Consider the following 258,099-nt stretch of genomic DNA (forward strand, 5'->3'; position numbering starts at 1 on the left):
TGATGAAGACGAACAATCTTTCTGTTTTCCACAGGTCATGTAAGTTTGTAAACACCTTATGACCAGATTTCTCTTATATCATTTGCTACATTACTGCCATAGTAGTGGGCCATCAAACAAGGACCAATATGTAAAACCCATGCAAAACGCATGCTGCCTTTATAAATGATATTCTTAAATATTAGGACAGAAGGAAGAAATGTGAACGTGCTTTGTGAATTTCAAAGATCCAACTTCCTACTCCCACAAGAGGTAACTCCTCACATTCCTTAAGGCTTTAGCAGATCCCTGTTCCCTGGAGGAGAAGCAGAATGCACCAAACTTCAGGAGCCAATGCCTCCCTTATACATTAAGAAGTCAATAACTCACTTCTACCAGGATTAGATCATTGATTCCAACATGATCTTAACAGAAGTGTTTAATGCCAGCTCCCTCCCTGCTAAACCTCTTAGTATAGTATTTTCTTAGGACATATCCTCCCAAGAGAGGAGCAGGGTAGATTCAAGCTAAGAAAGCTAAATCAACTCATCTTGGTCAGTAACTCAGCTACATAACTACGGGGGCGAAAAAAAGTATATGTTGTAAAATGAGAAATCTTACCCTGAACCATCCACCAATTTCTACTGGACCTAATGGAAGCAGTAAAGCTCCTGATGTGAGATTAGGAATCAGGAATCATGTACCATATAAAAACAGACCATGTCATAGTAAACTTGATGAAAATCCAGAGCAGGTTGTTCTTAAAAATTATATAGTTTTTCTGTGGAAATATTCATTTTTACACACACAAACATACACACACATACATCAATAAAATAAAAATGGCAAGTAAATGTGAAAGTAAATACTCCTAAAATTAAGGACAATCTCCTTCTCATGAAGCTATATGTAATTCAACATGGTTTACTGAGAATAGAAATGTTAATCATACTAGAAAGTCACTTATCCTCATTTAGACAAAAGTTCAATTGCAATATAACTATTTATTAAACATGCTTGTATTCTACACATAAAAAATCATTTAGTCTTTAAAACAAATGATCTAGAAATATCTCGACTGAAGAAATTCAATTCTAAATCCAGGTCAGAATTTAGGCATGGCTTCATGATATACAACTATTCTGGGTAACAAGTATTATTAACAGCAATTTTATAGGTAAAGAAACTAAGACCAATAAATGTTAACTGACTTACTCAAAGTCAAAAAGTAAGTAAATGGAAGGATTGGGATAATGCCTAGATCTTAACTTGTAAGCCTGATTTTTTCCCCCTGCATCATGCTTCCTCCCTAACACTACCAAGAGATGTTTATTGCTCAGGGTGGCTGAGAAAGAGGCAGAGATTCATTTAATTTTAAAATATATAAGAACACAATGTATAATTTCTTCAAGAGAGAAATAGTAATAGGCTGGAAATATATTTCATTACATATGAAGTTGATGTCTTTTGAGTGAGTTTAATTCCTAAAGTAACAAAAAGACACCATTATGAGTTGATTCATCTACGTAAACCTGAGGATAGCACGGCAGCTTGTGCGTTCATGCTCCACGTTGGAACATTAGTTGACAGTGAAGAGTGACACAGGACTACCAGTCTTACCCCAGGGAACTGGTCCCAAGTTAACTACAGATAGAATGTGTTAGTCAAATACAAGTTTTCTAACACGCCTGCCCTTTGAGGGAGGAGGGAGTGTGGGGTACCCATTAAAATTATTGGAACCATGGTGGGAAATGAGCCTACTCAGCAAACAAACACACACACACACACACACACACACACACACACACACACACACACAAATGATGCTTGGAAAATAAATAGGACCACTCAGGCTTGCAGGAGAGATATTCCAATAGTCACAGGCCTCAAGGCTATGTCAAGGTCCTACACATAAGAGACATGACAGGACATCAGAACTAAAGCCAGAGCCAAAAGATTGGCTCAGGCCCTACAGAGGTGTAATTATAATGGCTACTGAGAAATGTTGTGAGCCATCCCAAAATCTACTGAGGAAAGAGAGACTTGAACAAATAGGGATTGTAGTGATTAAGCTGCTGGTACTCATAGCCAAAGATTAGTTAGAGTGAAGATTATGTTGATATAACAACTAGGTCTAAAATTATAGTATCCCAGGTTGACACATGCCTCTAGTCCACATGGTCCACAAACCATGATTCTCCTGCCTTGTGGATATTCTACTATCCCCTAGGGCATTTTCCTCTTCCTCTTGGGTAAAGCTTGGCTGCAGACATCTGTTTTTCAGCTCATTAGAAATGTCTTAAGACCCAAGTCCAGAAGTGTCACACCTAACTTTTCATATATCTTTGGTAAGAATTTAGACATATGGACACTTCTAGCTCTGAGAAAGACTGGGATATGTATTCTTTAGTTTCTCTAGTGTTGTATAGTCTTTAGTTTATCTCAGCTACAATTCTATAATTATGGAAGGAGAGAATAAATGTTTGTGAACAACCAACCGTCTCTTTCTGTCAACTCTTTCTATCTTCATTTTTCATTCACAAGCCCATGATTGTACTCCTCCCTCCAGAAAGCTAGAAATTTGGAAAGGACTACAGTTTATACACATGCGCACACACACACACACACACACACACACACACACACACAGAGGGTGCCAAAAAAAAGTATATACATTTTAAGAAGGGAAAAAACTGTATTAAAATTGTAATACTTGGTGGTCTGATTTTTTTCACGCAGCCTTTTCAGCAGTTCGAAATAGTAAACTTGGTTAACTGATTGTCCAATAGGTACAAATTCATAATGAATAATCCCTCTGATATCCAAAAAGTTTAGCAAACATCGCTGCAACAAGTTCACGAACTTAATTGTCAGACTTTATTTCCTACTGGTTATGTTTCTCTAGAGAACTTTAACTAACACATATTTCAGTATGGAAAGTGTTAGAAAGCCTATGTATGGATGTTTGGGAATGGGAATCCCCAGGACTCATACACGCATCAAAAACTGTAACAACCAGTATGTACATTTTAAATTCTTCCAAGCTGCCTATTTGTTCTTCTGTCTGTGAATCTTAAACCTCATCATATGTCCTTAAAAATTATTTTAAGAGCAAAGAAAAATATTGTAAAAATATATACCAATAACAAAAGATGAATACAAATCACTTGTATACATTTTTGGCACCCCTGGAGATATATATATATATATATTCCTACAATATTTATGTACGTAATATATAATCCACAGTGCAAATTAAATTTCCCCTCAATAAATTGGCTTTGTATTTATGAAATTCCAAGTTAGAAGAAACCCATAAGATATTATTTGGGTGAGGTGTCTGAAACAATGCCCAGAACAGCAAGAGGTACCCTTAACATAGCAGAATCTAAATTTTGATATAAAACACATTACTGAAGTGTATTTCTTAAGCTTCTTATTGTCGATAACTAGCCTTTACACATATATGAAAATATGTGGGAAATGCTTATTAAAAGTACAGATTATCTCAGTAATGGGACATTTTTTTCTATAAGGAAGAGGATCCAATTCAAACAATTCCTAATTACACAGACTGTCTGGTTCAAAAAGTTTCAGTAAATCTGACATATAGCTGCTTTATTAAGTTCAACCATTGGAGTATTGATTTTTATTAAATTCATTCAAATAAATTAAGTACCTAGACTATCCTAGAGATAAAACGTATGTATAGACCTTTTAAGCAGGATCTTTTTCAAGCATTGTGTTAAAAGCCCACAAATTAGAGTTTTAATATTTAAAAGTTTCAAAATGTTAACACTTAAGAGTTGACATAATTTTTAGTGAAGTTACATAGGTTTCAGATGTACAATTCTGTACTCCATCACCTATAATTGTCACCCCAATAAACTAATTTTAAAAAAAGAGTTGACATAATTTTCTTAAAATAGTATCAATTAAATTTACTGAAATAATTTTAAATCATTACTTAACATTAAAGAGGCTTTCCTTTTTCAACCAGTTAATTACATTTACATTAAAATTACATTTTAATGAAATGATTCTAATCAACATGATTAAATCATTTTGAGATTATTTTAGGAAAGAAACAAATGTGAACAAACAGGAACTGCAATAATTAAGCTGCAGGTACTCAGAGCCAAAGATAGTTTCGAGTGAAGGTTTCCCAGTCTATTTTCTAGAGAAAAGCAAACATATGATAGTAAAAGGAAGGTCCATCAACCCATGAGCAAACTATAAAGTATACAAAATGGAAAACAATCCTTAGAAGTCAGTGAAATATCTGAATATAATACTAAGAAACTGCTCCAATTAGCATTAAATGTATGATTTTTAAAAAATTCTTTTTTGAGTTTTACATTTCTGAAAAGTGTTTTGCCACACAAAACAGAACAGTTTGGTGAATTACATATATTTCTATTTATCCCCAGAAAAAGATAATCAGGCCAGCAGCAAAACAGGCTCAAAACACACAGTGTCAGCAAATCCTTGATCTTAAATTTAAGGAGAGAAGAAACAGACTCACAGACAGTTGTTAAGGAATTCTGGCAGAATCTCTTCAGAGAGAGAAGTTAATAGATGTAATAAATGACCCAGGGCACTGGTAGGAACAAATTATATAAATAAACTTAAGAAGAAGTTATACAAAAAAGTTGGACCCAAACAAATGTGAACCTGTAAGTTACCAATGCAAACTCAGGATGGCACAGCCTATTAAAAGCTGTCTGACCTGCCGCTCCTCTGTTCTTTTGTCAGTTATAGGGGCATCCTCTTAAGCTGTCACTTCTATAAATGTAAGCAAAATAATTTTATAAAGAGATATTTTGTTTTATTAAACACTTCCCCCAATACATAGTCCAGATTTCCCTCTTAGCTTGAAGGAAAAGTGAATGAATATTGGAGCAGAAGGTTTACATTAGAGTTTTATTTAAATTATCATTACCATGGCTCTTAAATTACCTAATGATTAGTTTGCTTTGCAAACCTAAAACAGAACAGTTTAAGATAAACTTTAACTCACTACAAATCATAAAATTATTTCCATATAAAGTCTGTTTATTAAATGTGTTAAACTGTTATATGATTCCTTTAAATTTATGGAAAGACAAAGAATTGCCTGGCAGGAGTACCTACAAAAGCAATACATATCATTTTTTGAAAAAAATTATACTATAAAAAATAGAGAATACACAAGGAATATCTGAAATATCCAAGGCTGGGAATTGAGTTACTAAGTCGAATATGAGCCAAGATGATCTCATTTTATGTGGAGCCATCCTTAAGGCAAAGATTACAGCCCTAAACTTTATCTATTAGACTTTCATTATTTTGGCTAATTCTAAGAGGAAACATTTCAGACTTCTTCATCTTCTGATTACAGGAATTTAATGACTGATTGGGGGTTCAACAGCACATAGCCTTTTCCCCATTTTTGGATGCAAACAAATTCCTGAAAGAGATATGGTTACAAATTACTATAGCTCCCAGCAAAGATCATGAGGTTAATGTTTTAGCATCGCTGGAATATACCTGTTAATTATAGAGATTTTTAGCCATGGACATAACCATAGCCTTCCCTGAAAGGAAATATATATATATAATTTCCTAATAAATATATATATATTAGCTTTGTAACACCTTACAACTGGCACATTAAGCCATTAGGAAAATTATTAGCAACAAATGTCCTGTTTCTGTCAAACAACAAAGATTCCCTGAAGTTAAGTTGCACTGCTGCATCAACAGCCAGACATTATTATTTTTTTCCCTATGACAACATCTGTCAGAATTAACGACAGTGGAAACTTTGTGGAGCTTCAGAGCTCCAAGGGGGCTCACCACCTAGCAGATTCTAGAAAGGTTCCTTTCTGAATGAGTAGCTACAATCTGCACATAACCTGTATAAACCATTCTGTGTGTGTGTGTGTGTGTGTGTGTGTGTGTGTGTGTATGTATGTGTGTGTATTTCTCCATGACTTTCCCTTATTAGTGCATGTCGGAAGGTTACCAGTCTCAAAGAGAGTATCACTTCAGAATATTTTGTGACAAGTCTTTAGCCTGTAAATCTGTGGTGATTAGACATTGATTTTCTTTCCTTATTTTCACAACCACAGCTGAAAGTGAAATTATTTCTAACCTCCTGTTACTTACCAAGCCAAATACCTGCCAACACAGAGAGCAAGCAGCAAAACATTCAACTAGAATGTTTTCTTATAAATAGGTTTAGCACTTTAATTCATTAATTTAATTTCAATGAGGAATTTTATACTTTCCTGATTACATCATGAGGTTGTGAAAAAGAAATCAAGCTCTTATGAGTCTCTAAAAAATCTTTATCTTTTGGGATACAAACATTACCCAACACGTGATATATCTAAAATATCTTCCATTTGTGTCTTATGAGTTACATAGGAGATAAAGACAACATTACACATGACTGTTTGGAGGCATGACTGGTTTCTTTATTGTCCATGAGGAACAGAGGAAAAAACATTGTAACAGGCTTCCATCTGGATTTTACAGATCCTGAAGTCTACGTTACTCTGAACAAAACTGATCTTAGAAATGGTTAGGTATTTCTCATTGCTTTCATTTTTTGACAGGTGTGGCATGATACTGCCCAGTAAAATATATATTTAAATGAAGTAATGCAAGAAAAATCATGAGTTATATAGTTTGTATTTTATAAACTCAAATCCATGTTATATGTATGTGCTCTTCATCACACTCATAAAAGAAGAATAAAATGCAATTTAAAGTTTAATTAACAGACTTTAACTTGCAATCAAATTGAATCTTCAGAAATAATCACATGATATAGATATTGTTATTTTCCAGTACGTTGACTGAAACTCAGATGTTGAGTGATTTGCCCAAGGATATAGAGCTAGTAATTGATGGAATCTGATTTTGAACCCAGGATTTGAGATGCCAAATATAATGTTCTTTCCACTACGCTATGTTGCATCCCTACACAACACTCAATATTCTTTTTGGCTGAAGGGCAATACTGAGAAAAGCTCAGCATATGACTCAACCTATGACTCTGAGGTACCTGTGTGGATTTCCAACTTATGAGGTTCATTGAGAGATAAGGAAGCAGCCAGGAGAACAGCAATAAATCCCTAAGTGTCCTTCAACAGATAACACTCCAGAGCCATTCATTTTAACCTTGGCAAAGGTGCATTGACTTTCAGTTTAGTTTCCTTTTCTGGATTTCATTAGGATGGAGCGTGTGTAAATCAAAAAATACAAGAAGAATGAAAATTGGTAAAAAAAAAAAGAAAAAACTTGGTGGATAAAGGAGAACAGTATTTATTTTATAAATACCATAATTTTTTCATAAAACAAATTGTCTTTGATACATTTAACGTAATTTGTGTAAATTAAATTTTGTTTTAAGTTCCTCAAAGGAATTAATTACTCAAAGGAATACTTTAGTGTAATTTTTGTACGTTAATCTTGAACATATCTGTCTATAGGCAATAGAGTGCAATGCCTATTAGAGGCACTTCCGAGAACTTAATTCTGACTCTGCCACTTAACAGCCAGGTAGCCTTCAGCAAATTAATTTAACTTCTCTGTATCTCAGCTTCCTCATTTGTAAAATTAGGGACTGGTAAGAATAGTATCCCCCTCAAGAGTTACTGTCAGAGCTAAATAAAAATATATATTAAGAACTTAGAACCTTAAATACTGGCACATAGTAAGTACTAAATATTTTAACTAAAAACATTATCATATTGCTTAAAACAATATACAAGTTCTGACAATTAAGTTCGCGAACTCATTCTAGAAAAAGTGCTACATACTTCATTGCTGAATATCACTATGGTCACCTTGGAAGTACTCCCCTCGGGAAGCTATGCACTGACACCAGCGCCTAGTCCACCCTTCAAAGCAATTTTGGAACACTTTTTCTGGAATGGCCATCAGAGCTGTCATCGCATTACCCTTGATGTCCTGAATGTCATCAAAATGTCTTCCTTTCAATATTTCCTTTATCTTCAGGTAAAGAAAGAAGTCATTGGGGGCCAGATCAGGTGAGTAGGGAGGGTGTTCCAATACAGTTATTTGTCTACTGACTAAAAACTCCCTCACAGACAGTGTTGTGTGAGCTGGTGCATTGTCGCGATGCAAGAGCCATGAATTGTTGGCGAAAAGTTCAGGTCGTCTAACTTTTTCATGCAGCCTTTTCAGCACTTCCACATTGTAAACTTGGTTAACTGTTTGTCCAGTTGGTACTTATTCATAATGGATAATCCCTCTGATAGCAAAAAAGTTTAGCAACATTGTTGCAACAAGTTCACGAACTTACTTGTCAGAACTCCATACATCTTCTACAAATTGCTGTTATGTGGGATCCAAATAAACATTGATGATGATGATGATGATATACAATTATCATAATCATATTAACTACACTATTGACCTCTATAGTTCTTTGATTAAGCCAAATTTCTATAACTGAAAATACTTTTAAGCTAGTTTTCAGATACATGGGAAAAGGTATTGAGGAATGAATAAGTAGAGTTATGAACTGAAATAAAGCAATGATAGGTAGGCAGGTAAAAGATAGATAGATAGATAGATAGATAGATAGATAGATAGATAGATAGATAGATAGATGTTATAAACTTAGAGAGATAGAGATACATACACAATAGATGCACAAGAAAAGATGACAGTGACATAGAAACAAACCTGACCAATGAAGTGAAATGACAGTGTGCCTACTTGAGCATGTCAAGTTCTTGTTGACACCTTAAAAATTATTCCTGCCCAGATGCTAGAAAGTCTCAAGTTTTACTATTGAAAGACTCATTCTATTGAGTAAGTGTGAGGCCATATTTAGGCCAGGAACAGGAACTTTCCTATCTTAAAAAGCCATCTTGTCTTGCTTTGTACCTTGTACCTGCTGGCTTATGTTTGCCTTGGCCTGGAGAAGCCACCTGGAATGTAGAAACCATCTTATCCTGTCTTGCTTTGTACTTTGTTGGTCTCCTAGGGGCTTGTGACCAGTGGGCCTGGGCAGGCTTAGGCAGTCTGGATGGAGGCCTGGGGGCCAGGGTGTGGAGCCGGAGGCCTTGGTCATGGCCCCGAAACCCTTTGCTGCTAGAGACAATGCAACGACAACCCCCTGAAGCATTGAAGGGGGAACAGCCTTGTTTACCCCCTCCTATAAAACTCCATACCCCTTTTTGCTCAGGGAGGTTATGGTCTTTTCTAGCCTGACCTCCCGCAGCTCAAACACGCCTAATAAATTCTAATAGACCAATTTTGGTCTCCCATGACTCATTCCTCTGGCCATGCTTAACAAGAAGCTTCCCTCAATTTTTTTTTTTTTTAAACAAAATTTTTCCTAAGAGGGGTTAGTCACACATAAATTAATTTAGTCAGGTATAAGTGACTGATCAGATTCTCTTTTCTAGGAAAATGTACAAGCACCGGGCAGGAGAGTTTAATCCTGTTTAGTACTCTGCTTAAGAGGAAGAATGCCAGGCACAGAAAGAAATAAAACTAGTCGGGGTTCCACTAAAAGAGTATAGAACCAACCTTAGCTTGATTTTCTTCATTTCTTATCTTACAGACACCATTTGGAGAACTTTTTCTGTGAAGGGTCAGATAGCAAATATTTTAAGCTCTACAGGCCTTACAGTCTGTGTCACAACTGCTCAACTCTACTACCACTGTAGAACAAAGCATCTCTAAAAACCACTTGAATAAATGGTTGTGCTCTGATAGAACTCTATTTACAAATCCAGGCTTGGGGCTGAATTTGGCCTTCAGGACATAGTCTGCTGTTCCCTGCTCTAGACTAGTAGCCACATGAAATTTTCTGATAAAATCCCTGCCATATTGTCCTATATAAAATTTAATTAGCAATAAAACTATGGGGGCAAAGTATTCCTCTAAAGAAAGTAAAAAGAGTATATAACCGAGGATGCCAAAAAAAATGTATGCAAGTGGACACTTTGGTCAACGTTGCTCAAGCAGTAGTTCACTGTAATCAGAAGTGTCTGGACGCTGATGGTTACCACTTTGAGCACCTCTTGTAATTGCAGAAGTCAAATGTGACCTGTATTCATCTTTCTTTATCGGTATATATTGAGTATTACAATTTTAATAGTTTTTTCTTTCTTAAAATGTGAATACATTTTTTTGGCATTCTCTGTATTAACATGTTTAAACCTTAATCCAAGTAAAATGCAGAGTAAATCCAAAGTTCTGTTATTCATATGTATGTATTGTCAACATATGAACATCCTAACCTGTAGAGAATTTTCATAATAATTTATATGAGCCAGAGGATACACCTGGAAGCAAGATCTCAACAGACTGAGATAAATGCTTTGGAGAGTAACAGTTTGCAGTTTCTTTTATGCATTTGATATTAATGAGGTAATGTAAGCAAGATTACATGAAGATGGGAGAAAGTAGGAGGGGATTGGATTACAAGCCAGTTAAGGTTATGTGCTCTCTGGAGGGTGGTCAAGCTTTAGAAGGAAGGGTTTCAATAAATGGCCATGTATTAGAAGGAGGAGTCTGAGACGGGGCATTTCAAAGGTATATTAACCTAGATGCTCAGGACAAGGCTTGCTTAAGGCAAAGATAAGCCTTTTACTACAGAAGTGATATGCCTGAGGCATGACTGCCCACCCTGACCTGCCCAGTTAGGAATTTATGATTCGATCACCCTGTGCGGTTACTTTCCATAGAACCCCTTTTTTATCCACAGTATAAATCCTGTAACTGAAAGAACACACAAGTCCCAGGTTGCCTCACATTGATGTTCTGGAGCTTGTGGAAATCATTCTGTCTCAGTATTTTCTGGTTCTGGGCCCTCCACACAGTGATTTCTCCATTTTAACAAATAAGGAAACTGTAGACAAAAGGAGGTCAGACCTTCCCAAAAGCGTTTTTAATGAGGGGGAAAGAGAGGCTGCTTTCACTGTAAAAAGCCAGGTCATCTTAAGGACTATAGAAAACTGAAATGGGATTTAGGAAAAGGAGACAGGAGCAAGCACAGGGCTGCTCCCAGAATTGCAAGAGGGCATTTCTTCTTCTCTTTATCAACACTTTAGGAGAAATTGAAATTACCTTATAAAGGGAGGCTGCTAAGGCTCTGGTAGATACTAGATACTGGACCTACTTTATCTGTTCTGCACCCTTCCCAATTAAGTTGCTCTCTCCCTCAGAGTAAAGCTTCTGTACAAATGGTAGGGACATCTAACCGACAAATGTCTGTTTTTAAATCAGAACTTGTTCCCTTTCAGCTGGGGAATGAATGTTACAGGATAATATGTATTTTTGCTAGTCAAATCTGCCCCAATCCACCTGACCAGGCGAGACTTTCTTGACATCTATGGAGCTCGCATTCTTTTCTCAGAAGGGTGAAATGTATTTAGGACTAAATGGATCAGATGCCAAACCAAATGAGAAAATCATAATTTTAAAGGAAGCTCCACAACAGGAAACTAATCAAGACTGAACATTTGCTACAGCACATTCCTATGGAGCTCTGGGTTCTTTTCAGCACATACCAATATATTAGGAAGATCAAGTTCATCACTTCTATCAAAATAACTATTGACAATACTTTACCTCTACTTAATATTTGCCAATATCCTTTAAGACCTGATGTGATAGCTGGAGTAAGCCTTAATACAAGATTACTTTAAAAGGGGGCTTATAATTCCATACACAAGCCCTTATAATTCTCCAAACCACACACCCCCTCGCCGCAAAAAAAAAAGAAAAACCAAATGGAAAATGATGGAGATTTGTACAGGATCTCAGAGCTATTAACAAAATAGTTATTCCTAGACATCATGTGGTTCCAAACCCACATACCCTATTATCAGCCATTCCTGTGGGCTGTCAATATTTTTCAGTAATACACTTATGTAGTGCCGTTTTTAGAATTTCTGTGGAAAAAGACAGTCAATATCTCTTTGCCTTCACCTGGGAAGATCACCAATTTACTTGGACTGTAATGGCCCAGGGATACATGGACAGGTCCACCTATTTCTCTCAGAATCTAAAAGCTGATTTAAATGATATTGATTTTCCCAGAGATTCCACTCTAATCCAATACATGGATGATTTACTTTTATGCTCCGGGATATTACTAGATTCCTGAAAGGACACAATTTACCTATTGCAACAGCCATCTGTAAAAGGATATAAGGTCTCAAAGGATAATTTGTTTCCAATTCTGTTTGCCCCAAGTAAAATACCTTGGATGTCTTATATTTAAAACTGGGCTACTAATTAAACCTGAAAGACTTAAAGGAATCCTATGCTTTCCTCTATCAAGAACTAAGAGTCAGCTTAGAGGATTTGTAGGATTGACTGGATATTGTTGCAACGGGGTTCCAAATTTTTTATTAATGGCTCAACCATGATATGCCTTAGTGAAGTCATATTTACCTGATCCAAGCCAATGGAACCCTGAAGGGAAACAAACTATATAAGCTCTAAAAGAAGAATTATCTGAAGTTCCCACTTTGAGACACCCTAATTATAAACTTCCTTTCTTCTTTTTCATACATGAAGATAAAGGAAATGCTTTAGGAGTTCTAACTCAGAAACACAGAAATCATCATATACCTATAGGCTATTATAGCCAGCAATTAGACTCAGTAGCAAAAGGGCTCCTTCTCTGTATGTGGACGATCTCTGCTACTGCCACGTTGTGCAAACAAACAGAAGAGATAGTCAGGGGTTCTCCTTTAATCATTTATGTTCCTCATTCTGTTGAATCTTTGCTACACTCTCATCACACTCAGCATTACTGGGTCAGTACTTATTAAGCACTGCTTCCTGTACTTAACATTACTGTAGCTCGATGTAACAGTCTTAACCCATAACTTGACTACTTTCTTTATAGGATAAAGACACCCATGATTGCATTTTACTTACTGACTACCTCCTTGCTCCTAGGAATGATTTACAGAAAATTCCTATTGATAATGCTGTCTTAATTTGGTTTACAGATGGATCTTATCTAAAAGACAAACAGGACATTATCAAGCTAAATCTGTAGTAAATTCCATGCTGGATGTAACTGAAAGTTGTTATTTACCTAAAATGAGATCTGCCCAATAGACCAATTAATTGCTCTAACTCAAGTTTGTCAATTGATCAGATCGAATAACCAATATTTTCACTGACAGTCACTATGCTTTTGGTGTAGCTCATAAATTTGGAATGTCATGGAAGCAGCGAGATTTCTTCACTTTGTCAGGGAAATATAAAGAATGAAAAACAGGATGCAGAATTATTAGATGCCATGCAACAACCAAGACAATTGCAATTATCAAAATTTCAGGACATTCTAAAGCTACCACCGTGGAGGCAAAAGGAAATCATTTAGCTAATGCGGCAGCTAAAAAAGCAGACTAAGCAATCAAATTATCCAGACCCATGAATGTTTTGTGCTCCTTAATAAATCAATAAAAAACTCTCTTTTACATTTCCAAAAGAGAGCTGCAGAAGAAGAGAAGATATGGCAACAAAAGGGGGTAAACTTTGACCCCGACAAACAGATGTGGCTTCGACCCAATGGGAAACCAATCTTACCTATAGTGGCTCAACTACCTATACTTTAACATGTACATGAACTAACACATTGGGGCCCTGAAAAGAGGAATTAAAGGAGTAAACAATATTACTGAAAACCTTCTCCCAAGGTAGCTCGTAAAGCATATAGCAGATGTTCTATCTGTCTAAAATATAACCCAGGAAAACCACTCCATGGATCCCAGTGTCATTTCCTACTCCCTTTAGGTTTATTTGAGGTATGGCAATTGGATTTTATCTAAATGTCACCATCTCGAGGACACAAATATGTGTTAGCTATGATTTGTATGTTCTCTCCTTGGGTTTGAAGCTTTCCCTTGCAGGAGAACAACAGCTTTAATGGTAGGTAAATTTTTATTGGAAAAAAATAATTCCCAATTGGGGAATTCCTTCTGAGTTACATAGTGACTAAGGGAGTCATTTACTGGGAAAATAATGCAATCCATTCGTAACATTTGGTCTATTCTACAGCATTTTCATTGTACTTATTACCCCAAATCCTCTGGATCAGTGGAATGTAACAATCGGACAATTAAAACTCAACTATCTGGGGGCGGGGGGAGTGGGGCTCTAGAAGAGGGTAAACGGGGTCTAATATATGGTGATGGAAAGAGAACTGACTCTGGGTGGTGAGCACACAATGTGAGATATAGATAATGTATTACAGAATCGTATACCTGAAATCTATGTAACTTTACTAATAATTGTCGCCCCAATAAACTTTAATTTAAAGAAAAAAAAAACTCAACTATAAATTTTCAGAAGCTTTTAATTTCCTTGGCCAAAAGCTACTTCTACAATGCTCGGCAATCTGAGATCTAGGTTGAGGTTTTATCTGAGATCTTCTCTTTTTGGTAAACAAAGCCTTTCTCCTTATAAAACAATTACTGGTTGCCCTAAGCATCTGGATAAAGAGACATATGAACCAACCTTATTAAGAGGAAACATTGTATATTATTGTCAAGGACTTATTAACCAGCTTAAATAAACTGATAAATTAGTAACTGATTCATTTCATATGCACTCCTGGGAGATATAGACTTCAAAGACTATGGCTTATAACCAGGAGATTTTGCCTATTGAAAGAGAAATCAAATAAAAGACTCTCTCCAACCTTGTTGGAAGAGACTTTGTCAGGTGTTACTAACTAATCTATATGCAGCTAAACATAAAAGGGTTAACACAAGTATTCACATCTTTAGTCTAAAAAATGTGTCTAGCCATGAATGGACATCTTACTCCTGTCTCTGACACTTGCTTTCACCTACAACAAACATCAAAAACTCCTCTAGGATGAGATAATTCAGGGTCCCAGTCAAGATAGCAGAATAGGTAAATTCTGTGCTCACTTCCTCCCATGACCACATCAAGATGTATAAGGTAAATGTTAATATTCTTTTTATGGCTTATGTAAATGTTATAATAGATATGCCAAATACAGAAAAATAAGACACAATGCAAAACTCGGATCATGATAGTTAGAAATAATTCAGTGTTTTTTGCTTTGTTTTGTTTTGTTTGCTGTGAAAGTCATAAAACCTGCCTTTCATGTCTCTACCCTTTCATTTTGGGAAAATTCAGCCTCAACTCACATCCCATGATTACTGTAGTGCTCCATTCCCACTGGTCCACCATTTCAACAGACGATGTCGATGCTGAGACTTCCTAAGAATGAGCCTTCCTAGCACAGTAAGACTGTACCATCCGACCAAAAGGCTGGTCATCAATGCAACCTTTGGATTGATTTACGACCAAAAGGAGGAGCTGTGGATGAAAAACGGGTTCTATGGAAAATAGCATCCAAGGTGATCTGATCATAAATTCCTAAATGGGCAAGTCGTGGTGGGTGGTTGCACCCCAGACATATAATTTCTTCATTTAAAGACTTACCTTTGCCTTAAGCAACCCCTGTCCATTGTTTCTGTGCATCTAAACACAACTTTGAAATGCTAACTTTCAGAACCCTCCTTATAATACATGCCCACCTTTTCAACCCCCTCTTTCTAAAGTGTGACCATCCTCAAGAGGGCACATAGTCTTAACCATCCTGTAATCTGATTCCCTGCCTTGCTTCGTGTAATCTTCCTTACATTCCCCCCTTAATCTCAAATGCAGGAAAGAAACTACAAACTCTTATTCTCTGAAGCATTTATCTCAGTCTTTTGTGCTCTTGCTTCCAGGTGTATTTTCTGTTTGGCTCAAATAAATGTTTATAAAAATTCTCTACAGGTTTGGACCTTCTTATGTGGACAAAACAAACTTTTAAAATGTTAAGAAACCCAAAGTGGAGCTGCCAAATGGACTGGAACCCAGTTTGGCCTGTTTCCAAAGCCCATGCTGAAAAAAGGACTTATTTCCACCAATGGGAGAAATGGCCTTCATGAGAGCGCATAAGGTAACATTGACAGCTTAGCATCCATCATCGGTAAAGCAGGGTTATTGCAGCAGACTGTTCACTCGAGGTTCTTTATGAACATTCTATAATAATATCAGGACTCTAATTGCTACTGTTGGGTATTTCAAAGAAATATAGAATGTATATACTCTACCTATATTTTGTTACTCTGAATATTTCGAACAATTCTTTTATTTAGGAAGTGCCAAAGCATAAGTTAAAGACTGTTTTTCAGAGTAAAATACGTAAACATTTAATTTAAAGTTATATATTAATAAATATGTATCCTAAAAGGGAAAGAAAAAAATCTATTTAAATTTTGCTAAACACTGGGGAAAACACAATTGATAAATCCAAGTCAAAACTCTTACTGGTCTCTCACTCAAATAACATTACACATGTATACAACTTAAATGTTTGGGACATATGCATACGTAAATTTTAAAAGAATAATCAGGAAAGGCAAATGGGGTTTCAAAATAAAGAACTACTTCTCACAAAAGAGCCACCTGTGATAATTCACACAGTGAAACATATGACATCACAATGTACATTTTATTTATAAGGGATTAGCTGGGTATATCCTGAGAATAAATACAATGCACTTCAGATTTTCCCTAGGCTGCTGAGATTATATTATGACATTGATTTCTATATCTGTCATCATATTGTAACCTTAAAATGTATTACCGTGTTTCCCTGAAAATAAGACTTAGCCAGACCATCAGCTCTAATGTGTCTTTTGGAGCAAAAAAATAATATAAGACCCGGTATTATTTTAATATAATATAAGACTGGATATAATATATAATATAATATAATATAATATAATATAATATAATATAATATAATATAATATAATATAATATAATATAAGGTATTATATGAGACCCGGTCTTATATTAATTTTTGCTCCAAAAGACACATTAGAGCTGATGGTCCAGCTAGGTCGTATTTTTGGGGAAACACAATACAAAGCTAGTATAGACTATTTCACGTCTTTGAGTAAGGTTACTATAGCACTAATATTGCAAAAGGATCACAACAAAAAAGTTGGAATTATTACTAAAATTCTGAAAAACAGTTTCAGTTTTATATCATTTCTCCTTTGATATTCAAATAACTTCTAATGGCTAAATTAAGCACATTCTAAAAAAATGATTGTAGGAATCCAGTAATAACAAAGTAGATAAATTGACAAGCACTCAGCTAGAAAAACTTCACAAAATATAAAAAGAAAAACAAAAAGCCATATTTTCCAAAGTATTGAAAGGCCAAAAGGTAGTAAAGCATTACCAGGCCAAGATGAGGGTGGGGGTTTAAGGAACAAGGAGGCGAGCCTGGCATTTGAAACCACTTACTCTCTGGGGGATTTGACAAACCCAGAAGGGGAGACTCAACGGCTAAGAAGCTGCAGAGTGCTGCTGACAGTCTCATAGAGCTAGAAAGAAAGAGGCTGGAGTTCAGGGGTGCTAGCTTTCTTTTGGTTAGTGCTTGCATGGCATATGTGATTTAAACCCAAATTAATTACTATTCACTTTAAATGAAAAACAACCTCAATACTAATTAAAAGAAAATAGATTGTCAGAATGAATTTAAAAAAAACAAACCCAAAACATTGTGTACTATAATAGATACACCAAAAGCAAAAATATACAGAAACTTAAAAATAAAAGAATGATAAATATTATATCATACAACTCTAACAGAAAAAAACATAGTGGAACTATATTAATATAAAACACAATAGGTTTGGAAGCAAAAAGCATGTTTCATAAAGATGAAAGCTCAATTCACCAGGACATAATAATAAATTTCTATACAATTTACAGCATAGCTTCACAATATACAAAACAAAAATTGACAGTACTATAAGAAAAACTAGACAAATTTACAGTCATAATGGAAGATCCTAACAGCTCTCTTTCAGTAAATGTTCGAATAAACATACAAAATATCAGTAAGAACTTATAAAATCTGAACAACTAATAATATTGAACTAATTGACAGGCACAGAATGCTGCATTCAATAAGTGCAGAATATGCACCGTTTTTAAGCACATATAACTCATTTATAAAAATTGACCCTCTTCTAGACCATACAGCAAATTCCAATAAATTTTAATGGACTGAAATCTACAGTATATTTTCTGACCAATTAAGGTAAAATATATGTTACCTTTTATAGAAAAACCCCCTACATTGGAAATGAATCCGTATACCCCAAAATACTGATAGATTTAATGCAATTCCAGTAAAAGTCGCAGCTGGCTTTTGCTTTATTTAGTTTCAGTGAATTTGACAACCTGATTCAAAATCTATATGAAAATAATGAAAGCCAAAATGATCCTGATATCAAGATTTACATAAAACTACATTCATCACAACACTATGGTATCGGCACAAGGATGATAAATAGACCTATGGTACAGAACAAAGAGCCAAGAAACATTCACTAATCTATGCACAGTTGATTTATAAGAAAGTTGGCACAGCAAAAGCTCAAGGAAAGGATAACCTTTTCAACAATTTGTGTTGAGACAATTGGATGCCCATGTGAAGTAAAAGTGAAAATTGACCTTTACCTCAGACCATATACAAAAATATGAAAGGCAAACTATACTCACTTTTAGAAGGTAATATAAGAGAATATATTTGTCCCCTTGAGATAGAGAAAGACTTCTTTAACAGAAGAGAAAAATCTGGCTAAAATACACTACATTAAACCCCAGCTAATCATAAAAGATTATGAAAGAAGGGGTTCATAAATTGGACTACATTAAAGTTCAAAACTTCTGTTTTTAAAAAAAGGCAACATGAAGAGGGTGAAAAAGCAAGCCACAAACTGGGGAAGATAACTGCAAAACTGTAAGCGGCAACAGACTCAGATCCACAAGTTAGTGAGAAAAAGTCAGTGCAATATTAACATGGGCAAGAAACTTAAACAAGCACTAAACACACACACACACACACACACACACACACACACACACACACACACAGCATATCTAAATGGCCCATAAATATGAAAGGCATTCAACATCATAAGTGATGAGGGGAATGGACGTTGAAGCCATCATGAGATACAGTATCTCACCACAATGGCCAGAATGAAAACATCTGATAATATCATATTTAAAAGTATGTGGAACAGTAAGAATTCTAACACTGATGGCAGGAGTAATGTTAGAAATAATGTGGAAAACAGTTTAGTACTAATTTTTAAATTTGAAGATACGTATATCCTATGATCTACCATTTCCACTCTTCAGTGTGCAGCTAACGATAAATGTGTGCTCATGTGCTTCAAGAGACATAGTCAAGAATATTTATGGCAATATTATTCATAATATCAAAAAACTGGAAAAGCACAAATGTCAATCAATGGAAAATGATAAATTACAGTATAGTCATGCAATAGAATTCTATGCAACAATAAAAATGAATGAACTGCACTCAGACGACAACATGGATGATTCTTACAAATAAATCTATTGAGGTAAAGTCAGATACAGAAGAATTTATGCCAGTTTAACTTACATAAAGTTTCTTTATTAGTAACTACAGTCCATAGTTTGTTCAGTACATAAAGTTCTTTTAAATTGACAAAACTAAACTATAGGGCTTATGGACATGTGCTTGAATACATCTATAAAGAAAAGCTAGGAAATGATTATAATAGTAGTCAGGATATTAATTAAGTTTAGGAGGGATAGAGAGGGCAATGATTGGGAGGGAGTGCGGAAGGGAGCTTCTGTGGAGGTGACAATGTACTGTTTCTTGACCTGAATGGATTACATTGGTGTTCACTTTGCAATAAATCATTAAGCTATATTTTTATCTTGTGCACTATTCTGTATGTGTCTTATGTTTCGCAATTAAAAAGTATTTTTTTTAAATTATCTTCTGCATTAGGATTGATATTAAAAGTCAAAATATTATTTTGATAGCTATTTGATATTGCAGTGATGTGCTTAAAAATGAGTAAGAAATACTGACATTGCAGAAAAATATTCCTCAACAATTGAGCCAAGCTAATAATAGTAACAATAATAAACATAATATTAATAATGGCTGAAACATATACTGTTTCCCCAAAAATAAGACTTAACAGGACCATCAGCTCTAACGCATCTTTTGGAGCCAAAATTAATATAAGACCCGGTTTTATATAATATAATATATAATCTCTCTCTATATATATAATATGTAATATAAGACTGAGTCTTATATTATATTAAAATAAGACCAGGTCTTATATTATGTTAAAATAAGACCGGGTCTTATATTTATTTTTGCTCCAAAAGACGCATTAGGCTAGGTCTTACTTTTGGGGAAACATGGTAGCACTTAGTATGTGTCAGGCACTATTCCAAGCAATTATATATATTAACTCATTAATCTTGCAAGTGTTATAAAACATATAGATCAGAAATATCTGATTACATATCATCTCTCCTAATTGAATCATAGGAATGCTATTTCTGAAGAAATACACAACACAAGAAAAACAGCTCTGGATATAATAGTCACCACTGCTCCTAGGGTGTATCCTCTCCCAAAGTCAAATGTCACAACAAACAAAAACACTTGTCAAGGAGTTTATGCCAACAGTCAAGAAAAGGATAGATATATTTTCAAGTCTGTCCATCAGCTAAGGGTAGAGCCAGTTAGAAAACATTGTAAATAAATGAGTGAATTTAGCAGATGATATTTTTTTAACCCAGGTTGTCTAACCAATCCACCCATTTTGGGACATCTCTTGCCTTAAAATCCTCCTCACTAGAAAATTGTGATATAGAATATATTCCTTTTTAATGTTTTATATCCCAATATAAGTTGAAATGACTTTTTATTTTATCAGCTAATATCCCAAATGAAATTAAGCTGACCTTGTAGGGTAGTAATGAGAACCAGCCAGCCAATGCACCATGGTTGAAAGGATGTGTTCGATCAAATAGAACACCATTAAATATGCAAACACTACAGTGTCTTTGAGGTGCTAGGAAGATATTCTGTGTCCTTTTTAAATTCGGAGATTAAAGCTCACTGAAAATTGTGTTTTAGCTCGTAACAACTTAAATATTCAATCTACTACTTAGTAAAATAAAATCAGTTTCCCTAGATATACATAATGGCATGGCCAACTAACTTGGAGTTAGTTGAATATTTTACTTTTTAATTCTCTGCTTACATTTGGCGTAGGCACACTGCTTGTTTGAACTCCTTGGCTCTCTCAACATATAACTGCTGATGTAGAAAATCATCTTCCTATAACTTTGATCAAAAAAGATCAGTGTGGGCTTTCTGCGTGGTGATACCACTTATAGAAGTAGAATAATAGATAGCCATCAACATTTTAAAAGTTTGTTCTATTAATTTTGACTAAAAGTTAATTAGAGAACAATTCTGTTTCATGTGAATTTACAGAAAACTTTAAAACAATATTATCAAGTTGTGGTGATGACATACACACAAGAAAAAAATCACTTTACCAATAAATATTTTCTTAGTGAATTAAATGATTTACATTAGAAAAGGTTTATTTTCTTTTTTCTCTTTATGAATAGTAATACAACAATTTTCACAACATAAATATTACAGTGATATAGTAAAAACTATTTTTTAAGGCAAACAGGGTATTAAATTGTATCTCTTTCACAATCAGGATGCTATATGGTATAATGAAAAATTTCATGTTAATAGACAATTTAAATAGTAAGGTTTCATATGCAATCATCAATTCAGCACTGAGTTATCTTTTGTAAATCCTATCACATATTTTTGATTAATCTTTTATTTTGAGATATTTTAGATCACAGTTAAAAAATATTAATAATATAGGGAGCGCTCACATGCCACTTAGACACTTTCCACCAATGGAAAACATTTTGCAAAACCATAGTACAATAGCACAACCAGAATAGTGACATCGATATAGACAAGATACAGGCCATTTTCATCACAAGTTGCCCTTTTACGGCCACACCCACCTCTCCTCTGTCCTTCTTTCATTCTAACCCACCGACAACTATTAATATATTCATTTCTATAACTTTATCTTTCACGAAAGTATATAATTGGAATCATACAGTATATAACCTTTTAAAATTGGGGGTTTTTTCCACTCAGCATAATTCTCTGAAGATTCATCTAGGTTGTTGCCTGCATCAATAGTTCATTATCCTTATTGTTGAGTAGTATCGTGTGGATGTACTGCAGTTTGTTTAACCAGTCACCTGTTCAAGGACATCTGGTTTGGTGCTCGTTTGGGGCTAATATACATAAAGCTACTACAAACATCATGCACAGGTTTTTGTGTGAATGTATTTTTATTTCTCTGTGATAAATGCCAGAGGTGCAATCACTGGGTCATACTGTAGCTGGATGTTTAGTTTTTTTAGCAAACTGCCAAACTGTTTTCTAAAGTGGCTGTACCGTTTTATATTCCCACGAGCAGTGTATGAGTGCTCCAGTTTCCCTGTATCCTGGACAGCAACTGGTGAACCCTACCACAATTTTTAATGTCAGCATATTGCTAGGAAACAGATATTCAGACAATGCATTTGTGTAAGTAATTCCATTTCCTTAAGAAATGACTTGTTCGATGACAGATAAATAAAAGATGGCCAGTTAAAAAAATTTAAGAATACAAATTAAAACCAATAAAATTGAAGGCAATAAATTAGGTATATACATATATTTATACATCTTATATTACTTCATATGGTTCTCTAACACAATTTTTATGAGCAGATGACTTATCCGCCATAAAAAAAAGCTCATGACAAGTTCATTTTCAACAACCACATCTTAAGTTTACAGCTTTACCAACAGTTTGTTGTGCTTTTTGGGTCAGAATCCAGTAAAAAAAGAAAAAAATGAACCTATCAGCATGAATAAACAGCTATAAACAGAGTTATCACATGTATTCCCTTCTTTTTTCTTTAACTTTCATTTTCTGTTTCTTCAGATTTATTTTCTCTTTGCTTCAGCTTATTTAGCTAAGCCAGTTAGTTACATCTCAAACACAATTGTCCACAGGAATGTTGCTAATCATTTGAAAAGACTCAGAAATAAAAGTTATAACCCATCTAGACTCCACTCACTACCTTAAGAAATCCATAAGATTATATGCCTATTCAGTTATTTGGAAGTTAAACCCAGGCTTAGGAATAATAAAAGCTTGCTAAAATGTCTTTTGTCCTTTTACTGGACTATACAGTCTCACATGCAAAACAGAGAAGCAGGAAGCAATCACAGGAAGAGGAAAGATAACACTACAAACTGACAATAACCAGAACATGTTCGCTGTGTTTTGAGTTAGCCTCTGCTTTCCATACCTTGAGAAGCATCAAATTAAAAGAATGTGACTTGAGATGACAAAAAAAAAAGTAACCACATAGATTTACAGGCATGCTCATAAGTCCATGTAGTTGCACAGCTCCAAGCAGAAGGTTTATGTTCATTTAAGAGTGGAAAATTTTTAAGTTCTTCCAGAAGCGCCATCTGTTTCTACTGGCTGGTCTTGGTTTGAATTATTTATTACAATAATCTCAGATTTATCGAGTTAACCTTTGGATTGCCTCCTAAAAATAACTATGGAATATTTAGAATTTTTCGAGTAATGTAGAATACAAGAATTAATTTTATCATTTTATTGAAAGGACTTCAAAGTCTTTATCATAACAAAATTTACATGCCCCCCCCCCAAATGTATTGTTTATCACATTTAACAGGTTTGAGCTCTACAGATATATAATATGTCCACAAGATGGCGCTAAGATAATTACTATTTTGAAAGGATTACTGGGGTGGGGGGGATAATTTCAAATAATTAAAAATAAATAAATAAAAATTTCCCACCATAGTTATTGTAAGATATCTGCCTCATTGGTCTGTTAAATGAGAAATGAGGAAAAAAAGAGTTCCCAAAATCAAAGCCAGGATTTTAAAAGCTGACAGATTTCTATGAATCTTTATGATCTGGTAAGTCTCAGTATCTTAAGAAAAATATAAGTGACTTCTTACAAGTAAAGTTAAAGATAAACTGCATGCTATGAAAGGATTAAATATAGAAACATTGGGAAAAACGCATTTCCAAAAGACAGCAAAGCTTTCCCTAGTGCAAAGTTACATTAATCTCAATGAAAGTTATTTTTAAGAAATGGAGGGAGAAAATAACAATTTTTTACATATTTGTTGATGTAAGAAACATCCAAACCTGTAGAGAATTTTCATAAAAGTTTATTTGAGCCAAACTGATGACAATTGCCGGGAAGCAAAATCTCAAAATGCTACGAAGAAGACAGTTTTGCAGTTTCTTTTATGCATTTGAAATTAAGGAGGGAACATAAGGAAGATTACATTACATGAGAGAAAGCAAGATGGTTGTCATGCGGGAGACCCTGCTCGCTGCGCCATGTGTCGTGCAGGGCAGCCTGCAGGGTCTCTGGTCCCGCTCCCCACATAAGAACGCAGGACATGGTGAGGCCAAAAAGGAACACCCACGGAGCCATAGGTAGGGGAGTCATACCACTATATTCTCTCTGGCGGCACTATACTCTCACTGGAGGCTGGATCCACACTGTCCGCAAACCGCCATCCACGCTTGCCAGCCTAGCCGCCATCTTCTTGCTAGCCCCCATTTTTCTCTCTCTCAGCTAGCGTAGCCACAGCAGTTATATTAGTGGCCAATGGCTCACTGGTTACAGCTGACAGCCAACTAGCCACAGCTGATGGCCATCCAATCACAGTTGATGGCCATTTACTACCTGAGCCAGCACCTGTCTATGTGAGGCCGAGAGCCTGGAAACTACTTTCTGGGGCTCTGCCCCCACAATGGTTAACAAGATTCTGGGCTGTCTTGAGGGTGGTCACATTTAAGAAGGAGGGGTCTGAAAAGAGGCATTTCAAAGGTGTCTTAACCTAGATGCACAGAAACAATGGGCACAGCTTGCTTGAGGCAAAGATAAGCCTTTTACTAAAGAAGTGATATGCCTGGGGCGTGACTACCACCAAGACCTACCCAGTTAGGAGTTTCTCATTAGAGTACTCTGCTGAGGTTACTTTCCATAGAAACTCTTGTCTACGTAGTTAAGAACTCCACTTATAGCTTCATGGGTTTTGTACTGTGACGACAAACCTCAGTTAAAAGTAGACAAATTTGGCAAAATCAGTTAGGAACCTAAATACCACACTAAATTGACAAGTCAATTACCATCCTCTTAAACTAAGTCACAAGCTCGGTGCCCACAGGCCATTAATATCGCCTAATTCAACTAAATTTTCTCAAGGTCTGGCTTCAAGAAGGCTCCCAAAAGCTTGAGAGCCTTAGAGAGCAGTGGAGGGTACTGGCTACATACAGTTCCTTCTAAGTGAAGGTATCAGCTTTTCTTTCTGTTTTTCTTTTGGTTTTGTTGAGGCTGTATTTTTTGGCTTAAGCTTTTCCTATACTCATCCCTAATTCTCTTTTTACTGTTTGGGAACAGCAAGAACGGAAAAGTAATTATTTCTCATTTTTCTTGGTTTGAAAGTGTCCCTTTAGTGATTATTAGCGATTTAGAAAAGTGCAGATACATTTTTAAGTTTGTTAGCACAAAGTTACACATGAAAAAATAAAATGGAGTCCTAGTGGCTTTTGAAAGCATAAAAAGCAACCCAGAAAAGAAGTCCTAGTCCCATAAGATCAACATTTTTCCTAATGGGAAACATTTCAGAGTATGAGTCATGTGTAACTTAGCTAGAAGTTTTAAATCTTTACATCTTAATCCTTTGAATCTTTATGGAGGACAGCTCTTAAATGGAAAGCATCCCATACCTAACTCCTAAATGGCCTCTTTCAGATTAAAGTATAGCATCAATTATACATGACCATATTGAAATTCCGTATTACTGAGCAAAATTTTCAAAAATTCCATAATTACCAAATTAATAGTCAATGGAGAGAAAAACGCATCCTTCGCTCTGGGTTCACCTTCAGTTTGATGGCTATTCAGTAATATTTATAGCCATAGGGAAGAGGAAATAATTGCAGTGTAGCTTTTCCATCTTTATTTCTTTGTTCAACGAACACTATCAAATCCCTGGGATATGTTGATAATGAATGAACCCAGGCAGGAAACAGAAGCTCAGAGTCCATTGCCCCGACATCCATGGCTGAAGAACAACCCTGCCAAGAGCATTGGCTCGGGAAGACAGAGAAAGCACGACATGGGAAAGAACACTCAAATGCAAATAAATATGACAGACACTGTGATTTTGAGTCACTGCATATTCAAGGATGATAAGACACCATTCTTGTCCTCAATGACTTCATAGCCTAGTTGGGAAATAGACATTTATACAAATAATTACAATGGCTACTATAATGGTACAGCTTATAACACCGCAAAGAGGTAGGTTCAAGATACAGTAACTCATGTCTACTAAACTCAAAGATTTTTTAGATCTATTTGCTGAGCATTGCCTGAATACAATGGGTAACACCAAAGTAGCATGAGATCCTTAAAATGCCCTTATACTCAAGTTGTTCTCTTTCTAGCTTAACAAGAAAAGTAACATAAAAAGAATATTGGACAGTGCCCTACCAAAGATGTAAATCCAACTAATGTTGTAATCGAATAAATGTAAAACCTATATGAGTTTCATTTTCAACATTCCCATCTCTGCCTAACTCTAAATTATAGATGCTCAAAAGGTGAGAATCTGTTGGAGCAGCAGAGGGAAGTTTGGAAGAGAAGCAATTTAGCTTGCAGTCTCCTGATTATTGACGCTACACTTCTCATGGTTTACAATGAGTTCCAAGTTAAAGGTTCAAACATTTTTCTGGAGTCATATCACACTTTACCTTTTGTTATGTCACTTTTCTCCATCTCCCTCACAGCATCTAGCCAAATGCCAAGCCCTGTAGTTATCACCATGGTGTCTCTCACATCCATTCCTTCTTTTCCATTCATACTATCTGTATCAATCCAAGTTCCCCCCAAAGTTACATGTACACTTAAAGGATTGACTGAAGAGCATTGAATAAAGGGATTATTTACAGAGGTGTGAGAGATAATGAAGCTCCCAGGGACTTACAACAGCTGGAAGCCATCACCACGTGGAGGCCTTGAAGGAGCAATATGAGGAAGCTGTGTTACTGAAACCCAGAGAGAGCTATACCTCAGAGAAAGGGGCCACCTGATAGAAAACATGGCTTCAAGCAGAAGGAAGGCAGCAACTGGGAACACCATGTCTCAGAGGTGTGGGGGTGTCGTGCAGGGCGTCCTGCGGGGTCTCTGCTCCCGCTCCCCACATAAGAACGCAGGATATGGTGAGGCCAAAAAGGAACACCCATGGAGCCATAGGTAGGAGAGTCATACCACTATATTCTCTCTGGTGGCACTATACTCTCACTGCAGGCTGGATCCACACTGTCCGCAAACCGCCATCCACGCTTGCCAGCCCAGCTGCCATCTTCTTGCTAGCCCCATTCTCTCTCTCTTTCTGCTAGCCTAGCCACAGCAGTTATATTAGTGGCCAATGGCTCACTGGTTACAGCTGACGGCCAACTAGCCACAGCTGATGGCCATCCCATCACAGTTGATGGCCTTTTACTACCTGAGCCAGCACCTGTCTATGTGAGGCCAAGAGCCTGGAAACTACTTTCTGGGGCTCTGCCCCCACAGGGGGATTTGCAGTAAGGAATAAACACCCCAGCATCTTTTTCTACCTATTCTCCAATCTCCTGCTTTGTCTCCAACTGGCCGAGCCCAGTTGGAGGCCAGATGCAAAGAAGTGCATGTGACTAGTCCACAGAGCTCATAAAGGCAGACACCAGACCTCCAGAGGCCAAGAAACAACAGCACACAATACTCAGGAAGCTCAAAGTCCAGGATGTCTCATTTAAATTATTGCAATTGCCTGCCTGTTTTCTCCCCTCTACAGTCAATTGTCCAGCCCATGTATTGGTCTCAGAAATATTGTTTGAATTCTTTTTTAGTTGGAGTTATGTATCAGAAAGGCATTCTCTGAGTACCTTCAAATCCCTCTCTATCTCTACCTGTTTCATGGTCTTATTAACAGTTATATCTCTCTAAAATTATGTTTATTTTTAAATTCAAATTGTTTTTATTTATTTACATGGTAAATACCATTCCTTACTAAAAAAACAACATCTGTCTCTCAATTGAGCACACTTAGTTAGAAAATTCATGTGTCTCTTTTTTATATCATATGTTGACATGATAGAGGATTCAGGATGCAAAAATCAATTTATTAGGCATTATTAAATACTTTCATACATGTATAGAAATGTTGGATAAGTGGTTAAAATTCTAGATGCCCATTAAATGTGCAACATGGATATTCCGTATATACCAATGAACTTAACAGAAGATGTGTTTGCAATGATTTCTGGTAACCAACTTGCTTTCTATGAATCTTTAAATACCCAATTCCAAATCTTCCAGCTCCTGGAGAAGGGCTTTCCCTTTTCCAATCTTCTCTGATTGTTTTTTCTAACTGCTGCTTGTTCTTTCAGTTGTTGAGTTACATTTAATTTCTTCTTAAGTTCTTGATTTTTTTTTGTCTCTCTCAGGGTCTCTGGAAGTTGACTGAGAGATAGCATTTAGCTGAGCTCTATGGGGCAGGAGCAGGTAGGTGCCAAATCTGGTGGGCTCTTGTTACGTCTTTTTTTTTTTTCGCTTTTTAACAATGTCTTTATAAAAAAAATACCTATAGCCTTTTACATCTACTCAAATATTTATCATTTTTAATGCTTTTCATCTGTTCCTGTATATACAAGTTACAATTCTGTCATTTCCCTTCAACCTAAAGAACTTCCTTTACTATTTCTTTTTTTTTCATTGTTCTGCTCACATTTTAATAATTTCATTACATATATTTCATTATATTCATAAGTAATATAGAACAATATTTGGCATTTCCAAAATTTATATAAATTGTATTATACTGTATGTAGCTTTCCCCAGTGAGTTTTTTTCCCCTCATTGTTCTTTTTTTTTTTTTTTTAATTAGTTTCAGGTGCACAAGACAAAGCAAAACTTAGACGTTTATCATTTATATCCCTCACACTGTGTGACTCTTGTTACTTCTTGCTTCCAGTTTTGCAACTTTCTTAGCTTCATGCTTCTTATGATTTTTAAGTGCTGTTTTTGATAGCAGCTTATCATTTCCTAGTTGTGGTTTCATATTCTGAGGTGTTTCCTCCTCATGCAGTTTGGAATTGGTGCTTGGTTTATTTCTTAAACCTGGGGATCTATAAGGTGTTGTAGCTTTAGGTTCTTAACTAGGCAAGTCACTTGGAGCTGCTCAAGATATGTGTCAAGTAATTGTTTTTGTTGCAAATGTTCCATCTAAAAATGGCTGCCAAGAAACCTGCCATATTCTGCATTTGATGGCACATCTTATTTGTGCAAGACAGGACCAGTATAACGCCAAATCTTGTACCCATTATTCACATGTAACCTGGGAGCACACGTGGCTGTCAAAATATGTTCACCATCTGGACACCAAGCAAAATATGTAGAATCAGAGGCCACTGGTTTATAAATAAGTTTGTAGTTTTTAAAGTCCCACTCTTCCATTTGTCCCCTCAGAGTTCCAAATCCCGCTAGTACGAATATATGTCCATGAGGGCTATAGTAGGCTGCATTATGACGACGACCAGTTCCAAAGTCAAACACAGGATTACATTTCAAAGTGAAAATTGTCGCTTTGGCAGGTATAAAACCATATACAGCACAGGACTCAGTAGAACTATAATTCCAAAATACATCATAAATGGGGCCATTTTTTGGTTATTACACTACAGCACTTTCTCCATTTGTTGCAATGTACTGCAGCGTTTGCTCCTCGTTGTAGGAAGCTTCTGTCTCGTCAACATCTGTACTAGCTATTACCAACACAGCAGGAGCATTTTTATTCCATAGCATTCTAACCTTATCTTCCTTAAAGAAACTTGTATTGGCTAAAGCTGCATGAGGTCCATCAATGTTGGGGTACAGGCATAATCTAACAAATGAAAGTGTACCTTTACTTCTTGGAACATAGACAGCCATCTTATATGGTTGGGGTCCAGGAGATAACACAAAATCATAATTTTTTTGCAAATGCAATTTATTTCCAACTGCATTGAAATTGTTGTTTTCAAAGAAGTGAACTTCACTGTCAACATTTCAGGCATAAATAATTTCATCTTCTGACCAGGATGGACCCTAATTTTGCATTTTTTTCTGGATGAAAGACTTCAAACATGTCCCAGTTTACACATCATAAAGTTGTAGGGTAGGAATCCCAGCTGTGCCATCTTTAGAAGTAATGTAAGGCGTCCATGTTGCCAGGATAGTGTTTTCTGGCAAGAATTCAAGGCAAACTGCCTTTCGGGGGGGGGGGGGGGGGTCGAAGGAGTGATGTAGTCCTGTGTGAGTGACATTGATAATATTTATTTTTTCTCTGTTGCCCCAGGCAAACTAGGTCCCATCCTTACTAAAGGTATAGACTTTGCAATTTCCCCCACATTCCCTTGGAAACACTGTGCTTTCTGTGAAATGTGGTGGTCCACTCAATAAGTACAGTCCTTCTGATCCTTGGACTGTCAAGAGTGACGTGGTTGGCACCATGTTGTCCTGGGAAAGCTATGTTTACTTTTTATGTTCATCTGATTATCATCTACTTCCTCAAATAGAATTAAGCTCCCTGAGAGCATTGGACTGTGCTTGGTACAGAGCGGGCACTCAGTTATTAATAAATGAATGAGTGCACATGAATGACTACTGTATGCTGAACAATGTGACCAATGCAAAATGAATCAGTCACAAAACCTGAATGCAAGAAAGTAGAAATAAATTCACCATTTTAACATCCACCATCCAGACCTCCTTCACCTTAGAGGGAGTTCCTCAAGATATGTGTCATTGTCAGAATGCAGAATTGTCACCTTTTATTACAAAAGCAAAAAGGGAGAAATTACCTGTTTCTCTGCACAATGGCAGCCAAGACATGGGCATATGACCTATATCCAGCCAATCAAATGCTTCCACTTTGAACCTTGGAGGAGTAACAAACAGAAACATATTCCAATTATATCACTTCTTGTTTCAAGAATCCATTGGTGATGGTTATATCTTGTTAAGTATAACTATCTTGGGCTGATATTACAGATTTTCCAGATCTTTCTTGTCTATCATTAGATTAAATAAGAGCTGGAATTAGAGTTTAATGTGAGGTTCATCCAATAAAAAACTGATGTTATGCATATATATCCTACTGTCTTTTTAACAAATGTTACATGTGGCATCTAGTGAATGAATAAGTCAAAAAAGAACTAGTGAGTGGGGCAGATGTGTTTTTATTTTACCATACAATCCACAGATCTAATATTATAGTCATAGGATGTAACTTTTAAGTTTCCTAAACATACCTTTCAAATGAGAATTTATTCTCATTCATTGTGAAGGTGTCATGGCAATTTTTAACATTAAAAAGCTGTTTCTTTTCATTTCTTATAAAGAAAGCAACTAGACAAAATCAACAACAGCAAAGAAGTCATGTACTTGTCTAATCTGTTTCATGAAATTAATTTTGGTATTTTGCAAAAGTCTTCAAGTCTCAACGTAATAAACAGTATATATAAATGTTCAAATGCTTTATTTGAACTATTTTATTGAAAATTCACCACTAATTCATTAAAGGAGAAGAAATAAAGACTAGAAACAGAACTTAAAAGGTCTTTAGAAAATGGTAACCAATGGTTTTCTAATCCAAAACCACAGAATTTCCAGTTCAATTCAATCAGGTGAATATAAAAATATACATTACTATTGGCTGGTCAGCCCTTAAGTGTACATCTAATCTGAGACACCATTCTTGCAAATAGAGGAACAATAAAGCTACAGAGGTAAGGACTACTGAGAGGGAAAGGTTATATTTATGGGGTCATACCTTATGTTAATGATGGTATAAATAAAATGATAATTATTACTAACCGCTTAAAGGTCCTGTGAGTCTTATGTCAGCCTTTGGTTAAAAGCCTGATTCTAGGTCCCATATTGGTAATTAAAGAATTTCTAATTTAGAAGGTGATTTTAGAGATACTGTTCATGAAAAAAATTTTTTCATTGGTAGACAGTGATTACAGAGTACTAGATGTCAGATAGATTATGGATAGAAAGAGCTAGATGAGGGAGAGATCCAAGATGGTAGAGTAAACACAGTGCTGCATCCTTCCATGAACACATTAAAATTACAACTAAATTATAGAACTATCAACGAGGTAAACCATCTGAATTCTAGCCAAATGGAAGTCCTATGACTGAAAATATAAAGAAGAAACCACAACAAGACTGGCAGAGACACAGGACAGGCCCAAAACCTCCGTGTGACTGTTGAGGATAGCTCAGCCATGTAGGTTTCCCCCGGAGGTGCAAGGAACCCCAGGCCCCCACACCAGGCTCCCCAGCCCGGAATACTGGTGCCAGGAAGAGGAGACCCCAAAACATCTGGTTGTGAAAAACAGTGGGGATCCTGACCATCTAGGTGGGATGGAAGGCTGTAGCAAACCCAGACATCCTCTTAAATGGCCAGTGAACAGACTCACTCGCTTGCAGACACCTTGGGCTCCGGTAGAAAAACGGTGACTCAAGAGGCATCGAAGACATACGGGGAGAAGAGGGAAGACTGAGGTGTGTGGCTTCAGAGGGAGAAGTGTTGGTATTTTCCCTGTGTGAGTTACCCCTCCTAAGTAGCCGGCAGCTGGCAGGTGGGCACCATCTTTCCTGTATTGAGCCTACCCCTACCACGGCCAAATATGAATCTGATTGGCCTGGTGAGCTCCACAGCAACATCCTGCTGACTAACTGGGATTCTGCCCAACTCAACTCCCCCAACACTGGAGGCACTTTCTCTTCAAGCAGCCAGCCCCACCTCAACTGCATTCTTTCTTGCAAAATTATCAGAATCAGAGTCTGGCAGGCCCCCAGTGGGCAGTTCTAAGACTTTTGCTGAGTAGCTCTACAGTCAGTACTGGCACCAAAACAGAATTTACATTAAACTGGTGGCCACAACTCATCCCACTATAGTGGCTCCTTGAGACCCTGCCTCACCCAACTTGCATACCACTCCAGGCTCTATCAGCTGCTGTATCTTATGAAAGAACAAGAAAGAAATCCAGAAAAAGAATGAAATGAAATGGAGGTAAGCAATCTACCAAAGTTCAAAACAATGGTTATAAGGATGCTCAAGGAACTTAGTGAGTACTTCAACAAAGAGATAGCAAGAATAAAAACAGACACAGAAACTATAAAAAAAAAAAAGTCAGAAGTGAAGAATAAAGTAACTGTGATGAAGAATGCACTAGAAGGAATCACCAGCAGACTAGACTAGAGGATCGAATCAGCGATTTGGAAGACAAGGTAGCAGAAAACATCCAATCAGAATGGCAAAAAGAAAAAAGAATCCAAAAAAATGAGCGTTTAAGAGCCCTCTGCGACAACATCAAGCATAACAACACTCGCATCATTGGGGTACTAGAAAGAGAACAGAGAAAGCAAGAGATTGAGAACCTATTTGAAGAAATAATGACTGAAAACTTTCCTAACCTGGTGAAAGAAACAGACATACAAGTCCAGGAAGGGATAAAAAAAGATATTTCATAAAAATGGAAACAAAACGAAACAACAACAACAAAAAAACTGGAGTAGCAATACTTATACCAGACAAAATAGACTTTAAAACAAAGAGTATAAGAAGAGACAATAAAGGACCCAGTAATCTCACTTCAGTGTATTTATTCAAAGATATCCAAAATGGTACTTCGAGGGGACTTCTGTGTGCATATGTTCATTGCAGCATTGTTTACAATGACCAAGATGTGGAGGCAGCCTGGGTGTCTGTCAATGGATGAATGGATAAAAAAGAGGTGGTATATATATACAACAGAATACTGCTCGACTATGAAAGGTAATGGCCTCTTGCCATCTGCAGTGGCATGGATGGACCTGGAGGGTGTTGTGCTGAGTGGCATATATTAGACAAAGAAAAACATATGCAATGTGATTTTGCCTATATGTGAAATCTAAGAACAAAATTAACAAACAAAACAGAAACAAACTCATAGACACAGAGAACATTTTGATGGTTGCCAGATGGGAGGGGGTTTAGGGGCCTGCGTGAGAAAAGGGGAAGGGATTAAGAAGTATAAATTGGTTGTTACAAAGTAATTATGAGGGTATAAGATATAGCATAAAGAATATTGCCAATAATATTGCAGTAACGATGTATGGTGTCAGATGGGTACTGGATATGTTTAGGTGACGGATGGGAGAGGGTTGGAGGGCAGAGTGAAAAAGGTGAAGGGGTTAAGAAGTACAAATTGGTAGTTACAAAATAGTCACGTAGATGTAAGCTAAAGCATAGGGAATATAGTCAATGATGTGGCAATAACTATGCCAGGTGGGTACTAGACTAGTCAGGGGGATCACTTCTTAAATTATATACATGTCTAATCACTATGCTGTACACCCAAAATTAATATAAAATAATATTGAATGTCAACTGTAATTGAAAAATTTTAAAGGGGGGGAGCTGAAGGGGAATAAGAGATCCAAATTTCCAGGTCTAAAACAAATAAGTCATGGGGATGTAATGTACAGCGTGGGGAATATACTCAATAATAAAGTGACAGCATAGTACACTGTCATATGGTTGCTGGACTTATCATGGGGATCACTTCTTTAGGTATATAGATGTTGAATAACTATGGCGTATACCTGAAACTAATATAATATTGTATGTTAGCTATATTTTAAATAAAAATATTTTTTTTAAAAAAGAAAGCTAGATGATAGAAGATAGATAATAGATATTCAGATAAATTGAAAACTTTCTGATATGGTATTGAAAACAACACTAATTTTCTTGGCTGTCATTATCAGTATAAAACAGTGGTTAAACTTCAGAAATATTTCAATATACAATTTCTGCAATTTATTTCAAAGCACTGAATGGTTCCCCAGTATAAGAAGAGTTTAAATCATGTTATTACCTATTAAGATTATATAAATCACACGTCAGCAGCATATAATCCACCTACACCAGTAATTTCTGATATTGGTTTACAACACTCCAGGATTTCTCTGCTTATCTTGAAGGGTATCATAAAATTATTAAAACAAAATTGACATTCTTAATTTTTAAAAATGTCTTAAGATTGTAAAAGAGCTCAGTGAATATAGCTAAATAAGTCGTAAAATACTGCACTCCAAAACTGCAGGAAATCCATACTCTTTACCTGTTTTAGCTAAGCAAATTGATGGCTAAAAAGTCAGGGAAATTACTCCTTAAATCTCTAGAAAGATTATTTGTCCGATGCTATACTGCCACCCAGTGGCAGTTAATGCTAATTGGACCAGCAGGACTCCAGCCAGACAAGAGAGCTTAAAGGACAAAGATGCTCACAGCAGGGAAGGAGCGTCTGCAAATGGTCAGATTTCAGTCACACCAGAACTGCCTTGTACCAACATGCATTATTTCAGTCTCAAAGATGCAAGACCATTTAGGAATGACCAATGAGGAAGCTGTATCATTTCAGTCTCAAAGATGCAAGACCAATGAGGAAGCTGTATCATTCAAGACACCACAGTTATGTCTACAATGTTTAAAGAATCCAGTGGAAAGTGAAAAATTAGGTCAACTGTCCAAATATTTGACTCTACATAAATTAAAACACAGGGACTGACTTTTCCACTGTATACTCTTGGGCAACATATATATATATATATATATATATATATATATATATATATATATATATATATAAAATGTGAGATTAGAATCTGAGTATTTTGCATTCTCTAGCTAATTTCCATGACATTTCTTGTGAAATGTTCCATGACATTTCTTTCACATGTAAATGCAATGAAAGAAGAATCTGTCTGGTTCACAGCTGTATCCTAAACTCAAAACAGTGCCTGTCTGATATTATGTTCTTAATACGTACTTATTGAATTGATGAAGAAATGTGATTCCTCCTACAATACTTTAGCGACATGGTCTTTTATGTTCACAGATACGTTTGAGAATCTGCTAATAGTAATAAACTTTTTCTTCCAAAATATGCATATATAATTATTCATACAGTTTCATGGGTTTCTTGAACTCTGTCACTCATATTTATGGACCACGAGTTAAGAAATTCTGCGCTAAAAGGAAATTAACACCAATTTCATAATTAGGAAATTGAGATGATAAATTGCATACATCAGTTTTGCTTCCATTGCTTCAGCTATTATTGTCTCAGATCATGGTCTGAGAAGAGTTGGGTATATTGATGGTAAAACTAAAACTAATAGGAAATAAATCAGTTCTATTTGAAAGTCATACTAAATATGAAAAAATATATGAGAAGACAGAAAAAAAAAAAGATTAATCTGAGACATGGAACATTCAGTCTACTGTCGTTCCCCTTCTGTTCTTCAGAGATGTGCCCAGTGAGCTTAATGATCAGCAGTCTGAGAGGAACGAGAATCGCCAGGTCCAAAGGCCCTAAAGAAGGCACTCCTGGGATTTTACCCTCATCCTGCCAGAAGGACCAAGTCAGCACCCAGAAGTTTCCCCATACGGCAATAATTCTGTTGCTCAAAATGACTATAACACTAAGACAGTGTCCAAACTCTGGGCTCTGAAATCTTCATTGCACTAGTTGTTGTATAACCTCCCTTTTCTGTGCCTTAGGTTTTGCAACCTTTCCTTACCTGCATCTTTTTAGTAGAACATAAGAATTTTTCAATTGTTCTCGTTCTCTCCAAGTGTATTTTTAAGAGCAGATATGGTGTTGGTTTGTAAACTCTTGGTTTGCAACCTGGAGAGTTCCCCCAGGTGAAATTTGATACATGGGTCAGGGAGGTACCAAAGAAAGAGGCAAATCATGCCAGATTGGTAGGTGACAGGTTTAATAAGCAAGATTACTTACATATGAGGCTTGTCTTGCGCAGCTGCAAGACGTGTAGATCTCTGCACCCTCCCACCAGAATCTTAAAAATTTATATAGAGGCCTTAATGGGGTTCAGTCATGTATACCATCCAGATGGTCTCAACAACACATTGCTCTCTCAGTGCTGCATCCTTGAAGTGACTGTTAGTGTGAGAATAGTAAGCAGACATGTATTCCAAGGATAGAGGAGGGGGAGGAGCCTCCGATTGCCCAGGTCCAGCTCTTGGGTCAACAGGTAGTCACATCCTCTCAATGACCTCCTCCAACACCTGGCCATAACCCATGAGAGCCATCTACTTTAATTTAATTGAACCATTATTTACCGATCACCCCTATATCCCAGACTCTCTACTAAACATTTTGGGGTTGAAAAAAAAATCCCAGCAATTCCACACCTATGAATACACCTAAGATAATTAAAAACATATGCTTACACAAAAATTTGTTAATAGCAGTATTATTCATAATAGCCAAAAAGTGGAAACAACCCAGTTTCCATCAACTGATAAATAGCTAAATAAAATGTGGTATGAGTATATTAATACAGTGCAATACTTACTCAGTCATATAAAGGAATAATGTATTGACACATGCTACAACATGATTGAATCGTGAAAACATTATGCTAAATGAAAGAAGCCAAACACAGAAGACCACATACTGTTTGATAACATTAATAGGAAATATCCAGTACAGGCAAATCCACAGAGACAGAAAGTAAAGTAGTGGTTGCCAGATAGTGTGGTACTGGAGCAATTGAGATTAGCTGCTAATAAGTACTGAATTGGGGGGTCAGGGGAGAACATGAGATAGTTCTAGAATTAGTGATTATAGTTACACAGTGTAGTAAATATACTAAAAACTACTGAAGTGTACACTTTAAAATGGTGAATATTATGCTGTGTGAAGTATATTTCAACAACAAAAAAACTATTTAAAAAGTCAAGACAGTATCTCTGGAGAGGATGGTAATTGGTAAGGGGCAGACAGGAACTTTTGGGAGAGCTAGCAGTATTTTATTTCTTGATTTGGGTGCTGGTTACACAAGTGTTTGCTTTAAAGTAACTTATTAAGCCATGGATTTATATTTTATGCACAATTCTGAATGCATGTTATATTTTACAATAGAACATTTTAAGATAAAGTATGAGGTAGTACGTTAATATCTATATGGTATTGTTTCCAAAAAAGAAATTAAAGTAACAAAATTAAGAAGGAATTTTAATTTTTTGGAAATTAGATAAATATATTTAAGGCAATGAATTTTTACACATACTGTATGTATTGGTATCATTACATATTCTTATATATCAAGTAGGTATCTTAAAGATGTGTATTATTGGGGAAAGGATTATCTGAAACTGAAGCAAAATCAGGGAAACAAAGATCATAAACAAACAGGAAACACTGACCTTAAAGATTTACAAACAATAAAATGGTAATTATATTCTTCCATAAAAAGTAAAAAGAATTATACATTAATCTATAACTAAAACAAGTTTTGTGGACTGTGAAAAAAATCATCGGCAAACTAAACAGAGTTTTGTTTGAAAAATAAATACTTAAAAATTATCTGTAATATATACAACCTGTATTCTTTGCCCATTCACTACTCGTGTTTTTCCTCTTCCTCTCTCCTTTCTTTCACCATTTCATACTAAATGGGTGCAAAAAGGAAAGCAGAATTAAGTTGAATAAAGAAAAAAAAAATTCCAAAGGGAAAAAAAATTACTCAATTTCACTATTTTACATCAAGTAATGAATGCAATTCATACACATAAAAGACTTGTAAATCAAGTAACTTTAAAGAATGGCGTATTTCTCTCTGCAGAGAGAGTTTTACATAATGAAATTTCAGTATGTGATCAGTAATAGTAGTAATAATATCTATTACCTGATACACTACAAATCCTTCTCTAGGAAGTCTACCATTTCTACAAATGTATAAAAAATAAATAAACAAAGCTTTTCTACATAGCTCAGATCCTCCTTCCAACCAAAAAGCAAACCAACAGAAAAGTATTATCTAAATCCAAACCCATTTACTTAGGTATTAATGCAATTTAATGTACCAATATATTGGAAGTTGTAAATGTTCATATATGCCAGGCTTTGTCCATGCAGAACATCATATTTTATCTGTCAGCTACTGACACTGATAGAACTGCATAAGAAGAGGAAATTACTCCTTTTACTTCTGCATGGTAACAAAAACATTTTTCTCTCTCCTCACGTCTATACCCCGTCTCTTTCTATAAATCCATACATGAAAATATCCTTACACCAATTAAGCCAACGAGCCTGGCTGAGAAGAAGCTGCACTTCCTATCTTGAAATAAAAGGGGAGCCAGCAAGCAAGGGCACCATGAGAGCCCCTCACAGCACCATCCCCAAAGGAGAGGGGCTACACCCTTCCCAGGCCAGAGAGGTTAGCAGACAGGATATTTGAAGATCATGGCTGGAAAGGTCCCATATTTGAGGAAAGTCACTCAAGCTCAACAAATTCTAACTAGGTTGAACTCAAAGCCATCCATACCAAGATACATAAAAGACAAAAACTAAAATTATGAACGAATTCACAGCTGATATTCATACGATGGGTCTCCATCTAATAGCAGGTGGAAAAAAAAAAAGGTGGGTCAAACATTTAAAAAAAGTCAGGGTAAATACTCTTTGGTGAAACTCTTCAAAATAGATATTTAAATATAATATGTGAAACGTACAGCTAAAACGTATTTCTTTTTGTGGGGAGCAGTGGAAACATTTGAAAGTTACGGCGGGCAGTGCACCCCCCAGACGTAAACCGGGAACAACCTGGTCGGCCCGCCTCTCCCAGGGAGCCCATCCCGGAAACTACACTCGAGCGCCCCCGCCAAAAGCTGAGGGCGCAACGCTGAGCGCGGGCCACGGTCCCGTGGCTCCTCGCGAGGGCGGCCGTGCGCCCGCATTCCGCGCTGCACTGGCGCCCACGTCGCACTTCCCGCCTCGGGCCGGGGCCGAAGGGAAGCTGCGCGCCTCTCGACGTCATCACCAGGCGCCGCTGCCTCCACCTCCTTCCACTTCGAGGGAGAAGTTGTTGGCGCGAATGGATCTTGGGCTCCGGTAACGGATTCCCCAGCCGGCCGGCCTGCCTGCCGGCGCCTTAATCTTTGGGCTGCGATGGTGAGTCCCAGGGGGAGGCTGTGCGACTTGGGACCTTGGGAGAGTTTGCAGGCTGGGTGTGGACGGGGCACTCCTGGTATGGAGGGGTGGGGGAGGACGGCGGTGCGTGGCTGCCGAGGGGAGCGAAGGCGAAGGAGGGAGCACACACCGGGCATTGGTCGCACAGCTTTCCTGGGACCGCGGGCTCCAGGTCTCGGCGGCAGCCAGCGCGCAGAGCTTTTGGTGCTGCGCTGTAGTTGCACTTTTTTCCACTCTTGGGGGAAGGGAGGAAGGGAGTCATGAAGATGATTTGGGGGCGCGGTGCCCCGAACCAAGGTTTAGGTCCTGCCTAAAGCGTTTCAACGTTGCCCCGAACCAAGGTTTAGGTCCTGTCTAAAGCGTTTGAGTCCTGTTCAAGCTTTAGGTCATAAGGGAGAAGAATGCAGCGAACTTTCCTTACTTGGGAAAAATTATGTCAGGCCTTCAACTTTTGTCATTAACAGTTCCACGAGGTAATCACATAGCCGTTCTTGAGACCGAGGGCATGGGGAGGATGTTTTATTTTGTTTCGAGTTTGCAGAAGGCAAAGGGTTAACACGGCTTTGGGGGGGGACAAGATGGAGAGTAGAAACAGATGTGATACGTTTGACAGCTGTCATCGCTTATCACCTGATGTTAAAAAAACCCTCAGTGCATAATCTTCATAAAGCATTTAAATTAAAAGTGAAATAATTAAGCAGTCGTCAAAACACATTCATGTTGTTATGGCAATAGACACAGGTCTATGTTTGAAATATTTTAATTTAAAGGACAACTAATTGAGTTCCATTAAGCCAGAACCTACTTAACAATTAGACATAATTTTTTTCAATCATTCTTTATTTTATTTCTCACAATGCCAGCAAAATGGGGGAAAAGTTTTAATGCCAAATTGGGAAACCTGTCAGCTCCCTGTGTTTCTTCTCAAAGAAGGATAAAAGAAAGATAATAGGCATCTTGTACCAAGTATCTAATTCAGGTCAATATATGAGCTGTTTGTCTGACATATCTTTTCTCATTTAAACCTCATAGCAATCCAGTTTTACAGATGGTAAAGGAGGCTTTCAGAGTTTAAACAAGTTATCATACAGTGGTTGAACTAGAATTAAAACTTCCACTAGGTTATACCACCTCTGTGAAATGATCATAATTACATTTTGAACTTCAGGCAGTATGGTATTGTGGAAAGTTGATGAGATTTGGAGCTTTGAAGGTGAAAGTGAGGGGACCACTTAGTCTTGATCTGCCATTAGTAGTTTTGTGGTTTTGGACGAGTAAATAGTTTAACTTTAACCTCTTTAAGTCTCCATTTCTTACCTGTAAAAGGGGAGAAAATACAGCTGCCTTAAAATGATTGTCTTGAGGATTCAACAAGATAGTATACAAGTATACTTGTATACTTAGTAAAGCTTCCATTTTGGTGCCTGGTACGCCGTAGGCCTTATACAACTAACTACATGCTGCATATTATCTAATTTTCTTAAGAAGGACTCTTTATGGAATGTTACATAGAGTTTACATAAATGCCTCTGATGTTGTCAGTTATGGTGAAAAACAGCTTGTAAAATCAACTTTCATTGATCATTTTCACCGCATCATTCAGTTACTTTAAATTTTGGTTCTTTCTTTAGTATCCCTGTTCATGGTACAGAAGGAAAAATAAAGCCCTTCTAAGAAAAGCAATAGGATCCAAATTGGTCAGTTTTGCTGCTTGTTCATAGGAAACAGCAGTTAATGTGCATTAAAGTAGACAAGAATTTTAGATTATATTAGTATTTAACTTAGTCTTTTTCTAGAACAAAAATTGGCAATATGTTAGACTGAAATTCTGTTTAACAAATGTTTATTGAACATTTATGCACAAGTTATAGTACAGTAGTTCTTAACTTTTGTTTGGGTCACTCTTCTATTTGATAGTGCTGAATTGTTTGCAAATTTTCTGCCCACAGAAATGTCTAAGGGCTCATATGCCATTTTAGGGAATTTATGTATTTTCTGAAACCTTTCCATACACGCAAGGTTAACGACTCACCCTGGGAACTGCATTTTTTTCCCAAATATTTTCCAATTAAAAGTTATTAATAAGAGAATAAAATACTATAGCCACAAATTGGACTACTTTGCAGCCATTAAAAATGTGGAAACTTTATATCCTGATATTAAACAATTGCCAACATAATTCAGTGAAAAAAGTAAGGTGCGGGACAATATGGAAAGTATGCTACCACTTTATGTAGTAAAAGAGAAAATAATATATACATACTTGTTTGAAGATATATAAAATCTCTCTGGAATAATACACATGAAACTAAGTGATAACATTTGTTCCATCCAAAGATGGGAAATATGTGTTTGAGAGGCAGGGTGTAAGGGAGACAATTTACCCTTTTGAATTTTTTGTTTGTTTGTTTTGTTTTTGTTTCTTTGTTTTAAATATTTTATTGGGGAAGGAGAACAGGACTTTATTGGGGAACAGTGTGTACTTCCAGGACTTTTTTTTTTCCCCCCAAGTCAAGTTGTTGTCCTTTCAATCTTAGTTCAGCTTCAAGTTGTTGTCCTTTCAGTCTTAGTTGTGGAGAGCGCAGCTCAGTTCCAGGTCCAGTTGCCGTTGCTAGTTGCAGGGGGCACAGCCCACCATCCCTTGCGGGAATCAAGAAATCGAACTGGCAACCTTGTGGTTGAGAGCCCGTGCTCAAACCAACTGAGTCATCTGGGTGCTCAGTGGCAGCTCAGCTCAAGGTGCCGTGTTCAATCTTAGTTGCAGGGGGTGCTGCCCACCATCCCTTGCGGGACTTGAGGAATTGAACTGGCAAACCTTGTGGTTGAGAGCCCACTGGCCCATGTGGGAATCGAACCGGCAGCCTTAGGAGTTAGGAGCATGGAGCTCTAACCGCCTGAGCCACTGCGCCGGCCCTACCCTTTTGAATTTTGAACCATATGAATATAATGTCTATTAAAGGAAATGAAATTAAATTGAAAATAAAAAGAATATACAGGCATACCTTGTTTATGGCGCTCCACTTTATTGGGCTTCACAGATGTTGTGTGTTTTTTACAAATTGAAGGCCAGACCCTCTACTCACAAAAAGATTATGACTTGGCTTTATTGTGATACTCGCTTTATTATGGTGGTCTGGAAATGAACCAGCAATATCTCCAAGGTATACCTGTAAAAAAAAGAAGTCATATAAACAATTTGGATTCCTATGAGGATTTAATTATTTGGTCAAAATGTGAATAGAACCAGGGAGATGCCATTTTTAAGAAGTCAGTATATATAATTCATTGGCTGGTATAATTATTTATTGAAATGTACATAAGGTTTAAGTAAAGACACGTAAGATTCATGAGGTAGCCTTTTTGAAGAGCTGTCAGGTAAGTCTAAATACATTGTATGTAATCTGAGCTGCTTCATTGCCCCACTCTAGGGGACACCTTTCACATCTTTGTGTACTACGTGACTGCTCCCTCTGGAGCAGTGCTGTAACGCTAATGTAATGTGGCTTTGCTATATATATCCTAGTATAATACTTGGCCACTAAGGCCCCTCCCTACCTCTCTGATCTCATATCTGTCTTTTGAGTGTATTAAGATGGTTGTCTCAGTTTTTGCTCTTGCTGTTTCCTCTCTTTGGAATGTTCTTCTTCCAGATTCTTGTATGTGCATTTTTTATTCAGGTCTCAATCATCACTTCCTCAGAGCTTCTGTTGTCATAGCTAAGAAACCTTCGACTAATCCAAGGTCATGAATATTTTGCCTGTGTTTTCTTCTAAGAGTTTTATAGTTTTAGTTCTCACATTTAAGGTTTAGATTCATTTACAGTTAATTTTTGTATATGGTGTAAAATAGGGGACCAAGTTTATTCTTTTGCATATCCAGTTGCCCCAGCACCATTTGCAGACTGTTCTTTTTTTTCTAAAATATCTTGGCATTCTTGCCAAAAATCTGTTGACCATTAAGTGTGAGGGTGTTTTCTGGCTTCTCAATTCCATTCCCTTGATGTATTTGTCTGTCCTAATGCTGATACCGTCTTTCCCCGAAAATAAGACCTAGCCGGACAATTAGTTCTAATGTGTCTTTTGGAGCAAAAATTAATATTAGACCCGGTCTTATTTTACTATAAGACCGGGTCTAATATAGTATAGTATAGTGTAGTATAATATAATACCGGGTCTTATATTAATTTTTGCTCCAAAAGACACATTAGAGCTGATTGTCCGGCTAGGTCTTATTTTCGGGGAAACACGGTAATATACTGTCTTTATTACTATAGCTTTGTGGTAAGTTTTGGAATTGGGAAATGTGAGTCTTCCAACTGTATTATTTTTTTCAAGATTATTTTGCTTATTCTGGATCAATGTTTTATAGTATGTGTTTTACACTTTTAAGTTAATTCCAAAACATTTTGTTCTATTTGATACTGTAAATAGAATTGTTTTCTTAATTTCACTTTTGAATTGTTCATTGCAGGAGTTTAGAAATACAGTTGACTTTTGTATATTGATCTTGTATCCCGAAACCTTGATGAACTCATTTAGTAATTCTAGTAGTTTTTAAGTGGATTTCTTAGGATTTTCTATATATGAGATAATTTCATCTGCCAATTGAAATAATTTTACTTCTCCTGTCCAATTTAAGTGCTATTTATATATGTTGCCTAATTGCTTTTTCTAGAACCTCCACAGTGTGGAATAGAAGTGGCAAAAGGCTGCAGCAGATCTGTCTTTTTCCTGATGTTAGGGGAAAGCATTCCAGCGGCTTACTTTTTTTGCTTTCAAAGTACAAGGCCTTAATATAATTTTAAATACTTTAAAACTATTTCATAGTTTGTCTCTGCTTTGCTGCTATCAGTTATATCATTGTATATTTTAGTCAGATATATCATTTTGCATTTTGGTGCTTTGCAAGATGAAATATTTTTACATTTGAGTAGATTTTATGAAGTATGTTGATAAGCAGTTTCTGCTTGTGGATTTGGTGGGTTATATATTGAATATTAATCAGAAATATTTATATTTCTTTGTTATTCAAATAGACAAGGAAACCCGAAATAGAATGTTGGCAACTACTCTGCAGAGCTCCGCAGTCCTTATTTTGCATAAAATCCTGTACTCTTCAAAGATAAATGAACACAGTGACATAATTTGCTTTCTTTTTGCATTTTGATAGGCAAATATAACTGAATTGTTGATTGAGGCCATCAGCAGTAGAAATAAATAATTAGAGCTGTTTGGTTAGACTCCAAAGTAAATATATATCAGCGTTTGTACTTTAACTTTCTAAAGCTAAAGGTCATTATGATAGCTTACCTCTGTGTGGGCTTAGGAGTACTTAAACAAAAACTTGTATCTTCTACTACTGATACATTTATAACCAACCAAGTTGTAAACTTCTTGGTATGGGTAATGGATTTTAAAACTTAGTGATTTTTCTGAGTATTTGGCAAAGTCTGGTACTTTGTCTTGGCATATGTACTCGTATATTACAATCACGTTTGGACTGCCTGATAGGCAAGGCTTCTCTCTAACAGTGTCATAGAATCATTAGTTATACTTTAGGAAAATGCAAGAAGTGTTTTTTGTTGTTGTTATTTTTTGCTTACATTTAAGAGCATCTTAAATTTCAAAACTTTCATTAGAGAATGTCTTGTTGGCATTCTCAATTTTCTCATCTGTGAATTGAGGTTAAACTTCATAAGGTTGTTTTTTGAATTAGATACCTTAATGTTTTTAAGGTGCTTAAATCATTGCCTGGCACAGAGTAAGTCCTACCATGTTTCCCCAAAAATAAGACCTTGCTGGACAATCAGCTCTACTGCGTCTTTTGGAGCAAAAATTAATAGAAGACCCAGTATTATGTTATATTATGTTATGTTATGTCATGTTATAAAACCTGGTCAGATTTTACTTATATTAATTTTTGCTCCAAAAGAAGCATTAGAGCTGATTGTCCATCTAGGTTTTATTTTCAGGGAAACACGGTATGTAAGGGTTTGTTAAATAAGTAAATGAAGCTCTGAATTAGGGCAATGGAACAGAGGGAAGAGGACAGCAGTAGTTGGAAGATACCCTGTTTCCCCGAAAATAAGACCTAGCCGGACCATCAACTCTTAATGCGTCTTTTGGAGAAAAATTAATATAAGACCCAGTGTTATATATTATGTTATGTTATATTGTGTTACATAAGACCTGGTCTTATAGTAAAATAAGACCTGGTCTTATATTAATTTTTGCTCCCAAAGATGCATTAGAGCTGATGGTCTGGCTAGGTCTTATTTTCGGGAAAACACCGTAGGTTAGGTGGGATGATTAGGTGGGAGGTCAGAATGAGGAGGAAAAACAGTGCCCGTTTTTCTGTTTTGGGAGAATGGTGTGTATGCGTTGAGGTGGGAAATAAAGGGAGAGAAGTCCCAGAGGAATAGGCTTAGTTTTAGAGGTTATGAGTTGAAGGCACCCTTGGGCCTTTGGACAGAGGTGGTGTATCTGGTAGACGCTATATGGATGTGGAGCTCAGAGGCGGTCTGGAGTGCAGACCAGTGTAAAAACGACTGGTATGGTTAGTGAGAAGACCACCCACTTTGCTTCCTTGGCACACATTTGGCATATTTTAATAGGTAGGCAGCCTGCCTAATAGGTATTGACAGCTTCCTGCACGAGCACATCAGCTCTGCGAAGACAGGGGCCACAGGCCTGGGGACTGGTGTATGGTGTCGGGCATGTGCTACATTTGCAGTAAATATTTGGTGGATGAATAATTCGACTTTGTATTTCTGAAAAAAGAGAAATCAACTAGAATGTAAAACGTACTGGTCTGCAAACATCTTCTCTAGCCCTTTCTGTATGACTTTGTGTCTGAGCTATTGAACATTTAATTTAATGACAATGAATAATATAACCTAGAGAATTACAGTATTTACTATATTGTAGGTCTGTTTTTTAGGTGCACTTAATTTCAGTGTTCATTCAAGTAATGTAAATTTGATTTTTTAGATCAGAAGTCTGTTGTTAAAATTTGATTTCTGGATGAATAAAAACCATAATCAGTACCTTAGCCCTGGTGAAAATGCCAAAATGTTGAAATTAGCCTTTGGGTAAGACTTAAACATTAAACAGTTTCAAATGCTTCGGTTAATCCCAATTATGTAAATATGAAGAACTTGCTTTTAAACCTAAATTATATAATTATTTTCCATTCAATTTTGCCAGTGTTTTATATTTTTGGATCAGGTACCTGAAAACTTTCTGTGATACAGTATTTCATTGAGAGAGTCGTTTAAGTCTCATATGATATAAATATTAGGACTTCAGAATCTCACATGTCTTTCTCGACACAACGAAGAATGAAAATGGGTCTTTCAGTATCTTGGAAGCAGCCTCAGAAGCAGCCTCTTAGGTGGCCTCAATAGATTCCAGAGTGAGGAGGGGAAGCAGTTTCTATGCCCTGTGTTTCCCATAATCATCTATTCCCCATTTCTGTTCTCCTGCTGTGCTTTATTTTGTCTGTTCTTTATTTCCTATGCTCTGCTTTATTTTCTAAAGACAGAAGGACCAAGAACAGAAAGTAGAATGAAAGAAAGCTCCATGAGAACAGAGATTTTTGCCCGTTTTATTTTTCCCAAGCACTAATAGTATTTAGCCCATAGAAGGCTCTCACTAAATATTTGTTGAATGATTGAATGACGGCAGTTGATGTAGGCCCTTAAAAGTCTTTCTAGCTAGAACATGCTATTGTTCAAAGATTTTTCAGACCACACTTGTTTTTTAGTTGCCGGTATCTTTATTAGTGAAGTTCTTGGGCCTGAGCTAGACTTTGCTGTATCATTACTAATGACTATATACAGAGATATTTCTGATTTCTAAAAATAAAAATAAAAAAAAATAACTACTTTGGCTAAAAACAAATTTGAAGAAGAGGAAGTGTCCTACTAAAACTGAAAGTATTTTGGTTTTTGTAGTGACAATAGAATAGTAGGACAAGAGCACCATATTACAAGGATCAATTATACAAGGTCAACTTTAATAATTTACTTCAGAAATAATATACAATGTTAGTTTAATACCCACTTAAAATTTCTTGTAACAAAAAGCAATAGGTAAATCCATAGCAAAAAAAATTAATCCCAGCTAAAGATTCTTTTAATACACAATCTTGAAAAACAAATCTACCATGAATTTCATTTTACATAATTAAGAACCTCTCTGAGCTCAGGTGTGAGGGTCAGTGACCTCAGGAATAACTGCTTGTGCTCAACGAATATTAAGTGTTTACTTACCTGAGGTGCTGGCCCAGTACTTGAGATACAGTAGTAAGATAGACAAGCCTGCTTTATGGAAGTTAAGCAACATATTCAAACTTAGATTTCTGTCAGTATCAAAGGTTATCTCCTAATCATCTTAGGACCTAGGTCAGGTGTTGGGGTTGGTTCTTTGGTGACGCGGTCCCTGAGGCTCTCTGTGTCAGGTGCTCATGGTGCTGTCATCGTCTTGTGATAAGCTCTGTCTTAGTACTGTTTTATATTTAATTCTGTAGATACTAACTTGTCTCCCAGGTAGTTTCAGAGCGTATTTTTCCTGTTTGTGTCCTAAGACCTGGGCATAGTTGTTGTCTGTAAGCATACAAGGATCTAATGTATCTGGAACAACAAGCAGGGAAAGGCCACGTTCCTACTTGTGGGGTATGGCTATCTGTGCATAGATTCTTAGAGTTACAGGAAAACTTTGAAGGGGCATCTTGGTGAAGTGGAAAACTATGAAAACGATTCGGAGTTGGAGGGCCAGGTTTCATTCTGGAGGGTTTTGTTGTGCCACCTCTAATCCCCACAGGAGTTCTGTGAGGCAAATAGCCACTTGAAGAAACAAAGGAGCAGAGAAGTCAAGAATTCATCCCAGGTGTCCCGTAGTTAAGTGGCAAAACTGGCAAAAGGCCTGTGTTTGCTGGCTTACAATTACACTTATTTATAAATGGAGATGGATCATTCTGTTTGCCCAGTTTACCTCATAAGATCATCTAAAGAGATAAATCTATGTCCAGTAGCTGTAAGTAAAATCATGAAAAACTTAATATTAGCTGTCTCTGCTAAAATTCGTTTTAACTTTTATGTGATCTTTGCCTACCTAAATATTTCGCATTCTTTGAACTGCCTGTTTGTTCAAGTTATTAGAGGAGTAAAAAGAAAGAAAGAAGAGTTAATTACTACTCTCTTGGTTTCCCCAAATAAAAGTATCTTTATTTGTTTTACAATTTCTTTTAGAAATAGAATTATTAAGACAAAGGGTATGCACATGTAAAAATTTGGTAAGTATTGCAGGACTGTCCTCTGGAAAGGCTATACCAATTTGTGCTTTTATCAGCAGTGTAGTGTGTGAGCGTCTGTTTTCCCATTCTTGACAAATCAGGGCATCATCAGTCTTTTAAACTTAGAGGAAAAATAATCAAGTTTTAATTTATCTGTTTATTATTTGTGAAGTTGAGCATCTTTTATTGTGTTTGTTGGATATTTGCATTTCTTTCATAATTTGCTTACTAGTATTTTTCTACTGGGTTATCTTACTAATATATAGGAACTCATATATAACATGTTGTAGATATTTTTGAGTTAGTGGCTTGTATTTTAACTTTGTTTATGGCATCTTTTGTTTTATTTTTATGTAGTCAAATCTGTCTTTATGGATGGTTTCTAGCCTTGATATTTTGCCAAGATTCTAAAAGTAAATTTAAAATGTTTTCCCTTTTTCTACTCATGTAGTCAGCAAGAATTATTCCGTGCAGGAAAGGGTGGTGTTTAGATCCATTATTTAGGAATATGATTAGCCACTAGATTTGTTCTTTTGCATTTCATGACATCCTTGAAGACTGGGAATAATGTACAGGGAATGTTAAAGACTAAGGTGAAGTCACATTTTATAAAGTAAGGCCAAATTGGTGACCTTTGCCTTTTAGATGTTTATACACAAGATGGTTGCTCACATTGGAGATAATACTACAACAGTATGCGTAAAATGGCTTTTATTCTGATGAAAATTCTTTTCCAAATGCCTAGATTTTTAGTGTATGTTGAGTTAGATCAGGATGCTGTAATTTCTTTAACTCTTCTGCTGCCATCAGAATGTAAGGCATCGGGAGTGTAGGCAGAATAAAGGGAAAGGAAAGGGATGTGAATAAAAAAACTGCTTAGGAAGGAAAAGTTGTGACTGCGGAGGAGTGGCGGTGTGGTACAGACAAAACTCAGAGAGCTTAACGTTATCAGCAGTTACATTTCCTGAATTATGTTTCTCTTCTTTCTTTTTGCGGTTTTAAGTATTTGTTGTTTTAAAACAGATTGAAAACCATCACTGATTATTAATCTTCAGTTTTGGTATTTCCACGGTGTATGTGGAGAGGGAGAGAGAGATATTTAAATAGTCACCACTGTTTGGATGAAGAATCACTTGGTAATTTCAAAAGTGAACCCCTAATGTGAAACTTTCATTTCCTCCAGAAACAAAGTAGGTAGCTGTCAGCCTCTAACTCAGGCCTTTGCAAGTTATATGGAAGACTGTGGCTTTCTTTATCACCTATCTCCTCTTTAGTACTTGACACAGATGTCTCAGTTTCATAGCTGAGGTATCCATTACATAAACAGTATTTTTTAGACTTAGATTTTATTAGGATGGATTTGTGACTTTTCTACGTTGTGAAATTTACAAAAGAGGGTATAAAACCAGGAAAGTCAATCTTTTTTTACCAAATTTAACATGGCGGTGTACCTCACTTAATCTGCTTTGTTTATTGGCTTAGCCACAAAGCTATTTGTGGGTGAGTGTGTGTGTGTGTGTGTGTGTGTGTGTTTGCACGTAAAACACTTGGTTGGGTTTTTTGACATTTTAAGAGTATGACAGTTACTGTCAGGCTCTAGGAAATAATTGTTATTTTTCTTATACTTCACAAAGTACTTTTTACAGACATTTTCCTCACTACAATAAAGAGAAATAGGTTGGAACAGGTGAAAAGGATTGAAAATTCAGAATTATAACCATCAAGGATAAGAAGAGGGGAAAAGGTACAACTAGTTCTTGAACCCAGTTTTTTAGAATTCAGATCCTAAGTTCTCATTATTCTGTGTTCCCTGTACCCTTGCCTGTGAGCAGATATCATTGTAAATGGAGATGTTTCAGTGATACGAAGAGATAATAAATCTCTTCCTAAATGAGGGGAAGGGAAGTTTTTTACTGAGCCAGAATTGTGATAGATGCATAATTAATCCTCATGACTGTGTTTCCTCGAAAATAAGACCTAGGCAGACAATTAGGTCTAATGCGTCTTTTGGAGCAAAAATTAATATGAGACCCAGTCTTATATAAGACCGGGTATTATATTATATTATAGTATAGTATAGTATTTTATACCCGGTCTTATAAGACCGGTCTCATAATAATTTTTGCTCCAAAAGACACATTAGAGCTGATTGTCCGGCCAGGTCTTGTTTTCGGGGAAACATGGTAAGTGTAGTTATTATTAGTCCCACTCTTCTTTGACTCTGTGTTCTTGCCTGTGCCTGGGATGATGAGGTGAGTATGTGCCTGCATGATCGGTAAATACCTGTTACTCGCCTCTTTAGTAATTTTACTGTTGTTATCAAAAACTTCGACTTCACTTGTTTATTTTTTCCCTGTTTTGGGCCAGATTCTCAGAATTTATAATACTACTTTTCATTAGGCAAATCATTTTTATCTCAGGTAATTTTATCAGTTCACCTTTTAACTCGGGTAGTTTTCCCAGTTGTCTGCCACACATGGAGCTATGTCGCTCCAATGAAACTACTACTCAGGGTAAACCAGTGTATATATAAAGTTATCCCTTTTTACAGTTGAAATTAGAATTTTGTGCAGTTAATGTTTATTTATGAATCTGCTTGTCTGCTTTTAGGATATTCGGAAATTCTTTGGAGTTGTACCAAGTGGGAAGAAACCTATAAGTGAAACAGTAAAGAAGAATGAGAAAACAAAAACTGCTGAAGAAACTTTAAAAGGAAAGAAAGGAATAAAGGAAATCAAGGTCAGTTTTCCAAGTACAACTTAGAAGTATATGAAAGGTTAAATAAACTCAGTTTCTAGACTTGATAGGATTTGAGGGAGCCTCGAGTAAACACATTTCAACCCATTTAGCAGAGGAAGAAGAAAAATAATAATGTATTACTTATTTCTAATTAATATAGCTTACTGTTTTCATAGCTTGGTGCTTTCCTGCAGGAGAAGTGGAACACTTTTTAGTTGTGAAAACTATATTTTAAGACCAAAGTTTGCTCACAGAGACGTGAGTCCCTATTCCCAGGTGAATGGTGTTGGACTTCTGGTGAGGAAAGTTTTTTTTTTCCCCATGTCCTCCTTGGGCAAGAGTTTTGCTGTTTTATAACAAGGATCGCCTTTTCTGCAGCTTCTAATAACCTCATTTCCATCTAAGACTTTACCAGAATGACCTTTAATGTTTGTATTTCTACCAACATTCTGTTTATGGTGATAATAGGTATGTATTCTCTAAGACAATAGAGGCTTCCTCTATAGCTCTCATCTTTTCTCCCTGAGACCTTGCCAGCATCACCTTTAATGTCTATATTTCTACCTTCAGAGCAATCTAGGCTTTTTCTGGCATGCACCTCAAAACTCCTCTGGCCTCTACTATTACCCAGTTCCAAAGCCACTTCCATATTTTAGGTATTTGAGCAGCAGCTGAAATCTTTGTTCAATTCTTTTAACCCTAGCTGGGCACATATCAGGATAACCTTAGCTGCAGACTTGGGCTAAGTTTATCGGCAAGATTTGAGACTCCCTTCTGTGGCTCTCTCCTTCTCGGATACACTCTTCTCTTCTTGTTGAATTATGGTAATTGCTTCTAATTCTGTCCTCTAGTCTAGTGGTGTATTTGAATTATAATGGTCTGTTCATCTCATTTTTTTTTTTACAACTTAGTTGATTATATTTTTGAAGTTTTATTATAATGGTTAGAAACATATTCCTACCTTTTAATTGATTACTGTCAGTTTTTTTCTGTCTGCTTTCTTGATGCTTCTTGGGAAAATTTGAGTATATTGGAAATGTGATATATAACTAAAAAATATAAACAATACCTTTGCCCTGGTTTTATTTAGTTTTCCAACAGGTGTTGGGTTGTGGTGGGCTCATACCCCTCTAGCTTTTATTTCCGTCTCTATCTCTCATTTTCTGGAAGTATTTGCCTTGTAATATCTGACATCCTTTTACTCTTCGGTATATATAGGTTAGTGCTGAAAGTGGAGCTAAATAATAATACACCTTTTTTAATAAATCTTTCCCATCTGATGCAGTTGTTGCCTGGCCTGTTCTTTAGCCTAATCAGAGCATTATTAACGTTTCGGACTGGTCATTTTTTTAGTGGAGGACAGTCCTGTGCATTGTAGGATGTTTAGTAGCATGCCTGGTCTACCCATTAGATGCCAGTAAACCACCTTTCCAAGCCCACACCCCCAGTTGTGACAAGCAAAAATGTCTCCTGGGGGCAATTTCCTCTAGTAGAGAACCACTGAGCCTAAGTCTGATGAAGAAAAAACAGCTAAGTTACATAGACTTCTTTGTGTTCTAATTATACTGTGATGTTTATAGGTAAATAGTTCTTGTAAAGAAGATGACTCTAAACAGAAGCAACCAAACAAGAAAAAGAGGATCATCTATGATTCAGGTAATATTTCTTTTGCAGAGTTTTAAAGTTTTAGAATTATTTTTTAAAACTTTAAAATTATTTTTTAAAAGAGTGCTGTGAGAAGAGTGCTGTATGTGCAGATAAAGTTGAAAAGAATTTTATTATACTGTAGAATTTATCAGAGCCTAAATATGTTAATGTTTTAAAGATTTGCTCAGAGAAGGATATAGTATATATTCAAACTTACTTTGAATATATTGTATTTATTTTTTAAAATATTCATTTACCTTCTTTTCTAGCTGAGGTTCTTGGAAACTGAACTTGAAAAATAGTGCCTTAGAATATTGCTTTAGAAACAGAGGTCCAAAACTTTAATTTTGTGCTTTTGATCTGGTCCTTTTTTGTTGCACTTAAAATAGGACAAACACAATTGAAAAGCTTTTCTTTGAATATAGTTTTAAAACAGGGAACATGAATGCCTTTTATGACATGTTAAATGTTTATCCATGCCTTTATGATTGATTAAAATAATGGTAGAACTCAGAAAGTTTTAGATTTTCCTTTTGTGAAGGGCCATCTGGTATGAATTCTTAATGTAACCTAAGGAAGCATTTATAGATTGTCAGGATTTTGAAAAGTACTTGAGTGTTTATTATGAGTCTTTTACTGCCGTATACCATACTATAAGGACTTTGAGAAAGATACGTATCCCCATTCCCCAGGAGTTTCCATCTTTGGAGAAACTGGAAGTTCAGTTGTTTGATACCGTTTAGAATAGTGTGAGACCAGATTTCTAGGTGCATGTGAAGAGGAAGGACACTCAAGTTTATGAAACCACTATTTTGTGCGAGGCACTTTACTAGGTACTTAAATTTTGTCCTGATTTATGTTTGAGGACTGTGGATGATTAGTGGGTGGCAGACAGAATTACGGCCCCCAGGGATGTCTATGCCCTAATTTTTGGAACTCGCGAATATGTTAGTTTACATGCAAAGGCCTTAACATTGCTAATTAGGTGACCTTAAAGTACAGAGATTGTCTTGGATTATCTGGGTGGGTCCATTGTAGTCTCCAGGAAGAGGGAGGCAGAAGAGAGAGTGACTGACATGGAAGAAGGTCAGAGAACCAGAGACACGGCAGCAGGAGTGGAACTCTGCCTGGAGTTGCTGACTGTGAACGTGGAGGAAGGGGGCCCTGAGCCAAGCCATGCTGGCAGTCACTGGAAACTGGACAAGGCCAGGCAATAGATTCTTCCCTAGAGTATTCAGGAAGGAACTCAGTTCTGCTGACACCTTGATTGTAGCCCAGTGAGACGTGTACCAGAGTTCTAATCTACAGAACTGGCAGATAAGAAATTTATGTTGTTCTAGGCCACTACGTTTGTGGTGATTTGTTACAACAGCAATAGAAAACTAACACAAAATCTTAACACGGGGTAGAAATAACCTGTGAGAATTACAGAGATGTGCTTCAAAAGGGCCCTGAGGAATTGTTTAACAATAACCACTTTAAAAACTACATTGTACTTCTTTCAAAGTTTTGTTTTATTTTTCTTTCATGTGCAGATTCAGAATCAGAGGAGACAGGGCAGGTAAAAAATGCCAAAAAACAACCAGAGAAGTTGTCATTGTCTCCTAAACCCAGTAAAATTCTACGGCAGGATCCTATTACTTACATTTCAGAAACAGGTAAGGGCACTGAATGTGTTCGATGTTTTGGAGAGAAGCAGTGTGTGTTATGTACTTGTCGTTGGTGTTCAAATGTACCACTTGTGCATTTGATGCAATTTATCAGGGGAAGGCTGTAATTATCTTTGGCATTTTCTGTGGAATATGAACTTTTTTAAAAAGTGCTCTATGTTGAATTATAAGTTAAGCTCTATCTTGAATCATATATTAAAATATTGGATTGTTTTAGAACTTTTTTATGTGAGTTTTTATCTTGCATGCTAAAGTCATAATGAACTAAGTATAATAATTATTCATATTTGTGACTTATAATCTAGCACAGCTGTGACCTGAATTCGTGGTATTCTCTGGTGACACTAAAGATTTTACCATTGGCATTTTTTAAAAAAAGATTGTTTTTATACTTAAATTTATTTCTGTTTGATCCGTTTTGAGTGGTTGCAAGCAAATTTATAAATAATTATGCACTGATCGTAGCATTTTATAGTATAAATAATTGTTCATAGATAGGTGACCTTAAAGTAGAGTTCTTTATGGGGAGGAGCCCTGAATTGTATTGTCATCTTAGGAAAAAACTCAGATCCATTTGTTATAAAGTCATTTTGATTCTAGCATTGTTAACTCCCACAGGAGACCCTAACAGGAATAAAAGGTCAGCTATATTAATCTTCAAACTCACAGAGCCTGTTGAAGCAATTACTATATAGAAATGCTCGAAGGTGCCATGAGAGCATCTGATACCGCATTTATTTGTTCATATTGAGGAGAACCTCTGAAACCATTATTTTTGCACTCTACTACTTATGTTGATTGAATACACCTGGTCTGAAGAGATAGGGTAAAAGCCACATTATTTTGACATAACATGTCACAACTTACATTCAACAAACATTTATTGAATGTCTTTTATGTCCCAGATACTAGGGGCTGGGGATGTAAACGATGACTAAAGTCTCCGAGAACTATAGGAGTTGCCAAAGGCTGCAATATGCACCAGTCAGGGGGAGAGCTTGATGGAGAGGCTAAGATTTGACCCCACCCTTGATGAATGAGCAGGTGATGGAGGGAAGAACATGTCAGTTAAGGGATGGGTTATTTAAGACAGCATTCAGCACGAGGCTTGTGTGTTCAGAGGGCACTGATGAGCTGGCTTGCCTGTGTGAGGAGGACTGGAGGTAGATGAAGCGGATTAGGGAAGATCTTGAAAGTGAGGCAGATGAATTTAGACTTAACCTATCAGGGAAAGGGAACCATTAAAGCTTTTGAACAGAGCTGTGGCATGATGAAAAAAGTATTCAACTGTGATTGCTAGGGGAGGGATTGGGCGGCAGACAAATTGGTGAAGAGATGTAAAAGGTATAGACTTCCAATTATAAAACAAATAAGTCATGGGATAGAAAGTACAGCATAGGGAATGTAGTCAATAATATTGTAATAACTTTGTGTGGTGACAGGGTAACGAGACCTATTGTGATCATTTTATAATGTCTATAAATATCGAATCACTGTGATGTACACCTGAAACTAATAGGATACAGTATGCCAATTACGTTTAAATAAAAAATGTTTTTTTAGAAAGGGTGATTGCTAAATTACTAGTATTCAGAGTGGGATGGAGAGTAGAGAAACCATAATTAGGAAGGTCAGGGCATTTATAGTAATCTAGAAGGAAGTAATAAGAGTCTTAATTAAGTTAGCAATCATAAAGGACTCGTCTGTAAACATTTTGACAGATGAGTTACAGGTTAGGTTTTTGGATTACTTACGGGCTTCATTCAGCCATGCTGCCTGTGGTTACTATTATTAGGATAATTGAAGAGTCGGTGTTATTAGCATGCTTAAGCTTCTTTAAAAAAAAAAAAAAAAAAAAAACAGTTTTATTGAGGATATAATTCACATACCATACAGTTCACCTAATTATTTGAGAGTGTGAAGGTACTCGTGGTAGATAAATTGGTCTGTAAGAAGGGAATGAAACACGAAGGACAAACTTGTGTTGTAGAAGGAACCTGAGACTGTAAGGTCAGAAGCCCTGCCTGGAGGGTCCATCTTTCGTTCCCTTCCAACAACTGTGTGACTTTGGGTTAAAGCTCAGTGAGTCTTTCTCCTTTTCTTTAAAGCAGAAATACTAGTTGCATAGGCTTGTTGGGAAGACTTAGTGGGGTGATGATTATAAAAGGGCCAGACCCAGCGCCTGATACATATAATAGTAGGCAGTCAAAAGGAAAAAAGAAAAACAAAAGCCGGCAGATGAGCTTTGTAGGTTCTCTGAGACATTTATTTGATAAAGTTGTTCAAATAATCAAAGATAAGTGATGTGAACATACTACCTGTAAAATTTTTGGTCAGCTGAGCTATTCATTATGGCAGGTGGCAGATTAACTCTTTAACCTTTTTGTTCTATTGCTAAATATCTTCTCAGGCACATTGTGCAAATGAATTCTTCCTCTAAGAGGCCTCTTGGATCTGGCCACCTTTGTGAAGTTTTGAATATGTAGGAGGGATACTAAAAACAATGTTGATAGGTTTATTATGTAACTGAAGGTGATGGGATCGATCTATTCAGAGACACCATGGTTAATGTGCAGACAACCATGGCCTTCAACTGTGGATCACGGCTGTTGTTGTCTTGTGATTTTAGGTACACAGGAGGGTCAGACAATTTAAACTCTGATCACAGATTTTCTTTAACATGGGATTGTTTATTTCAGGCCAGGTATTTTGAATGTTATTTTCTGAAGAGATGTCCAGGATTTTACCTGAAATTTTTATAAACAGGCAATGTTTATGTCATTCTTCTGATGACATGTACTTATGAAAGTGAGCATTGTCTCTAGTTTTAGCTAAAAATCTTGGGGTACCTTGTACCCATCCAATACGATGTTCAGATTACACAGTACTCTGCTTTTTCTTAGAATTGAGATATAGGAAAGAAGCTAGCTCTTTTCTTGCCTGTTTTGTACTTTGTTTATTCCTTGACATGATAGGTGAGGAAAATAAGCCCTTTTTCTTCCCTCCATAAAAGAGAATGGAACTGTTAAAAAGAAGCCTGCAATTAATTGGCATAATAAAATCAGAGATATAATGAGTTTCAGAAAATAAAAGTGCAATTTCTTGAAAGTAATACACAAACTGGAAAATTCTTCACTTCAAAATAATTATTCTTTTTTAAAGCTAAAACTACATTTTTTTCATTACTGGATCCTGAATAATGGCACTTTGTAAATATAAATGCATTACCAGTATAAGGTTAAATAAGTATTTGTGGTAATAATAGTTTAAAATTTAAAAATTTAACCTAAAATCGTATTGTTTATTTGGAGATTGGAGGTTGTCATAGCGAAGGATTTTGTGACATGATTCAATTTTAAAAATCTGTTCGTTCCAAAAGAAATAACTTTTGCTTTATTATTCCATATTTTATTTTTTTTAAACCAACCTTTGTTATTTGGGTTATTTTCCTTGCAGTATAGCATGTGTAGTGTTTAAGAGGATGAGCTCTTGTGTCAGACCGTCTTGGTTAAATCTTTGTTTACCTTCCCTGTGTCTTAGTTTCCTCATTTGTAAAATGGTGATATTACTAGTACCTACATCGAGGCCTTTTTGATGATCGAGTTAGATAATGCTTGAAAAGCACTTAAAATAGGTCTGGCACATAGTAAATGCTCAATAAGTATTAACTGTTACCGTGTTTAGAATTCAGTGTATACCTACATCTGTCTTTACAGACTATGCTAAAGACATCTTGCTTCAGCCAAGTACTTAGGGCTCTCTGTTGATTATGTAACTGTGCTTTAGATATTTAGAAATTGTATTCGATTCACTTAGGTTGTGGATGTTATGTGCGCTGTCCATTATGGGAACTGTTAGTTACCTGTGGCTGCTGAGTACTTGACATGTGATTAAACCAAATTGAGAGGGTTGTTAGTATAAAATTTCAAAGACAGATTTCAAAGACTTAGTGCAAAAAAGTAAGTTATCTTAGTAATTTTTTGGTATTGATTACATGTTAAAATTAAAATAATTTGGATATATTGGGTTACATAAAATATTGTTAAAATTATTTCCACCTATTTCTTTTTACTTTAATGAGCTCTGAGAAAATTTTAAATTACATATGTGGCTTGCAATTTATTCCTGTTCCCCAGTGCTTTATAAACAATGAGAAACATTTAGGAAATTAACTTAGAAAATAACCTATTTCAAGTGCTTTTGTTTATATTATTATACAGTTCTTTTGTCTATATTATTATACAGATTTGTAAGCTTACTCCATGACATATTTTCCATCATCATTTTGTTTAATTAAGTCTATCTTACACTGCTTACTGATTTTTAAAACACTTTTAACTACATTGAAGATCTTCATAGCTAACCATTGACTCCAGTAAAGTGTTCTTGTAGGTTGGTAAAAACCCAAATAGTTGTTATACTGGAAAAATATATTACTTTTAGCTGTTTAATGAAGTGAAAGACCTTGAGTCTCCTTTGGTGAAGATGACCTTTTATTACCTAGTTTCACCAGGGGCTGGTGTTTGGTTGAAAATGGTGGGGGTTTTCCCTGTGTCGATAATTGTTTATCACTGGTAATCTTAATTGAGCACATAATTCCAGAGGCAGTTAATACTCTTGAAGTTAGAATAATTTTGGGGATGTTAAATGGGAAAAAATTGGGAATGTGGTGTTCTCCAGGTTACTGTGTAATATCAGTGACCTGTGACTAAGGAAAATAGTAACAGAAAATATTACTGGGTATGTGTGTAACATTCTCTTTGCTAATTTTTAGAAACATATAGTTTTGTACACCAGAAAAATAAAAATAGATTCTAGGATAGAGAACTTTTCTTAGATGTTTTCAGGGAAACCTAGAGTGATTGAGAGAGAAAAATTTCATTGAAGTGAGAAAACAAAGAACTGTGTGTTATATTTCTTAGATGATAGTACTTTCTTTATATGATAGTACATTTCTTTATATGATAGTAAAATAAGACCGGGTCTTACATTAATTTTTGCTCCAAAAGAGTCATTAGAGCTGATTGTCTGGCTAGGTCTCATTTTCTGGGAAACACGGTAGGTGAGAGATGATGTGGGCTTGCACCAGGGTGGTAACAGCAGAGGCAGTGAGAAGTCAGAACCTGTGCTTTGAAAGTGCGACCTTCAAGCTCTTGTTGATAGATTGGATGAAGGTCCCCTTGTACCCCCGATTGTAAAGTGAACCCTCCCACCCCCACAGTGACCTGGTCTTCCGGATTGCCTTTTAGATTTTTCTTTTGATTGGATTTGTAGTTAGGCCAAAAAAAAAGGCTGTTTCTCTTGTGAATCACTGAACCAAAGAAAACAATTTATTGAGGCTGTTTGGAGGTACATTTTGGAGGTCTTTAATTATCTAAGCATTTTCATGAATGCTTAGACTTAAAAACATGTTTTATGGAAATTTTTTAGAAAGATAAAATGTAACAAAACAGTATTTAAAATCTTAAATGAATTAGATATTTCTAACGATTAGCTATTGCTAGATAGTCCACCTTCAGTCTATAGCTAGACTCTGACAACTTCTCACCACCTATGCAAATACCACCCTCTTCCAAGGCTTCTGCATTTCTTTTGGAATTACAGTAGCTTCCCAAATGTTCTCCCCGCAGCAGCTTTCACACTTCAACAGTGTGTGCTCTGAAGGACATGACTTAAGTTGGATCACTCACTACTCTGCTGACACTACTCTAGTGGATTCCCATTATGTAATAAAACCTAAAATTCTTTTCATGATCTAGAAAGTCATTCAGGATTTGGCCCTTACTTCTGTCACCTTAACTCTTGTGATATACCCCCTTCATGGTTCTGCAGTCACAGTGATGTTCGAGCACTCAAACGTTGAGGCTTTCGCACTTGTAGTTTTCATTGCCTGAACTTTTTTGCCTGAGGTATCTTCATTTCAGGGTTCTGTTCAAATGTTGCTCATCAAAGACTTTTCCTGACCATTCTATCTAAAAGAGGGCCCTTCATTATTAGTTAAATCTTTCCTCCTGTTTTATCTTTTCTTCATAGCACTTACTTATAACTTGGCAGTTTATATTTATTTATTTCTAGATCTCTTTCCCCTTCTAGACCCCAAGCTCCATGAGGGCAGGGATTTTATGTTCTTTTTTATTTGCTGCTGTATCATCAGTGCCTAGCGTATGATGGGTGCCCAATAAATATTTGTTGTATACATGAGTAAATAAATATATTTTGTGTGGTAATTGGGAGAAATAGTGTATTACAGACTTGGCGCTGGTAAATGTGAGGGTGACAGCTGAATTCAGGAAGAAAAAGATCATTAGCTCTGTACTTTTTATAAAGCTGGTGGAAGTGGTTGCTTTATATAATTGGAGTTGATGTTTTATCAAACAATATTTGGCTATATTCCATTTAAGATGAAGATGACGACTTTATGTGTAAGAAGACAGCCTCTAAATCAAAAGAGAATGGAGGATCTACAAATAGTTATCTTGGAGCATCAAACATGAAAAAGAATGAAGAAAACACTAAGACCAAGAATAAGCCTTTATTACCAATAAAACTTACCCCCACATCAGTGCTTGATTATTTTGGAACTGGAAGTGTCCAAAGATCAGATAAGAAGATGGTGGCAAGCAGGAGAAAAGAGGTGAGCATTCTACATGCAAGCAAGAATGTTCAGGATTTACCCATTCACTGTTACTAATAAGAGGAGCAATTTGGATATTATAATGGGTCAATATGTTTTACTGATGAAAATAATTTTCCTGTGGTTATGGATAAAATGTATTGCCATCATTTTAGAGGATGAGGAAGTTTGATTATTACACATTTAATTTTTTTACATTTGAAAGTGGGAAAAGATCATTCAAATTATAGAAAAAATTGTATTTCTTAGAATTTAAGTTAAATACTCAGAATGCAAACTCATTTACCACTGATCTCAGCCAGACAAAACTGGACAATAAATTTGTCCCGAAATGAAGCCGTAAGTACATAACTTACTTATAAGTATACAGTAGCTTGCCTATGATACTGCTACACTTTTGATATTCTTTATTTTGGCTGATGTTGGATTCATCTTTTTCTGGAAATTTAGGAAACAGAAATACAGATAAACTATAGTGAAAGTAGCCCCCCGAGTTAAAGCCTGCTAAATGATATGTGTTCATTGATTTCATTGGTGCCTCCATAGGACAATGTAATCATTGTCACGTGTTGGTTTGCCAATGTCCTGGACGACTTCTCAAACCAAGACATCAGTGCTTTGGTTTTGTCTTTTTTGGTACTTCTCTTGAACATTTCAGTAGAATTAAGTGAAACCATCTCTCTGAAGATATTTGCTCACTAGGAAATTGATACGGTCAGGGAGTAGTCATGAACATGATTTTCTGGCTGGTGTGCAGAGACTACTCCATTAGTGATACACTTAACTCTCGTTGGTATAGTTAATCAGTTACCGTGAAGAAAAAGCACCTTGCTTTTAACTTAAGGTTTATGCTGATATTGCTTGATTTTCTTTGAAATATAGACTTCACAAAATGCAGATGATTCCAGATTAAATGATGAGGCCATCGCCAAGCAATTGCAACTTGATGAAGATGCAGAGGTATTGCCATTTTGTTCTGATATCATAAACAACTTGATGTTGCGACTTCTTATGTAGTCTGTCCAGGCAAACAAGAGTGTGCTAGTCTAATTTTGGATTGAGCCCCATTGTAAGAATTACATGTAAAATTAGTTAAAATCTAATATATAAGAATCTAAAGTTATATAAATGATGAGAACAGAGGATAATTATTTATTTAGAGACTTATTACATTTCTTTAAGTGGAAGCCTCCTTTAGCATAGTTAAAATAATTTGGTCATCTCTCTTTTCACTGTGGGTCATCTCACCCACTCCTGTGGCTTTAATTAGTATATATGTGCTGATGATCCCTAAATCTGTTTCCAATGCATAGTGCTCTTTTGAGCAGTAAACCTATATTCAGTAAGTATTTGTTGAGAGCTTACTGAGTGAGTGGCACAGTTCTAGGTGTTAAGGATACTGCAATTAAAACACATTTAAAAATAATGTCAGGTCATTATAAGTGCTGTGAAGAAAAGCAAACAGATAGATGGTTTGGGGGTGATCCGTGGGGTTATGAGTATTCTATTTTAAACAGAGGGGTCAGGAAGGCCTCGCTGAGGAAGTGACATTGGGGCACAAAACGAAGTGATGATGGCGAGCCATGGGCTGGCTACCTGGAGGAAGTTTTCCTCTAAACAGAGAATAGAAAACATAAGCATGCTTAGGTAAGAAGTGTTTGAGTTTGTTGAGTTTGGAGAAATGGCCAGCAGCAAATCCTGTAAGTCATGACATGACAGGTCTCTAGTACCTACCAAAAGGACTTGGGCTGGTGAGGGCTTTGCATTTTAGCCTCTCCGAGATGAGAAGCCATTGTAGTGTTGAACAGATAAGTGACATGACTTGATGGATCTTAAAAGAAAATATTCTGGCTGCTGTGAGACTGATAAACTATGGTGGGGCAAGAGCAAAGGCAGATCAGTTTGGAGACTGTTATGGTAGGTAGGCGAGAGATGATGTGGGCTTGCCCCAGGGTGGTAACAGCAGAGGCAGTGAGAAGTCAGAACTGTGCTTTGCAAGTGCAACCTTCAAGCTGTTGTTGATAGATCGGGTGTAAGGTATGAGGGAAAAAGAAGATTCAAAGATGACTCCATGACTTTTGGCTGACCAACGGAGTGAGTGGTGATACCATTGATTAAGACTGGAGCACTGGTACAGAGAAATCAAGACTGCTGTTTTGGACATGTTAAGTTTGAGATGCCAAATAAGGCTTTCAAATGGACGTACAAAGTGGGTGGTTGGATAGTGGAATCTGCAGCCCAGGGGCGAGGTCTAAGCTGAAGATGCATATTTGGGAATCACTAGAATTTGAATGGTGTATAAAAACCTGTGTAACTGGATGAGGTCATAGGGCGAGAATATAAATAGAGAGGTGTCAGGATTGAGTTCTGGGGCACTGGTAACATTTAGAGGTCAGGAAGAGGAAGATGGATGACCCAGCAAAGGAGATTTAAGAAAGAGTAGCTAGTGGACTAGGTTGGTATTTTAATACCATAATGAGGAAAGCTTGGTATTTTATGGAAACCAAATGAAGAAAGCATTTCAAGGAGGAGTGTTCATCCCTGTTAGATAGAGGCTCCAGACCTTGGTACCTGCTGTTTGAACATAGTTCCTGTTTATTAGCTTAACTGTCACTTTCTCATACTCCTTAAACTATAATAGAAATCCCTCCTATATATTCTGTCGTACCCCATTGTGTAGCTACTATTAACATTTGTTATAATTAATATTTGAAAGACACTCAAATAGTAATTATAACAAATGTTAATTTATGGGCTGTAAACTCCACCCACCAGAGCTGTGTACGTCTCTCTCCACTATTGTGACATCGCCGCTCATTTTAGTGCTTGGTATATTGTTGCAAGAGAATAGTATTCCAGTCTTCTGGAATATATCTGATTTGTTCACATTTTATTAATTTGACACGTTATAGTTCGTGTTTTCAAATTTTTTTTCTATCTTATTTGATTATACTGAATTACATAAACTACGGACCAAGCATCCACACGACTGAAGATAGCACAGATGGCCTGGGTAAAATTGTGAAGTATAATAATTTTTAGGGACCTGACTTCTCCTTATCTGTCCCAAATATGGAGGCTTACCCCATCATTTCCGAATCAGGTGTGGCACTCTATCACAATTCCCTATTTTTTCACTTCTATCACCTTCTTTCAGAATCTTGTTTGGGTAGTTTATTAGTCTGATGAAGAACTTTAAGGTGTTAGTGACTGATGATATCGTTTCTAATTATACTTCTTAATATATTTTAAGTTCCTTTTTTCTACTTCTTTTCCCTCTCACTTTCACCTCTTTGTTTATTCACTTAGTAAGTGTGTGTCTAGTATCTAAATTAGTAAGTCAGTCTGTAGACAGCCTGTTAAAAACCATCTGTTACACTATACATTGTATTAAAATGCAGGACTTTTGATCACATGATTCTATAATCACCGATAATGAATTTCTTATGGAAGTATTTAAATTTCTTCTGTCATCTAAAAACATCTAGAATCTTCTTTATTAGAAGCATACTACATAGTGTGAAATTTTGGAGAAATGGTATAGGGTTCAACCAGAAATCCCTGCAGGGCCACTGGAGTTTTAGAGTTCAAAGGACCTTTTTGTGATGAAGATTTTCATATTGTTTTTAGCAGTTAGATGTGTAGTTCGGTTACGGTAAAGAAATATTAGCACACGGTATATTGATGTTCATCTGTCTGGCTTGCTTATAGTTCTGCGTAACTTGATTAGTTCATTTTATAAACAAGAAAAGGCTTGGTTACTGTGTTCTTATCAGACTTAGGCCAATTTCCAAGCCTTTTTAGGACTGAGTGGATATTTGAAGTCCTTCCATTTGTTTGAATGATATAGGGATGCCTTTGTTTGATATTATATTAGGCCATTTTATCAAGGGGCATAAAACCATTTAGTTTATAATGAGAAATGCATTCCACTCCTGCACATTCTTTTCTGTAAGAGTCCCATTTTGCTGAAAGTGAAAATATTTGAAAATAACAGTCAGATTAACTAGACTGTGTGCTAACATTAGCATGTCAGGAAAACTTATGATATGAATCAACATTTTTAGAAATTAAAATATATATTTGAATTAGTAGATGAAAATAGGAGTTCGGTGTTATAAGTGATAGTTATATTTGTGTATATCTTAACTATTGTGTACAAAGAAAATAATAACTTTCTTGATTTCTTAACATTTACTCTTTTTTGTGCCCTCCAGACTGTTGTTTTTCTATTCGGATGAGATTCTTTTCAGAGCTTTTTCTAGAGTTTCACATAAATAGAAATAGGAGACCTGTTATGTGTTGCATTGGGACCATTAAGAAAAAAGTATAGATTTCAAAATTTATAAGTGAGAAATAGGCTTTAAAAATATGCTCAATTTGTCATGCCTGTAAAACCAGAAATATTCGTTCTGAAATCTAATACGACTTAGTGAAACAAACCTGTGATACTTAACTGTTAATATTAAATGGAAAAATGTCATAGTTACTTCCTGGAAAATGTTTTCTAGTTTCTTCTAAGTATCATGAATCAAACATTTAAAAACTTTCATTTACAAAAAGAAAAAAAAGCAACTCACTGTGTTGACACTTTTTACAGCTAGAGAGACAACTGCATGAAGATGAAGAATTTGCCAGAACATTAGCCATGTTGGATGAAGAACCTAAGAACAAAAAGGTGGCATTTTTACTGGGCTGTTTGCACTCTGAATATACAGTACAGATCAGTGTTCCCTTACATACCTGTGTATTCTAGGCTCTGGAGAGAGAACCATGAGTAACTCTTACGGAAACACGCTCAGTTATTTCCCAAAAACGGTTTTGGCAAAGCTCATTGAGAAACTTAACTCTTCCCAAAAGAAGATTGATAGAGCCAAAGCCAACCAGAACCCTTCCTTCTTCACAAAATAATAAGATGCAAGTTTTACGTCCTCTCTTTCACAAAGGGGTTCTTATGTACTTTTTCAGAGAATAAAACTTAACAAAGATTGTGGAACCTAAGAACTGATACATTAATATCGTTTTGGGAAGCATGCTTTTGCTATTTGTAATTAGTTAACTTTAAGATCTATATTATGACAGTCTCACATGATAATGAGTGTATTTTGGGGAATCTTTAAAAACATCAAGATTTTTTTTTAAGCACTTGATCTCCAAAATATTAGACTTACTTATTTTGAGTCACATTCTGTTAAATATTGTCAGTATCAATATCTGACTATTTTAAAAGATTCTTACAGCAGTTCAGATATAAAACGTAGAGGGTGGTGGGGACTTTGTCATTTGAAAAGCCTTATAGCTAGAGGCATTTAAATTATAATTATCTTTAAAAAATACCGTGTCACACACCCCAACTTGTGACCTCTTTGTAAGACATTATTTTGAGGGAGCAGTGGAGAGAGAGTAGATATTTTTTTTCTCTTTAGAAAAAGTGCTCTCTTTTTTTTCTTTTGAGCTGTAGATTGTTTTTAATTTAGTCTTTTAGGTTTAGATTTTTAGTTTTTAACCTCATAATGTTAACAGTTTGAGGATTGAAAAGGCTTCAAATTGCAGGCTCACAAGTTGGGAAGAACTGGGATAATTTTTTATTGATGTATTTTTTATGCCCTTTCAATCTGTTTCCTCACCTGTAAAATTAAAAATAATGAAATATGCTTAATTTGCCCCAGAAATCTCGTGGATGGTTGAATGAATGAAAATTTATTGTGTTACTATTTTGGAAGGTAGCCCTTAATTTTAAAACAAAAACTTGGGTCAATTTTAACAACATATTTTGTGATAATAGTTTTCCTCTTGTTTGTCACATTTGACACTTTTAAAATTTTCTCAGGTTCAAAAGGACCCAGAAGAGAGAGAAACGTTTTCATCTGTCCAAGCCAATTTAAGTAAAGCAGAAAAATGTAAATCTCCTTATAAAGGTAATATAAGCAGAAAAAAAATAAACTGGAACATTTATCTTTATAGAAGAAAATTCATGGTAACCTTTTTCAGATACTCTATTCAATAATTGCCTGTATTGTTAGGTAGACATTATTTCACAGGATATTGGAGCATGTTCTGCTCAAATACTTTGAAAGCTCTTCAACAGATATTAGCTGGTACAGGATGCCTACCTGCCCTATGATTACTGTGAGAAATGTATTACAGCTCTTGGCTTCATGTTAATTTAAGTATAGTGTAACGTGTGGACTTCAATATGTGAAGACAAAGAACTAGATATTTCAAGCTTATAGAGTTGAATGATAGTTGTCCAGGTCATGTGAATCTCTCCTGCTGATTGTCTATAGGTTTTATTTTTTAGTGGTCCTGATACCTAACCAACTGCTAGTATAGATGGACTTAACCCTAGAAGTAAGTCTGTTCCTATAGTACCTTTTAGTCTTGAAAGCTCAAGATTTGGGGTTTTCAGTCTATATTATAAAAAGAATTTTGTGTGACATATTCTAGTCAGTTTTCTCTGTGCAAATTTCAGATCATTGGCGATTATCTGGAATAAAGTCCATGTTCTTGGATGAAGGTTACCATATTATTCCAATTAATGAGTAATTTTTATTTAAAAACACAGTGCCTTAATTTGATCTGGCTTTCCAAGAAGTAATATGCAGATGTTTAATTTTTAAAAATGTACTGTGTAAAGAATTAAAATCTTAATATAAATATTATTAAATCACCATAGGACATTGTGCACTACTGAGATCACTTAGTTGAAAAATGAAAAAACAATCTTGATATTGAGTATCATTTTCTAAAAACAACAACCATAATCTTTTCTTTCTCCCTAGTAAAAACAGAACAATTTCTGGATGAAAGAAAGAACTATAGTCCTAAGAAGCAAACTAAATGTGAAAGTTCTAAAGAATCTCAGCACCATTCCAAGTCATCAGCTCACAAAGTAGGAGAAACTTCTTCTCCTAAAGCTAGTTCCACGGTGGCACGTTTGAAAAAAAAACAAGAGAGTTTTTCTAAAGAAACAGAGCCTGTGGCCTCAAAAAGAAAAGAAAATGCCATTGAATTGAAAGAGACAAGAACTCCTAAGAAAGCCAAAAGCTCTCCAGCTAAAAAAGAGGTAGAGATTTCCCAGAACTGTATCACGTTGGGGCTATGTGTTGATCTGGGTTTGATTGTTTTCAAGTTTATTTCTAACTTTGTAAGTCATTATAGTACTTTTAAGATGCAGTCTTTAAGATGTTGTTGGAGAACATAGGTTATTAATAAAGCTAAATTAGCCAGTATAATTGAGTGCTACTGTGTATCAGATATTGTGCTAAAATAAATAGCATCTCATGTAACCTTCACAACAACACTGTGAGATACTTTTATTATTCAACTTTTGAAGATGAGGAAATGGGCTGAAAGAGTCTAAGTAACTTTTACAAGATTATCCAGCTGATAAGTGGCAGAGCCAGCTGTGAACTTAGGTCTTTTGAGGCCAAAAAGAACAGTATATGGTGTCTCTGACATGGTCTGTGGAGCATGTCAGATCATAGCCTTGCCACTGATCTGGTCTGGTTACCTCCCCTCTCTCTGCTTTGCTCCCCTCCTTTGTACAGTAAATATAATAATAGAAAACAGTTAGAATGATGCCTGGTATGTAATAAGTGCTATATAAGTTTTTGCTATTATTATTAAAATAATTATTATTTGTATTTGTCCTAAATGTGTTCCTTTTTGCTCTTGTATAACAATGTTGAAATTATTTTCAAAGGAAAAAAACACTAAAATATTGCAGAATGGTTATTAAAAGTTTTCTGTGTTTTCATGTATATTTGAGAAGTGAATGGTTTCTTAGAGTCTCCAGTTTGGAACCACCTTAGAGTCATAATGAGAAACCACAATTCCTGTAAGCCTCCTAGGCACTTAGAATTAAAAGCTGCATATTGTCTATTTTAACTGCTCATTACCTTTCTTTTTTAGTGCAGACCAGTGATATGGTGATGATTTCAAGATGCTTTTCTTTTGTTTGTGGTCATTGCTCATAAATATGCTTAAGGGAACAAAGAACTTTTTGGACTCAGATTTTTCTTCACTAAATACTTACCTGGTCAATGAATGTTTTTCATCGTGTACCCTAAACATGTTCAGTTTATAAAGGCTTGTCTATTACAAGAGAAGAAATCTGATATTGCTACTCTTCACTGTATTTTTCAAAGTTGGAATAGAAATGACTCAGAGAACTTTTAGTTGAGCAGTTTTGAGAACATCAGTCTAATAATTTCAATCTATTTTGGTCAAATAATTTTGACTATAAATGGGTGAGCTTCAAAGTTAGGAAGTGGGAAAAATAGTAGAGATCATATTGTAGTGGTTCTTGAATCAGAATTTATCTAGGATGTTTTTCCCCAAAATACACATGCCCTGACCGTACTCCATGTCTCTGAATCAGAAACTTGGAGTGAGTCCAGGGATTTATAGTTTGAAAAATTTTCCCCAGATTTTCTGAGACATACCATGGGAAGATCTCCTGAGAGAAATAGGAGAGATTAAGCCTAGAAGGGAGGATAGTAGCCTATAGAATGTGCTGCCTTTGGAGTAAAGCTTGCCGCTTGTTTGAGTCGGCTGTTTATATGAAGCCATTAATTCTCAGACCATAATGTTCATAATCCCAGGGATATAGGGCCATTTAGTTTGTTTTAGGGGTGTGCAAAGCCGTAGGATAAACATAGGATAGCTTCTTGTGTGATCACGTTTACTTGGGGAAAAATGTATTTTTCATTTAAAATACACAAGGATACATTGTGAAATAGAATTTAAAATGCATATGAATCTTTGAAATAAAATACACTCCCTTGATTTCCTTTTTTTGGCGTGTGCATCTAATCTGCCCTGAGGTATGTGCATTTAGAGAGAGTGGAAAGGTTTGCCACAGACTGATGCAGGGCTGTTTATAAGCCAGACATTTGTAAATTGGGGAGTGCCTTTGTACTAAAAATGTGAATTTCAGGACCAAATACAGAAGTGACTTAATGTTTATTTATTGATAAGTATTTTTAATTTTACAATGAATTTTGCATAACTTTGTTCAATTTCGTTTTCCTGTCCCCAAAGTCTATAAGTCCTGAAGATTCTGAAAAGAGACGCGCTAATTATCAAGCTTATCGAAGTTACTTAAATCGAGAAGGTCCCAAAGCTCTGGGCTCCAAAGAAATACCAAAGGTAAAAGCGTGAGCACTTCTGTGGGCCCACATATATATTCTCTCTGTTTACAGCAGCAGAGAGGAATTAAAATGAACAGAAAAGCTTCAGTCACTATCTTTACAAATTAGAGATGTTTATTCATACTGTGAATCACTGCTTCATACTTAGAAAAATGTTCCTTTAAGTAACAGGTAGCCCCAGTAGGGCTGGACGTCAAGGCACACAGCAGTTACAAGGCTAATGCTCTTTACCTTCGTGGTACTTGCAGTGTAACTCAGGAAAGAGACCTTAAGTAAATTATTATTTAATTATAATTGTGATACATGTGCCATAAGAGAAAAATCTTAGGATTCTCGTAGAGAGTATAACAGAGGAACCTGGCTCTGGGTGAGGCGTGTAGAATAAATCACATAGAAATGGAGACTTGAAGAATGAAAGGGATTTACCAGCTGCGAAGGACTTGTGATGGCATGGTGATCTGGGATGAGCGACCAGAATGTGTGATGCCCAAAGGGGTAAAAGCTCTTACATGGTATGTATACTTGAGGAACTAAAGCGAGGCAGTCGTTGCACGGTAGTCACCAAGGGGTGGGAGTAACCCAAGAGATAAACAGGGCCACATGGTTAGGACTTTTGCCTAAGAGGAGTCATAAGTGGGGGGGATGACATCACCAGATTTGCTTTTATAAAGGAACACTGGCTGCTGAGTATATAGAGTACAATGGTAGCAATAGATGTAGGGAGATCAATTAGGAGAGGTGATGAGAAGTAATATAGACTTGTCTAGGGTAGTGGCAGTGAAAGTGCTGAAAAATTACAAGTTTCAGTGGAAAAGGTGAAATCTGTAGGCCTTGGTGATCATTGGAAGGGGGACATGGGAAAGAATGTCAGGGATGATTTCCTGGATATCAGCGCCAGCAGCTGAGTGGATACTAATGCCACTGGAGGCAGAGCTGGTTTGTGGAGAAGATGATTTTGTGTTCGCCGTACTGCGCTTTACATGCGTGTGAGCTCTCCATGTGGAAATGTTGAGTAGATGAGATGTGCAGGACTGGAGCACGGGAGAGAACTCAAAATGGGACGTAAAACTTGAGCCTTACTGGCATGTAGATAATGTCTGAAGGGATTGATATCATCTGGCAAATTATAATAGTACAGAATGAGAGGAGAGGACAGCTTAGGCCTGGCTTCTTCCTGAATTAAAGAAGGGTAAAACCCAAAGGAGACGAGGAAGAAGCCAGAGGTGTAGGAGAGAAGTCTGATAGGTGCTGTCACAGAAGCAAAGAGCAGGAGAGTATTTTTTAAATAATTGAGTTAGAGGAGACTTACAGTTGTCCACTGCAGTTAGTAACATGAAGGTCCTTAGTCACCTCAGCAAGAGCAGTTTTAATAGGATGGTGGAGGTGGCTTGAAGAGTGAATGGGGGGAGATAAAATGAAGGCAGCATAAGTACATAATAGTTTTGATAAGTTTGGTTATGAAAGGGAGAGGAAAGAGGATGTCTGGCTACAAATAGAAAGTGGGCTTTAGGGGAAAAATAATGAGTATTTTTAAGGTAGATACTTAAAGCATGGTTTTTGCTGATGGGGTAGGTCTACTGGAAAGGGAGAGGTAGAGCGGAGGGGATTCAGACCACATATGGATATTAGTAGTTCCCCTAATAAAGAGTGGGAGGGGATGAGCCTTAGGGTTATTGGGTTGTATAGGAGGCTAGAGAAGCACTTGTCCAAAGTGTGTGAAAGCCTCTGCTTAAGAGGACTTCAGGCAGAGTGGTGTCCTTAGGAGATGGTCACGTGTCCGTGAAGCTAAGGCCTTGGGGGCAGTGCAGGAGAAGAGGACGATATTGTGTAGTGTGCTGGTCCTGCAGTGAGGTCTAGAGTGGAAGAATTTGGCAGGGAGGTTAGAAGTGCTGAGATTGGATAAGTAAAAAAATACTCAGAGCCACAATGGGTGATAGGTCAGGAGATGATAGATGATTTTGGGGTGTGGGATAGGGGCTTGCATGTAGAGTTTTATAAGGTTATTTTGAATTTGAGTTTAAGTACTTGTAGTGTTGATAAGATCATTTCAATCCTAGAATCGGAAGGCTTAAAGAGACCTTTGAGATAGTGTTAGTCAAACCTTTTCTCTCCGACCAGATTCGTAGCTTCCCCCCGCCCCCCCCCAAGATAGATTCTTCACCTGGAGGGTGAAGGATTGAACTTGTATCGCACCAGTCTTTGAATGTTGTTTAGCTTCTCTTCAAGCCTGTTTTAAGTCTGTGTTGATCTCGACTCTATTCAAAGAGTAATAAGTAACTTGGAGTGGTTTACATAATTTTCATTTTGCTTGGTTGTATTTTATTGAACCATTGCAAAAATAAAAAAGAGTCTACAATTACACACAATTCCAACTAGGATTAAATGTCTCCACCATCCAGCTCTCTTTGGCCAGTGTCTTTTGTATTATCAAGTTATCTTTCCAAACAAGAGCTAATGTGATCTTGCCTTTATGTTATGCACAGGTTGTTAGGCTTACTATCATAGAGCAAGTAGCCAGAGAGAAGGGCAGGAGCTCATACTTGTTTTGCTTTTCAGAATTGAAGCTTTCCTTTCTTAATAATAGCTAGAGTTTCTGTTGATGGGTTCTGTCTAGTTGTTTATCCAAGTTAACTAGTAGTTTAAATATTTAAACAAATAATGAAAATAGTATGAATGGATAATTTTAATAAGCTTTGCTAACTGTATTTGAATGTATATTTTTTCATTGCTGGTTTTATAAGTTTATTAAATGTTAGCCTACATAAGAATTTCTCAGGATTCAATTTCAGGTTCTGCTTATTTGCTGTAAATTTCCAGCAAATTTTTCATGCTGAGATTATTTATGATGTCAAATGAGAAAAATCAACTTCCTGCAGCTTTGATGCCAAATATGTCTTTGGAAAGCTACCATGTAATTTCCTCTCTGTTTGAACATTGTGGTTTTCAGGGAGCTGAAAACTGCTTGGAAGGCCTTACATTTGTAATCACAGGAGTGCTGGAGTCCATTGAAAGAGATGAAGCCAAGTCTCTAATTGAACGTTATGGAGGAAAAGTAACCGGAAATGTCAGCAAGAAAACAAACTACCTTGTCATGGGTCGTGATGGTGGACAGTCCAAGAGTGATAAGGTGTGTGCTGCTCTGTTCTCAGTGCAGTGAAGTAGCCTGCTGCTTTTGGCAGCCTCTTGATGTGGCCATTTATAGTAGTCATGCCCTTTGCACAAAGTTAAGAGAATTAAAAAACAGGAAAGTAATTTCTTCCCTACATTATTTCTTCTCCACAGAAGTGCTGCTGGCTTCGATCCCAGGATTTTGGTTTTTCAATTGAAGGCACAGTTCCTGTTTACTTGAGTTTCTTGGGTAGTAGTCTAATTTAAATCTTTTTTTGAAGCTAGAAGCAAACGCAGTTTCCTTCTAGTCCTGAGTATTCCTATATTTGCCACTGTAGACTCCGTCTTAAGATTTTTATTGGAACTCTTACGTCTGTCAGTAGTAGTATGTTTAACTCCAAGTAGCAGAATACTCTGCTCACCTTGGTTCAAACAAATAGCTGCTTATTTCCTTACAGTCAAGCATTCCAGAGGCAGGGAGTTAGTTGCTGGGGATGGTTCAGCAGTTCAGTAATGTAGCCAGGCTGGTTCTGTTCTCTACCTCTGTCAGCCCCACGTGTTAGCTTTAGTCTGTGTACATGTTGCCCTGTATTGCAAGTGACTCAGCTGTAGGCATTCAAGGCAGGAAAAGGGGAACAGTGCTAAGATGTCACACTAGCTGTGACTGACCTCACAAGAGTTTTCCCAAAAACCCCGCTTGTAGAATTCCACTTGAGTCTCATTGAGCCAGAGCTGTCACGTGGCCATTTAGTTCCATAAACAAGGTTGGGAGAATGAGGACTTTTCTGATGACCTTAGACTGACCACAGTTCATCACATGGAGATTGACACACTGGTAAGAAGATGGAGGAAATGTCCTGGAGCGGGAGTGAAGAACTGGACTTAGGCCCTAGTGACTGTTCTTTGTAAGGGAGAGGGAAAGGTAAAGTGATCCAGAAAAGCAGTAATGGGACACCTCAGCTGCCACCTTACCATTCCCCGGGGATGTGCCTGTCATTTTCTTTCTTTTTAATGGCACTTTTTCAAGAATATGGTTTTAAAAAATATTCCAGTATTATTTAACTTATGAATGTGGTTTTTCACCTATTCAGAGGCATAGGTGAAAAACTACATTTGTAAGTTAAATAATACTGGAATATTTTATATTAATAAATAAATATATATATATATATATATATATATATATATATATATATATCTCACAGAAAGTAATGGTTAGAATATGATTTTAATGATTTACATTTTTAATAGGCAGCAACCTTGGGGACAAAAATTATTGATGAAGATGGCCTGTTGGATCTGATTCGAACTATGCCAGGCAAGAAGTCCAAATATGAAATAGCAGTTGAACTTGAGGTTTGTATAAAATGAATTTGATTATGTAAGTTGGTGTATAGCAGCTTCCCTCTTTCATAGCTATTTCTTGGGTTGGCTACAGGCCTTTTGGCTAAAAGATTAACTTCCCCTTCTATTGCATACGAACCTACACCTTATTTCCTTTTGAGTAGGTGGACTCTGCTTCAAGATGTCTTTGCAATATTTCCGTACTTTTCTCAAAGGACTATGAGGAGACAGAGGACAGTATATTGCTCTTACCGTATCCACTTATTCAACTTTTCGTATTTTCCATATTCTTGCAGTGACTTTGTACATAGGTTATTGCTTAAGAGTTGTTGAAAAGATACATTATAGGTATCAGCATGATAAATTCATCTTTAATTAGAACTGTATTAGGACTTTTTCAGTTGTGACAAAAACCCAGCCCATATTAGCTTTAGCAGAAAGGGAAAAATGTTGGTTCACATAATTAAACTATGGGCAGGCTGAGTCTGGTGTAGGAATGATGGGCTCTAGAGACTACAGTGCAGTCAGGACCCTTTCCGTTTCTGTCTGTCTGTCTTCTAGTGTTAGCTTCATTCATTCTCACTATATACAGATCTTTTCCAAGTGCAGGACAGAGGTGCGAGTAGCCAAGTTTAATGTCCCCTGCTCTGTTACCCTAGTGGTGAGGTGGTCTGCCCATTGATTCCAGTTAGAAAAGTCTTGGGGAATGATTTGGATTGGCCCTTCACCCAGTGTTCCTTAATATTAACAACTTCTGTTAACCATAGTACAGTTATCAAAGCCAGGAAATGAACATTGAAACCATACCGCTAACTAAGCTACGCCTGTTATTCAAGCTTCACATTCCCCCCCATTGTCCCTTTCCTGTTCTAGGATCCCACACTACATTTAGTTGTTGTGTCTTAGTCTCCTGCCATCTATGACAGTTCCTTGTCTTTTTATGACTGACACTTTTGATGAATCCTAGTCTGTTTTGTAGAATGGCTCTCAGTTTGGCTTTCTTTGATGTTTTCTTATGATTAGCTTGAGGGTACGCAATTTGGTAAGAATACCACAGAAATGATATTGTGTCCCCATGTATCAGATGTACGTGATGTTGGTAATCTCTTACTGGAGATACTAACCTTGATTACTTGGTTAAGTCGATGTCTGCCAGGTTTCTCCACTAGTCAAGTGACTACTTCCCCTTGGTAAGTGATAAATGTCTTGGGGAGATACTTTAAGATAATGCTAATATCTTGTTTCTCCTCAAACATTCACCCTCTCATTTTAGCATCCACTCACTGATAAAGAGGCACCAATTTCTTTCTTATTATTCACATACCACAAAATTTATTATTTAGCTATTATTTACACACTGCAAAATTCACCCTTTTAAAGTATATAAAGAGTGGTTTTAGTATATTCACAAGATTGTGCAACCATCACCACTGTCTAATTCCAGAACATTTTTATCACCCCCTGAAGAAACCCTGTGCCCATTAGCAGTCAGTTGTCATACCCACCCCCGACAACCACTACTGCACCTTATGTCTAGGGTTTTTGGGTGGGAGTTCCCACCCGTTCTCGGGAATTTTTTTTTTTTTTTTGCTTTCCCGTTCCCGAATCCCAAGAAAAGTTGATCGGGAAATCAGGAAAATCGGCTCCTTGAACTGGTTGGTAGTATTGGCCGTCACTTTGTGGAAACAGTTCATCGTGGAGAACAGAAAACAGTTTGTATCTCGGGATTCAGGTACGGGAAAGTGGGAAAAATTCCCAAGAACGGGCAGTCAGTAATTCCTGCCCAGAAACCCTACTTATGTCTGTGGATTTGCCTATTCTGGACATTTCATTTAAAGGAATCATGCTATATGTAGCCCGTTGTGTCTGTCTTCTTTCACTTAGCATAATGTTTTCAAGGTTCACCTACATTGAAGCATGCACCACTTACTCTACCCCTTTTTACTGGTGATTAATATTTCTTGGTGTGGATATATTGCATTTTGTTTCTCCGTTCATCTGTTGATGGACATTTAGGTTGTTACTGTTTTTCGGGTATAATATAAAATAGCAATGATAATATGTAAAATATAATGTTGCTGTGAGCATTGGTACAAGTTTTTGTGGAGTCATTAACTTTTTAAAAGAATTTTTTCATTTTTAAATTACATTTGACATACAGTATTATATCAGTTTCAGGTATGCAGCACAGTGGTTAGACATTTATATAACTTACAAAGTGATACCCCCGGTAAGTCTAGTACCCATCTGACACCATACAGTTATTTGGAAACATTAACTTTTAACTGTTAGAAAACTGAAACAAAAATCTCTTAATCCTTTACCCTGTTTTTTCAAACTGATAGATTACTTGTTTTAAAAAAAATGTTCTCGCTTTTAAAAAATGCATTTGGGTGCTTTTCAGTGTTTGTTGCTAATTCTTATAAAGTTTGGAAGTTGTTAGTTTCCACAAACTACAGGGTCCATTGTGAAAAGGCAAACCCAGGTTGGGTAGCTCACTTGGATATCTCAGATTGCTCTCTAGAGTACATTTAGCAGGATAGAAATTCTTTATCTCACCAGCTTTTTTTTCCTCACTTTTTCAATTTTTAAGATGAATAAAGAAAAGTCCAAATTGCACAGAACACCTCCAAAAAATAACCAAGAAAAAAGAAAAACTAGTCCAATTAAGAAAGAATCAGAATCTAAAAAGAGCAGACTGACTCCCAAAACAGACAGCTCTATAAATGCAGTAAAAAAGGAAAAAAATGTGTGTCAGAGAAGCCTGGCGTTCAAGGAGCAGGTGGCCACAGAGACAAATGGTGACAGCCGGGCTAGGAATTTGGCTGATGACAGCAGTGCAAACAAAGTGGAAAATTTGCTCTGGGTGGATAAATACAAGCCAACCTCACTGAAGACCATAATTGGACAGCAAGGTGAACAGAGCTGTGCCAACAAACTCCTACGCTGGCTCCAGAACTGGCACAAGAGTCCATCTGAAGAGAAGAAACACGGTGATTTTACAGCTTCATTCCTTTTTGTGTGTGTCTGTCACCATGCACATATGTAAGGAGGTCTAATAGTTCATTCATTCATCTCTCAGCAAGCATTTATGGAGAGCGGGCTCTGAGCCCAGGTGCTGTACAAGACCCCAGGGGTGCTGCTATGAGCAAAGCACAGTCCCCTTCAGGGAGCTCACAGTCAATGGGGGAGCATACATGAACCAGCCATTAAAATGTGAAGTGCTCAGTACTGTTGTAGGGGTAAATACAAGGTGTTAAGGGGGTGGAGGTGTGTGATCGGGTAGGATGTGTGCTCCCATCACTGGAGAAGGGGATGTCTAAGCTAAGACTTGGAAACCAAGTAGGAGTTAGCTACCGTGTTTCCCCGAAAATAAGATCTAGCCGGACCATCAGCTCTAATGCGTCTTTGGAACAAAAATTAATAAAGACCCAGTCTTTATATTAAAATAAGACTGGGTCTTATATAATATAATATAGAAAGTAATATAATACCATGTCTTATACTAATTTTTGCTCCAAAAGCTGCATTAGAGCTGATGGCCCGGCTAGGTCTTATTTTCGGGGAAACATGGTAGGTGAAGGCACGGGGTGTGTTGAGTGGGAGAGAGTACACATGCCAAGGCCTGAAGACACTAGGTGAGTGGGAGCCTGGGGGAAAGGTGCCAACAAAAGCTGAGGCATGCTTACAGAGAAACCCAGTAGCGTGTTTGCTTTTGGTAGGCCTGCTCGTCCTGAGCTGCTCTAGTTTCTGCGCTTGTTCGCCATGTATTTGTCATACAGTATGAACACCCACGATATATGTTTAATGTCCAAAATATTATTGGAGCTGAGGTTTCGGATCACAGATGTTGCTAGTGTTTTCTTGAGCTTCAACCGCTGTCCTGGGGGATATTGTGTAAGAATAAGAGGGCAAAATTGAGTGAGCATCACGGTGAATTCCCAAAGCGATAGCTGGGTTCCTAATGTCTAAGTGGTCACTAGACACTGGCTAATGATGCCAGTTTATTTTATTGATAATAGATAATGTAATTGTAATGATAGAGGGTTAAATTTAAGTTGACACTCTTTTTCCAAAACCACATCAAATCTGCCGTAGAAGGGGGCTAAGTGCTTTGTGTGCCTGAAGAGGACTTGGAGGCTTCAGGTGAATTGTGGTCCTTTTCCTGTACCTGTCGATTTAAGTCTCTCTCTCAGTAACCGAGTCGGTGTTGAGCACCGTGTGTGCCAGGCACCCATGTGATCGGGGGAGAAAGAATGCTCTAGAACTGAGCTGTGCAAGATGGTTGCAGATACATCTTTCATTCAGTTTTTCATTTTGCGGTCATGTGACTGACTGCTTGTTAACCTTTTTTTTTTTTTTTTTAAACTTTCATTGGAGAAAGGGAACAGGATTTTATTGGGGAACAATGTGTGTGTACTTCCAGGATTTTTTCCAAGTCAAGTTGTTGTCCTTTCAATCGTAGTTGTGGAGGGCGTGGGTCAGCTCCAGGTCCAGTTGCTATTGTTAGTTGCAGGGGGTGCAGCCCACCATCCCTTGTGGGAGTCAGACCGGCAACTTTGTGGTTGAAAGGAAGTGCTCCAACCAACTGAGCCATCCAGGAGCTCAGCGGCAGCTCAGCCCAACGTGCTGTGTTCAATCTTAGTTGCAGGGGGCAGAGCCCACCATCCCTTGCAAGAGTCGAACTGGCAGCCTTGTGGTTGAGAGCCCACTGGCCCATGTGGGAATCGAACCGGCAGCCTTTGGCGTTAGGTAAAGCACGGAGCTCCATCCGCTTGAGGCACCGGGCAGGCCCATTGTTAACATTTCTTGAGGCAAGGCAGACCCTGTGCTCAACTCACTCATCCTCACAACACCCCTCCCAGGCACATTATTTATTGTTACCCTCATTTTACAAAGAAGGCAACAGGCCACAGGGATTAAATCACTTCTGAAGCTCTGCCAGCTGATGAGTGCTGGAGTTAGGATTGGAGCCCAGATAGTCTGCTCATGACCTGTGCTTTTGTAAGAGAGGAAGTCATAAAATTGTTTCAAATCCGTTTTAAAGTTAATCAAGTTTTAGGGTGTTTTTTTTTAGGGGGGGGGGTGGAGATGATACAGGGAGAATTTTACTAAGTGCTCTGGAAACTATTATTTGTGCTTTGTAGAAAATATTCTGCAAATTTAGAATTAAACTGGAGGGCTGCTCTCAATGCTAAGTTTATGCACAGTTATTCCTGAATTTCTGTTAGGTAATACAGGCTAACACTCTGGAACTTCTTTCTTCCTAGCAGCAAAGTTGGGTAAATTTGCCGGCAAAGATGATGGCTCTAGTTTTAAAGCAGCATTGCTCTCAGGCCCGCCAGGTGTTGGCAAAACAACCACAGCCTCTCTGGTTTGTCAGGTGGGTGTTCTGCTATAGCACAGTTGGAAAGCTAACAAAGGAGTAGGCTTGTGTAAGAGATTGTGTGTGTGTGTGTGTGTGTGTGTGTGTGCGCGCGCGCACGCGCGCTACATGTATATTTTAACCTGTTGCGTATATTCTGTTCTGAAATCAAACCTTTAGAATTTGCTTTGGTTTGGGGGGTATTTGTCATTTTCATTCTTTTTTTAATATTTATAATCATAATTGTATAATGTTTGCCTGTGTACTAGGCAATGTACTAAGCCCTTGGGAGCATTATTTTATGGATAATACAGTCTTATTAATAGTCCTATTTTAGGCATATATCTTATATATACTTGTGAGAATTCTGTGTACTGAATATATGTACTGTTACCATCCATGACACTTTTCTTCCTTTATTATTGTCATTACTTTTGGGGGGAATTCAATTAAGGCATTTTATAATGCCTTATGATTGATATAATGATCGATTGGGGAAATAGAATAACTGAGTTTTTCACGATTTGAGAGGAAGGTTGTATATTGGGATAGTTTGACAAAGAATCATTTAACTTTATTATTTATCTTGAAAAGTCAAGAATTCTGTATCTGATGCTGAAATCTTGGGAACTGTTTAATTCTGCTTAGGATTTTAAGAACCAAACTTAGGAAATTTGCTTGTTCCACATTAGTGATTTATTAGCTGAGTTTTAAGACCAACCTTGTGTATGTTTATGTGTATGTGGTATGTATGTCTATGATAGTTTCAAAGTCTCTTAGTTATTGTGAGGCATATTATAGTTAATCTCATTGTCTGTTACTATCATACTTTGATCTTTTTACTCATGGTTCCTTATATGATTTTTCTACCCTTTTTCTTCCTTAACTCTCTTGTGTGTGTTTTTTTTTGGGGGGGGGCGGGGAGGCAGTTAATAATTTGATAGTAATGGTTTACAATATTTCGATTAGGAATTGGGATACAGCTACGTGGAATTGAATGCAAGTGATACGCGGAGTAAGAACAGTTTGAAGGAGATGATTGCCGAGTCACTCAATAATACCAGCATCAAAGGCTTTTGTTCAAGTATGTAGCTTTTTGAACTGTTTTCTTTGGTTATGTGAGAAAAACAGGTTCATTTCAATGTTCAGTAACCAGTATTAACACTACTACATGCCAGGCACTAAATCCTGGGACTAATGAGAGAAAAAGAAAAGCCTCTGATGTCACTCTTATAGGACAATAATTACCTTTCTTTTAAGGTCTTAGAGGTTTCTGAGAATGTGATTAAAAAATGCATACATGGGCATATTTATGTATTTTGCATACGATTTTCGCAAGTTCACAGGCGAATCCTGTGAAGAGGGAAAGAAAATAACTGAAATACAGTGTGCATAGTGAGGTGATAAAGGCCTGTATATGAAGAAGTGATTCTATCTGGGGCAGTGAGGAAAGCTGCCAGTAAAAGGAGACATTTGTTTGAAGGGCCTTGAAGAATGAGGAGGAGAGTGGTTTGTAGGTGGAAGAGATTGTTTCAGGCAAGAGTAGTAGGGAAGGAGAAAAGTCACAATGTGAAAGGACCACTGTATTTCAGGTTGCATCTAGTGGTCTGGTATGGCCAGAGTTTGTGGGGACAATAAGATGTACAAATTACGACTAAACAGTGTTCCTTTGGAACCTATGTTATATTGCATAGTCACCTGAATTCTTGGTAATTTCTACAGCAGAAAATCGTTGTTAAAAGGAAGTTGCTCAGGAAACACCACTGTTACACCTGGCTGGGGAGAGTGTAAATTGGTACAACTCTGGAAGCAATCTGGCAGTATTTCTCAAAGTTAAATTACACTTATCCTTTCACTCAGAAATTCCAGTTCCTGGGTTAATTGTTAAAGTTGTATATATGCAAAATGACATACGTGTGGAGATTCATTTAGTGTGATTTATAATAGCAAAAGATTGAAAGCATCTTCACATGTTAATAGAGATTAAGTAAATGATGATACATGTGTAAAATGGAACATGAAACACCTTAAAAATGAGGTGTTCTATATCTATAGATAAGGAACAGATCACAAAAATATATTAAATGACCAAACCAAGGTGTGTATTTTTATGCACACGTTTTTAATGTATATACTATCTCTGAAAAGATACAGAAGAGTCTGTTTCTGCTGTTTGCCTCTGGAGAAGGACACTGGGTACCCTACGTGGCCAGGGCAGAAGGGAGAGTTTTTTCTCACTGCATACTTTTACACCTTTTGAATTTTGTTCCATGGACCTATATTATCAGTTTAAAGCATGTTACATAATTTTTTATAAAGCAGCAGTGTGTGAATAACTGTTATTTTGTTTGTGTCCCATCTCATTGCTTCTCAACATGGGTCAGGTGAAGAAGCCCATTCAGTAAGCACGAAGCATGCCCTCATCATGGATGAAGTAGATGGCATGGCAGGCAGTGAGGACAGGGGAGGAATTCAGGTAATGAAAGCATTGTATTTTGCAGGTTTACTGTTGGTTTTTAATTGTTTTGTTTTTAAATGTAAAGAACTAATTATCATGCTGGCATATTTATGGCAATTAAGGCACGTTGCTGAGGTTTTTAAAACCTAAAACGCATACATTGTGTGAGATTTTTTTTGTTCTTTTTTTTTTTTTTTTTAATTTTTGTGTTGCAAATTTGCCTTTCAGGAATTAATTGGCCTGATAAAACATACAAAAATTCCCATTATTTGTATGTGCAATGATAGAAATCACCCCAAGATTCGCTCTTTGGTTCATTACTGTTTTGATCTTCGCTTTCAAAGACCTCGGGTTGAACAGATTAAGGTATGATGATTGGAATTTTTTTCTGCACCACACTATCCTATTTATGTAAGGGTCATTTTTAAAAGTACCTGATAAATATTTTTAGAATAACAGGTAAGTTAAAACAAATTCATTGAAGATTCTCCTTTGTCAATTTTAGGGTGCTATGCTGTCTGTTGCATTTAAAGAGGGTTTAAAGATTCCCCCTCCAGCTATGAATGAAATAATTTTGGGAGCCAATCAAGATATCAGACAGGTAAATTATATATATATATATATATAATGTGACAATTGATGATTCTTTTGAATTAATGCCTTTGACCTTTTGGGGATGAGGAGTGGCAGTATTTTCCTATCTTGACAGTGTCTTATTTGTGATTCTTTTAGGTTTTACACAATTTGAGTATGTGGTGTGCCCGAAGTAAGGCACTAACCTATGACCAGGCCAAGGCTGATTCTCATAGAGCCAAAAAGGATATCAAACTGGTAAAATAAATTTCCATTTCTTAGTTAATTCTTGTTCTGTAGTTCCCTGACACATGTAGAATCTATGGATGTTTGTTATAAGAGATATAGACAGCTGCTAAAAGTGTTTCTAATTCAGATGAATTTTTCACCAAGGACTATCAATGTACATTGTAAATTTTGAGAAGTTTTAAATTATACATGCTTCACAACATATAAATGGGCTTTTCCAGAGTCCTTATGTATGGACTTTATTCATGGTTTTGGAACTGTTCCGCATGTTTTAAATGGTTTATACTTTAATAACCTCTCTGACGCTAGAGGTCTTATCAGTTTATCTCTGTTCTGTTTCACCTAGTCACTAGTCAGAATTTATTACAGTTAGAGCAATGATCAAGCTGATTTTTTATCCCTCCTTTTTTTAAATTAATAAACTTTTTAAGAGCAATTTTAAGTTCACAGCAAAACTGAGCAGAAGGTACAGAGATTCCCATATTCCCCGTCCCCACACACATACAACCTCCTCCTCTGTCAACATCCTCACCAGAGTGGGACGTTTGTTACACTTGATGAACCTACATTAACCCATCAATCAGTATTGCCCAAAGTCCATAGTTTACATTAGGGCCCACTCTTAGTGTTGTACATTTTGTGGGTTTTGACATATGTATAATGACATGTATCTACTACCATTGTAGCATACAGAATAGTTTCACCGCCCTAAAAATCCTCTGTGCTCTGCCTATCCATCCCTCCCTTCCCCTAACTCCTGGCCACTACTAATCTTTTTACTGTCTCTGTAGCTTTACCTTTTCGGAATGTTATATAGTTGGAATGATAACAGTACATAGCCTTTTCACACTGGCTTCTTTTACTTAGTAATACGTATTTAAGGTTCCCCCATGTCTTTTCATGGCTGATAGTTCATTTCTTTTTAGTGCTGAATAATATTGCATTGTCTAGATATATCATAGTTTACTTACCCATTCACCTGCTGAAGTGTTGGCAGTTACAGACAGAACTGTTATAAACATCCATGTGCAGGCTTTTTGTGTGATAAAAGTTTCAAATTCATTGGGGTCAATATCAAGGAGCACAACTACTGGTTAGTGCAGTAAGAGTATGTTCAGTTTTATAAGAAACTGCCCAGCTGTCTTCCAAAGTGACTGTACCGTTTTATATTCCCACCAGCAGTGACTGAGGGTTCCTGTTGGTCCACATCTTTGCCAGCATTGGGTGTTATCAGTATTTGGATATTGGGCCTTCTACTAGGTGTGTCCCTCTTTCTTTTTAGGGCCCATTTGATGTTGCCCGGAAAGTGTTTGTAGCCGGAGAGGAGACGGCTCACATGTCACTTGTGGACAAATCAGATCTCTTTTTTCATGATTATTCAATAGCACCCCTCTTTGTCCAGGAGAACTACTTACATGTGAAGCCTGTAGCTGCAGGGTGAGTGTTTAGAGCTCTTGAAGGGTAGAATTAGTACCCTCCCAGCACTGCGAAGGCCAGATAATTGGGGGGGAGGGGCATGCAGTATGGACAGAGGTATCATGCAGACTGATTTTTATCCTGCAGAGGGGACATGAAAAAGCACTTGATGCTTTTAAGCAGAGCGGCAGATAGCATATGTGATGGTGACCTAGTGGACCGTCAGATCCGGAGTAGGCAAAACTGGAGTCTTCTGCCCACACAGGTGAGCACAGGGCTCTCCTTAAAGTGCATGCTGCTTTAGTGAAGAGAATGAAATAGCGTTTAGCTCCTGTAATGATTTGAAGTACCCAAAAACTATTATGACTCTTATGGTAAAAAACACAGTCTGTTAAAGAAGAAAACACTCTGTGGTCACTGTTGTCTGTTTCTTAATCTAGCCTTATTTTTCGATGGTTCAAAATGTTTTTATGTAAATGGACATATGGAAATAGGAACGTTAGATTTTGATCTCATAACTGGGATGTGAGTCAAAAGTCTCACTTGGTCTATTATACCTTAAGAATTCACTTCTTTCTTTGTCATTCCTGGCTCTCCCAGGTGGTTACTACCGTGTTTCCCCGAAAATAAGACCTAGCCGGACAATCAGCTCTAATGCGTTTTTTGGAGCAAAAATTAATATAACACCCGGTCTTATTTTACTATAATATAAGACCAGGTATTATATTTCATATTATGTTATGTTATATTATATTATATTAATATAATACCGGGTCTTATATTAATTTTTGCTCCAAAAGATGCATTAGAGCTGATTGTCTGGCTAGGTCTTATTTTCGGGGAAACACGGTAAGTAGCTTCTTGAGAAAATGTAGCCAGGACAGGTCAACAGCTACTTTCTGATACATGAATTCCAATTTTCTTTTTCCTTGGTAAAGAGGTAGCTTTATGTTCGGTACTTGACTCAAAATAGTTTTTCAAACGTTCATAATTAAGAGTATTATTTGTTCTTATTTGAGTTTTGCATATTTATATAGTGTTAGGCCCACTCTTAATTCTACGCACATATTGTTCGAAAACAAAAGACAAAGGCTCATTCTGGATATAAAGAATTCTTTCTCATGTTTTGAAAGTGTTCATTTTTTTAACCTAATAATTGTACCTTTGAGACTTTATCTTAAATCATTTTAAACAGAAAAGACTTAATGTACAAAAATATTCCCTAAAACATTAGTTCCAATGGCAAAAAATTAGAATCTCCATGTCCAGCAACAGGAGAATGATGATGGTAAATCCTCTTGACTGGAACATTATGCCACCTTTAAAATTATTTATAAAAATTATCTAATATGAAAAAAATGCTATGAGAGAATATTATAATAAAACACGATATAAAATTTATATGTAATTCCAGCCTTCAAAAAAAGTGAAAACCCTGGATATAGAAGATATCCAAGGATACCTTTTTTTTTACTTTTCTCAAGTGTCAGTTTACTTGATTCTGCAATTAGACTTTCCATGCTCTGATCCCCCTATGCTATCAATAGCTTATAAAGACCATCAGATTCCTCTTAAACAGTCTTTTCTTTGACCTTGGCATCCACAAGGTAACTGGTATGTTGAGATCAGTTGGATGAAGAGGCTGAGGTGGCAAGATGATCTGAGGGCCATACATGTTTTGGACCAAGGCGTTTACCGTAATAATTTGTCTCTTGGGACAAGTTTCCCATACTCACAGATCTGAGACAGAGTGAAAGGGCTTGACTGCCCTGGAATTAGGTACGTGGGTCAGTGTGCTTCATTTTCCAGAGACTGCTTGGAAGCCAGTAGCTGCTAAGGAAGCAACTTTGTACTGAATTTAAATTGTGGACTGCAATTGATTTTTTTTCAGGCCATTTATGCCAGTGTTCTTCCTGGAGAGTTAATGAGGGGTAACATGACCCAGTTTCCCACCTTCCCAAGCTGGTTGGGTAAGCACTCATCCACTGGCAAACATGACCGTATTGTTCAGGACCTAGCATTGCATATGAGTCTCAGGTAAGTGGTATGCCTCCATTTCTGGGACTTTTCAGTGTAGTGTATTTAGCTTTTATCCAGTAAGGATAGCATGAGTCAGAAGATCTACATTTCAGTTTTTATTTTATTGTTCACTAGATAAATGATCCTGAGTAGGTTCTTATAGCCTGAGTTTTATTATCCATAATCATTACAATCTTGTAAGGTAAGTTTTAAAAACTACATAAATCTGAGGTAGTGCTATTATTTATTATTATTATTATTATGACTATGTCTGTTATTAGTAGGCACATATAACATCTCAACTTCAGAATAATTTCATCAGAAAAGAAAACTATTTAAATAAATGAACTAGTTTTTACCTGTTCTAGTAGTGAACTGACCTAGTTTGGGATGGGGCTAGAGTTTAGCTATAACAGGAGCTGGACACTCAGATGATTGAAAAATCAGTGTCCTTGGAGAGGTTTAAGGAAGTTCAAAAATTGTTATTTGGTGCAATTTTGTTAAGCTTAGAAACTCAGAGAATGTGCATGCACACATATATTGAGTGAACTTTAGGAATTTATTTTTACCCATGAAGAACTACTTGAACAATCTTATTTCCCCTTCTTGTCCCTGGAGGGAATGTTAATATTTGATTCACCCTTAATTTTTGGTCAAAGCAGAACTGAGTTCTTCCTTCTGTTCCCAACTTGAGATGGGAAGATTAGCCTGGATTATCCAGGTGGGCCCAATGTAGTTACAAGGGGTTTTATGTGAAAAACATGAGGCAGCATTGTTAGAGAGAAATTTGAAGATGCTACACTGCCAGCTTTGAAAATAAAAAGTCACCATGAGCATGGGATGCTCATGGGATGCAGGCGGCCTCTGGGAGCTGGAAAAGGCTGCTTTTCCCCCCTGCTCTTCTCACTGGTCAAGTTGGGGGCCTGTCTCTCGGCTCCCTTCCTGCTCCCTGCCCACTGCTTTTTAAAGGTTGTGCATCACTTTGCCCTGAGGCTGTCTGTCTTTGATGCTCCCACTGGGCTTCCATGTTGTATGTCCCCTTCTCCCATTGGACTGAACATTTCAGGTGGCAGGAACTGAGGCTTACTCATCTAGCATATAAAATTGCTCAGTAAATGTTTCTTAATGAATCATGGACAGGACACTAGCATCATCACGGACATCTAGAGTGAGTTTCATAAGTTTTAAAGTAAATTAAGATCTTCCTACTTTTAAACCCTGATTAAGTCACTGAATTTTTATAGGCTCCTGTTTATCTTTTAAAGTGGAATGTGATTTTAGTAGTTCTTGACCTTATTTTGGTCATAGATGCCTTTGAGAATCTGAAAGCTTTGATCTATATTCCACCCAAAAATGTACTAATGCAGAAAATATAATTTTAGGGGAATTACAGATTTCTGAGGTTAAGAATGCTTGATTTATGTAAATTAGATGATACCTTTAGACTTCTCACAGATTTAAAGATCTGTGATTCTACTAGAAGGTAACAGTTATGTAAGAAATTAAAACAATAATTTTGGAAAAGGTTTCATGATTATCTTGGGCACTGAGGCTTACAGGCTCATCTTGTCTTTAAGTACTAGTATGCTTGCTTAATTGTGGGAGACAGATCTAGAGGAAAAGGGTGAATTTAAAATAGGAAAGATTTTTTAATTCTGCCTCGGTAACAAAACAACTGTGGGGCAAGTTTCTAGATTTCTGATCAGGAAATATAGTTGTTTTTGTGATTCATACGTTCAGTTATCTGAAGGAGCAGAACCCATAGGTTATTTTTAAAGGGACTTTTCATTTCTTTTTCTAATTTTAAAGTGGGTTCTGAAACCAACAGCTTTAGAGGTCTCTTGTTTGAAGCACACGTATGTATAATTGCCTGATTTGAAGATGGAGGCAACTGGGTTGGAAAGATTTAAGGTGATGGGTGGCACTGGAAATACTGTTTTGTCCAGCTGTTTTGTCTTTATGTGACAGCATTTAAGGATAAAGAAAACCAGACATTTCATGATAGCATTCTAGATCTCAGATCAGACTGTTTCTAGGTCTTTCCCTGGCCAGTGTGATTCTCCAGGAACATTCTCTACAGTTTTGATTTGGGGAAAACCCTGCTCTAGAACTGAAACTTCCAGAGTGACAATATTAGGAAATGTGAGGAGAGCATTCACATGTAATTCTGTTGTGGTCAGAGACCAAAAGGTGTTACAGACCATCACGTAGGAATTTGCCATGGCCCTCAAAGTAGGAAATCTCACTGCCATTTGCTGATGCTTTGACTATTTGAAACTCGGAATGAGTAATCTTGGCTATAAGTATAAGCACATAGAAACACTGTTGTTGCCAGGGCCTTAGGAGTATGATGGAAGCAGAACCTACATTTGTGTTTTCATTCTCTGATCCGGGTAAATAGCAAATTCCCTTTGAGCACATTGGTGTGTATCCATTACCCTGGCGGGGTAGCACTAGGCTTTCCTTTCACCTACTGTTAAATACTAGGCATTCCATCGAGTGCTGTGAAAAGGGGATTGTACTCCATCTGATTAACTCAAAGTGTTATGTACGCTGACTTGAGTTGGCAGTTTGCCATTGATAACAGGTGTGTTTCTTTTGTTTTGGTTTAAGGACTTACTCCAGCAAAAGGACTATAAATATGGATTATCTGTCACATATAAGGGATGCACTTGTACAGCCCTTGACCTCGCAAGGGGTAGAAGGAGTACAGGATGTTGTTGCTCTTATGGACGCATATTATTTGATGAAAGAAGACTTTGAGAATATCATGGAAATTAGCAGCTGGGGAGGCAAACCTAGTCCCTTCTCCAAGCTGGATCCCAAGGTAAATTGTGTAACCCACTGGTTCGCTATCATTTTGTAATTACCAGGTTTGTACTAGGAGTACTTCAGAGGTGTTGTACATGCTTTTTTTTTTCCTTCAGTGCTTTTTCCTTATAGCTTATGCTTTCCAAATATACTATTTGAGTACAATATTAAGGAAAGACTTCTAGATTTGACTTTACAATGTGTATGTTTACCTTTCCTTTATGCTGAGTGGAAAAGTGAGACATGAAATATGAGGACCGAATATAAATGTATTACTTATAAGTAAGGGTGAGCAGATGAGCCTGGGGAAGTAAAAGCAAAGTGCTGCATTAGGAAAAGAAAGTTTCCTGGCTGAGGATTTTTTATACTTAGGATTTTTATACTTAGTATACCTAATATGTAGATTCAGTATTTATTCCAGTTAGACAATATATTATGTAATAATGTGTCCCCTACTGTCTTTATATAATGAGCATGAAAAAACTAATGTGACATAACATGAATATGTAATATCTAATACCTCACTCTGTGCCTGTTTATTTGGTGCCATTTTACAAGACACATTCTCTCTGGCTTGCCTTCTCTAGAATTTTGACCTGACTCAATAGTTATGGGTAAATTCTCACAAGAGACATCCATAGTTAGAATTCATGGATTAATTCTGCAATTATTTGAAGCTCGATGCTAAGGCTTTTCAAATTTCTTAGTATATTGAAGTAACTACTTATTATTATTGTAAAGGTAATTTGTGGATTTTGTGGTAAGTAAAAGCCAACTTTAACTTGTATCTTATTGTGAACCTTTCTTGATTTATCGAATCACTGAGTAACCTTGCTTATCACTTTGTAGAACTGAGGAGAACACTGAATAGGTAAAAATCATGACCTCTAAAGTTACCTTTTTATCTGCCTGAAGTTTCCAAATACTGCTTCCTTTTGAGTCCTGTGCTCCATTATGAAAATCATGAAAAATATGGAACTTTTCCATAGGAAAAAAACAACACACACACACAGGTGTGATAAAAAATAAAAAGTGAATGTTTAAATTTTAAAAACATTATTACAGCAGTAAAAGACACATTGCCATTTATCCCCCTCAAAATACTCCTCCTCACTTCTCCCATTGTTGTTGCCACTTTTTGAAGCAGTTCTGGAAGTCCTCTTTTGTGAGTATCTTTAGTTGCGCTGTTGTGGCTGCATCGATGTCCTGAGTTGATTCAGAACATTTACCTTTCGTGGTCATTTTGACTTTGGGGAAGAGCCAGAAGTTGCACGGTGCCGGCACGGTGCCGGATCTGGTGAATAGGATGGATAAAGACACACAGTAATATTTTTGACAGAAATTGCCATATACCAGAAGTTATGTGTGACACGGAGCCTTTCCGTTGGGATCACAAAATACGGTGAATGCTACTGCCGAGTGCCATCCAACAGAAAGGCAGGGATCTTCAATATGGGAAATGGTGCGTCAAACCTTAGTAAACAGTGTGTGACAAGTTTCAACTTTTTCAGTGCAGTCAGTGGGGGTGTGAGCTATGGTTGAGAGAAGGTGTGTTTTAAAGTGTGCCTTAAATCATCCTCCACCATGACAACACTCCGTGTCATACATCGCTTCTGGTATACGACAATTTCTGTCAAAAACATTACAGTGTGTCCTCATCCATCTTATTCACTGGATCTAGCACCGTGCGACTTCTGGCTCTTCCCAACGTCAAAATGATTCAAGACATTAAGGCAGCCACGACAGCACAACTAAAGACACTCAAGAAAGAGGACTTCCAGAACTGCTTTAGGAAGTGGCAAGAATGGTGGGATAAGTGTGTTCGAAGAGAGGCAGAGTATTTTGAGGGTTATTAATGGCAATGTATCTTTTACTGTAATAAACTCTTTTTTTATTTAAACATTCATCGTATTGTTTGACCACACCTCATATATAAATAAATATATATATATACATACATATATATTTACATGTATATGCATAAATATTTTGCAAACAGGAGTCTTTCAAAACCTTTAGTCCTACAGCGTTCAAAAGGATTATTTGGCACTTACTTTTTTTAAAAACTGTATTTCCTTTAGGTGAAAGCAGCCTTTACAAGAGCTTACAATAAGGAAGTCCACCTTACTCCATATTCACTTCAGGCAGTAAAGACATCCAGACACAGCACAGGCCCATCACTGAATTCTGAATATAACGAAGAGTTAAATGAAGATGACTCTCAATCTGATGAGAAAGATCAAGACGCTATGGAAACTGATGCTATGATCAAGGTAGTATTTTAAGCTACAGAGAGGAGAAGTTGTGATACTCCCTCCAAATAATTTATCTTTTCTTGTGTATAACTTGCCTTCAGAAATTATTTAGGGCCTGTTTAGCAAGTAGAGTAAGCTGTGAAAATATTTTTTTTTGTTCATCAAAGTTGAGGATGGAGAAGGTTTAGATTTCATTTTTATAAACACCTTCTTATAATAGAAGAGCCAAATTGCAAGAATATCACCATCATATGCTCTGCAATTCTTTTAATTTGCTCATTGGTGTATGCTTTACCCATAGACACATTTTCACAGCATAATCAAATATTTTCAATGAAACCATTTCTCCTTCCTGTTATTTGTGTTTTGCTATAGCCATTGAATTTCCTGTAGAAGTATCTCAGAGCAACACATCCTGTCTTTTGCTAGGACAGATTAAAATCATCTATGGTGTCAGCCCACTGTTTGCCATTGGCTGAGGCAAGGAATGTAGTCTGTACCCTCCTCTATTGTGAGGGTATCATTCTTGCCCCACTTCATTTCTGTTTTGTATTATATGCACGGGTAGGAATAGTGGCCTTCACCAGTGTAGCTCTTTGTATCTAGTCCTGTGTAGACATAAGAGGTTGTCCCCTTCCCTCTCCTTCTCAAACTGAATGAGTTTAGACTCTAAAACTGAAAAAAAAGGAAAATTTTCATGAAACATTACTTTATTTGTAAATTATCTTTTACTTATTTTGTCTCTCCTAAATATACTTATGTTCAAAACCCAAGAAATTCCATTGATAAGAAATGTATCTTAGTTCTAGATTTAAATACCTTTTTTCAGTTTTTACTGTTATCTTTTAAAGGCTACAACTAGCCCAGTTGCTTCTTGAAAGTAAACTCATTGGGGGGTAGCAGTAGTTCAAGACCTAGTGCTTGCAACCTTTCCTCTTTATTAAGTTGTAGGTAAAGATTTGATTTGTTGTGGAGATGAACTTAACTATATTGTGCATCTTTCCCTCCCAACAGAAAAAGACAAAATCTTCAAAGCCTTCAAAATCCGAAAAAGATAAGGAGTCCAGAAAAGGAAAAGGAAAAAGTTCAAAGAAATGAAATCATTTTTCAGTACTGACAGTCATGACCTCTAAAGTTTCTACTCACCCTGCTGACCAGTCTAGTTGGTCTTGAGAATGCTTTGTTTTTTCCAAAGGAACCATATTTTAGCATAATGGGGCGACCACGTGGTCCCATTATAAATGAATGGTGGTACAGCTAGAAGGATGTAACCAGTAGGCTAATGTACACCTCTTATAGAGGTTGATAGGACTGCTTGAGTCCTCCACTGTCCCCGTCAATCTAATCAGATGGTGCTTCAAAATGACTGTATAATCAGACCTAGAAACTAACTACATGTGAGCTTTGGAATCAAATTTTATTTAACAACAATATGCCTGAGAACGGTAGTATTAAGGCAACTTTTGTAAGCTTAACAGTTTATCCTAATGGCCTTTCTAGGACCAATAACTGATTTTTTTTTAAAGGTAGTTACTATTATGTGGTGAAATTTTGTAAATAAATCATATACAAAATAGTCACCACCTAGAACTGGGTATTCTTTGTACATTGTCAAATATCTTGCAAAATATAAATTAGGAATAAAAATGTTCTACATATATATGTACAAATTCTTAAGACTCATCTTGTACAGTAAAATATTATGTTGGTATGTTACTTATTAATTTGCAAATGATTGGATAAAAAACATTAATTTTACTTACTGACCAGTTGTACGAAACATCACTGTGGCATTTGAAGAGTCAACTTTAATTTCCAACTTCATTACAGTGGTGAGTGCCGACCACTTCTCTACCGTGATAGAAGTTCATGGTGAGGCCTCTTCGTTATTACCACAGGGTGTGAAAAGGATTCCCAGCCTTTCTTGTCCTTCCAGAGTCTCAAACCAGTAGGACCGAGGCTGGGTCAGATTCTTAGCCTCACTCTGGCTTGGGACAGAATGAACACTGGCTTTTGTTTACTTTGTCCCCAGAAGATCCGGTTCTGTCCTGTGACAGATTCCACAAACCCTATTGGGACATTAGATTGTAACTGCACTTGTAGTAGCCCTGAGGCTGTGGAACTAGCCTGGACTTTACGTGTCTAGGTGTTTTTTCATCTTGTCAGTAAACGCTCCAAGGTTTGTGTTAAAAGGAATGTAAAACCAGGATACTATTCCCTACCTCTAAGGAACTGAGAGTCTTGTTTCAGAGGTGAGACAAAGTTTTTAAGCATTTAAAGCGTATGTGTCATGTGAAAATGTCTTTCATGTTCACTGTGGGAACAAAGCATTGCCCTCAGCTTTTGCCTGTTGAGCCAGACCCCTCTCTTCGTGAAAGCCCAACTTGAACTTCTGCTTGAGTGAAAATTTCCTTAATTGAAAGACTGCCTCACCTAACCAGTGGGGTGAGCGTGAGTTTCTGATGCGTTTTCATTCCTGTTGCTTTTGGATGTGCAAGTCACGTCTGCCTACTCGCTCTGTACTCCCCAGGAAAGGGACTATACTATCCTTGCAGCCAGAACAATTGATTAGTGTCCTTTACTTGTTCATTATGATTTTCATTCTAAATGCTCTACACAACATGACTGGCATAATGTGTGTATAAGGTAAATAACGTTTCTTTTAGAATTAGAGATTGTAAATGTGCTCTTTAAAATGATGACAACTTGGGTCTATTTGAGTCTTCTTTGAAGACCTCATGACCAGTTAGGCGATACTACTCATTTCTCCTAGCTGCTCAGACTTTGGTGACATTGGCCTTGGATGGCAAGAAAGCATATAATGATGTGGAAAAAGTATGTTGTGTATGAGATGCACGTGGTATGTGTGATATGGGGAAGGAACACTCCAACCACTTGGGGAAGAGTCTGAATAATGTGTATCATCAGGGCAAGTCACATAATTCAATTTTGTGACAGGAGTTCCATAGTACGCAGTGTAACGACTCAGGACTATATAACAACTGTAAACGTATAGTTTTGTTCTTTCACATACTGGATTGTAGTGATTTTTGGTGTGTTTATTCTAGGACTGATACTGCTGCTTAGCCTTGATGTATGTAAACTTCTCATTTCATACTTTCAACACTGTTAACACGTTGCGTACGGCAGGGTTTAAATCCCTCATACCCCTCTGTTCCGGCAGGTTTTTAAAAGAAACTACTTTAAAATGCACTCTTCTCTTTAAAGCATAAATGCTTCTATGTCATTTATTATTTTTCTATAAATAATAGCTTCTACAAATAAATTATTCTATAAATTATTCTATAAATAATTATTCTACAAATAATTCAATAAAATATGCAAAGTAAAAAGAGTCAACAGTAAAAACGAGAATTCTCGTTATCCGTCCTTAACGCATGGCTCAGAAAGAAAACGAAGATTCTCGTGATCCGTACGCAACGTGTTAACATCTGTGCTGCCCAAACTTCACAATGTGTTTCAAAGCTACCTTCCTATTTCCAGAAAAACATTACAAATATCTAGTTAACAATTTTATTTTAAAGGAGGTATTTCAAAATATGTCATAGGTTACTATTAACAGTGCAAAGCATATAATACGTTAAGACTTTGAAGAGGAAATATACAAAGTGTAATAAACAGCAATGGTTACCATTTCATCACTTCTACAAAAGTTGAAAGTGGAGAGCTGGAAAGGTCACCTTTGTGTTTTCTTCTGTATCCAGGAAGGATCATCTCTAAATCCACCAGGGGCAGAAATACCCTCCCATGGAAAAGATGCTATATTCTCAGGAATATTATATCTAGAAAGGATTAAAGGGGGGGGGGGAAACCCACATGATTTAAGGACAGTTTTCAAGTAACAACTGGCATTTAGTAATAAAGCCAAGTATACAAAGAATTTTTTGCTCATTTCTGGAATGTGGACTTGGAGCATTACATTCACGTTAGAAGCCTTCAGTCTGTAATCAGCATTGGGTTTCAGTTTGGCCTTGCAACTGACTAAAACTATGTGGGCAAGCTGTTGAGCCTCCACCATAAAGTGAGATTGACAATAGCCATCTCACTGGGAAGAAGGAGAAAATGCAAGGTAAGTGCTCAACAATCTGTAGGGAAAAAAACTGAAACTAAATGGTTGTTAAGGGTTCTTTGTCTAAAAGGAGTCAGTGAACAGTAGCTTCAACTGAGTTCATTGTATGAAAAGATACTTATAGTGACTTTTGCAAAAGGTGTATAACAACTCACTGAGGCATATCTGCAAGCAGCTATGATACCATGGTCTAAGGCTCTATTTTAATGCAGGGGTTGATTCCAGAGGGCCTATGTAGAATTATTTAAAACACAAAGTTCTACTTTTGGAAGTAGCAGAATTGCAAATTAATCCTCCCACAGGTAATACATTCTGTCCTCAATTTATAACTGGAGCAACCAAAAGCAAGTAGAAATTGGAAAGGTGTCAATTCTTGGAAGAATAGAACTCTACTGGGTAAAATCTTAGATGGCTTTTAACCTGAAGGCAAATCCATGAGTCACAGAATGGCTAAAACTTAAACAGTGAAATCATAGTCTGACTAGCTTGAAGAGACAGAACAGAGTGTGGGGCTGCCAGAACTACTGAAATGTGAAGAATATCCTGGGAAGGGGATTGCCCCAAAATCTGCATATAAGCTCCATGTAAATCCTTGAACATCAGAGGCTTGGAAGAGACTCTTTTATACTGGAAGAGACTCTTTTATGCTGGACTTGAAGAAGCACAGTCCATGATGTGTGGAGCACTATGTATCAAGAAACAGGGCTGCTTAGGGCCTCAGTCCTCTGACCATAAAGACTAGAATTCCACCAACAAACAGGCTGGATGAAGACTTTGAGCCTTAGATGAAATTGTTGTGGCCTTAGATGAAGGCAGCTCCAATTGCAGCCTTATGAGACCCTGAACAGAAGACCACTAAACCACGCTTATACTACTGACCCAGAGAAATTGTGATAGATAGATTCTGGTTCAAGATGACAATGTAGGAGGCTCCTGAACTACCGTCTCCCACAGACAGCCAATCTATAACTACATATGGAACAATGACTTCTGAAAGAAATCCAGGATGTAGCCAAGTGACACCTACACATCAGGTAAATGAGAAAAAACCCATATTGAAATGGGTAGGAGAAGCTGAGACAATCTCCCTAAAGCCCACCCCTGGCAACTGTGACACATAACTCCTAGCTTCTCCCTGAGGAACGAAGGGTTTGGACCCCACATCTAGCGCCCGGAATTTTAAGACTTCTACTGGAGAGAGGGGCCTGAAAACATCTAGCTTTGAAAGCCATCAGGCCTTGTATCCACAAGACCTTCAACAAAGAAACAGTTCTTAATGGGATTACATGGACCCACCTTGGCTAATAGCCCAGGGCCTAGCACAGGGAGCAAGCTGAAATGCATGCAGTCTTTCTGGGAAAGAAGCCTATTTGCTTACTTTAAAAGTGACAGCCTGAGAAACAGGTTTGCAATGTAACATCCATCTAGGAGCCAACTGCACTACGCTTCCAAATTGCAAGGGCTAGCAGGCACCATCTTCATATTTGCCCTCTGCCTCCACCAACGTCTCTGGTATCGCCCAGAAAGGAGCTTTATGTACAACTCTGGTGCTCTGGTTTTTGCTGCCGTTTTCCACTGGGACACCTTTTAAGTTCAGGGCTTATTTTCATAGGTCCCCCTGAACTATAACAGAGAAAGTGTTCAAAACCTGGTGCTCAACACACAGGCAGCAGACAGAAGCCTAGTCTTTCAAGGACGCCTGTTTGCTTATCTCAATAGCTGTGGCCTGAGGGTTCAGCTTTCAATCAGCCTGCATTTAGGTGCTGAGATCCTCCTATTTGGGACACTAACAGGTCTTAGCATACCCTCAGCCACTGGGAGCCACAAGAACAAAGAAAGCTACTTAGAAAATCACAAAGATGTGAGAGAGAACCAAGAGCTAGGGCAGGGCTGAATAAGGTTCAATTCCTACAAGAGACCACTCCAATACTGGGAGAAGCTGTTTTATCAAATGCATAGACACCAACACAATCAAGGAAAATGAAACGGTGTTTCAAATGAAAGAACAAGATAAAATCTCAGAAAAATAGCTTAAGGAAATGGAGATAAGTAATTTACTTGATAAAGAGTCCAAATTAATTGTCCAAAAAGATGCTTGCCAAGGTCAGGAGAACAATGCATGAGCAAGTGGTAATTTCAACAGAGACAAAATATAAGAAAGTACCAAACAAATGATAGAGCTGAAGAATATAACTGAAAAATACAGTAGAGGGGGTCAGTAGCAGACTAAATGACACAGAAGAAAGTATCATCAAAGACAGGGCAATGGAACTTATCCAATCAGAGCAGGGAAACAAAGAATGATTATAGCTTAATGGATGTATGGGGATAACATCAAGCAGACCAATTTTTGCATTATAGGCGTCCCAAAGGAGAAGAAAGTGGCACAAATCTTACTGGAAAAAATAATAGCTGAAAGCTTCTCCAACCTGGAGAAGGAAACTGAAGAAATAATGGCTTATAACTTCCCTAACCTGGGGAAGGAAACAAGACATCCAAATCCAGGAAGCCAGGAGTTCCAAATAAGATGAGCTGAAAGAGACCCACACCAAAGACACATTATAAGTGAATTGCCAAAAGTCAAAGACGAGAGGTCTTAAAAGAAGCAAAAGAAAAATAATTTGTTAAATACAAGGGATTCCACATAAGCATATGACTTAGCAGATTTTTCAGAGAAACTTTTCAAGCCAAAAAAGTGGCACAATAAATTCAAAGTGCTGAAAGAAAAAGAAAATGCCAACCAAGAATACTTGGCAAAGCTGTTCTTAAGAAATGAAGGGGGAAGAGTCTTTCACACAAGGAAAAGCTAACGGCGTTCATAACCACTAGACCAACCTTACAAGATATATTAAGAGGACTTCTTTAAGCTGAAATGATAGGGCACTATTAATAACAGAAAAACAGAATGTAAATCTCAATGGTAGTGGTAAATATATAAATTCAGAATAGCCTAATGTGATGGTAGTGGGTTAATCACTTATAAGTGGGTTGATCACTTACAAATCTAGTATGAAGCTTAAAAGACAAAAATAGTAAAAATAACAATAGTTTGTTAATGGATACACCACAAGATAAAGAGATGTAAATTTTGACAACCAAAAAAAAAATAGAATGTGTGTTGGGAGAGTAAAAATGTAGAGCTTTAGAATGCATTTGAACTTGTTACTAACTTAAATAGACTTATGTTTCATGTAAGCCCCATGGTATCCACAAAGCAAAAACCTATAATAGATGACACAAAAAGATAAAGGAATCTAAGGATACCACTAGAGAAAATCATCAAATCACAAAGGAAAAGAGCACAAGAAGAAAGGAATTTCAAAACAGCCAGAAAACAACAAACTAGCAGTAAGTCCATACCTATCATTAATTACTTTAAATGGACTAAATTCTATGATCAAAAGACAGTGGCTGAATGGATAAGAGTATCCAACTATATGTTGCCTATAAGAGAATCATTTAGCTTTAAGGACACACAGACTGAAAGTGAAGGAATGGAAAAAGATATTCCATGGTAATAGAAATCAAAAGAAAGCTGAAGTAGCTATACTTAGATAAAATACTTTAAAATAAAGACCATCGTAAGAGACAAAACAGGTCATTATGTGATAAAGGGGTCAATCCATACGAGGATATAACATTTATAAATATTTATGCACCCAACAAAGGAGCCCCTAATGTATAAAGCAAATATTAACAGACCCAAAAGGAGAAACAGCAATACAGCAATAGTAGGGGCTTCAGTACCCCACTTTCAGCAATGGATAGACCATCCAGACAGAAAATAAGGAAACTGAACTTAAGTGACAAGTTAGACTAGGTGGACACATTTAGAGAACAGCCCCTTCAAGATGAGAATACTCCTTAGTCACACGTGGACGATTCTCCAGGATAGATCATAGGTTAGACCACAAAACAAATCTTACTAAGTTTGAGGAGACTGAAATCACATCAAGCGTCTTTCCTGACCACAATGCTATATGAAACTAGAAATCAGTTACAAGAAGAAAATTGGAAAATCACCAGTATGACTCAACAGCATGCCACTAACTAACCAATGGGTCAAAGAAGAAATCAAGAGAGAAATAAATACCTTGAGACAAATGAAAATGGAAGTACAACATAGCAAAACTTACGGTGTACAGCAAGAGTAGTTCTAAGGGAAAATCATAGTGATAAATGCCTACATTAAGAAAAAAGATCTCAACCTAACTTTATACCTCAAGGTACTAGAAAAAGGAGAAAAAGCTAAGCCCAAAGTTAGAAGGAAAGAAATAAAGATCAGAGCAGAAATAAGAGAGAGACTAAAAGTAAATGAAATCAAGAGCTGCTTTTTTCTAAATAAAATAGACAAACTTTTAGCTAGACTCACCAAGAAGAAAGAACTCAAAATCAAAAGTGAAAGAAGAGACATTACACCCAATACCACAGGAATACAAAGGATCATTAGAGACCACTATGAACAATTACATACCAACATTTGGACACCTAGGAGAAATAGATTAATTCCCAGAAACCTACAACCTACCAAGACTGAATGATGAAGAAACAGAAAATCTGAATAGACCATTTATGAGTAAGGCAATTGAATCAGTAATCAAAAATCTGCCAAACAAAAGTCCAGGACCAGATGGCTTCACTGGTGAATTCTACCAAACTTTTAATGACAAAATACAGTCTACTCATAATCCATATTGCTACTTGGCCAAATAATCTTTGTCAATACGGAGATTGCACAACCTGCATTTTAGCATTAAAAAACAAACAACAAAATCAAAGGTTTTGTTGTTAGATTGTTCAAATCTGACAAGTGACATGATGCACAAAAAGGAGCCCAATATGAATATAAACTAAAGCTGTGTGTGCTCTGTGCCCTCGAAAGGTGAGTGAATGGTCTGGCACTTACCTGCACATTCCACTCACTGCTCCACCTCTGTGCGCAGGTACTGGGTACAGTCTGAGATTTTTTTCAGTTGAGCAGAGTTTAATTTTTCTGAACACATAGGACATGTGCTTGCAGTGTTTAACATGCTGTTTGGGGAGGGAAAGGCAGAGTAAATTAAGTCTGTAATATTTCTTTTCCTTTGATTTTAATGTAGAAAACAACTATTCCTGTCTATACGGCATAGTACGTGTTCATCATGCAATTTAAGAATTGGGAATATTCAGTCTCATGCAAGGTCCCCTGTAAGGATAATGTTTTCAAAGGTCATAGAAGGTTCTAAGACAATGAATCTTTATAGAGATCTTTAGGAACGTGAACAAATAAGATTTCAGGATAAGAGAGGCTGAATGAAAGGCCTATTTTTGGATATATCTGTGTGACCTGTGTAAGTGAAACAATGCACTTACATCTCAAATTCTGAGTACAGAGCAGGGAAGTCGCAATGTGGACACACAGTCCAATCATCCTTCAACATATGTCGACCCTAGAAACAGTACATTAAGAATAAAATTCATCTTTTTTTTTTTTAAACTCCCACCATTAGTCAATTACAATAATTGGGTTACAGTTAAAAGCCAGCCCTCTAAATTATGAAATTATTGATAGTTCACATGGGTGGGTAATTGATTAGAAAAAGATGGCATCAAAAGGACCGAAGCCAGATTTTTATGTCAGATTCATATATAAGAGAATAGTCTTCAATTTTGTGAAATCATGATCTAAATTGCAAGGTAAAGCAAATTGCACCAGGTTACACACCAGTAAGTGGCAGAAAAGGGATTTAACCCTGGGACTGTCTGATCCCCAAGTGTGTGCAATACTGTCCTGCTGTGTCTTCTAGATACTCAGACTATTACATGCTCCGAATATAACATTCAACTTTGTTGACCATAAAATTACATGCTAAAAGCTGTAGAAAATTTGAACGATTTCAGAAGTGAAAAAAAATGTTGACACATCATATATTCATATGGATTATAAATAGGCAAAGAAAGGGCAATTATTATAAAGAAGCTCACTGTTGCAATGCAATATGGGATGTTATTTTTACATCCAGGACAGAGGAGTTCATATTCTGGAAGAAGAAAGTCACAGAATGGACATGGGGTTGTGGCCTCTTCTGTCTCAGATGTATCGGGTCTCCTGTGAGGAAGAATCACATAAAAACAACATTTGATTTTCTGTGTAACATGGACAGCAGAAGAAAGGCATATCTGGAAAACTAGGAATGTGAAACACCTACTTCATAGACTGAGACTAGAGATGCTTATAGGCTCACCGTCAGCCCCCACACCCTCAAGGACTGGGACTGGTCAGATTGTAGCATCACATGGGCCACGTCTGGGAGCTGGAGTTCAGGACACGTTACGTGGCAGAAAATGAGTGGGTCTTGCTGTCCCCTCTCTCCCTGTGTCACTGGAGTGGTGAGCTTGCTGTTTCTCTTCTGTCTCTCCCCTCTGTGTACTAAAGTGGTAAAGGCTATCCAGCCCTGTCCAAAGAACTTGGTGACAATACAATGTTCTAATTCTGTGCTGTCCATGGTAGCCATGAGCCACATGAAACTTTTGAGCACTTGAAATATGGGTCATGTGACACTCTTAGACCTCTCAGCTATAGAGCACTTGTGTGGGGGGGAGAAGAACTAGCATCACTTCCCAGCTGGCACCGAGGGCAGCGTGGCACTAAGCCATCAGGGTAAAGGTGCCCTAGCATTTTCTCCCCACCTCACTCTGTGCTGGCAGGTATGCTAGGTCAGACAGATTTAGTCTGAAGGTACTTAGGTTTATCAGCTTTTAAAAAAGGAAGTGCTCCGTGTAGCTCTCTCCAGCTTAGAGCTCTGCCATGAGGGTTCATCCCAAGCCCAGCTCATAATCAAGTGGTGTTGCTTCCATGTGCCATTACTGGTCAGCCTTCTCTGCTGGCTGACATCTGGGTCAACATTCAGGTACACCCATGTCCCCTGGTTATCATGGGTCTAGCAGGTAACCCAAATGTCATCACTACTTTGAACAAGTGGTCGTACAAAATTACTACATGATTGCAATTAATTTTTCCTTCTGTAAACACTAGTGCTACTTTTTCCTAAGTTTCCCTTTGGAAAACCAGGCCACTTACTGCTCCCTGAGTGAGGATATGCCTTAGGTGCCTTTGGACCCACACAGGGTTTGGAAATACTCACTGTTTGTCCCTCTGTGACATACTGCTTGCTGCCTGCGTACTAGCCATCCTTCCTTGCCAAAAGAGCTTGGTTTTCACTCCATATGCTTTGCAGCTAACGCTAGCCACATGGCAGAGCTCTGGCCAGTTGAGTTGTAAATGGATTCCTGGGGATGGTGTCCTTCCTTAATAAAAAGGTGAAGACCTTTTCCTCTTTTAATGTCCCCCTTCTTCCTGTCTTGAATGGAGATGTGATGTCTGGAGTTGTGGCTGACAACTGCAACTACGCAGCCCTGAGGAGGAAATGTCTACGCTCGGGAGGGCAAAGCTAGAAGACGGGCATCTGTCCTTAGCAGCAGCAGGTCCCAGCAGCCCAGCCCTGGACAATGCCTTGTACAGGAGTCAAATCAGTCCTGACTCGTTCCGGCCATGTGGGGTTTTCAGCCTATGGTAGCTGAACACAATCCTACTCGCTACCCCCAGTCCATTTTCTTATTTCTTATGTACATTAGCAGCTACATTCTGAAAAATACATTTGTGAAGCGTGATTAAAGAGTGGAAGGAGTTCACTGCCTACCTGACCATGGCCTCAATCTTCCTTTTGTATTTAGCATCTATTTTGTTGCGGTACTCGGGTCTCATCAACATAGCTGCAAAGCTGAAAGCAGAGTTTTTCAGGCCTGCTCTGTGACACTCGATCACGGTAGATGTCAGGATTGGCACAATGTCTGCAACACAAATGAGAGCAGAAGGCACAAGGCCCACTGGCATGACTCTATCCTGTTGGGAGGAAAACGGGATCACACCTCTCTAAACCTGCTTTTTCTAGCAAAGAACTGACACTGGTTTAATGAGGAAAGAGCGTAGCGGCAGAGTCCAGCTAACTGCTCGTCAAAATGGCTCCCCTGATTGTACCGTGTTTTCCTTGTGACACCAGGACCTGCACTCCCTTGGGGTAACCTTTTGCGTGCATCCTTCCACACTCTGACATGCCTTTTGCATTTGACAGGACTACTGACGAATGGGTAAGGGCGGTTAATAACTTTATGGACTAACCTCTCAGCATGTATCTATTTCTTCAAGACAGATGCTAAGAAATCAAATTACTGGTTCAGAGAACATGACCTTTTAAAAAATATTCTTAGCACAAATCATCAAACTGCCTTCTAGAAAGGCCATAGCAATATCCATTCCCACCAGCAGTCACAACAGTGCCTGTCCTATTGTATCCTTAGCCAGCATGTGTCCTATTGTACCCTTAGCCAGCATGGTATACAATCATTTTAAAGTCGGGATTTTTTCAGATTAACAAAAAATAATACATTTAGAGAACAGGCGTTGGTGAACTGTGACCTGTGGGCCACATATCTGGCCTCCTGTTTTTGTATTGTCTATGATAAGAGCTAAGAATGCCTTTTACATTTTTAAAGGGTTGAAAAAAATCAAAAGAATATTGTGAAAATCAAAAGAACATTTTGTTAAAAATATTTTGTAAAAATTACGAGTTTCAAATTTCAGTGTCAAAAAATAAGATCTGTTGGAACACAGCCATGCGCATTTGGTTCAAGCCAAAGTGGCAGAGTCCAATAGTTGTGACAGAGACCATATGGCCGACAAAGCCCCAAACATTTGACATCTGACCCATTACAGAAAAAGTTTATTGACCCCTGTCATAGAATGTGACAAAACGTATTCACAGAAGAATGTTATAATGACATGCCTTTTAGAATAACGGGACTTTTCAGAGACAGTGGCCGATAGTGGTTGAGACCACAGTCAGGCTTATCAGGTGACTGATCGTGGGCAAGTGTTACTTCACTTCTTTTGCCCAATTTGCTTATGTGTAAAATAGAGGAAATAATAATAGTGTGTGCAGTCTTGAGACTTATCCTTAGGAAGACCTGCGTGAAAGGCTGGTCCTTGGCTGGCCTCTGAGAACTTGGATTTCGGAGGAGTTCCCACCATTTCCAGAACTGATAACTGTGCCTAAACTCATTGTACAAACTGTGCTTTATGCTGAACACCTGCTTTCTGGGAGTCTGGAAGTTCTACATACCAAGCAGGGGGTACCTACATGACCCGCCCCGAATACAAACCCTGGGAAGAGTCTCATGACCGCCCCCGGCAGACACCATTTTACATGTGGTGTCAACACAACTCACTCCTGGCAAAGTTAAGTGTGTCCTGTGCCACTCCACTAGGAGGGGACTCGGGAGACTGCACCTGTTTTCCTCTCGACTGTGGCCCATGTGCCTTTTCCCTTTGCCAATTTTTCTTTGTATCCTTTTGCTGTAATAAGTCTTAGCCTTTAGCACTACTGTCTGTTGAACTGTGTGAGTCCTAGTGAATTAGCAAACCTGGGGTGGTCCTGGGGACCCATTGTACACCACTTCATGGGGTGGTTGTGGGATTCATGAATCAATATACGCAGAAGACAGTGGCTGGCAGAGTTGGGAAGTTCAGACTTCACAATGCTGTGCCAAGGCAGAAATGTGGGTAACAGGCTCTTCTTCTCAGTACTTACGTGATGGAAATTTGCTAATGTTGTTGGCCACGCGTATAAGCATACGTGCCCCTTTCATGTGATCTCCATTTTTAACATGAATCTGAAGGAAATAAAGGACATATTTTACTCTTCTCAGACTCTGATGAACACTAATTCATGCTTTATTTCTCCAAAAGAAAAACGCCTTCACTGTCCCCTGAACAGGGTCACCATGAGATCCCTGCAGACCGACGTGGCTGACGCCGCTGGGATGTCTCCCTCACTGCGCCTCCCAGCAGCTGCTGCCTGGCCCATGGCCTCACTGGTCTCATCCCTAATCTATGCTCTGCTTTTTACTTTCCCTAGACCACTACACATGAGTTCAAATCCCTGGTCCATCTCTTACTGGCCACTGGCCAGTATTGGGAGACTAATAATACCAACTGTACCAGGTTGTCGTGAGACCTGAAAGCTGAGTAAGTCAGGCAGAACGAGAAGATGAGTTGTTAAAGGAAGAGGGCACTGCCTGTGGTAAGACAGAAGGGCAAGGCTGGCTGGAGGGGCCTGAGGTTAGGTACATATGGGAGGGGATTCAGGGGGCACTTAGGATGAGATGAAGCTGGACAGTCAGCAAGGCCCGGCCTCGCTGTCATCACACTCATCAGGTGAGGAGGTAGCCCACAAAGGTGGGCAGAGGGACGGAGAGAAGCGGACAGAGTCAGAACTGATGATTGTGATACGAGTGTGAAGGGCGAGTCTAGAATGACTCCCAGGCGTCAGGTCTGAGCAAACGGTGTATAATTTACTGACCTCTGATGGTATAATTTATATAATTTACTGAGCACTGCAACATAATAAATCTTACCTGAATCTAAAAGGAAAGGAAGCCCTGGCTGCTTGTCCTCCCTCACCCTCCCCTGACTCTCAGGGCTTCAGATTGCCCAGCGCAGCCATCCACACCCAACGGTCCCATGCTGTCCTTCAGCCCAAGTCCCTGTCCCAGCTCTGAAAAGGAAGCATCCACCAAAGCTAAGTCTCCATGTCCCTTCAAATGTGGATGACTCTTCAGTCCTTTGGCTCAAAGATCCCTGGGACATTTTTGCATTTTACTTAATAGTGTCTGTAGGTTTCCTTTTTGTTAGCACAAGCAGTTAAAAAACTTGAAAATGTTTGGTGCTTGCATAAGAGTTAGAGCAGAGGGGAAAGTCACAGGGTGCTCTTCAGTGGGAGAGGAGGAGGACGTCTGGTCTGATGCAAGTAACAGGTGAGCTCCTGGGGCCCGAGGGAAAGAAAAAGGCCTAGGAACCACCCCTATGGCTTTCGGTCGTAGCAAACCTGGTCCTGGAGGGTCTCTTACAGGAACCCCTATTTTTTTGCTTCTCATCTTCCACTAACTTTTTTCTATCCTCCCCTCTACCTCTAAAGATTCCCATTTTGCGGATTAAGTGCCCCAAGGACACTGGAACCACCACTCCTGTCTGAAGCAGAGAAAAACCTTCCCCACTTTCTATTCCTATCTGTACGAGAGACAGATTCTCCTGCTGCTCTGAAGGGAAATGTACTCTGGGGGGTTGCAGGTTACAATTCGACACTTTCCCTTATAATCAGTGTTACAGATCTATGTGGTGTACTATGGTAGCCACCAGCCACATGTGGCTATTTAAATTTAAAAATTAAAATTGTATAAAAATAGTTCATCAGTTACACTAGCTGTACTTCAAGTGCTGCATAGCCAGGCTAGTGTCGGCCACCTTGGGCAGCACAGACACAAAACTCTTCTATCACTGCAGAAACTTCTACTGGACACTGCAGCTATAGATGCTAATGAGGCTCTAAATCATTCGTTACGTGACTACTCTATGCTGGGTACCTTCAAAGTTAAGTAAGCTCTTATGGACTGGCCTGAAAACCAACTTAGCATTAATATGGGGACATATACTTTAACATAAGTGACAATTGGAAAAATACGTTAAGTTGGAGTCCACCTGTATCTTTACAAGGATGTGTGTATATTGCGTGTAACATTTATGTAGACTCTAAATACAGGTATTTGAGGTTTGCATGCTCTATTTTGTTTTTATTTAAAATTACTAAAAAACAGAATAGACAATTGTACATAAATATAATCCTACTATAGTAAAAAATAAAAAGGTACACTCATGTAGTTATAGAAGTATAGAGGATACATACAACACAGTGTTAACTGTCATATCAGGGTGATAGACTTAAAGGACGAATTAGTTTTTCATTATACTTTCCTGTATTCTCTAAGTTCTCTCAGTGAATATGTATTTTTATATTCAGACGAAAACTAAATAGTATTAAAAAACGGTGGAATTGAAGAGGACATACCGATGGCCAACAGGCACATGAAAAAGATACTCAGTATCACTAATCATCAGGAAAAGGCAACTCAAAACCACAATGAGATATCACCTCACACCTGTTAGAATGGCTATTATCAAAAAGATAAGATATTAGAATGCTCTATTGGTGGGAATATAAATTGATGCAGCCATTACAGAAAACAGTATGGAGCTTCCCTCGAAAAATTAAAAATAGAAGTACCATATGATCTAGCAATTCCACTTCTGGATATTTATTCAAAGAAAACAAAAACACTAATTTGAAAAGATACATGCACTTCCATGTTCGTCGTACATTATTTACAACAGCCAAGATATAGAAACAACCTCACGTCCATCAATAGATAAATGGATAAAGATGTGGTGTGTACATATAATGGAATACTACTCAGCCATAAAAAAGGACAGCTTGCCATCTGTGACAACACAAATGGACCTACGGGGAATTAAGCTAAGTGAAATAAGTCAGACACAGAAAGACAAATATAGTACCATATGATTTCACTTATAAGTGGAATCTAAAACAGAAAACAAATGAACAAGCAAAACAAAACAAAACCAAAAGCAGAGACCAGAATGGTGGTTGCCAGTGGGGCGGGGGATTGGGGAGTGGACAAAACGGGGGAAGGGAGTCAAGAGTACAAACTTCCAGTTATAAGTCATGAGGATATAATGTACAGCACGGCAACTATAGTTAATGAAATTATAGAGCATACTTGAAAGTTGCCAAGAGAGTAAATCCTAAACATTAACTTTGTATGGTGATGGATGGTAACTGGCCTTAGTGTGGTGATCATTTCACAGTGTATACAAATATTGACTCATTATGGTGTACACCTGAGATCAATATAATTTTATGGCAATCATACCTCAATAAAAAAATGTTTAACTATTGGTCAAATTGTATAAAATCTACCCTGTTTGAATTAATAAACTAGCAAGCTCTGGTTAAACAAAAATGTTTTCAGTAAATTTTTTTTTTTGATGAGGTGATACATTTATGTGCTTCAAAATCCAAACACTGAAAGGCTATACACAGAGAAAGCTGCTCCCCTTCTACCCCTTCCACCCAGACTGGTTTGGAGCCTGCCTCCTCGGCACTACACCTTGTTTCCTTTAGAAAACTACTTTGGCTAGTTTTCTTTAGTATATTTCTAATTTTATCTGTAACGAATATATATTCATTCCTGTTTTTTGCCTTTTTTGTACACAAAAAGCATACTGTATAATTATTCTTTATCTTGCTTTTTTCACTTAATAATGCAGAGATTGAGGAAATTGCTCTAACAAATAGAAAGGTGCCCAAAGGAAATCCCTACCAGTGATACACACACCTGGCAAGTTATATCCCAAATCATTCAAAGGGCCTCACCTTGACTAAGACATAACTGTGCAGAATCATGAGGTTGGCGGCCATCTCAGAGGGAATTTTGATCTTCTGGGATTTCAGTTCTGCATACATGCTGAAAAGAACGTCATGAGCATTCCGATACTTTCCTTTGAAAAAAGGTGGTAAAACGACATTATTGCAAAGGATGAATTCTGAGGAATTTCTATGGACCCTCATTTTACAGACAGCTTTTGTTAATCATGTTATTAGCAATATCTTAATAATTTCTTACACAAAGTAACTTGGTAGTTTTTCCTATTGTGACTGACGGAACTAAAATCCAGCTGGTCCCTCAGGAAAATGGTGGTGTCATCCTAGACATCTCACCCTTCCTCAGGGCACCCACCTGGCCCCAAAGTCCAATCAGTCATCAAGTTCTGAGTCTACCTTCTAAGTCTCCAAAATTCAGCCTCTCTTCCCAGGCCCCTGTCAATGCTTCCTGTCCTCTCTCTGCAGCAGTGCACTAATCAGTGTTCCTTCTGAACATCATCTGCCTCCATTCTGCTGTCAGTGTTCTTGTAAAAGCCTCAAGCCTCACCTTATGCCCAAAACTTCAAGGTCACACCTCTGCATAAAACCCTCACCACCTTCAAGTGCAAATTCCTGAACATAGGACTTAAGCCCTTCAGGATCTGCCTCTGCCTACCTTTCCAACCTTATCTCTGCCCACCCCTCCTGTTCAGTCACGGTCAATGCTGCAGCAACCCTCACTCCTCCGTGTGTGTTCTCACATGCTGTTACTCTCCCCACTCCTCTTTCTCCCTCATTGCCTGCTGTCTCATCTTTCAAAACTCAGCTGAAGCTTTTGTTGCCTTCTCTTATTTCCATCCCCCAACTTTCCACACCCCCCAACCCTCAGGATGAGGTAGGTCTCCTTTCCTGGTGCCCTTTTAATGTTTCTGTTCTGGCACCATCACCCTGTATAACAACTCTGAATTTACTTTCTGTCTCTCCTGTCAAATCATGAATCTTTGAGGGCACAACTGTGGCACAGTTCCCTGAGTCCTGAACTCCCAACATGTACCTGAGAGACAGTAGGTGTTAAATGTAAGCTGAATAATTATTTATTCCATATTTTCCAAAAATGTGTTCCATATTTATGAACACCTAAAAAATCAGCTGGCAAAAATTAGTGAAGATACCAGACCAATTCTTGGACTTACCCAATAAATCGTTACAGAGCTCAGAAGTGGACACAACCATTTGGGAGATTCTATAAAGAGTCCCTGCGTATTATAAATAACTAGCTCAATAATAATACCACATCATCTCCCATCTTCTAACATCTTTTATACTGTTAAGGTCAAATACATAGGATGGACAGAAAGCAATAGAGTGCAGGAGGCTGTGGGCTGGAGAGGTTAGAGAAGTCATTGTAGAGAAGGCGTGGTCCAGATCGTAACTGTGGCACCTGAAGGAGTGGAGGAAATAGCGCCTGACGGGAGCTGGATATCCCCCAGTGCTGGGAATTATTTTACTTCTCTGGAACCTAGAAACGGTCCCCCCTCCCCAATCCTCTGGATTCAAAGCAAGCATAGATTAGAAACGAGCTACTCTTCCCTGGGTGGAGAAGGGTTTGGGAGCTTGGTTCTACTACTTGTTTGGGAATAAAAACATGAATATTAGGGACCTACCTGCAGATTGCTCTTCTCTTGCAATTATAATGGCAGTCCGGGAGGCTTCTTGGTATTTTTTCAGGGCCATGTACAAGCGGAACAGGTATTTGGCATCCTGACATACAAACCATTAGACAAACATCACTTTCTTCATTAGCTAAGGGGAGATACACCTAAAATTTTGCATTTCGGTTAGAATCACATTTGCTTTCCAGTAACAGGGTCGATATTGTTTTTAAAAACTCAATGAATATTTATCGAATATTTATTTAGAGTTTAATATATGCCAGGTAGTTATCTAAGTACTGGAGAACTAGAACCCATTTAAATCCTCATACCGTCCCTGAGAGGAAGACACGATTACATACTAATTTCACTGATGAGAAACTGAAGCACACAGGACCCTCTCCAGAGCCAGGATTTGAACCACAGATCTGGCTTCAAAGTCTGTGTTCCTAACTTTATTCCCTGTCTCTGAAAATGAAATGTATTCTTATACAATGTCCCAACTTAGCAAAAATCTCAAAAATTTTTACCCCTATGTAAATTTCTCTGGCCTATAAAATTTTCTTTGGCCTTTGACCATTTTCTACTCCTATTGTCTTTAACTCCACACAATTTCACATACTTGGTGCCGTTTCCTGATTATTACAATAAGTGGACGTCAGGGGAGGTGGTTTGGGACAGTTTCAGGGCCTGTACCCTTTAGCAGGTTAACTTAGCCTCCCTGAGTCTCAGGGTCTTTATCTGTAAGGAAGAGGAAATGGATTTGGGATCAGGACTGTTACCATCCTTTCCAGCTGTGACATTCTAGTGCCTTCTCTCCATACCTGTGATTTGAGTTCCTTCACAAATAGATCCCCTTGAACACCAAAGCAAAAGGGAAGAAAACGATCTGGGGGCAGACTCAAAGGCGTTTGAGTGTCCCCACCAGGACTCAGAAAAGACTGCTTTCTGCATGAATTCCAGTGGAGTCACATATTCTGAAAATAAGTTCTTAGTGACTTAGTTCTACTTTCTATATCTAGTGAGTTTTATGCTAAATATGATTTTTATTCCCATAATTTTTGAAATATGAACAAAGTACACTAACTTTTAGGAATTAGTGCTAATTCTTAGTTCTAATAATTATTTTTCATAGTTCCTAGACTAAATAAAACTAACATTTGCGGAAAATTGTGGGTGGTAAGGATTGTTATCTAGAGGGATGTGGCTATTTCACAGGTGGCAAATGCTCATTTCAAAGAAAGGATGTACGCAGTATCCTCTAAAATGCAGGGTCTATCTAAATGGCCTAAGACTACATCCTTAGGTCAAATTCTGACAAATTTTGTAAGTCTGATGCAAAAGCTACAACAGGTAAAAACAGGGCAGAATAAAGTAAAATAATAATTAGGATACTTAAATAAAAATCCAAGTGACAAAAACATGGTTAGTACCTTAGGCATTCCATCAGTCTCTCCCATAAGATGGTCTATCAGTTGACTGGTCAGTAGTTCATCTTTGGCCTGACCAACCTGTTCAGGAAGAAAAAGAAACAGTAAATTCAAATCTTAAACCTAAGAAGGGGAGAGATGGGGAGGACAAATAATCTGCTAAGGAAATGGAATTTAAAAATCTGTAAAAATACCTATAGTCAAGTGCCTGCAACATAAGTGCAGGGTCTTTCTCATTCATTTGGAGTCACCATTAATAAAAATCCATCCTTAGAAAATGTAACTTTTTTAAGTTGCTATATCAAAATACTGTACTTTTTTTACACACAGAGAGAATATACTCCATACATGTTTTAATAACAACTTTCTTAAGGTAAGTGACTATGTCACCTAGAGAACAACATCTGTGATTTGCTTTGAAAGAGGCTGGGGAGTTATGGCTAAAACAAGACTGGCCATGTGTTGATAGCTGTTGAAGCTAAATGATGGGTACACGAGAGTTTGTTTGGTGTAGTTTTAAATATGTTTGGAAATTTCTTTAAAAGTTTTTTTAAAAATATTGGTATTCTGAAACGTTTCATTACAGAGTTTACTTACAGTTTCAATTGCCATTTCTATTGCTACATTGTCTTCTGAGCTTGAACATTTCAGGAAGTGTTTAAGAGCCTGAAATGAGAATTGCATAGTAATTAAATAATCTTCAGACTGCTTTCACATTGAGAAAAACAAAGCTTTCACACACACAAAGTAATTATAGTTTGCGAAAGTATCTTCATCTCAAACAGGGGTTTGCACAGTGCTGAGTCTTAAAATATATACTTAAGAGGCCGAGTGTAGTTTACAAAATGGAAAGATCCAGCTAACCCTCTGAAGAATCTAGTTCTGATTTCTGATGAAATGAAAACAGAAAATGTGCCCTCTTTCAGTAGGAACATTTAATTATTTTCATGCATTTACTCATTCAACAAATATGTCCTGACAACCTGCTACTATGTATATGAGACTGTGATAGATGCTATGGAGAATACTAGGAAGGATGTGATATGGCCCCTCTTTTTGTATTATATACAATCTAATTCATCACATCTGTGTGATGTGATGATAATATAAGGAACCAATTATTTTAAATCATAACTGTGGAACTCCTGAACATCATACCACCACAGATAGGAAGAAATTTAAGGTTATAAAAGCTTAAGAGACAAATGGGCACATAGCCAGTTGGTTACAGGTGTTCTGAAGAAGAGCTGATTAAACACTGGGATGATCCCACAGATCTCACAAAGGAGAAAGGACTTGTAGATGAACAGGTCTGTGGTAAGTGAGGAGAATGGCAGAGAAGACTGGAGATGGAGAACAAGGATGGGAAAGACCAGCGGGAGTGTAGGCCTCTTCAAGGGAAAAAGCTGGATGCCGGAAGGGCAGCTCAGGCTGGCTGGCAAAATTGTGGAGGAGTTTGGACTTAATGTCTAAGAGAGAATAAACAGCAAATTGGTGGCCTCAAGGCAATGCGCACACAGACACGTTTCCTAGGCCAGCGAGGTATTATACAAATATCTGTGTCCACAATCTAAAACTGGGAGACCCAGATTTCGGTTCCTTGTGAAAAATCATTATGATCTGGCATTATTGAGCTCCAACTTCTAAATGGCAAGTTTTCTGGAGGTTGAGGAGCAGCTGTTCCCTTCAGACAAAACAGGTGCCATCCAGTAGTCCCTATCCTGTCACACACAAGCCCCACAACTTCATTTGTTAATGTCCCTTGCTTAAACCCTGTAACCCCTGCTTTATGGGCTCTTTAACAGTGAAAGTAAGTACCATTTGGGGGAAAAAATGAAGTACGCATTATAGGGAAAGACACTAAAAACAAGGAAAACAGGAAACGATTGCAATAATCTAAAGTGAGGTGACCCGGGTTTGGATTAAGTTGGTGGTAGCTAGAGTAATAGATGTGAGAGATATAATGAAGGAAGAACGTGATTGGGTGTGGAAGACAGAAGAAGATTTTAAAGTCAACTCTGAGAATTCAAATCTAGGTGCCTGGGAGCATAATATATTTTTAAACTATTTTCTGTAATCATTCCTGTGGAGTCCAATCTGTGTTTTCTTGGCAAATACTAACTCGTGAATACTGGCCACACAACAAGAAGAATTTTCCAGCTTGAAAATGCTGTTTCTCTCCTTCAAAATATAAGGCAATGCTTTGATAATCTTCATTAGTAGTGTCTTCAGAACCTACAAAAGATGTTCACGGAGTAAAATATCTGAGAAAACTTGCTTACCTTTTATTGCAAACCTAAAACTAAGATCTAAAAACAGATGATCTAAAAATAGGTGACTAAAAACTTTTAACAGCAAGTATCAATGTTATTATCAGTGTCTGTTTTCATTAAAAAAAACATATTAATCATAATTATCCCACATATCAACTTTGTTTCATCTTTTCACTCAAAAAAGGAATCAGTAGAGGAAATTATGAGACTCTGAGAATCTAGGTTTTGGTTTGACATTACCCTAGCAACATTTATCATTCTTTGAGAGTCTCAACCTCATTTCCTAAAAGAACAGGAACAACTATGACCATGATCTCAACTATGATTTGCCTCAAGTTTCAGAACAATCAAAAACAAAGTTAACGATAATACAAATGTAATCTATCTCCCTTTCTCAACAATGCCTGGTTTACACAATAGTCTATATGTATTTGTTAGAAAGTAAGGAAGATAATATTCAAGTGGACAACAGATGCTATTTAAAGACAATTACTGTTTTTCTTTTGGTTTGAGGCTTAAATATATTAAGGACAGAGGAAGAAGGACCCCAAAGCTGCTGGAGCTCCAATTCACTGTTTACATTAACCCATGTAACCCATTAACCCATGGAGACCCAGGAGATTACTGAAGTGTAACAACAGCCCCATGCATCTAGCCAAAGGCAGATATGGACTTTATAAGAGAAGGGTAGAAAAGTGTATATGTTGTTTTGGGAGGTTCGGGTGGGAGAGGGTGGGAGGGTGTGTGTGTGAGTGTGTGTGTGTGCATGTGTGTGCGCATGGGCACATGCATATGTGTATTATATGGGATAAACCACATCCTTATGAAATTTGAAAAACTTAAATGCTTTACTACAATGGTGATTTGTAATGTTACAACAGAAATGTCATCTGTCAAGTTAAACAGTAATAATTCTAATGTTGCTTTTATCTGTACTTCCTTTTTTCAATAGCTCTTTATTTGCTCCAATAAAGATTGAATGACTTCCTTCATTTGAATGACTTCTTAAGATATTAGAAGATGCTTTTACCTGTTTCTTCCCTTGAAGACAAAAATATTCTCATGAGTCTTATAATCAACTCTTATGGTCATTTTGTGAATTAAAAATAAATAAATAACAAGAAAAGACAAATATTTTATGATTCACTTATATGAGGTAACATGAATAGCCAAATGTATAGAGACAGAAAATAGAGCAGTGCTTACCAGGGGCTGGGGGAAGAGGGGAATGGGGAGTTACTTTTTAATGGATGCAGAGTTTCAGTTTAGGAAGATGAAAAAGTTCTGGGGATGCATAGTGGTGATGGTTGCACAACAGTGTAAATGTAATTAATGCCACAGAACTGTACACTGAAAAATGGTTAAAATGGTAAATTTCTGTTACGTGTATTTTACATTATATTTTTAATTTTTAAAAACAAAACACCACCACATGTTAAGTATGGCCCATAAGATGAAACTCTAAAAATTATTTCAGTAGTTTCTAAGAATAATTACAAACATGGGAAGAAAACTTAGAAGCAAGTGTTCTCAGAATATAAAATTCTCTTCTGGATTATCAAAATCTTTAAAAACCACATCTTTTGTCTATCACTCTTCTTAGTAATCACATATTCTTAATTTGTAACTCAATTTTTAAAATGTATGAAAACATTTACTTTTTCAAAACTCAGCCTGCATTTTCTATCACCTTCATTTTGGAAACTTGCCTCATCACTGGTTGATCAATAGCAGGACCTGAGAAATCTGGCCTCTCTTGGAAGTCACCCAAAAAACCTTAGTTTTTGAAAATGGTCTTATAATTCCAGCTCACCTTTAAGGTGATAGTAGGGCTCTTCAAATCTAACCAGTAACATACAGATAATGTGTGTGTGTGTGTGTGTGTGTGTGTGTGTGTGTCTATGTATAAATGGTGCGTGTGCTTGTGGGTATTCCAATCTGATCATTAGATCATAAGAGATGAAGTGTTTCTATGATAAAAATGTTTAAGGGAAATTATGGAAAACAGTGATATTTACCAATAATGTCTGCATAGATTTCCATTTTGTTGTGTTGCTGAGCCAGTGTGAAAGCTTCATTATTACATTTGGACATAACAAGAAACTGGATGGCAGACCCATAGTCCCCTAACTGTAGAAAAAACCTAAAACAAAGTACTTAAATTAGCTTGACAAGTATAATAAGTTTGTCATTTACAAAACAAAATCTTTTTCAACCATGAGAAAACATTTAACAATAAAAATGTTTTCTGTAAAATGCAGTTCTATATTATATGCTTATATTTAAAAAACAGTCTCATACGCTGACAACAGCCTTTGAATTTAAACACTCAGACCTAATTTAAAAAATAGAAAATAAATATTCCACTTGTATTTAGTTATTTGATAAATGGAAGCAGGAGCTTTATTCCACTTGTATTTAGTTATTTGATAAATGGAAGCAGGGGCTTCCTTTTAAGGCTAGTTTTTGGAAATCCAAAAATACAAATGCCTCATGTTACCTGGCTACCATTTTGGCTCCATCCAGTGACTGGGTCTCCCTGACAATACTGACAGCCTTTTCAGGACTGTTCAGGTGATCCAGGTAGATTCGGATGACACTGTTCCATTGTTTTGCATTCTCATAGGCCACAACGGCTTCTTTGTATCTATAAGAAATACTTAGTTCAGGAAACTCTCTTAACACTGTCACATTTGGGGGAAAAACAATAAATGTTTGGGACACTTTTTTTCTTTTATTGGTGGTGGGTGCTTGTTTTTCTTGAACTTGTTTTTCATAAGAATACCAGCAACCATCTCACTAAAATATGCTTCTTATGGACATAATGATGGTGAATGATCAAATACTTGCATTCTTGTTAATTAGTTAATAGGGTGTTGACAAACTAACAGTAAAATACCAATATTGAATTTTTTTCATCTGAAACATATCAATATAATTTTTTACATTTTTACTGGTTTTTTAATGTGAAGGTTATAATAGTAATATAGGCTTATTTTAGAAAACATATATAGAATTTTTCACAATTACAGATATAGTTTAACAGTAATATACAAAAATCTGTGTGTAGTGACCTCTAGATGGCGTTCAACTTCTCTTCAGTCCACTAGCTCTCCAGCTCTTTCCACTTCCACAAGGTTTTTTTAGTGTACATCTCTATATCCTAAGGTTCTTTTCTAAAAGTGGAGGGCATTAACCTTTCAAAATATCTTAATATATATTCCCAAATAACTTTCTAAAGGCTTTAGAAATGTACACCCCCATCAGTTATGTATATATAACAAGTGCATTGTGACACTATGGTTATTAGTTTAAAATAAAATTTTCCCAATGTGATAGGTTAAAAGGATAGACTGTTGCTTTAGTTTAATTACTATTAGTGAGGCAGAGATTTTTCATGTTTATATGAAATACAACTGCATAATTGTATTTCCTTAAAATGTTCAGCCACAGATGTGGAATTTATATGTCTTCACTTTTTTCCCCTCTGCATCAGTTATCCTCAATAAAAATGATCATTGCTTAACTTCATTTTCATGTCATATTATATCAGAATTTCAACTTCTAGTATTTAACCCTCAAAAAGAGATAGTAGTCTATTATTTGAATACATAAAGTGTTGAAAGAGGTATGTAAAGTATGGGGAAAATTTACTACTCTGGTACCTCAGGCCAGACAAGGGGTAAAGATGTTTTCTGTCTTTCTCTGCTTTGCCTTTTTCAGAAGGTTGCAAATATCAATTGCTAATTTATAAAACATTACTTTAAGTTTGTGTAAATTTGAGAAACTGTACAAACCTTCCATCTGCTTCTTTAGCTTTGGCATACTGCAAGTGAATCTTTGGAGAAGAAACATGAGGCAGAAGCTCACCAACTTTTGCCCTAGAAAGGTAGGTTTAGGAGAAAAATATCAGCACTCTTCACGCCAACACTAGCTTCCTACAATCAAATGTTAGTTCTTGGGATTCAAAAAAAAAGTTATCATGATCTTTAAAAAACTTGGACTCCGACAGGTAAAAGTAGATTTAACTGCCTTCTCTCCCATCACCCCCCAGCCCACTCCCATTGAAATGAAGGTTAGTTCATTAACTCTTTGGGGCAATGGGGCTTTTATTTTTTTTTCTTAGTAACTTATCTGATTAGGGATTTTCTCATACCAAACCAACAGAATGTGCTATTAATATGAACTCATCTAAGAAGAAAAAAAAAGAAAAAGAGGTGGAGGCAAGGCCCCAATAGGAAGAACAGGATGTACAAGCAGGAAGAACAGCAAGGAAACAGTGAGGAAACCACTGGCACACACTCATTTCCACACCTGCGCAGAACAGATTTCAGCAAATTCTTACCAATTCTTACAGCGGATATAGACAGATGCTGCTTTGTCATAGTAGAGACCTTTTTCATATAGTTGGGCTGCTTCTGAAAATTGCTAAAAGGATATGAGATTATGAAAATACTAAATTTATTATGTATGAGACCACATGACTTTTGAAGCATAGAAAAGCATACCTTCATATTCTCCAATATGGCTCCGCAGTCTCTTTTCAGGACCCTGCTGGGATGCCTGAGGGCTTGGTTAACCCCTCGACGTATGTCTCCCATTCTTATGGACATCTGAGCCACTCCAGCCAGACACACTTCATCATGTTCCTATGATTAGAAGGCAAATAATTCACAAATCAGACCCTAGCTTAAAATGTTGTATGTTCGCCACACAATCAATTTAAACCTGAAAGGAGCCCAAAGGATATGGTTTACTTTCATTAATCCTTTCAGGCAAATTCCAAGATTTTGAAATAAGGTTGAGTCTTTTTTTTTAATCATCTGTTGCAAAGTTGTATTTTTTTCTTCAGAGTCTAGATGTTTTGTGTTTAAGGCCAAACTTTTACTACCTTGTCCTAATACGCTGCATATCTTTGTATGTCTTCTTGGTATAAAATTTTATATAAGAAATATACAGGAGGGGGCCGGCCCGGTGGCTCAGGCAGTTGGAGTTTCATGCTCCTAACGCCAAAGGCTACGGGTTCGATTCCCACATGAGCCAGTGCGCTCTCAACCATACACACCACTGTTCCCCAATACAGTCCTGTTCCCATTCCCGAATAAAATATATTTTTTAAAAAAGAAATATACTGGATACATAGCATTAATGCTATAAATAATATTAAGAGAAAAACCATTTATTGACTATTTCTCTACTGGGCATGATTACAGAAAAACTTTATTTAAAATTGTTTAATTCATTAAAGATAACTAAAAAACTTTTCAAATAACTAATCTGAACTAGTGAAGTATAACGGCTGATTACATTTTATGTAAAGCAGCATGTCTAGTAGAACATTCTACAATGATGGAAATGTTCTGTTACCTGCCCTGTCCTACATGGTAGCGAAAAGCCACAAGTGGCTACTGCACACTTAAAATATGACTATGTGACACAGGAACTGAATTTTAAATTTTATTTAATTTTTAAACTTAAATAGCCACATGTGGCTAGCGGTGACTGTATTTGATAACACAAAGAATGAACTAAAATAGATGTAGCCTATTGATAAAGAAAATATCAAACACCCAAGAGAAAAACTAGCAAGGAATATGATCAGCAATTAATAATAAAAAAAAAAAATACAACTGCCCAATAAATAAAACTCAACTTCATTAATAATCAAACACATAAAATAAAATGAAATACCTTTTACCTTTTTTTGCTGATCATAACATTCAGTGTTGTTGAGATTATGGTGGAAATGGACACTTTTATACATGAATGATGGCTGTATGAATTACTACCAGTGTTTTTGGAGAGCAATTTAGCAGTATAAAACATTAAAAGCACACCTCTTATGACCTAGAAATCCCACCTGTAAGAATACATCCTTCAGAAATACTATTTTAGGTAGCTAAAGATACATGTACTGGGTAGACTATTCATTGCAGTGTTTTGATAGAAATAGAAACAAAAACAATTATAATTCAGTAAGCGAGTGGATGAAAATTTTATGGTAACGTCATCCCCTCTTATCCATGGTTTCACTTTCCATGGTCAACCATGGTCTGAAAATATGAAATGGAAAATTCCAGAAATAAACAATTCGTAAGTTCCAAATTGCTGGCTATTCTGAGCAGCATGATGAAATCTCACATCATCACCGGGAATGTGCATCATCCCTTTGTCCAGTGTATCCAAACTGTATGAGCTACCTGACTCTTAGTCACTTAGTGAATGTCTCAGTTATCAGATCCACTGTCACGATATCACAGTGCATGTGTTAAATATTAAGTAAAATAAAGGCCCCAAACTCAAGAGTAGTAATGCCAGCAATTCAGATAGGCCAAAGAGAAGCAGTAAGGTGCTTCCTTTAAGTGAAAAGGTTAGTACAGTACAATAAGATATTTTGAGAAAGAGACCACATTCACATAACTTTTTTTTTTCAAGGTTTTCTATCACAATCATTATAATTTCAAAAGCATCAGTAAGAATTTCAATTCTACAAATTTCCCCATTCTTATGGACATAATGATGGTGAATGATCAAATACTTGCATTCTTGTTAATTAGTTAATAAAATTGCTGAGACATAAAAATATTTACTGTTATATTTTACATTAACTCAGTTTCAAAATAATAAGAGTGATATGGCACTAGGATCTCCATAGAGATAGATCTCAGCCAAACCACTAAAAATTGCCATTAGATACATCAAGACATATATATATATATATATATATGTATGTATATAGTTTCAAGTGTACATAACAATGTAATAAACATTTCATCCCTCACAAACTGATAATCCCCCTCCCCTAATCTATTACCTCTCTGACATCGTATTAAATCTATTACAATTCCATTGACTCTGTTCCTTATGCTATAATCCATATCCTGTGACTATATATATATATATAATTATAGTTGACATACAATATTATTCAGCTCAGCTTCAGGTATACAGTGCAGTGGTCAGGCATCTACATCGTCCATGAAGTGTCCTCCCTAATAAGACATGAGCCCATCTAACACCCTACAAAATCTTTACAACATTATTGATTATATTCCCCAAATTGTCTTTCATATCCCCTTTGGCAATATTGTAGTTACCAATTTATGCTGTCTAATGCCTTCCCCTTTCATGTAACTTTTACTATAGTATACATAATAATTCTGTTTTATACTAGTCATTGTTGTTCATCTCTTACTGTGCCTAATTTATAAATTAAACTCATCATAGGTGTGTATGTATAGAAAATAACAGTATATATAGGGTTCAGTATAATCATGGTTTCAGGAATCCCCTGGGGGGTCTTGGAATGTATTGCTACAGTAATAAGAGGACTACTGTACATCCAAACCATGGAATCTTACAAGCTCTACTATTGAAACAGATTCATATGTATTGACTCAGAAAGACCACGAAGCAAGCAAATGCTGCTTTTCACAGAATGGATTCTCAGTTGATCTTTGTTGAAATGATTTCATTTCATATGTAAAAATCCATATTATATACACATTTGTATGCTTAGAAGAGATTCTGGTTGGAAATATATAAAATCATTAATAGTGGTAACCATTAAGGGGTTTGGATGGAAGAGAAAATGTTGGACTCTCTCTTTGGTGACTTTTTAAATTGACTATAATGAAATTGTAACACTTCTATAATTAAAATACTAGATATAAAACAAAATAAAAAGATTTTTCAATCTTTACAAAACATTACCTAACTTAAAAACATCAATTTTTATTGCAAAATTTCACTTCTTGAGCTAAAATTCTGGGTTGGAGTCGTGAGTAAAGTTCATGTTTACCAGGTTCATCATGAGAGATCTAACCATGGAACTTTAACGGCCTGAAAGTTCACTTACAAAGTACTTACTGAAACTTTTTAAGAATAAAAGGAATAGCCTTATGAAAATCATAGTTAGCCTGTAAATGGGAAGGGATAAAAATCTTACTCCTAACCCTAATAAAAAGCTCATGTTTAGGATGCAATGGAAAACATCTCTTTTCAGACTGATAAAAATAGTATCATCTTCAGTTTTTAAGAGTTTAAAGTGTTTTAAAATGATTTAACTATGTCCTGCAAAATTGTTAATCAACTGAAAAAAGGCTCACCTGCTAAATATTGAATAAATACAATGCAAATAAGGTCATGATGTTTTAAATGAAACTAACAACAAACCCAACTATAATTATGCATCTTTAGTCAGTTACCTTATTATCACCTGTTATTCCTTTCTCATAATGAGCCAAAGCGTTTACATAATCACCCCTGAAAGAAAAATCAGAGTGAATTTTAATACATATTTAAGTACTTTATTTATATATACAAGATTTAGAGGATAATCTTTGTCACTGAGTTGCTTAAGCTCACAAAAGATGTGATTACATTCTTTCATGAGCAGTCTCTTATTATTTTGCTACTTGAAAAATACTTTTTAAGCTGGATTACGCTAGAGTATAAAGTACTACTGTGTTTCCCTGAAAATAAGACCTAGCCGGACAATCAGCTCTAAGAAGTCTTTGGGGTAAAACTTAATATAAGATCCGGTATTATATTATATTATATTATATTATATTATATTATATTATATTATATTATATTATATTACATATTATATTAGACCTGGTCTTACAGTAAAATAAGACCCAGTATTATATTCTTATAGTAAAATAAAACCGGGTCTTATATTAATTTTTGTTCCAAAAGACGCATTAGAACTGATTGTCCGGCTAGGTCTTATTTTCGGGGAAACAGGGTAACTGCAGTATGTTAGGCATTTTGGGGAGCTTCATTTTTGGTTATCTCCTTTGGGACACAAAATGACAACTGTGTGACCATAAAAATCAATGTTTTTTTCCAAACACCCAAAATTTGTAAGTAGAATATGTATTGAGAGAAACTGGGTAGAAACAGAGGAAAACACTGGCTAACAGTATTTGAGGGCGCTGGTTCTTACTCTGATAAAAAGTATTATACAGAATATCATCAATAATACTGCCTATTCCCATGACTGATACTAACACAGTCTGCATATCCAGAAGAAATATAAATCATCTCAATTCATTTTTATTATTTGGGACAGAATGGATCAGTGATTTGCCTAAGATCCATTTGGAGATCCATGTTCCTATGAGAAACCATCTCCTCCAGAGTAAATTAATGAACTCTGAAAATGGCATTATTTGAGATCTGCCTGAGCTCTACCTCATCAGCGTAGGCAAGTTACTCAACCTCTAAGCCTCCCTCACTCAGTTTCCTCATCTGCTGATGTTCAAGGAATTTTTTAGAAGACAAGCTGTTCTGTTGATTGAGAACTTTGTTTTGGACAGCCCTGGGCTTCACAGTCAGCAATCTCCCTAAACGGAAATGTCTAATAGTTGGATCCAATTACATCACAACACAGCTAGGGATGTCTCCTGACAACAGGAATGACAGGTCCTCTTTCAGAAACCTGAGGTTTCCCTGGGCAAGCCCAACTACGTGACGTTAAATTAAGATTCTGGAACTCTCACTTTATGTTATTTGACTCACTTCACTATTATATTATTAACATTTTGGAACTCTCATATGGATCTAGCTCATTTATCTAATCCTAAAGAGCAAAAGCCCTCCCACAGTTGACAGACTGGTCCTGCTTTGACCTTATCGAGGTCTTGGATGCACAAAGAAACAGACTGTTGGAAATGAGCATAAGCCTAGGGCCTTAGGTGACAAAATCAGTAGCTGGAGACTGCTGGGATATTTCATATAATGAGCTATATTTAGTTACTTACTATTATCACAAGGGAAACTTTCCTGATTGTTGGGGGCCGGGGTGTATGTCCACAAATAGCAGTGAAAGTTTTGGGATTGGTGGTTTTGTGGTCAAGTGTTGAGCAGACAGGGTTAAAAAATATCAATAACAAAGCACAGGCTTTCAGTTAGCCTTGGCTCATCCGACTAATGAGACAGTTTGAATTTGCAACAAAAACTTCAATTCCCCTGAAAGAAGAGAAAAATCCAAGTCTTCTACATCGTCCGAGAGCTTACTGGAGTGTTTGTTTGTGCTATGATAGGATATGGTGAGTCATATCCCAATGTACTGAGCCCTTTCTCTTCAGCACAGAGTTTTGTACTCTGAGAGCCAGTCACCCTCAGGACAGAGATGGAGGGCCAGGGTACTGGGGCCTTGTCCCTTGTGTTATGCACTAAGATGTCAATTTGTCCTTTTTTAATATTCGGATTTACGTTTTAAGGGACAGAAATGTGACAAATTTAAATCAAGGTGAACTAAGAAGAAATAGTCTCCAAAAATGTTTTATTTGAAATAGACAAAATTTTAAATAAGGTATCCTGGTTAGAAATGGAAGTACTTTTTGATAGAATAATTTTTACAACTATAATCTGTATGTCAATATTCTCAATGAATCCAAAGTCTATATGAAAATAAAATGGAACTATAAATTTTTAAAATCAAATGTTAAAACCATATTTTCTTTGTTCAAAGAACAGTATTTTTCCACATTTACTATTTTTGCAATTGGAATGTATAATTAATGTCAAAAGAAATTGTCCAGGTGTGATGTAGTTGGCATTGCACGTACACATGCGAACTTATATTTGCAAATAAATTATTAATTTATTGTCTCTGCAGGTATTTCATTAGTATCATTAACCATGGCTGAATATAAATTAACAGTGGATCCTGAAGTGGATACTTCTATGCAGCACTGAAATAAAAATGTATATATAGTCTGTCCATTAAGACTACTGATAATTAAGACTGTCTAGCAATTAAGGGCATTGGAAAATTAAAAATCTCTCAGAATAGATTATGTCATTTCCAAAGGTGGGGAAGATTTGTGAAGCCTATTCAGGCATCATGAAGGATCATTACTCAAGCACTGAATATCGGCCTGTGAAAAGCTTCTGGTCTGATTTTCAACATTAACTGTCAAATTTTTACCCATATGCAATTCAATTTAAAAAAGAAAAACTACAAATGTAAGCAAATAGAAGCTGTAGACCAAAACCAGGTATTTTTCACTATGCCTTGAAATTACACTGCAAATGTTCAAAGTGTTCAAAGAGGTCAAGGTCATGAGCATAGGTTATGAAAAGCAGTATGTCATCCTTATGTTGTTGGAAATGTGATTCAAAACAATATTTAGACTCTAAATGTAGAAAAGGCTTAGACCCAAACTTAGGTTTTGATGCTAAAAATGAAACTGGGTAAATGCATGGATAAGACAGCGTTACAAAAAACGTGTTTTGGATGTATAATTAATATACGTTTTTCTCCTTAAAAGCAATTATTAAATCAATGGAGGGCCTTATATTAAATGGCAGTTTAAAATTGCAGCTATTCAGTAATTAATTCAGTAATCACTAATTCGGTAATTAAATATTTATTGAATCATATAAAGACAAGGACTTACATGACTTCAAGCTGAACAGCATATTCTTTCGATATAAATGGTATCTGGTCTGGGGCCAAACGTTTTGCCAGTTGTAAAGCACTGTCCCAATGCAGTAAGTCCCTTCTCATCTATTAGCAAGAGAAAGACCTTAATTCCAAATGAGTCAATTCTTTTGCACCGTCACCATCTAGAGCTAGTTTTAATAAAAGTGATTATAAAAATTTTATGTTTAAAAATGAATCTCCTTGCAAAGATGATATATTACTATAAGGTACATTCCCAATGGGGTGACAGAGCCCACAAGGGAGTGAAAATTGGTTCTTGGGGAACAAAAACATCTTTGCTATTACAATGGTTTTTGGCCCTCCAAAACTCAATTCTACCTAACAAAATCTTATTCTTTAGCATTTGCTTTTTTCAATAGGGAAACATTACACTGAATTTAAATTGATTAGAAGTAATTCAATTAACCAATTAAACTTAATTTTTCTTCTTAGAGGGGAGATAATTTAAAAAATTGAGAAGTCTTCTACTGTAGGAACTAAGGTTATTTTCTGAGAAAATCTGGAGCTATATCACAACATGAATAATAGCAACCATAAATAAAATGTGACTGCCTTCTCCCTGGCTCCTGAGGTCTTTTATCTGAGTCTGATATACACTGCCAAATATAAACTAATCAAGAATCTTTTAGAGTTCACTCCTCGATTTATTCACATTTTGTGAAACACTAGTAACAGCTAACATTTTTCAAGCACGATTTTCTGCCAGGTAATGTTCTAGGGCATTAGCTTATTTACTTTTCACAACTAGGCCTTTTGCAATGAACCATTCTTGTGCCCATTTTAGAGATCCAGAAACTGAGGCAAAAAGAGGCTAGTTTTGTACACAGTCACATTTGTAGTGTGTGGTAGAGCTGGGCAGTAAGGCTTTGCCTCTGACTTCCTTACCTAGCTAACTTGTCAGCCTTCAAGGTGAGGTTAAAGGAACGACAGGGTGCGATCACCCCACTCCACTGTGAAGCCATCACCTCCTTTCCAAATCTAGTAGCACATGACAAGTATCCACAGCTAAATGCAGAAGAGCTAAGACCACGTCTTTGTGTCACTCATCGCAGCCATGTTCCTACTTCAGTGCGTACCAATCCAAGTTCTGAAAATTTTTCAGTGTCTCCAATTACCTCAAATAATATTGTAAAATTATCTACCTTTTTTCTTAAAACAAAATTATGTCACTTAAAATTTAAAAATGAAAATTTGCTTTAGAACAATACGGAAAGGTAAGTTGTGAAATTAATAGCCAATATGTTTTCAAAACCACCTCCCTATGTAGCTGTGGAAATGCTGGTTTGAGGTAGAATAATGTTAATAACAACAGCTACCACTTTTGTGTCTTTACTATTGATCAGGCACAGTTCCAAAAGATCTAATCTTTTTGTAAGTTATAAAATCGGTTCTCTTTGGACACATTTAAACTTTATTCGGTAACGTTAGAATAAATACCATGCCTTTGACGGCTCCACAGAATGCAGAACTAAAAATACTTGTTAAGTTAATGAGTACTCAGGGGTTTTTAAAGCTGAAGTCTAAATTCTAGGATGGGGAAGGCATATGGTGTCGAGAAATTTTAACTGTATAAGAGACGAGGTCCTCCCCTACGTGTCCTTCTTCCCCTCCTTATTCGCTGCCATACCTCCAGGGCAGCAACAGGACAGCTGGATGCAAGGTACAGGTCCTCAGCCAGGCTGAAATCCTCAGTAAACATGGCAAGATGTCCTGCCAGAAGATTGTACTCCTCTATTCCCTACAAACAAAAGCAGTTTGAATGAGAAGAAATGCAAGGCTTTAAGTTTTTTAAAACTTCCTACTAATAGGAAGTGGTAATGTTCTATCAATTAACTTGTTTATGAGTTAATTGATAAGAGATTAAGATTAACCAGAGAAATTTAAATGTTTGAATACCACTGAAATCCTAATTCTTATAAGATGCTGTTTACCTTTATTCCTTCCAAGGACATCACCATGCCAACATTTCCAATTTTACGATAAACACGGATTGCAAAGTCCACTTCCATGTGACGTAGACAAGCTCTGGCCAACTCATTCCAGGCAGCATGATCATTAAGGATCCTGCATATTTCCCAAGCATCAGAAAACCTAGGATTTCAATATATAAGCTCAATCTGGGAGCTCTGCTTGTCCCCAGTAGGCAATTTTCAGATCATATATAATTTAATGCTATGCCCCAAATTTTACAAAATATTTCTCATCTGTAATCATCATTTCCAAGTTACGAAAAACTACATAAACTTTTCTTCCTTTTTTTATATGGATTTTTTTTCTTGAATTTCTTTTATTAATCTAAATCTACTCTGGGTAACCACCCTCCCTCATTAACAACTCATTCTATTCCTTCTTTCCTCCTTTCTTTATCTTTGGTTTACTTCACACAAGGTAAAAATTATTTTTGTTCTCACATAAGTCTAATGAAATCAGTACTCTATTGCTCTAAATCTGGAAGCTTAATTCAGGGGTCAGCAAACTATGGCCCAATAGCCAAATCAAGTTAGCTGCCTGTTTCTGAAAATAAAGTTTGAGTCGAATGCAGCCCATTCATTATGGACTGTCTCAGCTATTCTTGTGCTACCACAGCCGACTTGAATAGCAGTGACAGCAACCCAATGGCCCTTAAAGCCTAAAACATGTACCATTTGCCGATCTCTGGTTTAAAACATGTCATAAATGCCAATTAAACACTTCGTGGAACCTTTACATTCGTTAATATATTACACCTATCCATCCATGTCCCAATGCATTTTCCCAACCAACACACATTTACTGAGCATCTATTATGTGCCAGGAAGTGTGTGTGCTTAGAACCAAGGTACAAAGATCAAATACAGTCATTGTCCTTCAGGCGTCATCACTGGCAAAAGTGAAGACACAGATAAGTAAACAGAGGACTGTAACACAGTACGACAGAAGTAATCGAGTGCTTATAATATATGAATCTTTGTGTTAAGTACTCTGTATACATTTTCTCACTGGATTACCCTAACAATCCTATCCACTATATATGAGGTGTGACTGAAAAATACAGTGAATGTTTAAATTTTAAAAAGTTATTATTACAGTAAAAGACACATTGCCATTGATCCCCCTCAAAATACTTCCCCTCACTTCAAACACACTTCTCCCATTGTTCTTGCCACTTTCTGAAGCAGTTCTGGAAGTCCTCTTTCATGAGTGTCTAGTTGTGCTGTCGTGGCTGCCTCGATGTCCTAAATCAATTCAAAACATTGACTTTTCATGGTCATTTTGACGTTGGGGAAGAGCCAGAGGTCGCACAGTACCAGATCCAGTGAATAAGGTAGATGGGGATACACCGTAATGTTTTGACAGAAATTGCCGTACCATCAGTGATATGTGACACAGCCTTTCCATTGTGATCATAAAATACGGTGAATGCTGTTGCCGAGTGCCATCCAATGGAAAGGTAGGGATCTGCAATATGGGAAGCGGAGCGTTGAACCTTAGTAACAATGTGTGACAAGTTTCAACTTGTTCGATGCAGTAAGTAGGGCATGAGCTATGATTGAGAGAAGGTTTTAAAGTGTGTGGTAAATCATCCTCCATGACAACACTCTGTGTGACACATTGCTTCTGGTATACAGCAATTTCTGTCAAATAAAAACATTACGGTGTGTCCTCATCCACCTTATTCACCAGATCTGGACCCGTGCAACTTCTGGCTCTTCGCCAAAGTCATAATGATTCAGGACATCGAGGCAGCCATGACAGCACAACTAGACACTCACGAAAGAGGACTTCCAGAACTGCTTCAGAAAGTGGCAAGAATGATAGGATAAGTGTGTTCGAAGCAAGGGATGGTGTTTTGAGGGGGATTAATGGCAATGTGTCTTTTACTGTAATAATTTTTTTTTATTTAAACATTCACCATATTGTTTGATCACACCTCATATCTTCTCCTTTAGAGATGAGGAAAGTGAGGATTCGAGGCCTTAAAGTCACAAGTCACGCATTGGAAAGTGGTAAAGTCACATAGTAAAGCCGAAGTTCTCTAAACCACTTATAAACTGTATCCTTGCTCTGAGGCAGCACAAGAATGTCAGTAGGCAGGGGGCTTCAGGAAAGGCTTCCTGGAGGAGGGGAGGGCTCCACTGCACGGTGAAGAATGAGGAATTACTACATACAGAGAGAGGAGAAGGGCATTCCAGGAAGAGAGAGCAGCATGTGCCAGGGCAGACAATCATGAAAAATACTGAATTCAAGCAGCCAGTGGAACAGAGAGGGAGTGGAGGAGTGTGGACAGCTGGGACTGGTATTAAATCATCAATGCCCAGTATGTAAGGCTGAAGTCCCTTTAGAGTAAAGATTTCTTCCTAAAGGCAATGGGAAGTCACTGAAAGATCTTCAGAAGTGGAATGACAGGATCAGAGTCACATTTCCAAATGTGTGTGGAGAATACTTGCAGATGAGGTGGTTATGAGGCTATCAGTAGAGAGAGCAGTCAGAAGTGGTTACATTATAGGACATTAAAAGTTAAGACTTGGAACATGGGAGTAGGAAAGAATCCAGGGTGTGTGTGTGTGTGTGTGTGTGTGTGTGTGTGCGCGCGCGCGTGTGTGTGCGCGCGTGCACATGCATGTGTGTGCATGTGTGGCGTGCACATGCAGATGGTATGTGTGGTAGGGCATGTGCATGCATGATTAGTACATGGGAAGAAAAGGGAGCTAGGAAAGATAAGTTGTCTTAAACAAGGCACGTTTGAGGAGCTCATGGACCTCCAACATATGACTGGTGTAAGTTGGAGTTGAAGACACACATTCTGGAGTCAGCCTCACAGATGGTATTGAAGCCATGTAAGTAGAGGAGATTCACTCAGGAGAATAATTAGAGTGAGAAGAAAAGAAGGAAGCTCACGGGACCCTCTGTGAGAAACAGCAACATTTAAGGGATGGTCAGAGGAATTAACCACAAAGGAATTCAGTGGTCCTAAGACATAACAGGAAGAACAGGAAGAGGAAACCTCAATCAAGGCAAAATCAAACTTTATGATGATGAAACTAAGATACTGTTGAAATAAGTGGGTTCATTAGAATTTCATAATAACTGCGCTAGTTGGGTGATTAGAAACCTTTTTGTTCTGAGGGGCTTTTCTTGGACTAAAACACCAATATTCTTACATTATGACTTCTTTCAGAATTTATACACATTCTCACATCCATTATCTTATCTGAGCCTCACAATAATCCTGTGAAGTAAACAAGGTAAATACTGTTATCTCCATCTACTTTAATAGGAAGTTGACCTTTAAAATCACAACAGCAAATAAGCTCCATGAGAAGTGTTCAAAACCCTACCTTTTCAGCATTAAAGTCTGTGCCAGCATTTGTCTCAGTTCATTAGGCCCCACATTTTTTAAACTGTGGAGGAAGCTGTGAGTGCCAAGGTGGATGTTGTTTATTTTTCCACTCTGTGTCTGGCAGGTCAGCTCTCCGTTATACAACAGCAAAGGTTTATGAGAGAAGGGAATTTTGGTGCCACCAGCCAAAATGACCTTGGATCCTATAAAACAGACATCTTAATGCTGAAAGTTAATACTCAGCACAAACAGCAGAAAAGAATGTTTTAATTTCATTGCAATGGACATTTCTTTATCAACAAATGTACGAGAAAGTAATTCAGTACCTTGTATAGTGCCCTTGTGAAAGACGTAAGTGTATACCTTGTCATCATCATAAGCAACAAATACACCTTTATCCATGGGCCAGTTTTCCCAAAGAACACCTTTAATGGTCGGTGAAAAATCTGGAATCTCATAGGTGGTACCATTAACCTACAAAACAGGATTTACAGATTTGCCCCAAGTCTGTACATAAATCATCATTTGCCGTCGTGGGAGCCTGTATGTAGCCTTAGTTGGCATAGCTTACTAACCTATTTTCAACCCAACAGTGCTCTAACCATAATAGGAAGGAAAGATTTTTTTCCCATTTTCTATACTATGTCTAGCTTGAAAAAAACTGTAGTTAAATGGCAAATCAAGGGTTTTACGTAGAATTTGGTGAATTTGCAGGGAAAACTACAAGCCTGAACACACAGCTTCAGGTTAAGGAAAAAAAAAAGCTGAAGCTGCTCAAGATGACAGAAATTCACAAACTATGAACACTTGTGTTTAGAAAATTTTCAGTAATACTGAACATAAAAATACTCCAGCTAAAAAAGAAACATAACTTAATTCATATATGATTTGAAATTTAAATAAATTCCACTGGGTATGTTTTATTTCAAAAACTTCTCTACAGTGCATTTTAACAAACATAAAATGTACTGTTACAGTAGTATAAGCTATTAAAAAAATAAATCCACACATTCATGTGAACTTGGGCAGATAGGCGTACGTAGATCTTGAATGTAGAGCTGAGAAATACCTACTTTCTCCCTAATCTATCTACCTCTAAAAATAATGAAATACAAAATTTCTGCAAATAAGCACTAATACTATAGTGCTGTGCTGTCCAGTACAGTAGCCACTATCTAATATCCACATGTGGCTACTGAGCATTGAAATGTGGCCCGAATTAAGTAAGATGTGCAAAAGTATAAACTACACACTGGGTCTCAAGGAGTTTAGTGTCAAGAAAGAGTATAAAAGATCTCACAAATAATTTTTTATATAGATCATATACTGAAATGATAATACTGGGTAAAATTAAATATATTAAAATGAATTTCACTTGTTTTTTTTCACCTTTCTTAGAAAATGTGGCTAGTAGAACATTTAAAATGATATATGTGATTCAAATTATATTCCTATTGGGTAGTGCAGCTTACCAGGTATTGTACTAATTACTTATATATGTAATCTCATTTAATTCTAACCTCACACTCTACAAGACAGGTATTAATTATTATTATGCCCATTTGCAGATGAAGAAACTGAGCCACAGAGAAATTTGCCCAAAGTCACACAACTAGTAAGTTGAAGAGCCAGGATTTGAACCCAGACAGTCTGGCTCCACAGTCCATGCTTCTAACCACTATGTTATACTGACTCAGTTTGCAACGATGACATCATTGCCAGTGGATTGGTGGTAGAATTTTCTTTAAAAGGCTGCTTATTGTGTGGCAGACACTGAACTAAAAGCTTTATGTGCATCATCCATTTAGTTTTTACACAATAACCTACAAAGTATTCATTTTATAGATGGGGAAACTGGGAATCCAATCAAAGTGAGAGCTCATACCACTGATGCCATTTGCTGGCTGTGTGACCTTGGACAAGTACTTATCTTTTCCATGCCTTCGCTTCTTCACCTATAAAATGGCAATAATATGAGTATTTATTATTGGGGCTGCTGTAAGGATTAAAAGAGATGCCTGATATATGTAAAGATTACTCAGCACAGAAATATTGGTTGTTATTATTACTAATCTTATATCCAGTTCTGTCTGTCTGTCTTTAAAGTCCATGCACTTAACTACTACACTCTACTGCCTCTTTCCAGGACAGCATGTTCATGAACTTTCTAGAATACATCACAAGTCATCCTTTACGGGCATATAAGGAGTAATGGGGTATACAGGTTGTTTTATTAGAGCATGCGTAAGAAAAATGTCATCTCTCCCGATTTTAATGTACAAAATGAGTCACTTCCTTACTATCTACACAGTGAGGGGAAAAATGGGTTGAATAAACATACATGTGAAGGGAAACTGCAAGTAAATATAAGAATTTTAAAGATGAATGGTTGCAGTCTGAATAGTTATATATTTTCATATATGTACATCACAGGAATAATGTTTCTCTCAAATGTTCTGAAATTGAGTGGAAAATTCAGCTGCAATAGTAGCACACTATAACAGGGTGGGTGTTAGAATCAATAAATTGCACAGCACTCTGGTCAAGGACCCAAGGGCCTTAGCATAGCCTCCTCCTGTGTCTGAGGCCACAGGGAAGACTCTGTACCACAAGCTGTCCTTTACCTTCCCTGTCAAGCTGTCCCTACTCATGGAAAAAACTGGGTATTATTTAAAAGAGGAATTTATTCCTGTGGGTACCACACTGATATCTTGCCCAGCCACCTAAAATTCTAACCTACCAATGAGATCCCAACTTGGATAAAAGCAAACACCCATCCACATGGTGGGTTAGGGAGAGCCTGTGCTCTCCTGGACTCATTCTTTGGTGTAGATTTTGCTCTACCAGGGCGTTTCTTCTTAACACCTAATCAAGTTGCAGGTTAGAGCTGGAAAAGAGAATGGGGATGATCAGCAACAAGTGAGATAATTCTAGATCTTGAGGGGCTGAAGGGTGGTAAAGAGGTAAAGAGGGCAGGGCTTTAACTAATACCCGCTAACTAGCGACCCTGTGCACGACAGCATGTCTGGAAAACTCATCTCATTGAAACCTCATCCCAACCCCATGAGGGAGGTCATATTAACCTCTTTAACAGAAATTATCAAGGAAAGGAAAACTGTAAAAGAAAAAAGAGAATCACATCAACTTATTCAGACCGGTCTCTTTGCCCTTTCTCCAGCAGTCAGACCCCAGTTCTGACTAACTCCTGTCAGATACCTGACGTACCTTCCACCCTCTGTGAATCCTGTCTAAGCAGCCATTTCCACCTGTGGCGAACCCACACAGGGGAAGCGAAGCAGCTCTAATGCATTATACCCTGTTACAGAAAGGAAATCTGTACAAGACTGAATTTCCTTAAGTAGAGGGAACTCAAGGTTGTCTTTATATTTGTTATTTTCCTCACTTGTTTTGTGATTGGGAGACAAATAGGTTGAGTAAGAACTAGCACATTAGGAATTTTGCATAAATAATCCAGTCACTCCTGTAAAAACCTGTTATATTTGTCAAAGAAAGAAAGAGAGAAAAGAAAAGAAAATGACGGGAAGAGAAAGTAAGAAAGGGAGGAAAGGAAGAGAGAGAGATGGAGAGAAATAGAAGAAAGGAAATCTGAGTACCTAGGAAAGTGAATAGTGAGGGGAAAGCTGTCTTCACTGAATTGTATCTTCTCCAAGGAGAAGCACAGACACCTGGAACAGGTGTTAAGGTCAAGAGCAGCTGCAGGCTATGTGAACTGTGTTCAAGAACATACTAAGTCACTAACTGAAATAAATTAAAAAAATGGTCCTAAATCTATTTTCAAAAAAGTTAAAGGTGTGTAAAAATAAGAGTAACTGACTCTAAGAATGGGTCCATCTGTATTGAATCATCTAATACAAAAATACCTGTTCGTCGTGTCTAGGACCTTTAAGGGAAGAAGAAACTCAACTGAGGTGGGCAGAAAGGACAGGGTAGAGTCCCAGCCTACCTTATTACATATCTGGAGAGAAAAGTCAGGTACCTGAGGATATATTGTAATACTGAACAGTCAATATGTTTAAAAGTGGTACCGGAAACTGTTTCTTCCCTAAAAAAATCTCTCTGGGGCTGAAAAACTGCAGAATGGAAAAGTTTTCTTGATGTGACTAGTCATGAAATAGATCACAAACATGGAATCACAAATATGATGACAAAGTACTATAATCCTTGACTCTGTTTATGACAAAATGATTTTATATATAAAATATATTTTACAAATACTTTTGTTCATATGTTGCATTTTTTAAAAACAAGCATTTAAAAACATTTCTAGACTTACGGGACAGTAGACAAATCCATCACTTTTTTCATCAATGAAAACTAATCTGGTCCCATTTGGGTCAGGAAAAATCTTTTTCACACTGACAGGATGTCGATAATCATCAACAAACTGCCAATCTTCAACGTAGAAATACTGAATGACACCAGTCTACAAAATAATGCAGACATAGAAATATAAAAGGTTGTCAAGAAAACACTGATTTTCAGCGTTCAACATACTTCCTAATTTGAAGAGGAAAAACAAAAGTCATATTTTTGATGCAGGAAGAGTCTAAGAATATTACATATGCCAGGTAGAGACCCAAGAAAATAAGTAAAATGAGAATGTACATGTGATTCAACAGTCTATTAATTCTAGCTTTCTTAGTGATATTAAAGCTTAATTGAGTTTCAGATTTTCCACTGGCAGGAAATACCTCTAAGTGTTTGAGTAACTTTCAAATCATTTTATTTTAAATATTTGTGCTGTTAATAGACAAACTCTAAAATTAAGTTCAAAATAAAACCAAAAAAAAACCACCTAATACAATTAATTGTATTTCTATATATTAGCAATGAACAAGTAGACACCAAAATTTAAAAACACCACTTACAATCATTCAAAAAATAAATCTTGCTCAATGTCCTCATCTCTAAAACTTCCCTCCTTATTTTACAGAGTTACTGAGATAAGTGAGATCAGGCTTTATAAACTGTTATGTGTCACACAAATGTATTGTATTTACTGTTATTTACCATGTCACTCATGTTTACCTGATACATGAGACCTACCCTACTGGTGTATATTAGCACAAAGACTATTTAGGTCAAACTTCAAATTATAAAGTTTCTCTTATGGCAATAAGCATATTTGTTTAAATGCTCTTTTTAGAAAACAATTTAATGTGTGAAAATATAACCTTTGAAACAGTGAATAATTGTTTTTCTAATGGGGAAAACAACATGTTTTCTACCAACCTCACTAAATTCTTTTAGAGACTGAACAAGATAACAGGTATGATATGCTCTGAAAAATCTTTGAAAACTTTTTATAAATATAAGATGCTATTACTGTAACTATGCTTTATGTCCATGTGGCTAATGTAATATAGAGAGGTATTGGTGGTTCAAAAGACTGAAATACTGAAGTGGGATTCTCAGTATTCTGTTAATACTACTATTAAATTCCTGCTAAATGTAGGCACTGGAGATCTAAAGGTGAAAGAGGTATCTTATGTTCATCATCAAATTAAATCATTAAAGCATCTAGATAAAGAAAAATGGGCCTTGCAGAGGTTAAATGGGAGCTAGCAAGTTAAATAACTAGTATTTGAGCCCAGATTTTCTCGACTCCAAAGTTCGTTTGTGTTTTTTTTGCTATGCCCTCAAAATTGCTTATAATCACAAAAGCACTCAATAACTGGCAAATCAAGCCACCTATGTGCTCCACATAAGTGTATATTTGTATGTTTATATTATAATTATACATATATTTATATAATGCATATTTGTATATGTTTATGTATACATAATAAATATATATTACCAAGTACAAATTAGAACTTGCCCTCTATTCTGTATGAAAAAAGACAATACGTACATCTGTACCATAGATGAGGAAATCACCAGTTAAGGCATGACATAAAATACGGCACTTATCATCCACTGCTGGGAAAAGTCGAGTCTCACGTTCTTCTTGAGCATCCAAGATTTTACTTTCTATCTAAAACATAAAGAAGAGTGGCTCATAGATTTATCTGAGTCAACCTGGTCTGCAACATCGAGGAGAGGGTCTTCCAGTTAAGCTCAACTGAACACTCAGACTGACCAGACTACTGCAAACCAGCTGACTCAGACACATATCAGGCAGGAACCACAGTTTGCTGGCAGAGCAGCATTAGACAACACTCTTCCATGGGAATAATCTTTAGTTATCTAACAGCTCATCTCTTTGGTTTCCCAGAAGCAGAGCCAGGAAATACATGTGGGAGATGTCCTGGTATAGAAACCCCATATTCTTGGAGCCAATACCTCTTGAGCAACTCGAGAGCACAGTTTCAAGGACCCCACAAGCAACATGCCCAAGTGTAGGAGTCAACGCATTCCAGGAGCCCAGACGTATGGTGTTCCCAGCAGTTTTCCTATATAGTTCATTTATAGTTTCTAGATGCTGTTTACCAACAGGGTCATTTTTACTGTAAGCACTATTGCAAGTAGCACAGTTGGTAAACTGCCAGGATTCTTGGGAACAGAGCCAGAAAGTTAACTGAACATCTCATGCAGAAGCGTAAAGGGTTTTGTTAATCTTTTATCCACACACCTGGCTTTCTAGCTAGTTACACATGGTTACTTCCTGGGCAAAGTTCTTGATAATAAGACATTAGGATGTTCATCAACATCACGTAATTGAGCAGGCATCCAGGGCATGAAAATCATCCTTACCAAATGTAACTGCACTTTGCCTTCAAAAAGTGCAGCAGCATAGTCAGAATGAAGGCAAACACTGGCTACTGTCCCCAGATACTCCACATCTTTCAATTTTTTAACACCTGTAGCAATTTTTTAAAAAAACACATTAAAACATAAATAAAATTATATAAAGATTTGAAAATAATTTTAAATGTGTCCTTTGCAAGGAAATATTGAACCTAAAATTTTTATTTTATCCATTCTAAAGAAAATCTTAGTTGCCATATAACATATAAATGTCTTCAGGAATTCCATACTGGTTCACATGAAACAAATAGAAAACAAAATCACATACAAAACAACCAAAAAGTAAACCTTAGTGACAATAAGCTTAATGGTGTGTTCTATCTGAGGATAATTCTCAGCTTTGCTCTGTTCCTGAGGGATATCTGACCTCGAGTGGGGGGAAGGGGAGAAGAAAAAGGGGAAGAAAAAGCAAGGCTCCCTTCGGATACTGTTGGTCATTATTCAAACCGTAAACATGGGGGAGGGAAGCAGCTTTTATTAAGTACCTACCAGACCAAGGAGTGCCTAAGAAAGTTATTATGCAAAGACAGATCACATATTTTATTCAACTGTCCACATGACCCCTTACAAGTAGAAGAATCTTCATTTTCCAGATAAATAACCCAAGGTTCACAGGGATAAAGAATTTGTCTAGAGTCATCTAGCTAAAAGAGGCAGACGGGACATGTGAATCCAAGGCTAGACTCTGCCCTCTGTACCACGCTGTCTTTATTACAAAGGTAAAGAACAAAACCGTTCCAAAAATTATGCAAATTTTTAGAGGATTCGATTCACAAAATCTTTTAAACTAAGAAGGAGATGTTGAAAGAAAAAAGTGAAAGACTTGGTCTTTAAAGAAATTTTCAGTGCTTCCCAATTAAGAACAGAAATTATATGCTAGATAAAAAAACAACTGGATTTAGACTTGCCATTCTCTCCAAGGACATAAAACCAAGCTCGATTATTCATTCCCACTGCCAGATGATAAATTCCTACCGCCACAAAGTTGGGTTCCACATCAACAGAAACCACGATCGGTAGCTGCTATAACATAGAAAAGTAACAGTAGTCAATCAAATGCTAAAACGGTTTTGATTTTACTAATAAATAAAAATAACACCATTTTCATACTCCTTCCACAGGGTTGGCGACCGTGACCTCAAGGAGGGAGGTGAGATATGCAATCCTTGTGCTGCAGGCATCCCCCAGTACAGGAAGCTTGGTCAGGAAAACATGGAGTGAGCCCCTCTGGGTAGACAGTGCCAGCAACTGACCATCATCTGTCCAGGACAAGGTGCCCAATCCTGAAATAATTAACAAAATAAAGGATTATTCAAAAACAAATATACTGTGGCAGGCAAACAAGCAAATATTTTCACTTAAGCTATCAGAGGCATAAAAATCTTCAAATGTTTTCTTTAATAGTTTAAGTCGTCTTTATTTGAACCAGGAAATTCACCATGGATTGGCATATGAACATGAGCACTGATCTCCATTTAATATTGGTTCAAAGGGAAAGTACATAAGAATTTAGATTTTACAATTGAAATTGGGATAAAATTCACTATAAATCTTTGGATCAAACTGAATTTATATTCTTTTTGTCAAGGAGTACGACTCAACATAATTACTAAAATAAGGAGGCTATTTTAGAGAACACTAGTGAAGGGTGTTCATTTTATTCCTCCTACAATGAATGCAAATCATACAATAACAAACACATTATTCTCTGTTACTGGAAATGATAAAATGTCAATCTGCTTCAAAAAAATCAATACCTTTATTTTCATCATCCAGGTTGATTATAGCATACATGTCTTTTAATTCTGCTAAGTCATGGATTTTAATGCTGAAAAATAAAAAATAAAATTAAATGAGCTGTAAGTAAAATTATTTTTGTTCACAAACAATAAGTGATACATATTTAATTTTTTATAGTCTATTCATAATCAGACATTATAATTTTTGCTTTCAGCAGCCACATATATGTTAAAGATCTCAAAAGAAAAAAAAGTCTATTATATTTACCTATTTACCATTTCTGTTGCTCTACCTTCATTCTTGATGTCCCACATTTGTCATCTGTTTTCTATCTAAAGAACTTCCTTCCATAATTCTTTTAGAGCAGGTCTGCTAGCAATAAATTCTCTTCCTTTTCCTTCATCTGAAAATGTTTTTATTTCCCCTTCATTACAGATGGATATTTTCACTGGTATAGCATTTCAGCTGACAGTTCTTTCGGTACTTTTAAGAATGTTGTGACACTTTCTTCTGGCCTCTGTGGTTTATGGTGAGAAATCTACTGTCATTCAAAAAGTTGTTCTCTGGCCACTTTCAAGAGTTTTTCTTTGTCTTTAGTTTTTAGCAGTTTGTTTATGATGTATCTGTAACTAGATTTCTTTGGATTTATCCTTTTGGGGATTTGCTGAGTTTGTACAATATATATAGGTTTATGTCTTTTGCCAAACATGAAAAGTTTCCAGCCATTCATTATTTGATACTTTAATGACACAAATGTTAAGACTTTTTGGTATTGTTTCACAGGTCCCCGAGGCCTCTGTTCATTTTTATCTCAGTCTGTTTGTTCTCTGTTCAGATTAGATATTTCTATTGATCTATCTTCAAGTTCACTGACTCTTTACTGTGATTTCCACTGTTAAGTACTGCATTAAATTTTTCAGTTCTTAAATTTCCATTTAGTTCTTCTCTCTGTAAGTCCTATTTCTTTTCTGAAACCGCTTCCATGTGTTTTGATAATGAGAGCCCTTACCTCTGAAAGCATTTTTATAATAGCTGCTATCTTTATTATCTTGGCATTGGCGTCTTTCAATTGCCTTTTCCAACGCAAGTTGGTATTTTCCTCATTCGTTTGTATGTCAAGTAATTTGGGGCTAGATTCTGGACGTTTTGAATATTACATTAGGAGAGTCTGTGTCTTGTTTAAATCCTATGGAGAAGGTTATTTATTTTGTAAGCAGGCAATCAACCCAGTTGGGTTCAGGCCACAAGTTTCACCCAGCCTTGTTTCAATGTCAGTTCCACTTTCCAAGCCTGTGCAGAGGTATTTGGATATATTCCTGTATGGCCCAATCAGTGGCCAGTGTAGGACCTGTGCTATTATCTATTCTTAGTTCAGTTCTCAAAGTCTTTGGTATGTGTTTACAATGAGATACACATACGCTACTCAAAAGTGAACCTGGGAGTTCATAAATATCTTTATAGGGCTCTTTTCCAGAGCTTCTCCCTCTCTGGGATGTTCCTGGTATTTTTCCAGTTTCCTAAAGCTCCCCTTTTTGGTCCTCCAGGTGAAAAGCTGTGGCTCTAGTTACCGTGCTCTGCCTTGTAGCTGCAGCGAAGCAGGGGAGGACAGAGAAAAATAAGGTTTGCCCTGTCTTCTTGGCATCGCAGCTTCTCCAACAGGAGAGGAAGGTTATCCTTCATCCGCATTGCAGGTGCCTGGGGGTCCTTGCTGCCATTGCTGTCCCTGCCATGGTGAGAATGCTTGGTAGCTGGGACATGAGACAGAAGAAAGAACATCAGGGGGATTTCCCCACCTCTAAGTGTTAGGAGTTCTCTCCTGCAACTTGAGCCTGAACTAGAGGGCTCCCCTCAGAGCTCCTCTGTCCATGCTCTGGTGCCTACTTCCAGATGTTGGGCTGCCGTAAGTCCTGAGACTGGAAGACAAATGCGAGACTCACCACTGTTTCAGTCATACTTCAAATTCTGCTTTCCTTTGTCAATCTGCTACAATTCACTTTTCAGAGTCCTGAAATAGATGTTCCATGCCTTCTGTCCAAGTTTTACGGCTGTACTCAGTGAGAGAGATAGGGTAGAGTGCTTACTCCATGTTACCCAGGACTGCCTATTTTAAGATTGATTTTCAAGCATATTCAATTTCAGGTTTTGCATTGATTTTCAAGTATATTCAATTTTAGTATTTCAGGTTTTACCTGAAGTAGAAGTCTTAGAAATTTTCAACTGAATCACAAATGTCTATCCTTGTCCTGTCCAGGAGGCACCATCAGCTCTCCTTCAACCAGGTGTTCTAGGAATGGGCTCCAGGTAGAAACACCTCAGGCTGAGAATGTCCGCGGTAAAATGCCTTTTCAGAATGCCGAAACCTTCAGAATGCCGACCCACCATTACAGGAAGGCTTACAGCAGTGACTCCAGACCCACCTCACGGCGCTTTGTGTCCACACAGCAGGCTCCGCCACAGTTCAGCACGGAGTGCAGGGATGGATCAGTGTGACCTGACCAGGTCAAAGGCCACCGAGTACCTTGACTGAACACAGAGATGCCTGCGGAGGTCCTGGGGACTTGACGTTGGTCATCCTTCATGCCGGCATTCTTTGAGCCATGCCAGCATCTGTCCCTAGCGGCCTCATCCCTCCTGATCTGAGGGAAGGCAGGAGCCAGCGCTGTGGGACAAGAGGCAGTGAGGGCCACTGATCAGGCAGGGCTCTGTGTCCTCTCCCTACAGGCGGGGCTGATCAGTAACTTTGGCCTCTGGTTGCTCTTGCACTGGGGTCTACTGCATTCCTGGGGAGGCTGTGGGCAACAGGGTGTCACCTAGGCTCTATTTCTAGTGACCACTCATGTCCATATCCAATTTGGGCACGAAGATCGTTCGTTACCTCTGCAAGTGAGCTAGACTCCAAGACACGCTGCAGAGCAGATGAGACTGGGGGCTGAACCCTGTGGCCTCAGCACCAGGGAAAGACCATGGCACTGGGGACATTTGGACATTTGCTCTAGAGCAGGAAAGAGAGGTCACGGTGAAGGGAAGGTTCTCAGTGAGCTGGGATGGAGGGGTCAAGGGGGTGTCTCTGAGGCCCAGGGAAGCAGTGTTGGGACGAGAGAAGGAATGGGCTGGGGGTCAGGATGGGAACAGCCATGCAAAGGACGGGGCAGCCTTCGGGTCCACTGCCAGAAGATAGGAGCCTCCGGGCGGCAGCCTGTGCCTTTGAGAACCTGTGTGTGCCGAGCTTGGAGTTCGCTGTCTCCTGGGTTCTTCCTCACAAACTGCAGCTGCCTGTTCAGGGAACCGCCGGGTGGTCTTCTTCTTGACCAGAGTCACCCCAGGATCCAGGCTTGGCTACAGGGGTGGGGCTGATGCTGCTCCCCAGTCACCAGCAGATCCCACACACATGGGTTTCTGAGGACTGAAGTTGCCATCCATGGGGCACACACGCAGGGGTCCTCACCCCCAGTGCACACTTCAGCCTTAGTACTGGGAGTGCCCAGTGTCGGCTACACGCAGCCCTCCACAGGAGCCCATCACACCACACGTGCCCTGTATCATACATGTGACCCGTGTCACGGTGGCCTTACCCACATGTCATTCTGATTTTGTTTGTTTTTAGTGTCCATGTCTCTTGGTTTTAGTATGATTTTTCCTGATGAGCTTGAGCACTCGGTATACTGGCATTCCCCTTGGTGGAAACTGTCCTTGCCCACGTACCTGGTGGCTCGAGGTGGCCTCTGGGCCGTAAATGTTGTAACACACAACTGGTGTTCTTGGGCCTGTGGTGGTGCAGAGACTCCCTAGTCTAGTGTTTCCCACTGTTATTTTTATCATCCAGAAATTTAACTTTCTAACTAGTCAAATTTGTTGTACTTTTACTTTATAATCTCTTTGCTACTTCAGCCCTTACTAAGCAAATGTGCTCGATATCTGGGATGGATGCGGTTTGCTTTCTACTGGTTTCCTGTGGCTTGCTGCCCATGCGTTTCCCTAATGCAGACGCTGCCGCGCGGGTTCCCACGTTACTCTGCAGCTGCCTCCTGCACTCATCACAGTGTTCCAGTCCTACTGACACCTGTTCTCGGCTGTAATAAACGTCTGTCCTGACCCGCTCAAAAAACAATTTTTTTTTCCAACTGTAAACATGTTCTAAGAGTATAAGAAAGTATGGTTGATAGATTTATATCAGCTATCAAAGTCTTGCTGAATCTCTTGAATATTCCTAGATAAGCTTTCCTAGGAATTTGTGAATGTACTTACCAGTTATCACCACATGTAGCAGCTTTGTTAAGGGTCTGTGATACTGCAATACTGGTTAGACTATCTTTATGGTCACGAGCCTGAAATATCTCTTGACCAATCTCTCGAATATAAGTGGAAATGACCACAAAAGTTCCACTTGTAAAGCCAATCATGATATAGCCATCACCATACCTATAGCAACAAAGACAATAATAGAGTAAAAGGGAGATTAACAATCATTGGCAATGCAGTAAATGAGCAAGTACTTTAAAACTCAGAAATTAGAGAATATAATTTATCAAGGGCCTATGTGCCAGATAATATGCTAGGTAGTTTCACATACTAAATCACAGTCTGTAATCCAGGATATGTTATATACAGAAGTATTATTTTTAACCTTTTAAATGGCGATTTAAAAGGTTAAAAATAATTGCAAAAACCGCAATTACTTTTGCACCAACTTAATAAAAATGCTACAACCATTTTTAAATATAATTAGTAAGGAAAAACACATGGGTATCTTTCTATAACGAGCTTTTTGTACATACCAACTATAGCAGACAATATTGCCATAGCACTGCTGAAATTCCAGATCAACGGGGTTATCTGGTTCATTCAAGTTAAAAAGAAACAACGTTTTCTTGCCAACCACCACACTTATCTGCCAGAAAAGATTAGGAGATTGTGAATTGAATTACTCAGGACTTCATATAAATACCAATAAGCAAATTCAAAATGCTGAACCTAATTTATAAAACAAGTCAAATTTAGATACGCTAAATGTTATAATTTGTAAGAGAACAATGTGACTAAAACATACATTTTACTAATATACAGTCTGGGATGAACCCTTGGCTTTATATATATCCCATATACCCCCTGAAGTATCCTAAAATAGCTAGGTGGAATAATTTTTTTAAATTCTCTATACTTCTCATTAGAGTATTGTGCAATACACGATTGTAAGTCTGACATAGTTCCATTGAAACTGAATTCATATTCAGAGTATAGAGTCTTCCATCCTAAGAGGTCATTCTGATTTGGGGCCATCTGGGATGACAGCTCCACACCTGGGTAGATATTCCAAACTGGCTTTTTATATCGTCACGCTTTCAATCACCTGCAGGTCATTGGTCAAGGTGGTTGCAATAGTATTCCTCTGTTACGCACACAAGTCAATACCTAACTATAATTCTCAGAGGAGGATGTAATTGTGTTGAGGAAAGAAAAGAGTATATTACTTATTTGGGCTCATTAAGAGTGATGAATATATATAAAAAGAGAAACACTGATGCATTTCCTTGATTCTAAGGTACTATCAATTATAAGTAACTATCAATTTAATAATTGCTTTTTAAGAAACAGAAACATTATTTCATTTAAATATATGTATATTGATTATAAAAATTGTCTGGATTTCAGAATGTTAAAATGTGGCAGGGAAAATGCATTTAAGTATTAAAAAAATAAAAACAACAATTTACAGAGCTCTGGTCACAACTGATAGAGCGAAAATAAAAGATATAGTAATCAATACTTCTTTAGGTACCCCAACTCTTTTTGCTACCCCAAGAATGAGAAGAGCACCATCAACTCTAACAGGAAGATGTCCTCATTTGCTGTGACACCAGGTAACCAGCAGCAGAAAAACCACTTCTAGGCCTGAGAGACTGGGGCCTACATTGATTTAATAAGTGACAGACCATAATTTACTTATCGCTATGGATTCTGAGCCATCCTAGAAAAGGAGAGTATATTCTACAAAATTATCAAAATAATTTGGACATGGATTTGATCTAGAATTCTTACTGTGCTTTCAGTAGCAGAGGTTCGCTCATCGGTCTTCATCATGGAAAACTGCATGTTGCTAGGCTCGTAGCTCACTGATGTCTGCAGGGATAAAAATATTGTCACTATGAATAAACGCAACACTCAAGTTCACTCTAAATGTTAATAAAACAGGTACCTTGCTTTCATTTCTGCTATATGTTAGACAAATAATAATCTGAAATTCCCACTGCTACAAACATCTAGAATTCCTGTATGAAACAGAACACATATCTCATTAAAGATATAGATAAGCTTGAAAGAACGTCAGGAAAATTTCCAAAGACCATAAAGCAGAGATCAAACTGAAAACCACAGTGTGTGTAAACAATGATGCTGCAGGTATCCAGAGCAACTGGTAAAAGATGACAATAAGGAAGCTCGTTTAACTTGGGCTGAGCTTTGGGTCAGAAAAAAGCTGAAAAAGTTCTTTTCAAATCAAAGACTTTCCTTCCTATCCTCTTTATGGTCTGAGGTTCAGATTTATACTTTGAGTGGTCTAGAAAATCCCTGCTGTATTTGACAAAAACAAATCCAAAGCTTCTTCCAATATTGCAAAAATATGTCCACAGATAAGCCCTGCTGCATATGAGTTCACAAATCAAAATGAGAAAAATCACAAAGAAACCATGTATCAAAGCAAAAGTTAGCAGATCTAAAAATAATAAAATTATCAGAGAGGGATAATAAAATACTTAGAAAATGACTAAAGACATAAAAGACTGATAAGTAGAAGAAAATACTTTAAAATAAAATAAGAAATCCAGACAGATTTTTAAAAGAACTACAAAGTACTTTCTAGAAACAAAATATTTTTTAAAATCTCAATGGAATAGACAGAAGACAAATTTGAAGAATAAGTGAACTGATTTGATGAAATTATTCAGAAGGCTACAAAGAATGACAAAAAGAAACTAAGACGAGAAATTAAGAGCTATGAGTAGGTCCAACATATGTCTAACAGATGCTCCAAATGGACAGAATAGAAAGGGAAAAAGGTAATATTCAAAAAGATAATAACTAAGAATTTTCCAGAGTTGATGAAAGACAGCAATCTTCAGATTCAGGAAGCAATCTACAGATTATCTTCAGCAAGATAAACAAAAATAAATCCACACAAGTAACACTAAAATGATCTGCAGAATAGTCAAAAGTCAAAGCCATTCAGAGACAACACCAAGAAAAGCAATACTTTTAACGTATGTTTTGCTTACCACATGATAACTTAAGTAGTATGTCTAATTCTGGAAGCATACTTCTTAGCAATCAGAAATGAGAAATAGTTATCTTGCATGTAAATAATGGCTGAATGAATGGTAGTGGCTTCCTGGGATGTTATATGGAAAAATATTGTAGGGCCACGTGTTGATTCAATGGAGGAAAAATGCCAGTGTCTACTGATGATGTCTAATATGGATACCAGGGTGGGGAGTTAAGGCATTTGTACTATATATCTACCATTCTAATTCTAAAAAGCACTAAAATACAATGATCAAAATTATAAGGTTTCCAGAAAATCATTTTTACACTAATGCCACTTAATCTTCCTTATGAACCATTTTAGTCATGCTGTGATTCTGCTGAACATGGTTGAGTTACTTACTTTGGCCTAACTTTCAAAACTTTCCAGATACAGGAACCAACTTTCCTCTTCCACCTTATTTTCTATAAATTCTCAATCAAAGCTCACACCTTCAGCAAAGCCAATCTCAAACAAGCCATAAACCAGCTGTAATAAGCTCTTCCTCGTATCTTTGTTCATGCTGTTTTCCTTGGGTTGAAAGACACAGACTGCTAAATGTTTTACAGTAACCACTAAAACAAGGGCACATGGTCACCTAGGTAGACTGAATTTACAGCTTCCCTGGCAGCAGTTAAATGTGACCACTACGTTTTCGTTATATGGTATGAATGGAAATAATAAATGCATTTTCTACATCAGATCCTTTACAAATTTCTTACACGCCACTTCTCTTTCTCCCTTACCTAGGCTGAAATGCAGATGTGGTGCTAGTATGCTAGCTTTAACCATGTAGATGAGGGGAAAATACCTTAGAAAATGGCATAGCAATAAGGTGGAATTAACCTGGGACTCTGCACAACCCTGTGAATCAGAGATACATAGACGACCTGCCTACCTCTCTCTGTTACATGAGAAAGAAAAAGAGGGGAAAACCACCCAAACTACCATATTCTCAGAGCTCTTGTAATTTAGGGCCTAACTGTTACAACAGTTAAGCCTACACCAACTGATTCAGATCGCCTTTTTTTTAAAGATTCACAATACAGCTTTCATTGATCTCCTCCATTTCACAAGTGCTGTAGGATTTGTAAGCTATACCACAAAATTTGGCAATCAATCATAAAAGACCACGTATGCTTTATTATGATTAGTTTTGTCCTCTCAAGAGTAGAGGCCTTCAGTCAGCAGCCTAAGATGGTCACAATGTTCCTCACCTGCTGATTTTCACGCCTTGTTTTAATCCCCATCCCTGCCCCCTTGAGTGTGGGGCTGGATCTAGTGATTCACTTCTAGAGAACAGAATAGGGCAAAATGATTTTGAAATCAGGTTATTTATAAAGAGAGTGTGGCTTAGGCTTGAATGCCTACTTGCACGGTTTCTCTAGCAGCTATGTTGTGAAGCCCTCTATGGAGAGATCCATGTAGCAAGAAAACGAGGCAGGTTTCTAGTCAACAAATAGCCAGAGAGGAACTGAGGCCCTGAGCCTAACAATGTATAAAGAACTGAACTCAGTCAACAACTACATGAGAGAGCTGGGAAACAGATTTCCCCCAGTCAAGCCTTCATATGAAACCACAGCCTTGACCGATATGATTGAAGCCTCGTGAGAAAGCTTGAGGCAGAAGCACCCAGCTTAGCTGCATCTGCATTCCTTATCCACAAAAACTGTGAAACAATCAATGTTTACTGCTTTAAACGGCTACGTTTTGAGGGAATCTGTTACACAGTGATAACTAATACAGAGCCATACTTCATATTTCTTCTAAAGTGTATAGCACAGGCTCATGTACCTAGCAGATACTCAAAGAATTTCTTAGTCAGTATTGCTTTAGCAATACTAAATCATAAGACAAGTGGTCTAAAGTGAAATTTTCCCTTTGGTGAGAGAACTATGTAGCTATTGGTAATACAAATTCCCTGAGGAGCCACTAAAGAGCTAATCAATAGGGTTATTTGAACAGTAGTAAAATCTAATTCTAAAATTAAATTTAATTAGGGTTAGTTTGGAAGCAATTTAACAAATCAGTTAAAGGTATGGACTGTAGAATTAGGCAGACATGATTCTGAGTCTAGTTATTAACATTTATATCATAAATATAAATATACTATCTATACAACATTTATATCATATACATATATATATAAGATATCCAAATATACTATCTGACTATAACCACAGCACTAATAATCCATGCTAATAGCACACAATGGGAAATGGCCAAAGGAGGATATTTGGATAAAGCATTCATGTTAAAGAAAAATGTCCTAATACATAAAAAGTTTTTGATGTTTAGAATATGGAGATATTCTATACATATATATCATGTAGAGATTTAAAAAACTGATAGATTAGTTTGAGAGACAAACTTTATTTTAGGTAAAATTTTGAATACATCGGACCAACGTGATGTTACTGTATTACCTGTCTTATTGTGTCACCTTCCTGATTACTAACGGTAATCATTTTATCTTCACCACCTAAAGCAAGCAGATTTTCTGCATTCCAACATCCACATGTGATTCTCTTAGTATGTTTTCCTGAAAAAGAGATGATTTTTGTACAGGCACATGGATTTCTCAAAAAAATAATTTTAAACATCTGTGCTGTCAATCTGAAAGTTTAGGTATACACCACGGAAATTAAACAGACAAGGAATTTAAAATCTCATCAGTTAGTGTCTAAGCAACCTTATTTAAAACCGTTTACCAACTTGTAAATCAAGATAATAGTATAAAAGGGCAACACTATTTTCCAACTTTTCCTGTGGATATGAGCATAGACCCTAACATGAAAAGATCTTCCACTCCTCAACAAGTTCATTTACCACATCAACAAACCTGTAATGATACCTTAAGTAACTCCCAAAGCACTGAAGTCATCATTTCGATATTCAGTCTCATTGTGTGGTGGACTCTACAATCGCAGTTTAGACTATTCACATGTAACTAAAGGACGCATAATGATTCATGATAACACTGAGGTACAAATATGAATGCTCCTTAGTGAGACTTGTGTTATGTACTGAGTCACTTAGCTAGAGTGCTGTTAGATAACCACTAATATCAGGACGCTTTTTTATTGAGCAATCTAGCCAGTGCAAAAAAAAAAAAATCACACTTTGGGGGTCCGGAAATCGCATGCTTGATACTGTGGGCATTTGTCGAAGGTCCTGGGATAGATAAATACTCAAGAGCTCCAAGGTTAATATACAGATTCTGGAGGCAGACTGCCTATATCTGAATAAGTGGCTCCATCACTTACAGCAAAACCCTAAGTTACTTAACTTTGTTATTCCTTAGTCACATCATCCATAAATTGGGGATAATGGTAAGAGCTGTCTCATAAAGCTGAGGACCTAACGAGTTAAAGCACTTTGAAGCGTGTCAGGCATGTAGGAAGTACTACAGAAGTGACAGCTACTTGAGCTGCTACTGAGAGCAGAGACCACATTCATTTTATTCTTTACACTCCTTCTAGAGCCTAATACAGCACCTATATGCAGAAAGCAGGTTCTAAATAGTCGTTGAGTGAGTAGATCCTGAGATAGGAGTGTGCCTGGTGTGTTAGAGGCTCAGCAAGTACAACAGCATGGCGAGTAGAGGAATGGAGGACAGACGAGTATGACGTGAAGTCAGAGTTTGCAGAAACCAGGATGTGCAGGGCTTGGCTGGCCATTGTGAGGACTTTGGCTTTGATGATGGGTAAGATGGAGAGCCACTGCAGAGTTCTGGGCAGAAGGCTCATTCTGGCTGCCAGGCTGAGAATATTCCATAGTGGGGCAAGAGTTGAAGCAGAGAGGCCAGTTAAGAGATTGCAGAAAATCAGATGAAAGATGTTTGACCCACGGCTGCAGCAGTAGAGGTGGTGAGAACAGGTTTGATTCTAGAGATATCTGAAGGTAGATCATACAAGATTTTCCAGCAGATTAGTTATTCAGGGTATGAGGAAGAGAAAAGTCAAGGACGATGCTAAGGTTTGGCCTGAAGATCTAAAAGGATGGAATGTCATCAATGATAAGAGGGAAAGCTGTGGGTCAAAAGAGTCTGGGAGACAATAAATTTGAAGTGTTTACTAGACACCTCATCAAATAGGCTGAGTGTTTGGATGTATGAGTCGAGTCTGGAAGAGATACATATGGTATTTGTCAGGATACAGACAGTATTTCAAATCAGGACACCAAAGCAGGAAAGTGAAGGGAACAGTCAGAGAAAAGACTGGGATATAGATTTTGCAGATCACAACGTCAGGGACCTGGGTGGCACACTGGAACTGGATATCCGAAGAGACGAGCGTTAGGACGGGAAACGGGAGTACACGAAGAGAAGAGGGAAGATGCCGAAGACACACTTCTTTCTATGCCCAAGAGAGTGAGAAGAAACTCTTCTTCCTCCTTCTTCCTATATACCTTACGGCCCTTTTGCTTCCAGTGCTCAGAATTCAGATTAGCCTTAGCATCAATAATAATAAACACATTTTGTGCCTATTTACAGTATTCTGGGTCTTTTACTGAGTCATTTAACTCATAGTTCATATACTATGGTAACTGAAATATGAACTATGTTATTAGGAGACTGGTAACGTAATTAAACTGTAGTAAAAGAAATTCATGTGTATCAGAACCATGCAAAGTGAAAGCTGCCTGTATCTAGTCTAGTTCAAGGAAATAAATCAGTGCAAGACAAAACATGGTAACAGATATTTAGTTACTATAAAACACTGACAGATTATGCCACCATGTAGTTGCTATCTGAAATGGAATGGCTTCTTTTAGGAAAGTTGTTTAAAAGCAAAAAAGCAGAGCCACAAATCACATGCAACTATATAAATATATAGCTGGAAGAGGCAGCTGTATATTTAGCTAAATGACCTAAGGTATATAATTAACCTGAATCTTTTCAGATCCACTTTACACAGTTAATAAATAAGACACAATCAATATTCACACTAAATACAATAATCATATATAAAAATCACGTACATAGGACAAATACCTGACATAAAATAATCATACTTTGACAAATTATAAGTGTCAAAATTTCTGGGCCCTATCAGTTAACTAGTAGGACATACCTGCAGATGAAGTAGGATATAGAAAATGCCTAACTGAAGTCAAAGAGACAAATATATTCATATGGTGAAAGCTGATTTTTGTAACTCAAAAACATTTTAGCTTAATTTTCAAATGGTCAATGACATTACTGTTTAGCTGACTCCCTTGCAATATCAGAAGTCAAAATATTAAGATTTTTTATATATATGTATATATATATATACACACACACATATATATGCATATGTATATATACATATTATATATGTATATAATATATATTATATATATATATACACACACACACACACACACACACACAATATATGAAAATAATTTGGATTAAATGTCCTTAATTGAAAGGTACTTTCCTAAGTACGCCTTCATTAGCAGTAAATTATACTTTTTCTGGCTATCTGGATGTAATTAAACCCACGAATTTCACCATTCACCAGCATGATGTTACAATAATTGAAAAGAATCAATACTATTTCTTCTTGTGTATTCAGAAGGCAGATAGATGCTAAGTGACCAGAGGTTGAGATAATCAAAGAGACTGAACCAAGGTCAAGTAAGGAACAAACGCCCTCTAGTCGTATACCCTGAGGAAAATATAACTCATAGTCCACACCCAGATAAACTGGTGTTTGAAGAGAATAAGGGGTCAGAATTAGGAATCTAGATATACTCTGTCCAAGCAGTCACCAAGTGTTTTAGCCCATGCATTAATGTGTTGATACTCATACAAGCTATTCTATATCCAGAGGGAAAATTTGGGTGAGAAAGGGATAGATGGAAGCCATGTTGTTAATGCACTGGTGACCAAAAGCACAGGCTGACCTTGACTTTAGAGCAACCTACTGTATGTAGCCTGGGAAATCTTAGTAGGCAGTGAAGAAGGATATTCTAGTTTAGCCAGATGTGAGGCATGACCAGGGGAATCTTAATACTACAAAATTTCCCTTGCAATATCAGGAAGTCAGGGGCAGTAAAATTTACATTTATGTAAAGCATCTCAAATATTTAGCAGTGTTTCCATCTATAACCTACCAAGAACAGGAATCTTTCGAGATGTCTGACGATTATAAATAAGCAAATTTCCTTTAACAGTTCCAACAGCCAGAAAACTTCCAATTTTTGACCAAAGAAGGAAAGACATTTGATCCCTGTAACAGTAAGATATAAATTACTAAACAATTCACAATCATAACTTCTAAATACTTCTTTTAGAAAGTACTTCACAAATAATTTTAACACCTTAGAAGCTGAAGTACAAAATTACAACTTAATGCTTGAGGACAAAGACTAAGTGCTAAACAAATAATGGAGACACCATAAGATGATCTTACAGTCAGTTAGGCTGCAACACAAATGCATAATGAATACAGACTTCAGTCATGATGGAACCTCAATATTATGAGATGACTCATGATGAAATGTAGTTATTAATTGTCTACTAATGATAGCCATAACTCTAAATGTGGCAAAAATCTTAATGAATGATGACACCTGTGCTTTAAAAAAAAAAGTAGGGCCCAATAACATGATATATTATATTGGAAAAATCATTGGGAATCCATAAAGAACATACCCTTTCCAACTCTGTCACTATTACGAGTAGCTCAAAAGGAGGTCAAAACGTGTTTGCCTACCACCAGTTCTCATGTGCATCCTAGGACTCACAGAATACAATTCCCTACTAAAGGAAATCAGGACTCCTTGGTGAGTAGCTCATTCCATACGTTGAGGAAAGAAATCATAATGGGTCTAGAAAAGTGGTTCTGAAAATGCAATCCCAGGACCTGGGAACTTGTTTTGAAATGCCAGTTCTCTGATCCCACCCCAGTCCTACGGAATGAGAAACTCCTGCGGTGGCGCCCAGCTATTTGATTTAATAAGCTCTCCAGCTTATTAAATCTGATGCAGCTGAACTTGGAGAACCACTGACAGACTGTTCTCAGAAAGCAACACTGCTTTCAAGAACGTTGAGGGCACTAATATAAGGACAAAAGCGTAAGCTTAAAGGGGTTTCCTCTAGCTAAATCAGGAGAATTTGAGCATTAAAAATTATGTATTTAATTGAAACAAGTTGAGTTTGTGAAAGGCCACAAAACCACGATGATACTTGGAAGACAATAATTCACTTCAGGCATATGAGTAGTGGTAATAAGTGAATGTAATAAAATATTTAGTTAAAAAATTAATTTTTATAAGAAGTATTGTATACCAGGATGCTATGTTTCTTCTATTAAGTGTTTATTTTATAAAAGATGCATTTTTCTCTATTTGTTTAAGTCGGGGTGGCAGTTGGGAGAATGTGCCTCTCAGAGCTCCAGCTATGGAAAGTGTAACTGACCGAGGCCCCAGCAGCAAGCATTGGAATCCATCGTCTCCAGGTCCTGAGGCCACGCCTTCCCATGAGCTGTGCCCAGGCAATGACTGAGCAGGGCAGAAATAGCGCTGAGGCCCGTTCCTGGGAGATACAGGACTCCTTTGATAGGTAACTATGGCTTAAAATCTCTTGACAGCCTAGTTGAACTTTCTTAGAATGGGCTGCAGAAACATCTAAGATGTTTCTACCCAACCTTTTTTCCTTCCTTCTCTCCTTCCCAAGGCTCAGACATGCATTATGGCCTGATGGTTCTTCTAGCCTCTTCTTTACCCTCTGTGTTCCCTCACAGGCATTTGCTATAATAAATCTCATAGATTTAACCCTGTTTTGGAGTCTGCTTCTCAGAAAACATGAATAAAAAGAATTGTGAGTGATTAAATAGTACCAGAAAAGAGGAACTACATCACAAGAACAAGGTCTGATCAGCAACGGTGCTGACGTATAACAAGAGTGGTTTAACATTAGTCCATCCAATAGTTTACTAACAGTCACACAACGACCAACTAGAAACTAGAAAGAGGGTTAAATAGTATATTCCAAGAAGACAAATTTATCAAACGTCCTCAAAAGAGCTAATTGAACAGACTCCAACTCTCTTCTCTTAGGAATAAGGCCTCTAGGAGGCCCTACAAATTAGAAGATACTAAGGCATACATAAGTTTCCAATAATGCTAATAATAGAGCAGGCCAATAAATAATAACAACATGTATTTCTGACCAAGCAAAACTGAAAGAATACAGTATTCTAGGGAAATGCACCTGGCTACCAAAAAAAAAAAAAAAAAGCAACCTATGTGACAGGCACGGGCTTTAGAAAGAAAGTTTTGCTGATATGACAACTGAAGAGCAATCAAAAAAGGCGGAGCAGGAAGCCTCGTGCTCTGGTCTGAATGGCCTTGGAGAAGCACCTGTGTCCCATGATCCAACCAAGAATCAACTGCTGGATGAACCAGATGCTGTAGAGAGTTTTCTGTGGAAAGACTGCTGTATCCCAGGTGCATAACTGCTGTAAGCCTAGGTAGGGTCAAGGCAAGTACTACCATAATCTTAAGAGGATATAAAAATGCACCTAATAAAAATGAAGAAATAAATTCAACACGTTGTATTAACACAATAATTTAAGATAGTTAAGTGGCATTGTAGTAAGTTTTGTAATAATTGCATTTGAAGATGTTTAATGTATTATTTAATGCATTTGAAGTGCTGAAAAGAATCAATTCCAATTAAATTTGTAAATGGAATTTAAGTGGTTTAAAAGAAATTTAAGTTTGCAAAATAAATTTAAGAAAAAACGATATTAAAATTTTAGCTATCTTAGTATAATAGATTGACCATTAAGTAAAAAGCAAGTAGTGAGTATACCTTTGTATATACGGAAGTCACTTAAACATTAAATATTAATTTTAATAGTAAAACACTGTTAATTTTACCTTAATGATAATTACTAGAGCATCTACCATTATTCACTCAGTTCTTAATTTCAATGCCTGGCCAAGACATCCAATTAAACATAACAATTCTGATCTGATGTGAGGAAATGGATTTATGGGAAGACAGAGGGAACAGACATATACCAGTTGGAAACACCTGGGATTGATCAATTATGCACTTTTCTCTGGGTGAGGATGTGGCCTTGAATTTGGTTCAAGAGCCAGTATTTGCTATTTATAAACATTCTCTTGAATGGAAGCACACAGTGTGTGTAAAATCTTTTTGAAAAGTGATATATACCCAAAGAGTAAAAGGAAGGCAAGAAATGAAGGCTCTTAGACCCAGCAAGACTTTACTCTGGGCAGTCAGTATCACCTGTGGCTACACGCCTCGGGCATCACTTCAGCAGGTCAAGGGAAACTGCTAAGGTTACATCTGGTCCTGTTCTGCATGGCCATCTTGCTTCCTCTGGGTCCAGTTATATACCTTGATCAATAAACTGGGAACTTACAGTTTAATCTTTAGGAATGTGTGTGATCTCTTCCTGCCCACCTGGTGGCCGCATGATGCCATGAGGCAGATATTATCATATCCATTTTCATACAGATGAAAAGCTTGAGGCTTTGAGAGAGGTTAAGAAACTTGTCAAAGGTCAAAATTGCAAAGTTTTAGTTGTAAATACTGACAAGTTTTTCTTTTCCATATGGGAAAATGGTTTCTATTTTAGTAGAGATCTGTAATTTATTCTGTCTGCCCAGGACTTTTTCCACTTGAGAAGTGCCCAGCCTTACCCCACTCTTCACTTGGTGGGGCCCTGGGCCCCACCAATCCCAGAGCCCTACCTATTCAACTAAGAGACCTTTTGAAGAACTGAGTGGATACAAGTGATGTGAAGGGGGTGTGCTCTTTTCTCTGGCATAACTTGTTGTAAATAATAATATAAGCCAATAGCTGCCAGTAGCCGTGAAGAGAGTCTGACTTAGAATGGAGTCAATAAAGAGAAAGGAAGAGCTGGGAGATGGAGGAAAGACAGGGGCTTGATTGCATCAATAGAACCACATATCCCGCCACTGCTGCAGCCAATTCCATCTCCAGATTTTCCCAAATATGTTTTGCCTCATCTTTGGATTTTTTAGCCTGCTTTATCAAAAATAACTTTTTAAGAAGGTATTTATATTTTACAATTGTAATAATTATATTCTAATTAATGGGCAAAATCTACAGAATTATATGTAACAAAAAAAGAAGTGAACTTTTTCTTTTATAAGAAAATAATTCATCAATACATCTTTATAATGAAAGTAGTAATTACTATTAGCATCAAACCTACAAATACTCATATTTCTAAGTGAATCTTCTAAGTAAAGATTTAAAAATAAAAGTTATCCTTACCTCATGCCACTGTCTAACTGGTTGGTTTTATTTGTGTTGGCATCCCATAGATAAATGCAACTAGATTTCTCAGCAATCACTGCTAGGATGTCTCCATCTTTATCCCAATCCATAGCAACACAGTTACTTTTTTTAAAAAGAGCAAAACATCATTATACATATTTTGTAAGTAAAGGAAAGAAACTTAAATACTCACTAATTTGTGATTTTTGTCTATAACAAGATCATTCAAGCTGTTTTGAAGAGACCATAAACTTTCTAAAGTAAGAAATACACCTCTGTCGTGCAGGGCGTCAACAGGGTTTCAGCTCCCACTCCCCACATAAGAACGCAGGACATGGTGAGGCCAAAAAGGAACACCCACGGAGCCATAGGTAGGGGAGTCCTACTATTATATTCTCGCTGGCAGCTGGGTTGGAGAAACGAAACAGGAGCCACACAATTCTCAACCCTCATTGTGCCGCTTGCAGGCTCAGCCACCATCTTCTTGCTAGCCTCCATTTTTCTGCTAGCGTAGCCACAGCAGTTATATTAGTGGCCAATGGCTCACTGGTTACAGCTGACGGCCAACTAGCCACAGCTGATGGCCATCCAATCACAGTTGATGGCCATTTACTACCTGAGCCAGCACCTTTCTATGTGAGGCCGAGAGCCTGGAAACTGCACTTCTGGCTCTGTCCCCACAACTTCACTATTCACTGCTTGAATAATATTGACCTACAATTTTTGTTATTGTTGAGGTGATGGAAGAAATTGAAATTCTTTTTTAAATGTAATTTTCATATACTATATTAAATATAGTTATACCTAATAAGTTAGCAGATTTTCTTGGATCCTCTAAGGAACCTGGCCTTTTGGTAAAACACACTCATTGAGCATCACTACAAATGAATCCCATCTGGAATCAAGAGGTTAATACGATCAAGTTTTAAAAGGTTATTTTAGATTTACAGAGAGAAAAAGAAGGTAGTGATAAGAAATGAAGTTATATTTAGATAAATTGTGTATAAAATAGATCAAGGCTGGGTAGATGTAGGATGGCAAACAATGGAAAAACTCAATTCTGAAGTGGTAAGAAATGTTATTTTCATTCTGTATCTTAATGGAATAAGAAGAGTGATTTAATTAAGATGACAAAATAGTTGCACGTAGGAAATGCTCTGTTTAACATGTTTTTCACTGTCCAAAATTATTCCAAAATGTTTATTATAATTTAAAAACTTCCTTGAGGATTAACCTTTCTTCTCTGATGCTATTTTTCATTTTGAGACTCTTTGTTCTTGCATAGATTTACATTTAAGATGGCTGGGAATTACTTCAGTTATTTATTTTATTCTTCAAACTGTTAAAATCTGTGTAGGGATCTTAATTTTCTGTAATGTTCTCAGAGGTTTGGGGGATATGAAAGAGGGAAGCTTTCAAATTGTTGATAAAAAATCACCTGCCAATTAAGGACAATATATAATGGTTAAAGAATTCAGAAGTAAAAAATAAATAAATAAATAAGGCCATTGTATAACCAAAATAGATGTCATACAGCTCGTGTAAGAAACACTCACACAATTGACTAAAAAAAAGTTTACTCAGTGCCTTGTTGCTTTTTTTAGACATAATTATAACTACCTCAACCTGTTTCCCAGAATATAGAAAACAGAGGCAACAATTAAGAGAGCAATGGAAAATGTCAAAATGGTGGCACGAGGTGGGTGGGGGCAGAGCAGGAGGTAGGAAAGGCTATTAGAGACAGAGAGAAGTGAAACCTGATTTGCAGAGAGGGTAGCAATAGACTATAGAAAACAGGCATGAATTTTAAAAGCATGGTAGCATAAGACCGTAATTTAGGTGAGAGCCTCTACACATCTTAACCATAGACTATCAGTAAAAGTAACTATTACAATACAGGTAATGGTGACACTGAATCATTAGAAATGCTTAAGTTATGCTTAGTGTAATCTAGAATGATTTCCTGAATATAAATAAAGTCTTTGTCCTTTATGAATTTGAATTATGTGGAAGTAACTTTTCCAATTTATTAGAGTGGAGATATTACAGTGACACAGATTTATCTTTTCTGCCTGTACACATCTAAGACGTGTTTATAATTAGAATTCTTTCATATGAACTCATTTATAATCTTGCCTTTAAGCTTCCCTGTGAAGGAATGGGTGTTTATATAAACTCTTTAACTCATATGCTATCTATGTATTTCATTAACTACTTATGGTATTTAAAAAAAAAAAAACACCTTTGCCAATGGAGAAAAAGAGGAGATACAGGTTGTACGTGTTATATAATTCTATTTGATTTTGGTTCTAAGACAATAATTTATCTTTTAGGCAACAAAGTTCGAAAGTTTTTGATCTACTGTTATACTTACCCAGGTAAGTTAATTTCACTTCTTTTTTGACCATGGCGATCAAAGATTTTTACAGTATGATCAGCTCTAAAAGTAAAACACAAAAATATGATTTAAATATTTTAAATTTATCTACGTATATAAAAAATTTAGCTGCCATACAAGTGCTTTCAGTGTTCTCTCATCCTAGTTTCATAATTTGTATCTAAAAAGCTATTACCAGGGGAAAGGTTCTATAAACTCTGATGCTAATGAAGATAAATATATTACTTTTCCCACCATACCACCATCTCACAACTTCTACCTGAATAGATGGTGTAGTTATGTGGGCATACAACCATTTGGAGTGAGGATGATTTATTTAAAACATTCACTGGTTTCTTACCCTGTTATTGCAAGGTAATTTCCTGACGTTTTTTGCCAGGTAAATTGGATAGGTGCTCCAAGCCAAGTCTTTTCCAGCAGTGAGAAAACACGCTAAAAAAAATATTTGAAAACATACAATTAAGGGTTGGTTAGAAAAGATGTCAAAATACGATCATGGAAACAGTAGGACTCAGGATGGTGAAGGCTTATGTTAGAGTTTATCCAAAAGAAGTCAACAATATAACAAAACCATTAATGAATCAATCAATCAATACAACAAACAAACAAATCAAAATCTGGTTGGTAGAATACGGACCTCAATATATAGGGGAAAGTTTATTACAAAACCTTCTTGCTTTTGAAAGTTTTTGAATATTAATTTTATAAAAATGTATAATTTTCAGGGCGGCCGGATAGCTCAGTTTGTTAGAGCGGGAGCTCTGAACAAGAAGTTGCCAATTCAATTTCCGCAGGGGATGGCTGCGCCCCCTGCAACTAAAGACTGAAAATGGGGACTGGACTTGGAGCTAAGCTGCACCGCGCCCTCCACAGCTAGATTGAGGGAAAATGGTTTGGAGCTGATGGGCCCTGGAGAAACACACTGTTCCCCAATAAAAATTTTTTTTAAAAAGTGCTCTTTAAAAAAAAAATGTATAATTTTTATGTTTTATAAATGTTAAAGAGTAAAATAACTTAAACTTGAATTTAGCTAATTATCAGTGGCATGGATTTTTGGAGATTAAATTTAACAAAATTGCCATTTAAAGAATCTTAACCATGATAGAAATACAAAATGTATACACTTCCTTCAAAATTATTTTCTTCATTTACCCAATTGTTATATTTACTTCATGATTAAGTGTTTAATTTGGCTATTGGGTGGACAACGTATCAATCGAAAAATCATTCTTTTCACTTCAACAATCTAGAACTGTGGTTATGGAAGCCACAAACCACATGTAGACTTGAAATTTTGTTGCAGACTTGAAATGTGGGTAGACCAAATTTAAATGTGCTGTAAATATAAAATACATATCAAATTTCAAAGACTATGAAAGAGCGAAGGCAAACTATCTCTGGTAATTTTTTATATTGATTACATGTTGAAATGATAATATTTTGGATTTACCGGGTAAAATATATTATGAAAACGAATTTTACATGTTTCTTTAAAAATATATTAATATTGCTACTAAAAAATTTTAATTACATTAGCTCACATATTTATATCCAACAGTGCTGATCTAGAGCATCTAGGAACATAGAGCTTGAATGAAAAAAAATTAGATTTTAATATTAGGTTAAATTACAGATTAAACAGTGATGCCCATATCTAGGCATACTAAGTTTACATACTACAAATGGCTTGATAGTCTGAGTGGCAATTATTCCCATGCTCAAAATTAACCATCAATCAATAGGCATTTTGTAAATTAAAGAGATGAAATCCACCTCTATTGAAAACAGAGCTGTGCTATAATCACAGGTGCATCCAATTTCCTGGAGCAGGAAGACACCCTTAAAGAAAAAAAAGTGTATAAAAGCATCTTACTTTTGCAATTTTGTGACCACACTGCCCTGGAATCCCTTCATGCAAGTAAGGGATCCTTAAACTTGAATTTCATTAGCTTAATGGTAGACTTTCCCTAGCTGTTATCTTATACATTATTTTCCTTCAAAAGAGCTATATAGATGTCCCATATATAGTACAGTGGAAATGGTGCTAGCTTCACAACCGTAAAACCAAGGTTTAAATTTTGCTATTTATTAGCTATAGGACTTAAAGCAAGTCGTTTAAATTGCCTCAGCACAGAATTCTCAACTGTAAACCAGGAATAATATCTCCTCACGTATGATAACTTCGAAAGTTGTGAAGAGCTTCAGAAATGTGAGTTATGATTCTGTCAGCTCCAATTTCCACACTAATAGCCACAAGGAAGCATTAGGACGTAGAAAATAATTTTTAAATTGAGTTTTCCATTTCTTTGCAAGATCAAGGCAGGGAGGTATTGCTGTGGTAAAGCGGACAGGTAAAGGGAGCTTTGGCCAGTGGCCCGGGAGTGGGGTTCATGAGAAGCCCAAACCTAGAAACACTGCGTACAGATGACACTCTTGACCGTCTAAACTTGCGTGTGCAGATTTCTCCGTGAATAATATACATTCGCCACCAGGAGATCTGAAAATAGGACCAATCACAAGCAATACAATTACAGATTATTCTTTCAGAGTCTTTTCACTCTTTTTAGGGCGCTGGGCAGTTGCGCGGCTTGCCAGGGGTTTCGCTGTAAGAAATGAGGCAGCTCCTGGCACCCGAATAAGTCCATTTCACCGCGACCCTGCCGACGCTGTCACTGGACCGGTTCCTCTGCCGGGCGAAATTCGGGGGTCTCTTCAGATCCAGTCGGCTCGTTTCCGACCGTGGCGGCGTTCCCTCCTCCCACATTGTTTCAACTCCGGTCGCGATTCCAGAAATAATAGGCCTTCCTCTCCACTTTCTCTATTTTCTTTCCTTTCCCCTCGCTCCTTCAACTTCGTCCCCATTTCGTCCTCCCTGGTCACTCCGTTCCCTTCAGCACTAAGAATGAGGGACGGGGCCATTAGCCCTAATCGTCTAAGGGATGCTCCGCCGGCTGGGAAGGGCTAGTGGTCCCGCCTTCCCGCCCTCGGGGGGTTTGTAAGTTACTTACCTTCATCTCAAAGGCTCCGCGGGCCTCGCAATCTAGCAAGAGCGCAGGCGTACATGTTCTCCTCCAAAACGGCTAACGCGTTCTCGTCACCCAGGAGACCACGCTAGCAGTGACCAATCAGTGAGCACCAGCTGAAGGGAGGTGCCTCATAAGGTGCTCCGGGGCGGAAGGCGGGCACGGTGATCACGTGACGCCAGCGAAGCAAGGCCTAGAGACGCGAGCTTTGCGAGTCTTTGCTGCGCCTCGGTTTCCTGTCGGGCTCTGATTGGATAAGACATGGAGACTTCGCCCGCGTAAGGCGGGCTCTGTGAAAGGCGCCTGCGTAAATTTCGGTCCATGGCTAGTAAAAAGCCGAGGGTGACTGGAAAAGAAATGTTGGCACAAAGCGGGAATTGGCTCATAGGGTAAATAGTCTTAGTACATGCAAAGAGGGCTTGGATGAGTATCATCTTTTTTTCCCTCCAGTTTCTGGGCTAGAAAGAATGAGATGTGAAAGGCAGTCTATTCCAAGGTCTTAATAGGCCCACTAAATTGGCCAGCTAAAGTTGGCAGGGAAAAATGAGCTCTTAAGAACCAGTTTGAGTGGCATAGAATAATGGATCACAAAAATACATGGTCACATTAATAGACGGAGAAAAAGCACTTGACAAAATCCCATACCCTTAAAAATTCAACGCGCATTAATGATAAAAACAAACTAGAAATGGAAAGTAACCTCCTCAAAATGAGAAAGACCTACAAAAAAAACACATAACTAATTAACATCAAGCTTAATGGTGGAAGACTATGCCTTCCCCCTAAGGTTGGGGTAAAAAAGTCTGACCTATTGTCATGCAGGGCCTCTGGTCCTGCTCGCTGCATAAGAACGCAGGATGTGGTGAGGCCAAAAGGAACACGAACTAGAGCCATAAAAGGGGAGTCATACCACTATATTCTCACTGGCAGCGGGGTTGGAGATACAGGAAGCAGGAGCCACAGAACCCGCAGCCTGCCGTCAGCTCTTTGCCAACCAACCCCTTTCTAACTGCAATCCACTCTTGCTGGCATAGCCATGGCAGTTATATCAGTGGTTAATGGCTAACTGATTACAGCTGATGGCCAACTAGTCACAACTGATGGCCATCTGCTACCAGAGCCAGCACCTTTCCACGCGAGGTGGAGAGCCTGGAAACTGCTCTCTGGGACTCAGTCCCCACACCTATGAATGTGGTATATCTTTACATTTATTTTCTTTTTACATTTCTTTAAACAAATTTTGTAATTTTCAGTGGACAAATCATTTACTTATTTTGTTAATTTATTCTTTGGTATTTTGTTTTATTTTTGATACTATTATACATAAATTTTAAACTTTTTCATTTTTGGATTGTTTATTTCCAGTGTAGAGAAGTGTAATTGATTTTTGTATATTGAACTTATATCTTGCAAACTCGCTCATTTATTTGTTATAAGAGTTTTTAGTGGATTCCTTGGAATTTTCTATATTCAATATTATGACATCTGCAAATTTTTTATATTAAGTATTATGACATCTTACTTGCCAGTCTGGATGGTTTTTATTTCCTTTTATTGGCAAGAATGGACATCCATTTAGGAAAGCTAGAACTTACTGATACATTGTACCCATTGTTATTTATTGTATTATAAAATTATGCTGTTATCTTTTCATTTTTAACATTCACTTTTACCTCAAGTTAAATGAAATTACATAATAATATGATCAATTTAACGTATTTTCAGGAAATTGGCTTAGAAATTTTTAAGACTTGTGAATATACTTTTCTTAATAACCTATTTACTAAACAAAACTGGTAGGTCATGGCCATTGCACATTTAACCTTTAAATATGAGTATTAAACACACATTTGGATTTTTCAGGGTTTTTTTTGTGTGTGCATAGCCTTATAATATGTTTATATATTTAAATGCTTTTCCATTGTAAAATATGATTCTCTTAAGGACTGCATAGTGTAATAATGAATTGAACTTGGTCATAAACCCCCAGTTTAAACTTGTTCATGGCATTTATTAGTTCTTTGACCTTGAGCAAATTTTCTCCTCTGAATCTGTGCACACAAATCTAAAATGGGACAGTACCTACCTAATTTGATTTTAGGGAAAATTAAATTATTTAAAAAGAAAGAGGAAAAAAACAAAATCTTGTTATCAACACATTTTTCTTTTGGGCCTATTTCCAGTTTTTGCCCCTTTATATGCCAGTTTTACTGTGTATTCATAATTATGGTATGTGTGTGAATTCAACACATTTATTTAGGTCAGATAGTAAATACAACACATTTATTAGGCTGCTCAGTCCTGAGCAATAGAAAAGCAACAATCCTAATAAAATTATTTTTACTTTTCCCAGACCAAGTAAGTCATCTCTTCCTTCTTCAACTCCCTTCTGTTGCTTTTGGGCTAAATCATTTAGATCATTGGTTCTCTGACTTCAGTGTGTATCTGATATGTTTAGTGTGTAATAAGATCATCTGGAAGGTCTGGTGAACACAAATTGCCAGCCCCATCCCCAGAGTCTCTGAGTTAGCAGTTCTGGGGTGCTTCTGGAGAATTTGCCTTTCTAACATGTTCCCAGGCTATGCTGATTATGTCCATCTGTGGATTACACTGATCTCTAGTAATTGTTTCTTAAATCCCCTTTGCTTTTTGTCATATGTGTTATACTAAAAACAGTCTATGTGGTTTTTACATTTAGTTTACAAAGTAATCTTTTCCTAGGATATGTCTTCTGAAAGTCACTTTTCAACTTATTATTTTTAAGCTGCAAGAAGCATTTGTTATTTTATATAAATCAGGGATCCTAATTAATGCCTGGTTTTCTGTTTTTTATTATTCTTGTTTTTCGCATTAGGTTGACAGAATTGGTAGGATTTCAATAGGCGGATAACACAAAAAAGGATTTTAGAGGTGATGAAGTACAGTGGAAGATGTAGACAACGTGATTTGACCCAGTAATACCCACTTAGTAACTTAGATAATGTACTTAACTTCCTCTGTTTCACTATTCTTTTTTAATTGAAATGTATCTGGTATAACATCGTGTAAGGTGTACAAATTAACAAATGTTAATTTGACACATTTACATATTTTAATATGGTTGCCATTGTAGTGATAATTATCAGCTTCGCTTTTCTTATCTGTAATGGAGCTTAAAAATTAATGGAAATATTTTTCTTTGTGGTAGTCTTTGGGAAATATTTGTATTGTTTGGAAGTGCCTGTGTGCTTACCTGAATGCAAAATCTTTTGTAATACCGTATTTGGGAAAGAAGGGAAATCCAGCTTCCCATTCTAAAATTTAAGAACCAGAACATGAAAGGATCTGGTGTCAGCTTGTTTAGGAGAGATTCATTGAAGAGTTATTCAAGCCATTATACAACCTGTGGAAGAGGGTAATTCCAGAGTGCACAGAGCTATTAATTTTTAAAGCTATACATCTTAAAGTCGATTGCTTATTTAAGTATAAGTAAATATCTGTTATAGCAATCTTCAGAAACATAATTTATTTGGGAAAGTATGGCATTATGAAAAAGCATGTTTCATGAATCATTGGTAAGGATTGCATGAAACTTGTCAAAATGATACTGAAAAAAATGAATAACATAACTTGCTATAATATCAGAAAAATGTTTTTCCAGGTAGAGAGAGAAGCGTTTCCAAGGTGAAGAGAAAGAGGGATAGCGTGGCATTAGGGATGGAAAATAAGGACCTTTAATGCTAAATACAGATAAAAGTTAGGAAATTTAGATGGAATTCAGGTTTTGAAAATAAAGAGATATAACTATAGAGTTTTTTTATTGCACACTACATTTACAGTAAACGCCAGTATTTGATCATCTTATATTTTTGCCTTTATCATTTAGACTTCCAGACTTTAAAATGATGGCCATTTAAGGAAACAAGTAATTCCCTACTCATATAGAAATGAAGTCTAATAAGCATAGCAATTAATAACTAGGGAAAGATAGTGTATTCAAAGGTAATATCTGATAAGGGGATCCTAAATTGAAGACATTTCCCTTTGGTTTTCTAACTAATATCAGTAGCTAAAAATATTAATGTCATTTAAAAATTATTAATTGCTACTATATATCATTAATTTTAAACTTAAAATTGAATATTCAGCATTAAGCCAATTATTTTTGTCCAGTTCTATGCCAAGCATGACTAGTTGAAGATACATGGCTATGAATCAAATAGCCACGGAAATTGAGAAATTAAAATTAGTTCTGGGTCTATTACAAGTTAATGATTCTTTTTCTCAAGGGGAAAATTTTTGTATTACTTCCCTTGTGTTCATATAGAGTAGTAGTTCTCAATCCTATCTGCATTGGGGTGGGGGTCACTTGGGGTGGCATCAACCCAAATTTATTGAAGCAGAATTTTTAAAGATGGAGACTGGCTCCATCTTTTTTGCTCTCTTTCTTTCTCATTCATTGTTTCTCATTTCTTCTTTTTCATTTATTCTTTCTCATTCTTTCATTCTCTCTCCTCCTCCTCCTCCTCCTCCTCCTCCTCCTCCTCCTCCTCCTCCTCCTCCTCTTTCTTCTCTTCTCTCCCTCTTGTTCTCCCGCTCCCTTCTTCTCCCTCTCTTTCTGGCTGCATTATACAGCCAGAGTTGAGAAGCATCAATTTATTCTAGAGTATGCCAAATCCAAGGAAGCAAATGGATAGCCTGTTTTGTTTCTGAAGGCAAATAGTTCTCTTAAAAAACCTATGCACAGGAATGTGAAATGACTCTTGCTTTGGAAGCCAGTTTTGCAGGTCCTCCAAAAAAAGTTAAACATAGAATTACCAAATGACCCTAGGAGTAATTCCACTCCTAGGTATATACCTCAAAGAATTGAAAATGTACTCAAATATTTGTATACTTGTATTTATAACAGCACTATTCACACTAGCCAAAGGTGGAAATAGGCCAAATGTGCATGAATGGACAATCTAATTGTGGTATACACACCCAATGGAATAGTCTTCCGCTATGGAAAGTAATAAAGTGTTGATACATTATATGCTACAACATTGATGAATTGTGAAAATATGCTAAGTGAAAGAAACCTGTCACAGAGTCACAAATCATATGATTCTATGAAATAGTCCAGAATAAGTAAATCCATAGAGATAGAATGCAGATTTGTGGTTGCCACGAGCAGGGGAAACGGGGAAATGTGGAGACACTGCTTAATGGCTATAGCGTTTTCTTTGGGGCTGATGAAAAGATTTTGTAACTAGGAAAAAAAAATAAACTGCTTTTCAGATGCTTTAAAAAGAAATAAGATAAAATTATTCTTTTGGGGTGTGAATCAACGAAGTTACAGCCCCATTAGACCTCTCTTAGATTCCTAATTTTTCTCTTGGAAAAGTACCCAGTCATTCACTTTTCAATTTTTTTACTCAACCCAAAGCATTCTAGCTCATTCCCTCTTCTCAGTGGTGCACTGGAGCCCAACAGCACAGGTTCACAAGACCTCATTGTGTGTATTTCTTCCCAACTTTGCATTTAGTGATGTCATGTTGGTCACTTGAAATTGTTACCTGGTAGAAGTATTTACACCACTGAAATTGGCAAATGCTACAAATCAGAGATTCTTTTTCCCACAGAGAGTCCATTGTTAAACATTTATCAAGACCCAACTCCTTCTACTTCATATAAGCTGCTAATTGCCCAAATCTGTCATCAATTTTCAGTCCCCTGCTTTCATGTGCAATTAAGTTATTGCAGGTTGTCCTGGCTTAGGTCATGACATAAAGGTACAGGGCTAGGGATTGTATCATGATAGGAATAGCTCCTAAAAGTAGGGGAAACACAGACGCATGGAAAAGTAGAGGAGAAATAGCTCGTGTATGAAGGAAATCCATGTGGGTGTTCTCCACCCCTAAAAATCTACGTGACATTACCAATAGTGAGTTGTGAAGCTGAAAGAGGCTTTTCTATAAACTATCAATAACAAACAAATTATGATCAACCATACTAGAGGAAAGTGAATTCCCTGTCTACCATTCTATTGTTTACAGAAAATACTAGAAAACTGTTACCACATGAAGTGGCAATCAATAAGTAGGCAACCAAAAAATGTAGGAGGAAAATATAAAGTTATGTTAGGCTGTCAGTGAATAAGCATTCTTTAACTGGTATTTAACAAATGTTTATTAGACTAAACTGAACTAATGTATGAAAATGTGTTCTTTTTCATTATCAGTTTAAAGTGTAGTCGGTAAATCTTAATATATTATTTGGGGTGCACTGACCGTTGAAGGGAATCTCATTTTTCTTACTTTAGTTATCACACATCTTCCTCTGAATTATCCTAATGTTCATAGTCTATCTTATTTACTACTTACCCTCTTTTTGTCTATGTTTTTAAAAACTACTTTTCATTTTAGACCAGTACACATATCATCTTAAATAATTTTGTAAAAAAAATATTCCATTTCTTCCACAAAAATACTATACAGCCTCATTGATTTGGTATAATTTGGCAAATGCTCATCTAAATTAGTGAAAACCTCTAAATAGTATATTGTTTTAAAATAAATTAAGTATCTTGCACATGCTTAATAAAGCTAGCAAAGTAGTATCTCATAGAGGTCCCCAGGGAACTTGAACAGATAATGGCTTGCAGTCTCATCATTATGTGAATAAATGGCTCTGGAGGGTGCTTGAAAAGTTTGCTCTTGGTGTAACACTGTCTTAGTCTGTGCAGCTGCTGTAACAAAATACCACAAACTGGCTGGCTTATAAACAGTGAAAATTCATTGCTCACAGTTCTGGAGGCTGGAAATCTGAGATCAGGTTGCCACCCTGGTACAGTGAGGACCCTCTTCGAGTCGCAGACTTCTCCATATATCCTCACATGGTGGAAGGGATCTCTCTGGAGACTCTTTCAAAAGACACTAACCCCAGTCATGAGGGTTCTACCCTCACAATTTAAGCACTTGCCAAAAGCCCCATCTACTAATACCATAACTTATGGGGCATAGGATTTCAACAAATGAATTTGGGGGGGGGGGGCACAAACACTCAGACTAGAGCAAATGAGGGCCTTGATTAGAAGATGTTGGTAAATCAGTGACAGAGTCTGAGGGTAACATAAACCACCATTGCATGAGGTTGGCCTCGGTAATGGTTCTCAGTTATGGCTGCACATTAGGATCACCTGGGTTCTAGCTGGGACTGACACCCTGAGATGTCATATCTGGGGGAGAGTCCAGGAATTTAGGTATTTTAAAGTTCTTCACACAATCTTAATGTGAGGTTGTGATATAGAATCAGGGAACTAGGCAGTGCAAGCAATGAGGTGATAACTCTTGTAGCACTTTGGGTTCTGGCTGGGATATCCCAAAATGTTCTATCTGATGGGTGTGAATATCAAGAGATAGTCAGATGATATTCAGTCTACACTATTGAATACTGCAGTGATTTTTTTTTAATTATGTAAGTATAGTTGGTATACAATATTATATTAGTTTCAAGTGCACCTTTCAATGTGATCACCACACGAAGTCTAGTAAGCAATGATTATTTCTTATGAAAGATTTATGTAACACTGAGAAATTATTGTAGCATTTTCCTACCACTCAAATATTGACATTTGAAAATCTGTTGTGATGTTGCTGGGAGAAGAGAAAATACACTATTTTGTTAATATGTATACTAGGTGGCCCATCTGGTGACTTAAATAAGGTCAGAAGGGAAGAGCAGGTAGACGGAGTACATGGAGGCCTGCCTGCAGATTGGATCCCTGGCAGTTATTATGACCATCTGGCAAATCTCCGTATTATTTTCGAGCCATGTACAGATAAAAGAGATAACTGTCATCCGTAATTTGAATACAACACTAAATAGCTGGCATTTCCCTCCTTCCTCTGCATGGCAGCTTCCTCACTTCCTGAACATCTTCTGGCTTTTCCTCTTCTACGCTCACGTTCTACAACCATCTCCTATTTCATTACCTGCACCCCTTCACACCAATATGTGAAGAAGGAAACCTCATGAATCTTTTTGCTGTTTTAGAATCTGTGATACTATAAACCTGCATTCCAATACCTCTGAGGTGACTCACCTCACAGACCAAGTTTATTTTATATTTATATTCAACCAATAATTAGTAAAAGCCTATTATGTGAAGATATAACAGTGGATAAAATGCTAAGTCCTTCAGGGGGTACAAAAACATACCCCAATATGTGCTCTTAAGGAACTAACATTCTTTGCCCATCTTTGTTTTATGACCTATTATTGTACAAGATTTTAGTCTCTCTGCAGTTTTGCTCAATGCCTTCTTGATCAGAAAATTTCTGAGACAAATGAATTCTCATTTGGATTAACTCACTCCTCCGGTCCCTCTCTGCAGCTTTGCTACTGAGTTTCTACTACAGAATCAGATAAGTAGGTCAGCTTTTGCCAGATTTATTACTTACCATTTTCTCTCTCTGAAGTTCTAACACAGCAATGCTATTCTTGTCACTGACACAGAGACAACTCCGAATGACAGCCTCTAACTTCCTCGCTCCAGCTACCACTAAGCAAGGATCTCTTTCCTTCCACAGAATTCCATGTCTGTTTTGAATTGCTCAGTTTATCATGTAGATTTATGAAGAGGCATAACTTTAAGGAAAACTATTTTTTACATAGAGCTGATTTTCTTTCTTAATTTCAAGTAGAATATTTTTACTATCTTAAAAGCTGAAAATAGACTTTTTCTGAGGAGGATTCATTCAGAAAAATACAACATGACTAGTTTTGAAACAGCCTAGTCACAATAGCTTTAATGCCTTGAGCATACCATCACTTACAGCATAATAAAATGGTCATTTTGTCACTGTTTGCATTCCCAACTTATAGTAGTTATTTTTAAGGCATAAACATTATACAAGTAATATTCATTCTCTAATATAAAACCATTTAAAAATATCTCAATTAAATATAATTGTGTATTATCCACAAAGAAATGTCATCAAGTGGAACCAACTTCAGGCTGAGCAAAGAACGAGGGCACTGAATATGGTTCCCAAGCTTCCCTGATTTCACTCGCTAGATGCACCTCATTAGCCCAAAGGAAATAATTACGCAGGGCTGGGGAAAAATAGGCTGGCAGTCAGGCTGGCCATGATGCTAATACTCACATCAGCCAATACTGCATTTCTTCAAGATTCACAAGGTGTCAGAGTTGCTCAGGCCCAGGGGTCCTTACAAAATAAATACTTTCTTAGACCTTACGAATAAGGGCAGAGTCTCTGATGAGAGAGTTGGTGCATTCCTATAAAGTATCTGATATCCAGAAGGATGAAATGCCAAAAGTAGGCTTTAATTTTTCATGGCATTTGATTTTTTTACTCCAATTACAAAATAAAATAGATAAAAATAGTCCATGGAAATTTATAATCTAGTCATAGTAAAATTATATATCACTTAATATTTGTTCCTGAGTAAGCATTATTGCCCACAATTCCAAATATTATGCAGAGTTTATGAAAAAATATCTATCTTGACTTTCAACAAACATTTATGGAATGTCTACTGTGTACCAGGCATTGGGGAAGAGCTCCCAGTAACTTTCCCCTTATGTTTGTCATTGTTTAGCACTCTCAGATGAGAATTAAGATCTAAAGAGCCTTTCTGTCAGATATTTAAATTCATTTACTTACAAATTACATTTTGAAAACTTGTCTTTGGGATGAATATAAATGCAGTTTAAATCCTAGTGAGATATATATATTTATATTTATATACTTATTGTTATGACATTTAAATAACAATTTGTAATGTACCTAATAAAGCTTTTTATTGTTGTAAAATATGCATAAAATTTACCATAAATGACATTTAATACCCTCACTCTGTTGTGTAACTATTACCACTAATTAGCTCCAGAATATTTTCATCATCCCGAAGGGAAACTCCTTACTCATTTAGCAGTCATTCTCCACTCCCTCCATTTGTTGAAGAGATTATTCTTTCTGCACTGAATGGTCTTGGCACCCTTGTTGAAAATCAGTTGACCACAGTGTATTGACCATAGCCTATTTCTGGATTTTCTATTTTATGCTGTTGGCCTATATGTTTATCCTTTTGGTTACTGTAGCTTTCTAACAAATTTTAAAATCAGGAAAAGTGTCTTCTAATTTTATTATTTTTTTCAAGGTAGTTTTGATTCTTTTGGGTCCTTTGCAATTCTATATGAATTTTAGGATCAACTTTTCCATTTCTGCAAAAAAAAGAAAAAGGATCAAGAAAAAAAGGCCATTGGATTTTTGAGGGGATTGCCTTGAATCTATAGACTTATTTGGGGAGAACTGCCATCTTAACATAATTAACTTATGAATATGGGCTGTCTTTCCATTTATTTACGAGGTTGGAAAACTAAGTTCACAAACACATCCTAGAAAAAGTGCTACATACCTCATTGCTGAATATCACTACAGTCACCTTCAAAATACCCCTTAGGAAGCTATGCACCAATGCCAGCACCTAGTCCACCCTTCAAAGCAATTTTGGAACTCTTTCTGGAATGGCCATCAGAGCTGTCACCGTATTACCCTTGATGTCCTGAATGTCATCAAAATGTCTTCCTTTATTTCCTTAATCTTCAGGTAAAGAAAGAAGTCATTGGGGGCCAGATCATGTGAGTAGGGAGTTATTCATGTGAGTTATTTATTTACTGGCTAAAAAATCCCTCACAGACAGCACCCTGTGAGCTAGTGCATTGTCGTGATGCAAGAGCCATGAATTATTGGTGAAAAGTTCAGGTCGTCTAACTTTTTCATGCAGGCTTTTTGGCCCTTACCAATAGTAAACTTGGTTAACTGTTTGTCCAATTGGTACCAATTCATAGTGAATAATCCCTCTGATATCAAAAAAGGTTAGCAATGTCGTTGCAACAAGTTCGCGAACTTAATTGTCCAACCTCATAGTTCTTCTTTAATTTCTTTCAGCAATGTTTTGTACTTTCCAATATACAAGCCTTGCATCTCTTTGGTTAAATTTATTCCCAAGTATTTTATTCTTTTTGATGCTACTGTAAATAGCATCAATAGAATTGTAAATATAATTGTTTTCTTAATTTCTTTCTTAGATTTTTTTCCAGTGTATAGAAATCAGCTGACATTTGTATATTGATCTTGTGTCCTGCAACATAACTGAATTTATTAGCTCTAATAGTTCTTTTTTCTTTGGTGTGGATTCTTTAGGACTTTTAATATATAGGATCATACATGAGAGATGATCTGCCAAGAGAGAAAGTTTTACTTCTTCCTTTCTAATTGGGATTCCCTTTATTTCTTTTTCTTGATTAATGCTCTGGCTAGAACTTCTGGTACAATGTTGATGAGCAGTGGTGAAAGTGGGCATTCTTTCTGATCTTAGAAGGAAAGATTTCAATCTTGCACTGTTTAGTATGTTGTTAGCTGTGGGATTTTCATGAATGCCTTGTAACAGGTTGAGGAAATTCAATTCTCTTCCTAGTTTGCTGAGTGTTTTTACCATGAAAGGGTGTTAGTTTTTGTGAAATGCTTTTTCTTATCAATTGAGATGACCGTGGTACAAATATTTTTCTCTTTATTTTATTTTTTAATAATAAAGAGCTTTATTTTCATGTCACATAGTTTCTTCTAGCTGTTGTTCCCATCATTCTATTAAAGTGCTATAGTACAGTGATCAATTTTTGTATGTTGAACCATCCCTGTATTCTTGAATTAAATTTTGGTTTGTCCGGGTGTATAATCTGCCTTTATCTGGTTTCAGTATCAAGATAATGCTGGCCTTATAGACTGAATTAGAAAGTGCTAGTTCCTCTCCTCTTTTTGGGAAGAGTTTAAGAAGAACTGGTGGTAATTCTTTAAATGTTTCGTAGAATTTATGGTGAATCTAATTCTGTACTTTTTTTCTTAGGAAATTTTCAATTATTGATTAAACCGCTAATTGTTATAGGTCAGGTTAGATTTTTTAAAATCAGTTATGGTAATTTGCTTGTTTCTAGAAATTTGTCCATTTCATGTATATTATCTAATTTGTTGGCAATAAAGCTCATTTTTGATGAATAAATTTGTTTATAGCTCAGTCACCCAAAATACCATATAATTGAGCTAGTATTTCTAAAACTTGAAACATATATCATGTTTTCTTACATTTACTTCTCTAAAGCAAAATGTATATAAAATTCCATAAGAGATTTAAGCAAAATCTCCCCCCAATACTAAGGAGCCAATATTTTCTGATAGGAGTGTGACTGGTATAAATTTATTTCTAAAAAGTGTAAACCTTCATTTTTCTTTTGACTAAAATAAATGATTCCCCACATAAAATGAAACCTTTCTTTTTCTAACTAGAAACAGGAATGATACTTGTGGACTCCTGAGCCAGACTGCCTGCATTAAAAATCTTTGCTCTGCCACTTACTTGCTATATATTTGCTATATATAATCTTAGGGTTAACCTCTCTGTGTGTCAGTTTCCTCCTCTGTAAAAAGAATAACAATAAAACCTACCTAAGGTTGTTGTGAAGATTAATTGCATTCATGCATGCAAAACCTTGGTTCCTAGTTCATAATAAGCATTCAATAATTATTAGAAAATATTATTATTTTTCATAAGGTGATCATTAATTGCAATTATAATAAAGACCAGATAGACATCTCAATGGAGAGACTAATAGTAAAAGTCAAAGCAGCAATGTTGGATGATGGATACAAAGAAGAGCCATATTTTCCTCTAGATTTATAAGACCCTAGACAAGGAGAAAAATAAATATTTTGGCAAATGCTTTGTCAGTAGAATAGAAATGGTTCTCTTTACTAGCATTCAGGAAAATGGATCCTATTGACTATAAAACTCATTAGAGAGGCACTCTAGTGGGTTAGAAAATCAAAGGGACTGTTCTTCTAATGAATCCAATAAAAGAAGGAAGGTCCTCAGAGAGGACAATCAGTTCCTTTATTTTAACATGAGTCTGGCTCCACTGTGGGCATAGGGAACCAGACAGTGGATGATGAGTGTTCTAAGGAATGATCATAAATATAAGCACTTCCTCTCAAATCACAGGTCTAAGCCTCCACAAGAAGAGATGACATACTGAACGTTTCTGCTTTAGGAATTTTGTTTTTTTCTTATACATTTTCCTCTTCTCCCCTTGCCCCTAAATATATAAACGTACTCTACAGCTGATCTCTCCTTATCAGGAATGTAATTGAATTCATATCCATAATATAATGAATATATTAAATATTAATTTATTTGTCACTATAACTATTATTTTGTCAGTGGCCACACAAGTAAAATAACTACAGGATTTTGTTTTGGGAATAGAAATATTCAGTTTTTTTGGTTTCCAAAGTAGAAACAATGTGGAAACATTTCATGAGCATTCAAAATTAGCTAAAAAAAAGTTTGTTCAATTTTTAAAGAAAGCAGCTAAAATAAAGGCTACCCTGATATAAAATGTGAAAACACACTAACTACAACATTGTATTTTAAGAGATGAGCATTTAGTTTATACTCATTTTATATTAAGATATAAATTAGTAACTTATACCTTAAAGGATTTATCATAAAATGCTACTGCCCAGAGTATTTTTGCAAACAATAAACAATTCACTGAGAGTTATTAACATTCACATATGTAATTAGAGTTTACAAATGTACAAAAATTTGGGTAATAAACATTTTAAGCTTATTTTTCAAACATTCAATAAGCCCATTCCCCCCAAAATTGTTTGATTACAAAGAAGTACAAAGGGTTACTAACTGTGGCAAACCGTAAGAAACACGGCAGGGGAGGCAAACACAGATGAGAACATAAGAATAGCCAACCATTTTGTTAATATCAAAAGAGAAAATCAAAATATCTTTTATAAAAGACAACAAATCCATAAAAGTAAATACTAGATGAAAGAACATTATAGGGTATATAACATTTATTTTTTCGACATAAATTTGCATATCTTAAATTTAATGCAAAACATCAAGTTTCAATTCCAATTTGAGAATATCATAACATGTAGTTCTTGAATAATCTAGAAGTAACTAGATGTAATAGGATGGATATTTAAACTGACCCCAAAGGTCACATCAAGTTTTTATGTGGTCATTATTGTTTTAATTCAATGTATTTCTGTATTCATCAGACTGACCCCATTTTAGAAATCCACAACCAAAGCACATATAATACAGCTATTTCTGAAAAAACTATATAGCATAGTGTTTATTATGTCATTAAAAGAGTGGTTGTGTTTAAAGAAACAAGCAAACAAATGAATAGAAATTACTACAACTCATGTATGATAAAGTTACAAAGCGAAATATTGGAAGTTTTATCTGGCATGTCTGTACTGTAATAAAAGAAATCTGGATAATGTGAGTAAAATGTGCCTGATTATTAAGAAATGAAATTCCCAGTTAATACTGAGCTGTGTTTACGAGTAGTGTGTTTCTTCTCATATTTTCTATCAGGAACATGTGTTCATAATCTACCAGCTGTAGTTTGAGTTACTAAGAAATGAAAGTGTATAATCCTGGTTTGTCCTCCCTTGTTTTAACATCTTCACTTTGAGATCAGGTACGCTGTGCCCAGGAATGTGGCATTGCAAATTTACTTCAAATGTATCTGTTGATAGTAGAATAAATGTACTAAATTCATAAAAGAAGAGGACATCTTCATTTAGAAAACAAAGCACTAAATTACAATTTTACAGTCACAACGCAAGCCCCAGCTCTTCCTAGGCACAGTGGAGCAACCTAAAAAAGAAACAAAAAGACGTGTGTTACGTTTGTAGGTAAACATGTTGACAATACTAGGCCAGTTGGTGAAATATTAAAGTAGTCCGTACTTGTCGGCACCAGCCGCTGCCCCAAAAGCCTGGGGCCCCCGCCGGCCTGCTCCCTTCCCCCAACCCTCCTCCTGATGTCAAACTCTCATAGTTTTGGGTTTATCACATGATTATGTATTATTCACTTCTCTTTAAAGGTGATTTTTTTCTTTTATTAATTGAGACATAATTGACATACGAGTATAACATTGTATTAGCTGCAGGTATACAACATAATAATTCATTATTTGTATATTTTGCAAAAACAAAAGGTATTTTATTTTATAGCTCAGGAATTGTCCTACATAAAACATCATGTTTTGGGCAAAATGGTGTACAACATGAATATGGGGAAATGCTGAATACTTAAAAGCAACTCGGTGACCAATATGGAGAACATATCAAGTAGTACCTAGCGAGGCCCTGTAAGAGAAGTGTTATCTCAGAGAGAGTGCACAAAATACACTGCCTGCCTGGGATCTGCTTATTCCAGAGGAACCAGTAACTTCACATTTTTCAACTGCCTTCTCTGTGCATGGCTGAAAAATCTAAGCCCATTCTACTGCTTCTTAGTTGGCAGTTGAATAATAAATACCATCCATTTAACTCCCTCGTAGTGGAAACAAACCTGATGAACAAACTCAATGACAGTGAAATAGAAGTGTGGGGTGCTGGGTGAAGGAATATAATCTTATCACGGATAAGGAAACAGCTCTTAAATCTTTCACTTATTGGCCTTTTTTTTTTTTTAACTTACTCTAGACACTGAGCAATTAATAGTGGAAATAAAAGTGTGGAAAGAACAGACTACTTTGAACACAAAAGTCTTTTAAAGAAAGACTACTTTGAACACAGTAAGACTCTGCATTTGACCTAAGAGAAATTAAACATTAGCATCTGGGAAGGGGTGACTAATATAAAGTACTAAGAAAGTTTTCTTTGTACTTACATACGTGGGAGTATGTCATAAAGTGTTTCTGTCAAATATATGACATCAAAATGACTTCCAAATCAGTCTGACACCTCCACACCCAGACCAATGAGTATATTTTTAGAAAATAGCAGACTTTAATTGTAAGAAAATTCTCAGTTGTCCTCAATTTGAATCAGTGGTTTTGATCACTATTGTATCTCACTGAACAAATAATCTATTAAAAATCATATCTACTTACAATATTCTAGGCGTGACCTCTAAATCATTTAAATCAAAGTATCTGTTTATAATTAGCAGATTTTCTCAAAACACCCAAGACACTCTCTACATTGTGAATAGTGGATGTCATGACAGCCAGCTAGAGAGTTTAGGTTATATAATTTATTAAATACAATTCAGTTGCCTCCTACTTTGGATCAAGGCTGGTGGTGGGGTGGGTGGTAGCTTAAGAATTTGTAATCTCATTTCATTCCCCAGACAAACGTCCTCTTGTCCATTTGGTGGACCACTGAATGGAAAAACATTTATTTTCCAGATACTATGGTTATAAGTTCACATTTAAGTGCTTTAAAATATTAATAGAGGTGGCATGCACACAAAATAACTATGTGGTCATAGATTATTAATAGTGATACAGAGTGATTCATGATCAAGTATTATCTGTAATAACAAATCTCAAATACTGGGCAATAGATTTCCCTTATAACTGGCCTAAGGGCTTAAATCAAATACATCTCAGAGAAAGAGATTCTTCTACGTCTTTCTGGGCTCCTTGGTTATCATTCACAACTACTTCTGCCATGGTGGAGGCTGATGGGAAGTAATCACATAATTTCTAATGAAACCCTTCCCATAGCTTTAACTCAAGCCCTCAAATTATCAAGAGATCTCAGTTAATCACTTACTTAGAAAACAAGATCAAGGTCATTCAATCTAAGTCCCTTTTTCTATCTCTTAAAAACTCTGTATCTTTCTACATTCATATTCACATCTTTGCCTCCAGCCTTGGACTCTCTCTACTCTCTTGATTTCATCTCTATTTTGAAAAACACCCTGGCTCCAATTCCAACTCCACCATTTATCTGCTGTGTGACCTTGGGTCAGCTATTCAACCTCTATCTGTCTCATATTCCTCATCCGATATAGTGGAGAAATCATAGTACGTACCGAATACGGTTGTTGGGAGGATTAAATAAGTTCTTTAAAGTGCTTAGAACAGAGGCTGGCATATAAAATATGCTCAACAAATGTTATCTTTCTATCATCATTAGTTTAAAATTATGTGCCCCTCAAACTCCCTCATTTACTTTTATTCTTCTCTTTACTTTTTATACCGTGTGGTGGCTTCTGCTTCTGTCACATTCTCAAAGGTCCCTACAACTTCATGAATGACAAATCATCTCCATTCTCCTTATACTGTTGAAACTCTCTCTTCTCTCTTTAAAGGCTCTATTCCATTACCTTCTTAGACACTCTCTGATCATTTCTTTGCTGTTTTGTTCAGAAGCTGCATCTCTCAATGCAACCCAGTAAGTGTATAAAGAAAAGAACAGACATAATATCTCTTGAATCCATCTATATATTTAACTCCTCAAGCCTTACAACTGAAGCAATCTTCGGAATGTCCCCAACTGCTGCCATGTGAACTGTGTATTATTGTATCACTCCCTGGTTAAAAGGCTCCACTGGCTTCTCATTACCAAGCTCTTTAGCTTGACCTTCGCAGACCTCCATCCTGACCCCAACCTTCCTCTCCAATATGAACTCCCACTCTTCTCAAGCATGGATCCCTATAACCAGCCACACTTTCTCAATATAGCCTACATATTTCTGCTTCAGTAACATTGCTTTCATGTTTTCCCTTTTCTTTGTACCATTCTGAATTGGATCAATTCATTAAGGCTCAGCTTAAATCCAACTTCTTTCTCACTGAAGCCCTCTCAACAACCATTTTCTTTTTTCTCTGATTTTCTATACCACTCCATGCTTCTACCCTCGGATACTTCATATCAACCATTCTACATTGTGGGTTCTCCTCTTACACACGCAGATCTTACCTACCTAAGCAGTTAAGTTTGATGACAGTGGGGATTCTCATAAGTTTTGTTTTCTTAACAGTACTTACTGTTGCTTCTTACAAGAAAAACTTGGCTCAGTTAAACAGTTGAGTGTCTTTTATGTACCAGATACTGAATTGAGACACAGAATTCCTGATTCTGTTCATGGTGATGACGGACAAAAAGATCTCAAAAGATCATTCTTAGAAGTACTAGGTCTTCCCAGAAATACACACTGTTGGAACTGTTTCTGTTAATAAGCTTGCCAGGTCAAATGTCTTACATGTTAATATAATTTAGGATTGCCATCTTTATTAAGTTATGACCAGACATTTGATCTGCTCCCAAATATCAGTGGCTTGAGTACTGAAAAATTATTGTTCATGTATGGGTAAGTGGTTCAAATTTTTTTTGAGGGGGGGATATTGGGGAACATTGTGTTTCTCCAGGGTCCATCAGTTCTAAGTCATTGTCCCTCAATCTAGTTGTGCTGGGGCAGCTCAGCTACAAGTCCAGTCACCGTTTTCAATCTTTAGTTGCAGGGGGTGCAGCCCACCCACCATCCCATGTCGGAATTGAACTGGCAATCTTGCCACCAAGAGCTCGGGCTCTTACCAACTGAACCATTTGGCGCCCCCAAATTTTTCTATTATCTTTGTTTCTAATTTCCCACAATTTCACCTCCCTTTTTTATACAGCCCTCTTGTGGTCCTATCAGCTCTATCAATGCTAGGACACCTCATCAATTTCCAGCAAGCGAATGGTAGCAGACCGACTAACAATAATTTGTTGAGTGGTATTAAGTTACACTTCAAAGGTAATTTTGGGTTTTCATTATATTATAAAATTAAACATTCTCTCGTTTTCTTATATGTAAATAAGAGATGAATTTATCATGTTGAGGCTATACATTTCGATACTGGAAAAGATTGACAAGATTTGTTTTATCAAAAGAATTATTTTAACAAAAACAGAGTAAGCGTAATAATGAAATGCCATACCTGGGTCCACTCATTTGTCTGGGGATCATAAGACTCCACTGTATTAAGATAAGTCTGTCCATCATACCCTCCAACAGCATATAATTTATCACCAAGTAAACAGACCCCCACTGCATCTCTGCTGATGCTCATAGATGCCACTGCAGTCCACATATCTGTTTTAGGGTCATATCTGAAAGAAAATTTTATAACTGGAGCTGTTAGTGTTCTCACAATAATTTATGTAAACATAGTTTTGTTCTTTAAGCCTATCTTTTGTCTTACTATCTGCAATGTGAAGCATATTTGAACATATTTTAAAGAACAATATCAATATTTTCTTGAAAATTTTTAACTTACAGTATTATAGATTCATTTAGCAGATGCATAACAATTAAACTATTCAAAAGAGCAAATGGAAATACTGAAAACTGCTTCAAGGTTTTGAATTGCCTATTGAAAATTTCAGGAAATCAATATGTGAAGATCTACGTAAGATGCCTTATAGTCTCAATCACGGTGGCTGTCCATTTTTGGAACTTCTTGTTCCTTTCATGAAGTATGTTACCTAGAACTGCCTAAAGCTGTCAATATAAGAGCATGCTAAGATGGCCTATTTTGTTTTTAATACCTCTTATATCAATGAACAGCTTTTCATTGGGTGCAGTACCACAGTGAGCCGGCAGTAATTTATGGGATAAAGTGTATAAAGACTTCCATGTTACTTTCCTGGATTATGACATGTAACAAGCATAGTCTGAATTATTTTCTACCCAATACAGGTGACATGCAGATGTAACATTCCTGCTTTCTAAAAAAATACCAGTCAACTTTGCTTATTGTTTCACAGAAAGCACTCATTGTCATCAACAAATCTTCATTTCACTTTTTATTCTCTTCTAGTTATTTATAATTTATTAAATGACTCTGTCTCTCTCTCCTGTCCCCCTCTCTCATTAACTTCTCATTGCTCTTTAAAATCCAAAATCCTTAATAAGGGCTCAAGACTACATGACCTGCCCCTACTTCCACCCCGTGCTCCCCTCTTTCCCGCCACTCTCTCCATTACTCTTTGTTCTCTAGCTACAGTGGCGGCCTTTCGGGTTCTGAATGAATCATATGCCTTTCATTTTAGAATGTCCATACACGCTCCTATTAACTCTACCTCCTATATCCATTCAATTTTTCCATTCCTTGAACTAGATTAAACACAATAGATGGGAGCCTGAACTACTGTCCAAATCTTCCACTGATGGTAAGTTCTTTTCCTGGCACCATACTTGAGTTCCGTGAGGCCAGTATGGATGACTTGTTGAAGCTTTTAAGCCTTACTAGCCTTTTGTTTTATTTCATATTATTTCATTTTATATCAAAATGTGTTAGAAATGTCCCGCTCCTTTTCATTTCTCATTTAGCCCCCAGCCCCTAATTCATTCTCTCTAAAATTCACCAAACTTCTTTTCTTTTCTTATTAGGTAGTGTCCAGCACAAAATAGGCACACAATAAATTTGTCGTATGATTCAATTAATTACATAATCAATTCTAAGGTAAAGTTAAGTAGGCAGAATATGATGAGAGAGGAATTGGAGGAGGCAGTTTGGAGACAGATGAGAGATGGCCACAGCAGACAACTCAATGTTTGCAAAGCTCCTAAGGAACTGCCTTGCATGTAGCTGATACTCAATAAAGAATGATTCATTTGTCTGGAAGTGTCAGGGGCTTATATTTGTTTTTGTTATTCCTAGTTTTCTCTTTCTCAGGAAATTACCTTTCCACACAGTCTGAGAGCCTGGAAGTCAAGTTGGATGCGGGAGCGTCGTGTCCTCCAATAGCATACAGCAATCCATTCCAGGTAGTTACTCCCACACCCCCTCTCCTTTTTGACATTTGTGCACAGAGTGTCCATTTATTAGTATGAGGATCAAAGCATTCTACTGACTTGAGACAAGAACTTCCATCACGACCACCAACCGCATAAAGTCTATAAAAGAACAAACAGAATGATAAATAAGAAGTAGTTCTATTATTATGCTTAAGACAAGGAGGTTATTCTTATGGTATTTCTTTGAATTTAAGGTGCCACGGATTTTAAGACACACTGTCAATTTAAGTGCCATTAGAAAGATGATATGCTACCAATTATAAGACATATGTATGTGTCATATGTATGTATACATTACATATCACTTCGCATACATAAAAAAGAAAATGAATTCAAATGAAAACATTGACAACTGTTTCACAGCTGGCATCTGTTTGACATCTGTTCGACAAGTCACCCTCGATTGTAAGGTGCACTGAATTTTTAGAGATGTTACAGTGTGTCTTAGAATAGAGAAAGTATGGTGTATAAATATAACATGACTTATTTCTTAAATAACGAAGATAGGACTTCGTTATAAAGAAAATTAACAAACTTTCTCTGAGCACCTACCACAGGCGAGGTACTTTACCTATACTAATCTAATCATCACAACTATGCTGTAAGAAACCATCTGTATCCGTGTTTCACAACTGAAAACACTGGGGCTCATGGAGACTAAGAGACTTGAATGGGGTCACCCAGTAAGAAGCAGAACCTGGACACATAGTTACATTAATAAGCAGTTGTACAGTCAGCAGTCTTATGGGACAAACTTATAATAATGAAATAGGAGAATAAATGGGTAACTGGAAACAATGGTATATACATTAATATTTATTATATATTATGTATAAACAGTAATCCTTCATTAAATAATTGCAGAAAAGGATACTGCAAGTTATCTAAAATAAATATGACATATCGATGGCCTAAATGCTGCCTAGTAGATCAATTTTAATTCATTACCAATCAATATACTGCACTAATTTGAATGTTTTACTCTAAATAGATATAAAATATTTTAAATATTTGAACATTTAAATATTTTTATTAAGCACAAAATCTTCTTGCATTTACTATATTCTTGGGAAGTTCTTCATAGATATTTTTCTATTAGTTTTTTTAAAAAAGTAATATATTCAGTTAATTGCTTATATAAAAGATCACACATTTTTAATTTATAGATGCCTTAATTAATATTTAACTACATTTTGTTCTCAAGAAATAACATGTGAACTATACCAAATTCCTGCTCATTAAAATTTGAAGTATTTGTATGTGGTAATATATTTTAAAGACAGATTTCATAATTTTAATTCATCATTTAAAGTACACTATGCCGTTCAAACTGGTTCTTAAATAAGATGACCATAGTTTATTATATTTTTATTTATTTATTTGGTTTTTATTAGTTTCAGGTGTACAAAACAATGTAATAGACATTTATCATTTATATCCCTCACACAGTGTCAATCCCCCTTCCCGCCATCCACTACCCCTCTGACATCGCACACAGCCATTACATTTCCACTGTCTCTATTCCTGATGCTGAACTCCACTTCTTGTAACTATACATATATATATAAAATTATAGCTGACATTCATTATTATTCAGCTTCAGCTTCAGGTGTACAGTGCAGTGATCAGGCATCTACATCATCCCTGGGGTAAGATGACCATATTTTAAACAGCAACTTAAAGTTGTAGCAATATCTTGTTCCAAACTTAAAGTATATTAATAAGATGGAAATTGGAATTTGTTTGAAACTTTGTTAACATTTTTTATCTGTTAAAAACTACTTTTCTGTGTTACTATACTTAAAATTAACTGTTCTAACCTTTAACCAATGCTTGACAGAATAATTACCTAAATATTGATCACGGAATATTAGAAGGCATCAACAACTAGAAAAGATCAGTAATTAAAAATACAGGTGCGCGCGCGCGCGCACACACACACACACACACACACACACTCTACAGTATGCTTCAAGGCATCCTACCCTCTTCACACTGAATTCGTGGGTCTTCACTGTCAGAAGTGGTACAGCACAGTGATTAAGAGCATGAACTCTAGAGCCAGACTCTAGGTTTGAATCCTGGTTCTGCCATTTACCACTCGCTGTGATTGTGGACAAGTTACTTAACCTCCATAAAGGTTAAGTAACCTGAATTTCATTATCCATAAAGTCTAGAAGCCCTGCCTCAGAGGATTGCTAATGATCAAATTTAAAGTACTTTGAACAGTACCTTACACATGGTATAAAGGTTTAAGGGTAGAAATTAGTTCTGTATCTATTTGCTTTCTTTTAGAAAATGGCATTTTTAGGAGATGTTAAATATACAAACAACAATTATACTGCACTAATATTAAGGGCTAAAATGTATTGGTAACACTTTCTGAAAATCATTATCTCAAGCAATGGTCTTCTAAGAATAGGATTCTGTGGAGGACTTGAGGGAGTCCCCAAAAATGGTTCATTTCAAATTCAAATTTTAAAAAGTTTTAATTTTCAAAGAGATCACCTGGCTCAATCACATACCATGCAAGATTCGGAATTCATCTTTCTTCCCTAGGACAGTATCCATTACAATAAAAAGAGAAATAGTAATGTCAAATTGAGACAATATCATATTATATGTTTTTTAATGTAAGATTTAGGTCTTCCCTGACTTTTAAAATTATGATCAAGAGTGCAAATGATTAGTAGATATTGTTAAGATTAAACTTAAAAAAATGTTTTCTCCTACTTGCAAACTATTTGAACAATTTAACTGAAGTTTCCTGAGATTCCAGTTAAATTGCTCTAGTAGTTAAAATAACTGTTACCATTTTCAGCTTCTTAATTGTGAATCAGGATTTTCCTCATGCTGGACAACCAAAACAAAACATAGAAATAATCTGGGTGTTCTTTAAAACAGACTTCTTCTTCTACATTGATTTTCATAAAAAGTAAATACTATAAACTCGAACTTACAATACATTTAAAATAAAGTTATAAACTTGAACCTCCATTTGCCTTAAGTATTGAGGTTTTTATAAGATTTCATTTGAAAGAGAGATTCTACTGCCAAAAATATTTGTCAGCCAGTGGCTTAAATGTAGCCTGAGCAATTAGAAGTTTAAATAAAGTTTCTTTCTGCCAAACATCGTACAAATAAAATTTGAACACTTTGAAATTTTTAAGACACAGAATGTAACTCATAAGACATTGAAATAATTCTTCCCTAAAGAAACAACTATATTTTGCAGCAAGAAGCATTATAAAATAAAGAAAGTTAAAATAACACAAAATTAATCCAGGCTTTTCATTTTTTAGATTAAAAAAATTGAGGCACAGAGAAATGATTTGTTCTAAATCACAAAGGAGTGGTAGAGAGAAGATGCATAATTAATTTTTTTTCAATCAGCTGCATATGTTTTTTGACTAACAACATAGCTTCTTCCCTCCCCCCCCCTCCCCCCAGATTCTGGATATGTACCTAAAAACGGAAACCAACAAAAATAGTTAAAAACATTGCTACTTTGTTAAAGCAAACTCAGAAAAATGCTGGTTGATGAATTGACACATACTCTTCTTGGGGTGATTACAGCACCACTGCATCTAAGTGGTAGCAGGATATTCCTCAACAAGCTTGTACACTTCACATTATGTGCCGGGTACTACGCTAGATGTAAGGAACAAACAGTCAGACCAGGTCACACAAGACCATGATCTACTATAGGCGATGGGCTAGAAAATAACGACAATAACAGTGGCACATGAAGCAATACAATTATACTGAAATCATGTACAGTAAAAATGCTAAGGCAGGAATGGACGATGAGCAGAGGCGGAATGAGGAGACAGGAGTGGGATTTGGAGGTTTTCTGGAGGTGATTTTTGAACAAGTTTCAAGGATGCTCAGTTTGCCAAGTAGGAAGGTGGGGGAAACAACATTCTAAGAGAGATGGCATGGGTTAACAGATAATAGGAGTGTGAAGTGAAATGTGTTTTTCACAAATAGGTTAGTTCTGCTGGAATGTCATATGCACCAGGAGAGGAGAGAGTTGTCTAGAGAGGTGGACAGAGGCAAGATCATAAAGGAGGCTTGGTCAGATAAGCTACTGAGCGGTGTTAAGCAGGAAAGTGACATGGTCCTATTTGTATTTTAGGTACAACACTAGGTAAGTCTCTAAAATGAAAGACTAAAGCGAGAGAGAGTTAAGGTTAAGGGCAAAGTGACAAGTTTGGGAGATATCCCGAAAGACCAGTTATAATCACAATGTAGATACATTATACTTCCAAAATCAAATGTCTTAATATTTAGTAGATAAGCCATCCTTAGCTTCTGTACGATTCTTAAGTTGCCTCAGAACTCAATAAATTGTACTTTAGGTGGATTAAACTGAAATGTTTATTTCTAATAAGAGAGCAAGAAAAGGTAAGAAAATAAGATATTTTTATGCGTACAACTCCAGGCTACTGTAGGCCTAGAAATCAGATTTTTGAGAAGGCAGTTATTCTTTAGTCCTCTTTTAGAAATAAATATTTCTAGCCAGAAATAAGGGCTAAGAAATATGCCACTGAACAAGAATTAGTACAATGAACTAATCCCAAAAGTTTAAACCAAAGGGTCAAAACTGAGAAGATACTGTTTAATTTTCTTTCTTTTTTCTCACTTACTAGATTCTTTGGAGGCTGACTCTTCTACCAAAGAATTAGGAAAGATATGTAGTGACGAATTTTGAAGTTATTTCTTTAGCTAAAACAAATGAGGGAAGGGGTATGGCGATCAGATACATTTAAAAATTGAGTTTCTATTTCTCTATCTTATTATCACTTGTAATAGTGCTAAAAAATAAAAAGTTGTATATAACTAATAGGTCCTGAGAAAACAAGACCTTAGGTCATAAAATAGTACCAATAGTTTCTCATTTTTCTTTTAATAATAACACAATTCTACAAATAATTTTAAGTTTGTATTTTAACCTTGATTCCTTCCTCTTTCTGGAAATGATGTTAAGCCTTTTAAGTAAGTAAAGACATGCAACAAAGAACTGTAATAACCACTTAGGGCTTCCTTTTATGGAAGAAAGGCCTGAAAAAGATACACATTTAATTTCTGAGTTACCAAGAGCTTTGGTATTGGCTCTATCCAAATCTGTTTGTTTACTCTATTTAGAGCACACACGAGGCAAGAGAGCATCTCTTTCTAAATCCACTCTAGTTTTCAGTGGTTTACTGAGATAAGAAAGAAGTAAAAGTAAAGATAAATTAGTAAAAGACATGGAGGGAATTATTTAGGCAAACACTGAGAGAGACTATCCTATTTTTAAAAGACCATATGCTTTTAAAGCTATATAAACGACAAGATTTTTACTTTATTGAACATTTAATAACATTTCTTCACTCAAAAAAAACTAGACATGTATAATATCTGCAGGTTAGAATGAAAGCCTAACTTACTGTTCAACTATTTATATTTAGAACTATCATAAAAAGAGACTATTTTAAAAGTTAGTTTGTTTATATCACTCAAAGTATTTCTCTTTTGTGATTTATTTATGTGTATTTTAAAGTTGGAAATGATGCCACCTCACAAATGTACTTTGTTGTGTCTCAAATGGAACTTTAAATATTTTCTTACTTTCCACTTAATACTGCCACACCTACTGTGCTCCTGGGGGTGGACATAGTGGCAACAAAATTCCACTGGCGAGCCTGAGGGTCCCATCTTTCCACTGTATTCAGATAACTCCAGCCATCATGCCCTCCGACTGCATACATGGGACCTTCCAATACAGCCACACCTACAAGGAGACAGGAAAGAAGTAATGACTTAAAAATCACATTTTACTTGAACTATAAGTACAATGAATCTTAAACATGCAACTATAATGAAGCAAAAAATTATGACATGGCTTTCTCATGGCTCATCTTGGTATATAAGTTGGTGAGTAAAGGAAGGAAAGCATTGTAGCTCTGGTCTTAAAAGTTTGAGACAGTGTTGTGAGGTCTAACAGTGGCATACTAAACACTACACAAGATGCACATATTCCCATATTTAAAACACTTTTCAACAATATGGATTTAAGATATATTTGAAAACAGCATTTTTATTCCTTTCCCCCTATTAATTCAAATCCGCAAGATTTTACTGTAATTAGGGCTGATACCACGATCTCTTGATGTGAGTCATCACCAGGGAACTGAGCCAGACTTACTGCTTCACGTATTCAACAAAAATCTACTGAATTTCTACTAAATGCCTGGTATTAAATAGATCATAACAGATAAGGGCTGTGCCCTCATGGACCGGATATTTCAGTCAGCACACAGAAATAAAATATATTTCAGGTATTGGTAAGTGCCAATAAGAAAACAGAACTGACTATAAGAGTAGAGAGGATCAGGGGAGACCTCTCAGATAAAGTGGCATTTGAATAAACACGTGAACGAAGCTAGGAAACCAGCTATGGGGATACCTGAGGGAAGAGAAGATGAGGTAAAAGGAGCTGGAAGTCCAAAGGTCCCAAGGCACGCTTAGTGTGTCTGCAGTCCAGCCAAGGCCAGCTTGGCTGTCAGGGTGATGAGGGGGATAAGGAGGCGATGAAGGAGAGTGTGCAGTCAGATCACGCAGAGTGGCTGGGCTCCTAGGAGGACTTTAGATTTTATTCCACATGAAATGGAGAGCCAGTGGAGGGTTTTAAGAAGAGGTATGACATGATCATAGTCAGGTACGAAGTAAATATGAAACACTTGAGGGCCAAAATACAAATTTTGTGATACAAATATATTTTAATTTGAGAAATTATGGCCAGATGAGATATACATATTCATCCTTCATCAACCATCAACCATCCAACCTGCCAGCCTACCACAGAATCATGAGAAAACCCAGCAGAAATCATCCAGGAGAGCCCAGACCAGAACAGCCTAACCCACAGATCCATGCGTCAAAAAAATGGTTGTTGGTTTAAGCCTGTAAGTTTCAGAGTAGTTTGTTCTGCAGCAAAACCTGGGTGATGCAAAATATGTATCAAGTCCCATCTAACTTTAATTTTAATTTTAATGTCTGCCTTCTCTCTCACCAAACAATGCTTTCTATTTTACCTACTCTTTCTCCTATGAGAAAAGAGAGACCATGGGATACAACATCCCTAAATTCTCTTCAATCATCTCAGAGTGAGCCACCAGTTCCTTGAGGGTAAAGATAGCGTCTTCCACATTTTTGCAGAGCAAAAGAGCATGGCACACAGTACATGTTAATCAATGTCTGCTGAGTGAATTACTGAATGCAAAATGAAAAGTCTCTATCATTACATTCTCTGTGTTACCTCCAAATTTTTCTGGGTTTTACTCATTTCTGCTTAAAAACCATGGGATACAGATGAAAAATAGTAATGCTAACAATTTTTAAATAAGCATTTCAATTAGGTAATTGTCAACACAGAACACACAGGTGAAAAGGTGGCTTGTCAGTCCATTATGCCACACTAAAATATTCATGTTTTCCCTTGTGCTTGTAGTACATACACATTTATGTACATGCTTGTTTCCTCTGCTTCTGCTTTTCAGAGAGCATGGGAAGGAAAGCTTGGTGACTGCTGCTGACTCAGCAGCTGCCACACTGGTCTTCCTCTGCCCAGTACAGAATGTAAAAATGCTGTGGAAGCCTAAGATACGATATTATGAACAAGTCTGCAGCTCTACTCACCGAGGCCATGCCTATGTGTGGACATAGGAGGCATCACACTCCAAGTTTTCGTTTTGGGGTTGTAGCATTCTACAGTATTCAGCGTCTTCAGTCCATCTCTCCCTCCAACCACATACAGTTTGTCATCTAACACTGCGACACCAAATTGTAGCCTTCTCCCATTCATATTTGCTACAGGAGTCCACATATTGGTGCGGAGATCATACTTTTCAATGCTTGTTGCTCCTTAATGGTAATATATAAAAGTTACACAAATAAAAATTTCACCATGATTGAGCATTTTACAAAATTATACAAAGTATAATTTTATTAGCACTGACAATAATACTTTTATCACATTTTAGTAAACTCCTACACGATCTGGCCCTTGCTTATATCTCTGCTAACGTGCTCCAGAGCATACAGGCTCCGGAATTAAAAGGTCAAGTGAAAAAGGATTATCTGTTAGAAAAGGCTGAGAAGCAATAGCTGAAGTGTGAGGGTAGTTTAGTGTCATGGAAGCCGAAGGAAAAAGAGTTTATAGCAGTTAGAACTACTAATGGTATCAAATGCTACTGAGAGGGTCAAGTAAGATGAAGACTGAAAAGCATTCCTGGATTTAGCTACTGTTAAGCCATATTTAGGCCAGGAGCAGAAACTTTTTCTTAAAAGCCATCTTGTCTTGATCCTGTCTCGCTTTATCTCCCAGCGGCCTGTGATCAGCAGGCCTGGGCAGTCAGCACAGCGACCTCGGGCCAGGGTATGGAGCTGGAGGGCTTGTCATGCCTTGAAACTCTTTGTCAACGAAAACCCCCCCAAAGCATTGAAGGGGGAACCGCCTCGTTTACCCCCTCCTACAAAACTCCATACCCCTTTTGCTCACAGAGGTCATGGTCTTTTCTAGCCTGACGTCCCACCAAATAAATTCTAATAGACCAATCTTGGTCTCCCCCGACTCATTATTCTGGCCGTGTCTAACAGCGATTAATACGGGGAGGTCAGTGGTGACTTTCAGGAGAGTCCCTCGTTTGAGTGGTGGAGACATAATTGGGAGGTGAGGAAATGGAGAATCATCAGTGAACTCAAATGATTCTTCTGAGAAGTTTGGCTATACAAGTGAGGAGAAAGGTAGAAATTTCTAGGTGGTTTGAGGGAGGTTTTGCCTTGTTTGGCTTTCAGAATTGGGAAAAAACCTTGAGTTTTCTTAAACACTAACGGGGAGGATCTAGATGTAAGGGAAGAAGCTGAAAATACAAGAGATGGAAGGATCCTAACTAATGGTGTTAGGCTCCTGAGAGGCAGGAAAGGGCAGCATCAGCACAGGTGAGGGAGGGGCTGGCTTTCACAGGAGGGAGGAGATGCACAGTTTATTGCGACAAAGAAAGAGAACAGCATAAGTGTGGATCGCGGGCTTTGGGAACTGAGTGTGGGAAGTTTAGGGAGTAATTGCCTGAGGTGTCTACATTTTTTTAATAATTGGAAGATTCAAAGAACTCTTGTTATCTTTATGATGTAAGATCAGTAGAGTTAAGGGGGAAAAAAGCCCCACCCCCTAGTTATGAAGAAGAGTTCAATTCCTGTCTACTATACTTCCCTCTTTAAAGCTTCTAATACAATATACAATCAGTGCTATTCTTACAGAATTACAATCAGGACAAATGTTTATTCTAAAGTATTTATTACAATTAGGTCATCAGATCACTAATACTATTGATATTCTCCCAAAATTTAGAAATAGTTTAGCTATATATAAATAATCAAATTTTCTCATTATTGTAGTTTTTATTATTCTTATTCATCCTGCAAAAATTTTAAGTTATTTGAAATAAATACCTATTCTTTTTCCATCTCTGTATTCTCATAGCACCATATAATAGATACCCTTGTACATAGTAGCTGTTCAAAAATATTTTTGAATTTTGATATTTCTTCGTAATTTTTAGCTATAAGATTTACTCATACACTCAGATTATTTCATGTAACAGTATACTTGACTCATCACTCTAAATTTGATCTTAAAAACTTCTCCCTCAAATAAAAATGCAATGCCAATCATCTTGCCTCACTAGTGAATTTAAGGAATATTTTTTTCACTTGAATTTTAAGTTATTTCTTTTACATCTAGCTCACTAAGCAGTATCATAGTTTTATGAATTGGTAACTAAAATTTATTTTGCTAATATCAAACAATTCTTATAAAATCTTAAAACAGTATGTGAAACATATACCTTAGAATATGTATATCAAAAATAACAAAATCCTAATAACTGCAAAATTAGATATAAAAACTTGAAACTTCCCTAATTTATACCAAAGCATTAACCTTTAAAAAAAGGTAGGCACAAATATGTTCTAACATTGTCTCAGCTCGTATGGAGAACAAGTCCCAGCTTATTTGTTGGGCTCTACACTAAACAGATACATGAAGGAGGCAAGAACGCCATGATCAGACTACCATTCAACACGGATTGCTCTTCATTACAAAGACACTGGGAAAGAGATAAGGCTCGGAAAGATAGCTTGAATAGGACAAAAGGTCAGAATTTTTTATTGTTAAGAAAGACTCAGAAATAAAGTTGGTTAAACCACAGGGCCAGATTGGAGCTCATATTTTTAGATTCCTTAAAGATACCACATAGAAGAGAAACCTTCAGATATGATTAATACATCAAGAGCTTTAGTATACATGTAATTCAAGAGATGGCAGAGGGCAATCTTCATTCATTTGACAAATACTTATTGATATTGTCTATGTGTAAGCACTGTTCCAGGCTCTGGGAATATATTAGTGAAAAAAAAAAAAAAATCCGGGGCTGGCCCAGTGGCTCAAGCGGTTAGAGCTTCATGCTCCTAACTCCGAAGGCTGCCAGTTCGATTCCCACATGGGCCAGTGGGCTCTCAACCACAAGGTTGCCGGTTCAATTCTTCGAGTCCCGGAAGGGATAGTGGGCTCTGCCCCCTGCAATTAAGATTGAACACGGCACCTTGAGCTGAGCTGCCTCCCAGATGGCTCAGTTGGTTGGAGCACGGGCTCTCAACCACAAGGTTGCCAGTTCGATACCTCAACTCCCACAAGGGACCTTGAGCTGAGCTGCCTCCCAGATGGTTCAGTTGGTTGGAGCGCGTCCTCTCAACCACAAGGTTTCCGGTTTTGACTCCCACAAGGGATGGTGAGCTGTGCCCCCTGCAACTAGCAATGGACCTGGAGCTGGGCTGCACCCTCCACAACTAAGATTGAAAGGACAACAACTTGACTTGAAAAAAAGTCCTGGAAGTACACACTGTTCCCCAATAAAGTTCTGTTCCCCTTCCCCAATAAAATTAAAAAAAAATAAAAAAGTTGTCTCCCTTCTCCCCTGACTCCAGCCCCCTAGTCTCCCTCCCCAAGAACAATAACCATTTCCAATTTCTTAAAGAAACAAAAAAAAAAATCCTTGCTGTCCTGGAGTTTATTTGGGGTGAAAAGGTAGACAGACCATAAATTACATGTATCACATGCTATGAAGAAACATGAAGCAGAGTAAAGAGAAAGTGGTAGGCAAAAGATGAGAAACTGATGGGCAAGAAGTTGAATGGTTGTAAAAGTCCTCTTTGGTAAAATGACATTTGAGAGGAGATCTGAGTGGACAATTTCTGCTAGGCGTTCCAGTATCAAGGCACAGAGCATCCTAGTGAGAGCGAACAGCTAACGCAATATCCCTGATGAGGGATAATGTTTGGTGTGTTAGATGAACAAGGAGGCCAATGGGGCTGGAACAGAAGGAGGGAGGGGAGAAGTAGAATGAACTGAGATCAGAGAAGGAGTCAAAGTCAGAGAGATGTCGTCAGGGGATTGCAGACTGTTAGTACTAGGAATTCAGAGGAAGATGAGATCGATGTATACTGAGAGGTAATACACAGAAAGCTGCTAGCACAATACCTGGCACTGGTGGACAGTAGCTATGGTATTTGCTGCTATTATTGTTACTATGAGTAACGATCATTGCAAGAATGGTACAAAGAATTCCCAGATCACCTTGTCCCAGGTTTCCCAAATGTTTATATGTTATTACATTTTCTTTCTATGTACGTATGTTTGTATGTACGTATGCGTGTCTGTGTTTTTTTCTGAACTATTTAAGAATAACTTGCAGAAATGATGCCCCTGTATCCCTATTACTGCAGTGTATCTTCCTCAAAACAATTATCTTAACCACAATACAATCATCAAAATCTGGAACTTAACATTTACACAATGCTGTTATCTAATCTACAAACATTATTTGGATTTTGTCATTTGTCCCTATTATGTCCTTTATAGCAAAGGAAATCCAAGATGATGCATTATAATGGTTTTCAGGTCTCCTTAGTGTCTTGTAATCCGAAACAGTTCCTGAATCTTTTCTGTATTTCTTGACATTTTGGAATACAGACGGACAAAGTATTTCATAAAATGTCTCTCAACTTGGATTTGTCTTTTCCTCAGATTATATAGTTTGCAGGAACACGGCACATGTGCAGCTGAGTTCCTCTCTGAGCATCTTATAAAAGGCATGTGCTGCTGGTTAGTCTAATTACCGGCGATATGACCTTTATTATTTGGTTAAGGTGCTATATGCTAGGTTTCTCCACTGTAAACATACTATTTTACCCTTTGTAACTAATAAGCAAGTGGTTGGGAGATACTTGAGATTAAATATCTTGTTCTCAAAACTTTTACCCACTTGTCTCAGCATCCATTGATGATTCTTGACTGAATTAGTTATTGTGATGGTTGCCAAATGGTGATTTCTCTAACCCCATCTTTGTTTCTATATTTATTAGCTGACATTCTCCTCTAAGGAAGAGCTTTCCCTCCTCTCTTCTTTATTTGAATCAGTGTGGACTCATGAATTCTTATTGATTCATAGGTTATAATCTTTTACTATCGTTATTTATTTTGATGCTGAAATTATCCCCGATTTGGCAGTGGTAGCTCCAACAAACTGTGTTCTTTGACCTGTCTCATTTTCTGAGCACTTCCTTGCTTTCTGGCTCTACAAGATGTTCTAGGCTTATCTTGTACTTTTTCTACCCCAGTGCTAAAGCCAGCCATTTCTCCAAAGAGCTCTTTGGCTATACTTATTACTAATTAAAGTTCATTTTTTTCTGTCCCCCCAAATAATAGATTATTTAATACCTTTTGTTGAATCCATTCCTCCAACAGCAAATAATGTACCAACAGTTGACTTCCTAGGTTTTGTCCGAGGACTCTGTAACATGGGTCGTCTCTCTGGTAATAAATGGTATTTCATTGCTTCCATAATGAGTTTCTGACATTCTATATCATCCCGAAAAAGGGCATTATTTTCCATGTCAGCCAGGAACTAGAAAAAAAAGTGAGTATGTATACTGAATGACCAAGACAATAGTAAGGGTAAAAGAATACACTATAGCATTCACAAATGGAAATGATATCTATAAAAAAAAAAAAAGTCAGGACATCTATTTTTAAGTAAAATGTGGAAGATTTACAAGATTTACGTTTTAAATTTCATTGAGAAACAAAAACTGTGATGGGTAAGTGGTATGCCCTAAAATCTTAATCACGGTTATCTCTGGGTAGTGGGTAAACTGGTGCCTTTTTAATAACCTTTTTTACTACTTTTCTACATTTTCCAGATTTTCTAAATTAAATCATTTTACTTTATTCATTATAAATATTTTAACTGAACAATAATTACAAGTTGACTAACTAGACTGCATTTACCTGTCCTTTCTAAACAATGCTCAAAGAACACACAATGTGATATATAGATGATGTATTACAGAATTGTACAACTGAAACCTATGTAACTTTACTAACAATTGTCACCCCAATAAACTTTAATTGAAAAAAAGAGAACAACAGCAAAACAAAATCTGCCAATTTCTTAAGAAGCAAAGAACTCTGGTGATTATTCTAAAAGAATTAAAATTCCTTGTGCTTCCCTGAATACTACTTTTTTACTTATGTACTTTTATGTAAATGCATAAATATGGTTACACCTGTCCTTTAAAAAAATGCCTTTCTTTTCCTTTTGTACTTGGTTCTCCGTCCCCCTCCCTGCTCCTTTATTGCTTTATTTTTTCAATTTAGGCTATTGATTTATGTGTAATTAATGTTTAAATAGTGTATGAGTTGAAGAGTATTTTTATTTTCTTCCAGATGGATAGACATTTCTGTATGAGCACTATTTATGAAATAATCTCCTTCATTTCTAACTGAATTGAGCCTTGATCATATATTATAATACATTCTCAAAAAATTGATCTTAAAATGTATAAGATCTATTTTTTATTCTTTACTCTGTTCCATTGATCTTATTTGTCTATTCCTATTCTAATGCCATATTTTTTATAGTGTCTTTATAGCATTTCTGATTATGTGATGTAAATCTACCCTCACTGTTCATTTTCATAGTTTTCTTGGCTTTGTTTGTGTCTTTACTTTCCGTATAAACTTAAGGTAAATTTATCTAATTCCCCTTCACCATCTTGATCCTGTTGTAACAGGAACTGCATTAAGTTTATTTATTAATTTTAGGAGAACTTAATTTTTATGATATTAAGTCTTTTTGCTTAAGAAGCCTTTCCATTTGTTGTATAGTTTTCTTCCTACAGGTCTTATGCCTTCCTTTTATTAAATATATTCTATTTTTTGTTGCTATTAGAAATTGATTTTTAAATTTCCATTTTGAATATGTTTTTGATGGAAGCGAGATAAATGCATTGGTTATTGTATACTTGTATTATAACGTGCTACTTTACCACATTCCCTTATAAAACTCTATTAGGCATACAATCATAATCATCACCAAACAGGGATAGCTGACATCTTTTCCTAATGTGTATGCCAGTTATTTCATTTTTATTTTATTATTGCAATTGCTAAAACCTTCAAAGCAATGTTAAATAATTGGAGTGATATAGAATATTCCTGTTTCTGGTTTGAATTGATATGGTTTTAGTGTTTCACTATTTAGGATAATAGTTACTGTAGTATTTAGTAATCCATTTTATTATATTTAGGTTGTATTCTTCTCTACACATTTTACTTCAGAGTTTTAAAATTAAGGATGATTGCTAAATTTTTTCCAAATACCTTTCATACATCTACTGATACGATCATATGGCTTTTGTCCTTTAAGTTATTGACATAATTAATAATTTGACTTATTTCCTGATACTCAACCATTCTTGTATTCCTAGAAAAAGACCTTCTTGGTATTATTCTTTTAATCATATTACATTTGATAATATAAGATATATTTTGCACATAATATAATTTACTATTTCAAGTACACAATTCAATAGTTTTTAGTAAATTTACTAAGTTGTGCAACCATTACCATAAAATAGTGTTGGAACATTTTCATCACCTCAATTAGATCATGCCTGTTTACTGTTAATCTCTGTTCCCATCTTCTGTCCCAAACACCAATCTGTCTCTATAGATTTATTTCCCTTTTTTAGACGTTTCGCATACATAGAATCATACAATATGTGGTTTCTTGTGTCTCTACTTTTTATATTTAGCATGTTTTGAGGTTCATCCATGTGTAGCATGTATCAGCACTTCATTTCTTTTTATTGTTGACTAATATTCCATTGTATGGATATACCACATTTTTGTCTATCTGTTCACAAGTTGATGGACACTCAACTTAGGTTGTTTCCAAATTCTGGAAATTATGAATAAAGCTGCTAAGAACATTTGTGTGCAAGTCTTCATGTAGATATATATGTTTTCATCTCTCTTGGGAGTAGAATTGCTGAGTTCTATGGTAAATTTATGTTAACATTTTAAGAAACTGACAAACTGTTTTCCAAGGTGGCTGTACCTTTTTATATTCCCACCAGCAATACATGAGGGTTCTTGTTTTTTCACATTCTCACCAACAACTGTTACTATCTCCTTTTATTTTAACCCTTCAAGTAGGAGGAAAATACAGTTTTACTTTGCATTTCCTTAATGACTAATAATGTTGAGAATATGTTCATATTTTGATAATGGAAGAGAAGGAAGAGTCTCTAACAAAATTCACTGCAAAAATGTTTGTGGCATTTGAAAACTGAGAACAGCATACTAAAGGCAAAAACGACAAATTAAGACCTATGGTAGAGTTCAGGACCTATGGTAGAGTTTCAGGACCTATGGTAGGGTTCTGGAATTAATTATTTTGTATTTTTTCCATGCACACAAAATACAGTTATACTTGTTACAGAAACCATTAATGAAGATGCATTGAGTTGGCTAATTGAGATTTATTATTTATTTTATTTTTTTGTTTGTTTGTTTTTTATTGGAGAACAGTGTGTTTCTCCAGGGCCCATCAGCTCCAAGTCATTGTCCTTCAATCTAGTTGTGGAGGGCGCAGCTCAGATCCAAGTCCAGTCGCCATTTTCAATCTTTTGTTGCAGGGGGTGCAGTCCACCATCCCATGCGGGAATTAAACAGGCAACCTTGTTGTTGAGAGCTCGTTCTCTAAACAACTGAGCCATCTGGATGCTCCTAATTTAGATTAATCTTAATGTGTATATTATTACTCTTGTTACATATAATTACTTTAGTCCTTTCTAAATAATAAATGTGAAAAAAATTGTAAAAGGTAAAGTCTTGGGAGACTTAATAGTTACTGCAATTTGAGGTAAAATATATTTCTTAACATGTTGACAGTCTCTATAATTTATGAATAGATGGGATTAATTAGAGAGATAAAGGTAATAGGAGAAAATATGAAGCCATTAATCCACATATCAGATTAATCAAGTATCATCTGGATAACCAGATATCATCTGAAAAATCATTCAGAAGGCACTGAGAGAGAACTATAAAATATACACTCTTGCATACTCTGCATGTTAGGTGAATACTATGTGCATTCTCTCCCATGAAAAGAATGGAAAGTTATTCAAATAAAAGCATTTACAAAATAGAAGAAACGTTTTCAATTTGTAAATTTTTATCTTTACTCACATACTTGTTCACCATATGCCTACTTCTCTAAAACTGTCCCCCCACAAAATAAAATGTGACTAATTATGAACTCTCTAAGTTTTAGAAAATGTTTTGGTATCAAAAACATATAAATTAAAAGAATGCTAAAGATAAATACAAATTCACTTTATATTTCTGACTTTTAGTAGAAAACAACAGCGAGAATTGTGAACAGAATAGTGAAGAGCAAGATACTTATAATATAGGCTAACCATTGGGACCATTAAGAATTTAAGTGTCAAATATTTTAAATAATGTATATATGTGTAAGTATTTTTATTCACAGTTTAAAATTTTATCAAATAGAAAAGTTTGATCAAAAATGCTTTCAAAGGTAAAATGACCACAAATACAACCCCCCCCCCCCACCGGACACAGACGGATGATTCCACACAGGGCAACGTGGCTTCCATGACCATTACTCTTCAGGCTAAGACGGTGGTTCTCAAACTTGAGTGTGCATCAGATCCACTTGAGAGCTTATTAAAGCACAATGTGCCAGGCCCCAACCCCAGAGTTTCAGATTCAGTAGGTGTAGAGTGGGGCCTAATCATCTGTCTTTTAAATAATTTTTCATGTGGCACTGAACCTACAGTTGGGGAACACACTTTAAGCACCACTGGACTAATCCAGTGGATTTTTCGTCCTTATTCTTCTTTTTAGCATCTGATGACATTAAGGTTTCCTCCTTAAACTTGAAATCTCTTTAAGTAATTTACTAGCTAACTCATGAGACACACTGAGTTACACTTCAGGAAGTTCTCCTAGCTTCCCCACCATCAGTCTGGGTGGGCTACTCCGATGATTTTCATAATGTCATGTTTATATATCTACCACAGCATTCTTCTCATTATATTGTAACTACTGATTATTTTAAAATCGATTTCTTTCTCTACCTGATATCCCTCCCGCACCCAGTAATTTTATACATAGTACATTCAAGTGGCAGAATGATTCAGTGGAAAAGACACAAAACTTTATTAATTGGGTTCAAATCCTCCCTTTGTCTCTTATTAGCATTATGATGTTAGCCAAGTAGAAAAGCTGAATAAAACCGCAGTGCAGAAGGATAGGGCCAAACGCAATCACTTTGTGACTTTGAACATATGGTTTTACTTTTTTGGTCTGTTACTTCATTTGTACAAGTTAGACTAAATGATCTCCAAAGTGCCTTTGAAATCTACGACCTTATGGCTATGATTATCAGCAGTATCCTGGATAACAGAAAATTTAAATGTCTCTGAGAGTCATGCAAATATAGTTAGTACACAAATATTTGAAACTGCAGAACTGAAGTAAATTGTCAGGTTACTTAATTGCACAGATTTTTTTTAAAGTTTACTAGGATTTTTCAGATTTTATATTCTTTCATCTAGAAAAGAAGAAGAAAAAATTCTGCTGGCTATCAATAAACATATAACTCTCTTCTTTAAATCTGATTTCAAGAGAAATGTTTTATGATGTTATTTTTCCTGAATTGTTATCAATTCATGTAGTCTCACTCTGATGAATTCATACTACACTGTATATACCTCTGAAAAGGAGGTCTTTCTTACAAAGCATGATTTTTGCCTCTGTATGGTAGATCTAGAGCAAACAGTAACTTTTGCTCACAACAGCTAGAAATAATACATAATCCTCAAGATAAATACAAATAAGATAAAATTTATGGAACTTTAAACAACAACAAAAAAGTCTGACCTTGAGCAGTACCATCTCACGCTTTCTCTACTTTCAAGGCCTCTTTCTCTATCCAAGGCCTGAAAATCAGCAGCAGAGTATGCAGAGGATATTTTTGTATATTCCAGTCAAAATTATAAAAAGGGAAACTGCATCTAAATAGCTTATGACTGACTGCCTTGAAAACACCAACTAGATATCTCTCAATTCTAAAATAATGAATACCGTTATTATTTATAGCACATTTTATTTCATAGAGCACTTTTCTGATCCTCACAATAATCATGTGAGATGGTCAGGGAGGATGTTTACCTCCATTTAACATATGAAGAAACTGAGGAATGTGAATATACCAAGTCACAGAGTTTTAAAATGTCAGAGCTGGAACTATTATCACATCTCTTTAATTTACATATCACCAGAACCCAACACTTAATGGGTACTTAATAAACGTGTGGTCAATGAACCAATCTAAATGTTCTGGTTCCTAGAGTCCAGCATTCCTTGTGTTAACAGCTCTACTAATTCTTCAATTGCTAGGATAGGTTTGTAGCTGAGTCAAATAAAATAACCCTAAAGCAACAACGTGACTTAATTGATGCAATTTAGGTAGCCAGACCTTCCTGGTTGAAAACATAAGACGACTCTTTTTTTTCAGTTCCCTATCTTGTCACCTGAAACATTTCATAAGAATATATGTAAAATAACTTTATTCGACTGAATAGTCAAAGAGAAAACCTAAACACAAGTGCATATTAATGCAATTAGTATAAAGTGAATATTCAATTGTTGTTGAAATTCTGACAGTAATTTTAAATAATCAAAAATAGCTTACCTGTGGTGCAAGAAGAGGTAGCCTAATATAAGCCAAAAGTTTACTGAGATCTTTCCGTCTCTGTTCCAAATCATGACGGACCCAAGTAAGAAGCGCATTCAGTATCGTCTCCTCGTTAGGAATGTTCATGTCGTCACTGGCCAAGAGCTTGGCAATTTCACTGGCTGGTAATAATACAAATTCCTGGTTTCGGATGACTTCCATGAAGTGTTCCTAGACAGAAAAAAATACCATATAAACATTATGGTTCCTTTTGTCCATCGCAGTTTATTTGAAATAAATCAACATTTTTTAGGTAGATGCCAAAACACAGTTTCTACTTTAGATCTTCTTTACCATATATTACTGCTTGCTAGGAAAGAAACACAGTAAAAATGACATTTAAGCTGCAATTATGTTGTTAAACTTTTAATTTCTATGTAAGTAGAATTAAAGTGCTCTATCACTTATTAATTTTAAAAATGGACCTGTGACTTTTAGGTACTGCTTTTGGCAAGTCTTTCAAAGGAAGACAAAAAAAATGAATTAGACACTGAGATGTATGATACTCTAACATCAAACGTGAGTTGACATTTGTGGTTGCTGTAGAATTTGGCCAACAGTAGAGCCAAATACCTGGGTGAGCTGTGAGGCTATTTCTGGGCCTCCAGCCTGGCTAGATTTCCCAGGACCACTCTGGACTACAGAAGTCTTCTCAGACTCTGCCCTGGAAGAGTATATGTCCTTAGGGCTATCCTAAAACCAAACTGGCCTTTAAAGGTGTTTTAATGTTATTTATAAGACCATCCCAGATTTTAGGTCTGTTTTGAAAATTTTAATCTCCTCTAATCTGATTTATGTACAAAGTTCTTTGGGTCTCATTGGAAAAAGAGCCAAAATATAAGTGTTGACCTAGAATGCACTGGGACTCTAAGACCTGAGACTAAACATGACACAGTCCTGGCTGCATACTAAAACCAGGCCCCTTGTAATTTAAAATGGGAAATAGAGATACCCTGAGGTGTGAGATAATGACCTTTCCTAACCTACTATGCTAAACAATCTGAAGAGAAGGGAAACCTACTCTTTGGTATACAAGATTATGAATCTTAATGCATGGATTGTTTACATAGTTAAAATATAAATGTAAATGATACACATATTGTATTGTCCCTTAATGGTTTTCTTATACTTCGTAATGTGCTATGGCTGTCTCAGCATATAGAGTTTTAGTAAAATAGCTAAGGCTGTTTAAATTAGAGCTAAAAATAAGGATTATCAATAACTGTCTTCTATATTAAAATGAGAATTATGTTTTCCATATAGCCTGCAGTAACCCAAGTTAGGTAGTGATCGAAAATATATCTTGGCTTGACATTCCTTTCTGTAGAAATTCTTAAGAGAAAAACCGTACATGAATTATTAACTAAATTCAATTGCTCCAATTCATCATGATTTGTTAAAGATGCCAAAATGAATCTATTTTAAATGACTGATTATCATTTTCAGAAATATATTTTAATAAAACCTCAATGCTGGAATGGCTTCAAACAAACTGTTCTACTCTACTGTATACTGACATTATAAAATGGTTTGGTAACACACAGCAAGAGCTATGAAAATGCTGAGGCTCTCAAACCAGTTATCCCGCTAGTAGTTTAATCCTTACTAAATAATCCACAAGAGGAAAAAAAGCTGATGCTTCTCTAATGATGCTTCTTCTCTGTATTATTATTTATAACAGTAAAAAATGGGAAATAGCCTAAATGTCTAGCTATGGGGATTATAACTCAATGGACTATTAAACAGGCATTAAAAATTTCAAGGACCAAGATTACATAGATACATGCAAAGATGTCTATTTTTAAATGTTAGGTGAGATTTTGAAGAAATTGAAGTAATATACATTTCTAATCACTCAAAGTATAGTGTATAATATAGTCAACATTTCTACAACACTGATGTAACTATTGCCATAATTTCTCATGGTATTAATTACATTTCATCAATGAGAAAAGGACTGTATATAAATATTCGATTATTTATTTGTTGATATATCTATTTCAGAACAATGGCCATTTCATTCTAGTATAATTTGTATTTAATAAAAATCGACCTTTTCAACAACTTATGGAAATGCCACTGAAACTAAGTTAAACACAAAGTGCTTTTCAAAAGTATTTGGTTTTGAAGCAGGTATTTTAGCAGAATTCAATGTTTTTACAGGTTTTCTAGATTGAGAAACAAAATTTTAAATTTTTAAATGAAATGTCTAGGGGTGGCCAGTTAGCTTAGTTGGTTAGTGTGGTGCTAATATCACCAAGGTTGCCGGTTCGATCCCCACATGGGCCACTGTGAGCTGTGCCTTCCTTAAAAAAAATTAAAATTAAAAATAAATAAAATGAAATGTCTCCCGGTTCGATCCCCACGTGGGCCACTGTGAGCTGTGCCTTCCTTAAAAAAAATTAAAATTAAAAATAAACAAAATGAAATGTCTATCTTTATTTTACAAATACATAATGACATTAAATATTTGTAATAACAGAACCAGTCTAAGACTTTTTGTAGAGGTTAAATGACTTGCTCCAGGTCAAGTTCAGTGGCAGTCAGAATAAAAACAAAAGCTTCCAGATTTTAGGATTCCAAGAAGGAACTCCTCATCCTTTCCTACTTGTATTCATGCAGGATCAGTGAACACCCCAAGCACATGCACCATTTACCGATGGTGACAACTGAATTCACTGAGTGGCATTATGTTTACTTCATATTTTGAGTCCATTTTATGACACAAACAGCTATCATGTTACCAAACATGTGCTAGCATTATGCCCCTTCCTTTCCTTTTTGGAATGGTTTTTAAGCAAATGAAATTACTGAGGGATTTATTTAAATTGAAGATTGAATTTTGCTATACATTTTCATTTAGTTCCCATAGCAACAATTCAAATCAAACAATCTGCCTCTAAATTACGTACTGTTATCAGAATTCAATTTCATGTTTCTGTTGCAACTGAATAATAGCAAATAATGGCTTGAGGAAAAAAAGAAAACCCACAGCTAATTGGCTATGAAAAGAGCTTTAAAAACATCGAGCTAATTTAAACTGAATTTATGTTTAAGCCTTTAAAAAAAGCAACAATTGTGCCTCAATAGTGAACAACAGAAGTGACCTAAATGTATCCAAATGTGTTCATGTGAACAAAACTCCTTCCTAGGAAAGAGATATTACTTTAATTATGAACTGACTATAAAACTGAAAAAAAAAATTTTTTTTAAATGCAGCTTTATTTTATTCATATTCATGTTATTCCAAAAAGTGTTTGAACTTGAGCTGTAAAGGTTAAAGTGAGAACTCTACAAGGAAAGATAAAAGTCTTTCAAAGGACTTAATTTAAAAGATGTTAACCACGCTAGGTCTATATGGTATTGTTGTTGCACAATCTCTATTTTTTTCATTGGAGGCACTTTGACCATCATAAAGAACATTTCTGAAAAGTAATCACAGCACAGGGAGAGAAACGAATAATAAAGGTTGTGCTTTTGTATGAATGCTTTTGTTCGCACACATAAATCCCTGCCGTGTTGAACAGGTAATCTATACAGTGATGGTGATGTCATTAATTGACTGGTTATATTATGTGTCCATCACTGTTTTAAGTAATAAACTTCTATTAACTTATTTAATCCTCACATTAAGTTTATGAAATAGGCAGAATTAATCTTCCCAATAGTTGTAAATATGTATTCTTATAATTTTTCCAGAGTTCTATTTCTCTAGTGAAATATTCCTAAAGTACCTGTCAATCCTTCACAGATAAAACAACTCAACGGAAGGACAGGGGATGGAGGAGAGAGTAGATGAAAAATACCCCTTAAAGGTTGATAAAATTAGTAATATGGATAACTGGATATGTGTATGTGACTGTTCACATTCTTTCTTCCCGGAGAAGCTGTATTGCCCTAAATAAAGCATTTGAAGCAACAGTCGTCCTTCAATCATTGCCCATGTGTGAAGACCCGAATGTGGAAAGATGGTCATTCCTTAAAAATCTACACACGTTCCCTCTCCCACATCCCTCTACAATTAAGACCACAGACACAGGTCCTAACAATATGCCCTCAACATGACCTTATTTTCTTGCTGTCCTAGATCAATCTGTATCCATTATCCTCCAGGCTTCTGAAGTAGAACCTCCTCTCTGATTTATGTTGAGCACATAATTTGCTACACCTAATAAGAACGACTTTCTACATAGCTGAAAACATTTTTTACATACAATGAGGTTTATCCTTAATAAAAAAAAAAAAACCTCCCCTTCATCCTCCTATCTTCTGTACTAGCACTGAACCAATATACTACAATCACTATCACCAATTTCCATCAGTGAATATGTGCGCAATTTTGAAATTCATCCATGTGTGACAAAGAAAAATGTATGAGGAAAATCCTGCTTTAAAATGCAGATCTGAACATATTGAATGGACCAGTCTTAGGCCATTGCTCTGCTTCTTAGAGACTGTGGTAACTTAAGGCTAGGTTCATATATCCAGGAGAAATATAACTTAGTGTTTTTCTGTCATAACTTAGTGAAAATATGACACATTAGACAGTGAATCTGAGCCTGGAAGCATGTGGCAGAACCATAGGAAAACAGCAACATGTAGATAATTCTGCAACAATAAGAAATAAGGTAAAGAGCATATGCCTCGCGCTTTTCAAAAAATACATACCATGGTATAATTGTGAGCCACTTTATGCAAATCTGTACAACCTTGGGCATCAGCAAAAGAACGGATTCCAAGACAGTTGGATGGATGAAGCTGTTTCATTAAAAACTTGCAGCATGCTTCCACAACCTGTGAAAGCTGAAGAAGGCAAGCTGTAGATAACAGGCACTCAATATTATCTTCTTTTAATTCCAGGCGGCCTTCATGATAAAAAGAAATTCCATTAACTATGGAACCACATTAACCTCCGTTTATAAACTGATTGGTGTTAACGGTAATTCTAAATAACAACTCATTACATGTATTCTAGACCTAGATGATTTAAGACATTCCAAAATGAAATAAAAAGTACTAATTATGAAAAAAAATTATCTCTTTGTGACTTCTGCTAAGATAAAAAAACTAATAGCTTATTTTCAGGAATTTTAAAGGATAATTTAATTAGTAGCTTATCTATTACACATAACTCAAATTTTAAATGCAATAATTTAAAAACATCATATAATTGATCCAATTATTATATTAAGATTTAAAAATATCATTCAAAAGCTTAATTACAATAACCATTTTAAAGTTTCTAATGTAGAGATTTTAACCTATCCAGGAATCACTAGGGGTGGTGACTATAATAGCAGAAGTAACTGTTGGCTATGGCAGGCTTTGTTAAAAGCAGAAATCGGAAATCTAATGATATCACATAAACTTAAAAGGTTTTAAATTCATATTTTCAGATTTATTACCTGTATATGCATACTGAATCAAGGACCATAGTGAATTCGGTTCTACACCTTCCATTTTTATTTCTTCTTGTCTTGCTTCCCTGACATCATTAGTAAACATGGCAGCAAAATAATCTGAGACAGAGGAGAGCACCAATCTGAGAACATATTAGAAGAAAAAAATCAATGACCACAGTAAAGTTGATGTTCATTAATAAATGCTGCTTTTTCTTCTCTTTCCTTTCTTTTTTTTTTTTTAACTTTGTTACACATAGAAAGTGCATGATACTGGGAAATTCATCTTAAGTTTGACAAATTGCTTTATGCTCTAGTTCCTTCCTTTGAATAATAAATTACCATTACTGAAAATTTTCTGCTGAGGTAAATGATTTATCCTTTCACTACTCAGATGTCGATTTATAACATCCAGGGGAAGAAAAGCTACAAGCCCACAGAATTAAATGGACTATATGTAAAAAGGGAAAACACAGAAAGGTTATTTTCTGTCTACCACTTTTGAAAATAACCTATTTTTTTAATTTAATCATAGAAGTAGTGAATATGAGAGACATTTGAGAATTGTTTTAGCAAGTTATTTTTAGCTCTTATGATATTTTAATTATTCTAGCATATTTTGTTATAACATTATAATATTTTTGTTATAATACTTCTAAACTATTATAACAATACCTTATTCTACATTAGCTGTTCTATGTCAAGATTTTTGATAGTTACATATAGACAAAATAGGTCATAAATATATATATTTTTAAATATTCATTTTTCATTTGATAGTATGTTTCGAAGGTATTTCCATGTCACCACATTTATATAGACTTACTTCACTCATTTTTTTAAAGAAACAGAGATTACAATACTGAGAATAGTTGAACCTCCCTGTGTTCCTGTCTAATTCTATGCCCCTCCCTCCCCAAGAGCACACCGCTAAGTACGAGGTTTGCCACATTGCTCTCCAAAGTGGTGTGCCAATTTAGACCCCTACCAGCACTATACAGTTAATATATCCCCACAATATTGTCAGATGTTAAAACTTTTGGCCATCTGCAAGGTGTTAAATGGTATCTCACTGTCGTTTCATTCACCTGATTGCTAGTGAGGTTAAAGATCTTTCCAAATGTTCATTGGTCATTCAGCTTTCTTCTGAGAATTGCCTATTCACTTATTCACTGAACAAATACTAATGCAGAACTAATAAATACTAGGCACTGTTCTAGATACTTGAGATATTATTGGTGTAAAAACCAGACAAAAGATCCCTCTTCTTACAGTCTTACATTTTAAAGGGAAGGGAAACAACACACAGCAGAAATAAATTCTACAGTACATTTAAAAGTGATAAGTGCCCATGGGGGGGAAAAAGTAGGATAGAGGCAAATGGGGGTGGAGGACGGGTTTAAACAGATGGTCTCACTGGAAGATGACGACTGGGGAAAGAACTGAAGGAGGTGCAGAAATCAGTCATACAAGTATCTGGAATGGCATTCGAGCAGAAGAGCAGCCAATACAAAATTCCAACGGCAGGAGCAGTATGCCTGGCACAAACAAGGAATAACAAAGGGTCTGTGTGGCTCAGGCAGAGGGAGCAGGAAGGAGAGTAGGACAGAGCATCAGAGGTAACGGCCGGGGCATTACACAGGTCATGGGGAGGACTCGGGCTTTCGGTGACATGAGGAGTCACTGAAAAGTTGGACCAGAGGAGCGACCACATCAGAGTTCTATTTTCAAGGACCACTTGGAAAGCTGCGTAGAAAATAGAATATAAGGGGAAAGAATCAAAGACAGGAGACTAGTTAGGAGTATCTTGCATTGGTAAACTAAGTGACATGGTGACGGCGTGAGAGGTAAGGTAATGAGTTTGTTTAGGAAATAGAGAATTTGGGATGCCTCTATGAAATTCAGGTTGAAATATCTTTTCTAATAAGCGGATGCTCAAAACATGGACTTTTTGTCATGTATGTAGTAGCCTCTCGTGCTGAGTCACTGAAAACGGTAAGACCAAAGTCATCCTTCCTGAGTTTACTTCCACTCTGGAGGGTGTAACAAAACCTTTGGGATAGAATGTTAATTAATTCTGACAGGCATAAAAAACCCTTTCGGGTTATAATGGTGATTAACACTGAACAATTGATTATGGAATTATCAGAAGAAAAAATAATGACTTGTTCTTTATTAAATAGCTTTTTTCTTTTTCTTACATCAAGAAATAATACTTCATTTGTGTTAAAGGCTTCCGTTCCCCAGCACCACTGCTTTTCATATTTCTAGGAGGTCAGCAAACAAAAGTTGGGGTAGCTGTGGTTAGTTAAAAATTCTTAACAGTTCTTGCTACTCCATTCCACCAGCTTTTTTGCTTCTAAATACAGCTCTAATTTCCATTGAGTTTATTTAATACATAGAATTAGATGGGGTGAATGATGCTTACAGTACCTGAAATCTATGCCCAACGATACTCACTGATCTGAGGCTGGTGTGTTTTGTGCTTCTACAGAGAGAAAGTGACCCTTTTGGGGTCATTTAATGTGTAATAATTTCATATACACTGTATTCTCTGCAGAAATTCCATGAAATATAACCCTTCCCCAAAACATTCCATCCTAATGGTCAATTGTCATGAGTTACCTCAATATACATAATTAAATTGTCAAGGAAATATTTCATGTATATAGAAATTTAGAAAACAATTACCTGTGAGCTGGAATTCTGCGATCACCAGCAACTAGAATTACATCACATAACTGTTTATGTCTCAAATAGTTTTCCATCTTTTTAAATGTTTGCTCAGCATGATTAAGGGCTTGGAAAAATTCATCTGACGAACATGGCTCCATAGTATGGCAGGATGATGTCTGACTACTATTGGAAGTTCTGAAAAGAAAGAGAACACACGTTTAGAAATAACACTAATATTAGATTAAAAAGATCTTTCCTATCAAGTGCTTTTAAAGCCTTCAAATGTAATAGAAATAATCAATGCCCCCAGTCACCATTAATGTATAATCATTCATCATTTTTGTCTTTCAAAATCAATGATGGCTCAAATCTTATGTATGTCTTACAAATATTGCGTGTAAATGTGACATCTGTTAATAGCTACACATATTTTTTGTAGTGCCTGTCTGTTAGGTATCTTCTCTGGTCAACACATCTCTGCTGAAAAAGAGCCAAGCTATATTCATAATAATAGCCATATGTCCTAACATTATATTCAAGGCTATAAGAGACCGTTTTTTGAAGGCAGGAAAGCAATCAAACTATTTTGGAGATATAAATCCAAGTCATCTTTTACTTAAAAATGGATTATGTTCCTAGTTCACGTATAAGATATTTAAAGTATGAAACATATTGTCATAAAAGCAGCGTTATCAATAATTCATTTGATTCTCTGGCCAATTGTCAAAAACCCAGGTAAACTATAACTTATATTACAGGTTAAAGGAATTTGATGGCCTAACTCAGGTACCTAAAAATTATTTGAAATTTCCACATTGTAATTTGAAGAGTATGAGTTCTATGTTTTTATATGATTTACTGATGAAAATAGTAAAAGAGTAAAAAGATCAGGACTAACAATGAAATCATAATCCATCCCTCCCCCACCCCGCAAGATCCCTTCTCCAAGATAACTTGAATTAAGTAATCAACATCCCGTGGTTATGCAATTGACTACAAAATCACCTACTGTGCCATAACTTGGTTCCCATTTCTCATCAGATTCACTTTTAAGGTTTTTATGATTCTGACAAATCCTTTCTTGAATCAAGCTTCACTATATCTCATGAGAATTTTCTTAATATAAATATCTATTAATGTTATCCAAAAAAAAAAGTCCTTGGATCTTTTACTTTTAAAGTAAAGGGAACTGAGGCCAAGGAGATGAAGTGCCTTGCCAGGAGTCATAGAGTTCATTCAGCGCAGAAACAGGGCTGTCTAGAGACTGCTATGTTCACCAAAACCCTTTTCCTTTTCTTCTGGGGAATATAGCTATGCTGCCAGCACCCCTCAAAGATGGGTGAGGTCTTATGATGGAATGAACTGTGTCACCTCCAGGCTAAAGTGGCTAGGAGCAGGAATGCCTTTTCCATTCTTTCTTTATCCGCTAGTTGAAGGGAGAGGACTAAGGACTTAGATGAAGGAAGTTGTAAAATACACACACGGGAGGTCACTGAATAAGAACCCTTATGCGGCTATACTCACAAGAACTCTCACTGGATTGCGATCTATCAGTTTGAGAAGGTAGCAGTGCCTTGACTAATACGTATCTCTACCTAAATCCTCCCAGCCCGGTGCATTTTAAATACCACACTTACATGAGCCCTAAAAAATGTTCTTCCAGGATAATTGTCAATAACAACAGAAGAAAAATATGTATTATCTGAAAAGGATGTATTGTATATTATGAATATTATTGGTGTAATGACTTGGAAAATCCAGTATAATATACTCAACTTTACATTTCAGATCATTAACATGAAAATGTACTGAGCAATGTATAACTATATGTGTTGCTTATATAAATGAGAATTAGAAACCATTTAAAATCTATGAGAAACATAACATAAGCAAAAACAAAGAATGGTGGCTTTGATGAATAGCAATTTGAAGATTTAAAACATTTTTCAATAACATGAAGTTTTATGTTATCAAAATACTGACAAATGATTGTAAGAGTATTAGTAATCTAAGGATGAAAGAAAAGTTGACCATCTAATTTTCATAATCCATAAATTCTTCCAAGGACAAGATAAGTAAATAATTCAAGTACTTCTTTCCTAGGGTTCCTATATTTTATCACATTTTTTATACTTTACCTTAAATTTTCAGTAATGACAAGAAAATTGGTTAGCTGAATATTTTTTCAGTGAGTTGCCACCATCAAACATAAATGCGAATCAATGTTAAATTTTGAAAGAACAACAGAATTTTATAATGCTATCACCACTACATTTTTATAGGCCAGCACTGATGTTGCCCAATTAATAAAGAGACAATCTCTTTTCTTGTGAAGCACATTCAGGGTGTTGGTTCGTCAACCTCTGGCATGAATCAGGATAACCTGGGGAGCATTTCAGCATCTAAGTTCTGGGCCTCATTCCCTAAAACTGATTTACTAAGTCTGAGGTGAGACCTGAACATCATATTTTTAAAAAGCCATACAGATGACCCTGACACATATCACCGGCTGAAGATCACCGGTGTGCACTGCAGGCAAGAGACGGATACATTACACAAATCAGCATGTGAGGAATTTACAGGTTCCAAACATTGATTTACACAATAGATACTTTACTTCAAACATGTAAACTGAATTTCTTTGATAAAATATTTTAAGTGAACTAGAACTCAATGGACTATGTGTTATTTTCAAAATGAGCATAAAGGTAAAACGTCCAATTATTTATATACATACACATTCACAAAACAACAACTTACGCTTCTACAAGAAAATTTCAAACTTCGTTATTTGCTCTCAAGGCTTCAACTGCCATCACATATTAAACGTATTTCAATGCGACAATTAAGTCACTGGCAATTAACTCACTGTGGGTACAGTAATCACTTCTACTGCTCCAAATGAAGGACCAAAAGAAGTGCAGGCTTCTCATTTGTATCCTATAGAAAAGTGAAGCATCCATTCACAAAAAGAGCATAAAAGAGTAAGGAACAGAGCTACTGAATAGACTTGAAGAGCTGCACAGCTTTCTAGCATTTCTTGTTTTGTTTTTAAGAAATTTGGGACTTTGCATATACATTTTAACAATTCAAGAATTTACGAAAAAAATAATTTACTGCATTTCCGTACAAGTATAGGACCTTCGGCATTAGAACAATTATATGCATAATTTTTATATCTAGAAGGAACCTATGCAATCATTTCATTCAACACCCTTATTTTGCAGATGAGAAAATCTGATGCCCCGAGTGGCTGAAATGATCAACCAAGGACACGTAGGCAGCTGGTTACAAAGCCAGGATTAGGAGGCGTTCAGAGTGGTGGTCCAACCACTCACAAAGGAATGGCAATTCTTGCTCACCTTTACCCTAAGGCATCAGTGAGCACAAGGGTATGAAGGGAAAATGACGGCACACTATGAATGAGGATCATTTAACAGAAAAAAAATACATCATAGGGCCGGCCCGGTGGCTCAGGCGGTTAGAGCTCCGTGCTCCTAACTCCGAAGGCTGCCGGTTCGATTCCCACATGGGCCAGTGGGCTCTCAACCACAAGGCTGCCAGTTCAATTCCTCGAGTCCCACAAGGGATGGTGGGCTCTGCCCCCTGCAACTAAAATTGAACATGGCACCTTGAGCTGAGCTGCCGCTGAGCTCCCAGATGGCTCAGTTGGTTGGAGCGTGTCCTCTCAACCACAAGGTTGCCGGTTTCGACTCCCGCAAGGGATGGTGGGCTGTGCCCCCTGCAACTAGCAACGGCAACTGGACTTGGAGCTGAGCTGTGCCCTCCACAACTAAGACTGAAAGGACAACAACTTGAAGCTGAACAGAACCCTCCACAACTAAGATTGAAAGGACAACAACTTGACTTGGAGAAAAGTCCTGGAAGTACACACTGTTCCCCAATAAAGTCCTGTTCCCCTTCCCCAATAAAATATTTTTAAAAAATGCATAATAAATTAAGGATCTTAGACAAAAGTCTATTGCTATATGACTGTCCCTTAACTAGCAACGAGAGCAAGTCTTTTAGGTTTCCATGGGACAGAGATCACACTGTTTTTATTGTTCTAGCTCTGTGGAATTTACAATGTAATACTTCCTTACTAGTTCTTTTCCTTATGTGCTTTGGAGGGTTAAATCAGAGAGGTACGGTGTAGTGATGAAGAGCATTTTAGGAAGGTTCTAGAACTGTGCTGTCCAATACAGCAGCCACTGGCCCCATGGGGCTGTTTTAATTTAATTAAGTAAAATAAAAATCAGTTCTTTAGTTGTTCTAGTCATATTTCAAGTACTCAGTAGTCCCATGGGGCCAGTGGCGGAACTGGATGGTACAGATATAGAACCTGCCTATCAACGCAGAGTTCTGTTCCTCACCACTGATTCAATTCCCTCTCACTATGTATCACTCTGGACAAGTTATTTAACTTCTCTAAGGCTTACTTTCTCAATAACCAAACAGGAATAAATAATACATAGTACTTTGTTTTAGAGGATCCCACAGGGGAGGATTATTAAATGAAATAAAAATAATCCAGCACAAAATAAGTACACAATCAAGGTAAGCTACTGTTAGCAGGATCTCATTTTTCAATGGCCAATGGGAAGGCCTATAATCACCCTCTTTTGTCTTTACATGTTGATTGTATGGTTGGTTGGTTGGTTGTCTTCTTAAAAATCGATCCCAGCATTATCAACTTTTATAACTAAATTTCATACCTCCTAATTAAAATGGCCTTAGTAAACCCAGTAGACAGCCTAACCCACAATACAAATATCTGGGAATAGACCATTTATGGAGCAGTAAAATATATTTCTCCATGATTTCTACTTGATCTTTTACATGATAACAGAGGAAATGCCTCTAACATCTCTGCTTAGTTTTATTTATATGTTACTAAGATGGTAAGTCATATTTCAAAGAATTGCATGAGATCGTTCAAATCTTTTCTAACAGACTGTCACTGTAATCAACTATACATTGCTGAATATTTCCAGGCTACGAGGAAACATTTAATTTTTAGCTCATTGTCCCTCTGCAGTAGGCAATGAATTTATAAGACAGAAAAATGCCTAAACATAGAAAAGATGCAAGTTTCAAGCAGAATCAGGTCACCAACTATATACAGAGTAACTCCTAACATGCAGTAAACTGTGGGGATGCAAAGAAAAATGATTCTTTGCTGAAGGGACTTCGAATTTGAAGACTCAAGCTTCATAAACTGGAAAAATCTAAACAGCAACACCACCTAACACTTGCATTTCCTTAGATTGCACACACGTGTGTACACACACAATATGTATCATGACCAATATTACCTTTTTCATTATAAACTATTTAGATTTCTTCACTTTCAACACCATAATTTGCATTAGGTTTTTCCAATGGAGTAATTTTTCAAAAGTTCTAAAAAATAACTTCATGAGACTTATACTGTACATAATTTTGAGTAGAAAACAAAGCTGTATTGCAACTCTAAATGTTCTGCCTGGATCAGTCCCTAGGTAAGTGATTTAGTCCTAGACACCTGCCGCAAAGCTTGCGGCATTCAGAATTCATGCTTTCACAAAAGTGCAAATTATTATGTTGTTAATCTTTGGGTATCTTTTACAAATATTCAAAACCACAAATGTAAAATAAGAATGTAAATTGCTTAGTATAGGCTAGCAGTCTCTATTTTTATGCATGCCTTTTTCAGTATACTTTAAAGCATGTGCCCAAATATATGAATATTTACTAATTTATAGAAGATATACAGATACCACTGTACAAGCATTATTGATAGTATAAAGCACAGAAAAAGAGATTTAAAGGATAAGACAAAATATAGTTCTTATATATATATATATGAGTATATATCTGTTCGTGTGTGTATATGTGTGTGTGTATACACATATATATGTACATATATATATATATATATATTTTTTTTTTTAAACCATTTCTCTAACTGATTATCTTGCACATCTCCAATTGGAGTGGGATTGCTATAGAGAAGGGAAAGATCAGTATGGACGAGTGTTTGAAAAGGTAACAAGTAGCCCGTGAGATTTGAAATATCTTAGAGTTTAGATGAGAGAGGAGGAAAAAGAGTTGGGGTTGTCCCCTTCAAGGAAAGGAAAAGGCATTTATATAAAAAGAAATGACAATAGGCAAAGATAAAGAATACCTTCTCTTCTCCCTTTCTCAAGACAAATATTTTTTTGATTTTGGCATGGAAGGGCTTTTTTTCCTGATCCCATGGCCAGACTAACTGTGGTGAAGAGACTTATATGTTGTTTATAAGACTCAAATTGTCTTACATAATAACCAGTTTGAAGGGGAAGCGCCAGTGGGTACTCTCATACGATGCTGATGAGAATTAAAATAGTAATGATGTTCCTGAAATGACTTTGAGAATACAAATTAAAAACCCTAAAAATGTGCATTCTCTTGGGACTTTATCCAGAGGAAATAATAATCTGTATGTACAGAAATATGGCGACAGGGAGGGTTTATCACAAGTTGTTTCCAACAGGAAAATATTGGAAACCACCTAAATTCCAAAACAAAACAGAATACTAGTTTAAAAAGCAAAAGTTATACCTGTGCATGGGAGAATGATACAGCCATTTAAAAAAATATGAGAGAATATTTAATGACGTGGAAACCTGTTTTAGCAAACATTAATTGTTTTTGCTATCCGGAATTCCTTCTTATGAGAACAGACCCATCTCTGCCTTTTGGGAAACCATGAATTTCCCACCTCAGTCCACGTGGCTTGGGCAGAGTTAAATCTTCCCCGGAACAGAAGTGAGCAAGGGACTGAGGCATGGCCAGTAAGAGTATCCTATCTCCTGGCAGCACTGATTCGTTTGAGTGGAAATATGATCCAAACAAGGCCAATCAGAATCAATTTCAAGATGTCTGTTGGCACTCTTAAAAAAAGAGTCACTCTCTTCCCATTAGTTTGTTAAGCTAATGAGAAGTAAAATTAAGGTTGCTAGTGGCTTTTTTGCTACCACATGAGAACATGCCATTACAAAGGAAAACAGAATCTACAGAGGGAATAAAATAGATTCCTGGAGTTATTTGAACATCTGGATCCAACCATGTCTAAAGCGAGGCTCTATTCTTGGACTCTTTATTCACTTATGCGAAAAAAAAATTTCTAGCTTTTGTTTTAGTCACTTTGAGTTGGATTTCTGCTTTTTGCAACCAGAATCCTAATTTTAATATTTATATTAGGGCAAAAAAATCAAATTCCAAAATATAAAAAGAAATGACAATAAGTAAAGATAAAGAATACCTTCTCTTCTCCCTTTCTCAAGACAAATATTTTTTGATTTTGGCATGGAAGGGCTATTTTTCCTGATCCCATGGCCAGACTATCTGTGGTGAAGAGACTTATATGTTGTTTATAAGACTCAAATTGTCTTACATAATAACCAGTTTGAAGGGGAAGCGCCAGTGGGAACTCTCATATGATGAGTGGAATGGATGTAAAATAAGCATGTACAATAGCATGTAAAATAAGATCCAGATTTTTATTCTAAAAACATATACTTTTATTATGTATGTATAAAAAATATACTGGGAGGATACTTCCCCAAATTGTTAATGGTTATTTTGGGTGGCAGGCTAATTAGTGAATTTTTTTTTGGACAATTTCCTTATCTCTATTTTCCAGTGTCTCTATGATAAAACTATTATGTAACATGGGAAAAAAACTAATAGAAAAATTAGATCCAGAAAACTGAAGAATTTTATTCAGCTGTCTTCACCTATTGCACCTGTTGATTTTAACCCCCAAACCATTATTCATTTCTACCATTGCTGAATCTCTCATGCAACTGGCTGTGGCCATGTGACTAGGTTTTCAACAGCAGAATGTTAGCAGAGCTGATAAATGCAACTTGTGTTATTTGCTTAACGTCCTCCTTTTTTTAGTTTGGTCTTTCCCACAGGCTAGATTGCACAGGGGAACCCGAGTAAGATTTGGCCATAAAGAAAGGATAACATCTTACAGATGAGAAATGATATGGAAGGAATCTAAGTTTCTGAGTGAACTTGTGAAGCATCACTACCTATCTGCCCTGGGCCACGTGCCCATCTGTTAGGTGACAGAGAAATAAACTTCTGCCTTATTTGAGCCACTGTATTTCTGAATCTCTTTGTTATATCATCGTAGCCTAATCGCTACTGACCAAATATTATGGCAAGGTTCATAGAGTATATGTGTAGAGTGTGTGTGTGTGTGTGTGTGTGTGTGTGTGTGTGTGTGATTGTTTTCATGCCTAATATAGCCAATTCTAAAAACGTAAAATCTCACTATCCAGTTACAAAGGAACAAATAAAATATAAGCAATAAGTGGCATAAAGATAGTTTCATCTGCCTTAAAAGTCTGGAGTTATAAAGACCAGTTGTGCAACTGTAGTGCCTATCCTTTTTCCTAAGCTGATTCTTCAGCTTTCCCAGCAGTTCTGGGAACTGATATGACTCCAATAAATTCCTGTTCTGTTTATATAATCAGCCAGTCAATTTCAGTTGCTTAAAAATAAGAATGCTAGTTTATATAGCGTACTGACAGGCTTTAGGAGGTTAATGAACTCCTTGAACTGTATACAAGATATTTAACACACATACAGGCATGTACCTACACACAAACACACACACATACACACACACAGTGTTTTCTGGGGAGAGGTTCCACAGTTAATGTGAAGGAAATCCATGATAGGACTTGGGTATGTATGTGTAAAGGAAGACAACGCAATGCGTCCTTCCCGGATACAAGTACATTATAGTTGAACTTCTTTGCCATCTATGGAAACAAAATATTTTTCATGTGGAAATGTAGAAAATTTTAATTTCACATTGAACCAGAATTAATAGACTAGTTCAAACAATGAGATGTGGCGACAACATAAGTAGGGCCAAGAAAAGAAGACAGCTCTGGAGAAAAGGTAATCCTATGAAGATACGCCCTTGTTGGGAGAGGAGGAGGACCCAAATGCCTCAACGCTGAGTCAAAGAAATAGCAAATCATCTGACCAAGAAACAGTTGAAGGATATCTGCAGTTGGAACAAAGTAGCAAGCAGCCAATAAGATGTGTCAGATGACTGAGGATAAAGAGTTGCAGCCACCTGAAGAGCTTAAACCTGTAAACCAGCCAGGCTTGGCAATTTCAAGAAAATTAGCTGAGGAGAGAAGGTGAAACAGGTTAGAATGAATCATTAAGTATTATGTTAATCCAAGTTGAACCCAGTGATTACATGAATAGTCACAGAGAACTGCCTCCTGGTATATGAGCATAATCTCCGTATTAATTGTTTGGGTTCAAACTGCAGCTATCTCCAAGTGGTCAAGGTCAATATCAACAATAATAAGTCACACTGATAGTAGGAATCCTTGATATGATGTGATGAAAATGGCACGTTACCTTTATGGCCTTCCTCCCCAAAACTCACAACCCCAGTCTAATTATGAGAAAAACATCAAACAAATTCCAATTGAATAAGACATTCTACAAAACATCTGACCAGTATTCTCAAAACTGCCAAAGTCGTCAGTAACAGGGAAAATCTGAGAAACTGTCACAGCCCAGAGGAGCCTAAGACACAGTGACTAAACGTAATGTGGTACCCTGGATAGGATCCTGCAACAGAAAAAGGACACTAGGTAGAAATTAAGGAAATATGAGTAAAGTATAGACTTTAGTTAATAATAATGTATCAATATTGGTTCATTAATAGTAACAGATGTACCGTACTAACATATTAATAATAGGGGAAACTGGGTGTGGGTTATATATGAACTCACCATACACTATTATCATAATTTTCCTGTAAATCTAAAAATGTTCTAAAAATAAAAAATTTATTTTTAAAACTGCAATTTTATTTTACTTACTAACCTTGAGCATGTTACTTAGTCTTTCTGTGCCTCACTGGCATCATCTGTAAAACCAGAACAGTAGCAATGTAACTCAGAAATTTGTTGTAAAGACTAATGAGTTAATACACTAAAGTGCTTAGAACAGTTGCTTCACTGAGAAGCACCCAGTCAGTATTAACTGTATTGTATTATTATTTTGGAATATTTGTATAGTAGTAACATTGTATAGCATATTGACTAAAAATAGTCTGACATAAATACTAAAGTCTAACTTTATAAACAAAATTTGAAATAATGAATTTCCCCCAATTAAAAATGTCAAAAGTACATAATTCCAAAACTGGCAAATCAAGAGAAGAATAAACTGTGTTTATACTATGGTCACAAGGAGCGCTAGCATGTAAACCTTGCTGAACCTGGTAAGAATTCACCCCAAATTAAGGTCTTAGCACCTATTGTCCACATAAAAGGTGACAGCTCTGTTACTTAGGGCCTACAGTTCCTCATGGGGTAAAAAAACAAAGTTTGTATTTTAATACCAAAGTAAAGACTTAGATGATTCCCATGGAGAAAAGGTGGCTAGGCTACACATCCAAGATCAAAGTTAAAAAAAAAAAGAAACTTGTATTATAAATCACTTAGATGTGTGGCAGCAAAAATTACCAGAAGTCTAAGGCCCAAGCAGACGTTTCCCCTAGCTAGAATACAACTGATCAAACACATTAACAACATGACACCTCTTACCCCTGCTTTAAATTGTCCAGATCCACTGTAGGTGTTACGATTCAGTGTATATAAAACATTTCAGCTATCTTCCCCTTTTTCTAATAACTGAAATTTTCAGACTAAGTTTTGAGATCTATATAAATACTATAACTGCCTAAATAAGAAATTCTCCACATAGCATATGTATTTTCCCATTGTCTTTAACATTTTAAGATATCAATTAAAATGTTATTAAGATGCTCAAATAAAATGTTTACTAGTTTATTCTTTGCAAATATTATAGAAAAGAACTGTTACTAATTTATATACAACAATTTGATGAATGTCACTGTAGCTTCTTTTGACATTAACACTGATAGTTTTTTATTTGTTTACAGTAGACGGGCAACCACCTAGAGGGACTGCTCACTTAATCAAAAAACTGGGAGCAAATAAATATATCCAGCCCCACGACAAAGATAAAAGACTCAGAGCAGGAGGACTGAAGGAAGATGTGAGAATTAGGTACATTTGATTTAGAAAAGAATAAGTTAAAAGTATACATACAAAAGACATTTCTAAAATCTAGAATTTTTTTTTTTCCTTTTTGCAATAAGATGTTAAAGGAGAAATTTCAAAGCACTGAGAATATTAAATTGCTCTGACACATTTCCCCTCTTCCATCTAAAAATCAGAGATACTTTAAGCACACTTTATTTTTGAAATAATATTTTAGAAATAGTTTTGGTCTCTGCAGATGTGAACTGTTTACTCCCATTTTATTATTTACTTTATTAACCTTCTTGGTTTACATTTTAGATTTTTTCAAATATCATTTTCTTATATTTCCTATAAATATGTCAATTTTTTATTCTTGAAGTATACACACAGCAATCTCAGTCAAAAAATGAAATTTTTTTTCTTTCATCATGAATATCCCAATAAGATGATATTTCAATATGGATATTAAAGAACAATTTAATTTTGGTAATCATTGGCTATGTAAACTACCTTTGTTGTAAGGAAGTAAATTATGTAACCAATGTGTGTATAACATTTAGCAAAATTATACATGTATATAAATTTTATACTCACATATGTATAATCTCTCCAGGTAGTAGATACATGTTAAGATTGTTATAATTTTTGCTGGTAAATGGTTTGTTTTGTCTAATTTTGTTAAAATACTCTTAATATACTGTATTGATATTCGAATGGAAAGATCACTACTCATTGGTTTCCCACAAAAATAATAAACCCTGAACCTTTTGCTATATAAATTATTCTCTATGGCAACAAGTCTCCAAAGAAAATACAAAACAATGAAACCACATTAACTCAATTGATCTCCATGTGAAAATTATTAGTGGCTCCCATTCCCTTAAGATAATGCCAAGTCACAAACTAATTTAAAAATTTTTAATTAAATACATTAGTTACATATGTAAAGATATTATTCCCTTCTCTCCATTACAGAAATGATTATAGATGACTGGTCTATATTTATTATTATTCCAACACAATTCAGAATTCTATGTTCTGAAGGTTAGAAGAAGAGAAGGTGGTGAATATCTCCAAGTAAGATATATTTGAATATATGAACTCATTTTATCGCCATCTCTTATGATGCCTATATTAATAATCACAAATGTTATCAAAACCTGCAAAGAAATTTTAAAGGAAAAGGCTCCACAATCAAACTAGACAAATGCTAAGCTATCTGTACCTTTAAATATTTTGAAATATTTGAGAGTGGATGAATCAGAAAGATGACTTTCATGCTCTAACTTGTTACATAAAATGCTACAGTAGTTTAAACTGAGGAATGAGAAAATCCATTTCAAAGATAAAACCAGGTTCCAAGGGTGAATGTGGATAAAGTCATTATGAAATTACCAATGTTATCCTTATTTTCTTTCCCCAAACTCATTTCCCCTTTTTCTTGCCCCCGTTTCACCAGCTGACCACACCTAGCCCCTCTATGTTCTCTCAAACTCTCCTGAAGGAATGTTCTTCACTTCCCTAAATAGCACAATTTTCAGTGAAATGAAGGCCAACCAAAATCAGTAGCTGTCATCTTAGAAAGAGACATAGTACTGTATTCTCTATATTAGTCTGGAGAGCTGCAACACAGACAGGACAAAGAGAAATAACCATAAGAAAAACATTATTGACAACTACAGTGGTGTGAAAGAATTATTGACAACTACAATGTGCATCTCCTTGTAAAACCTTTCATTTTCATTAAGGTTTAGAAGGGAGTCCATAATCTGTCGCAAACTATAATGTCATAAAAATTTTATACTAAAGAAATGTCTTCTATAGTTTTGCTATGATTAAGGAAGGTAAATGAATGAAGCAAACTTCAAGGCAATGACGCATAAAACTGCTACTATGTGTTATTTTCAAGGTGGAACTAGATCTACACATGGAACAGAAGATATTTCAAAATGAATGCTGTTTGTTATTTCTGTTATTTCTCTTTGTCCTTATAATTTTACAGAATTAAAATTAATATTTTTAAATCCTAGCAAAAGTACTACATATGCATACCAAGACATTATATATGTGTATGCACGTAGAGGTACATATACATATTCATAGACTTTTAAACAGTACTAAATTATTTTAAAACATTATAGATAATATACCCCACGCCCCATTTCTAACAGTAAGAAAATAATCAACCTGCATGAACTGGAATCAGATTCATTTTCTTCTTCACTAGTGCCATCATCCACTTCTGGTCTATCCAGCCAGTGTGCACCGCCACAATCTTCTGCTGTCAACTCAAGTGCAGGGACTTCAGAGGTGGATGCCATTGGCCAAGAAGGTGAACTCGGAAAATCCAGTTGGCTGGACCTTCGGTAACCAATTGAAGCCAAAGGCAATTGTAGGTTACACGGATCTAAAAACTTTCTCCCACCGTTTGCTCCAGTCTGTCCTCGATTCCAAAATTCTCCCTGCTGGCTGTCAACTGTAGAATTGGGAGACGATGCTTGATGGCCAAACCACCTCCATCTGATTTTCAAAATCTGCTTCACATCAAACTCTTTACGAGAACCAGACATCCTCAGAGAAACCAAGTGATCGTCTAGGCAACGGGCAAAAAGCACGGCACACAGATTTGTGCATCCAGGCAAGACAAGTATATGCCCTGCTGTACACAATAAACAGATTGAAAGGAAAATCACATTCATATATATATATCTGCATTTACTTTTGAACCGATATATCAGATTATAAAGAACAAAGGATAACGAATAAAGATGAAACACGGTGGAACATTCCGTTCAATCAGAGCAAACTCTAATCCACCTATCCTGAAGCAGCTAGCCCACTTTCCCCAGCTCTCCTTTCCCATACTGACCATTAGCTCTCACAAACACTGACAGCATTCATTAAAGTCCTTTCAAATGCAGAACACCACCCCCTTTCCTTAAACCACAAATGACAGAGACCGACAGCACCATCCTCTTGCAGTATCTCAGCCTCCGCTGCTTAGTATATTAACTCTTTTATTGCTGAAACAAGAAATTTATTCCAGAGCTTTTTCCTTGTACTTAGAGATCACTGTCAAACTAAAGTATTTCTATTTTTATACTAAGTTTCTAGATGAGAAATCACAAAACAATAGTTTTAAAAAAACATTTTTTTTTTAAATTAAATGAGTTATAGTGATTTTCAAGCTGTGCTCTTTAGCTGAGGGAGGAGGAGGGAGGAGGGCTACAAAGGTGAGGCTTCGGTTTGCTGCTTCCCACCTCTGCCTTCTCCCTTCAGGAAAGGAGTGTGTTATATTAATACAATAAGATCCTGGGGATGATTTCACTCGAGCGAAGAAGAAGAAGGAGAAGAAAAAGTTTGAAAACTACAAAGGATCAAAATATGGCAATACTTATTACTCTTCTTCAACTAAATAACATGAACTACAGAGCCAATACTGTTCTATACTGCTCTATAATTAGGATTGGGCTACAATTTAGTATAATATCCAAATTTTTATGGTACCACTTAGAAAAAGGAAAGTGTGGCTCAAGAAAGCTACCAAGGACTGGAATAGGACTATTTCTTGGGTGTACAGTTACCCTAAACGTTGTTAGCAAAACAAAACGATGGTCTGAACATGGTTACAGTTAATAAAAATTGATAAAGCAAATAAAAATCAATCAAATGCAATCAAATTGTAACATACTGAGTAGTTATTGTGAGCAAGACACTACTAGACATTGTGGGAGACACAAATATACACATCTTGCTTCCTACTCTTAAAAATAATTACATCTAGTTATCAAAACAAAAGTATTTGATAATTTAAAAACAAAAACAATTTTTCAGGGTGCTCAATATCTAATACTATAATATGCCAAATAGTTCACTCAAAAGGCAATGCCTTTTATCATTTGACCAAGAAAAAAAAGCTGCTTTGGAGGCATGAAATATATTGTGAGGCATATTTCTATATATCTTAACCTCACACAGCTCTTTAGGAAAATAAAAATTATTCAGAGAAACAAGAATGAGTTGCATGAAAAGCTATATACAATTTTGTGCTAAATACCATAGGACAAATCATAAATAAGAAAGAGAATGGAGATATCAGGATGATGTAGGATGGTGTGGGCAAGTTTTATGAGGAAGATGGCTTCTAAGAATAGTAAGAAGTTGTACAGGCAGAATAATGATAGATTTTATAATGGAAGAAAGATATTTTTAAAAGCATGAAGTGAGCATATTGACAAAGAAAGGGGGAAATATTACTTTAATCAGCCAGCCAGACATACCTAACTAATTTTAAGGCGTAGTAAGAGAGAAAGTTGGATGAATACGATGATATTAAATGTCTTGAGCACAAAGCATAGACTAGCCGGCAATATTAAGTGGACTGTTGAACAGAGTAGTGTTTTAGACAATTAATTTGGCAGTAGTATGCAAGATACATTAAAGAGTGAAATGACACTTTACCCTCTCCTCTCACCTCTGTCAGACTCCTTATCAACACCCTTCTAACTCCACTCTATCTGTCCAACTTTATTTCTATTTTCCAACATAGAAGTCCTGCTTCATCAGTCAAAGCAGAGTCTACATTATGTTGCTCCCTCTTTTATATGCGGTTTGTGTCCCAATTTCTACAGTTTTGAAATCCTACTCATCCTTCATGATTTAGCACAGGCACTACAACCCTTAGAAAGACATCTCCAATTATTCCAGCCTTGTAATTCTCCAGAAGGATAGCACCAACACCACCATCCCCACCACCCCCAAAAAGGGTGCTGGAAGTTGGGAGGGTGGAGTTTTAGTTCTTGGAATGACCAAAGAGTGCTATAGGCATTGAGTGGGAAGGGGCCAGAGATGGTAAACACCTTGCAATGCATGGTACAGGCCCACACAATGAAGAATGGCCACTGAAGTAGTTCATAATGATCTTGCCATCGTTATCTTCATTCAAATAAGTATTTACCAAGCATTTATGTGTACAAGGCCCGACAAGAAATAAAAAGATGAAAAACAAACAGATCATTTTTTAAGAGATTTTAAACTTACACTCAGGCAGAGAAAAGAGTAAGATAATTAAATGAACATTACACATGAAGAATATATTTGAATAAATACAATTTTATATAAATATAATTTGAAATTGGATTCAATCTATCAATGTGAGAGCATTTATCAGAGATTTTACTTATAATGTGCTAGCTCCAATAGCTAGAAGTGATTTTAATTGCTTTGTTGTTTGGTTGACTGATTTAAGCCTGAACTCAAGAGTGGACTTCATTAAAGACCACTGAGATGGCAGACACATCTCAATATAGTACAGAGAAGAAATCCAAAACCTTAAGGAGATGTGAATGTTAAAATATTAAACCATGCCCCCACTCCCAAGAGGGCCCAAAGATCCTTTCCACCAAGATACTAAGATATACATTAAATATATACCTCCTTAACGTAGTAGCTGTCTGAATAAGCTAGAGATGCAGGTGGGAAATCAGCCGTTGAAATAGGCTCCCTGATTTTAAAGGAATGCCAGGATCTCAGGTTGACAAAGTCCAAGCAGCTGCATTTAACAACTGCTGTCATGATCATGGGTTTAGTTACATGCATACACACATGCATACATATACATACATATGCATACACATGTATATACATAGTGTATATGCATTTGTATACATGTGTATACATATGTGTGTATGTATACATATGTATGTATATATATATATATACACCCCCCACAAAACCCAAACCTTTTGTATCAGTGGACTCACATTGCATGCTTGTTTTTACAGAGACCTTCATTTTGCCAATCCTTCTACACTCATTCTCCCCAGTAATCTCACCTTTCTCCATGTTTATAAAATCATATACAAACTTATACGTACATATATAATAGTTTTTGCTATTGTTTTGTAAGAGAGATCATATTGTATGTATCTTCTTTGGCATTTTGCTTTTCTCAATTACATATATACATATATGAACTAATAATGATCTTTTCAATAGTTGCATATTTCATAATTGTAAAATACAATTTATTATCTCCTTGCTAATGGGCACTTGGGTTGATTTCAGGTTTTTGTTTTATGCTATTAAAATAATGTTGAAATAAAAAATACATGTGAAGTTTTTATGACTGTGGAATTTATTCCCAGAAATGGAATTGCTGAGTTGAAGTTATGTGCATTTTATATTTAAATACATGGTTTACTTTGCTAAAATTCAGTTTCAAAAGAAAAGTGAGTGTACCCTTCTATTTTCATCAGCCCAGCATTCAACAATGAGTATTACAATTCTTTTAACTCCAGATGACCACTGGGTTTGAGCATATTTTCGTATGCTTATTGGCCATATGACTTCCAGTTTTATGAACTATTTATACTCTGACTATTTTTCTCTTGAGCTGTCTGTCTTTCCTTATCACTATCTAGAAGCTCTTTGTATTTTATAGATATTAACTCTTTATCTGTCTCATTTTGCAAATATTTTTTTCTAATCAATTTTCCAAATGGATAGCAACTAGTGCCTGCACCTTTACAAGCATTTTAAAATTAAAGTTTGACATACAATAGAAAAGTGTACAAATCACAAGTGGAGAGCTCCATGAATTACCACAATATGAACCCCATCCAGGTTAAGAAAAGCACTCAAGAGGTCTGCCTCATGCCTCGTCTCAGAAGGTAGCCAATCATCTTTAGCATACATTTTACCTGCTTTTGAACGTCACATAAATGTATTCATTTTTTTCACCACTGTTTTGAAACTAATGTGTTGCTGTCTGCTGCAACTGATTGTGGTTTTCATGGCTATATAGTATCCCATATATGAATACATGACAAGCAAAATCCATTCTGTTGCCAATAGACATTTGAGTTGTTTCTAAAAGTTGTAGACTTGTGCAAATAACGCTATGACCATTCTTGTATAAGTTGTCTGGTATACATGTACATGTGTACACCTGTGTATGCATTCCTGTTGAGTATACGTATCCAGAAACAAAACTAGATCACAAGGTATGTATATGTATGTTCACCTTTGATTGACGCCACCCATTCACACTTCCACAAGCAGCATATGAGAATTCCAGTGACTCCACGCGCAGCCCACACTAGTATCGTCAGTCTTTAATTTCAGTCATGCTGATGGGTGTGTGGTAGCTTCCCATTTGGTTTTTCTTCACATTTCTCTGATCACTAATCTGACTGAGTGACTTTGTTGACACAGTAGCTTGTTATAGCCCCCAGGTTAGAAAGCAGTGTACAGAAATATCTCCCCGCTTTAAATGCATTCCTGGGCCAAATACTTTCTTTATAAAAAACATGTAGTAAGCTTAAGCATTGATGCTTTTCATGGCATGAAATTCAGCATTTATTTAAATAACACTTTTTCTTTGGTCCCATCGACTTTTGCCAAACAGCATACAATTATTTTGCTCAAAAATATATCCAGCTCTGATGAGAAGAACTTAGAATTCTTTATTTATAAAAGATCAGTATATATTAAACATCATCATATTGTTAAATTATCAAAATGGTCTTCACTAACTATTCTATATAAATTAGATCCCTCATCCCCCTGGCCCTCTTAATGGTTTTCATAGCACTTATCACTACCTGGCATATTAGATAACTGGTCATCTCTGTAGGCCCAGCACTTACAACAATACCTGGCAGACAATAGGTGCTCAGTAAATATTTCTCCAATAAGCAAATGAATCCAATTATAAGAATGATAGTAAACAGTATACACTTATAATGTACATTTTAAAATTATAAAATAAAATTAAGAACCTAATATTAATAAAGATATTAGAAAAGATATACTTCTGGAGACAAAACCTTTTCAGTATTTTTTCAACTTAAGGAGAAAAATCACAATATATTACTCCAAGAATTTCTTTTTCCTATTTCATTCTTTAGGCATAAAATTTTTATCACTTTGAAATCTAACGGCTAAATAGCAGATGTCTTTTCAGACTGATACAACACTTTCTTCAAGCTGATTATCAAATTATATTCTGCACTTCTCTCGTAATAACTTTGCTTAAACTTGAGATACAAAAGCTCACACACTATTTAAAACACATAAGTATCAATTATGAATACATTTTTCAAAATGTAGTCAAGGAATCCACATACAATTTCTGCTTCAAATCTGTTCAAATGTTAGTCTGTGAATTGAAAAGATGACACTATTCAGTACTAAAATAGCAACACTGAAATGTCATTAAGCTAGATACAGATGAGCTCACTTCAACAGCTTCACTCAACAATTTAAATCACAGCTATTCAGTAACTGATTTATATGGGTAACCATTATTATACAAACCTCTCTTCATATAGAGTTTTAAAGACAACAGTATTTGTTTCATGAGTAGTCAATTTTAATGAATCCATTCCTATAGTTTTAAGTGTGTAATACATATTACATAAACATATCAATAATTAATTTTACTGACTAACCCAGCAGTACTTCACTTCCCCAAGTTTTCCCTCAACTATTTAAGGAATGAGTTATAACACATGATTTAGAAGAAACCTTTAAAGTTTGGTAATCCCGGGATACTGTTTTCTTATGGCTTAGTAATTCAAGATTTACTTTTGTAAAAGTTGACAAATACTAAAATGTTATACTTGCACTTTGAATATTATAATATAAATATAAGACACAAAACATCCCATCTTAAATACTGATGTTCCATGTTCGACTTGGATTAAGATACTGAGTATTTTAATTTTATAGAAAGGAACTCTCAAGTTGTGTCAATGTTCATAGCACACACTATTATTTGTCAGCAAAATCTTCATGAAATCTAAAAGTCTAGTATTAAAAGTAGTTATTTTCTTCTTGAATATTCTAAAACACGCGGGTTTGGATTTAGCCTTCAGGTTTTCGGGGAATGAAAGATACAGAGTACCCAAGAGTACACTTTAATACATTTAGGATAAGTTTGTCTACAGTTACAACAGAAACACCTTTGACTTTCAGATATACAAGGATACTTTTAAAACTCTGTCAAATTAAGACTTTTATCAAAATATCTTACTTTAAAATTTTGAAAACTAATATAATTCCAAAAAGATTTAAATTTCACTAACATTGAAAAAAGTATGATAGCAGAGAATATCAGTTTATTTACTCAGATTAGAAAAGATCTGAGATTTAATTTTAACTTTAATTACAGAAATCTATCCGATGTTCTGTACCCCTGTCCAATCTCATAAAAAGCAAACATTTTTAAATGCAAAAAAATACTTGTATTTATGTAAATTCAATAAATATTTGTGCTGTATGCAGAAAGAACGCCAAGATGAGAAAACGAGACAGTAAAATCCATCAGGGCGGGCGGGGACCACTAGGTCTCTAACAACTTGTACAGTACACAGCATTCAAATAGTTACTGACATCACATCAAAGAATAAATGAATAAATTAATGGCACAGACCTTGATTTGGAAAATCTTAACATCTAACAGAAGGGTTTTGAATGAAAACTTTACTGAATTATCAAAGAGTAAGTATGTCTTTTATTTGGGAGTGGATGAGGTTATTGAGCTGCAGCTCTAGAGGTATGGTACAAAAAAATTAATTTGACAACAGTAAAGAATGAATTGGTGAGGGAAGATACTATTGGTAGGGAAACAAATTAGGAAATTCTTCAAGGTGAGAGGTATGTATAGTTTAATCTTGGCTGGAAGCAATGAGATCTGAAAGGGGGTTAGATGTTACAGGGACAGACTTTATAGAATGTCTGTGGCAAATGGAGAGGCAGAAGTCAAAGATGACGGCATATTCAAACCTGGGTGTCTGGAAGAATGATAATATTAACATAATAAGAAAGTAAGAAGGATACAGTTACAAGAGGATTGAGTGTAGCTTTAGACAAATTTGGTTTTAATTACGGTATGTATCTAGCAACCAAATAGCTAGAAATAGGGGGCTAGAGCTATATTTAGCTTCTAGTTAAAAATCCATCTATTTAAGAAATCAGAAATTTAAAGTGTGGATAGATGAATCCTGAGCTCCTAACACTGGTTATCTTTTATCTTTGCATTTTTCAACTACTAGTTACCATAAACACATTGTATCAGAATTTCTTTGTAATGAAAAAAAAAAACTTAGAATACATTCTGAAACCCAAATTAGCACAATATTAAACAACTTTATTAAAAGGAATTGGGGGGCCGGTCCTGTGGCTTGGGCGGGTGGAACTCCATGCTCCTGGCGCCGGGGGCTGCCGGTTTGATTCCCACATGGGTCAGTGGGCTCTCAACCACAAGGTTGCCGGTTTGATTCCTCCACTCCCTCCCATAAGGGATGGTGGGCTCTGCCCCTTGCAACTAAGTTTGAACTCGGCACCTTGAGCTGAGCTGCCGCTGAGCTCCCAGATGGCTCAGTTGGTTGCAACGCCTCCTCTCAACCATAAAGTTGCTGGTTCGACTCCCCTAAGGGATGGTGGGCTGACCCCGCCACCCCAGTCAAGGGCAGCTGGGTCTGGAGCTGGGCTGCGCCCTCCACAGCCAGGATTGAAGGGACAACAACTTGATTTGGGGAGGGTCCTGGAAGTGCACACTGTTCCCCAGTGAAGTCCTGTTCCCCTTCCCCAATAAAATCTTTAAAAAAAAGAAAAAAAAAGAACGAGATATGGTGGTTGTTGTTTTTTTCAAAATAAGGAATGGGGTACTATTTCTGATTTAATCAGTAAACAAAAATTAAAAATAAGTATTGAATTTAAATTCAGCTGAAACAAGCTAAGAGCTTTAAGCTTTGTAAGCTACATGGTGGATTGAAAACTCAGCAGTCAAGAACTCTGATATACAAGGAAAACACTAGTACATTTTCATAGTAAAAGCCACTAACATAGGAATTTTATTTCTTTGTGTACCCTAAAAGCAATGTGATGTATACTTGCATAAGATAGATCAAGGCGAAAACAGTGGGGCAAATTTTAACCTTTAAACTAAATTATGTCTCCTTGCTATATGCTCATACAGCACCCCAAACTACTTGCTCAGATAATTCAATAATCTCACTGAAATTACTCATTTAATGTCTGCCTTCTCCCCTAGACTAGAAACTCTATGAAGTTTATAGAAAGGACTGTGGCTTTCAAGGCACTTACAATATAGCAACTGACATTCAATTTAAAAATTACAATATAGCATCCTAAAAATATACCGGGGCATGAAGAGGGTGCTAAGATAGGTGCAGACGTCTAAGGTTTATTTCCAAATTGGAACTGTGAGTATAGTAAAAGCCCCCTAGTCAGATGAAACCAATAGTTGGTCCATTCAATGAAAAAGTCAGTGCAGGTATTCCCCGCTTTTTGAAAGTTCATGGTATGCTACTTCGCTTTGACAAAAGACCTACAATAGAACCTATTTTTGCTAATCAAAAGAAATGTGAAGGGGATTTCGCTTTTACAAAAAAAGAGGAAAAGTGAAAATAGTGTTCAGTGTTTGTTTGGCAGAGAGTCATGACAGCAGCAGTGGAAGCCTGAGCAGTGAGTGGCACTGCCAAGCTCCCTCCCCAGGAACCACACTCAGCATCTCAGCACCAAGCAGCCAGAGCTTTGAATGGTGTCTGAGAGCATCTGTGCTTTATCTCCATTTATTTTGTGCATTCCTGCTTTTACTATATGTTAGTGTTATTTTAGGGTTTTGGGGGTATGATTTTGTTATTTTTCAGGTCTGGGAACACTAAAACTTTTTTCCCATACAAATGAATGGTAATTGCTTCTTCACTTTACTCCATTTCAGCTTACAAAAGGCTCCATAGGAAAGCTCTACTTTCAGACAGTGGGGAAAACCTGTAATCGTAAAAATTATATTTACATATTATTAAAGATTTTATTTTAACTTAAACACCTAAATGCACATTTGTTCACAAATCTTTTCACATAGTTAATGGTGTATATTTGATATGGGCCTCCTACTGAGTTTGGGTCCTCTTTCTTGTATACGCCATGACTGCAATGAGCCATCATCTATGATTTCCATTTATGGTTTTTATATATGGAGAAAGAACTGAAAAGCACTTCAGAAAGAATATGAATACAGAATCCATTAGACCACTGGCCTGTCCACCGTGAGATAAAAAGCTTGTGCCAGATGTAAATTAATGCACTGCTTCTTTCAAGGAGAAAGTCTTACCATGAAAAAAAATGTCAGCTGAACTAAACAGTGTGCTTAGTGATGTAGTTAATTTACATTCCGGTGTGAGCTCCTTATTTCCTTGAGAACCGCTAATAGTCTAAAGCCCAGTTAGCTGGCCCACGGATTTTGACACTTCAACAGGCCCTACTTTAGACTTTGATGACTTCCCCCTACCCACCCTCATCTTTTACAGTTATCCATCCTTTATCCAAATTGATAGCAAATTTGTTAATAACTCATTTATATATTGTGCTGTCCCAAAGCATTCAACTTAATTTTAAAAGAAATAATTATCTTTTCTTTACACTGTCATTAATTTACATGTTTACTAACACTTTATAATTACCATGTTTCCCCGAAAATAAGACCTAACCGGAAAATAAGCCCAAGCATGATTTTTCAGGATGACATCCCCTGAACATAAGCCCTAATGCATCTTTTGGAACAAAAATTAATATAAGACCCGGTTTTATTTTCGGGGAAACACGGTACTATAACAAGCATAACCACTAAAAACAGGTTTCTGAATGAACACTAACTTCTAGTAAGTACCCAACTCCACAGGTAAGCACCGAGCAGCTGGTCTGCGACAGAGAAGCCTACTCAGCCATGAGCATTCAGTTAACTCTTGGGATGGGCAAGAACATTTTAGAGGGAAGAGTGCATTTGGTTAACACTATGAGTCAGGCAGTTGGCGGAGGGTGCTTCTGCTATTATTTCCCCACACTGTCACTTATTAATAGTAGCCTAAGGGACATAACAGAAAGCACCTGAATCAATAGCTAATCACTCACCCGCTCACTCTGTAATTTGGGCAAATCATTTCACTTTCTTGATCTTTAGTTTACTCTTCAGTAAAATGAGATAAAGTAAGTAGCACGTGCAAGTACTGAATAAAACCCTGGATTTTTAACAGCAGCTATTATTTCCTAAATGCCTAAACATGCAAGATAATATGTGAAATACTTTTACACTGAGGCATTTAGTTGTCACAAAAACTCTGGCCAACAGGGGTCATTCCCCTCCCCTCTTACAGATAAGGGCACTGAAGTGAAATGAGGTTACACATATCTAGTGAGTAGCAGGGTTCAATTTGAATCTACGATTGGCTCTAAAGACCGTACACTTTCAAGTACACCACACTGCTTCTTACTTTCAAAATATCCTCATTTGCAACTTACAACTACCTTGTAAGGAGGTAATTTACCCCCATCGTCTGAATCAGGAACGATATTCAGGGTACAGCTGATTTGTACTAGGTTATATACCTAGAAGAGAGTATTAGAGCAGACTTGAATGCTTTATCAATAAGAGTGACCAAACTTAAAGCAAAATAAGGCACTGGAAAAGAAAAAAAGCAGACTACTTAAGGAAAACGACTCCTAATATAGTAAACACTGTTAAGCTCAGCATAATTGCAATTAAATGTCAAAATGGCGTTATTCACCAAGTACAAGAGCCTCACAGATTTCTCCCCACTTGGCTCCCCCCCCCCCAGTTTCTGTCACTGTTCTTACAGGGCAAAGTGCTGACCCACATAAACACCCGAAGAACTGTTTATCCCCCAAATGCCTATCGGTACTAATTCCTGGTAGGAGAGGAAGCAACATTTAAAAAATCAGCTAAATTAATAACATGTGCCTTGTAATGCCCAAACTCATTTATAAAAGATATTACAGTGGATACTGTGAAAACCACAGCATGATTATAACAAAAGATGTACTTTTTAAAATACCCTTTGACTTGATGACAGGTTAAAAAAAGAAAGATTTCCTTGACACTCACTCCTTAGATTTTGTGAATTTAAGCTCATATATGTTGTGGCACAAGGATGAGAACTGTTATAGCACAAAGATGATGGCAAACCACTGCTAAATTTCCTGTGTGGCATGTGCTGAGACACCCAACTGTCTCATGTGCCATAAAAGGCAGTAGTCTGGACAACCATAATTTTGTCTTGTACTGACCTGAACCAAATCCAGTAAGCCTTTGTTCTCTGTGCAGCTTTACGGTGATGGAGGGGGAAAAGCAATTAATCAGTACTCTCCAGACACATATAAAATCAAGCAAAATTGCCTGGGTTCTCTGCGCACATAACGAGCCAATCGCAGATCAACTTGATTGTATATTATATACAGAACAGCGTAAGTCAGGTAAGGAAAGGGTAGTGAATGGCAATGGAAGCAATAAGAGAAAAATGTGAGGCCCTGTTTCTCAGCTACTTGTAATTAGAAATAGTCAATCACTACCAATGTTAATTAACCCAGTTAACCATTAAAGAAACTCCCTGGCTTGCTCTAAAACTGTACCTAAAAACAAGCCAAAATATCCACCAAAAGACTATTCTATACTTTAACTCCAGCACAAAGCAAAATGAGGCATGCGAGTGAGTCAAACGGAGCTCAGTGGAGGCCAGAATTTCTTAGTGTGAATCCACGGTTCTTAGGAGACAGCTCTCCATCTCCAACGGGCAGTGGGGGTGAGCGACAAATGGAGGACAGACTGGTTCAGGTCACTCCAAAGGACCATGCTGAATCTGTCCAGCAGTTCTGAACTCCTGTGAAGCATAGAACTGAGTAGTCCTTTTTCCTGCTTATTGGAGAAATAGCTCCCCAAAGAAAGGCAAATAGTAAGTAGAAATGAGCCAACCAGCCTCAAATCTAAAACCCCATCCACTCTCCACACTCCAACCAAGTGCAATTCCTGACCACATCACTCTATTTAAAACTTTTAATTTTTTTTGTTCTTCATCACCTAAAAGATAAACAAAATCCAAGATCATTAGTATGAAATTCAGTGTTTTTAAACAATCTAGTAGTCCTTACTACTTCTTTCCAGCCATACCTTCCTCACTACCCCATTCCTATTTTACTTTTTCCATCCTAAAGAGTTAAAAAACACTACACATCAAAGGAAGCAAAATAAAGGCTCTTGAATACTTCCCAAATGAAAAAGGATTATGGAAGACACTGTGGGTAATAGGAGTCAAGAAAACCTTTTCCCTTACTGTACTTAACCTTCAGTTAACTCTCTTAGCTCTGATAGAAGTAGGTATGCCAAATATGCTACTAGGCAACACTGTTCTTACAGTAAAAATAATTAATACATTTGCATCTGGACTCAGAGGTACTACAAATAAACTATAAAATACCCGATAGGACGCCCGCCACAAGTCTGACTTCCCTGACTGTGATGGCTCTAGTAATTGACATGTCCCCTTCCAGGACCCTGCAAGCGAAGTCTATAGATCTGTATGAGAGATATTGTCTCCTACAGGACATGCGATTTTTAAAGCCAAGGAGGCTCCTGCATCTACCTGAGCTGAGGTTTGTCTCCTTTCTCTTGAGCTTTCACTTGAAAGGATATCTCCCAGATGGCTACATGAACTGTTTACATGGACTGCTTGCAATTACTGTTGCGAGGATCACAACACTTCTGAGGAACACTTGATGGGGCCCTGCTGGCCCACTGTGCTTCCTCTGCGATATACTTCTCAGTGAACAAGCCTATGGTAGTTTTGTGAGTCTGATGTTTAGTCGAACCTAAGAAGACCCTTTTATTTGCATAGCAACAAGAGTATAAGAATGTCTTAGAATGACAGTCCAGACATGCTACAATTTGAACCCAAACCCCTCCCCTTTTTGTCTGTTTTTAGTCTGACATATATCCCTGACAAATCCACCTAACCTCACACATGGCTTTGTCTCACCTTTTTCTATTGTTATTCTTTATCTGGGAATCCTCTCTTCCAGGTAACATGTACTACCTCCTATATTGCATCCCTTCTGGCATCTGTTGAGATGAAACTATAGATAGTTTTACAGCATACCCTGTTTCCCCAAAAATAAGACCTAGCCAGACAATCAGCTCTAATGTGTCTTTTGGAGTAAAAGTTAATATAAGACCCGGTCTTATGAGACCGGGTCTTATATTAAAATAAGACCGGGTCTTATATTAATTTTTGCTCCAAAAGACGCATTAGAACTAATGGTCTGGCTAGGTCTTATTTTCGGGGAAACACGGTAGGTAAAGAATGCAAGGGAATTTTGCTAGAAAAGCTAACTATAGTTGACAGAAAAAGAATGGAAATTTATTGAGAAATATAGGTTAAGTTGATGGAGAGATGTGGCAATAGAACGTTAAAGTACAAAATGTCCAGATAGAGTGCCTAGACCAATTTAGATGGTAGAAAAGTCCAGAGCAAAGCAGTATATATTAAGTGTTCCCTTCTTCACGCATTATTAGCCATGGGGAGAAGCCAGGGAGCCCTGTAACAGAATCAAAAGCAGATGACTTGTAAGAGTTCGACAATTCAGTAATTTCTATGTACCTAGGGAGGGGAAGAAGGGACAGATGAAAGGATCACAATGGAGATGGCGAGATGGCGAGATGGCGTGTGTCAGGGTTCAGGGAGGGGACATTGTTGCCACAAGTCAGCTTCAGGTCTGTATCCTGATTATCCTAATTAGCCTGTCCCACTGGAATACGCGAACTGGTAATAATTGTGTCAAACTTTCAACTGGCATCACAGGTTTCTTTTTAATCCTAAACTATTAGAACTGCCTCTTTCTCTATTACAAAGTTGCCAATTTCCGTAACTTGTTATACCTTAGGGCCAACTCCATTATTTCCAAACTCTGATCGTGGTTAACTTAAGAAGTAACCAAGATGTGGTACTTAGAGAAAATACAGTTCTCCTATAATTGCTAGAGGCTCTAGTTAATTTCGTTTAAGTGTGTGAACTCTTGGGTTTAAACACCCATCTAACAGCAGAGAAAACAAGTCAACACAGTAAAAGAGGAATGAAGTATATACACAGGGGGAGACACTGGCAAGAAATTATACAGATCTGGGAGGAAAAGCAGCCCCAGCTCCTAACTTTCTGTTACTGACACCAGTTGCCTCTGAGACGCAGCTGCACTTCCTGCCATGGGGCTCTGTGACATAAAGCGATATCCCTCTTCTAACAAAACACTCTTTTTGCTTAAGCTAGTTTAAGTAATACTTTGTAACTTGTCACCAAAATAATCCCTAAAACCAAAAAAGATGGTTAGGGGCAATGTGTCACAGTATATATACATAATCAGGTTTTATCATATTGAAAGATTCTGTTGATTTGTTTTACAGAGAAAGGAAAAGAGAGAGAACTTAATTACAGCTATTTTCTATTCGGGTTGTAAACTTCCCGTTCATCTTTATCCTCATAGGATCTAACACAGTGCCTTACGCACATCACATTTAACAAATGTTTACTGAATGGACATAGAATTCAAAAAGAATGAAATCAACTAGGTCAAAATAGTACATCTAATTGTGGCGTTTCCAAAAGCTTTCATTTCTAATGAATAAAAGATGTTCTTTATAATTCTCATTAGCATAATTCTATGATTAAACACACATATACACACACAAAGAAATCCTGTTTTCTATTTTCTAAATAGAATGCTGAAAAACATAATTTGGATTTATTCAGCTTTTGTGTTAACTCATGGGACTATAATGCCTGCTTAGTGTAGTAACCATCAAGACTGTCCACGGACTATCCTCGTTCTCCTCCTGGGAACACGATAGAATTGCATTCCCCCGCCTTTTTGAAGTCATTAACTGTAGTATTTTGACTTGTTTGGCCAATGAAATGGCAATGAGAATTAAATGTGTCACCTCGAGGTGGAAGCCTTTAAGAGCCAATGTACAATCCATCACATCTTTCCCCCTGTCCTAACAATTGTGGAAGAATGTGTTGAGATGGGACCTCTGACTACCTGGGGTTCCAAATGACTACCTGGAACACAGCTCTCCTGCTGACCCTAATTGGACATGTGCTGTGACTGAGAAATAAACCTTTGTTGATTTAAACCACTAGGATGTGAGGGTCCTTTGTTACCTACCACCTTAGTTAGCATAATTTACCCTACACGATCTACTCAGCAAACTCTTTTCTCATAAGTGGAGTGAAGACACTGAATAGCTCTGGTCCTTATTTATCTTCAGAATGGTAACATTTTGTACAGTACTGCAGTATTTATAAAATATTTTTATAGAAGTGTCCCTCATTCCCAAACTCTCAAATTCCAAACATAGAAACTGAATGGATTCAAAGAAACTTTTGGACTAAACCCTCATTCTCTCAACTTACACTACTTGCTAGCTGAAACTCAGGAACCAAGTACATTTGGATAAGGTGATATTCCTTGCCCTCCAAACTCTTGCCATCCACTCAAATATTTAGACAGTAAAATATTCTTGATACATTATTTCATTTGCACCTTAAAGCTATTTTTTTACTACCTGGTACTTAGATAATAAATTCTCAACATCTATTGAATAAATTGGATGCTGTCATCATTCTAATCTTACATATAAGGAAACAGATTCAGAGAGGTTCATAAACTTGCTAGGAATAGGGTTTCTAAGCGGGAATTCCCACCCGTTCTCAGGAATTTTTTTTCACTTTCCCGTTCCCGAATCCCAAGATATAAACTGTTTTCTGTTCTCCACGATAAATTGTTTCCACAAAGTGACGGCCGATACCACCAACCACCTGGGTTCAAGGAGCCGATTTTCCCAATTTCCCGATCAACTTATCTCGAGATTCAGGAATGGAAAAGCGAAAAAAATTCCGGAGAACAGGAGGGAATTCCCACCCGGAAACCCTAGCGATAAATAGGAAAAATGTCTAAGAGATACATTGTGAGTAGTACATTTATTTACCATTGTGGGTATTACTGGGTTCAAGGAGCCGATTTTCCCGATTTCGTAACCACCTTTTCTCGGGATTCGGGAACGGCAGAACAAAAAAATTCACAAGAACGGGTGGGAATTCCCTCCTGGAAACCCTAGCTAGGAACAACCCTGCACATTAGTGGCAGAATCCGAGATTTTCTGGCTCCAAATTCCTTTCCACTATGTAACATGCTTTCTGAGGTCTCCTACCACTACGGAATTCTAGGATTTAATAGAAAATAGTATCAATAGTGTTTGTGATGAAAAGAACACGTTAATCACGTGTTTACATCAGAGAATAATTGAAGTTATTCTTTAAGGAATTCTGTTTGCTGAAACCTAGTCTAATACAAGATCCTGAGTACCCTGAAACACAGAATAGGATTCTATAGATCATTTGTTCCAACAGGCAACTTGCAGAACAATGAAGAACTATGAAAGAATTCAGGGGTAAAATAGCCTTTACCTTTGATATGTAATATATTAAAAACTGACTTTTAGATTATCTTCACTTTGGTTCTTACCAAATTGGCTGATCGCAAACACTTTGCTTTCCAATTTTTACTAAACCTCAGTTGTAAGAAATACTCATGAAGAACGGCCTGAAGTATAGGAAATCCATCATTTCTACAGGTTCAGTGGCTCTCCATTTGTGTTCTACAGTCAGATAAATTTGGAAAAAGTCACAAAACATATCCCCTTTTAAAAGAGTAAATCTGAACATTAGCCAAGAAATTGAGTAAAAAAACTACTGAAATTTGTCTAACCCAGCTACATCAAATGTATTTGAGCTCTGAATGTTACTTCAAGAAATAAACTATTGATTTCTCATTTCTTAGGACATAGTTTAGGAAATATTGTTCTAGGTCATTTTAAATGTTATAAATGGTTCAAATTAAGCCTTCAGAGAACTTGAGTTTTACTATTGTCCAATACTGAAGAATATTGTTGTCCAAAATTCATTATTTTCTGTAGGGATATTTTAAAGATGTTAACTGCACCACACAATCCCCTTTTTATGAGGGCCTGTGAGAAAATGTTCCTCTCAGCCCTCACTGAAACTTTCTTTCTCTCGCTCTCTCTTTCTTGGTTGCTAGGAAGCCCAGAGCCAATACTGTGACTCACCTCGAGTACAGGATCTTATAGCATGCACTTACCCTGTTTTCCTGGAAATAAGACCTAGCCGGAAAATCAGCTTTAATCAGCTCTAATGAGTCTTTTGCAGCAAAAATTAATATAAGAGCTGATATTATATTATTATTATTATATTATATTATACTGTATTATATTATACCCTGTCTTATAGTAAAATAAGACCGGGTATTATATTATATTATACTATATTATATTGTATTTTATTATATAAGACCCAGGCTTATATTAATTTTTGCTCCAAAAGATGCATTAGAGCTGATTGTCCGGCTAGGTCTTACTTCCCGGGAAACACGATAGTATTACCTTTTCCAGAAACTGTATTCTTTTTTTCCTGCCATGGTACTATATGGACACTAAGTTGCTACAAATCATTTTGGAAATATACTAATAACTATATTACAATTTCAAATCAATTTCTTCCTTCTTGCCCCATTACCCAAAAATATCAGTGTATTCACCTTGTGTAAATGTTATTACAGAGTTATGGCAAGCCAATAGAACACAGACATTCACATATAGTCAAATCAGCAAATGCTTAAAAACAGAAAAAAAAAAGTCCTTGTTTTTTCAGTGGTCTAATAACCAGACTTATTAAACTGTCTCCTAAACGGAAGGAAAATGAACATTTACTGGGCACCAATAACTGCGAGACACTTTACTAATATACAAAAGTTTCATTTTTTTAAAGAGCCTTTGCACATACATACTCTCTGGAAGGATGCACAAGAAACCGGTAATATTGGTTGGCTGGGGGTGCAGGAGTGGGCGGGGAGAGACTTTGTATATATTATCCCTTTTGAATTTTGTGTATCAACTATTCAAATATATTTTTCAAAATCAAACGGAACAATAAAGGTGGCAGTAATGTTTTACTCTTTGATGTAGCAAACTTCCTTCCTTAACTTTTGATCCCAAAGTATACACTGAAAAGCTTAAAAGAAGTTTCAAACAGTGACGCCGGTTTAAACGGAAATAACGTCCCTTTCTGATTCTCCACGCTCCAGATGAGGCAATTACTTAAAATTAAAACTTAGATTATGATAGTCTGCGGGTAACAATGGGGGAAAAAAAACCTGAAATGGTTTCGTTTGTTTTATTAGAACAGTACGGGGAAGAGCAATGACTCTGGACAGCTGCCCACGCCTTAGCAGGCTTAACTTTGCACAACTCGAGAGCCGCCCGATGCCTCCCCAGGGTTCTCGGCAGCGCGGCCAGGCTGGCCCCGGGTTCGAGCCCCGGACGCGGTTCGGGGAGTCCCCGCCTGGCCCACCCCTTGGGACAGAGTTGGCGTGGAGCCGCCTCCCGGAGGGCCCAGCGGGACTCGGGCCGCCGAGGCCCGGCGAGAGGGTCGCGTGGGGGAGCAGAGCGGGCCGCGTCACGCGGCCGGTCCGCCGCGGCCCCCACTCCGACGCGGAGGAGGAAGTCGCACTTACCGCGTCGGGCTCCTGAGACCGCCGGGGGTCACGGCGGGGCGGCCGGGAGCGAGGAGGAGGGCCGGCGGGGGGCAGGGGCCGGCGGGCTGAGGAGAGGGATGCTCGGTCCCTCCGGCACCCCCAACCCCTTCCTGGCAGCCTCACCCCCGGCGCAGGTCGGCCCGCGGCGGGCCACTCCCCATCCGTCAGGCTTCCCCAGTCCCAGGGGTGACAAGCTCTTCCCGCAACCTCGGAGGGGGCGGGTGGGCGAGTGGGTGGGTGGGGGTCGGGGACCCGCTCGCCTGTCAGTCCCGGCGCCGCGCCAGCGGCTGCCCGCCCCGCCCCTTCTCGCCAGGCCCCGCCCCTCCTCTCCCCACCGCGAGCCCAGGGAGACCGGCGCCGCCTCCGGGTTGGCGGTTTCTCTTCCCCAGCGTGGCGCCGGCCGACGGCCGGGGCCTGGGGAAGAAGTGGAGGGGGCGCGGGTTGTGGTTTGGGAAACTCGTGGGGGGAGGGGGACGTGATTCGGGGCGGGGTTCTGGGGGGAGGGGGCGGGACAGGGCGCGGCGAATCTGACAAAGGTTCCGGTTGTTCCCCGCCGCTTGAAACTGGGATTTGGGGAATTCCTGGGGGTGGAAGTTTGGTAAGAAGTCCCTCTGCAGGGCTGGAAAGCGATCAGAGACCGGGCCTGTGGGTTTTGATTCCTTGGTGAACAGGAGTATACTGTTCTTGAGCTTTGAAGAAACTCACCGAGAGTTGCCTCTCCTCCAGCCCTTGCAAGCCTTGCCCTTGCAATTATCAGACTGATTTCCCCAGTCTGATAATCATTGTGCTCCAGGTATGGATTTGTGCCATAGCAATTATGATCCTCAACGCTGTGGTCATAAATCATCGTTCTCAAATGGTGGGATAATAGGAATTCGACAAAAGTAGATGCCTTGTTTATTTTACCCAACATATATTAAACTTCTACTAGGTGCTGAAAATAATAACCAATTTACTCAGCACCTATACGCTAGACACAGCTCTAAAGCACTTTACGTATGTATGTTAACTCATAATCAGGCTAGAGCAAAATAGCTAAGGTGCCTGCCCCCGTGGAGCTCATATGAAATGTCCACCTGCTTTTGATTCTCCAAGTAATGCATATGTTTATTACTTGAAGATTCAGTGTTTGTTACTCTGAGCTAGGAGTATGCTGTCCACCAGGGTTGAATGTGGTCATTCCTTGCCCCCAAAATGACATTTGCTCAGGATACTTTCAGTACATCTCCATAATGAAAATCCAGTACAAGCAAGTGATCAAAAAGTCTGATGGATCAAGTCATCAGCAGAATAATACAGCCAACTTGGGGCAACTACCTGGAGTGGCTGGGAGATCTACTTAGGGATCTATTTTGTACACTCCCACTGGGGGAAGTGGTTAGAAAAAACAACAACAATGTAAAACAATAAAGCATTGACATGGACTGCTAGTTCAAAGGAAAGAGGAAGGGCTGATTTTAAACTGTCACCATCAGGAAGGAGATACATCACAAAATCTACCACTGAAACTTCCAACCACAAAGCACAGGATACATTTTTTATTTTTTTTATCAGAGCCACCTGGAAGAGATGCTGCATCCCTCCTTTGCAATCATATCTACATTCATAGGTAAAAATTACTTCAGCAGCATTGTCTTTAAGTACAAAAGTATAAAACCATGGCCTGAATTTTTGGAATTTGGTACATTTTTCAGCCCTCATTTGATTTTTCAGTGTCAACATTTATACACATTAACAACAGATGACATTCTCCTCCTAGTTTCCCCCTCATTTGTCATTCAGTTTTGAAATTTTAATTCAGTCTTTTGGGTTTACAGTGAAAAAGACTAGAAAAGCATTGCAATAAAATCACGTTGCAATTGCAATAAAACAAGAATCCTAATTTAAGAAATAGGGTTTTCCATGCACCCTTTTCTTTTTCACATTAAGTATGTTGTTTGTACTGTCCTAAAATCTGTTCTCTTTGATTTACTAATCAGTATTTTTCAGTTTATTTGCTTTATCAGCCCCAATAAAAGCAAATCAAATAAAACATCCCTCGTGATCTGGCACCCTACTGCTGGCCTCAGTTCCTACCTTGCTTGCTCACAGGCTGTTCCCCATACTGGACTCCTTCCTCTTCTGCCAACACACCAAGCGCTTGCCAGGAAGCTTTTGCATGTCCCTCTCTGTGGAATGCTTTTAGTTCTTCATAGGATGGTCTCTCTTTTCCTTCATGTCACCTTTCCAACTATCCTATGTAAATTTGCAAACCCACCGCCATCACCATCTCCTCATTTCTCAGCACTTAGCACCACCAGACATGTATCATCTCTCTACTACTGGAATGTAAGTTCCATGAAAGCAGAACCTTGTCTGTTTAGTTCACCGTTACATCTGCAGTGTCTATTACTTACTGTATCTGCCACACAGTATATACTCAACAAATATTTTTTGAAGGAATAAACGGCTTCACATAAGAAAGGTAGCTTGTAGTCTCCTTCGTAATGGCCAAAGGGCTTTCAAACAATTTATCTTATAGCTGAGTCATATGACTTGGAATATTAATAAGATCTAAACTACAGCCCATTTTTAAAATTAGATTTTGAAATGGCTGTTTTTAATCTTTCATTCTGGCATTATATTAAGGAATAGAATTTGAAGAAATATTCACAGTTAAGAATTTATGCTGAGATCTTACTATTTGGCCGATAAATGGATCCATAGAATCGGAGAGTAATGATGAATCAATAAATGCTGTTCAAGTCTTAATATTTCCCCCTAAGATGAAATAATACAGCATGAATCAGAAGTGGAATAAATTAACCTAAAATTTGATGACTCTACTTTGTGAGTGCTCAAATGATTTTAGTTGACAACAATCGTGATGGTGAGGTTAACAATTAATGTTTTCATCTTTCTAATAGGTAGCAAGCAGAACTTAATCCTAATGTGTAGATGCCCTTAATAAAGAAATGACTTTTCTTTACTTGACTTTTCATTTTCTGCCCTTATTACCAGTTGTGTGGGTGTGGAGGATTAAAGGCTTAAATATCATTATGTACAGTATCTGTGGTCAAAACTGGATCGCAAGAATGGGATCTTTTTTAAAGGATTTAAGATTACTTTTAGCTGTACTGATGCTATCCATCCATGTTTTGATACAAAACACCCTCCTATGACTGTTTTTCCTGGAAAATAAGACCTAACCGGAAAATAAGCCCTAGCATGATTTTTCAGGATGACATCCCCTGACCGTAAGCCCTAATGAATCTTTTAGAGCAAAAATTAATATAAGACATGGTCATATTTTCAGGGAAACACAGTATATACAGAGCTTTAAAAGGTGTGAGCAGATCACACCCCTGGAAGGAGACTCTACAGGTTGGGAGAACTAGGTGACAACATAAATCCAATCCAAAATTTGTCCCCTTGAATTCTCCTCAGTTTCTCATTCTGGTTTCTTTTGGTTCCCCACGGTAACTTGTTCCCCCTTTTAACTTGGTTCAAAAGAAAAAAGAAAGTTTCCTTGGCTTCCTTTACCACAGCCAAGCCAATCTAGAATTTTCAAAATGAACTTTACTAAAATTTAAAGGAGACTAAAAATGAAATTATTATGGAAAATATAAGCAACACCTGTAACTCCATTCATCTGTTCATCTAGTCTTCTACAATTTTCATTATTCCAGGAACAAATTTCCGTCCCCAAAGGGAAGGTCTAAATTTGCAGGCAATCTGCCTAGTTTCCTTCCCTCTTCACTCCCTTTCTTGCTCCACAGGGTAGGGTCATTGATATGGGAGCCATCCATCTTATTCCAATCATAATCAAGGCTAAGAGCCTCATTTGTACTCCTGTTTAATTCTTACTTCTGGTCAACAGAGATATGGCATAGTCCCAGTACAATCACATGACTTTGGGGACTGACACAAAGCTCCTTCTTCAAGTAGAACTCCCTTTACACATGAAGGAAAGTTCCTTACAAGCCCACTGTCAGATCACTCCTCTCAGTCCCCAGAGTATTCACATAAGAACTCCCCTATAATATAAAAAGACTCTTTGCCTCTTCTGACTTCCAACCTGATTTCTTAACCACAGACTTGCCAATGTTGTCAAATCTTCTTTTTTAAAAATGCATTATCTCAAAGATTAAAAAAAAAAAAAAAAGATTCAATTATTTCTAAAATAAATTCTGTTCACAATAACACATGACTTAGATCTTAGGAATTGGAACCTTTTCTAAGGCCTTCAGGGAGGCCCCTCTCAGGGCACAGGTACCTGGCAGTGCTTGGCAACAGGGACAGTAGAGTCGGGCCCTGATAGCCTCAGGGGTTCTTGCTGGAGAACGCCCCAGTTTTAATAAGGGATCGCTAGGGGAAGGGGAATCCCTGTGGAGAGAGATGCCCCACTAGCAGCAGGCACACCTTGGCCTTGGAAGCATAGAGCTATAGTCATGATTTAGTATAGGTGGCAAGCTTGGCACCTGTCTGCATCAGGAGGGACTCTTGGGGACCTCACTAGCAATGCTAATCAGGAAACAGACAGACTGAGAAACAAGAAGTGACTTGCCTAAAGCTACCCAGAAAGTCAGCCGCAGAACCCAGATGGCCCCTGCAGGTGTGTCCACCCACAGCCCAGTGTATAACACCACATCACACGTGGCCTTGTCAGACCCAGTCCTGAGCAGAGACCTGAGGCCTCCCCACAAAAGTCTGCTTGGCACCCCCATGGGAAAGCTGTGACCTCTGGCAGGTAGAGCAGCATGGGCTGTGAACTGGAGGACCCTGGGCCTTGTGGGAGTTGCCCCACAGCCCTGCCTACAGCCTATAACCATTCACTGCAGTCCTGCAAGGCTTGGCTCGTGCTCTATGGTTAATGATCATGGCGGGTAGGAGGGGGCTGACAGCAGCTGCCAGGGGACTGTCACTGTGGACACCAAAATGGCATAACTGAGATAAAGTGATTAAGCCAACTTAAAAAAAAAAAATCTTGCCCTACACAGTTACACAGTGATGGGGACATGGGGAAGGAATGTGCATTTTCTATTTCCATCCACCCATTCATGAGTAGGCCTCCTATAATCAGACCACACCCCCTGACTGGCAAAAAAATTAGGTATTTAAACTCTTCCTACCAGTCTCCCTAATCTTTCTTAAATACAAACCTAACTCTGTTCATCCCTCAGGACACGGCTTAATGCACTTCAGTGCCTCTCTGTTGCCTTCAAGGTAAAATTCAAACATCTTAGCATGGTCGTAAGATCCTTTATGACCCCTCTCTACCTCTCCAGGCCTGTGCTCATTCTAGATGGTTTTCAGTGTCCAGAATGTATAATTTGTCTCATAATTCTACCTTTAAATATGTTCCTGCATCTAGAATGCCCTGCCTTTCCAGTCTCTGCTTGTGTAAATCCCTCAAGACTCAACTCAAGGGTCACTTCCTCTGGCAATCTTTATCCTGAACTTTCTAGGCTGAGTGTGTTCCTCCTCTGGGTTCCCATAGTACCCTGCGTTCTCCTCTATTGCAGCAGGTATTTGATGGGCTGCAAACATTGCTAACGCGTCTATCTCTCTGACCAGCTGAGGGGTCTACGATAGCAGGCACTCACAAATACTTGTTGAATGAATGAATGAATGAATGAATGAATGAACGAACGAATGAATGAACGAATGAAAACACCCCTCACATATGAAGCCTTGAGAATTAACAACAGTTAGAGTATGGTCATTTCCGCCCCTCCCCCCCAACACTATTGTATTTACAGACAGGAACTTTCCTCTAATTTGTAGTATTATACTACCAGTTTCATAAAACTTTAGAAGTTCCTTAACTTAGGATTCCATAAACTTACAAGGCAAGGAATGAACACAACTACTTGTCTTTATTTCCATGCAAAAAAAAAAAAAATTCTTCCAGCATCTCAATTGTACTTGCTTTGCTTTTTAAAAATAAAAATTACAAGACTACTTATTGATGTTGAATTCTTACGAGTCAAAAAATGTTCCAAAATGTATCCAAAATGTAGAATGGTTATCACCATTCTACAAGGCTAAGCACTCAGGTTTGTCACTGTGCTGGTGGTTTGCTTTATAGAATATTCATTCAGCAAAATTTACCAAATATTATAAAGAGGCCTAGAGCATAGAAGACATGGTGCTAGTGGTTATGGGGGAGAAAATGAACAGAGATGAATCAGACAGATACATAAACTGGAAAGTTCTTATCGATCATTATGCTTCCTATTCCTCCTCCATTTTGTTCTTTTGCAAAGCACACATCCCTCTGTGTTCACACTTGCATTCTATATTCAGTGACTATACTTAGCACAGAACTGTTGAGGAAACATTCTGGCTGAGTAACAAGCAGCTGGCCTGAGAGAAACAGCGGGTGAATGGAAGGCGGCATGCACTATACACATTCAAAGACATCCAGAGTCAGTGCTCTAAGCAGTACACAGAGGAAAGAGGACAAGCATTTCATTCTCCTCCCCCTCCCATCCCCAAGAAAATCAAGAAACAGTGTTACTTACAGGTTATACGTATAAAGAGACAAAAAACGCCATTGAAGCATTCTTCCTGATTTTAGCATATAACAACCTCCGACTCTTTTTTAGTAGTTTCAGGTATAGAAAACAACATAGTGATTAGGCATTTATATACCTCACAAAGTGATAACCCTAATAAGTCTACATATAATACCCATTTGACATGGTACACAGTTATTACAATATTATTGACTATATTCTCTATGCTGTACTAGATATACCCATGACTATTTTTTTAAAAATTATAGTTGACATTAAATATTATTCTATATCAGTTTCGGGTGTACAGTGCAGTGGTTAGACATTTATAGAATTTATAAAGTGATGCCCCAATAAGTCTAGTACCCATCTGACACGATATATAGTTTTTACAATATTATTGACTATATTCCCTATACTATACTGTATATCCCCTAACTCTTTTGTAACTACCAATTTTTCCTCTTAATTCCTTCCCCTTTGTCAACCAGCTCCCCAACCCCCTTCCATCTAGTAACCATCAGCTTGTTCTCTGTTTTGTTTATTTTGTTCTTTAGAGTCACATACAAGTGAGATCATATGGTATTTGTATTTCTCAGTCTGACTTATTTCACTTAGCATAACACCCTCTAGGCCCATCCATGAACAACCTCTGATTCTTGAGTAACTCAAGTGAAATCAATTGCTCAGAGTCTGAAAGCATTAGGTCAAATAGGTCCAGTTTCAGATAAAAAGAACTGGCTGTAACAAGAGGATCCTTCTGACTCTGGGTAATATTATTTCTTGATTTTATTAGGGATGCAGGGGAGGGGAATGGAATGCATTCATAATTTGATATGGAAATGCTTTCTCTTTGCAGTCAGTTCTTTTTATCTTAGATTGGACCTATTGCACTGAATACTTTCAGACTGAGCAATCGATTTTACTCAATTTCTAGAGTCAGGTTGTTATATTCTAGTATCTTGAAGAATGTTTTGATTGTGCTTTTCTGTCTATACATTGAATTAACATGATAATGCATTTCAGTGTCAAATTACTTGTCAGAAACTTTGTTCCCAGAGGCTGAAATACTTCAATGGTCTTAGGAATCCAATCCAGGGTGGTTTCTCTTCTTGTCCCCCACCCCCACCCCCCCAAACTCCCTGTCTCTGAGTATACTGGCTGGGCAGACAACCTGGCTCATATTCCTTTTAAGGAAAGTGTCCCCAATGGGTTCTTTCCAGCATAGGCTGCTATCTCAATGCAGCCATTAGTGTTAGTGAAAACAAGACTCTACCCTGCTTGCTGCAGGTGATTAGGGTGGGGACAGTGTAGGCAGAGCAGCCATGGACGGGCTGCTTAGGAGAAGGCCAGACACCTCTGAGGAAGCCTGTGTGCGAAGGCCTCAGGTGAACTCTGCCTAGTGAGTGTTCTGCACAGTGGTGGCCGAGCAAACCAGATGCTCCGCAGAGGAGAGGTAAACAAAGAGAAAGCAGCTCAGTGAACCACAGCCGCCTGTGGTCTGAGCAAAGCTGAGCACCTTTTCTGGTTCACTGAGAGGCTGACTGTACTTCCCAGGTGGGCCTGGCTGACCAGGCTGCTAAAGGGGTGACCTCCTGCGTGCCCTCGTGCCCTGGGTTTCTTTGCAACCACCTAGCCACAGCCACTGACAGCGGAAGCAGGGGTACTGCTGTGGTCTCCTGCTGAGGGGCCTAAGGCTCTCTCTGGAATTCTCTTCAATGAAGTTCAAGCTCTAGAGCATACTCCCGACCTCAGAAACAACATCCCAGCCCCTTTCTCAACAATCTCCATTTCTAAAATGGCAAAGAAAAGCCTATGTGCAGAGAATTATGTTTATAGAGTTATAATCTATCTTCAGTAAAATCCATTCTTTTTAGTGTAGAGTCCTAGAGTTTTGACTAATGCTTACAGTTGTGTAACCACTACCATCATCAAGATATAATCAAGATGTAGAACATTTCCATCATCCTAAACGTTCCCCCCTGTCCTCCCTCTACCTCCAGCCTCTGGCAATCACTGATATGTTTTCCGTGTCCCTATGGTTTTGCCTTTTCCCCCATGTCTTGTAAATGGAATATACAAGGCCTTCTTTCACATCCTTATTTAAACCTACATGTGCTCTGCCGACTTTCTTTTCGCACATCATTTTTTTTAGAACTCTTAACATTATCTGAAAATAAGCTATTGTCATTATCTGACTCCTGTCTGTCACTGGAATGTACACTCCCGCTAGCCTCTGAGTGCAGGAACTTTGCTTCCTTTGCTACTTCATCTCTGGGGTTCAGAACGCTGCCTGTCATTGTGCAGGTATGCAGCAAATATTTGTTGAACAAGCCACAAAATGAAATGAGGATATTGGAACTTCCCAAACCCTCTCCATACCAGGCAGACCTCATTAATAAGAGATTATTTCCCCCCACCCCTGCAAAATGTGTTAATCCAAGCATCTCTGTGTTGCCAAAGTAGACAGTTTATCAGCAAGCAACACAATTAGAAGTAATTAGGCTGATTCCAGTTATGAATTGTCTTTTAAAATCACTTTCTGGATGATTAGATTACCCGGAATAGAATTGGTCTGAAGTGAGTAAAATGGAAACAATGATAGTATCTATTTCCTAGGGTTGTGAGGATAAAATGACTTAATGTAAATGAGGCATTTAGTGCAATGATTCTCAACTGGGAGCTATTTTGCCCCCACAGGGATATCTGGGAATCGCCAAAGACATTTTGTCGTTGTTGTCAAAAGTGGGGGAGGGTTCCTACTGGCATCTGCTGCTAAACATCCTACAATCATAGGATAGCCCCCTACAAGCAAAGAATTATCTAGAGCAAAATGTCAGTAGAACCACCTATGAGATACCCTGAGTTAGAGCAGTGTCTGTCATGTGGTAAGGGCTATATTTGTGTTTGCTATTATTGTTTTATAAGTGACCCTTCTTGACAGATGTTATCACATAGTTTGAGGATGGAGTGAGTCTCAGTCAGATTCTTTGAAGCCTAGCTTTACCCTTTATTAACTGTGTGATTTTGAGCACATTACATACTTGACTTCTTTATGCCTCACATTCTTTGCCTATAAAATTGGAATAACAATAGTAACTCCAGCAGAGATTTAATGGGAGATTGAAAAAATAATCCATGTATGACAGTCCATATTGTACAATAGCACACAGTAAATACTCAATAAATGTCATCCACCACAGCTTTGTTGACCCCTAAAAAATCTTTGTACAGAATATAGTGAAGAGATTGGAGATAGTTTCAACAAGAAAAAAAAAAGGAAATACATTGCTCATATAAAGTACATAGCAGTATATATTTCATATAATAAGCGATAACTTCATAGAAATTAGATAACCATCATTTTAAGGCTGTTATTTTATATGTATATAATTTAATTATATACATAATTTAATTATATATATATAAAATTTAAGGTTGTTTATATATGATATATTAAAGTATATTGCTCTTGCTTTCCTGGTAGAGCAGCTCTTTGAAATAAAGGATTCTCTAATTTTAAGAATTTGTATTTAGCACACAATATAGAATTATTTAAACAAGACTTACAGTCTTCATTAGAAGTACAGATACATTAAAATATTTTGAGAACCTGAGTCTCCAATATGAAATACATGACTTAGGCAAGTTAAACACTAATGCAGTAAAAACAATCCCTTGTGTTTTAGATTTAGTCTAAATCTCTTATTCCTTTATTGAGGGAAGAAGGAGAAGCCCATCCCCATCGTGGGTGAGTAATTGCAGATTTGGAGCATTCTCCTTTTATAACCTAATATTTGTGACGGTGCTATGCAAGTTGTAGAACAGAACTATGTATATGTGGGCCATTACCATTATTATCAACTCTCTCTAACAAGTTATTCAAGGGTCAGATGTTTCCATTGTTAGGGAAATGGCCAGGCTTTCTAGTTTGTTATTATACATTCCAGATAGACAAAATCAGGCTGCAAGTAAATTTTGCATTAAAGAATAAACTACTTGGTAAACTACTTGTTAAACTATGAATTATTTGGCATAATGTTATAAATACAATGAGGAAGAACTGTGTCTCTCAGCATAAACTTTTAAGTACATAATCTACTTAAAGTACATATTTTATATTCTGTCATAAAATAGTTGGGGAGGAAAAAACCCTCCATATACAAAACAAAAAGGAATATGACAACCTGGGAAAAATATTTGCAACATACATAGAAAAGGACGTATATTCCCTGTCGAGAAAAAGGTCTATAAAGCAACAGTAAGGATATGAATGCTCCAATAAAAGACATGAACAGACAATTCATAAAAGAAGAACTTCAAATTGCCAGCAAATATGAAAAATGTTCAGACTTACAAGCAATAAAATAAATGCAAATTTTAAAAAAAGTTACTTTATTTTCCCTTTCAAATTGAGAAAGCTTAAAAAAATAAAATGACCAGTGTTTTAGTTTGGTGACCTACGGGCACTCTCATACACTGTAGGTAGAGTGTACATTGACACAACTTTTCTGGGAGACAGTTGTCTATATGAATTAACGACTTCAAAAGTCTTTGTACTGTTTGTCTCAGTAATTCTACTAAATAATCAGAATTAACACAAAGGTTTATGTATGTGAATATTCACATTACATTGCTATATAAAAAAATTTTAAATGCCATAATTGGAGTATGGTTAAATGAATTATGATGTATGTATGTACTATTTAAAATGAAATGAAATCTTTAGAAAGAACTTATTCTGTAGCGTTTCCATGTTTCATTGATGGAGAGATGATGGTATAGGAGTATGAAAGACAGGAGAGCACATGCAAGGAGGGACCTCAAAGCAAGAGCAGCAGGCAGCAAGGAGAACCCTCACCCACTTCTCAAGCTTTGGGAGCGGCCTTGGCTTCTTCAGTTCCTCAGGGGAAATATTCACCTTAAGCTCTAATAGGGTCACACACTTAACGGTTTAGAGCTTGCTACATCTCTGTCCTTCTTAATATATAAATCAAAACCACAAGTAACATTGTTAAAGAAAATTTCTTACATACCACTAGATGCTTGTCTACTCCAGGTTTGTTTCCAATTGTTCTGTTGCTTCAGTTCTATCTTCAAAATAAAGCTAGAAGTTAAGTAAAATCAAGAGTTAGCACAACCTACGTTTATTTGTTTCTAAGGCACTATCATTTTAAGTTGAATTACCTACAGAAACTGCAGCTTAATGCTTAAATCTTAGTGATTGCCAGTGTTTAAAACGCAAATATTTAACGATGTTCCTCCTGTGGCAGTTTCAGTTAGAAAACATTTTAGTGGATGCATTATAACAGTCAGGAAAAGTGAGATATTTTGACCCTTTGATTTTAATCCTCGCCATTGAATCTTAGGGGATTTGACCCAGGAGATGTTTGGAACTTGTCATTAGCTAGTTCTGCTAACGCTTTAAGCAGTTAGTAATTGTAGTCAGAATGATCAAAAGTATTTATAAAAATTAGATTTAAATATAATAGATATATCATAATTTTCTCATGATTTGCTAAATCAAAGATGACACAATGGTGTCCAGCAAGTGGATTTCAGGCCAGCTGTGAGACACTGGTCCCCAAAATCCTCTAGGCAGGCGGGCAGTAGCTTGGGACTTAGGGACGCTGACTGGTCTCCTGACACCCATCATCTATCTGTATAGCACCAGCGAAGCCAGGCACAGATTGCTTGGGTCAGCGTATGACTGACAAAGGACCCATGGAGCTGCTGGGAAAGTTTGTCTTCCAGGTGTTCAAGAATACAACAAGCAGTCTGAGGTCATATTGGGTAGTAGGGGATGGGAAGCGGAGAAGAAGGCCTGCAAGAAATACTATCACAAAAAAAATTCACAAATCAATAAAACTTAGTATGGACAAAATCATTAGTAAATGAACCAAAGCACGGATGTTCATAGGAAAGAAAAGATACTAACAAATTTCATGTCAATAAAACCAAAATTAAAGTGGAAAAAAGTAGAAGTAGTTTAACTGCTTTTTAAACAGTTGATCGAGGAATTAAACTGACTTAAAAGTGTTAGATGAAGTAAAAACTTCCTTGATCTATTTCATCTTCATTGATAGAATTATGGTTGGAATGTTTGCATTCATAAAGAAGAGTTAGAATGTTCGAGGGAATCAAAATCGGGTCAAAATGGGAGTAGAGGATCCACTGACCACTCAGTGATACCTGTAAGATGGGCAAGAGTTAAGGGACAAGTTCCCCCACCCTTCCCCACCAGCACCTCTACTGAAGACGCATCGGACCTTATTCTAATATCTCAGTCCAGTAAGCGGTGCAAGCAATGAATCTCATCAATTCTTCTCTTCCTTTGAATGATTCTTGATGTTGTTCATAAAATAAGTCTAATGTTTGATTCCCTACTCCCATTTTAACTGTTCTTAGGCTCAGGTCCTAGAGTCTCTTAACCCATGATTCCCATCTGTCTGTCAAATCACCACACCCAAGCAGAAGAAAAGACAGTTAATTTATACCCACAATACATGCGCACAATGTATTCAATATATCCCTGTCTCCTACTCCCCATTCACCCATTGTTCCATAAAGCCCAGGGTGGGGTGGGTAAGAACAAGACATAAGATAAATGAAAATAGATGGGTAGTGGGTATATAAGAGAGAATGAGCAGGGAGAAAATGGAGATACCCAGTACCATTATATTTTTTAAAACCCAATAACAAGAACAAAGAAATAAAAATATTTGTTTGCACATATTTTTTATTCACCATGACTTTTCCCTACTCTTCATTTATATTCTAAAACAAAGCACTTTATTTCACTGGGATTTTCATAATGAAAGATCTTTTTTTGAAATGGGAACTGCAAATGTGGATTCTGCAACAATAACCACAATGTTTATAGACATAATGATAATGAATCCCATCCTACTACTTTCATACAGGGTAATAAAGTAGAACTAAAATTTTGCATGTGTCTTTATCCTTACATTTTGTACTGTTTACTGTCTTTTAGACATATTGTTTTATGAACACTGGACTCTAGCACAGTGCCTGCCTGGCACTTAAAAGTGGTCAGCAATCATTTAATAAGTAAGTAAATGAATGATGTCCATACAAGCTGGACACTACTGACATTCATCATTTTATTTTTGGTGAGTATATTGTGGGTTTATATTTACTCACACAGATTGGTAAACAAGGG

At 36.9% G+C, this 258,099-nt stretch overlaps 3 protein-coding genes and 1 pseudogene across 11 annotated transcripts; 1 reads left to right on the plus strand and 3 right to left on the minus strand.

Moving 5' to 3' along the window:
* Window positions 1-28,386: 28,386 nt before the first annotated feature.
* LOC109452733 (eukaryotic translation initiation factor 2A-like) lies at window positions 28,387-30,014 on the minus strand (annotated as a pseudogene).
* A 7,107-nt stretch (window positions 30,015-37,121) lies between these two features.
* On the plus strand, window positions 37,122-94,636 carry RFC1 (replication factor C subunit 1). Its single transcript, XM_019741929.3, has 26 exons — window positions 37,122-37,188; window positions 39,838-40,115; window positions 52,038-52,166; window positions 53,747-53,822; window positions 55,349-55,471; window positions 61,885-62,117; window positions 63,000-63,077; window positions 66,718-66,795; window positions 67,948-68,035; window positions 68,900-69,183; window positions 71,163-71,270; window positions 74,220-74,399; window positions 75,632-75,736; window positions 78,318-78,717; window positions 80,998-81,107; window positions 82,059-82,173; window positions 83,474-83,565; window positions 83,776-83,913; window positions 84,053-84,148; window positions 84,280-84,378; window positions 85,652-85,806; window positions 85,933-86,050; window positions 87,677-87,822; window positions 90,418-90,631; window positions 92,697-92,888; window positions 93,885-94,636. The coding sequence occupies exons 1-26, from the start codon at window positions 37,122-37,124 to the stop codon at window positions 93,966-93,968; spliced, it is 3,786 nt and encodes a 1,261-aa protein (XP_019597488.3). The 3' UTR covers window positions 93,969-94,636.
* Window positions 94,637-96,390: 1,754 nt separating this feature from the next.
* On the minus strand, window positions 96,391-164,025 carry WDR19 (WD repeat domain 19). Of its 6 annotated transcripts, none has more exons than XM_019741926.3 (37): window positions 163,894-164,025; window positions 161,226-161,317; window positions 160,862-160,927; window positions 158,485-158,610; window positions 154,320-154,435; window positions 150,641-150,756; window positions 146,957-147,037; window positions 145,696-145,808; window positions 145,166-145,339; window positions 140,938-141,008; window positions 140,291-140,463; window positions 140,089-140,203; window positions 139,127-139,233; window positions 138,285-138,407; window positions 136,704-136,853; window positions 132,736-132,883; window positions 132,408-132,612; window positions 129,021-129,180; window positions 128,717-128,827; window positions 127,043-127,152; window positions 123,836-123,893; window positions 120,137-120,277; window positions 119,974-120,056; window positions 119,426-119,509; window positions 118,129-118,275; window positions 117,647-117,771; window positions 115,478-115,590; window positions 113,953-114,021; window positions 113,359-113,436; window positions 111,938-112,034; window positions 110,286-110,410; window positions 106,587-106,668; window positions 104,640-104,790; window positions 102,925-103,048; window positions 102,313-102,389; window positions 101,867-101,991; window positions 96,391-96,673 (listed from the first exon to the last, which is right to left on the minus strand). In XM_019741926.3, exons 1-36 carry the CDS (start codon window positions 163,897-163,899, stop codon window positions 101,880-101,882), a joined length of 4,029 nt encoding a protein of 1,342 aa, XP_019597485.2. In that variant the 5' UTR covers window positions 163,900-164,025; the 3' UTR covers window positions 96,391-96,673; window positions 101,867-101,879. The 6 variants fall into 6 exon arrangements, with proteins under 6 accessions (XP_019597485.2, XP_074178533.1, XP_074178525.1 ...); XM_074322432.2 differs by having other exon boundaries at window positions 132,408-132,627; XM_074322424.2 differs by lacking the exon at window positions 163,894-164,025 and adding an exon at window positions 163,308-163,477 and having other exon boundaries at window positions 132,408-132,627; window positions 140,089-140,200.
* Window positions 164,026-177,508: 13,483 nt separating this feature from the next.
* KLHL5 (kelch like family member 5) lies at window positions 177,509-244,859 on the minus strand. Of its 4 annotated transcripts, none has more exons than XM_019741965.3 (12): window positions 244,396-244,844; window positions 225,127-225,595; window positions 211,874-212,053; window positions 209,189-209,325; window positions 208,452-208,648; window positions 203,742-203,954; window positions 197,387-197,573; window positions 192,250-192,474; window positions 190,180-190,342; window positions 184,453-184,665; window positions 182,705-182,876; window positions 177,509-178,641 (listed from the first exon to the last, which is right to left on the minus strand). In XM_019741965.3, the coding sequence occupies exons 2-12, from the start codon at window positions 225,507-225,509 to the stop codon at window positions 178,585-178,587; spliced, it is 2,127 nt and encodes a 708-aa protein (XP_019597524.2). In that variant the 5' UTR covers window positions 225,510-225,595; window positions 244,396-244,844; the 3' UTR covers window positions 177,509-178,584. The 4 variants fall into 4 exon arrangements, with proteins under 4 accessions (XP_019597524.2, XP_019597522.2, XP_074178499.2 ...); XM_019741963.3 differs by having other exon boundaries at window positions 225,127-225,598; window positions 244,396-244,724; XM_074322398.2 differs by lacking the exon at window positions 244,396-244,844 and adding an exon at window positions 225,809-225,885 and having other exon boundaries at window positions 225,127-225,598.
* Between the last annotated feature and the right edge of the window lie 13,240 nt (window positions 244,860-258,099).

This window comes from Rhinolophus sinicus, chromosome 1 (genome assembly GCF_057876585.1).
Source record: "Rhinolophus sinicus isolate RSI-liver-muscle chromosome 1, RSI-T2T, whole genome shotgun sequence".
In the NCBI taxonomy this organism is placed as follows: domain Eukaryota; kingdom Metazoa; phylum Chordata; class Mammalia; order Chiroptera; family Rhinolophidae; genus Rhinolophus; species Rhinolophus sinicus.

Excerpts from the sequence above, each read along its gene's own strand:
- RFC1 (XM_019741929.3), top strand. The coding sequence starts at position 37,122 with ATGTATTCCAAGGATAGAGGAGGGGGAGGAGCCTCCGATTGCCCAGGT. Across the intron at positions 55,472-61,884 it reads TACTTACATTTCAGAAACAG|ATGAAGATGACGACTTTATG; the intron begins GTAAGGGCACTG and ends ATTCCATTTAAG. Across the intron at positions 71,271-74,219 it reads GCTCCAAAGAAATACCAAAG|GGAGCTGAAAACTGCTTGGA; the intron begins GTAAAAGCGTGA and ends TGTGGTTTTCAG.
- WDR19 (XM_074322417.2), bottom strand. The coding sequence starts at position 163,367 with ATGTATATTATTCACGGAGAAATCTGCACACGCAAGTTTAGACGGTCA. Across the intron at positions 140,464-140,937 it reads CCTGGATGATGAAAATAAAG|GATTGGGCACCTTGTCCTGG; the intron begins GTATTGATTTTT and ends TAATTATTTCAG. Across the intron at positions 101,992-102,312 it reads CTGTACTCAGAATTTGAGAT|CATGTTAAACACTGCAAGCA; the intron begins GTAAGTGCATTG and ends CTCCCCAAACAG.
- KLHL5 (XM_074322398.2), bottom strand. The coding sequence starts at position 225,836 with ATGCTGTCAGTGTTTGTGAGAGCTAATG. Across the intron at positions 209,326-211,873 it reads CGCAGAATTCCAGCTCACAG|ATTGGTGCTCTCCTCTGTCT; the intron begins GTAATTGTTTTC and ends ATATGTTCTCAG. Across the intron at positions 190,343-192,249 it reads CACACATAGGCATGGCCTCG|GTGTGGCTGTATTGGAAGGT; the intron begins GTGAGTAGAGCT and ends GTCTCCTTGTAG.